We start from the raw sequence: 288,358 nt of genomic DNA, 5'->3' as shown, positions 1-288,358 counted from the left end.
ACTGCTCCTGCCCAGCACAGAGGATTTCTCCAACATTAGCATAAAGAGGCTTTGAGAACACTATTCCTTATTGTCCTTACTCCTTATCCCGGTATAACTAATGTGTAAAAAATGACTCACCACCCAGTTCCTTTCAGCAGTGATGGTGATTGGCAGGTATAATCATATTATCTACGCAGAAGTACAGTGTTATTTATGTCTGGCGAATGAGCTGAAGAAATGAATGCACCTCCTTTTTTGTTATCATCAGGTACAGACTGAAAAATAATTGTTATAAAACAATAATTTATATTTTTAATTGTTTAAAATGGTGACACAACTCAAAATTTGAAGAGTAGACACAGTCTGCATGCAGTTTTATTGAAAAGTACTCGATGTGACATTTAATTTAGAGCCCGATCCACTGCACATGAATCATTAAGCCGGGTGAGTATGACAGCCTAAACAGCGTACTTGTCCTATGACATTTAAAACACTACTTTTCTGTGCTTATCTGATTAAAAACTAGATTTAGGTTTAAAGTTTAGAGGTTACAGTGTTATATAACATCAGATAATAAACTGTCAAAAACTGAAGGTTTCAGTCAGAAGACAATACACAAATCATCCACTTCAAAGCATCAGATCTCTACGTATGAAAATGAACTACAAAAAGAAGAGAAAACTGCAACCTCAATAGCTCGTCTTATGATTCCCATCATTATATAATCTCCACTGGGGACCCAGTTTATCCCTCCACCTGGACTTGTCAGCTGAAGGAATTAGGATCCCTCTGTGGTGGCCAGCAGCCAGCTGATTGTGTTTGAATGTGAAATAAATGTGTATTTTTCAGAAAAAAAATAGTGCAGTTGTTTAATTTTTACAAAATAAAATAAAATAATAAAATAATGCCCTGTCAGTATGTTTATTCATAGGTCACACTTAGACTGGGAGACAAAGGACAGATGTAAGAATTACACGTGCTAGAGCAGATTTTCTTTGTTTCCTCTTGGTGAGCATGTTGGTGAGCATGCTGACACCATCTGATGATAAAATACATAACATCCATCAAGACACCGTGGTGGTGTCTCCCATAATAAATAACTTACCTTTGAGGTAAATCCTACCCCATCACTCCTGTCTGACTCCTGTCATAACAATATGATGCGTGAGATATGTGGATGATTCCAAAGCAAAAACACTTTCTTCACTTTTTGCAATGACTCGATACATTTACCAGCTGAATTACTTCCCACATTAGGGTCGAACCACATTGTTTATGGCGCTGTCCAAAAACAAAAGCCCTGATTGGTTTGAGAGGAATCTCTGCTTCACTCAATTATGTAATTTTTATTTGAGACAGTGAATACACTCGGGTCAAGCAGGATTACAACTTCACATATTCATACAGGGAAATGCTAGCACCTCCACAGTAACACGCAGGTATTGGGATGGCTGATAATAAAGTGAAAGAAAGTCTCCTCCTGCTATTTTTGGTTTGTGTTGACAAATAGACTTTGGTGCATCAGATGTGGCTTGTGAGAGGGGGAATGGGGATAAATGCTGGGAAAATCATGAACTGCTGATAAGGTATTATAATAACGGACCTGTTGGGAGTAATGTTGTGGCTGTGGGATACATGCTGGGGGGTGGGGGGGCGACGACTTTGTAACAAAAAAAATAAAAAATAAAAATGCAAAATCACGTCAGATAGGAAAGACACAAAGTACTTTCTGTGTTAAACCCACCGTCAGTATAACATCAAAATTATGAAGGGACCATTTCTTACCTGTTAGTAGCACTAGGTGTTTCTTCCCGAATGGATTTGAAGGGTTTCTTTGCGCAAGCCGAGCTTCAGTACGTTAGAAACGTGAAGAGCTTCATGTGACGAGCAGATTCCAGATGTTGTTCACTTTGGGCATCTTTGCCAGGCATCGGTTTGGATCTGTCCTTGGTTCTGAAGTGTTCTTCACATTGGTAAGTCTTACAAACTCCTTTCGGTGCCCCCCAACTTGTGCCTGCCAGCCACAGTGACTACGAGCCCGTAGACTACCGCCCAAGTGCTCATATATCCATCCACAAGCGCAGCAGAAGGACCGAAGGCTTCTCTTTGTCTCTCACAGCGAGCAGGACTAAGAGGCAAGTGAGTCTAAATTAAATCATAACCGCGCATTTTTTAACGTTACATTTCATATTGAACGTCGCTTCTCTTCGGAAAGTTCGTCAAATTAACTTCAAAACAAGCGGCGCTGAGAAAATCCTGCCGTAGCCCATCGGCTCAGAGACGCACAGCCACTCGCAGCTCTTCCACAGAGATAATGAGTGCGAGAGTCGACACCGTGCTCGTCTCAGAAACCTGACGATGCTTCATACAGCGTTTGTTTGCAAGTCAGTGAAGGGAGCCACAGCAGCGAAAGATGTGTCATTATTTTGAGTCGCTCTTATTTGTAAAAATAAATAAATAAATAAATGTATAACTATAATAATTTTCACTGTTCTTTCTGCAGGACTAAAGGATAAAAAGGTGCATCAACTTCTCAAACAGGTCAAGTGACTTATTCATGTGGAGCTGAGCTTGTATACTGTCAATGTCATTTTTAATGATAAACCGAAAAGAAGAAGAAAAAAGGTGATTCGCATAGATTATATAAACCGGATGTCTTCTGCTAAATTTAGCAAGATTTTTTTAAAAGGAAAATGAGCATCAACGTTGTTTTATTTTTTTGTTTTTGTTTTTTAACCACTCTATGAAGGCTGGCCAGCTCCTTGTTCACCTCCATCTCATTAAAACTGAATCACACTCCAGTTGAGTGCCACAGCACTTCACAAACTCAAGAGGTTGGATGCACAGTTGGTTTTTCATTGGATAAAGCACCCCCCCCCCCCCCCCCCCCTTCACTATACACATACACAATAGATATCATTTAAAAGTTGGCATATTTCATTTTTCTCCAGATAACTAACCTTGCTGTGCTGTTACATGTGTGAATACACATAAACTTTTTCTTGACTCTCTGCGCTAATTATCACTATTAATTTGGCTACCGGTACTTTAAGGTCTGTGCAGCCAGAAGTGGGGAACTTCAAAGTCTGTTGCTAATTAAGACTAACTTTACATACAGTTCTATGGCAAAACATTTTTTAGAGACACACATCTGTGCTACAAACTATGCACTTTTCCATGTGTACCAAAACAATATTACATCAGCAACATTCCTGTTGTACAATTAGGGAGAAGTGCAAGGGGGAAAAAATCTGCTGCACCAGCTTGGATTGTGTGTTCACAATTCAGCCTGCTGCACAACCGGTTGCAGTTAAATCCGGTGATATTCAGGGAGGAAGATGAAATTAATTCTGAATGAATTCAGCTCCACTGCAATTCGCCACTTACCCACACATATAAAACACATCTCACCGTTTGCATTTTTTTGATTTGTGGATTAATAAGCTACTTTGCAGTTAGGGGTTGGCAAAAGGCGAACTTTTCCTGTGTACAGTGGCAATTAAAATGACGAGCGGGTGCAGCTTGTTGCATAATTCCCTCAGCTAACACAAAGGGACCAATTTTCTTCCCTGAAATAGAATTGTAGTTTACATTACAATAGTTGAGGGCATGTGGGCGGAATACAGAGTTTATATAGGAACATGCCAATTAATGCCAAGCAAAATTACAGAGGACAGAGGGAAAGTGCTCCCAGCCACTGGCCATTGCACAAAAATCAGACCACTTGTTTCTTTGTAATGATGACAAAACTATCGGTCCACATCCACATCGGTTCTTTTAGTGTTTTGTTAATGTCCACACACATGGAAATGCAATCTTACTTGAAGAAAACACTATCTCACAGACAGACGTAGGTGTAGGTGTCACAGATAAGAAATGGACAAATATCTTCTGATCAGATTACTTTTACCTCAGCTGAGTCAGTCACTCTTATGTACCCACAGCTTGGGCCTCTATGCTGCACTTCCTCCACAACATTTTTATCAGCAGAGGAAATCAGGCTTAGTAGCTTTTAAATATTCAGTTCACCCAAAAACAGAAAGCTTGTGCTTCCAGTCATTAAGATGGTATCTGTCTTTCACTTCTGTTTCTAAACCCAATTTAATGAAGGCAAGAAGAAGCTGGTTAAACCATTTTTGCAACAACAGTACTTTGAAAATATGCAGACCTCAACGTCAACACTGTTTAGTTTAACAATATAGACTTTTAGTCTATATTGTTATATTGTCTATATTGTTTAGTCAATATAGACCTCAACGTCAACACTGTTTAGTTTAACAATATAGACTTTTAGTCTATATTGTTATATTGTCTATATTGTTTAGTCAATATAGACCTCAACGTCAACACTGTTTAGTTTAACAATATAGACTTTTATATGATACATGATATCACTGCTTTAGTTTCAATGACCTAAGGCTCCCGTGTAAAATAAAAGTCAAGGTTTAAGTTCCCATTCTCTGTGTTTATTTGCGCCTAAAGGGAACCTACAATGCCCATTTTCAGCTCCTCAATCTTGGACTTCACTACAGCAGCTTTACATGGTTCACAGCCTTTATATCTCTCATACTTGGTGCAGATCCAGTTCATCAAATGTCTAGAGGAAGCAATCTTATCTTTTCTATATTTGAGACCACCCTCCCTTAAACCATAAGGTTTAAGCAGCAGGTGGATGGGGATGCTGTGCTCACAGCAAGAGCTATGTGCCTGAGATGACCTTAATAAGGACATCCCCTCTCACTGGCATCATTTCAAGCCAAGAGTAGAAAAAAACTGTCAGAAACTGAGCTATTTATAGCAGCCTGAAGGTTGAGGTTCTGGCTCACGAGGATTTCTTGTACACATGCTGACTCCATTATTTGAAACTTTGGCCATACTCAATATTAGCATGTGCTTTTGTAGGATTATATATCACTGCTGCAGGTGACATCACATAAATACATACAAACACAACGCAGTTCCTATTTGCCGGTGTTGATGTAACACCAGTATTAATCTGTGGTTGTAAACATTGTACATGAAGAGTATGTTGGTTCTGATTGAACCTAACACTTTTCTGCATGGTGATGGCTGAGAGATAAAAGCTGCTCCTTAGTCTGCTAGTTTTTGTCTTTATGGATCTGAAACGTCTGTCCGAAAGTAGACGTTCACGAAGGATTTTATTAATGTTCCTGAGACGAGAGCTGTGCAGCTCTTTAAGTGAGGTGAGAGGACAGCTGACTATCCACTGGGTGACCTGTATAATCCTGTCGAGCTTTTTCTTCTGTGCGACTGTGTAGCTGGAGAACTACACTCAAAAAAATAACTCTTTGAATGAACATAAAAAAATCATAGAAAGAATTTCCACGTAATTAAATTGCTTTATTTTAGCATTATGCAATTCTGTTATTCCAACTTAATGTACTTGAGTTGGAATAACTTGATTAATTAATGATGAATCAACTATTTTACTACAGTTGTGTCCAACTTATTTTAATTGATTTGATCCAACCCATGCAAATTACGTTAGTGCAACAAAAAATGCTTATTCGTAATAGAAATCAATTTATTAATCCATTTATTTTAAGTTCATTTAAAGAGTTATTTTTTGGAGTGTTCAACAAAGTCTAGAGTCTGGTTAACATAAAATGTTAATGGATTTATAATAACTTGCACTCCATCCTCTTATCTTTACCAGGGTTGCAGTGAGGCTGGGACCTAACAGATGTGATTGCACAACACTGGTCACTATTCTTCATTTCCAGTTAATACTTGTACAGCTGCTGTTATTGTGTGTATATATATATTTATTTATTTATATTTCTTCATACATTCTTATATAGTTCTATACTGTGTATTGTGTATTGTGTGTACTGTGTATTGTGTATTTTGTTGTACAGTTATTTTATTTTCAACTTTAATTTATATATTTTATCTTATTCTTTCCCAGTTAAATTTACCCTTCATTCTAATTTGTGTTGTACAGTTATTTCATTTTTAACCTTAATTTTTTATATTTTATTCCTTCCTAGTTAAATTTACACTTTTTAATTTTTCATATTTATTTCCTATCTTATTCATAGCCTTTTCCTTTTTTTTTTCTCTTTAGGTCACGAGCAGTTGTCTAAGCATTTCACTGCATATCGTACTGTGTATGACTGTGTACGTGACAAATAAAAATTTGAATTTGATAGGGTGGGAGTCAGAATACTGGACAGGTCACCAGTCTATCACAGAGAGACAGACAACCATTTGCCCTCATGTTCACAGATATTTTAGAAACACCAATTAGCTTAACCCTAATTACTGCATGACTTTAACCAGAGTACCCAGAGAGAACCCACTGCACACTTGGCCAGATGGTAGATTTGAACCCAAGACATTCTTGCTGCGAGGCAACAGTGCTAACCACTGTGCCACCGAGCTGTCAATCTAGACTTCAAAAAAATAGGGAAACTATGATTACAAGGCTTTATATAGAATTTTTAAAACCACAATAAATAGCTGAGGGATATACGTAGTGTATGTATGGTTGTCTGTCTCTTCTAACCCCAGTGATTTTCCTGTGGTTTGAACTCTTGTGTGATCTTGTGAATTTTGTGAATCCAGGCAACTAACCACTCTTACTAGATTGTATCATGTCATCTCAACAAGAATAAATTAAGTTGCTGGTTTTCATGCAGATCCTACATGATTTAATTACGTTCACCACAGAAACATGAAATTATTTTGTGCACATTACAAGTTTGAATTTTGTAAATTTAACAACCACCCAATTTCATTTTTTTGATATGCACAGAAACAGGAGGCCAAGAACATGTGAAAAAAACCACATCAGTTTAGTACTGTAATACTGGATTTGAATGAGGCCCAGCTGTAATGAAACTGTAATTCTGACAGTTTAGGTTATAATTTGTAACGGGTTTTTAAAATCTGTAACCTCATTTCACTGTTGATGCTTCTTGTCCCGTGTGAGTATTTTTAGAGATGTCACCATGTTCCCAGATCTTAGTAATACCTCCGGTGAGTCCATTTTTTTCTCTCACCAGAAGAAATAATACTTGGAAATTTGAAAAATGATAAATAAGATGTAAGAAATGCATTTAAATGCAAACTTACAACAACTAGGTGGTATATATATATATATATATATGTGTGTGTGTGTGTGTATATATATATATATGTGTGTGTGTGTATATATATATATATATATATATATATATATATATATATATACATATACACACACACACACACACATATATATATATATATATATATATATATATATATATATATATATATATATATATACATATATAAAATGAGAAGAGAGGTTTTATAGTTAGACAGAGAGGAAAGCTCCCAGGACTTACTTTTTCAGCTCATCCATCTCATTACGCTCTACCCCTGGGGAATGTAACCCCATCTTTGGAGTAATCAGCATTTAGATTAAAAATGTAAACACACTCTATAGATCATCTTATTTGTAGAACACATGTCAGGTGAGAGCTCAGCATTGTGCCAATTAAGCCCGCCCCTGAGTCTATTTTGCATTAGGGCAAACTAATGAATCAGTAATGATCTACGGGACACGGTGGACTGCTTTTTCCTACCTCCTTGTTCCTGAGAAGTCAGGGCATTCTGCAGCTTAAAGAAGGCTTATCAGCAAAATAACTCTAATAAACAACTTAAAATTTCCATTACTATACCACTAATTTTATCCAGATAACTGAAGAAAACCTGGAGTTCAAGATTTGGTCCTGGTAAAGCTTCTACTTGAAATGGCTCCCTCTCTGAACCCAGTAAGACGTGGTGGTGTTGTCACATTAACTGTAAACAGGTGTTCAGTTCAGAATCATTTAAGATAATGAAATCAAGAAATTTCATCAATTATATTTTAACAAGGCACACCTGATATCTACTTTGAGGAATCCGAAGTATTAAATATATTTAGTTAAACCTTTTTTTAAGTAGTGTATTGGGAATAATAGTTTTAATGGAGAACTTGTCATACTCTACTGCGAGTGGATCATTCTATATTGATCCCTACCTATTTCTCACCTGTGGCTCCTAGAAGTTGTTTGCATGTGGCAACGGCATGATAGTCAACAGGTCATCATACTATGTGATGTAGTAGACAGCTCTGGTTAACTGGGCAGAAGAAATTAACATTCACTGGCCAGGAAGGCAGTACAGCAGTACACAGTGCAGTGCACTCACCAGCTGGGAGAACAAAAGACAACCTGGACATCCACAGCAGCCAATCAAGTCCCTAGTTGAAATGTGTCACAGGAAGAAGGTAATTGCACATTTGCACCATTAGCCACCACCATTTGAAAGTGAAGTACAGTTTATAATCAAAATATGTGCCTTACCAACAAAGCTTGAACAAAGGTAAATTCAGTTTTATTTATACAGTGCCAAATCACAACAACAGTGCTGGAAAATAAAGGAACAAAGTAATGACAAAATTACAGATTTTATAGCCCATCAAATACTTTTACCAACCCTAGACTTAGAAATATGTGCACCAAAGAAATATATGAACCAAGCTCATTAACTGACATAAAAGCAGCTGTTTGGGGTAACAACGCTGTCTGAGAAGCAGCCACTCTAAAAAGGTCAGGCTGGTCTTTTAGCTTCAACTGAAAATCTGAATGAGGATAGGAATTCAAAGTGGACACCCTGAATCATTAAAATCTTTCACAAGCTGAAATTTGGCAGCAGACAGGTGTTTTCATGTGCTGTCCAGCTTTTCCGTAGAAGTCCAAAAAGCGGTGGCCAAACAAAAACTAAATGCAACAGAAACTCGCTGATAGTCCAGAGAATCCTGGTCAGAAGTGATTTGGGCATTAGGCCTGAAGCCAACAAGCCATTTCTCCAGTATGGGAACAAAGCCGGGTGTGTTCAAAAACACAAGGCCTGGGTGTAGAAAAGTGACAGCAGGTGCTTTGACCAAAAGCACTTTCTTTTTTTCTTTTCTTTTCTTTTTTAAATTTTTCCTGAGCTGGAAAGTGCTTCAAGTATTTGTAAGCAACAGGAGGATGAAGGTAGAAGTTCTTTACACGTCTGGGATTTATGGAGGTGATGAACTGGTCTGCACTGGTTTTCTCCTGAGAGTTTATGTTTACACCAAACACTGATTTTATTCTTTTTTGTTTGCAACATTTAGTGTTATGGTAATTGATAAACACTGTTGATGGGATTAATTTCTTTTCAGTTCATTTTCACAGCTAAATAAGCAAATCTTGTCCTCAAACTAGATCATTAACAATGATCATTAACAAACGATCAAGCAGTACAGCAATATATGAACCAGACTCATTAACTGAAATAGAAGAAAATGCTTCTTGAAAGCTAAAACTATGATTTTGCTGCACAGATAAAATATTAAAAGTGGAATACACTGAAGTGAAATGCTTTGAGTTAAATACATTAACTTCAGTGACTTTAGACTTTTTTAACATTAGCTTTGCATTTTGCAATGAACAAGTTCTTTAGAGTTAGATTGGATTGTTTTCTGCCACTGAAATTGATTTGATACTGTCTGCTCTGAAATTATTTGCTTTCTATGTTGAACATCGTTTGTTATTCAGAAACTACAAAATTGAAGCGCACAGCTACACCTTCATCATCCTCTTCATGAAAAGAATGGCCTTTCAGAGCACATTCTTAAACAGACTAATGCATTGTTGGTTCTGCTGTTTTCATGACAGTTGTTGACCATCACCAGTCCTATCATTTAAGGAATATTGTTATAGATGTACTCTTATAATTTGCAAACATCATCCTTTATTCTCTCATTCTTGATTAATACATCTAACTGAATTTAAATTCCTCTCCCACTCCTGAGTGGGAACCTCCAGGCTCCTCAGGTTGGAGACTCCACTGTGACGCTCATCTCTGTTTTCCTGTTGTCCACCAGTCTGCTCCAAATGAGGTTCCCCTGGAGCCTCTCCCTCTGTAGTTTATTCCCTTGATCCTGGATATACGGGTAGTGGACCGTGCATGCCGCCAGTGACGTCGCTCTGTTTTCTAACAGGAGAACCCCACTCCCTGAGCAAGCTTCGCTGTCAGAGCCTGTACCTAGAGCAGTTATAAAACAAAGGGAGGGGAAGGACAGATGGTGAGAGGACTTCTATAAACAAACACCACATGAGAAAAGCAGGACTGCCCAAAAATCCTGGGATTCAACCAAAATCTGCTTGATGGCATTTAAGCTATACTGTGATTTCAGTCGAGAATGACAATTTTATTTTTATTCATGTTATTAAATCTATTTCTAAATCGTATGCTCTGAGAAAAATGTCAATGTGAAAGCAAATGCTATTAGAGTTTATGCAATATGATAAAAGAAAACATGTGCTTTAGAAATACCTTTTTTAAATGATATCCATACAAAGTGCCATTGACAGAAACAAGATTAACATCCTGTCTTTGATATTACCACATATTACATAGCCGTGGATTCCATTTTCTCACAGCTGTATTGTCTGCACGCGCTCAGTACATTTTCTTAACGTCAGGACATCTGATGTTGTTGATTTTACTGTTGTGTCTTACGTGTTTAAAAAAATGTAAACACACTTCAGCTTGGTGAGACAAACTTATATTAATATATTATTATTAGTGATTAATCTAGTAATAACATTATCCCCTTTTGCATTTTTACTTGACAGATCAGCTGTAGTATATTTTGCTTGTCACACATTTCCCTGCTTGGGGGGAGAGATAACAGCAACGACACATTTTGCTGTGACTGGAAGTTGAAGCTCAGTTAATTAGAAACTCCAGCAAGCTAAAGGTCTTCTGTTCTTTAATTGGATGGGATCATATGCGCAGCTCAAGCACTCAACTCCTCAGTGTTTTCAATTTGTTCCTTGCAGGTTAATAGGATCAATTTTATACCTATGTGTGCCAGTCTGTTGACCTTTTGTCTTTGTGTGGAAATCAATATGCGCTAACTCGAAGCCAGCCTGTCATTAACAACAGACATGATGATCACGGCACACACACGTTGGACAGAAGCAGGATGGAGGTTGTCACGTCATATGTTCTATATAAAGGAGATGAGATTTGTGCATTAAACAGAACAACAAGCTGTTAGTCTGCACTTCTAGATGCTTTTTGCACATTTAAAATGTGTAAAAAGCATGAAGGCAAGAATATAAAGTTGCAAGTTCTTTTATGATTAAAAGATAGAAAAAAACACCAAATATCTAGAGGGTTTAATGCAGAAACTCTATTGCAGCATCCTGAAATCCCAAAGAAAGATAAAACAAGATTTTTTCATTGCTCATTCAACTTCAAGAGGTAAAAAAAACCAGAAAACAAACTAAATATCACACTTCTGAGCTCAAGTTAAAAAGACTTCCAACATGCAAGTCAAGAGAAAAGCATGAAATGGGGTTAGATTTCAACATTTGAAAGACTCTGAATAATTATCACCTTTGCAATGGTATGATTCTTAAGAAAAGCCTGACTCTACAAGCATATGAAGAAATCTCCACATTGATATGAGCTAAGCTTGTTGTTGAGTGTGCTGTGCTATACTTATTCAAGACATGAAAGACAAAGGACTTGTTCTGCTGTGCAACATGCTAACTAAATAAGTTATTGGAAAAGAACAAGAATAGGAACCAGAAGGATTTAAATTAATTGCAATATAAGCTGCTTAGCTGATTGTATGATAAAGGATTTATTCCTGATGCTGCATACAATCAGCTATGATGAATTTCAAAAGATTTTAGAGTAAGAGGAGTTGTATATACGCGATGTAAATCCGGAAAAACTCAGAATGCAATATAGAATGAACTCCTATTTATCTTTATTTTTTAAAAATGCATTTTAAATTCAAATTAAAAAAATCTAAATGTGGCCAGAAGCATAAGCTGATTAATTTACATCAAACTCATGTGCCTGTGATTGATAGAGGAAAGAGAGAAATTAAATAAAACATTACAAATATGCACCATGAGATCTGACGAAGGAGTAGGATTGGTTTTCAAGTGCTGGTTGGTCCCCTGAAGCAAGTCACAAAGTCTAATCACTCTGTGGGAAAGAGAAATCCTATATGGATTAGCGGATACACATTGAGCATGATGACTTCATTTTTTTAAGTGAAATTTGCATTTTAGTGGGTGGTTAGTGATGACTTCAGGCATCAGTATCCACGTATATGATTATGATCTAACTGACAGCTGACCATTGTGAGAATGAGGTCAAGAAAAATGTGGAAAACTTTAAGTAAAGTTATAAACTTCAAACAGAATCACACCAGTGCAGATCAGCATATTTTGTAAAGAGCGAAAACCAAAGCTGTAGACTTCAGACTTTTCAGCCTGAAGTCGGAGGCCTTACTCCATTCGATTAGTGTTGTACAAACACATCTTTTGAATTCACAGCTCTCAGTCAGATGAAGCAGAATCTTTATCTTTCTGTCTTAAGGGTGATGCTGTACCTACACTGCTGTGAAAAACAATTTACCCCCTTCCTGATTTCTTTTTTCCCCCTTTTTTGCATATTTTTCACATTTCAGAAAATCAAAGAAATTTTATTATTTTAAAAAATTCAAATTTTAATGATGATTAATTCCCCCTTAAATCTAATAATTAGTTGTGCCACCTTTGGCCGCAGGAACTGCAATTAAGGAATTGAAATGCCTGGCAATGAGTCTTCCACATCACTGTGGAGGAATTTTTGGTACCTCTTCTCTGCAGAATTGTTTTACGTCCACAAGGATGGAGGGCTTTTGAGCATGAACTGTCATGGGGCTCATTTGCAAGACACTGAGAAAAGTTAACAAAGTTTTATTTACTGGTTGCCTTAGCACAGAGAAAACCCATCTGCGAAGCAATGGTTTCAGAGAGTGGTCGGAGGAGTTGCAGGTAAGTCCATGGGCGCACACACACACTGCCAAAATGACTCAAGGGGTCCCAAAATACTAGAGAGTTCTGTACAGAATCAGAGGACAGCACTGGGAACAAACTGAAGGAAAGCATGAACAGGACAGGAGTCAGAACAATCTGGCGACAACTGAGAGTTTTCTCTCGCTTTAACTAGTCAGCAGAGATGGGCAGAGATGCAGAGATTGGCAGTAACACGTTACAAGTAACTGACCGCTGCGGCACACCTGCACCAGGGCAAACCTCCACCTGCCCCACTCCTGCTATACAGGTGAAACTAGAGAAACAGGACCGCTGAGTCTTTGATTTTATTTTTTTTCTGCTGTGTTTCACTTGCATTTATTTGAAAGAGTGAGTGTAAAAACAAAAAAATATTTTATTTTATGTGCTGGAATGTGCAGAAAATAGGTTTAAATGTTAAACAAATTTCTTAGAGTAAGAGAATGTTGCACATAATTTAATTTTTGCTTGATGCATAAAGTTAAAAGATTAAAACTAATAAAACAAATTTTAAAAATGGACTTTTTCCATTTGATTACATTTTATATGATGGATTATGCAGAAAAAGTAGAATTGGGCTGAAAGATCTATCACTTTATTACCTATTCAGGTTGTAAATTATGTTTTTAAAAAGTAACTAAGAAACTAAGTAACTAATTACTTTTGAAAATAAGTAATCAGTAAAGTAACGGGATTACTTTTGAGGGGGAAGTAATCAGTAATTAGTTACTGATTACTTTTTTCAAGTAACTTGACCAACACTGCTAGTCAGCTTGACAATCACACGAGAAGCAGGTGAGTTAATCAGCCATCTTCAGCAGGTGAGGGTTTGACAGGAGAGACGGGAAGCCCGGAGGAGGAAACCCTCATCTCTCAAAGGTAAATAATGCACGCCCTGAAGAACACAAGAAATACATAGACACAGAGAAAGAACGAGCCAGACAGAGAGAAAGAAAGAAAGAAAGAGTGTTTGAGAGAAGGCAGGCCAGTGCAGGAGGAAATGGGTACCATGACATGAACAGCCTGTTTAAGGTGTCAGTGAGATTTCAGACTGGACTTTGACTTGCCCACTTCAGAATCATCATTTTGTTTTAGCTTTTGCAGAGACATTCAGAGGTGGACTCACTGGTGTGTTTTATGGAGTTTATGGAGAGAGATTCTCCTTCACGAGAGGTAGAGAGCAGAACTCATGAATTACAGCAAAGAAGCCCCAGACCATCACACTACCAATAAAACTTTTGAATGTATGATGTTCGTTTTATGAATCTGCCATTAGTTTTATGCCAGCTGTAACGGGACAAAGGCCTTTCAAAAGTTCAGCGTTTGTCTCATCAGTCTGCAGAATATTTTCCCAACAGTCTTAGGGATCTTCAAGATGTTTTTCCTGTAAATGTAAGACGAGCCTTGGTGTTTGTGGTGTGAATGAGACACGGAGGGTCCAGGGATCATAGTTTTGAGCTATTTTATTACACGCGGCTGCAGCTCTCAAGCTGATGCCATGCAGGTGCGTCCGCACGGCACCGCAGACCACGCCCGCCACCGCCACCACGCCCGCCTCCTTATGGTTTATGCCACTGCTAACCTTGGTTAGCAGTGGCTGGCTGAGAGCTCTCCATTTTTTCCCAGTCTTTTTCTTATTGTCTCTCATGAACACTGACCTTGAGGATAAGGGAGGCCTACAGTTCTTTAGATGATGTTCTGGGTTCTTTTGTCAGTGTGTTGTTGAAGCGATCTTGAAATAATTTTGGTAGGGAAGGTTCACCTCTGTTCCAAGTTTTCTCTATTTGTGGATGCTGGCTCTCACTGGAGTCCCAGAGCCTTAGAAATTGCTTTGTAATCCATTTTATACTAACAGATGTCAATAACTTTGTTTTAGCCTATTCATCTATCTTTTAGCCTATTTCACTTTGTCAAACAGGCTCTAAACAGGTATGGCAATAATCATGCCTGGGAGTGGTTGATGAAATTGAATGCAGCCAGGTATGTCTGGAAAGTTTTTTTTCCCTTTAATAAATAAAATTACCATGTAAAACCTGTATTTTCTATTTAATTGGGTTATCCTTATCTAATACTAAATTTTGTTCAATGATCTGCATCACGAGTGTGACAAATATCCAACAAACTTGGGAAAGGAGCGCATTTATTTTTTAAAGAACTGTAATCTAATTACACACGCAGGGTGTGGAGATAACACTTGGGGACTTCCTGAACTGCGACTGGTTGCTTGTCTTTTCCCCTACAAGTTTCTCACAGTGGTAGATACAATGTCAAAATTTCAGCAATGTGCGTTGGTCTCAGTGATGAAAGTATTTATGCACTGTATATTAAATAATAATATTGATGGTGATAATACTACCACATAGCATACATAGCAGTCAAAAGAGTGATACAATGATTTTTTGAGACTGCTGTCCCACATAGTGAGGAGCCATGTGTGCTGAAGCTGGGTGCTGATCAGGTCACAGACAGAACTGGTATGAGGGTGTGGGAGATAGTGGGTGGTTGAGTTGGGAATTAATGGACCGAAGAAGCTCCCGCTGTGGCCCGAATGCTCCACTGACCTGGCTGAGTTGGTCTCAGTATGACAGGAGCATGGCTATCTGTCACATTATCATTCTAAGGTCTTGGACCTGAATGTCACTGCCACTCCGCACTGCGTCCATGACACATAAAGACCACAGGATTTGTCAACACCAGTCAGTATTTCTCTGCTTTATAAAGTAAAAATGCAGCAATCCAAAAGGGGGGAAATTCTATTCTGTTGTGTAGCTGAAAAGTCTGAGCTTGTGATTAAAAAAGCAAGCCACAACTGATGCTGTGTTAAAAAGACATAACTATATCACAGACAGAAGTAATAAACTATCATTTATTGTTGTAATATTAGTTTTAAGTATTGTGATACACGTCACTTTGTTTAAATTGCATTACTGACAACCCACTCAATTGCCATTGGTAAGGTAAAAATTCCTGAGTAATTGCAAAAAATTAGTATAGTCTGCAAAATTAATTCATAAAAAATATGGGGAAAAAATATGTATATGTATATGTATGTCCCAATGGTTCTTGTAAACACAAATGAGAAGCTCAAGACTATGAGAGTCAGAACAGCAGAAACGTCAGAATCAAGAATCGAAATAACAGTTGCTTTTGTGAAAGAAATTCGGATATAGAAGCCAAATTATCACACAGTACTGTTTGGTAATTTTCAGAAGATTCTATTTCATAAAATAATTGCTAATTAAATTTCCGTATACTAGCCAAATAGTCACAACATGTTATTTGCAAGTTTTGAAATGTAATGCTATAATTGAGTGTGTATTTGGTTGTGGTTTACATGGTTATTTTTACTTTTATCCAAAGTCATGTTTGGACTCCTCATTAAGTCTGACTGCTGTGCCCTCTGCCACAAGACGTTAGCAAATAGGTGGTATGGAACTGCTTAAAAGACTTCTTTACACATCCCACATTAACTCATGATTAAACCTGCTTCATCGTCATCTTTACAAGGTTTTATGTCTCCTTGGAACAAATCACTGCCAGGTGAAATTGTGTTTAAGAGCATGTGCATCTTTTGTAGATGTCCATAAGGTGTCTGTAATAGCTGCGGACAGCTCCTCGGTGAGTGACAGCACACTTCCAGCAGAAGCTGTTGTGTCTGGACTTTTCATTAACACCTAAGAAGGTGTCAATCACAGTTTGCTTCTGCTTGGGATGCTCATAAACAAACCAGCAGTAGTAACAAGGTCCAATTCCCCTAAGCCCCACCCAAGCACCAACACAGGTGCCTTAGCATCCAGTTTTCTCATAACCACCAGAACCATGCTGACAGAGAAATCTTGTGGTTTTTCCTCCTGAAATCAACATCAGTCACAATGCCTCTGCATGTCTTGATGGGTATAAAAATGAATAATATTGCACTTATGTTAACAGTTAAAGACATCACCTCACATCATTATTTTCCTATTCTGAGAGTTTCTTTTAAAGAATGCAACTTTACTATTTTGCTTATTTTGCACTGAGACTAGATTGAAACTGGTGATCATAGAGGAAAATTTAGCAGCTAAGGAGTCAGATATTTCCTTTAGGAGTTAGAGACAGAAAACCAGACTGAATACTCCACAAATTAGGATATTGCTGTGCCCATAGTAGTGCAGCGCCACCAAATATGATAATAGCAGGTTAAACTGCAGCTCACGTGATAGGAAAGAGCTAAGCTGCACTGAGGGTTGCTGAGGTTATTTGTCTTGAGACACTGTCTAACTGAAACTGAGGCAGTACAGTAAGTAAAGAAGCTTTGATGGGTTTTTATTTGTTTGTTTGTGTTGTTTTTGTTCATGTTTTTTGTTTTTGGTGGTCCTGAGTAACAATTCTTTGTAAGCTGAAAAAATGTAAATCATGTGTTCACCTGTACTGTCTGTGCCCTCTTTTGTGCTACCAAACTTTAGTAACGTAAAAATTGTGCAGGTGAGTAAAAGGGACCATAAGCCGGAATCCAGTAAGCCACTCGATCTTCCCCTGTGGGGCACTTTTGCACAAAAAATAAATAAATATGAACTACATTATCACATATGTCTACAGTATGTGCTACAGTACAAAACAAAAAAGCAAGTGCATGTAATGTTCACCATAGTGGGATACAAGCAAAATTAGTGAAAAGTTTTATATGTAGATATATGTTAGAACATCACTGCTGCACATTTGCACTACAATGAACCTTTTTTCCTCTCACTTCTTTACAACCCTGCAAAACATTTTCGAAAACTAAAGATTAAGAATCCATTTTTCACACTGCTCTGTTAAAACTGATGTCCTTCCTCAGTTACTTGCCTCACTCCTCTACATGTGGGAAGTCTCACATGACAGAGACCACACCAGTTTTCAGGGCTCATTAACCTTTCATACCAAATGTTTTGTCATTCCACTCATGCACAGCTATGCATTCACACATTCACCCTTTTGGCATATGCTAACTGTCGAGTAATAATAGAAGCATTCCAGAGCAACAGTGCACTATCTTAGTGTCACTGATTATTTAAATCTGAAATAATGAAGATAATAAACATAATATTTGTGGATATTTAATTTTCATTATCAGCCAGAGCCGAGTCTGTCCATTATCTTTCGTTTGTAGCACCATGATTTTGTCCATTTGTGGAGGTATTTGCCCTCAGACAGCATACAGAGAGGGTTTTTGAAAAGTACACATAGTTGCTGTAGTGGGCACTTTTCATGGTTTTTAACACTCAATTTCACTTCAGTTCTTTGTATACTATAACTTAACTCTTCTCTGTGGCTGGCTGATGGGCCAACCTAAACATAAACAAGAGTAGCCCACATAATGGTTGTGCCACATATTTTTGACAAAATAGACTATCTGCAGGTCGACCAAGCAGTTCGTAGCTGCTCGTGAACTCCCAGTGGACTGCCAACACACTGCCACCACTAAACCGTCATTTCCAAATAACTCAAATCTTAGATCTACGAGGAGCAAAGCGGCCTCTAGCCTGGTCGTGGAACATTAGACCGGCTTTTTATCCTTTCGAGGTTGTGTGAAGGTGTGTGGACTTGAACAAGGTATTCAAATGCATCTCGTGGACATCCCGTGGGGAGTGTTTCAGAGTACGGGCCAGGGTCATTGCTGGTGGCCATTCAGGCCCTGTACAACTGTTGAGAGAGCTTGGTTCGATATTCTGTAGTAAGTCAGACCTGTTCCTGGTGAGAGTTGGACCAGTGATGCACTTTGTCACTGATTCTGTTTATAACTTTTGTGGAGAAAATTTCGAGGAGCAGCTGGGTGGTGGACATTTTATGTTTTGGTTTCTACAGGATCACGTCTCTGCTCTTTGATGTGGTTGATGTGGTTCTTCTGAGGTTATCAGGTGAAAACCTCCACAGAGAAGAACTACTACTACTCCACATCGAAGGGAGGCAGATGAGGTAATTCAAGCATCTGACCAAGATACCTCCTTGAGGCCTCCTAGAAGAGGTGTTTCAGGCATGTCCTAATGAGTGAAGGGGAAGGACCTGGGGCAGACCAGGGACACACTGGAGAGATAATGTCTCTTGACTCGTTTGGAAACACCTCAGTGTCCCCCCCAGATGACCTGGAGGAAGTGGCCAGGAAGTGGGAAATCTGGGTGTCTGTGCTTATATTGCTAACCCTGCAACCCAAATCCAGATAAGTGGCAGGGATGTACTGATGGATGAAAGGATGGATGGATTCATTACCACTTGATCATTTTAGTGCGTTTTATTTTTCTTTCTTATTTTTTGACCTGAACTATCAGGCCTGAAGCATATCAGGCCCAATAATTTCATGCATTATGACAAATTCATGACAATTCACAGAGAGTTGATGCTACTCGCAAAAATGATTATTTCTTGACAGTTCCTGGGAGCATAGAGTCCCCGAGCATCTTGCTGATGTTCCAGATTTAAACAATGCTATGCAGTGACAGGTAGTTACCATTTAATGGTCGAACATAGCGCATCTGATAATCAAGGCTATAGACACACATAAGTTAGACTGTTTAAAGTGGAAGAATATTTTAGTTCTTTTCAAGCTTCATCCTATCATGTCTCTCACCATCTGTCTCAGCCCAATTATGACAGACGTAGTGTTCCTCTCACTGCTGTGTGAAGGCACAACATTGTCAGTTTGAGTGATTTCAGCAACATAAATTATTGGTGCATGTTTCCTTCAGAAACATCTGTGTGTTCTTATTGGCTTGGCTCGTCAGCCAGAGTTAGACACGGATTGCTATATAATGCATATTAATGTGAATGGATGCATGATGACACACAAGTTGAATTTTGCAATTTGGATCCTATAAATAAATGATCAAATGTAAGTAAAGGAAAAAGTATTGGAATAAAAGCTAAATGGAAGGGTTTGGTATTAACATTGTTCCGGGTAATTCAAATTTGACTGAATGCTGTTTATTTGCAGAAAAAAAAATGCACAAGAAATTAAATTTCACAAGTTTTCAAAGGATTCAGGACAAGCTCATGAATGCAGTAACTCAAGATAACAATTAAACGTAGACTAAGCACTCTAATGGCACACTTAAAATAGAGAAGCACAAAATATAAATTTACCAAGGGAGCAGAGGAATGGGGCATTAAAAAGTATTTATTCAAGACCGTTCATTATTTTGTTAATACACTTCGCTCCTAAAAATCCAGTCTTGTTGGGGTGACTACTTATACTTCCCTACATGCTGCAAATAATCGAAGTCCATCAACTGCAAGTGTTTCAAGTTAATTTTAAGAGGAAAGCTGGGTGGCAGTGTCACAAACTTATGACCAGGAGTCTTGTTTAGGACTAGCTTTATGTTTCATTTTGACATTATTGCTATCTGTTATTCACATCGATGTCACTTAATTTTAAGTATAATTGTAAATTGCAAACAAGTGGCAGCCTCAGGGGCTGAAACATGAAACAAACAGAAATATGGGAGAGAAAAAAGAAACTCCCAGCTGTAGTTGGTCCTTGAGGTTGGCTTCAAAAGCAGGTTGATTACCATATAACCTCTACTCTACTTTTCTAATCTCAAAACATCTACACACTAGTGGGTTATGTTGCATACTGTATGTTCACTTATTTTTATAAATACTACTGTATATAGTGGTGGTCATAAAAAGATATTGTTTTTGATGGATTTGATGGATTTGATAAATCAGAAGGCTCCAGAATGTCATGCTAAAAACTATTATGGATTTTCCTTGTGGTGTTGATATGGTCCAGACCAGGGACTAATGTCACATGTACCTATATTTATATCATGTCTATTCTTGTCATTTATGCCTACATCATATTTTCAGTTTTGTGACTAACACACTTATCCACATTATTCTGGCTTCAAGGTTTCTGGTTACAGCCCAGTAACTGTGCATCTTTGTCATCCATAATGTCTTCTTCCCATTGTTTCTTAATTACCAGTGAAAAGCTACTGAAACAAATCACACTGCAAAAGATTTCCTTGTGTGTGTGCTGGAGGAAACAACAGGTGCATTAGTACCAAGGTAAAAATAAAAGTGCCTTTTGCCTCTTGGCAGATAGTGTGGAGGAATACTTTTAACTTTTTCTGACAATACTTACAGTCAGACAAGTGCATTAAGCACTTGTCTGAGTGCTTAATGCACTCAGCATGTAATAAATTACATGCTAATTTATTTTGAACATGCTAATATAAAGTAAACCAAAAGTGCTCACTCCCCTCATGCATCTCTTGGCATGACTGACAGGTTTGTATGTTTTTAAATAAAATAAATGTCAAAATTAAACTTTTAATTTTTCTCAAAGATGAACCACATACCTAAAAATCATTGCTATTATAAGATTATTAGAATTTTACTTTAAACGCATGTAAATTTAAATGCAAATTTAGTGATATGATCATAATATGATACAAAAGCAGTACCTCTGTTGTAAAGAAAGTCACTTTAAATAATAAGTGCACACAAAAATAATAATCACAGCAGCAGAACAGACTTTAACTCTGGGCGCTCCATCTTTTATGTTCGGTGGAGCGACTAGCTGAACCCGAAGCGCCACAACTGGGGCTTGAAAACAGGTCGCCACCCAATCACCCCATGAACACTTGCACATAATGCGTGTTTCTGTTTTTTTGTTTGTTTGTGGGGGTTTTGTTTTGTTTTGTTTTTTTCATGCAAATTACAAATTATTCGTCAAGTTTATGGCTGCCTTTGTTGCCTTTCTTTGTGTTCTGATTGTATTTTGATTTTATTTGTATAGTAATCATTTAATCATCTTCTGGTGACAAAATTTTGAGTCCATGATTGCAAATAAATAATCATGTAGCTCTAAAGTCTTTTCACTTTGTCTGACTGAGACTTTAAATATCAGCTGGAGGATATTTGTTTTTAGTTTAAATTGTTATTCATGAATATTTTAACTTCATAGTACAGAATATAAGATGGGACAAACTCCAGACTTGCAGCGGGGAAACAATTCTAACATGTCAACCTAATATAAGAAGAAGAAGAAGTAGTTGATAAGTTTCTAGGAGCTTAACGTGACAACCAAGTGCACCTGTAATATTAGTGTGCCCACACATAAAGCCGGTTACTCATACGGCACTCGTTGCTGACTAGGTAAAACAACAACCTGACTGATCCCATCCATGCAGTCATTTTCTGTCTTTTACAAAGAGATGAGAACATAGGGAAGGCTAATAATTAGTCCAGCAGAGAAGTTACTAAGGAAAACTGTAGGCTTTTGAAAGTGGGTATGGGGATTGTGAATAGTGTAGTTATTGATTTTTTGTTTGATTTTCTCCATGCTCCTCCCCTACAGGATCAGGACCTCATAGCCCAGGGGAACCCTTAAAACAGTCCAGAGTAAAGGGTTCAGGATAAGGTTTTCTTTTTTCTTCACTAACCTACGGCAATAAAATGGCTTTATTTTTCTAGATATGGTTTTTGTAATTTTGTTTTATCCAGCATGAAAACATTATTATATTGCAGCATTATTAAGTGAATAGACATGGGAAATTACAAACACCAGCATAACATGACCTCACCTTGCTTTGATTGAATCGTTTTAAAAATTGGGGGAAAGACGTTTATATCCTTCTATGCTTCATGTTGCTTGCTTTCTTGTCCATCTTGTTATCCATGATTGACAGTTCAGGATAAGTTGTGAATAAATGACTAATTATTTGCTGTGATTTTGATTGTCACCATCTATGTCTTCTTTTATGCCTCCCTCACATGCATGTATTGTGTTACTCTGCAAAATTATTTAATACATTAGAATTTAGAGAAAACACAGATGCACAGACAGGTGTAAACAAAGCCCTTTATTCACCTCTCATATACCTTTTCCTGCAAGCTGTAGTCACTCTGCGGCTTGCAGCATGTCCCTAGGGAACGTGGATGAGAGATGGATGAGGCTGAGCTGATTTCCTCTCTATACAGGTTTCTAAAACAGCACATGAGCTTGAATATATAAATTAAGCAGCTGCCAGTACAACAAAGCTGTTCAGTTGTTCTAAAGTTACTTTTACTTTCAAGGTCATTCAGAAGTACCATATCATATGAACCAGAGCTAATATATTGATTTAATCACTTATATAATAATAATAATAATAATAATAATAATAATAATAATAATAATAATATTTCCTCTATACAGTTTTTCATTGCTGTTTTTAGTACGTGCAGTGGTCAAAATAAGGACTAGATTTTTACATATTTATACACACTATCACTTAAATCTGTTTAAAATCTGGCTTAAAGTTTACTTTACAATACTTAATAACATTGCTACAATCAAGTGGATGTTTGGTATCCTTGGAAGTAAACAGGCAAACACAAAAACTATAATATGAATGCACAAATAATAACACAAGTCAGCAGGATTGAGAAAGATTATCTAAATATTAAAACAACTAGAAGAAAATAGACTAAACCCTCATCTGTTAATGTTCATGTTTGCTATGATTTTAACTGCAATTAGATTTTAGGTGCTGGTAATAATAAAAATAAAACAAAAGCTACATAACAATCATGATTTGATGAATATTTCTATAGACCTGTTAGCAACTAAGTACAAGAGTATAATGTTTAAACTTTCGCATCAAGATTTTAAATCATGATACTTTCCATTAATAACTGTGTCCTGCTTATAAACAACAGGAGCAGTTGGACTCCTCAGTTCTCAGACATTTACAAACTGTTGTCAAATAAGAATTGGTTGCTCTACAGTGGTGAACATGACCCTGTCCCAGCTTTTTGCCATCAAATTCAAAATGAATTTTTATTTTGTTTTGTAATCAAATGGGTTTATGAGAAACACAAATTATTGCAGTTTTTATTTGCATTTACAGTTTCTCAACTTTTTTAGAATTGGCTTTGTATATACTTTTCAGTTTTCCTTTAATGAATTAAACTGTGAGTCTTACTAAGATGAATATTGTCCTAATCTGTCTGATGTAGCAAATAAATAATACATCTAAAAAAGATGCATTTTACTGCAGTTTCCCTCATGAGCAGCAATTCAATGACAGACAAAGGAGAAAAAAGGTTTTTCTCCAGTGTGGAACTGGAAGAGTTGAAGGAATAGACAAAAGCAAAGAGCTCTTTCCCTCAAAGAGGCACTTTGGGGCCGTGTAGAAAATACAGTGAATACATCTGGGCATCAGATGTATGCTATTATCGTAGAAGGAGACAAACCAAAGTCAAGCCTGATGCAAATAAAGGCTGTATTGTGCACGAGCTACAAGTGGTGACTTTCTAAAGGAGCCATTAACTTCTAGCACAAAAAGAAATAGGACACGCTTTCCATGGGTGGAATTTAATGAACAAATTTCAGCAAATTTTCATGAATCTCTTTATTTATCTAGCAAAATATAAAATAAGAATCATTGCAGAATCATTATCAGGATAAATCAGAGGATAGCCACCCACATGGCATTATAAGCACAATCAACTGATTAACAAGGTTTACTCTTACTCTCTTTTATACTTCTTACAGTTTCTATTTTACACATCTAAACTAGATTTCTTCATGATGGGTTTGCAATGATCAGGATGCTGTCCATTATGTTGTACACTCTTAATCTAATCCAAGATAAACTCTTGTTTTCCTTCTCGTTGTTCCCAATCTACATGATGCATGATGTTTTCCATCTTTCGCCTATGCCTTTTTCAGCCGTGATGATAAGCAACATTAGTGGGTTAATCAGTCTATTAGAGTGAAGGCCTTCTGTCACTCTGGCATAAGTCCCTTTTATATAAATTTTCCTCACAGCTTTTTTTTAAACATACCAAAGATAGTAACCAACACAGTGAACACAGTCTTTGCCACAGTCAAGCTTCAAATGAATAATAAAATATGTATTGTTAGTATTGACTCTAGTTATTTATAGGAATGCTTATGTCTCTGCAATTTCAGCTGCATAGTCAGAGCTTTAACCGACCCCTACTGCACAGTTTTAGAAAGAGAGATTTTTCCTCTGGATAATTACAAGAAAAAAAAAACTTTTTCCATATTAAAAGTGGAGTTAGTGAGCTAAAATCTCATTATGTAAATGTTATTGCTGTTTATGGGATTCTTTAAGAGAAGAGTAACTCACAAAAATGCATGTGCCTATGCATTAATGTGACTCCATATATTCAGACTCATATATTTCTAGGACCAGTCTGGGAAAATTGGCATGGTAACCCTTACAAACCCTTCCTGTTTAGATATGATAGATAGTCAGCCATGGCACAAAATAGGTTTAGTGTAGCTCTGATTGCAATGAGACTCATTGTTTCTTGACTTGAGGTGAGTGCCCCTCCTCCTGTTATATTTAAGGTCTGGATTTTTGGTCAAAAACAGAGACGGTGTCTTTAACCTGTGAAAAGTTCTATATAACAAGCAGTAATCCACATTGAGAGGTGGGAATCACCATAGCACCCAGTGACTCAGCAACTAATTGGATGTTTACATTCCTTTTTTTCTCAGTCCAATTTCCATAACAGCTGACAGCATGGGGATAAATTATTTTTTCTGCTAATAGTGTCTATCTATTAGCGAGAACAGCAGCAACCACAATGAAATTTCCTCATTAAACTTTTTTCTCCGACAACGATGAAAACTGGTACAATATTCATGCCACATCCATCCAATAACTCGTAAAACCAAATTGCATATGTCCAGGTCAAGAAGACTAACTCTCCCTCAGCAGCACACAGGCAGTCTGTCAAACAAAAAACCGGGTACCACAGAGCGTTGCCCTTTAAGGGTAATGATGATGACACCTCAGCTGCCATGCTCTCACTGTGGGCAGAGAAATGGAGAGTTATGTGTCTGGCTGGAGGAAATGTGGCTCATGTACAATCACAAAGTAATTAGAAATCTAATACTTTCATAATAAATTAACCTTATTTCAAGTCCAACTGAGATAAAAAATAAATAAATAAATAAATAAACTTGAAAGAAGTAAAAGCATGTACTCAACTAAACGACCAAATACCAATATTTCAGTGCATTCACATGTAGGCTTTAGCTCAGAGATGGTGCTTCATTATCTGCTGTAGCATAAAGAATAATATGTTATAGATAGCACTCAGGGAATAAATTAAAGCATTCTCCTGCATCTCAATGTCTTAAAGATGCAAAGTTTAGAATGACTCCAATCCCTTGGGGGACATTGCACCTACTGTATCTAGGAGAGTGAGTGAGCCTAGAAGAGACAAAGGAAGTAAAAAAAATGAGAGCATCCCATAGGGAGAGAGAAAAAGAAAAAAAGAGTGTGTTTTTCAGTGGAAAACAGTCCACAAAAGAGTATTCTGAGTACTGAAACCAATACAAATGCAAGCCCTGCCTCAACAATGCCCCCGCCTCCTGAGGAGAAAGGCAAAAGAAAGTGAGTGCCACAGACAACAGTTTAGAGGCAAGCTGATGGAAGTGGCAGATAAGTGCTCCCCACTGTCTTGAATTAAAATAATCTGCAAAGGGAATTGTCTTATGTCATTTACAATTTCCTAGTGAGAAAGAAAAATAGGAACAATGAAGCCAACAGCCAGTCCATTTCTGTTCATCCATTAGAATAACAAAATGTAATACATTAAACAAAGTACACCAGGGATTCTCAATACCTGGACTCAGCCGCTGGCCACCAACAGCCATTGAACTTTTTGAGCTGTTCTCTCCCATTACAGTGTGAAGGCAGCCTTAAAGCCTTTTTAAAAGGGCTTTAGCAATGGACACATTGACTGTGGACAGCTCTTTCAGTTGTTTTTGGTTACCTTTCATTTTTTTAACTGAACCACTCTAGCACCAGAAATGCTAGGGGTGTGTTGATGTACCAAAGGTGAAGTAAACATCAAAGCTGCTTTGCTAGAAGCAGAAACTGCTGAAGCAGACGTATGGGACCTTCTCCACAAGAAAAAAATCACCCCATTCATAACTGGACAGAGGTCAAAGCTTTTTTGTACTACCAGGCTGTAAATAAAACTTTTATTGCTGTAATGTTGGTTATTTTATTTCAACAGTCTGTGGGGTCTTATTTATTTATTAATTCATTTATTTATTATAATTATTATTTATTATCATATATTTTATTCTTGAATAAAATATATTCCTTATGAAATTCAGAGATAGCACCAAGTATGGGTTCCAAGCACTAATAGAAATGCAAGAATATAGAAGTATATGTGGTTTAGTCCAGTTGTCCTTTCAGGGTCATCCTAGTCATATTTGCTGAGGCATGTTTGAGTTCAGATTGGTGTCATCATGCTTCAGTGAGTATGAAGACACGTGCAGCAGATTTATCTTGAATAATGTTTGCAGCAGTGAAAGAAATGTATCAAACAAAGAGAAGATCCATCATTTGGTATTTACTCAGGCTTTTAAGAACCAATGTATTTTAGTGCAAAATGCTGTAGGGACACAGGTAAAATGCTTTCAAATATAATATTCACCTGATGATTGATAGTATCAGTGTTTTCAGTACAGCCACAGGGAAAGGGGATTGTCTCTGACAGATAACAGAATCTTAAGACCATGTCTTATTACTGCTAAAAGACTTTTCTGAACAGAGAAAAAACTGAAATTGCAAAAATGGAACTGACTCTTGGAACTGACAAACACATGGAAAAAGGACTTCTTAAATTAAAAGCTGCACTCTTGTCTCTGTCAAAATGGACAGAATTCTTTTATCATCCGTTTTATTAAACACGTTTTTCAGTTCTTATCTAAACCCTTGCATGTTTTATTTAACATAAATGCTCTGATCAAAAAGTTCAGGAAAATGGTCGGCGAACATCAAAATGACTGAACTGACTTAAATTTGACCCAGCATCTTTCTCATGCATCTCTGCAACCTGCTGTTTTCAATTGCTCTCTAAAAAAGTATCATTATGACCACTGCCATTATGCACTCTGTAAGAACAAATATCAACTGTCCCTTTTGAAATGACCTAGATTTTGTGTGGAGGATCATTGCTGGTGATGAGAGTTGAGATGAGAACAGTTTTCAGCAATTTTCACTTTAAGGGTCCACAGAAAGTCATTTTTGACTTTCACTGGGTTATATGGTGTAACATGGACTTTGTCTACTTTTCAAAATAAAAATGAATCAAACTCCTTTTTTTTCTCTTTGTTTTGGCATACTGAAAGAGATCCAACATGTGTTCCAAAAGTACAAATGCTAAGGGACAGAATGAGACTTCAAGGGAACGTCATTCTATACACCATAATACACTATATACACTAATATAATCATGCATTGTGCTTTAGGTTTCATTTTAAAAAGTTCCCTTTTTTGCATCAGTGTTCATTCACAATGAATAAGCCAAACCAAATACAATTATGTTTGCAGGATTTTTTTTACTTTTTAGTATTGTGACCCCTATTAAAGACTCAGTAGAAGCTAATTTCTGAGCAGTGGAATTCAATTTTGTTTATACAGCACAAGTGTTTTGACTAGAAGGTAAATACCCTATAAGAGCGGTCCCCAATCCCCGGGCCTCGGACCGGTACCGGTCCGTGAGTCCTTTAGTACCGGGCCACGAGAGTTGAGGCTCAGGTGTGAAATGTATGGTTTTCAGGGTTTTTATCGGTTTTCAGCGTTATTTTGTTATCGTTTTTATCGTTAACTCTGTTTTCCTGGGTCTTTTCACATGTGTTATGAATAAATCTTCTTTTTTTCGGTACCAGTACTAGTTTTATTTTGTTGTATTTATCCGCAACACCTTAAAGGCCGGTCCTTGAAAATATTGTCAGGCATAAACCGGTCCATGGCGCAAAAAAGGTTGGGGACCGCTGCCCTATAATATTAGAGAGAATATTTACAGCTTTGAGTCCTCTAAAAGCCTTTAGGTTTTTACGCCTGGATTTTGGCAGCTTATCCGATTTTTCATTTCATCCAACAATGCCTTGGCAGTATCCTTTTGGGTTATTTTGAAAGTGTAATTATTGCTACAGTCTCGGGTCACATGGACTAACATGTGAGCCAAACCATTTTTCATTTCATTACACACAATTAAATTTATGGACATCTATGGTTTGTTTTCCTTGCGTGTGTGGATTGGATAGGTTGCTACCAACATCTGGTGAGAAATTCGTCTCAATAGCACCTTTAGAAATATATTTACTTACATAATCGGTAATGTCATCAATACTCGTTAGCCAATAATATGACTCTGAAAAGTCCTCATTTTTGAAACTCTGACCTGAGTGACTGAGCCCATAAACTCAGTTGGAGAGCTGTTTTCCTGCAGACTTGAAAAGGACTGCAAGTCTTTTTTTTGGCAATGGCAGGTATCTCCCCACCCAGTGCCCATCAGAAAGTATGTAGGTTTTCCATGTTCTACATTGATGTTTTATACTGTTTATGATCTCTCCAGTGGATATTTCTAAAGTTCTGTTTGAGTGAGTGATCTTGGTTCTCGGTCGCCACCCTGACCACAGTCCCTCTTGTTCAGCTACTCAATTTTTCCAAATGGCCAATGCTAAGAATAGTGCTGGTGGTTGCACATGTCTTCCATTTCACATTTTAATAGGCCACTGCCCCCCTGGTACAACTCAAAGCTTTAAAAATGGTTTTGCCCTTGTCCTAGTCAATGTCTGTCCAAATTTTGCCACAGGTCTACAGAGAGCTTTGCTTTTGTCCTGAAGTACAATGTGAAGTGTGGGAGCCTATAAACACAGTTTTGTGGCTTTCTAAATTAAACTCCATTCAACTCAACTCCAGCTGTAGTGTATTTAAGAATGATTAAAGCAAAAAGCATGACATTGAACAAAATGAAAAGTGCCACAGCAAAACATACTTCTGCAAATGATTAAAAGCAGCTTTTTACTCTGTTATTACTAGTTGCCATTTTGACAGTGACACATTATTAATATCAATGAATAAAATTGCTGCAGCAACAGCAGGATATGTACATATCATACTTAGTTAAAAAGAAGACAATTAAACACACCTACGCAGGCCAGACAGCAAAGTGTACAAAAAATAAGGGCTCTAAATTGGTTTCAGTATTTAGAAAACATGCTTCTCAGATTACAAAGGGATTTGCACAGCTTTTATCACATATATACTAATAGTTTTTCAGAAAGGTAATGTTTTAGGTGTAACATTAGTGAAGGTCCCGTTATGTTGTATTTTTAGAATAAAAAAACAAAAACATTTTTGCTGGACAATGCCACTCTGTCAAACCGCCTAATGTGTGACTCAACAGGCACTGCAATGCAAACAAGAATGCCCAGCAACGACACAGAATGTAATTCAGAGGATGGCAACATTTGACCATTTTCTGTAGCTTGTGTGTTATTAACAGCAATGGTGGAGACCACTCTATCAGAGGCATCCCTTATCTCCCTAGCAATTATTTTTCCTTTTATATATTTTGCTTTTATTTCATTACCCAGATTTAATAGACCTATATCATGCTAAATGTCCTGTCTATTCTGTGTTTGCTTTGTCACATGGGTATGCTGAGTGTTAAAATTTCAGTATTAAGGAAGTCTTTTCACAGTCTTGTTGCTCACATGAAGGAAAGGATGATGGAGCATGGTATCTCAACAACCCTTTTATAGTCTACAATTCATTTCAAAGCTGTAAGGGGGAAAAATGGTTTGAAGGGCCTGGGAGCATAATGAGTGACAGTAGTCGCTGCCACCATGAACAATCTAGGTGTCACTCAAGCAACAACACTCTTTACACAGACTTATTCAGCTCTGACAAATGAACAAGGGCTGTCTCAAAGTCACAGAGCTGAATAAAGCCGTTAAGTCCTAAGCCTCTTTTTTTTATCTTTCCCATTTACTTTTTCATTTGTTGACTGAGGTCCCAAAGCCCCACACCTTGGTTAGGTTCCCCAATCCTGCTCATAGACTGACTTGAATGGTTCAATTGTTTCATGGATTGCTTTTGAGAAAATCCCTCAAGAGGACACTGGAGCAATTTATTTAATTTGCATGCCTATCTCAACAAAAGATACACCCAAACTGTTGAAATATTTTAGCGGACAGAGTGTGTGTGTGTGTGTGTGTGTGTGTGTGTGTGTGTGTGTGTGTGTGTGTGTGTGTGTGTGTGTGTGTGTGTCTTCTCTTTTATATAGCAGAGCCTTGTCACAGATATACAAGCTGGCCAGGTTTCTAAATGCAGAGTTTTATAAACCCAACATGTGGTCCAAATAGTACTACAAAGAAATAATTTGTGCTGGGGGAAAAAAAACACATATGGGGTTCACGTTGGGAAATCATCCACATCCTACTGCAGCCAGCAATAGTTGGGTTCCACTGAGTCATCTATCTGTTATTTGAAGAACCTTTTCATCCATTTTCCTTTGACACTTTCACCCTTTCGATATTTCAAGCAGGACAAACATGGAGCACAATAAACAATATTCAATACACAATTGCTGAATCCAATCACAGAGCAGCGAAGAGCATCTGAAGCCATTAATAACTTGGTACCTGGTACATAAAAAAAGAGAAAAACAACCCTATGTCTAAAAATAACTACCTTTCTTATATTGTATTCACATCCATCTTCCTGATATTCATTCACAGAGAGAGGAAAACAGCAAATAAAGTTTAAATCAGATCAATCATATGTAGATGTGACATTTAACACCAACATTAGATTCCCAGCTGCTTGATGATAAAAGTCATGTTTGAACACTTGATGGGCCAACTCTGCTGAGGCTCCTACGCGAGCAGTTAGTTTCAAGGTAGTTATTCAACAATAACTTACTTATTACATTAATATGATATACTGATTAAGGATTATATCGCATACAAAAGATGCATCTCATAGAAAAACCAGAAGGAAAAAATACTTGATAATATAGTCATTGAGGTCTTAAGGTAAACAATTCCATCAAAAAGGCTTTTTTTAAAGCGATTTTAATTAATAATTTATTATTACACTTTTTTTTTCATCTTAAAGAGTCATCACTTTGTTCACATGGCTTTCAATATAATTATGTACCGCCTGCTAGTATAAATGTTTTGACATTAATCTTTTATTTGCATTTTCGCTGTGCAAAATTGGTTCGTCAAAAAAACTTTTTTTTTCCATCATCTTTCAAGGAAGACACATAGCTTCATCACTTTGAGACTTTGTGCCCAAGTACAGTTTAACACATTCATTGGACCATCATCCAATATAAGGTTTATGCCACAGCTCCCATAAGTAAACAGCAGTGGTAATTGCCAAAATCAACCATCTGTAATCGGTTAATCCATCAGTATACACAAGGTCTTTAATCAAAATGACATTTTTAATGCTAAAATATAATTATTGTTGTTATCCAAGGATTTTAAAATGTACTGTTTTTAGTAGAAAAAAATAGTAATGTGACACATTATTAGTTTTTTTTATTAAGATGCCAAATTACAGTTGTCTAGGTTTTTGTTTTGAAACAATTTTTTGACAGATTTCTACAATCTGTGTTGTGTTTATGATAGGTGGGCTAATAAATAGTTTAGCACTATATATAGTATAGGCAATTGTTTGGAAAGAAGAGATGTAAGGCTTCATAGAAGTTAACAGTTTGATAACAAATCATCCCAACAACCTGTAATAAGCATGAAAAACACCTAAATGAACCCATCATCCCTTTTACATTTTTGAGTATGATACTGTAATATGCACAGCATACAAATCCAACAACCTTTTCTGACCTTTCTGAATAAACATCATGTTAGCTAAAAGTCTGCATTTTTAACAGACCCTGCGGACTAGCATCTGTGCACTCCTTTGCATCACTCTTGCCCATGCAGATGACATGAGTAAGAATTGCAAGAGGCAGTACCTTATGTTCCAAAACTGGGGCTACACTTTCTTCATGATCATCTTTCCATGTGTGCCAGTTGCTAAAAAAAAAAGAGTCTTTTCTAAGGCACAATTGACAACTTGCTTTATATTCAGTCCAAGACCTCTGTGCTGGCAAGAAACTTTGGTGCCCTAAAGCAAACAAATGTTCCATCATCTGCCTTTCACAAACCTTTAGATCTCTGTGAATGTCAGCAGTATTATTCTCCCACTCCAGTTCCCAATCCAGTCTGAAGGCCTGGCCACCATGCTCGAACCAAATCTCAAGATGCCAAGGCGCCTGTGTTGTAGCTCACCACTTAAAAGCCAAGGCAGAGACGAAAAACACTCAAGCCGATCGATGGTCTGACTAGCGCAAATATCAGGCCTGACCATGGGGCAGCGACTCAAAGTGTCTGACAGACAGAAATCATTCTACCATGACAAGCCAGGCATACTAAATGCTGATGAGCTTGTCTGAAAAGGTCTCACCACTTGGGATATTCAAAGTGTCAGCTATCTTCCGAATACTACAAAAAAGAGAGATGTAGAGAGAGACTTACGTTGTTCAGCTGCTTCTGTTAAATGTGAGCTATATTTTAAATTCTATTTCATTCTTCAACATCAGAAATAAGTGTCTTATTTTTTTGGTTTAATTTTTCAGAGCATTTGCCTTTTAAACCAATTTCAAATAAGCTTAAAAAGATTTAAGGTTCTAATGTTCAAGATGCTCTTCAAACCCTTCCTGCAAATATATTTTACCTGACTCTTCAACTGCTCTCAGAGTGACTCAAAAAGTTTTGAAAGGGGAATCAAATTCCAGCAGAATACTTTTCAGTCTTCTGAAGTCAACAACACTTAAACTCATCCAGGCAGGAAATGACTAGCAGTGATGTGTCAACCAGAGAACACAGAAAGTCAATGACATTCTCCAGCTTTAAGTGACGAGGTCGGAGAATGCATAGACAGTGGTGTGCACCACACTAACAGGTAGGCTGAATGAATTTCTTATACTTTGTATACGTACTTGTTCCCTGTCATTCTTTGTTTTGATTGGTGCAAAGGTACGTCCAGTGTGACCACTCCCATAGCAGCACCTCTACACTGCAACTTGTTCAACGCAGTGGCGAGATGGTAAATAATGTGTCTGTGAAGGTTCTCAGTCATCCAGGTCATCGTAGTCAAAGGAGCTTGCAAAGAAAAGCGTCTGGACTTCTTTAAGTTGCTTGAAGACGTTTCACCTCTCATCCGAGAAGCTTCTTCAGTTCTAAGGTCAAATGGTGGAGAGTCCCAGATATAACCTAGTGGGAGTAACCCCCCACAGAGGGACAAAAGGACCCCCTGATGATCCTCTAATCGCCTGAGCCAAGGTGTGAAACTGGGTGTGGGTCCCAATCAGCCAGAGTTTCGGGTGTGTTCATTGTGAAACCTGGCCCCACCTTATCATGCGAATTCCTGAGATCAGATGGCCCAGGATGTGAGTGGGCGTTAAGGCGCCTGGGAAGGGATCTCAAAACTGGATTATAGATGGCAGAGAGTTGGTGTCGTAAACCCCCGCCTCTGTTCAAAGATGGTCGCTCACAATGGACATAGATGGCTTCTTTCACTCCTCTTTCAAAACCATCTGTCCTCTCTGTCCAAAATGTGAACATTGGCATCCTCGAAAGAGTGTCCTTTATCCTTTAGATGCAGATGAACTGCTGAGTCTTGTCCTGTGGAGGTGGCTCTTCTGTGTTGGGCCATGCGCTTGTGAAGTGGCTGTTTGGTCTCTCCAATGTAGAGGTCTGGGCATTCCTCGCTGCACTGTACAGCATACACCACATTGTTAAGTCTGTGTTTTGGCGTTTTGTCTTTCGGGTGAACCAGTTTTTGTCTGAGCGTGTTGCTGGGTCTGAAATGCACCGGGATGTCATGCTTGGAGAAAACTCTTCTGAGTTTCTCTGATACACCGGCTACATAGGGGATGACAATGTTGTTGCGTCTGTCCTTCTTATCCTCCCTCGCTGGTGTCTGGTCTTCTTTTCTGTGCCTCTTTGCTGACTTTAAGAACGCCCATTTAGGATAGCCGCACGTTTTGAGTGCTTCCTTTACATGTGTGTGTTCCTTCTTTTTTCCTTCAGGCTTAGAGGGAACATGTTCTGCCCGGTGGTGTAGGGTCCTAATTACTCCAAGTTTGTGTTCCAAAGGGTGATGGGAGTCAAAGAGGAGGTACTGGTCCGTGTGTGTGGGCTTCCGGTAAACTTCGATGTTGAGGTTGCCATTCTCTTCAATGTGGACAGCGCAGTCCAGGAAAGGCAAACAGTTGTCCTTTGTGTCTTCCCTGGTGAACTTGATGTTTTTATCCACAGCGTTAATGTGCGCAGTGAAGGATTCCACTTCTTGTGTCTTGATTTTGACCCAGGTGTCGTCTACATATCTGTACCAGTGGCTGGGTACTCTTCCTTTGAAAGAGCCAAGTGTCACGGTTTGCGGGGCAAGCCGTGTGGATTTGTAGTAAGGACCCAAAAGGCGGCAGCTCTGGTGCAGGTGAGTGTTTATTTACAGGGGTGTAAGTACAAACAGCGGTGGCGACAAAACATGAAACCGGAAACCTAAACTGGGTAAACTAATAAGACAAACCAGAATGAGGATGCAGGGAGGGCCGGAGAAATACATACGGGGAGACGCAGGGAGACCGAGGGGAAACAACACAGACGAACCAGCGATTACTAAGACAGAAAATACAACTTAAATACACTCAGAACACAGGGAGATTACACACAGGTGGGAGACACAGCTGGGAGTGATTAACATGACGAGACCAGGGAGGCAAACTGAAAACACTCACATAAGACGCAGACCTTCACAATAAAACAGGAACACACGGGGGGAACAGGGTAAACACCAATTAGAGAACAGAACCAAAATCGCGAAGAGAAAACACAAAACGCTGGGTCAAAAGGACCCAGGATCATGACAGTACCCCCCCTTCAAAGGCTGGCTCCAGACAGCCCAACAAGAAACAAAACAGCCAGAAAAAACAGAAAACAACCCGACCAGGGCGGGCGGCGGGGGCCCAGGAAGGAGGGCTCGAAGCAAAACAAAACCGGAGCACCAGAAGGCCAAAAGACTAAAACAAAAAACGAGCCCAAAACCAAAAGAAACGAAGCACACCAGAACACAGGAAAAAACAGAGCCCAAAACAGAAGAGTCCAGGGGGCCGACAGCACAGGAGTCCAAAACAGTTCAGGGGGCCGGCCAGGGGGCCGACAGCACAGGAGTCCAAACAGTTCAGGGGGCCGACCGTGCGGACGGCAACGGCGGCGACGTGGACACGGTTCGGGGGGCCGACCGTGCGGACGGCAACGGCGGCGATGTGGACACGGTTCGGGGGGCCGACCGTGCGGACGGCAACGGCGGCGACGTGGACACGGTTCGGGGGGCCGGCCGTGCGGAAGGCAACGGCGGCCACTCAGGCGATGGCGGTCCGGGGGCCGGCCGTGCGGAAGGCAACGGCGGCCACTCAGGCGATGGCGGTCCGGGGGCCGGCCGTGCAGAAGGCAACGGCGGCCACTCAGGCGATGGTGATCTGGACCAGGCGAGGCTGAAGACTCGGATGAGGCCGGACCAGGCGAGGCTGAAGACTCGGATGAAGCCGGACCAGGCGAGGATGAAGACTCGGATGAAGCCGGACCAGGCGAGGATGAAGACTCGGATGAGGCCGGACCAGACGAGGCTGAAGGCTCTGAGGCCGGACCAGACGAGGCTGAAGGCTCTGAGGCTGGACCAGACGAGGCTGATGATGAGGCTGGACCAGACGAGGCTGATGATGAGGCTGGACCAGACGAGGCTGATGATGATGCTGCAGCCGGCGAGGATGATGATGATGCTGCAGCCGGCGAGGATGATGATGAAGCTGCAGCAGGTGGCTGGACGGGCTCCTCGGGCCCTCCAGCTGAGACAGGTGGCTGAACGGGCTCCTCGGGCCCCCCAGCGGAGACTGGAGACAACGGCCGGAGCGGTCCCTCGGACCCTCCAGCGGAAACAGGAAACAAAGGCCGGAGCGGTCCCTCGGACCCTCCATCGGAAACAGGAAACAAAGGCCGGAGCGGTCCCTCAGACCCTCCAGCGGAGACACGAGACGAAGGCTGGACGGGCCCCTTGGACCCTCCAGCAGAAGCCATCACAAAGCCAGCAGGCATGGAGTCCTCTGGCAGACATGAAGGCAATGGGTGCTGTGCTGAGCACTGGCCCTGCTCAGACAGCACTGACACGGAGTTGTTCTCTGAGGGCTGCTTAATCTTCAGGGGTCCAGAATCAGCTGGGGACTGAGACCTAGCCTCTGGGGAAGCCCTGGAGTGCAGAACGGTGCCTGAAGCAGCTAAAGCGCGAGAAACTCCCTGACTGGACCTTAAATTTTCTCCCTGCATGGAGTGAATGAGTGGAACCGGTACTGCTGGAGCCAGAGCTACGGGTAGCGGGGGCACTGGAGCTGCTGGAGCCAGAGCTACGGGTAGCGGGGGCACTGGAGCTGCTGGGGCCTGCGCTACAGGCGGCACTGGAGCTACTGGGGCCTGCGCTACAGGCGGCACTGGAGACTGAACTGAGGGTGGCACTGGAGACTGAACTGAGGGTGGCACTGGAGACTGAACTGAGGGTGGCACTGGAGACTGAACTGAAGGGGGCACTGGAGACTGAACTGAAGGGGGCACAGGAGACTGAGCTGAAGGGGGCACAGGAGACTGAGCTGAAGGGGGCACAGGAGACTGAGCTGAAGGGGGCACAGGAGACTGAGCTGAAGGAGGCACAGGAGACTGAGCTGAGAGTAGCACTGGCTGCGGGGGAGCTAACTGAGCTGAGAATGGCTGCGGGGGAGCTAACCGAGCTGAGAGTGGCTGCGGGGGAGCTAACCGAGCTGAGAGTGGCTGCGGGGGAGCTAACCGAGCTGCCGGTAGCTGCACAGGCGATAAACAGCTCGCGTTGACATCCGCCACACAAAACGCAGCCCCTGAATGAACAGTCATGCAGTCTGAAAATGAAAAAGAGTCCTCACTCACCACAGCCGGCGATTTAGAAGCCCGAACGTCCGGCTGTGGGTTGGCGCGCTTGCGGCGCGATCGGCGTTTCCTCCCCGCAGACGGCTCCGACGGGCCGGGCAAGATCACATCCGGCGAGTCGGGCAGCGAGGCAGGAGTGGCTGAGAGAAGGTGAGGTGTGTGCCGGAGAAAAGCCTGTATGGTCGGAGGAAGTGAATTCAGTAGCCATGGCAGGCCGGAAAAGAGACGTTGTAGCCGACCTTCCACGGCGCGGCGAAGCTCGTACGGAGGATTCTCCAGCCACAGCCCAAGGAGGATCTCCACATTGTAGCCGATGTCATCCTGGAGCTCCTCGGACGGATTGACTGCCGCTGGGTCCATGGTGGCTGGTTCGTACTGTCACGGTTTGCGGGGCAAGCCGTGTGGATTTGTAGTAAGGACCCAAAAGGCGGCAGCTCTGGTGCAGGTGAGTGTTTATTTACAGGGGTGTAAGTACAAACAGCGGTGGCGACAAAACATGAAACCGGAAACCTAAACTGGGTAAACTAATAAGACAAACCAGAATGAGGATGCAGGGAGGTCCGGAGAAATACATACGGGGAGACGCAGGGAGACCGAGGGGAAACAACACAGACGAACCAGCGATTACTAAGACAGAAAATACAACTTAAATACACTCAGAACACAGGGAGATTACACACAGGTGGGAGACACAGCTGGGAGTGATTAACATGACGAGACCAGGGAGGCAAACTGAAAACACTCACATAAGACGCAGACCTTCACAATAAAACAGGAACACACGGGGGGAACAGGGTAAACACCAATTAGAGAACAGAACCAAAATCGCGAAGAGAAAACACAAAACGCTGGGTCAAAAGGACCCAGGATCATGACACCAAGAGCCTTCCTTTCCACTTCCTCCATGTAAAGGTTGGCTACAATAGGTGACACGGGGAAGCCCATGGCACAGCCATGTTTTTGTCTGTAAAAGCCTTCGTTGTATTTGAAATATGTAGTGGTGAGGCAGAGGTCTAACAGTGTTCAAATCTGATCGGGTGTGAAGTTGGTCCTGTCCTCCAAGGAGCTGTCTTCTTGTAGTCGTTTTCTGACAGTCTCCACGGCCTCCGTGGTGGGTATGCAAGTGAAGAGAGAGACTACATCAAAGGACACCATGGTTTCATCTGGATCCAGGGTAAGTTTCTGGACCTTGTCGGTGAAGTCGGTGGAGTTCTTGATGTGGTGTGGGGTGTTCCCCACAAGAGGAGCACGGATGGTAGCAAGGTGTTTAGCAATGTTATAAGTGGCTGAGTTTATGCTACTGACTATGGGTCTGAGTGGGACAGCTTCCTTGTGGATTTTAGGAAGTCCATAGATGCAGGGTATGGCATCCCCTGGGTAAAGGCGGTGATATGTAAGGCGGTCAATAATTTTGTCCTTTTCAAAGTCTTGAAGGCAAGCTATAACTTTCTTTTTGTAGCTGCTTGTGGGGTCTCGCTTTAGGGCTTCGTAGGTATTGTTGTCACTGAGGAGAGTAGTGATCTTTGTATGGTAATCTGTAGTGTTTAGGACCACGGTGCATCTTCCCTTATCAGCTGGTAAAACAGTGATGTTGTGGTCCTTGTTCAGGGAAGCGACGGCCTTCTTTTCCTGTATTGTGAGGTTGGATGGAGGGACTTTGGCACTGGAGAGCGTGGCTGAGACTTTCATCCTGATTTGCTCTGCTTCTGTCTGTGATAATTTATTAATCCGTATGGCAGATTCTGTGGCTGTGATGAGGTCCACTATGGGCAACTGTTGTGGAGATTGTAAATAATGGGTTTCAGGAAGCAGTGCTATAGTGTTGCATATGAAGGGCCCTTTAAACTTTTCTCAACTTTCAGGCAATCAATTCAAGCTACTTCCAGTGAGACAGCTAGAGATACACCCTTGACTGATATATGACTGCCAAGGTAACCCAAGGGTATGATGGTTACCAAGGCAACAAAATCCTAGAATGTCCTGCCAACAAGTTTTTTCAAAAAGGTCTCAAAGACTTTAGAGTCAGACCTGTTACAGATCGTCAACTTTTCTTTATTATCAGGTGTGTTTCCAGAATCACTAAAAACTGCTGTAATAAAACCTATACTGAAAAAGGACAATCTTGACAAGACACAAATGAACAACTACAGGCCGATCTCAAATCTCCCATTTTTAAGTAAGATCATTGAAAAAGCAGTTTCTCAACAGCTCAGTTACTTCTTAAAACAGAATAACTACTATGATGCCTTCCAGTCAGGTTTTAGACAGAACCACAGCACTGAAACCGCTCTGACCAAAGTGTTTAATGACATATGTCTGAATACAGACAGTGGAAAAATGTCAGTCTTAGTTTTACTGGATCTCAGTGCAGCATTTGATACTGTTGACCACAACATATTACTCAAACGACTGGAGAACTGGACAGGTCTTTCAGGAACTGTACTAAACTGGTTCAAAACATACGTAGAAAACAGGAAATACTTTGTATCAATAGGTAACTTCACATCTGAGCAGACAAGTATCACATGTGGAGTTCCCCAAGGTTCCATCTTGGGACCCCTTCTGTTTAACATTTATATGCTCCCACTGGCACAGATTATAAAGAACAACAAAATAAACTACCACAGCTATGCAGATGACACACAAATATATATCACAATGTCACCAGGAGACCGAGGCCCTGTACAGGCTCTTGGTAAATGCATTGAGGAAATTAATGACTGGTTGCGCCACAATTTTCTCCAGCTAAACAAAAACAAAACTGAGGTAATAGTCTTTGGCGCCAAAGAAAAACGATTACAGGTCACCAGAGAACTTCAATCTATACATCTAAAAACCACAAACCAGGCGAGAAATTTGGGTGTAGTGATGGATGCAGACCTAAACTTAGAAAAACACATTAAGACAATAACAAAGTCAGCTTACTATCACCTCAAGAATATTTCAAGGATAAAAGATCTGATGTCTCAACAGGACCTGGAAAAACTAGTCCATGCATTCATCTTTAGTAGGCTTGATTACTGTAACAGCATCTTTACAGGTCTACCTAAAAAAATCAGTCAGACAACTACAGCTCATTCAGAACTCTGCTGCTCGAGTCCTCACTAAGACCAAAAAAGTGGACCACATCAGTCCAGCTGTGAGGTCTTTACACTGGCTGCCTGTCCGTCAGAGGATAGACTTTAAAGTTCTGATGCTGGTCTATAAAGCTTTGAATGGTGTAGGGCCAAAATACATCAGTGACCTCCTGACCCAGTATGAACCTTCCAGATCCCTCAGGTCATCTGGATCCGGTTTTTTATCAGTTCCTCCTATGCTCCTTATATCTGGAACAAACTCCCAGAAAGCCTCAGATCAGCTGAAACACTCAGTTTATTTAAATCCAGGTTGAAGACTCACCTATTCTCAGCTGCATTTGAATAAAGCACCAAATCCACACTTTTAAGCTTAAATTTCAAAACTTACATTTAACTACTGATTTTATCTATCGTTCTGATTTTATCTGTTTTGATTTTATATACTGTTTTGTTTGTTAATTAGTTTGTTTGTTTGCTTGTTTTAATCAATTTTAAATCATGCTTTTTATTTGTTTTTGTTTCTAATGTCTCTGTAAAGCACTTTGAATCACCTTGTTGTTGAATTGTGCTATACGAATAAACTTGCCTTGCCTTGCCTAGCGATCAACAGGTGGTGATACAGTGACAGGTGAATTGCTTCCTGTGTGGATGCCCCTTTACAGTCCATATTCTATCGACATTTTAGCTCCTAGTTTCAAGTTCATCAGTTATTACCATACATGTTTCAGATGGTATAAAATATCAACTGTGTGATATTGCTCCTTCCTACATTTTAACAGTGTTATGTGAGTCTGTAGGAAACTAACATTCCTGTTACACTAACACTGGAGAAAACACAGCTATATTTAAACAACTTCATACTCTAAAGCAGTTAAAGAGACAGCCAAAATCCGCAAAATCCGCAAGCAAATTTCCAACAAGCAGCCACCGAGTAACACACAATGTTATTTGTGTTAATTAAATTTTAAGTACTAGTTTTCTGAAGCTATAGTCACAAACATGTAGAATTAAATGTCCCACAGATAAAGCTACAATTATTTTAAAAAATTATAGTGAAATAACATTTGTTTTATATAGCTTAAAATTACTGGTGTTTTTCTTAACTGCAGAAAAAGAAATTCAGACTTTACAGTTGACCTTCTAAAGACAGATTTCGCTCTCTCTCGGGGGGGGGGGGAAGGAAGCCAGGGGTTGTGGGGAATGTCTGGGGGGTGTGGGGTGGCAACACACACACACACACACACACACACAGATGCACAGTATATATACTTTACATTCTGCCTTATAAGTCTGCTTTCTACCACTAAAAGATCAATATGGACTTACAGAATATTTTTCAGTCATCAATAATAGCCACAGGGGCTACACAGACAGACACACACGCACACATTTGAGAGAACCAGTAGTGGATAACAGATAAATACATTTCTAAATATACATATATTTTGTTTTGCTTTTTTCATTTAAGCACAACAGCTGAATCTGTGCAGTTTAAGTACAACGTCCTGTGATAAAGCCAGACTTTGTGAAGGTTGCTATATCTAAATGATTTGATTCTGTTGAAAGCCATATTTATCACTTTAACCACCCAAATTATATCTGTGTGGCTGTGGTTGTATTTGATATTAGAAACTAAAACTTCAAGACGACCAGTGAATTAAATAAGCAGCTCTCCAGCACAGTTCGTGCCAAAACATAAAGACGATAATTTGATGTAAACCTATGATTTACATCAGAAGACTCCATTATTTTAGCTAGGTAAGTAAATTGACCATTTGAGTTTATCCTGTATTGTTTTATTTTAAGATAAAAAAAAAACACGTGTCCAAATTATAGGAAACCACAAGCACCTCAAAGACTATCAAAAAACAGCTAATATATGAAGCTATACTATTACAACTAGCTGCAGTCAGACTGTAAGCTGACCTCTGAGATAGGCTAAGTGCCACTGGAGCAGAGCCAAGCAGATGGTAGAGCCGGCCAGACATGACACATAAACACATTCCTCCAGTGGACACAGATTTATTGAGACAACCTGTGGTGTTGCCACCTGTTTTAGTACACTTCACAATTAAACCATATTCACAAAACTCTCTGCTCGTCACAATGATTCACCTTCACAGAATCCCTTGAGCAGCTATCACTGGAGTCATTTATCATTAAGTGTGAAGAACCCCAAATTGTTTCTCTCTCTCTCTCTGTCTGTCTTCAACTTTATCACCAAGTTCATCTTTCATATAAATTGTGGGATGCCAGGAAGGAAATCTGATCATGTTTTTGTTTTTTTACATAATATATTTTACCTTAGATCTGCCTGAAAACTCAGAGCATGACTCAGAAGGGCATGTGTTGAACATGGGGTTAGATACCGATCGTTTACTTGCCTCTGCCTGACGTAAGCCCACCTCAGATTTAGCAGTGATTCATTCTGTTATACACACTTATGCATTTCCTTTAGGGAGTTCATGAAATTAAAATAGGAATACTGGTACAGCCATTTTCTAAAAGAAACTCCACAAATATCACAAATACAGAAAATATTTAAAATTTGGACAAGACATTCACTCCCCAGCAGCTAGTTACACCTTGCTAGTTGGATCCTATTTTGATCCTATTTTCAAAACTGCCTTAATTCCTAACAGTGTAGATTCATCAAGATGGTGGACCTTCCATATTGACATGAAAGCATCACAAAATTGCTGTAGATTTGTCAGCTGCACATCCATGATGTGAATTTTCTCTTCCACAGCATCCCAAACGTGTTCTTTTGGATTAAGAACTGGTTACTTTGGAGACCATTTAAGTAAGAAAACCAGTTTCTTGAAAAGAGCCCAGCCTTGTGACAGGGTGTGTTATTCAGCTGGAAGCAGCCATTAGAAGATGGGTACACGGTGGTGATAAAGGGATGTTCATTGGTCAGCAGTAACACTCAAGTAGGCTGTGGCATTTAAACAATGCTCAGCTGGTACTAAGGGCCTCAAAGACTGCCAAGAAAATATGCTTTCATGTTGTTTACACCAAATTCTGACTCCACCATCCAAATGTTGCAGCAAAGACTTGTCTAAAAAGGCAAAGTTCTTCCAATCGTCTATTGATCAATTTTATTGAACCTGTGTGAATTGGGTTCATTTTCCTGTTATTTGCTGGCAGGAATAGCAGTCTCACCAGTCTCCTTTGACCTCTGGCACGAACAGGGCATTTTCAACCAGAGAAGCTGCTCACTAGATATATTGTTCTTTTTTGCATCAATCTCTATGAACCCTAGACATGGTTGTGCAAGAAAATCCCAGTAGATCAGCAGTGTTTTAATACCCAGACCAGCCCACAAACAACTATGGCAAGTCCAAAGTCACTTAAAGCATCATTAAAATCATAGCTGAGATGCTGTGATTCAAAGCAAATGTACGTGATTGGCTTGATGTTGATGATTCTTGGCATGTGCTTACATATATATGAACACATGGCATGTAGTGTGCCTAAATCAAAGTGTTCTAGATTTCGTATTTTATAATTCAATTCAATTCAATTTTATTTATATAGCACCAAATCACAACAAAAGTCGCCTCAAGGCGCTTCATAGGTACAGAGAAAAACCCAACAATCATATGACCTCCTTTGAGCAGCACTTGGGCGACAGTGGGAAGGAAAAACTCCCTTTTAACAGGAAGAAACCTCCGGCAGAACCAGGCTCAGGGAGGGGCGGGGCCATCTGCTGTGACCGGTTGGGGTGAGAGAAGGAAGACAGGATAAAAGACATGCTGTGGAAGAGAGACAGAGGTTATTAACAGATATGATTCAATGCAGAGAGGTCTGTTAATACATAGTGAGTGAGAAAGGTGACTGGAAAGGAAAAACTCAATGCATCATGGGAATCCCCGGCAGCCTACGTCTATTGCAGCATAACTAAGGGAGGATTCAGGGTCATCTGGTCCAGCCCTAACTATATGCTTTAGCAAAAAAGAAAGTTTTAAGCCTAATCTTAAAAGAAGAGATAGTGTCTGTCTCCTGAATCCAAACTGGAAGCTGGTTCCACAGAAGAGGGGCCTGAAAACTGAAGGCTCTCCCTCCCATTCTACTTTTAAATACTCTAGGAACAACAAGTAGGCCTGCAGTGCGAGAGCGAAGTGCTCTAATAGGGTGATATGGTACTACAAGGTCATTGAGATAAGATGGGGCCTGATTATTTAAGACCTTGTATGTGAGGAGCAGGATTTTGAATTCTGGATTTAACAGGAAGCCAATGAAGGGAAGCCAAAACAGGAGAAATCTGCTCTCTCTTTCTAGTCCCTGTCAGTACTCTTGCTGCAGCATTTTGGATTAGCTGAAGGCTTTTCAGCTAGTTTTTTGGACATCCTGATAATAATGAATTGCAGTAGTCCAGCCTGGAAGTTATAAATGCATGAACTAGTTTTTCAGCATCACTCTGAGACAGAATATTTCTAATTTTAGAGATGTTGCGCAAATGGAAGAAAGCAGTCTTACATATTTGTTTAATATGTGTGTTGAAGGACATATCCTGGTCAAAAATGACTCCAAGGTTCCTCACAGCGTTACTGGAGGCCAAGGAAATGCCATCCAGAGTAAGAATCTGGTTAGATACCATATTTCTGAGATTTTCAGGGCCGAGTACATAATCGGGACATTTTCCTAAACGAGGTATTTGCCTCATTATTACTTGTCTTTTCAAGTGAATTTAATTTCAAAGAGTATTTATTATTTTTTGATCTGTCACTAAAAATACCAAAATTCATTGGATGGTAAGTTTATAACAGTCTACAAAGGGACAATACCTTGATGTAGTCCTCATGAACTGAAATGACTTATTAGTATCAAGAAGCTACAGCCCGACGTGTTGGGAAACAAAGTAGTAGCACATGTTATTTCAGGAAAGGCAAACACTTTATAGCCAGATCCCTTATAGTGCTTTTGAACCTCCTCATCAGGCTCGTTTTCTCTTTTTCTCAATACACGACTGACAGCATATCAGCAATGAGGTCCAACCATCTAAAGTATCAAATAAACTGAATAAATAAGGATGTGTAAATAAATAAATATAACATAGAAACAAGATAAACTCATAAATAAATGAGAGGGAGGAGGTCCTCATTCATTAGTCTTATCAGCAAACTCTTTCTCATTATGATGTTCTCAACTCCCCAAATTATTCACAACCTCCAAATTGACAGCAGCAGCACTGACATAGAGATAAATGCTGTCAAAACAACTGTCATTTGGCTATTTTGGAGTAATCCATAATGTTAATTAGTGTAGCGCTTTTGTGCAAAATCTCACGGCACGAAAGAACATTGCACTATTGTGCATCATCTTGTTTCATGCCACTCAAATTTGCAGAAAACTGAAATCCAAACTCTAAATTGCCCCCTACCACCAACATTTCCAATGTAATAACCTCTACATACTGAGGACTCACAAAAACAAGGATGTGTAAAGCAAGGCAATGGTAATAGTTCTGCATAATGTACTTAAACAAAAAATCTGGAGATGTTAGCCAGGTGCCAAAGTTAAACAGAAAATATGCTCATTAATCTGAGCTCTAATTGGAGCATTTGGCAGCACAGCAATTATCGCTCTTTCTTCCATCTTGAGCACCCCGGTGCCCATTAAAAAAAGAGGAAAAGGGAGACACTCTTTACAAATGAATACTCCTGGGAGAACCAAGACTTTCTTCCTGCTGTGCTGAGCTGTGCACCACTGATGGCTGATGTAATAAATAAGCTGGAATCGTCCAATTTGTTCATAAACCTATCAATGTTTTACTTCAAGCACTGTCAGCATGTATTAGAAGGCTTTTTTCTCCTCTGCTTCTAAATACAGGACAGCAATAGGTATAAGTTTTACGTTCAGGGTATTCACAGTGCATTACAGAGGCTAATTAATAAAAACTTTATTTAAACTTTAAAATAAATACACAAACATAAAAAAAAGAAAAACAGAGCAAAGTGCATATACATTTCTGACGTTTTTTGGTAAAAGCCAGTGAAAAAAGGTTGGACCAGTTTTTAACAAGTAATAAAGGAATTATATAACACTATGACCATGGTATTGAGTCATCTTTTGGGTCTTATGAAACGCCAGATTCATTTTTATTTGTAGTAAGTAGAAATTTTGTCAGCACACTCACATGTATTAAATGTATATTTTGAACAATATTTTGTTTATTCTATTATAACAGCCAAAAAAAAACATAGACACAAAAGAATAACAATAAAGTGCTCCTGTCAACTGCAACAAACAACTTTAAAACAGTTACATCCAAGATCTTAGTTAAAAAGAGGTTTATGTTGTGATTTATAAAGAGTTCATCTAAAGTACTGTACTTTACTACTGTACTTGTCCGTCATTTCTTACATACCCACTTGGTCTGTCTGTTGTATATTGTTGTTCAGTGTCACTCCTTGTTTTGTTGTTATGGCATTCTGTGTAATATGTTGACTAACTTTATTTGTCAAAATAAAAAAAATGCTCCTCTGCATTAGAACCTGATTTATTAGCAGGCCTACATTATCAACTGGTATTAGCTGTTTGTAAATCTATCAGTATCTGTACCGTATATGTACAGGGCAATCTGCAACTTCCATTTTGGCAATACATGTGTTTGAAACAGCACAAACACATGAGCCAGTTGAGCCAAGCAGTAAAGAAAGAAGTAAATAGACAACTACACATCAGATATCTTTTTATTCTTTGTGTATCTAATTTTTTTAAGTATATATATATCAACTGATATTTTGCAATATCAAAATTTTAAATCAACAAATATCAGTATCAGCGTTTGCCTTGAAAGTCCTGCATTAGTTGAAATTTTGTTACACACAGTTAAAGTGTGGTCTTGCTCAACAACCTCTTTCTTTACTGTCAAAATTATGTGATTTAGAGATTAATGAGGTAAAATACTTTGCAAATGGCCAACAGAAGTAGAATATATTGATTTAATTACTATTTAAAAAGGCCAACATTTTTATTAGCATGATTAAAAAACAAACTAGTTGATAGCAAATATATATACCTGAATATAAATTATTGCCATTAAGGAATCTAATGGAAGACCTGGCATGATATGGTCTATGAGTTTTTACCCCAAAACAATAGCACTTATGAACTTATCCAAAATTACACACTGAATAATTAAAATTATACTATTTAATGTGCTTTATTGAATGGTGATTATTCAGCAATTGCTATGTTTTGTTATATAAATGTTCTCTTCTGAAAACAGACCAAAACAGAAATATTGTCACGGGAGTGGAACGGACTCAGGCGCAGACTGAGGTAGCACAGTTCAACGACACTTTATTAATCACACTGGTGCACTATATACACGTGAAGGGGGGGGAAACACCAGGGTCCCGGGGATCACTTGGCTGGGGAGACACACTTCTTCGCACTCGCTCTGCTCCTCGTCCAAACAGTCTCCACACAAGCAGCTCAGCTCACTCTCCTACTCACGGGGTCCAGGGGTCACAAAAGGGCTGATCCAGGTAAACCTGTTTACACAGACGAGGGTAAGTCGAAGGCAAACACGGGAACAGTAGAATCGCAAGGAAGCCAGGCAATACTAACGAGAGTTACTCAATATTCCAGCGACGAACAGCTCAGAGCCCCAGCCTTAAGAGCCAGAGAACTGCAATCCGCTCGAGATCAGCTGCAGGTGCGTGGGCCAAGGGCAGGAGCCCAATCAGAGCTCCGCCCAGGCAGACAGGTAGGAGAGACAGAGTGAGAGAAAAACAACAAACACTTGTGGCCACACTGGGCTGGCCGGGGAGGCACAGGGACCATGACAAATATTGTTGGTTCCGTTTGTGCCTTAGTGTTTTTGGGAAATACACACAAAGTTTTTCTGATTTGGGGCAGCTTGTCAAGCCTGCTACATGCATTATATTCTCTTGCCATTTTGTTTTATTGATGCATAAACAGAAGAGCTCTGTACAAAGAATTCTGGTGAAATAAATATCAAGCTTTTAAGATTTGGGCTCTTGTCTTTTTTAATGGCGTTGATGTACATGTACTATTAGCAAACATCATATTACCATTAATATCCCTTCATTATTTTATGATTGATAAACCTCACCAAGCACTGGATACTCAGTGAAGATTATAAGAGTCAAATTCTCTATCAAATGTCCACAAACCGTGTATTCACCAGTTCAAAATATAATAGTGGCTGCTTTCACTGAAGCTGTCAGAATTAAATGACAACATGGCAAATGCTTAAAAATCAGATGGATTGAAAATGACCAGTTAATTGCTTGATTGATATAATTGTTAACAGCAAAAGCACAACTGGGGGACTCTACGCAGAAGGCTATTTTTGACGCTTTCGCTGCTTTGAAATTTCACAGTGGGGAGCCTTAGCCAAGTGGATTTATTAACCATCACAGGACTCCAACTAGGGAGTCCAGAACAAAGAATCACTGCAAAAAGCACAAGCCTCTGTACACAGCCTTTGTTTTGCCCCTCTGCACTCATCAGTACACAAGTGTGCTGTCTTTTGATGTTTCTTCAATATACTGACAGTTCATCTGAAGCAAAAAGTTCCGAAATCCAGCTCACGCAATCACAACTTGTTGTGTCTCTGCTTCGCATCAGCTTCACTGGTTTTGGCGAGGGAGCAGGGAAAGTAGCGTAAAAAGGGTGGTTTCTCCACCAGCATACAAAATGTTAACGATCCACACTCAAATTCAGGAAGGCTTACATTTTAAATGTTGTACTATGACTTGTCGAAGGGGGAAGAGGTGGAGCGATTTCAGCATTTATCACAAAGACCAATTTTTGAACTGATACACATTTCCTGGCCAGTCACCTCTCAAGCTCCCTTTCTCACTGCTTTCATCATATTGTAACACTAATATGGTCCCTAGAGATGGGCAGACACATGTGCCATTTCACTGCAAGCTCACTTATCATCCATCACTTTCTTTTTTACACAATCTACATCTCCAGAACCACTTTGTCATTTGGAATATCAAATTGGACAGGAAAACTATACAATCTACCCTCAGTTCTCTCTCTCACACATTTTTTGGATGTGAAGGTGGGAGGGCGGTGAAGTGGGCACACTGGGTCAGAAAAATGCCCCTGGCCTTGAAACTGTGAAGAGGTTAGTGCAGAAGGAGGATTTAGCAAGTGCGGCCCAGAATATGTGTTAGCCATTTGGAGGAACAGACAGAGCTGCTCCAGCCCTGTATCCATGGCAACCATTTCAGGACCAACTCAAGTTCTCGTTGAGGTCTTTTGTTTCTCCAGAGGCTGTGATTAAAGGAGGTAAAAGTGAGAAAAACGAGAGAACAGAGGATGAGATTAGCCATGCTGACACTTATCCTCTCTCAGCTGCACTTTTGAAAATCCTTCCCACAGCAAATATCAGTGGACAGTGTCTTACTATTCAGACACAAAGTACCAGTCCTCCTATCTGAGAGCACTCTCTGGAGCTCCTGATGCAGGGACTGAATGACATCCTGAGGCCTGGACGCTAATGAGCTGAGATCATTACGCCAATTATTTTAGCTTAGATCAGGACTTGGCTGTGACTGTGCAGAGGAAGTAGGACCCACTGCTAGCCTAATTGATGGCTTGGGGAAAAGAGGATGAGCAAAACAAAAGGAGTTTGAACCGGAGATGGGAAAAGTTCATTGCTAAACTCTAGTTAAATTCCATCAGGTTGGTGTGCATGAAGCTATGATAGGGTTTATGCACTTAAAGTCAGTAAGGTTCAGTTAGCTCCATAAACAATCAACATAACTAAATTTCAGACACAGAGAATTACACAAATGTTGCAGGTTGCTCTAAATTGGCTGTAGGTGTGAATGTGAGCATGAGTAGTTTTCATTCTTTACGTGATGAACTGTTGACCCGCATTTCAAATATTAGTTCTCTCAGCCCTTTGTTTTGCGCTAATGTTACCAGAACCTCCCAACTCCCAGCACTGTAGCAGTGCAATAACTTCTGACTAACCATTTCAAGGTGCTACTCCTTGTTACACTGTTTTGGTAGAGCCCAGTACAAACACAGCTCAGCTGGACTTGCTTTGAAATGTGGGAAAAAGATTTCGGAGACCCAAGAGAGGGTGCAGTATTAAGTATCATGAAAACAGATCCAGCAGAAATTATTTCCTGCTGTTTATAGGATATTTGAGGAAAGATGAGTTCACAAAGGGATCAACTGGGAACATACACAGACATCTCACTAAGAGCCAAATGACTGATTGTGCTGTTAGAAGCACTTGAGTGACAATAAAGCAGATAGCTACAGCTTCAGTAACAGTTCTATAGGTTTAGTAGTCTGACCTTTGATTGAAGTTGGTCGTGCTGGCTCACAGAACATCTGATGTAGTGTGCACATTTAAAAAGGGGCTCCAGAAGGACATTAATCTGACATCAGTGATGACTTGGCAGGTTTAATGGATAGAGGGCTAGGTGGATGAGTGGATGAACTGATGCATATTTTTTTCTTAAGATCAAAAATAAGAATAAATAATTACAATTAAAGATAGAACCAAATCACATTACTATCAAGCTACTGAAATAATTAAATAAATTAGGATAATATCAATTTCCGCCATCCTAGTATTTCCATTTTCCTTACAGGCAGCAACAGAAGGCTAAGATTCTTTGTTCTCGTCTCAGTGGTAAGGAAGTTTTTTTCTTTTTCTTTTTTTTTTTAAGGCTAAACAGGCCTTCTAAAGCACCTCATTTTATTGAAGACTCCGCGAAGTCTCAACTCCCTTCAGATAGACTAGAGCAACGATTTTGTCACGTTTATTTTTCTAACATTACTTTTAGCTAATTAATTCATTTTAGTGTTTTCATTTGTCCTTTATTCATTGAACTTTTCCCTTGATGAATAGTAGAAATACTACAAACCCTACATTTAGCTCTGTTTTCAGACTGTATCAAGTCAGCTATCCAGTAATGCACTTGGATTACATTCCATGACATCTGAATCCACAAAGCACACCACACCCTGACCAGATGTGCCATGACAATGCTCAAGGGAAAACACAAAAATCAGTCAGTCCCAAGAGTCTTGCAAAGCGTTGGGCAGCTAAAAAACACAGAATATGTCTACAGGATAAGTAGACATGGCTATGTGTTGTTGAAGTAACAATGTAGCTGGATTAATATGATAAATCTCATCATAAGTTGTCTACTTATACCTGGTGAAAAGTAGGGTACTCGTCGTCTAATGCCATTTTAAGAGAATGGCAACATCGCCATCTAGCGGTCAACTGCACAGCCTTGTTTAGATTTTTTTAAAACATATACCTGATTTTTAGGTTAATATCTTTTAAAATATTAACAAAATAATAATAATAATAATTTAGACATTACAGAAAACAGACTTTATATTATTGCTAATAGATATGCTATACTAAAAAATTGTGTCTACCAGATGTTTGACCTTTTATTTAATTATTATTTACCTTAGTACTGTCAATATAAAACACTCCAAAAAGTGGAAGCTGTGATCCAGTCCTTTTCGAATCCCCAAAAAGCTCGACGAGGTCCTCGTATGAACTTGCAGGCGGGTGTAATCTTTCTTTCTTGTTGGCTGATGGCCAGTTATCACAGTAACTTCTGAGCAGATTCCCGAATACAAGATGTAACGGATAGCAGGATATCAGGATACTGACCACACACACATTCATATAGTCTGACATGATTGTTTACCCACAGGGGGAGCCATAAGTGAACACAGCTATGGCTCTTATTTTTAAAAAAGCCACCATGTTTAACAGCATGGTTTGTGTGTTTTCCACTTCTCCAGTCATTAGTTCTCAAGTCATTTCACTAAGCAATAAATAAATTCACTTCCTGTGACTTCCTGGAAAGTACCATTCATGCACACAAAAAGGGGGGATTGTTGTAAACAAACTGTAAATCTCTTAAGACATACCGATGTGAAATACGTTTTGCTAACAGAGTTTCTGCAGTTTCGGTTGTGTAGGTTTGTGTACGTGTCCAATATCAAAATTGGCAGTGGTCATTTAATAAATATTTGCTAAGTAAAAACTATTATGTCATTTTTCTTTACTTATTTTGATTGGAGATTTAGACGTCAGTGACTTCCTCAAGTGGTTAGAAACAATGATAATTACCATACTGGATTACCACATTTGTTAAATTCTTGTGCAACTTTATCTTTATAGATCAGTATCTATAAAGAAATACATTTAAAACAAATAGAGAGAGATTTCGATAGCAGGTGAAAATTAAATGCTTTACGTCTTTCTGCAAAACGATAATAAAATAATACTACTAATAATAATAATACAAATAATAATAATAATAATTTGCATTTGCACTGAGGGGTGTTGTTAGATAAGCTACTTGTCCCGCCCTAAGAATAAAAGCGAGGGCTGGACTTGGAGCACATTTGAAACGTGATAAGGAAAAGGTTTTTAATCCGAGTTCACGGTTTCAGAAATCTAAATCATCTGGATTTTTTAACAATGGCTGGCCATTTGAAAAGGTTTTACGACCTGACAGCTAAGCTGTTGTCTGGAGAAACTCTCCGTTTCTCTGCACTAAAGGACAAAGTTGTACTTATTGAAAATGTGGCGTCTCTCTGAGGAACGACAACCAGGGACTACACTCAAATGAACGAGCTTCATTCTCGCTACTCCGCCGAAGGTCTCGTTATTTTGGGTGTACCCTGCAATCAGTTTGGACATCAGGTACAAAGCGTGTTTGTTTTTTACTTGAGAGAGAGAGAGTAATGTTTATGAGGTGACCGAAACTCCGGACTAGCCAAATCCAGGCCTAGCTTCCTTATTCTTGACATGTGAGAAATATGACCTAAGAGCCGTCCGTATTTTAGTAACACAAGTTTACAGACATGCGTGTGTGTTATCAGTCTGAAATGAAACAGTTTTAACTTTAGGAATCTTTTACTTCAACTAAAGTGGGCCGTAAGTGTTCAAATACATGTGAAGTGTCATATTTTAAAAAAAGTAATATATTACATGAAGTGTCTTATTAAAAGTATTCTGATTGTTACTAAAATATTAGCAAATTATCAGTGTCAAAGCAACATTTTAGCTTGCATATTTATAATATTTATAAGCTCCTGGTATTGATTTTTATATATAATACAGCGCATTATTTTCTAATATCCTAAATTTTCAAAGGTGTTCTATGGTAAATATGAATCTGTCCAAATACCATATCTGTCGGATACATTTATCAGGTTCATAAGCACGATTATTTACTGCTAAAATGTCATGAACCAGAAAAATACAATACAAAGTATAAATTAGCGAATAAATCTCAAATACAAATACACCTGCCTCTATAGTGCACCTAAGTACTCTAGAGGAAATGTAGGTTACACTACAATTCCTCTTATTTAGCTTGTTTAATTGAAACCCCACTTTAATGTCTACATCTATCTAACAGTGCTTGTGTTTTGGTGCAACAGGAGAACTGCAAGAACGATGAAATCCTAAGATCTCTGAAGTATGTCCGTCCAGGGAATGGCTTTGAACCAAAGTTCCAGGTCCTCGAGAAGGTGGATGTGAACGGAAAGGATGCCCACCCCTTGTTTGTCTATCTGAAGGAAAAACTTCCATTCCCCTGCGATGATGCCCTGGGTCTCATGAATGATCCAAAGTACATCATTTGGAGTCCAGTGTGTAGGAATGACGTATCCTGGAACTTTGAGAAGTTCCTGGTTGGTCCTGATGGGGAACCCTACAAGCGCTACAGCAGAAATTTCCTGACAAGTGACATCAAGGCAGATATTAAAGAGCTACTTAAGAGACTCAAATAAAGTGTGCTGGGAAATTTTATGGGTGATTTAAAACATAACAGTTCAGAAAGATCAGTCAGCACATACACATATTAGGATAATTTGTCATGCTTTCAGATCTCAAGTTCCAAAAATGTTGTAGCAGGCCTGGGTTTGTTTGTGATATTTTAAATGACATCCACTACTGGATTGTTCAGCCTTTTAACTCAATGACGACACTCCTTTAAATGTTTTTGTGGAGGGGTTTCTGATAAAAATGTAAAAGTTTGACGACCATTGTGAATGTCTTTAATAAGATCGCAAATATTTTCACTTCCTTGACTTAAAAGAAGAAATAAATGTTATTATAATACTTGTGTTGTGCTCATTTCTTATTTGCAATGGTAATGGACAGGTAGATGGTTTACATCAGGCAGGAGTCTTTGTGGACTGCGATGTTCAGATGAGGCATTGTGCTCTGTAGTGACAGTAGGGAGCAGGGAGAGGTATGCGCTTGAGAGAAGAGGAATAAAAGTAGAAGCAAGACAGAATGAGATGAAAACAGGTGTAAGACTGAAGATGCAATGAGAGGTAGTGAAGGTGGATGAGTTTTAATACCTGGGTTCAACCATCCAAAACTATGGACAGTGCACGAGAGAGGTGAAGAAGAGAGTGCAAGCAGGGTGGAGTGAGTAGAGATGAATGTCAGGGATGAATTGTGACCAAAAAATAGCAACAAAAGTGAAAGGAAAGTTCTCACTACAAGACAGTATTGAGACCTAGTATAGTTTGGACATGGTGGAACTCCAAAAACAAAAGGAGGCTGAGCTGAAGGTGGCAGACTTGAAGATGCTAAGATTTTCATTGGGAGTGATGAGCTGGATTAGAAATAAGTACCATCATAGGAACAGCTCAGTTTCAGCAGTTTAGAGGAAACGTTAGAAAAGCAACTCTGAGGTGCTATTGACATGTTCAGAGGACACATAGTGGATATATCAAACAAATGATGTTGAATATGAAACTGCCAGGCAGGAGGAGAAGATGAAATCCTCAGAGGAGCTTCACGGATGAAGCGAAGGAGGACATACAAAGGGTTGGTGTGACAGAAAAGGATGTTAGGGATAGAGTGAGATGGAAGTAGGTGACCCGCTGTGGCGACCCCTAAAGGTAGCAACCGAAAGAAAAATTGTGTTGTGCTCATTTCTATAAAATACACACAAATATCCTTCAGAAATGTATGCAGGAAACTTAGGAAATTTCGGTAAATAGAATCTTCATGGTGGAAAAAAGTGTTGTATAATATTTTCACATCGACGCAACACTTTCCGGTACTTCCTGGGTGAAAGCAGAGGGATACTGCAACTCGTCCAACATGGCTGGCCAGGAAGATCCAGTGCAAAGAGAGATTCACCAAGACTGGGCGAATCGAGAGTACATAGAAGTAATTACGAGCAGCATCAAGAAGATCGCCGACTTTCTTAACTCGTTTGGTAAGCTTTTAACAAACTAGCTGAAGTTAGCTAGTTCAGCCAGCTGTTAGCATTGATGTTGATGTTTTCAATGGCCACTCCCAGCTAGCAGTTAGCGAGGCTGTTAGCTGTTAGCTTGTTTTTGTTTTGGAGGAGGATTGTGACATTTTGAAGAGGAATCGGCTTACATTTTGCTCCAACTAGCTGTCCTTTAAGAGTCGGTCGTATTAATGAATTTATTAATATACCAGATGCGACAGACGATAGGAAAGCATTAGCAGGCTGCCGTAACCGCTAATGCTAGTGTTGTCGGGCAATATGTATGCGGATGTGCCCTTTAAACCTTTTTAACCCAAAATGACGGTGTGCATCTTTGTTAAGCAGCTATTGAAAAATTGATGACAATGTCATGCTTCGTCGTGGTAACCTCTAAACGTTCTAGTTTGTTTGTTTGTTTTTTAATTCTCCATCAGACATGTCGTGTCGATCTCGTTTGGCCACACTCAACGAGAAGCTGACAGCGCTGGAGAGGAGGATTGAATACATTGAGGCAAGGGTAAGTTAACTGGATGTAAAGTGCCTTTATTTCTTTGTTTGACTTTGTCTTTTTGTCAAGTAACCATACCCGTTACATAAACATGTCTCTTATTGTAGGTGACAAAAGGAGAAACCCTGACCTAGAAGTGGCCATTGAAACTCATAACACCCCCAACCTACCTGCCATCTCTCACCCTGAAGTTTTGGACTAAGTGTGATGGACTCCACCTCCTATTTTTGGACGATGTGGACCTTTTTTTTTTCTTTTTTTAAAAAAATATATTATATGGCTGGATTTTGTGTTATTTTATCTCATGGTGCATTTGTACAGAAGATGTGTGTCTAACTTGGCTACCATTGATTCAAGCATCATTATATTCTATTACAAAACAAAACTAAGCTCCACTAGTATTGGTTTAAAATAAGTCTGGAGCACAATTATGATTTATAAATTTTGTATCACTGCAGTTTGACCATCTGTGTTGTGTACAGTGTCACTTCCAAATGAAAGCTGTATCAAAAGAGGAACATTTGCCTGTGCCAAGATGAACTATTATTGTGTACCTACATTTAATAAGGGCCTCCTTGTACAGCAAAGTGTTTGGTGATGTTTCTGAATTTAACTACTGTAATAAATTACCTTAAATAACATTGTAGCTGAACTTAACTTTTTTTCAACAGTTATGTTGCTATGTTGAAGATGGGTCTAGTTATGACTATTATGTAATCGGACAGACACACAATGTTTATACAAACTTGTAGTGTATATAGACTAGAGCTTGACATGAAACAACATATTAAATGGGTCAGATTGCTATTGTATGCAGGTTTTGGTACAGTTAGAAGAATTCATTGCAATGGCATTAATGTGTAACAAATGTTTTATGAATAATAAATCATACTTGCATAAAGAGTAATGTGCATTCTGGTTGAATTGAATTATTAATAACGTGTGTTAAAAATAAAAAGCGTGGTTATAGCATGACGGTAACTTAATTATGTGTCCAGTAGAACATTAACAATTTTCAATTCCATGAAAAACCTGCAGGGAAATTCTAACAGCAGCGGGATTAAGCGCTTTCAGAACGCATCCATATACTGCTATTACGAAAATGTAACGAAAACAGCCAATGAAATGGCGGAAATCTGCGAGATGTGATAATTTTGTCCTGGGTTTTCCCTCACAGGCAGCACTACGCTATATCCCTTTGTTGTCCGTCCAGGCTTTTCTACCCAACTGAGCACTCACTAAACCACCAAACGTTTTAAGAAAATAAAAGTAGCAACGCACATTTACTGTGAGAGGATACACAATTTATGGAGAAGACAAACTCCACAAAGAAGGACTTTAGAAACCCAGGACTTTCTTATTATGAGACAAGAGTTCTAACAACAGTGCCATCATGCTGCTTCATCCTAGCTTGTATAGGTTAATTTATCTTATCCACCATTTTTCCACTCAAACGTTTAAACCTTAATTAGATACTACTTTAAAGTCTTCTTTGCCAATGATTTGTTAATTTCAAGAAAACGAAAAAAACTAACCATGCTCTATATTTAAATACCAATAAACGTATATATACGCTTTGTTGCGGTTTTATGTTTTGTTTTGTTTGTTATGATAATTATAACAACATGTAACCCCAGTAAGTCTTAACAACTAACTACGGAAGAGTGAGGAAAACAACCAGGCTGAGAGACCACTCCATGCCTGTAAGGCAAACTCGGGGCTGACTTTTCCATTACCCATAATGCACCGGGTAACACCAATGCATCTTGGGATAAAGAAGGTGCCATCGCAGATAAGTCTTTGGACGTGAGATGAATTTTCTTCTCCGCAATTTTTCTATTACCGTTTTGAAAAAATAATAGTGCGGGTGAAAAAAAAACCCATCATAAAAGCTTACACTGGTAAGTTGCTTCACGGTCAGAGTTGAAACTAAAGCTTTCGCGGTCTCTTGTTAGCACCGTTGATTTTGGCTTAAGAGACGTCCGTTTGATGACGTCTAGCTCCATATTATGGAATGAAGAAAAAGGAGGGCTTTGGTTTTTGTTTCTCTCACGCCAAACGAGTTCACTCGACTACACGGGGAATTGTTATGTGTAAACGAGTAAAACCGCTACGTATATTTTTAACGTTTTTATTTCTGTTTTCTAGAGGTCGTGTGAGTGCGGAAGCTGTAAGAAATATGGGGGCTGACAAAAGGTGAGTAGCAACGTTAAATGCCAGTTCAGCTCACCATGGTAGGTGTGGCTTATCATAGTGGGAATCCTGTGTTTTTCCCGTTTCTGATACATGTTCCGAGTTTCGGGGATATGTTTAAACTAAAAGAAAGAACGAAAGCAAGGGAGATGTTTCTTTTGTTTTCACATTGTCTTTGGGGCTTAACCAAATAATATTCAAAAGTTGTGTTTAAACTGAAATGGCAGACAAAAGTAGCGGTGATTTCTACCAGCTTTTCCAGATATGTAAACCCTTACATGGAATTTATTTTTAAACCAAAAAATAAAAAAAAGGCAAAATTTGTTTTCGTTAATACTACAGGTAAACAGTTTTATTGCCATCAAATTCTCTCGTAAAACGTGTTACGTAATTCGAATAAAAAGTTAGGACAATACAAGAATGTAAAAGTGATTATCTGCCAATGAGTGATTGCCAGTGTTGTTGTTTTGGGGGGTTGTTTTTGTTGTTGTGGATTTTTTTTTTTATATGAGTAACATTTCTTGCCTATATTGGTGTATTGTACGTGCTTTTTTTCTACATTGCAATCAATTAAGTCACTTTCAGCCACTTTAAAGTATCTTTAAAGAACTGATATGTTACATTTGTTGCAATTTCTGGTGCCCTCTCCGGCAGACATATTCCTGTCAGAAGGTAGAAGCTACAATCTTTCCTTTAAAACAAAAAAAAAAATACAGCTTAAAAGAAAAAAAACATGTCACAGCGATTGAAAATCTGACATTTTTCATGCACATGAATAAAGGATTTATACATTTCACCTGGCCAAAAACTGTTTCAATCAGGTCACAAGAATCGTTTTTCCAGTGCAAAAAAACGTCATCATTCACGTTAGAGGTGTTTCAGATATGTTTGACAGACTATCGGCCAACAAGTCACTTACAGCAGTTTGAATTCCAGCAGTTTTTTGGTTTTTTGGCATGACAGTGTTAAGATTAACTGAGATTGACAATGGAGTATGACAATGCATTGTTCAAGGCTGGAGTCATGATAAAACTAAAATGGTAACAAAGTGATTGAAATGTTATACATGTTGAACACTAAGGTGTGCTAAGTTGGTTTGTTTATTGCAGTATTAGTTGTGCTCCTGTTTGACTTATTTATTTATTTTTTTTGTAATGTCCTTCTGAATAGGATTAGTCGAACAGAACGTAGCGGTAGATATGGTTCTGACCAGTGCCGTGATGAGTCTGAGTGGCGCGACAGACGTGAGCGAGACCAAGAACGTGGTGAACACAACATGCGCCGCTGGGGTGACGAGAGACGTGGTGATCGTTATGAAGGAGATCGCAGAGGATCACGAGAAAGCCCAGAGGTGCTTGTCCTAATAGCACTTGGGTTTAAATACTGCATTTGAAAAAACAATTGTCCAATGACACTTAGCAGCTGTTGTTGTTTTGTGTTAAAGCAAAGGGAGAGGAAGCGTCGTAACAGTGATAGATCAGAAGATGGTTATCACTCAGATGGTGACTACCAAGAGCAGGACTATCGAAGGGAACCAGGGGACGAGAAGAAGAGCAAGACCATCATGCTGGGGGGTCTGTCTCCTCATGTCACTGAGGATGATGTAAGTATTCAGTTGCACTGGTCGTGTGCACCCTTTTGTTCCTTTTCTTTGTTTTTATTGTGCAAGTACCTTTCTAAATGTATTAATGAATGAATGATTGAATTATGATGTTAAGCAGCCTCTGCATGTTGTTATTTAGATTCGTTTTGCCATTGACCAACTTGAGGGACCCCAGCCAGTGGATGTCAGGCTGATGAAAAAGAGAACAGGTGAGAACCAGTCATGTGACGGACTCCGAGCTTCCCCAAGTCTTTGACCATAGAGCCAATCTGCTTCCATTCAGACCCATTTTCCCATAGAAGTTAGGAGATGACTATATCAAAGTACTTGAAAAGGTTGTAAGAATATTGATTCAAGGCTTATCTTGTACACTGTGGAGCAATTTAAGGTAAGTAAGAGCAGCATTGATTGCTATGAGTAAGTCAGCTGGCAGACTCATGTTGATGTTGAGTGTGGTTCAAACAGTTGTATTCTGCAGGATTACTTGCTATGGTAAAACTCCTAAGGAGTGGGCTATTGTGTACCAATCTGGCCCTGGGTCGGGAAGCAGTTTGTGGAAGAGTTTGAATAATATGCCCTTGGACTCTTAACTAACACGCCTCCCGTCTATATTTGAATGCTGTCTCTAGGTATAAGCCGTGGTTTCGCCTTCGTGGACTTTTATCACTTGCAAGATGCTACACGATGGATGGAGACCAATCAGGTTGCTTCACAATCGCCAAGTCTAGTTTTAATCTTGGGGATCTTGAAAAATAACCCAAAAGGCAACCAGAATGTATTGAATACGTAGTGTGGAAACTGTATAGAGAAAAAAAAACTGGAAAAAACAAACTGAATACAATAGAGCAAATATAGAGATGATTATATTATTATTTACAATGTCATATTTTAATATATTTTTATAGTTAATTGTACTGGGTAATAAGCTTCAAGAAAAATTTCTGGTTTTGTTAAGTGATCTCTTTAAAAATCTGCATTTAGATTTGATGAACACACCATCTTTGCCTTGCAGATCATGGCTATATTAGTTATTTTCAGATTTCAGTGTAACCCCATTCTTTTTTCTTTTTTTTTCTTTGCAAGCTTACCCCAAATACTGGGAATTGTTATTTTTGTATTTTCTTAATCTTTTTAACAGAGTTTTCTTCTGTTTTGTTTTTTGAGAAGCCCATACATTTTTTTTCTTTGGAAAGCAGTCAGGAAAGTCTGTTAGGGTCACATTGTACACTTTGCTCCAGCTCAGCCTGGGCACTCGGGTCCCAAACACCAAAAGAACCCTCTTTACATCATGCTCACATACACGTCATGTGCCTGTCTGTAACTCAAAGGCTATCTGTTGGGGGTCCCTCTCCCCCGTCCCCTCTCCCTTCCAAAACTGCTTGCTCTTTTGATGAGACGAGTTCCCTCCATGAACACTTGGATGATTTTGTTCTCCTCTTTCAGAAACGTCTGACCATCCAAGGAAAAACCGTAGACATGCACTACAGTCACCCCAGAAACAAGTATGAAGACTGGCTCTGCAGCACAGTAAGTTAATGTCTCGGTTTCATGGTCTCATTATCCAACATTTTCTTCTAAAGAACACTGCACACACTTGAGATAGGCCTGTAAGCATCAAATTTTGCAATCCTGTCATCTTATTTTGTTGTACACCTACATTTGGATAAGTGGTAAAGGTTAGGTTGTGTCTTAGGTAAGTATGGTATGCAGTACCAATATAGTTGCCTGTTCTCTGAGGCAGCACTGTTCAGGGCTTTAGTAGGTGTATAATCAAAATGATGTGAACGGTTACTTGCAGTGTGGCCTGTACAATTTCCGGAGGAGGCTGAAGTGCTTCAGGTGTGGAGCAGCCAAAGCTGGTAAGTAGTTAAATCAACAAGAGGCCACTGACTGCAGACATCTGAGCAGCCTGAGTCCACAGGGCTGGGATGCAACACCAAGTTTGTTTCTGTAGCTGTGAGATGATGTGGATTTTTAAGGAATGTCACTCTGTCTAGTAAGGTGTATCAGTGCTAATTGGCCTGAATAATATAAAAGAAAACGTGAAACACAACAGACAGTGTAGTTCATGAAATGGGCACATAGTGTCAACACTATCTTTTAAAGAGATTTTTTTTTTTTTTTTTTTTTTTTTGCAGTCTCTCACTTCTGGAGGTTGTGTTAATGCACTTCTTACTTCTGTCTTTCTCTCAACAGAAAGTGAAGCGACCAATAACACTGGAGTTCCTGAAACTCAACCCAGCGGAGATTTCTATGGCGATAGTAAGAGTTTCTTCATTACTGAAGCAGTTTCATTTGCTTAGTTTCGAAGCAAAATATCTCTATTTATAGTATTCTTTCCCTAAATATCATCTTTTGTCCCATCAGCAATCATCCTTAGAAATATTGCTCCTATGACCACAGTGGAAGCCATCATGACTGCCCTGGCACCATATGCCAATCTATCATCCAACAACATTCGTCTTATTAAGGACAAGCAAACGGGCCAGAACAGAGGCTTTGCCTTTGTGCAGCTGTCTTCACCTCTGGTAATTCTTTAATATGTACAGATGGAAAAAGCTTTCCCTTTGAAAAAAGTTTTGTATATAACTTAACATATTATCAATCATTTTAACAGGAAGCATCTCAGCTGCTAACAATCCTTCAAGGACTGCAGCCTCCCTTAAAACTAGATGGAAAAACAATTGGGGTGGATTATGCCAAGAGTGCTAGAAAGTAAGTAGTCCTCACTTGTTTTGTTTTTTCTTTTTTAAATGCAGGAATGGCCTCAGTATGGCTTTTTCTGGGATGCTTTCTAAATAACTGGTGTCACTAAAGAAACGTTAGCCATAAAGGTCGATGTAGCAAATGCGACAAAGCCCCATCTGCTCGCATAATTGTTGACATGATTTTGGTCTTACATATTCAAGTTTGCATTCCCTCGAGTTGTTTTAGCAACTCAAGACTGTCATAAAAAGATTTCACCACATTGGAAGACTTTACTAGAGAGTTGAAAGTGATGATTAGAGGTCTAGTTTGTGCCACCACAAGTTGCTGTGGTTAAAAGCAGCGAGGCTCTGTGGTTTAACTCCATCTATGCTCTTAACCCTTTAAATGTTAGCCTTAGGCCAACCTTTTCCTGGTTCCTCAAGTTGCCTGTCTTGATTCACAATATAAAGAAAGATTGAGCTTCACTCAGGTGAATATCATTTTTTTCCCTTTTCTTTTTTAGGGACCTTTTACTCCCTGATGGAAATCGTGTCAGTGCCTTCTCTGTGGCCAGCACAGCTATTGCTGCAGCCCAGTGGTCCTCAAGTCAGGTAGGTCCTTTTTCTGTCTATCACCTTCCATTTTTGATATCACAGAGTCGTAATTGGTGTTTTCCTTTTCAGCCACAGCAGAGCTCAGAGGGAATGTCAGAGTACAGCTACCTACAGGAAGGTTATACTCCCATGTCCCAGGTTAGTAAGAAGAAAATTATGGTTACATTACCAAGACCTAGAAGGTAATTTCCGACTTCTCAGTATCAGTGAGATACAGCTCTGTATCATCATTCAGTGGCAGCTGTGTAACTCTACAGCCATTCAGAGAAAACGTGCGGGTGTATCTAATATAATGACATTATAAATGTACAAACACTGTTTCTTCTTCCTTTTTTTTTTTTTTTTTTTTTTTTTTTTTTCCCAGGATTATCAGACATACTACCAGCAAGGAGCAGCAATCAGCACCTCTCAGGGAAATGGAATTCTAGGAGGTAAAGAACTTCTAAACTCTGTTTAAAATATTGGTTCTGTAGCTAATTGTTCACTGTATCATTTTAACATTTGAAAATTAGTGTCTCCAATTTTTTTTCTTTATGTGGTTGTGATTAGACAAGACTACAAGCTGTTCTAACATTTGTTCACACTGAATTTATAGTTTTATGAGCTTCAGTTAAGCTGATATGTTTAATGTGGTTGTTTCCATCATTTTTGTCTGTATTCTAATAGGCATTTTGGCGTTAACAAGTAGTTAAGATTTTGAATGCGTGCACAGCGGCTGCTTTGCAAGCCACTGTGACCCTTTGCTCGGATTTATGTGTGTGCATCCTCAGAGAAGCGCAACAAATGCTAAGTTACTGTTTCTAGAAAAAAATGCTCAGAGATTTTCTGTAAACTTTGAAAAATATAATAATTGGACTTTGTTTGCATCATGATCTTGAGTTTTGTTTCATTTTTTTGTTTTTGAACTTACAGCTGCCCCGGGTGTAAAGATTGTTCCAACTGCAGTTGGAGTTGTGATATCACAGAACGCACAAGTCTACCAACCCCATATAATTGCACAGCCTGCTGTGCAGGTAATGTACACGGTTGATAATTCTGTAATAAGATAAATTTATAATACTGTGTAAGTTACTGATTCAACAATCTCCAAATAATCTTAAATAAACTGTTTATTGATTGTAGGCATTGCCACTTGCCCAACAGTTGGAGGCAAAACCCCAGGCTGGACACATTTCAGGAATTGAAGCTGCTTCTTTGCCAGCTGCTGCTTTAGCAGCTGCCACTGTTACCACTGCGGGGACATTAACAGCCTCTGAACAGGCGGCGGACACCAACATTGGTATGAGCACATAAGATCCCTTTAAACCAACACTGCTGAACTGTGACGTGCATAGAAACATGACAGTTTTCTCAAGGTCACTGTCATGTGTGTTGAAGTGTTTCTATGTATAGAACCTGGATAGAACTTCAGTCTCCAGCCTGTAGTTTAAAAGAACTGTGTTAATCTGTTATTCCTTAGACCTAACCAAATGTGCGGGGCATGATATCTAAGATTGTTTAATGTTGTACATAATTGCTAATGCTTAATTCTTTAAAGCTTTTCATTTTATTAATTGTGTGTTAGTTAACAGTTAAATCTGGAATGCGTCTTTATTTCTATCCCTGTCTTTTCTAATTTGCCAAGAAAGATTTTTACCACCATTGTTAATGCTGTTGTGTTTGCTAATTCACAGCTGTTCCTGATACATCCACCTATCAATATGATGAGTCTTCTGGCTACTATTACGATCCTCAGACTGGCCTCTACTATGACCCAAATACACAGGTAAGTAGTGCACATCCACCTTGTGTGAGTTGCATGTTTTTCTGTCTGATCTGTGCATTTATAATGTGTAATTGAGCTTCCTTTTTTTTTTCTTTTTTTTTTAAGTTTTTTTTTTTTTTTAAATTAACATGCAAATTGCCGTTTCTACTTTCAGTATTACTACAATTCTCAGACTCAGCAGTTTCTTTACTGGGACAGTGAGAAGCAGACATACGTACCTGCCAGCACAGGCACTGGACAAAATGATGGCAAAACAGGTGGTTCTGCAGCAACAGGCACCAAAGAACAGAAAGAGGGCAAGGAGAAAAAAGAGAAGCCCAAAAGCAAGACAGCTCAGCAGGTGTGTTCAAAGTCCTGCATTAACATTTTTATTATGCCTGAAACAACTTTCACACATTTTCAGTTCACTCGTTTCTTTGTGCACTTTACTATATTTTAAAAATCCTACAGATTGCTAAGGACATGGAACGGTGGGCTAAAAGTCTCAACAAGCAAAAGGAAAACTTCAGAAGTAGCTTTCAGCCTATTAGTCAAGAAGAAAGAAAGGAGGCAGCAGCTGCTGATGCTGGATACACATTGTTTGAAAAGAAGGTATCTCATTAGGCTTCGATACGTAACAAAGTTCTGGGACTGCATGTGTAAAGCTTCTATGTCTTTAATGGTTCCACTTCCCTTTTCCAGCAGGTAAGTCTAGACAGACTCATCCCAGAGATGCTAAGGGCCCCTGAAGAAGAGCCATCCACCACCTCAGTCACCTCTTCAAAGGTGAGTATTTTCTGCATCTCTCATTTTAGTTGGCTATACTTCTGTATGAAGATGATAATGTCAGATTTTGCATGAATTCAAAAATCTGTTACCCTTAGTAATAAGCTAATATTTATGTATGGTTATCCTTGGTGTGGTCAGTGTGGCCTTGTGGCTGCCTACAGTGGAGACAGTGACCCTGAGGAGGGAGGAGCAGAACCTGATGGTGGTGATATAAGCCAGGACAAGCTGACAGACTGGAAAAAATTAGCATGCTTACTGTGTAGGAGACAGTTTCCCAATAAAGAGAGTCTAATCCGACATCAGCAACTCTCAGACCTTCACAAGGTAACAGTACATGTGTCATCTTCAGAACTAACAATGAAAATTTTCCAAAAAAAGGGAGAGAGCTCATTATTCCGTTGGTCTCGTCATAGAAAAACCTGGAAGTTCTTCGCAGATCCAAAATGAGTGAAGCAGAGCTGGAAGAGCTGGAGAGAAAAGAGACTGAGGTGCAGCTAAATATAGAATCACCCACTTACTTCTGAGTCATTCTTTTGTTTTTCAATGTGGATGCATTTAAACATTGTTTTTGTACATTATACTGTGTTTATTTGTTTCTTTTTCTATATTTCTATAGATGAAATATAGGGACAGGGCAGCCGAGAGAAGAGAAAAATATGGCATCCCTGAACCGCCTGTGCCTAAAAAGAAGAAATTTAATCAACCAGCGCCAGCAATGTAAGCAGTCATTTTTGTTTATTTTACTGATTTGTGTGAAATGTCGTTCCTCTAGTGATTTCAGTCTATTTTATCATTAAACTTGGCTTTATTTGATATTCTGCTCTTTTATGTACAGTAACTATGAACAGCCCACTAAAGATGGCCTCAACAGTGACAATATTGGGAACAAGATGTTGCAGGCAATGGGCTGGAAGGAGGGGAAAGGTCTTGGCCGCAACCAGCAGGGCATCACAGCACCAATTGAGGTATTTGTAACAGTTGTGGTGTAATAGTTCATCAGACTCAGTAACTATATACAGCTCTAGAAAGTACTCAACTCTGTGGACTTCCTCCTCAGGCTCAGTTAAGAACAAAGGGAGCTGGACTCGGCACTAAAGGAACCAACTACACCCTCTCTCCTTCAGACACCTACAAAGATGCAGTCCGCAAAGCCATGTTTGCTCGCTTCACTGAGCTGGAATGAGTCATTAGTCTGAAGCAAAAGTGACTTCTTGAAATGGCCTGCCAACAATCTTCTTTTTGGTGTGGAGCTCCACTGTGTCTGCGTCACGAGAAGCTAAAGAGACGTTCCTAACGGTATCAGTCCAGTCTGTGATCCATAAAAACTATACCTCTTACTCTAAACCAGTCAATGAAGAAAAAATCTGTTGTAGGAATAATGACATAGTTAATATAATTTATAAATTGTACATATGCACAGTGAATTTACATTGCTGGTTTTCAGATTTCTTTTATAGTCATTCAATGTTATGACAACTTTTTCTTTAGTCTGAGCATGTTTAAATGATTGTACAGTTTATACAAAATCTGGATTATTTGTACAGAAATAAACTTGTGGCGTTATTTTTCTCTGGTCTTCATTATGTTTGATAACATACGGCAGCTTTTCTTAATGTAAATTCTGAGTGTTTTCAGCAGTTAAATTCAGAAATATTGCAGTGAGATCTATATGTGCACCGCTAATTCCAGAATCTCACTGCTAATAAAATCAGCTGAATATGCAGTGGGAGCACTTGGCTGTAGAGAAGGCACATTTTCACGTGTAGAGAAAAACCTTAGATGACAAAAGCTGCTCTTTTGTCTGATTTTGGTGCTAAATTAAGCATTGCAATCTGAGCAGTGGCTTCCTGTGAAACTTAAAGCTGTTCTCTGTAGTTCGGAATTGTGGAAATAGCAGTAACTGGCCTGTGACAGCAAAAATCTGAAATTACATTTTTCCTTCTTTTGTAGAGGTTTTTTTTTTTTTTTTTTTAAACTTATTCCAAATCATTATTTTGTCAGGGGAAAAATATTGATGTGACAATTCAACCACATGAATTAAATGCAATCGTATTTGCGCACAAACCGATACTGATACAATACCACCTTACTCTGGATATACCCATGGTTCCCTAAAAATGCCACAATGCTTTGTGTTATTTCAGTGTTTCATAATCCTTGATATACCTGGGAAGCTTCATTTTTTTTCTCATTTGAAGAATTTTTCCTGGTTGTCAAAACTGAAATTCAGTGTTCCTTTTTGTTTGGACAATATGAAATAAAATTCTCCAAGTCAAATATAGTAAAATAAAAAATCCTTTTTCAGTCTGTGTTGACGCAGATGCAAGTGCTGTCTCTACTGGCTGTTCTTTTGACACACTTATTGTCCCTTTTTAATTGTTTATTATATAGTAAATCCATTGTAGTCTTTCCGTATGTTACATGTAAATAAAACTTTGACAAAACACTTTATTGATTTTTATTATCAAATTGTTTTTTATAAACAGTTGATTGTCAGTTGTAATTCCACCTGATCCCACTGCTGCACTCTGGTGATATTTTGTACGCAGGCAAAAGAAGTCCAAGGTCAAAACCTTGAAAGTTGTGTTTTGTGGTTTATTTATCCAGTTTGGCAAGGAATAAACAAAGATAGAAAATTGCCCTGCAGTTCTTCCTGGCTGATTTACAAAGGCAAACAACAAAAACAAAACACAAAATTATGCAGTCATTAACCTGCAAATAAACCTTGTAAATAACCAAAAAATATAAAGTAAACCAAGAACAAATTTTAAAATAAAAAAAGAATAAATTACTCCAACGCATCTTAAAACAGAAAAAAAAACCTTGAAAGTGATATTAATTCTTCACATAAAGAGTTGGTCATGTGGATGCTAGCAGTTTGTATGAAACACGATATATCTCTCAGATTGTTTCATGACTCTCATCATCTTTCATCCTTTGATGTTTTCACTTCTTAGGAAGAAATGTCCTGAACCTCAAGCTCACTTCTTTTAGACACATATATTGTAAGAAAGAGTACAAATTGATTACATATCTCACCTTTGTTCTGTGCTGTGTAAAGTGTTTCACCACTTCCTAAAGCCACGCCTAGAAAACCAGCTGGGAAATAGTAGAAGAAATCAAGCGCAGGACGTACGTCAGCAAGAATGTAGTGTTGTTTTCTTTAGCTCCTCTTATGTAATACCATTATGTTCCAGTCACAGAACTTGTAGTCTCTTTTTTACATTTTTGATGACACTTTTAAAACAAACAACCAGCACATGATTTTTTTAATGAACTGAAAACTGAACAGACTTGAAAAAATTGTAGAAATTGAGTGGAGATGTGTACTTTGCATGTTTTTGTATTGGCATTTAAAGACTTTTTAAGAGATGCCTATCTCTGTGGGACAATAATTATAGAAATACGTGAGAGACACAAAGTGCTGCTTTTCTCTTTGTCTTTTTAGTCAACTACTGCAAGTTGTTTAGCTAAAAATGTTCCAGCTGATCAGTCTGTTGAAATGTTTTGTACTTTTCATGTAAACATTACTTTAAGCAGATTATCTGAAGCAAGCATCAAATCAAGACATGCCACCTTTCCTCTCCTAAGCACAACCACAATGAATGAGTGATCTGTTAGCCAGCTTGTGCTAAAAAAAAAAAAAAGGTATTGTCTAATGAAGTTGTATGTGAAAAAGCTTGGCAGTGATTCTCTTGGCAAAGAGAATCATCGCTAAATCTGCAGCATTACTTCCGTGCCTTGAACTACTGCTTTGCTCCATATTTAGCACGTCTAGTGTGATGGATGAAGGCAACTGTTTTCAGGAAAAGGCTCTAAAAGCTCACTAAGCACCAAACTGCAATGTTAGCACCTATCTGCTGAACAAATGTGAAGCGTTTTGAACCAGAATAGCTATGAGCACATAGCAAATAAGAAGAAAAAGCCAAGCTAAAATCTCTCTGATTCAACTCTACATATGGTTAAGCAGTAAGACAAATATGACAAATAGATCATGTGATCCCACTTGTTAAAAGATGAAAACTTGGCATCACTCAAAAATATGCATCTTACACCATTTAGTGCAGGCTATTGGTGATCTCAGACTGGGTTATTGTTTCAGTCACTCCAATACATGCTCAGTCCTCTTGAAAAGTCAGGGGAAATGTGTGTATAAATATCACCATCTGTTATTGTTGTGTTCTGAGGCTCCTCTGAGCTGTTCTGCATTTAACATTTACTTACTGTTTGGGCCAAATTTGACCTCTTTTGAGATGCGATTATAGTAAAAAAAAAAAAAAAAGTACCCTGTATAATATCCATATAGATGGTAGTTATGGTGATGTTTTTATGAAAACAGCAGTGAGGAGTAATGATAGTAATGGTTATATGGTTGTCTAGTAAATCCCAGCATTTTTAGAACGTTATCGCCATTTCACTTTCTAAAATATATTTGAACCCTTACAGCTGTTGTGTTTTCATGTCTTGAACAAAGCAGAAATAAGGTTTCCCTGCTCTCTGAAACACCCATTAAGAATTAATCATCTATTTGTTGGCTTTTTATACATTCTAAACAGATCTGTAGTTCAGATTTTGATATTATAAAGAAATTATTGGCTTTTGTCAAAACTCACCAGGACCCTACAGTGAAGGCAAAGACATGTGTAAGGGTTAAGGATGTGTTTATGGAGATGTGAATGAGCATTAATCTGTTAATTGGCGTCTCTAAATCTTCCTTCAATCAGCATGACCTCTAGAGGACGCTAAAGTGACATTTAATTTAAGTTGTCTTTTGCTTAAAATAATTTAATGTCGTGGCAACAGTGTAAAACTACATGATTCATTTCTGCAGTATAACCATACCTTTATGATATACTTGTAAGCTATGTAATAGCCAGTTATTTGATCCAATCTGGGTTGCAACTCTTGCTTCACACTAGGCTTGTTTATTTTATGTTTTAATATTTTATCTACAACTACACTATTTTTGTCTTTCATTGGTTTCCTCTTATGGTCTATTCTACTGAATTCTGATAATTGTCTGTATTTGTGCAGCTGCTGGCTGGTGATATTTCAGGATAAGATATCTTAAACTTTAATAACTCATACCTGCACCAAAGCCACATCTCAAATCAATTTATTGATTTAGATTAAGAAAAATAAATACATACCGGTAAAAGAAAGTGTGATCCATTGGTAAATACTTGTCTGAGTGCCAGAAGCAAACAAGTGACCTCCTCACCTTTGCAATTTTTTTGTGAGCGAGCAGAGGAAACCACTGGATCCAACACAAGACACACAATTTAAGAAAAATAATGTACTAATACAGCTTTTCAGTGCAGGAACCACGGTATGCGGAATATAGGGAGACAAAGATGAACGCGCGTATTTGGCACTGTCGGGTTTTTAAAAGCTTTCAGACAATTACGACACGTATGTGAAACTTAGCAGGACGTCTCCTCTATTATCAGACAGATCTAAAGAGCCGTGCAGTTAAGTTCTTCATTCCGAAGACTTGAGTAATCACTGCCTGCTGAAAGTCAGATTTTTTTTCTCATATTCGCTCACAGGCTCACTCACAGAACCAAGTGGCTGAACACTACATCGAGCAACGCGGCTAAATACCCGGCGGGGGCGGCGGGGGTTGCAAAGGAGGCGGACCTACCACGACCCCCACAGTTGGAGCTTCAAATGGTTTTACAATGCAGACCATCTCTCAAATAACAGTTTGTGGCCACTGGTTTGGAAAGAGACGGTACAAATGTGCGTAAAAATCCACGAATACAGATAGACAGATAGATGGGCAACTCTCACCTTCCCTGAGGAAAAGAAAGACACGCGAAACGCACGAAAGGAGAGCGAGGTCATCAGATTGTTCCCACTTACCAGCGGAATTATCGTGGAAGCTTCGTGATACGAGCTTTTGGTAAGACATCACAATCCTGTCTTTTTTATTTGTTTTATTTATTTATATTTATTTTTTAGGGGAATGGCTTTGTTACTTATTGTGACTGACATATTTCCAGGTTTTTCTGCCTTCACTGAGAGGTGGACACTTGTAAAATAATACTTTAAACCTTTATTGCGATCTTTTGATTTTCATTCAACCACGCAGGAATATAGTAACCTAAGGGGAAAGCAATGAAGAAGACATAAAGGAAATTGTAGCTTCACTCTTTGGATATATAGGCTATAGCTTTGTTTCCTAAAAGGGGGTGATCAATGAAGAAAGAGTAGCTCGGTCCCTCTGGAGTGAGCGCCAAGAGCAGATGTCACGACTATGCGTTTCATCCAGGGCAACAAACTGGTGCTCATCCGTTGTTGTTGTGAATCTTTCTTAAATATAAACCGATGCGCCTGAAAGTTACTGTAGCGCAGTTGCAACAGGTAAATCCAAGCTGGACGAATGCCTACGTGAGCAGTATGTGACACAGAAACGGGTTTGATCGCTTATATGATTCCTATTTTGAGCTAATTTTTTTCACAGGAAGGTGTAAAACTTTGACATGTTGTGACCCCAGTGTCCCAGTATTCTTACAGGTTGTAGAACAGGCTACTTCCCTGCGGTTTAGGCTGTAGCACATGCAGGCACATGGTATGGAGTAGCTAAGCCCTTTCCTTTTCCTCCTCTTAGCGAAACCATATCCGACGGAAACTAAAATTTTTTCCGACTTAGTTCACCACAAGGTGACAAACATCTAACAACGGCAAGAGTGGATCAGTAGCTATAAACACCAGAAGGAACTAAGAGCAGCCCTTTAAAGCACTTTAAAGTCTGCCTTTGTTACTGTGGGCTGAAGATTAAGCATGATTACATTATTACATTTCATATGTTGTGTCACTGAGGTTTTTGTGAACTAAATATTCGCTGCTTTTCTGTTTTCTTAAGCTGAATGTGTCTTGATTTGTATCAGGCTACTTCTGCTGTATTGTTACTTGATTTATTTATTTGTGGTCATTTTAATTTAGATAATGCTGTGAAATGGATTTTTATCCCATTCTAAGTATAAACTAGGCTTATGTGTTGACCAATAAAGAGGCTACAGTTCAGTTAAATAAATAAATAAATTGTAACAGGTAATAAATACATTTAAAACGAGCCATTTTCAGCTGAAGATGCCTAAAATAAACAGGTTTCAGCTACTTGACTGTGAGCATTTGTTTTGTGAGAAACTGAAAACCAAATGATAGTACAACAAGATGATGGGTGGAAGATTAGTGAGAGTGACACTTTTTTTTTTTTTTTTTTTAAATTTTTGCATACAGTGTGCATTCTAGCTCTGAGTATATAATTAAGAATTTACAGTGGCTGTTTATGTTGAAAAGCTGCTTAACTGTAAAGTGTTGTTCAGCAATAATAACAATACTTACAGTAAAACTGTTTGGGCCAGGTGGTTTCATGAAGCTGCAGTTTTGTTTTGCTTTGTTTTGAAATCAGCATAACAGCTTGTGTTAATGTAGGATAAAACTTAACAAGTGGGCTGCAGGCGGCTGGCTTAGATTTTCCTTTTGCTGGAAATGTGTGGAAATGTGGTAGGTGGTGAATGTTTTTCTGCAATGGCTGTCAAGATCTTTCGACCCCAAGCTGCTTAAATGCATGTGTTGACTAGATGTGTTCGACTGTGACATATTGGGGGGGGGGGGGGGGGGGGGAATTGGTTTCCAGGTAGTGTGAGAGAGGGTGTATGTGTTTGACTTTGGTCCCTATCGAAACCCCAGTGTGGGGTTTTGTCCTGGGGTCATTATAGTGCAGAATGAGCAGATAAGCCTTGTGTAATGAACAAAGTGACTAGGAGTTTGAGCAGGAACCTGACAGGTGCACAGTGTGTGGAAGTCAGTGTTTTATCCATGTGGGATGCAGCCAGCTGTACTCATGTGTCACATTAAAGAGACCTGTGAAATGTTGTATTTAAGTCAGTCTAACTGTCATGTGTCAGGTTATTATTATCTTTGTCGTGGGTCTCATAATCTTTGTGGGTTGAACCAGACTTCATCATGCGCCAGTGTCTATTTATATTGAAGTCATTAGAAAGTCATAGTCGTTTGTTGATATTGTTTATATTGTGTGGCAAAAATACATTTTGTTCAGCATTTTATGAGAGAGTTAAGATTGAAAAGAGAGCTCTAATTCTGTTCAGAGTGGATTTTTTAAGCTTTTATCCCCCAAGTTTGTTCCCTGTGGATGAATATGCACTGACATGTTAATATATGATGACTGAAATATTCCACAATGAGCCATAGATTTTGTATTTATATTTGTACTTGTCCTAAAGAATTTCCTTGGCTATTTAGTCTAATGTTTTGTAACCCCAAGAAATCCCCTGAACGACAATTAATAATAATAAAATGTTAGATAGCAGCTGTTCAAATTTCAGCTCATTATTTCGATTTCTAACTCATAGCGTCATGCATCATTTTTGGCTGCAGCAGACATGTTTTCCAAGGAGTGCTGAGTGAAATCTACTCAACACCATACATCAGATAGAGTTAGACATGAAAGAGTAAGATATTTCCCTCAGTAGAGACAATAACTGGACTTCAAATGAACAATAATGATAAATTCTGGATCTGATGGACAAAATTATTGCTCTGTGTGTACTGACCCATATGGGAAAGATTATAGAAAACACTAAGGTTTCCCATTCCCTCGGTAAATGTTTAGGTTTTATCCCAAAAGCCTGACATTACAATTTACTCATTAAAGTGGTCACTTTGATAGGTTTTCCTCATACAACATTATTACTGCATTCATCCTTCTTTCTCAAAACAGTGTTTCATGGAAAAATGTGAAAAGGGACACTTAATTGTTCAAATCATAATATGAGACATAAAAGCCCTCAGAGACAATGTAATAAAAACATACAACATAAAACATTTATTATTATTTTCCCCCATGTCGTAACAAGGAATCAAAATATCCGTAGGCCTTTAAGCCAGGGTACCTGCTATAATGCTTCCACTGCAATCACTTTATTCTCGCATTGATGTCACATTTAATCATTTTGTATTTTTTAACTGTTCAAATAAAACAACACCCTGCCCTGTCAGTAATTCACCCGTTAAAAATGAAAAATGCAACATTCTTGTGATGCAGTGTAAAAGCTGCCTGAAACACATGCACAGAGTATAATTGCTCAGTACTTCCCGCTGCAAACTCCTGGTTACCAAACTGTGCTTCAGAAAAATGTCCTGCAGTTTATCAAGTAATCATAATTAATGAGAGTTAACTATTTGCTTAAATAACTTACCAAACTGTTTTGGCTAAAAATTAAATCAAACAGCCCCTTTAAAAAAAGCTGGTTGTAGTTACTTCTTACTTCCTTTTGATAACTGTAGGACATATGCTTTTAATATTAAAAGAAATATAGTTGGTTTATTATTATTGCACTGCACTGATTTTTCACTTTACTCATGTATGGCACAGATATATATGGTTAATTCTTGTTATTCAGAAGATCTTCTTTGTAACACTGTAGATTACAAAAAAAAATAGTGTTTGTTAATAAACACTTAATTACAGCTGATAAATATATGTAATCTCTTATTCTCACGGTACAAAGTCATGCTATCATCTTGGTCTGTCTTGTTAGATGGTTGAAGTTGAGAGGTCATTTATAGAAAGCATTACAGTGGCTTTATTAACACTAAAGCCTCCTTAACTGCTTTAGTGCTAATAAAGCATAATAATTGCATAATTTGCACAATGTAAAATACATCTGTGTATTTGCTGGGTTTCAACACGATACAAAATTTTGTTTGTTTTTTTAAACTATTTTTTTTACTACAAATGGGCAAAATCAGTTCAAAACCATGGTAGCAACAAATGTAAAACTCTTCTCAAAGGATCAAGACATTACTGATAACTCAAGCTGTCTTTGAACCATCCTGGTTAAACTAATTTGAAGTATCTTTTACTGTCTTCTTTCCATGGTGACTTCGTTCTGTGCTATCAAGCCTGAAACCCGGTGCTGTTCTCTATAACTGCATATGTGCGCTTGTCTGTTGTATTTTATTTCTTTGTGTTTTTGTCATGAACCTATGTACGTTTGAGTGTTTTTATCTTCTGTGTTAAACACAGTGACTATATAATGATTGTATAATAAAATGTGAATCATAAATAAAATGTCCTACTGTTTTTTAAATTTTTGCTTTATTATTGTCTATAACATTTTACATCTAGCATTAATTATAAAGATTGTAGACAGGAGAATCTGGGAAAAACTTGCATAAATAATCATAAATAATAGCTTTTATATCTACTCGGACCTGTACAGGTGCTTGTACTGACTTCCTTTGGAACAATTCGGGATGTATCAATTAGGCTTAAAATAAAATCTGACATTTTATGGTTCCCTAGATCCTAAAGTGTCAGCCTCTGGGATGTGTAACTCACAACTTCACCTACCATCAGGGTGCACCTGAACCCGTACTGATGAAATATGGGGAGGTTTGTTGGGCTGTTTGCTATTGCTCTACAAATCATCCTTTATCGGACAACTGAGCCTAATGTTTTCAACTAAATCTTTGTACAAACACAGACTGTATTGTCTGCTTGCACAACTGCACATTGAATTTCGTCCTTGTGTGCTTTCTAGTGGTGGTGCTTCATTTTATGACCCTTTAAATGATTTAGGCAGCTTGGACTAAATGAAGAAATGGATAGGCTCAACACAACAGGAACTCAGCGTAATTGGCAGTCCACAAATATAATCAAACAGTATATGAACGACTTTGGTCTTTGCGATGCATGGCGCTCTCTTCACCCCACCAGTAAGGAATATACTTTTTTCTCGCATGTTCATCACTCTTACTCTCGTCTGGATTATTTTTTGGTCAGCAGCTCACTGCTGTGTGACATTTCAGACACTGAGATTCATCCTATAGCTGTCAGCGATCATGCTTCTGTATCTTTAACACTAATGCACAAGAATAGTACTACGCCAAGTAAAAACTGGAGATTTAATATATCACTACTTAAAGATGAAGACTTTATTAAATACTTTAAAAAGGAATGGACTTCATATTTAGACTTTAATGACACTCCCGGAATATCTGCTTCTGTTCTATGGGAAGCAGGGAAAGCTGTGATGAGAGGTAAAATAATTTCTTTCTCATCACACAAAAAGAAAGAAGAAAACAAAAATATTCAGGAATTAGAAAAAAACATCAAATCACTAGAAGAAGCCTACGCGTCCCACCAAGATCAGGAAACATTGAACAAAATATGCAAAACAAAACTAGAATTAAATGAAACTATTAATAAAAAAACACAATTCCTTATACAAAGACTTCGCTTGCAGAATTTTGAACACAGTAACAAATCAGGTCGATTTCTAGCTAACCAGCTAAAAATAAATAAAGAAAAAATAACTATATGTGCTGCTAAAGATTTATCGGGGAACACAATATATGATCCTGGAAGAATAAACAACATTTTTAGGGATTTCTATGAAACTTTATACTCACCACAAATAAACCCATCTAAAAATGAAATTGATCTGTTTCTTGACAACGTAACTCTTCCAAAATTACTAGACAGTCAAGCAATGGAACTGGATTCGCCACTGACGCCAAGTGAACTCCAGGAAGCCCTGATAAGTATGCCCAATAATAAGGCTCCAGGTCCAGACGGCTTCCCTGCAGAATTCTACAAAGAATTCTGGACAATTTTGGCACCAGTATTCCACAGCATGTTGCAGGAAATCGAGGAAAAGGGCAGACTACCACCAAATATGAATTCTGCCAACATTAGTCTCCTGCTAAAACCAGGCAAAGACCCTTTATTTCCCTCAAGCTATCGTCCAATTTCTCTTTTAAATGTAGACCTTAAAATAATCTGCAAAGCTCTCTCAAAGAGATTAGAGAAAATGACCCCCCTCTTAATTCATCCTGACCAAACTGGTTTCATAAAAGGTCGGCACTCCTCAACAAACACTCGTAGATTACTTAATTTAATAGACTACTCATACGATAAAAACATTGAAACCATAATATTATCTCTAGATGCAGAAAAAGCATTTGACAGAGTTAATTGGAAATTTTTATTCGCAACTTTACACAAATTTGGTTTTGGAAACTCTTTCATAAACTGGATAAGAATATTATACAATTCCCCAACGGCTCGTATCAGAACAAATGACCAGACATCCTCCAGCTTCTGTCTCCTGAGGGGCACCAGACAGGGATGCCCACTCTCCCCTTCACTTTTTGCAATTTTTATCGAACCTCTAGCAGCAGCATTTAGACAGGCTACAACAATTAAGGGCATAAAATGTAAGAACATAGAACATAAAATCAGTCTCTATGCGGATGATGTGTTGCTTTTTCTGCAAAACACACAAACCAACCTCTCTGAGGTAATTACTTTAATAAACTGGTTTTCAAGAGTTTCAGATTATTCAATTAACTGGCCAAAATCTACAGTTCTCCCCATTAACTGCTCCTTCCATAATTCTTCCTCTGCCCCACTGCAATCCGGAAATATTAAATATTTAGATATTAATGTCTCTCCTAAGCTTTCAGACTTAACTAAACTAAACCACGTCCCACTTCTAAAGAAAGTAGAAGGCGATCTGACTAGATGGAAATCTTTACCCATATCACTCATGGGAAGGGTCGCCACTATAAAAATGATGATCTTGCCAAAAATAAATTACTTATTTTTGATGATCCCTAACAAACCATCACAAGATTGGTTCAGATCTCTGGATTCATATATTTCCAAATTCCTTTGGAAAGATAAACCCCCGCGTATTAGCTTAAAAACGCTACAAAGAACCAAGGATAGAGGAGGATTAGATCTGCCTAATTTTCACCAATACTTCTTAGCCAACAGGCTTCAGTTCATCTCAGAATGGTTAAAACATACCTTCTTAGTTGAGCCCTGGCTAGATGTTGAACAGGCACTATGCAAGGATCTAGAGATTTCAGACCTACCATTTATTAGCTCAAACATCAAAAGACATGAATGCTTTAAAAGTATCAACATCAGCTTTTCTCTAACAGCATGGTGGGAGTTTCTAAAAATAACGGAGTCTTCATTAATCCCATGCAAACGTACACCTATCTGGAATAACCCTGACATATTACAAAACAATAATATGATTAATTTCCCAGAATGGAGTTGTAAAGGAATTAAATACTTAGAACATATATTAGAGGGAACAGAATTTATTCCATTTGACAGACTAGTTGAACAATATGGGATCAACAAGACAAGGTTTTTAGAATATCAACAAATTAAATCCATAGTAAAAAAGAAATTTAACCTCAGTCAAGTTGAATTACAAACACCACTAAGTGCGGCACATTTTCTTACTCTTAAATCCCCCAAATTATTATCTAAAATATACAGAACACTTTCTAAATTAGATGAATCAATATCCCTTCCTACTGCAAAGTGGGAAGCAGATTTATCAGTCAACCTAGACCAAAACTTCTGGTCTCAGATTTGCTTAAAAACTTTTAAATTAATTAAAAATCCCAGTCTGCAATTAATACAATACAAAATACTTCATAGAGTGCACTATACAGGTCATCGGATGTTCAAGATGGGCTTTACATCTTCCAACAACTGCTCACACTGTCAAGGCAATACACCAGACAATTACATCCACGCTCTTTGGTTCTGTCCACCAGTGCAAAAGTTTTGGCGCGAGATATGTGAAGACTTATCAAAGTGTCTGAAATGTAACATTCCAACTTCCCCCTTAGTGTGTCTACTGGGCAGCTTAGATAATGTCACTTCAGAAAAGAATATAGCCCATATGATCTTCACTGCCCTATGCATAGCCAAGAAAACAGTCCTCATGAACTGGAAAAATAAAAATAATCTTAATTCTAACCAATATAGAAATTATCTATTAGATTACACTAGTCTTGACACAGCCTCTGCCACCACATTAGATCAATTGCTCTGGGCCCCTTTTATCAGCTCCATCACCTAGTGGGGGTGGGGGGTCATAGTTTGGTCCCGCCTTCACTGTTGTGATTGGTGTGGGGGTAGGGACAGGCTTAGGGCGTCGGGGGGTTCCCCGGAGGCATCTTCCTTGGGGGGCTCAACCCGGGGTAGCGGTCACGTCCGGTTGGGGGCTCTGTTGGCTCTCAGGTGACTGTTTCCTCGCGGCTGCGTGCAGCGGGGCTAGGGGAGGGTCTGTGCTGACGGACGTGGGTTACTGACCTGGCAACCTGGCTGCCCCTGGGTGGGTCCGGGATGGGCGTGAGGTTCTGGGGGCGCTCCGTCTCTGGGCTGGGGCCCGGGCCGGGCCTCGGGGGCTTGGGTCCTGGTTGGTGTGTTGCCGGGGTTGTGGGCGGGTGGGTGCATGGGGGCCCGGCCCTGGAGCAGGGTGCCGCCGGTGCGTCGAGCCACCTGGGGGGCTCTTCAACTGGTGGGGGGGATGGTCACATCTTGCAGGAGCTTTCTTCTCTTCAGGAACTCTCTGCAGGAGGGGGAGATACAGGAGAGGTGGAGGAAGATCTCAGCCTGGGCGTTTACCGTCTTATGTAGTCTGGAAGATGTGTGGATGGTGGGGTGGGTGCAGTTTTCTCTGTGGTGGGGTTGGGTGGACTGTCCAGGGCTCTGTGGAGCCGGAGGGCGCTACTGCACTGGGCCCCGGTCTGATGGGCCTGGGCCCCCCTTCCCTGGCGGGTCGCGGAGGGTGGGAGTGCCTACTGGGGTCAGCGGGGGAGCTGGCCCCAGGGAGGGGTTACCTGCCCCTCCCTTCCTTCCCTCCCCATCTCCAGCTGCCTCCCTCTTCCCGCTCCTTCACAACCACCCACACATGCAGGGCCTTGGAGTGGGGGTATGTCACCAGGGTGCAGAGGAGGCTACCCCCCCCCCCCCCCCCCCCCCCGTCCCCTTCTGGCTGCCTCTGCCTCAATTTTATCCCACAACTTAGACATTCACATTATTCACACTCTCATTACACATACATATAGGATCTTGGGGGTGGGCACAATCACGGAGTCCAATTTACCATCAGGGTGTATACCTCACCCCTGACGTCGTTGCCCACCTCTCAATTTTAAATACACTTAGTCATTGAGGGCTAGCAGGAGGGACCATGCGCTTACCTGCTGCTCCTTGGCAGGTAGCTCCAAGCCCTCCTGGGTTTTAATTGCACCTTAGAACACATATGCATCAACACTACAATGAGCGGGTGGAGGGAGGTTTGGAGTCTTCTCCCACCCCCATTCTCTGCGGCCTGCTGGAGCGGGAGGGCTAGTAGGAGGAGTTGGCCGTCCGACTGCGGTCTGGGGTGTGGGGCCTCCCTGCTGCTGCGGAGTCGGGGTGGTCTGCCTCTCCCCACCGCAGGGAAAAGGGTAACACCACCTGGGTCTGGGTGCAATTCCCCCCTCCAGGGGCAAGGGTACCTAGACCCGGTTTGTAGAGTACGCTTGGGGAGTGTGATTGTGTGTACAGCGTCTCTTTATGTCTGTCTCCACGTTGGTTGAGTGTGGAGTGAGTGCATATGAGAGCATGAGGGTGGGAATGGATGTTTGTGTCTGTGTGTGCCTGTATGTCTGTGTCTATATGTCAGGTTGGGTATCAGACGCCACCTCTCTGGGGACACCTCAGGCCCTCCAAGGTTTGGAGGCCTATCTCCACCCACCACCACTTCCCCTGCCGGTGGCGGACTCCCTCAGGTGTCGGTGTGTTGGTGGTTCTTTGTGTCTGGGGGTGGGCGTCCGGGTACACACCGGCTCACTCCTTGGCGGCCGCTTGTCGGGGCCTGGGGCCTGGGGCTCGCTCGGGCCCCTTTGGAGGTGGGGTGCCCCCGGCCTCTCGGCCTGGGGCTCGGTCACTCAGGCACAGCTGGGGGCCGGCGGAGCTCACGGGCGCGTCACTGCAACTCCCCCTGACTTCTGCTCCGCGGCTGCTGGGCGAGCCCTCATCTGGGACTCTCCTCAGCTCTTACTGGAACAGTGGCGCGGCTGCCCCTCTGTTGGTCTTCCATGGTCTCTTGTGTTCTGGGGGCCTCTGGATGTCTGGAGTTTTGATCTCCTCCATACCCGCTTCACACCCTGGAGGACGGAGCTGTGGCCCCCCCACACTCCCTAGCAGATCATTACATGGAGAAACCTTTGGAATGCAAGCATGCTGATCCACACAGGTATGCACACATGGGTATTCACAGACGCGGACTAAAGCTTTCTTGGCTGCTGCCTCAAAGCACACTGTGCGCTGTCTATCTTGCGTGCTGCACAATATCGTTTATTATTTAGTAAATATTGATATCTATGACTAGCTAGTTTATTGTGATGGTGCTTTGTTTTCTCTATTATTATGTTGCTCTTTGTTGTTTGCTGTCTCCTCTGTTTGTTTTTTTTGTTTGTTTTTTTTTTTTTTTTCTCCATACAGGTGACCCAGGAGTTCTTTTTTTTTTTCTCTCTCTCTTCCCCCCCCTTCTCACCGTCTCTTCTCCCCTTTGGTTTTCTTTCTTTCTCTCCCCCTCTTTCTCTCATTCATTCCCCCTGTCCTATTTATTAAAAAAAAAAAAAAAAAAAAATGACAAAGGATGAACTGAAGCTCTGCCATCACGTAATGTCGCATACTGCTGTTTCTGATGTCATTTAGAAAAAAAAAAAAAAAAAAAAAAAAGATTTAGGCAGCTTGTATGTGATGACTAAGAAAAATAAGCCAAGATTATTTTATTGAAATTATAGAGGGTTCAACCTTAGAGATGGAAGACAGTTGTACCAAAGCATCAAGTTGCTTAAATAAATGTCTATCATGTTTATTTTTTACTTTATTTCTGCAGTTCAGCAAAAAGGCAATTTCAGAACTACTTGGGGGTAGTTAAAGCTAAAAACAGAAATGTTTTATAGTTAACAGCACTCCTTTTTTTTCCCTGCAACTATTTTCTTTTTATGTAGTCTTTAATGTCCCTGTCTGTTTGATTTAACATACATTTGACGTTATACATTTGTATAATATATAATTTATGCAATTCATTTCTAAATTAAACACCTCAGTTTTCCTTCAAAATGAATGGTTAGAATACTTTTAGTATACTTTCTAGTCATGCCTGTTTAAAGTAAAATAAATCATCTGTTCTTTTGAACTGTTTAAAACGTTCGTGTTAATATGAAGGTTTTAGTTGTTGAGAAACCTATCATGATAAATGGAAAGAATATGTAATTCAAGTTCTGGCTGTAATGCAAGACATGAGCATGTGGTCCCCTGTCCCCTGGAAGCACGTGGATTAGGATGAGCTGGTGCTGCCAGGCGCTCTTGGCTGAACCTCGTGCCACATGCGCCTTTCTCATCTACATGTGCTTGCCTGCTCCCCACTGTCCCGTGTTTGTCGCGTGCATGCCCTGCTTTATGTCCTAGTGTCACAGGAATAGATGCTCTGGTTTTAATGATAAGAAAAAATATATAAATAGCTCCTCTTACTTGAACTTTTAACCTTGAATTGTCAAAAAAGAGAGAAAGAAATCAGCTAATCTTTAACCCTCCCACTTGTTCAAACATTTCAAATGTCAGATAAATATAGTAGCTCAAAATGAGACTTTTCAGTTTTTGTCACTTCGTTGCTGAAAACAAAACTCATTTGGAATCTATATAAAGTCTAAGAGTTATTGAAATTATGTTAAAGCAAGTTTTAAATTGATACCTTTTTAGAACCAGCCCGCATTTCAACAGGTTTTAGAGCTAAATTTCCACGTAGGCGGGGTAATTTCTTTGGAAAGAAAATGACCAAATTCACAGGTCGAATGGTTTTAGGAGTGAACGTCACAAATTTTCACGGGACACAAATATACGCTTAAAAAACTCAGGCTTCTGGATCAGTGACAAGCTCTGCTCTTTAAAATTATCTTATATGTGTTAGTATAAAGAAATAATTTGGCTTTAGTTTACTTTTGTGTTTTATGGGAACATTTAAGTGGAAATCACTGGCAAATATTTTCTGTATTTGTCAAAGTTCTATACTGAGATGTGTCCCAGCTGTAGCAGCTGTGACATTTTCCTAATATCTCCTACAATTTTCAGAAACTTTTTCATGTGTCTATTAACTTTTTGTACTCTGAAAAAAGATTCTGAATGTAGAAAAATATGTGGAGCTGGTTTGACTTGTGATATTTCTTTGAAAACAACTTTTTTAAAATTTAAATTTGATATGTATTTGCTAAGATATGCTGCAAAGTGCCTCATATCTATCATATCTCCTTTTCACAATAATAAAGAATTCTCTGGTTTAGCAAAGCCACACTTCTGATAAAATTTGTATACAAATCTGTTTTTAACATTTGAGCCAAATTTTATAAACTTTGTGGTAATTTGAGTCCTTTTACTTCTGTAACTAGTAATTATGTGGTACTATGTTGTCTTTTCAGTCCATAGTTTGGTAAATCCATTAGGATGTACGGTGCCATCTATAAAAGTCATGCTCCTGTCCCCCCACCTCTGTACTTCAGTGTTGAGACAATATGGTAGTCCTGGCGAGCTTTGTGCCAAACATCCTGATGCCAAATATATTTATGTTGGTCAAGATCACGAGGAGCTCATTGAACAATGATTATCCAGTCATCAATTATATGTTGATGTTCTATAGCTAAATTGAATCTTGCAGTTTTGTGCTGAATAGCAAACAAGCGTCAGACGCCATCCGCTGAGACTGACATTGTGCAATGTCCTTAACATTGTCCACACTGTCACAGAAACACTGACTTCCATTGATAATCCCTGTGCCAAGTCTGAAGCGCTTTCCCTTCTCATATTCACCTCTGCTGTCTGTGGTGTGATCTTAGTAGGACTACCATTGCGGCTCTGATTAGTGTTATGAATCAATTTATATTCCCAATTTCCCAAGACTTTTTATTTCCCAATTTGTCCTGCAACTGTGTTTTCACATAGTTTTAGTTGGCCACCTCTGCTCTTGTAGCCTTTTTAAAGTTTCATCAGACTTTTTATTTCCCCTGGCAGCTCTTTCCATACTTTTGAATAAAGAAATAAATGAGGAAGTTTAAATGTTCATGGGTTATTTTATAAGAGTGTTCTCAGTTGCACTCAGTTTTGTTTCAGTGATCATGCACACACGTGCACACGTGCACACTCACTTTGTTGCATGTGTTTCTACAGTAAGACCTTTATTTTCATTCCCTCTAAATGAGGTTTTTTAGTGGTCATAAGAGGAAATTGTACTTGTAACTTTAGAAATAATGCAATAATTTAGAGAGAATACAGCCTTGAATAATTTGACATTTAATTGAATAACCTTAACCATAATACTTTTTTATGGTTGTGGTTAGATTATGCTTTTCTTGCATTAACAGTTTTATCATTTTTTGATGAACCAAACTGAGATTTTTCTTATTTTTCATGGTACTCTATGCAGTACGGAAGAGGATTAGGGCCACTGGAAAAACAATCTGAGAAAAAAGTCAGAATTCTGACTTTTTTTTTCAGAATTCAGGAAAAGAAGAAAAAAAAAGACGTGCCCACTTTTTTCCCCCAGTGTCCCTAATCCTCTTCCGTAATGCAGCCCTGTGAAACACAGAGTAGTCTATGTTTCAGTAGATCCACCTTTAGCACCGATAACTCAAAGTAATCTTTTTCCGTTTGACTTTATCAGTCTCTTCCATTATTGAGGAGGAATTTTGGCCCACTCTTCCTCTTAATAACACTGCTTCAGTTCATTTACATTTGTAACCATTCATTTATGGGCAGAGTTGTTCAGGTCTCACAGCAGCATTTCAATCAGGTTGAGGTCTGGACTTTGACTGTGTCATTGCAACATCTTGATTCATTCTGCTGTAGATTTGCTGCTGTGCTTGGGATCATTATCCAGTTGTATGACCAAGTTGGGGCCAAGATTTTGCTGTAGGACAGATGGCCTCACATTTAGAGTACTGGCATACGGACAGCAAGGTGCCCACGACCTGTGGCAAACAGCAAGCCCAAATGATCTTGACAACTGTGTTTGGCAGCTGATATGTTGCATTGTTGCATTTTGTTCTCACCATGCATGGTGCTGTGCATTATGGTCAAGACATATATGTTGAGTTTTAGATATATAGAAGACTACAACAGAACAGTCACTGCTGTATTTAGGTATAAACATGATAAAGTCACGAGACAAAACAATAGGCTCTTGTTGTGTTTACTGTAAATTCAGTGATCCCATGCTTTGTGGTTGTTCATGAACAAACATAATGACTGTAGTTTCACTCACCGTGAGAGGCTCAACATTTTGAGCTCTACATGTTTACGTTTCTAAGTTTGATTTATTTTTGCTTGTTTGCGATTGCTTTTCGTGTGATGGCCAACACTAATCATAACTTGTATCACAAAGTGTATTTCAATTTGAAAATAGCATTCACACAACATTTTCTCCTCTGAATTTACCTCACTGGAAATAATTGCTGTCAAAGGCCAGTGTTGCAACAGGAAGTGTTTACATCAGGGGTTTTTAGGCTAGGGGATTGAGGCTACGTTAAGGGACGTGGTATCATTGAGCAAATACTGACTCACCAGATAACATGGTGCAAGGTATCAGTAATGTTAGGTATTTTTTCTTTTTAATTTAAAATCCAGATTTAGATCTTCTTCTTTTTTTAATTGATGAAAGGTATTCATAAATTTGAAGAGCTCAGTACCCGATTGTATTGTGAAGCAGCACGCAGTGTCCTCTCAAGTTTCTTTCCTAGCTTCAGTGGCATTGTATCAATGACACTCTTTAATTGTACACTATGAATAGCCACAGCAGTGATCTTCTGGCAGAGAGGACACTGTGAACACAATTGAGCTGATCTACCCTGGTCACAGCGGAAACTACTAACAACACACCATTGTCTGTCTAAGTTCTCACTGAAGTATAGAAGAGTATTTATTTCTGTTAAAAAGTCCGAGGCAAATTTTAAAGAGCTATTAATTACAGGCTTGCTAATGATAAATGACAAATACTCTGACATTCTCTTCTGACTGTAACTGTGAATACAGCATCCCCCACACTGATGCTACTGTTAAACTGTATAATTATAGTAGCCTCATAATAGCTGCTTTGGAAAGCGCTTTCTCTGTTATTTGAAGCATTTTGTTGTGAGTGATCTGGCATCTCGTTTAATCATACTCATGTTTATATTCATCATCAAGGCCACAGTGTCATTGTGTGGGGATGTCAGCAGTAGCACTAAAAATCGAGGGATCTGGAATATAAAAGACAAGAGCAAATACGGTTATAAAAAAAAGTACTCTGACTGTGGACTTTGCCTTAGTGATCCTGACTTGTTTGCTTTGCTCCATTCTGAAGTTCTGGAAAGCAGAACATGCATCGTCATATTTCATCCTCACATTTCATTATTTGCAGTTCAGTGTATGGACTGCAGAAACTTCTGAAAAAGAACAAATGAGGTCAGATCCTGTTGTCAGGCATGTTGAACGTCACTCTGTTGACTCTGAGTCATTCCTGTGCTGTACAGATGTATTCTGGATAGAAAAATTTGATAACGTCATGAACACAACATTTTGTTCCAATTTCTAAAAAAGAAAATTAGGCAAAAACAAATGACTTGTTTGTGGCTTGTAAAGTTTAGCTTTCAGTGATGTGGCACAGACAAAGGCAGCCCCACAGCATATTTCTAGGCCCTCTCTGAAAAGAAGGATTGTATATAAGGGTTTCTTCAGGTCCACCCTTTTCAAGTTTAACAAACTTGCAGAGATGTATATAAGGATATTTTTCACATGGACTAATCAAAAGTCTATGAACTTTTAGAGAAAGCTTGTGTTTCCACAAGCATTAAAAAGTAGCTGATTGTCTACAACAGGCTGGCTGAAACCACATGTCTTGAGGGCCATTAAGCATGTTAAGTGTACATTGTCTTTATGAAATGGTTTATCCAAAACAAATAAGGCCTCTTGTCTGATATGTTATCTGACTCATGTTCTTTCCACCTCTGCCCTAGATATTCAAGTCACTCATAAGAACTGCTTTAATCGAACGCATACACCAAACAGAGCTTGAATTATGGAGCCTTCTCAATCAGAGATGAACATATTATCAAACGGGAAAAGTCATGACCTCGGCGGTGATGTGGGTGTGCCATTGAAAACAATGCTAGATGAGGATCAGTGAGTATTCTTTCCTTATGAATGGCTGCCTTTGTTTAATACAGCTTGAAGCAAGTATTTTTTACGCTTTCCTTTTCGTCTTTCTCTAGTTATACTTGTGTGAAAGCCACAATCTCATAAATCCAATTAACCAATATTCTTTTAAATTCAAATGTCACTGCTAAAGCTAAAAGCAGATGTTTGATTTGTTTTTGCTTACTGTTGCCACTATGATAATTCTCCATTAACATTGAAAATGATGAACAAGATAACAGATGTGGTGAACCACATAAAGTATAACTTCATAAATAATATTTGCTTTTTTAAATGCATGTTTACCTTGTTTTTGTGCTCGCCTCAACTGGTGGATCCTTATACAGAAATGGCACTCAAACAGTCAGGTATGTTTGCAGAGATTTACGTCAAGGGTTTTCAGCTACATATTTGCTCATTACGTCACCTTCAAAGCACATGATTTGCTAGAGTCTGCAGACGATGTTTGCTCACTTTCTCAGTGGTGGATGGAAATGCCATCAATTAACACCTGCAAATCTGGCCTCTAGATATGAAGAGCCTGATGATGGACTGGAGAACGAGGAATTTTTGCCCAACGAAGGCGGAAAGAAACCCATACGTTTCACAGATGTAAGTGAGAAACCCAACAATTATAGCTATATAACATAGGTAACAACGTTAGGTTTTATCTTAAATTGGCATTTAATGTATACTCTGTTTTTTATTTATTTATTTATATTGCATTTACAGTTTGAAGGAAAGACGTCTTTGGGCATGTCAGTCTTCAACTTGGGCAATGCTATTATGGGTAGTGGAATCCTGGGTTTAGCTTATGCCATGGCCAACACTGGGATACTCCTTTTTTGGTGAGTAAATGAGTTTTAAAACAAATATTGTCTTAAACATTCCTTTTGGAGGAGGATACTTGTTCACCTTTTATCATTAATTAGATTGATACAATCATTATTTCAAGCCTCGTACAATAGCTTTTACTGTATGGGGACAGTCTATTCTTGCACTGTCAAAAGAAAAGACTATATCTATCAGCATATAGAAAGTTCTGTAGCAGGTAGTTTCAGTGCCTCCCTTATGGATGGATCTACATATTTTACACTGGATGTCTTTTCTGGCACAATTCTCCCATTAATACTCCCAAATGGGAGCAGACTGGCTTGTGACCTCTTGAGGCTGGTTTTGTAACCCCTACTGGTCTCAACACAGGGATCTTTTGTATATTAAGGAAATGTGTTAACCAGTACACTATGGAGCTAGCATATGGAAAACTATTTTGAGACTAATTCTTAGAACTACGTTCTCATGGCAGTGCCAAGAAACCAGTGAAGACCTCAGGAAATATCTTCACCTAGGAAAGGAATTCTCACATGGATGTAGGGAATCACAGAGATCTTGGTATAAGGAGTCATCCTAAGCGATGCTGTCTGGCCCCACATTTATATTGAACAAACAAATGTATGACAGCTTCCCACCTGTCAGCAAAAAAAACAATTAGTCTTTTTCCAACAATTTTCTGACCTCAAGATTTGCTATTCTACTGATATGCAGTGATTAAAATGAAAGGAGGTAAACTAAGTTGTACTTCTCAAAGTAATCTGCCTTTTCAGTGCATTTATAAATAGTACTGATTTATTATATGTCTTAATGTCTTGCAACACATTATATGCCAAGATTGGTTCACTTTTATTTATTGCCTCTCTTAGGCCCCAAGCCTCCTTGCCACATAGGCCATAGAAAGGCCACAGCTCAGAATAACTGAACCACCAGACCCCATAGAGGCATCCATACAGACAGCTGCTGTTAGACCATGACCCAGGTTTTCCTAGTCATATAGTTTATGTTTAAGTAGCTGCAAAGAAGTGAGACTGGAGCAGAAAATGGCCTCAGCGTCTGGTGAAAGCAGGAAGTCAGTTTAGTTTATACAGAGTAGCTCTTGTACTGAAGGAACCTATAGCCTTATGGAATCTTCCTATTAGTACTTGCATTAGAACTGTATAGTGTATGATTAGCACAAATATAGTTAGAATGTAATATTACATCAAGCCAAATTTAACACATACAGAAGAAAAAAGGAATAAATAAGTACAGCAAAATAAGTATGTTTATAGATGTCTGTATTATAACCACATTAATGCTAGAACAGGTGTTTCAGCCACTGAAACATCTATCCAGACTGAAAAAATACTACTGAAAATACATGATACTGCAAGGTTTATAGATCTGGCTGGAATAAGTATTTTAAACAGTTGCAATTAAAGTTGATATAAACACTTCACATATAAAGGCTAATTTACATCATGAAAAGCTGACAGATGCAACACTGCCTGTGTAGCTGGATTTAAGAAATAAGTGCTTAATCCTTCGGGATTCTGAAAGTTCAAGTTTTTAAAACATGTTTATTGCCATCTTGTGCCAGTAGAGAACGTGACATCATGTGGTAGGTTTTTTTGCGGTCAATAGACTTACATTAGTTTATGTTAGCTAACAAAACTAATAACTCAGGAGAAAATAAGGACATCCATCCACCCAGTCGCTTCCGCCTATCCTTTTCAGGGTCGCGGGGGGTGCTGGAGCCTAAAATAAGAACAGTAAAATAAAATGAAATATAAAAAACATCAGTTTTTCACTTTTGTCCTGCCCTTGGCTATATCAATGAGTTTTATGTTAAAAGTGAGGTAATGCTGTCCAGCTGTCACTCTCTGTCTCTAAAGCAGTAAGTGGTTCTTCATTGTTTGGTTAGCTGCACTCAAACTGGAAAATCCACCTGTTAGCCATAATGCTCGGATTTGTAAAGCACTTTATGAATGAGATTAGTATGGAGAGCGGGTTTGAGACAGGTGACAGGTGGTTTACCGAAATAAAAAACCTGGAGTCAGAAACGGATTTTTTCTTGTGTGGTCATATGTACTGTGCGGCACAATCAGCTGATGCAGTCAGTGCTAATTTATGACCACAAAATATCATGAATCAAAAAACAAATTTCAGGATAATAGTGGTATAGAAAATAACGAGTGTGTGACTTTTGTTTTTTGTCACAGGTTTCTTCTGACTGCGGTAGCAGCTCTGTCATCCTACTCTATTCATCTGCTGCTCAAATCCTCAGGCATTGTGGGTAAGCATTGTGTCATTTCTCAGTGTTTTGAAAAGAAATGGTACAATTACATGTTGTAAAGTTCTCACATCGAAAATCCCCTGGAGATTGCTATTGTGGTTGCCATTAGAAAAGGACAGCTTATAAAGTTAAAAAGATCAAAAACCGCTTAATGTCAAAGAGTGCTTGACTGAAAAAAAGGTTATGTGAAAAAAACTTTATCAACAAATAAAGTATTCATAATTTAAATGTATTTTTAAAAGTCAATTTTGTATAGAAGGATTTGATTTTCAGTCATCGCGACTTGTGTAATGCCCTGTCTCATTAAATAAAGACATTTTGTTTTGTTTTTTTATTCTGTAATTTGAGGTTTCGCTGAGTTAAAATTGTCTAGGCAAATTTTAAAACTAGAAAAAAAGTCATGTCAGCGTACTCTCTATTTATCTAAGTTGTGCAGTCATTTGTCAACCCCTCTGAAAGCGTCTCGTTGTGTTCCTTGGACAGAGATCATAGCAAATATAACTAAATTTGTGATTGTTTGTAATCTGCTTACAGGAATCCGAGCTTATGAACAGCTGGGGTACAGGGCCTTTGGCAATCTTGGAAAAATAGCTGCTGGCACAGCAATCACCCTGCAAAATATTGGAGGTGAGGAGACAGTGTAGGTTTGGAACATGTTCGCTCATGTGTTCTTCCACTGGCCTGAAGCTATAAACTGATTTCACTTCAATTCAATTCTGTTATATGCTTATTGCACCAAATCACTTCAAGGTGCCTTATACTGTACGGTAAAGACCCTATAACTATAGTCAAATAAGCCATTAGTATTACTTTGGCTTTTGGTCCTATTTATAAGTTTGGGATATGATAGAGTATTAACAATGAAGTAGCTGCTTATAAGTAGCTGTATTCCTTGTGATTTTGACATTAAAAAGATTTGCTCTTCTTACTGACCAGAGAGTTGTTGAGACAAACTAGGTCATACCTTCTTCCTTAAGCATGAACTACTCAACCCAGCTTCTTAAGAAAAAAGCCACAGTTTACCCTGTTGATTTCAGAATTGAAAATGGAGCTGCTTGATTACTAACAGACTCAAAAAGATAATGCTGCTTTCCTTTCTTCACTAACGATTAGCTTTGGTACTGATTGTAAGATTACATTTGATGATTACATTTAAAGCATTTCATGGCCTACAACAAAAAAACATTTCATCAAGTGAAACTGAAGCAGTCAGTCCTGTGAGTGTCATCGGGCAACAGTGGCGTTTCCTAAGACCAGAGTCAAGACATGAAAATTATCTGTGAAAGTCACCTTAGATTATCACAGTCATTGATGTTTTTTTGTTTTGTTTTTTTCACTCTTTCTTTAAACTTGACTTTAAAAATGTTCTCAAATGCATTTTTCAGCTCTATCTTGTACTTAATTATTTATTGTAGGAGAGCTTGATTATATGTTTTAGTGTGATGTGATTTAATGTGATTTTAATGTGCCTCGCAAAACTTCTTAAGCTCTAAATTAGTCCATAATTGAGATAAACCCATACTGATTTCATAACTAGTTTGCTGCTACTACGTGGTAAGATCTGGTACGATCTGTATCCAGATAACTGAAAAGGGGAAAATATGTTAATGCAAGCTGTAAACGCATAAGCATGTCACTGTGATCAGTCATACCACTCACTACCACTAACTTCACCTGCTTCTTCTAACCAAAACAGTTGCAGATATTACTCATAGGTATAACAATTGCACTGTAAAGAAGCTACATAGCATAATTGTCATTGGAAAACTGACCTTATTTTTCAACAAATACACATTTTTGCTTGAAAGGTAACAGAGTCTATCGTCCCAGCTCAGCTAAGTTATAATCTTAAACCTGTTTCAAAGCAATAAAGTTTTGGTGCCAACGATAAATACTGAAAGTAGTAAAAATTTGTAAAACATCCAATTTCCCAAAAGTACAAAGGATGCAACCACAGTGTCCACAGTAGTAGCGACGGCTGTGTCACCTATGTAAACATGATGTGATAAGTGTACTTGTGTCATGGTTTTTCTGATGTCTGTTTGGTTAGCGTGTGTACTTGCACTGTGGTTTACTTCACCACATGTTACATTTCCCCTGTCTTGTCTTGTTACAGCTATGTCCAGCTACCTTTACATTGTTAAATCCGAGTTACCGCTGGTCATCCAAGCTTTCCTGAAGGTTGAGCCCAACAGCGAGTGAGTCTTGTCATTTATGTCCTTTTCAGTACATGAGCACATGAGTCTTGCCTGTTGTTGACCCAGAGCTGAGACACTGTGTGCAGGGTCATGGGGCCTGGCCCAGTTTGCAGCATTTACTGAGTCAGTTGGTTTGGGGGTGTAATGAGAATGGGAGCCTGGAATTGGCTGAACAACAGGAAGGACATGAAGGAAGGGCATCTGATACTAAAGCACACAACATCAATCCTCACTACTGTCAGCTTGTAGAGGCAAGCACTGTCCACGTCAGAGTTATGCCAGAGACACGGTCTGCATAAGGCCACGGAGGACTGAAGTAGATTCCAGCTGTCTGTTTAAATCTAAAAAAACCTTGTGCTCAAAATGGATTGCAGCTATAATACTTATGTGCTGCAGCCTAGACGGTCTGAGGGCAGATATTCAATAGCTCAAGATACTCAACAGAATACTTTATTCAGTTCAATTTAGTTTTATTTATATAATGCCAACTAGCAGGATTACACATGTCAGGGCATAATGTGCAGACCTTCTGAGTTAAATGGGCTTGACACAAGATTTTCATCTAAGCATGGGGCTTGTTCCAATTGTTGCTCGTTTGTGTATTTTAGTGGAATTTTCCTCTTGCTTGGATAGACTCCAGCCGCCCCATGACCTTGTATTCAATAAGCAGAAGGGAATGAATGATGCATGGACTCATAATTACATAATTGTTCAAGTCGTAGGTGCTTCAAATATTTAAAGTCATAAAAAAAGACCTTCGGTTGTAAGGGGTCTTGCAACACATAGTGTGGCAATCCAGAATCCTGACCTCAACATTATTAAGTCTTAAGATTAAGATTAAAACCAACTGAGACAACCTAAACCAGGGGTAGGCAACCTTTCTGATGGTGAGTGCCATCTAAAATTTCCTCAGAAGTCAGTGTGCCATATGATTGCATTAGCAATAAATTTAATAACACTCTATATTAACAGCTACACAATATATAGAACCACTTTATAGAATGATATTAGTTTGCAGATGTTGGCAGGTATCAGCGAATAGTTATCAGCTGTTTTGAAACAAAAACTTTTTATCCATAACAAGAACTCCATAACAGCAAATGAACTGTACAACAGAAAATGCAAATGCTATTTATGGTCTCCTCACAACAATGATAACAAAAATAAACTAAGCCAATATGGCATGTCTGTTAATACAGAGACACACATGTTAGTGTGATCTCTGGCCTCCCACTCAGAGACAGAGGTCTCCGAGTGTCCAGCATTCAGACGGCTACCCGAGGACACTCATGTGAGAGAAAATCTGTTCACACAGATATGTAGAGCCAAATACTGTCAATAAGGCCTCTGCAATGTTCTGAAGACAGTTAAACTTGTCAGGTAGTGATGTCCAGCAGGTGAAAATGCAAGCTCCATGAACACGCACAGCTGTGGATTCCAGCTGCTTCGATGTTGCATTAACTGGCATTAACTCAGCCAGCTAATGCGAGACAAATCTAGCTGCTCATTAAAGATTTCTGGTTTGATCAGAAAATAAAACATTGGTCCATACACCTGAAAGTCCCAAAAACGCATTGTGAATTCTGTCTCGAGTCTACGGATGCATTCGTGTATTTCCCTGGTGCTGATGCTGAGCGGAAAGCTCCTGAAGCTTTTGAAGTGTCGGAATGTGGAAAGGTAACAACGTCCCTCTCACCGATAGGCTAAGTTATTTTTAGCCAATTACAAGTTGAATCTGGTAGTTGGGGTTGTTAGCTAAGATACTATCATTAAGAAGTGGCACAACTAATGTATCTATGTGAGTTGATTTCCGATGTGCATCGTTGACGTGGCCATTTATTTTTTAATGCACCTTCTCAGATTAATTCACTGCGTGTCGTGCCCAGGGCTGGATTGGGACAAAAAAACAGGCATTTTGACTAGAGACCGGCCCACCAGGTATTAAAGCTATAAAGACTTTGAATGAAAGCAAACACTGTGGTGACAGTGATGTACAGTCTTGTTGGTATATGTATGATTTCTATACATTTTACATCAGATAAAAACTTTGGTTGTAAGCTTCAGATAATTATTTAATAGCAGCCTGACATTTTAAAAGAGAATAAGAAAGTATTTCTTTGTGCCCCCCTTTCCCTGTTAATGCCCAACCTGGCCCTCCTGCCAAAACTTTGCCAGATCCACCCCTGCACAGTTACCAGCTGTCAGCTACATAAAAAAAAGAATCCTGGTGTTATTTGTCTCTCAGAAACAGTTCATAACTTCCCTTCAACTCATTCATGTCACCTAAAAGTTAAACCTGTTTCTCCATCACAGCTCTGATGATTCAGTAAGGACATCTCCTGGTTTCATCTTCATGTTTCCCTCTCATCACATAACCAAACGATATCATGACCAGCAGGTTTACAGCTATGGCTCCAGCAAACATCAGCTGATACTAGAAATTAATATTAAATAAATTCTAACAACAGCTGATCAAGCTTAAACGTGCTGCTGTTGTTTAGCGCGACATCCGCTGGTTTCCTCTTTCTGGCGCAAAGTGGGAGATAAACAAACAAGAGAGAAAAGCCGATCAGCTGATCATTGATCAGTTTCATGATTAAAATAGCAACAGGAGAGGGAGGGGGAGAGAATGAGAGAAGAAGAGGCAACTCCAGCTTTGTGTCTTTTTCCATCCTAGCTGAAGTCCAGGACAAACTGCGTCCCTTCTCAGCTCAACACCAAACGCGTAATATTTTCTCTGAATACGGGACGATTCCGTCTTTTTACGGGAAGGTTGGCAACTCTACTAACTAACCTTATGAATAAAATAAAGTTCAACATCAGTAACATCATAGCACCCACCCAGCTGTATAGAAACTCCGTCATGCTAGCTAGTACGGAGTACGGGTTATTGTAACTGACCGTAAAAAGTCAGCACAACGAAAATAAACTAAACTTGGTTTATATCTGACCCAGATAGACTGCAGGTCATAACTTCTTAGCTGAAGTTCAGTTCACCTGACACTCGGACCGGCGGCTGCCTCGGGTCTCTCCTCCTGCCTCCCCTCTCCCTCATCCACCTGCTGGCCTCCACCACTTGTTAATTTTACTGAATCTGTGGAAGCTCCGCCATAGCCACCTCCAAACAACTGAGTTATTTTTACACACCGGCCAGCATCTGGCCAATCCACCACCTTTCATTGTTTATACCGTTACAAAAAAAAAGATAATCGGGCCACCGAGCAAATGCCTAGTACGCCCGATGGCCAGTCCAGCTATGGCCGTGCCATCAGTTAACCCTTAGGGTTGCTGACCCCTGACCTAAACCCACATGACAACAGCAGTTCTCTCGTAGTTCTCAACCTACTTGCCACCTACGTTAAACGCTTATAGCCAAATGAAATAGATGTATTGAGCTCTGTAACTGCTCTACATGTCTTGCACACACACACACACACACACATAAATGACAGCAGCAGGTGGTGTAAAATGGGGTGCCAAATTCTGAGGCTGAGGATAGGTCAGCTCAGGGCCAGCCCTTTAGCAACGGAGGCACACTGTGTTCATGTCCACTCGATGAACCTTGTTGTCCAAATTCATGGCGTCACAGCAACTAAGAGGAATGACTAGTGGCTCTTGAATTAGAAAGCTATCGTGTGGTGGAGAGACAGCCAAGTGCCTTTCACTCTGCCTGAGTTTAAGTAGTTTGTGCCAGTGCTAAAGTAGATCTGAATTGGTTGGTGTTGTTTTATGTAGGGTATGGGAAAGTTTTTTTTGGCAAAATATAAAGGGTCCAGTGATGTCCATCATGTTCAAATGCAGAGAGGCTGAGACATTTGGAAACAGTAGCTACTTTGTTGATTTTTTCTGTCTGCCATTCGGTTCTATAAAAAAATCTGTTAATCCAACCTAGGGTTGTCACTCTATGAGAACAGTGAAAGTTAAATCAAAAACTAATTTTGAGGGAGAGAAAACCAAAACTGTTTGTATTGTCACTATTGTCACTGCTAATGCAACTTTGGAAGCTAAATGTTAAAATACTGCTAGTCAGACTAACACAGTCTACTTCCAAAGACTTCATTTGACTGAACTTGGATTTGAACTCTAGACTTGACTGGACAGAACTTGTCCCAAGTGCAAGTGCACCTGCATGTGAAAGCTGCTCTCATTTGACCTACCGCCTAAAAGGCCAAAGAAGACATGACCTATGATTTGTGCAACTTCCCCTGCTTTTAAGTGACTCGCCCAAATTCGCATGCACACATGCATACACAAATAAACACTGGTAGTGTCATAGATCACACTGTGTTCCAGCATGTAGGACTGTGGCAGACAGCCGATCCTACTCATTGTGTTTCTTGCAGGGTTAAGAATAACAGGCTTAGCAGTGAGAAACAGGCTTTAGGGGACAAAGACTTTCCTATGCACAGGATTTAAGAGACAGTTGACTTTAAACTGCATGTTTGTGTGGTACCATTTGGCTCTACAGCTCCTGATGTTTTAAGTTTAGACAGGTAAAATGACTATAAACATGCTGTTTCACCACATTCATTTATTTATATTCACTTAGCAGATGCCAGGTAGATAAAGCGCTAAAGTTCACAGAATAACTCGCTGTATGGATACGGTAAGTATAAAAAAGGCACTGTAAAGTGCTTAGATAGATTAGTCCCACTGGAAAAAAGTCATATAGATGCCACTGCATTCCATTTAGTATAACTGATGATTTGAGTAGTGATTAAAGACAAATAAATGTTTTTAAAACTTAAATATATTATGTCCATCCTTTATTATACAGCTGGATCACAGTGTCAAATCGATAAAAGCTATATCATAAAAGAAGTCAGACTCTCTGCAGCATCTCTAACTGCACCCTAACACCTGACAACTGAGTGTCAGCATTTATACAGAAGTTATTAGACCACCTGTCATAAAACAATAAAACACAAATATTTCAGTAATCTGTGCAAAACGTATTTAAAACTCAAATTTAGAGCTGTTCTTTGGGCAAATAACAAAAGGAAATAATGTTTTTATACCCAAATTTGAGCAGGCGCAGTTGATTGGTAGGTAAATAACTGTATTTCGGTATCTTGATAAAATATAAGAATGTCTTTTACTATTTTTTCTGCTTTTTCTGAAAAATAGTAAATTTGAAAAATTGATGATAACAACAGTAAAAAAATTTTATAATTAAACTTAAAAAAAAAAACAACCCATAAATAATGATTTTGATAATTACTAGTACTGTTATTTAGTCAATTGGAGAATAAACCTTCGCAGGTTTGCACCCTCTGAACCTGCACAGGATGTGTCAACAACAACAACAGGTTATGACACAGGTTACAGTGTAGGTTATCGCGTGGGTTACAAGATAGTTTACAGTGCAGGGTTTCAGCAGGGTTTGCAGATATGACAGATACCACGGTGTAGATTTAACACAGAAGTACGAAGCCACTGTAACACTAACATTTGTCTACATGTCCTTAGAATAAACATATACATGTAATCTCAGCTATTGAGGTTGCACAACAGAGATATTTCTTTTTGAATGAATTTCACAAGATATTTGTTCAGAGTGAGGACATGTCTGATGATGACAAACTAGCAGAGCTGTAGAAGGAGACTGTAAATGTGAACACTAATACTTGTCTGATGTCTTTTTTTCTGTTTGAAAGAGAGGATAAAGTGTCTGACAGGGACTTTAAGCTTATACTGGTAACATTTGCTGACTTCTTCAGTCCTAAGATGTTTAGGCACCATAGTGTTTTGCTTTACTGCAACTGTGACCTGTCATATAAATAATCTGAGTTATGCAACACACTATTCTAGTACTTCTGTCGAGAGTAACATAAGCAGACACATTTTTTCCACAATCTTGCGGCCAAGGGTGTTCCCAACAGGTTACTGTTGGCCTGACAAAATGGGGTACATCAGCCATTTGGACCAACAGATTTTTAACAGCCTTGTGTCACAGATTTAGCCGCACTGACATTTTTAAAAGTACAAAAACAGCACTAACTCTATGCTACATGTACAGAATGAAGAAATATGTTACCACCACACACTCTTACCAAAATAAACTAGATTTTTCTCCAAACAGTCTGTGGTACTTGAACGGAAACTACCTGGTCATCATGGTCTCTGCCAGTATCATCCTGCCCCTTGCTTTAATGAAACAGCTTGGTGAGTATAATGTAAATATATCTTTGTTATGGGAGTACTGTTTTCCACTTCCATTTACCAAAGAAAGCTTTTAGTGTGTTGGAACATGCTATAATAATACCTTTTTACAGATATTAGAAAACTGTCACAGCTACAAATTGCTCCACAGTTTGAATAAAAGCCATATATTAAAGATAAATATGCACGTTCGAATGTACAGACACATAAACAGGCACACAATCGAACATATGGTCAGAAGCTCATTCAGACATATAAGCAAATAGTTGTAAACTATGGCCAAAAATAAAGGGATGAGGATTAAGGGAAAGCTAACCTATAAAAATGAGTTTTCAGCAGTCATTCAAAACCGTTATCAGAATCAGCTAACATGTGATCTAATGCATACATCAGACAGTGATGATGTTTTTTCTCCCTACAGTTGCCCTGCTGTTAAAAAAGAAAACAAAAACAAAAACATCCTCTTTTGAATCAGACCACTAAGGCAACTTTAACCTTATTGCTGACACAATATTAAAGCGAGTGGGCAATTGCATATAGATGAATGTATAGGTGTTTTCTGTACACACAGTGACCAGAGATAAAAGATAAGCTTGAAGCAGATAAAAAAGCCAAATTCACTGATCTGTGAGTCTAGCCAGACTTCCAGGACCATGTACACATCACCAGCGGGCTTAACTTTCCAATATAAATAATAGATTATTTGAATTCCCTAAGAGTAAAAAAAAAGAAGTAATAATATAATATGTAATATACTAATAATCAATAGCTAGTGAAATAATATAAAATATTTATGTTGTCTTCACTTAAATTTACAGTTTGACTTACATTTTTTTTTTTTTAACTTAATTAAATGTTTTTTCTGTTTAAAATGGATCTCCATGGCAGCTGGGCAAGGTTCCTGCATAACAAGTATTATGTGTTTACAGTCTGTATTAACCGTTAATGTCCTTTTATTCAGCTACTCGTTGTAACATAGCTTCTTTAAAGTAGTTTTGCTCCTTTTCATTATACTCCAGAGTAGTGGGTTTGAGTTTTGGGTTGTTTTCATGCAGTGCATTTATCTAACTCGTGCATTTGCCAGTTTGTGTTCAAGAAATATTTTCTATACTTAGAAGTTATCAGTTAAGATTATTTGAAATTAATCCAACTTATCTAATAATTTTTGAAGGCAAAGGTATGTACATTGCAGTCAAGCAATTAGTGCGTTCTTGTCCTACCCCTCACAGCGAAAACAGCGGGCTGTTCAGTTAAAAATAATTTCTCCTGACATAATCGCACTCTCAATTCCGGCATATTCTGCTCGTTAATACACAGTATAAACATGCCGTCTTTGCCCTCACAGTGCTGTGAGGTCACTCTGTACATTTTCAGGATGTTATTGCAGTAGCTTCATTTATGACAAGGAGCATCTAAAGCTAATGCAGTTAATAGTGGTTCCAAACAACACATGAATTCAGTCTGAGGAGCAGTTATGAATTTTCTCGTTCTCTTTATTTTCAGGTTACCTTGGCTACGCCAGCGGGTTTTCTCTCAGCTGCATGGTGTTCTTTCTCACTGCAGTAAGTTGGTCCAACACACACAGTGGCACATCATCACAGTCACTGCGCACACAGAGCCTCTTTTGCTCTGGCATGCCTTCCTGGCGTACACTTTATGTTGCTAACTTTCCCATCCTTGTCTCTATTTTTGGTGGAATGTGTCAGTGTTTGATAAGGCTAATATAAGAGCTACTATACAGACATCAGAGGTTCAAAGTTAAATCTGTCTACTTAGAGGCTGAGTGGCCCTAATCTAGATTGAAATGGTTTTTCTAAGTAGTTGTTGATAACTGGAGGATGTTTTTTTAATGACTGACATATCACCTTATCCTTATTTTTCATGATATTCCTGTTTGTTCTTCCACATGTTGCCACATTTGCAGGTCATCTTCAAGAAGTTTCAGATTCCCTGCCCCTTTGAGGAGTTCTCAGTGAATGGTACCGCTTCCCACCTCAGCTTGAACGATTCAGTCCATATCCATGAGTACAACAACGGTGTGGTTCACGAGGATGATAACTCCCACTGCACCCCACGCATGTTCACCATCAACCCACAGGTAGGCGGCTGAGATGAAGAACCGTTTGTATCTGTGGATCTGTATCGCTTTTGAATATTGAAAGCCAGAGATGCTGAGATGCTGTAAATGTATTTGCTAGTTTCCACACATGTATGCGGGGAAGCTCAACTGCACTGCTAATAATAGACAGTCATGTGTTTATGTGTCTCTTAACAGACAGCATACACCATCCCGATTTTGGCTTTCGCTTTTGTTTGCCACCCTGAGGTCCTGCCCATCTACACTGAGCTACGCAAGTGAGTCGCCCATCTGTAACCTGCAATGTTTGATAACATCTCAGTGCAAAATGTGGCATTAATGTCCACTCTTTGATTTTAGCCCATCAAAGAAGAAGATGCAGAAGGTGTCCAACATTTCCATCTTAATCATGTACACCATGTACTTTCTGGCAGCTCTCTTTGGCTACCTGACTTTTTATGGTGAGGGCAATTTTCCCTGACATTTCTTTTACGATTGGTGTTTCAGTACCAGCGGACGAATACAAATGGCTGTGTTCATATCAAGTGGACAGAACAGTGATAGATATTTGTTATTATTAAGTAAGACAAAAGGAATCTAGTTTGGGCTGGAAAATATTTGACTAGGGAGATTAGTTTTTTTTAGAGGGGCAACTCAGATACAGTGTTAAAATGTTCATTATACTTTACAAATCTTGCAAAAAATAAAAATAAAAATCATTTTCCTCGCAAAGGAATAGCTTTTCCTTGTTGTTAATTGTTAGTTATTGTGTATTAGCTATTAAGTGCCATCATCCAGACGATCTAATGTGGTTTCTATAAAAGCGTAGTAACCTTTTTCATGGAAAAATTGAGTCTCTGTAGACAGATTTTCTAATCAGGGGTTTTGTTTTGTTTTGTTTTGTTTAATGATTCCATCCTTTACAGAATTTGCCTCTACTGTGTTACATGGAACCCAAGCGCCCTCTTGTGGAGATTGTTTGTCATGGTATGCTGTCCACAGTTGCTGAGTAATGAGCTCATGCGCAGCTAAACTAGTTTATGTTGATATTTCTGTAGGCAATGTGGAGACTGAACTACTGCACACATACAGCCGGATTGATCCTTACGACACTTTGATCCTGTGTGTGCGAGTGGCTGTCCTTACTGCTGTAACACTGACAGTCCCCATTGTGCTATTCCCAGTAAGTGATGCATTTTATTTCAGTCTTCATTCAATAATTAAATTAATATTGTAACATTATAGTGTTTCTAATGTGATTTTTTTTGCCCACAGGTGCGTAGCGCCATCCAGCAGATGATATTTCCCACCAAATCTTTCAGCTGGTTACGTCATATTGCCATCGCTCTCATTCTTCTCACCTTTATTAACATGTTGGTGATATTTGCTCCTAACATTCTGGGAATCTTCGGCATTATTGGTGTGTATAATACTGAATGTAAAGTTGGAATAATATCAAAACAGTAATGCTTTTCTTATGCTCTGGAGTCTGAGACTCAAGAAGAGGGGGTATAATGCTTAAATCTCCAAGAGCCAGTAAGGGAACTGATAGGTTGGATTTATGGGTAACTTCAGTTGCCATTTGTATACACACACAAACAAATATTAAATGTTAAAAACGTGACCAGTGTCATGGACACACTGACAGCTTAAGTCAATATTTTTGTTCCACTTTGTTTTCAGACTGAGGTCATGTTTCATAGGTTACAGGTAAAAGTATAAAACATTAACCTTAGGGACTACCGGGTACTTCCTCAAAGCAAGGGTTCACGTACAGAGTTTACCTGTTTTTGAATCTATGCACGGAAGCAGAAAAAATAGAGGATATAATAAATAGAGCTGTTTTCAGATTTTGCTTTTTTGTGTGCTAGCGTGTAAAACAGAGGGGATTAGGAGAATGGGATTAGGATTAGGCACATGTATATGTTGTATAAATAATCAAAAAGTCTGAATAAAAGTATAAATTACAAATCAAGTTTACAGAAGGGCAGCAGTGACACGGTGGTTAGCACTGTGGCCTCACAGGAAGAAGGCCCTGAGTTTGACTCCACTGTCTGCCCGGGACCTTTCTGTGTGGAGTTTACATGTTCTGCCTGTGTTTGTGTGGGTTATCTCCGGGTACTCCGGCTTCCACTCACAGTCCAAAGATATGCACTTAGTGCGGTTAGATTAATTGGTGATTCTAAATTGGGTGTCTATCTCTCTGTGTTAGCCCTGTGTCAGATTAGTGACTTGTACCCCCTGGAGGAGAACGAATGGATCGAGAATTTAGAAAACAGAAAACAAACATCAACAAATAATAATGAGTCCCGTGTATTTTTTTCTTATCAAAGTTTTATTACAGCATTGCATGCTTTTTTATTTTTCAGGCGCCACATCAGCTCCTTGCCTTATTTTCATCTTCCCTGCTGTCTTCTACATCCGCATTGTTCCCAAGGAAGATGAACCCATGAACTCTCTTCCTAAGATAATGGTGAGGCAATGAAAATATTTGCCATGCATGTTACATCATTTTACAACTTCTTGATAGTTAAGTCCAAAATGTTTTCCCATCATTCTTAGGCTGCCTGCTTTGCCGCTTTGGGTTTCTCCTTCATGGTAATGAGTCTGAGCTTCATTATTATCGACTGGACAACAGGGGAAGGCCTCGCTGTTGGAGGACACTAAGTGCTGCTTCATTGTGTGTAGTCTTAGGGAAGGAGTACATACTGTAAAACGGTCAATGGTTAGAAAATACTGTCAAGTAAGCAGGAACACACTACAGGGCTGCTAAGAACAGCTTCCGGATTTCTAAATGTGTAAAACACCCAGTATAGTATGTGGGTAGAAAGGAATCACTCTTGGAAATCAATGTCACTTTCTGACTGTAATTTAACATGTATCTGTACAAAATCCATTCATTTCAATATTTTATTATTTAAGTTAACAGAGTGTAAAATTTTATTTGAATAATTACGAATGAACAGGGTTGTTGTTCTGTTTTGTTTTTTTGTTACCCTGTGTTAGTGCGATAACATCCAAGGATGCAGGGATGATAGTGAAATTGTCTTTCCCTGTTGTTTTCCCTTTACTCACACACACAAACAGCTGCAGCTGGTACTGTACAGAGAAAGACAGTATGATTGACAGTATGAAAGGAAACAAATTAAGATAAAGTATAAACAAGAGACAGTAAAATAACATATTTTTTTATGTAATATTAGTTATTTTCCATTAAATGCACAGAAGAAAACAGATTATTTCAACCTGCACCAGCAGCGATCTGAACTGTTCATTCTCATCATTATTATGTAATATTATATAGTGAGGTGTTTTAAAGCCTTAGAGCATGGCTGACATTTAATTATGTGTATGTATTGTTTGCTTCATATGCATAAATCAACAAATTTTATTCAAAAACCTGGGTGCCTTTTAGCATTTAACAAAAAGCACACAAAGATACGATGAAAGCAAGAGTTTATATTTATTTAGCTAACTACCAGAAACATGTTTTTAATTTCAAATGAAATATATTTAATTCTACTTTATACAATGAAACCAATAATCATGATACAGAGATAATTCACACAAATAATATTTCACTTGTTTGTTAAAATGTAAAGTGTTTGATAAAGAAATGCCTTTTTAATGCTTTTGTAGTGCATATAAGCCAACTGTGACCCTTAATATAAAGAGTTCAAGTTTACTTTAACACTTTGTAGAAGTTTATTTACCTTATTTTATTCCTTCTTCGAGGGTTTCAGAAATAATTTCTTTACTCTACCACATCACTACAATTTACAAGTTGGATGATGACTGGGTTTAAAAAAAATAAATCTAAACAAGTGCCACGCTCTTCATGGATAAAAAAGAACACCTACATGAATGTTTAAAGCCCAGTAATGAGCATGTTATGTCCAGTTTCCAGTCTTTTTGCTCAGCTAAGATAACAGCTAAGTAGCTCTACTTTTATATTTATCGTAAGACGTAAAACTGGTGATGATCTCGTTTAATTTTAAGCAGCATCAAAGAGAATGTTCATCTTCCCAAACTGTCCCAACTATTCGCTCACTTTTAATCACCCGTGGTTAAAATTTAAAGGATGTATTTGCCCAGATTCCAAATGCATAAATAAAGGCCATGTAAATAGTTTGGTTGTACCCAGGGTTTAATAGGAATTTTATAAACAAATGTATAGACACGATGTATATATCTAAAAAAAAATAAGCAAATAAAACCAAAACGTCATCCATTGCTAGATGCCACTAGGTAAAAATGAAGAAAATGTAGTTTCTAGTTGTAATTCAGTTTGGACCTCTGACCTCTGACCTCTGAGTTGTTGGGTTTTTTTGTTGTTGTTGTTGTTGTTGTTTGGCTCTGCCTGCTGGAAATCTGTAAAATTAAAATGAGTTAATTTGATAGATCGATGTGATGATGATGCTTTTGTTATTCTGTCGCATTATCATTGCTTCACTAGTTGATAGTAATTTGCTTGGTCTTGTTGGCCATAAACATGAAGTTAATCTTTTTGCATGATGTCAAGTCTGTTCTGTATTTGGTGTAGTGAGCAGAGATTTGCCCTCCAGCACTGTCACATAGAGATGTTAAGTAATAACTGTGCATTTGGCATCTTATAGTGAAGCGTACTGAAGTCCCAATCGGTTTTGTGTTACGTGTTAAAAAGTCGTTCTTAAAAAAAAAACCCTCAGACTATTACGATTACTGTCATTACGCTCAGAGAGAGAAGACTTTTTTTTTAGTTTAATTCATGTGTGTTGAGGAATACCTCCCAAGTTTTGGCTTAAAGTGATCTCAACACCCATAACGGGTATGACTAACTACATAGGAGTATGCTTTCACAGACTACAGGGGCTTTACATTATGTAATATATATGAATATAAACCATAAATTCCCAGCTTTTAAACCAATGGAAGATTTTCTCATGGTCAAAAGTGAGAAAAGCTTATGACAAATACTTCTACCCAAAGATGGTTTTATATTGTGTAACAACTCCCAGACTTTAGAAAAGTCAAGGACAAATTCTCAGTTTATTTATATATAACTCTATTTTCTGTTTTTTGTAGCAGTTTTGACTCCAGGTTAAGTTGGGTTTTTTTTTTTCAGACTAATCATGAGCAGAAGAAATATCCAGTATCCTTTTCAGTATTGCTTTGTCACATTTACTTGCTGTGCTCCTTGTAGTGTTATTGGAGGTTTAGTCTCATCAAGTTCAGTAACCAAAGTTACTAAAGGGATCTTGGGGTTACTTTAAGGGATCTTGCCAAAATAACAACTGACTACCTACTGCTTTAAAATGCTATAGCTTTTAAACATGTGCCACCACATGATATCAAATGTTAATCCATCATGTATGTAAGAAAATCTATGTGATATGTTACTAGAGCTGTAGTTCAAGAAGTTAATTATAACGTCGCTACAAGTAGATAACAATGCCTCTGGACTTTGGTGACTTTATATAAATAATGTATATAAATGTATGCCTTTTATATTTGTGTTGCATATTTACAGTAGCTTGTAAAGTGTAAATAGCTGAACAATTTTAGTTTGCCAATAAAATAATTGTAGATGTTTTTAGATTGTCTTTCTTGGCCTCATTTACCCCTTGACTCAAACAAATTGTTATTTGGACAGTGTGTGTTTCTGTTTTTTTTTTCTTTTACTATGTACTGCTCTTAATTTGTAGGCAATTTTAGTATTTGATAGATATTAATACAATAATATGTGCAAGCCTTGAGTCATTCTTCATTTCTTTTTTATATTGCTAGGAAAATGCATTCTCTGTCAAGATGATCCCGCACTACTTAAGTAATGTTAAAATCTGGGCTTTTGGTGATTGGTGGCATCTATGACTGTTAGTGCCTCATCGTGTGTTTTGCTATCTTGGTCTGTTTGTATTGCACTGGCAATATGCTTCAGATCGCTGTCATGCTGAAAAATAAATGAGATTTTGTGGTGGATCGAAATCTGTTGGACTTTTTTGAATGCATAATTCCATCCCCAACATTACTAGCTGACATGCAGCTCCGACCATGACAGAATCTCCACTGTGTTTCCCGGATGACTGTGAACACTCACTGTTGGACCTCTCGCTTGAACTCATCTGCACATACTGACAACAATTTGAACCAACATTTTCAAATTTTCAATTTTCACTCTGTAAGACCTGTTGCCGCTGATTTTTAGTCCAGTTGTTCAGTAATTTGTCATGCATCAGCCTTTTCTCCTTGTTGTCTTTGTTTAAGAATGGATTCTTGACGGCCAACCTTCTACTGAGACCATTGCTGACCAGTCCCAAAAGGTTGATTCTGTTCATCTGGATGTAGTGTTTTTAAGTGGGAGAAACATTTTGTCACTCATCCAAGTGACGTGTCTGCAGAAGTAAGTACTGGAAATGCTGCGTCCAGATGAACAGAATCAGCCTTTTGGGTTTTCCTTACCTGGATGATTGAGCATGCATCAAAATATTTCTGATGAGGTTTCAGTGAACACTAACTAGATCAACTACAGGGCCAGATGCATCTCTCAGGTCCTGGGTCAGGTCTTTGCTAGATTTTTTCCCCCTATTTCTTAAGGACATTACATTTAAATACTGTTCATTTGCTGTACATAGTTGGAAGCAAAACATAAATACATAAAAAAAACTTTTGTATTTGACTGTAGATCTTACCAATATTGGAATCCCGGAACCTCTGTTTTTTAAAGGTGTTCAGGCTGTTTTAAAGACAAGCTTATCATTTTAACTGCTCAGTTTTCCTATGAAACTGTTTGTCATCATGAGCCGCCGCTGCTGACCTCATTATGTCAACATACTGCTGGTTTTTACTGTAACACATTAAGAATTTTATTTAGACCGGCACAGGTCTGTGTATTTCTGAATGCTCAAGCTAACGTTACATTTAAGTACTATAGAAATGAACTCAACAGAATATCATCTATATTGACTCAGACTAAAGACATTACAGCAGTAGCAAGGGCCCTGCAGTTAAATGGTACATTAGAACCCAGCAATAAAATGTTTGATTTATTTTTTTTACAAGAGAACAAAAGCCAAGACTGGTAAAATGGCTGTAATAAGCCTACTGTGAGCTGGTATAGTTCAAGATTATTTATTATTTTTAAATGCCCCATTCCTTTATTGTGCTGTGAAAATATTGTTAAAATAAAGAACGTGTCTCTCATGTCAAATAAATATAAGTAGCCATGTTTTTTCACTCTTAGAAGATTAGAATAATTCAAATTATAGCAGTGGAAGTGATTATTTTATCTTAAATTGTATTTGACTTTATATTGGAACTGTCTGTTTTAACATTGTGTGTCTGACAAGGTAATCAGCAACACAGAGGCACCACAAGGGACTGTCCTCTCCCCCTTCCTCTTCACCGTCTACACCACAGACCTAGGCCACTGCACAGAGACCTGCCATCTTCAGAAGTTTTCTGAAGATTGCGGTGGTTGGATGCATCAGCAGGGATGATGAGACAGAGTACAGGGCTGTGGTCGACTCCTTTGTCACATGACGTGAGCAGAATAATCTGCAGCTCACCGTGGCAAAGACCAAGGAATTGATTGTGGACTTCAGGAAGACCAGGAAATACTTGGCCCCTGTTTAATCCAGGGGGTCAATGTTGACATTGTGGAGGACTATAAATACCTCGGAGTATACATAGACAATAAACTGGACTGGGCTAAAAACACCACAGCACTTTACAGGAAGGGCCAGAGTCGTCTCTATTTTTTGAGGCGGATGAGGTCCTTCAACATCAGTCGGACAATGCTCAGGATTTTCTACGAGTCTGTGGTGGCCAGTGCAATCCTCTACGCTGTTGCATGCTGGGGGAGCAGATTGAGGGTTTCTGATGCCTACAGACTCAATAAACTGATCTGCAAGGCCAGCAATGTTGTGGGGATGGAGCTGGACTCTCTTAAGGTGGTGTCGGAGAGGCGAATGTTGTACAAGATAAAGACAATGTTGGATAATTCCTCCCACCCACTCCATGGCATGCTGGCTAGCCACAGGAGCACGTTCAGACTATGGCCATCTTTCTGTACAACTCCTCCACCTAACACACTGTATACACTGTGATAGCTACACCCTTTTTGCACATGCTCTTCTTTCTTATTCAGATATTTATTAGTAAGTGACTTATATGTATGTATATATATATATATTGTATATATTGTACTGGAGCACTGTAACCCACACAATCTCCCCTGGGGATCAATAATGTTTTCTGATTATGATTCAGATTTTTAATGTAATTGGTTATTTCAGTGGTAATATAATTTGATTCTATATTTTGATATAATTTGATTCTTTATGTTTTGTTTTGGAAAACAGCTTGTGTCCAACCTCAGGCAGTGCACCATACACATAATCTGTAATTTCTATATAAAGTTTATTCGCTGCAATGCCTTTAAGTCTTTAACGAGTAGTATTTTTACTCAGTTGTATATAGTATTTGTATTTGTATTCTATTTTTATCTTATTGTATATTTATTTTATTTTATTCTACTGTATATAGTATTTTATTTTATTCTATTCTGTACAGTTGTGTACTGTATTTATTCTTATTGTATTCTAATTTTTGCCTCATAACTTTTGCACTGTCCACTTCCTGCTGTGACAAAACAAATTTCCCACGTGTGGGACTAATAAAGGTTATCTTATCTTATCTTATCTTAAACTCTATAACTGTGTACGTCCATTGGATGGCGCTGCACGTCAGCTATTCTAGCGGTCTCATTTGGTGCCAAGGTATTTCATAAACATGTGACGACAAGACTCATTAGCCATTTTAACAGCACTCTGTGCATCCTTGACCAGAGAGGTGCCCCTGCGTATCGCAGTTGGTCAGTGAGAAGAGGGCGGACTGCTGGCCTTCATTTCATTTGTCATGCTAGAGTCTGCATCCGCGGGAAATGCAGAGGAATGAGGCTGGCACAGCGCCCACTGCGGTCTGCACATCACACTCCTAAAATCACGCCTCGCTGGTTTGCACATTAATTGGTTTCGCTCACACGAGCTACAGCGGAGAGCTCACCTGATTTAACAGGGCTATCGCGACAAGTTGCTCGAGTGACGTCGCTGCGACTGGTTGACAACTTACAGTTGTCACACGATGATCAGGTTTTTCGCGCGAGCCTAAATACGCACAGAAAGAGACTGCAGCACTGTCGCCACCACCGAGGGACGCGCTGCTTACCAGGCCAGGACTAAGTGAGCCAGTCTACCGTGGAGCAGAGAGCACGGGCATTTCAGTCTGTGGATGGATGCAAGACATCGGGATTTGATAGATTCGACATGGACCACATACAAATCTGAGGTTTAGTGTAACAAACACAAACCCAATAACAACAAAACAAAACAGCAAATGTTCTGAATTCATTTGCCTCCCTTTTGAGCTTCTTGTAGACCAGAAGAGCGGGACCACAGACTTCTTGCAGGTGGATAAGCTGACTTTGTTTGCAAGTGAAAGAGGCTGTTTTTTTTATAGAAGGCAGTACTGGAAGCAAAAGCTGTTCCATTGTTATTCCTGGCATCGGCCGACGCACTAAAACCATCAGCTCTCTGAGATTCTTATTGTTTTTTTCTTTTTTTGCGCAAGCGGTCGGTGCGCCCCTGCGTTTGGATCCAATGGGTTGTACGGTGAGCGCCGAGGATAAAGCTGCTGCGGAGAGGTCAAAGATGATTGACAAAAACCTCCGAGAGGACGGGGAGAAGGCAGCCAGAGAAGTGAAATTGCTTTTATTAGGTAGGTAGGTTACATCTGGAGTTGACTCCTCAGGAAACTGAAAGGAGTGTTTCTTACTCCAGAAATGATCGTGTCACGTTGCCTGTACATAATACTCCGAAAACTCATAAAACCATAAATATTACAAACTACCACAAAGGCAAGTTAAACCTCACTATATCTAAGGCAGGACACTATACACATAATCTTAGCTACAGCATAGAAAAGGGGCCATTTCAGTGCTCATCTGTCTACAGTCATGTTGTGTATTATTAATTAGCCTACACAAGTGCCCACACTATATACTTGGAGATAAGTCAGATATCCTCATGTCAACATGCTGCACAGCTTCTTAGAGGATTGAGCTGGCATTTTTCCCAGAAAGCTTAATTCAATATATTAAACCTGTGGGCATTCACAGGATTACACTTCAGCTCTACTCTTATACTCACATTAATCTCTCTCAAAGGGATACAGGGAAGAAAATGCCAATTTAATAGGTGGCAACAGCAAAGCAACAGTTTATATCGAACAAATTCTGCATCTTGAAGGCACCATCTCCTTTCCTCCTTCTGCATTTCCATCCTGTGTGCACACAAAGTCGCATACATATGCAAACAGGAAATACATCCTCCCACTCATTACCGCATTCTCACTTCCCTTCTTAACAGTTTCAGCTGTTTAAGTTTGACTCGATCGTGCTTCTGATTGGTCTGTCAGCTCCTTCGAAAGGGATTGCGTTTAATGTCAAGACAAGAGTTTGTGTGAATGCCAGTAGAAGTGGGCATTTTCTGAAAGCTGTTTTGCCTGGCATGATCGCAAGCTTACCAGCAATCTCCCTCCTTACTCCAGCTCTGTTTTCAGAAGATGTGGAAAGATTTGCAAATCATATGGGCGATGTAAAAACATGATAACCAAAAAGACTCCATGATAAGCAAAAATATACTTGCAGGCCACTCTCTCAGTTAATTCGGTTAATTGGCAATTAGTAATTTAACTTGGTTGTTAATATTGTTATTGCTAATATTTATTACCTCTATGGATAGTTTGGATGTTTAAATGGCCTGTATTTGTATAGCGCTTTACTTAGTCCCTAAGGACCCCAAAGTGCTTTACACTACATTCAGTCATCCACCCATTCACACACTGGTGATGGCAAACTACATTGTACATAGCTGCCCTGGGGCGCACTGACAGAAGTGAGGCTGCCAGACACTGGCACCACCGGGCCCTCTAACCACCATCAGTAGGCCCAAGGACACAACGACCGAGGCTGTCCGAGCCCGGCAACCTTCCGATTACAAGACGAACTGCCAACTCTAGAGCCACGATCGCCTTCAACTCTGGTCATGCACACATATTTCAACTAAAATAAAACTGGTTTTTCCTTCTCACATAAATTCACCCCATCTCTTAGAGGAAAAAATAAAATATAAATAAAAAATTGTATCAAAGCTTAATGCAAATTATTGCCTTCTCTTTTTAACTTTTTTAGTTAAAACATCTTTGCCATCAAATAAGGTGTTTAACTACCTGACCTAAGTGAACCTCCTAAAGGCAAACTATAACATTTTTTACTTCTTTCGTTGCATCTACGTGACAGATGCTCATAGGAAAAATACTGAAAGGCTGTGAGATCTCTTTCTGTTTCTGCTGCACAGATTTTGGTAAAGACTTGTGTTTTGTCCATTAAGTGACCATTTTTCAGAAAGATTTTTTACTCCCCATGTTTGGTGGACACTTATCTTTGACCTAATGGAATGGGAATGTGTTGTAATCTCAGTGCATCTTTGTGAGCTGGATGGATATGCTTACGTGCTGTACAGCTTTGCCTTTATGGATATTTAAGCTGATGTTGGGCAATTTACTTTAGCAATCACCATGAAATATTGTATTGTTTTTCTTGGCCTTCATGCATTATACTGCAGGTTGTGGTGTGTTTCCAGGCAAACACAACTCTACAGCACTCTTTGTATGTGATTTTTTTCTTGGTTAGCATCTCTTGCGCTAAATCCAAAGTATTTTCAAACAGCGGATGATGATGTCCTTCAAGGGATGAGCTTCTCACATTCTACCGTGTCAGACGTTTGATTTTTGTTTGATATTTGTCTGTTATCTGTTGAATATCTGACTTTTAATGTAGTGTTACTCCTCCAGACTATACTCAGGAAACTTCAAATGCGCAGTGCAGGGAATAGCTGTGATCGGCACATGAAGGCTCGTCTTCAGGCTGACTTTTAGGAGTACATAGTACTCAGTACTTATTTTGATTTGTGTTGTGCTGGTGGATCATGTATTTTTGTTACTGGTTTAATCACATTCATTTAGTAGTGGGAAGCCAAAATTGTGATCAAGATTAATATTTGATCAAATGTGCAGGCCTGCTTTGTTTGCAGGGATGATTAAAAAACAACAACAACAACAACCCAATAGTTCGGAAGTTGGGGGAGCGGTCACTTGGATAGACAGATGTCTGGATGCAGGCAGGTGGTGTCTTCAAGGCCTTACTCGGGTAATAGGACTCACTGAACTGGACCTCTCTGCCACTTGCGTAGATGTTTGTGCTTCAGTTTTGGTGATTGAAATACTAGTGTTATATTAGTCTGTTGCTAAGCACTAATTAGCAGGTATAGGTAGCTGGTGCCCCCCTATGGTTTATGGATGCAGCTTGCTAACCAAGGTTCCTGACATTAGCTGATAAATTAGTAATGCAACCTGTCCTCCAAATATGGTAACTTCTGTCAAAAGACAGCAGTGTTTTCTGTGTCAAGAGCAGCTCAGCTCTCATTAAATACAAACATCTGCTCTTAATCTAGACACGTTCTACTTTTTAAACACTTCTTTTGCTTAAACTTATCATATCTTGATGATTTTTTATTTAGTCTGTTGTAATTTGATGACTGGCTTCACCTTGTCTGACATCTCAAGCAAGCCATTTGCAGACTTCTGTTTGCTCACAGCACCGGTCAGTGGTATTTATATATATCTTTGAATCTTTGTGTCTAATACCAACGTGAGGTTGTAAGAGGACAGTTGACTGGCAGAGTAAAATTGACAGCAACTAGTTCAGAGTCATTTAAAAGTACAAGTACAGTGCTTGGAGCTTACAGCATTTTGAATTTCATTTGCCTTCTTTGGTTTCAGTCCCGTGCTGTGGTTTTCCTAATAAGAAAAGTCAAACTGTCTGCTGTAAAAAGGGCATATATTTATTATACACAGTTTATCAAACATTATGTAACATAGTTTGTTTTTCATGATTCAAAATAATTTGTGGAAACAGATGCAAACAAGCAGCCTGAAGTTCTAAATAGTTAAGTTTACTTACAAACTGCTTAGCAACCAATTAATTTGTCACAGCATCTGAATAAGTATAATAATAATATCAATTAACCAACAATAGTAAAATAGCAGTAATAATAGTAAATGTAGTGATAATAGTAGTCATGCTAGTAATCTTAGCATCATTGTAATGCAGTATATAAAAATATTATGATTAAAATGTATATGTACCAGTCCCATCTAACTACTGGCTAATCACCTGTGCACCGCCTGGATTGATTATAAGAAAGCCTTTGACTCAATGCCCCACACGTGGATCCTGGAATGCCTGGAACTGTACAAGATCAGCAGGACGCTAACAACACTAGAGGCCAACTTCAAGTCAATAGCATAAGTCACCATCAAGTGCATGTTTTACTAAGGAGATCCTCTGTCCCCACTGCTCTTCCGCATAGGCCAAACTCCCTCAGTAAAATCAAAAGACTGTGGTATGGAGCAATAGACACACAGAGTATTGTATTATAGAAAGTGATTAGAGGAGGTATGAAAGATTTTCTATTCCTGTGCTTGTGGCAGTCTATTAGAGACGGAAGGACTGCTTCTGCCTGCCTATTAAGTGGTGCAGAGGGTGTTCAGGATTATCCATGATGGATAACAGTTTGTTCAGCAACCTCCTCTCTACCATAGCTTCATAAAGAAAATGAAAAAAGAAACATCACAAAGCAGGCCGTCCTAGTCAGTTTATTCAGTCTTATGGTGTCACCAGCTCCATCGCTGCTTACCAGCAAGCCATAGCAATACACTCCATTCGCCACAACTGTAGTGCTAGAAAGTCTCCATCATTTTGCTGCAGACATTGAAGGGTATCAAATTCCTTAGGAAATAGAGCCTGCCCATCCTACACAGCAAATTCAAAAGTGTTAAATTTTTTGGTGTTAATAGTCTCCTTGCAAAAGTAGAGTTAATTTTACTCTAAGCAGAGTCACATTCTTTTAATGTAACTCTGAGGTGTAAAATGATAGTAGTTAAAATCGAGTGTTAAAAATGAGTGTTTCTCTGTCAAATCTGGAGGTGTTACAATGGAAACATTAACTCTTGACCTCTTAACTCTGAACTCCTAGAGGGGCTATGACACCAACAGAGTAAATTCACAGACTCCGCCCCCAGCACGGCTCCAATCGAAGCTGAAGTGAAGCCGTTTCAGAACATTTTGCTCTACATATTTGAGTTGTTTGCCATGCTTGGTAAGTCATTTTTTCAAAGATTGTTTCAATTGTTATTAGCCTTTACTTCTGTGGCTCTTTGGAGTTGAGACAAAGCTGTGTGAAAGGCATTAGCCATGTTGCTCGCTGATAGCATAATATTCTGTTTTAGCTAGCTGAAAGGTATTGTTTGTGGGCAAATACCACAGCCTTGAAAAAAAGCTTGCATGTGAATTTTCAGTCAAACGTTTGGTCAAATACACCTAAAACAATGTCTAGAATGTGAAATGTTGGTATAATGGTGCTACTTGAAGCCTGAAAACGATCGCCCATAAAAATAAAAATAAAAAAACGGGCAAACAGCAGTAGCAGACGTCCTGACTGGATTCTACGTTAGAATTTAGATCCCTCCAGAGTTTTGTGCACACGGTTTAGGTAAAAATGAAAAAGGTTGAGGTTTTACATTTAGTTCAGTATTACCTGTTGCCTGTGTCCTTGTCTTTTGGGAAAATACTTTACACAAGTAATGGCTCAAAGAGGATTCCTTTTTTTTTACTGTGCTGCAATTGTTTACTGGATTATTTGTGCCGTTAATTAGTGTCAACTAATTTTTATTCAATCTCCACACAGGATATGCTTGTGAAGATGGAATATGGGGGAGAGCAGAAGTGCGTTGAAGTTCCACAAAGGGATGAATGAAGGACATGCATATTGTATTGAAGAAATAAGTGATGAGAATGCTGTTATTTGCATTTACCAGCTCACCTATGTCAGACCTTTTGATAAACAAAATTCTAATGAAAGTGAGAACATGTATACTGTTACATCTTTCAGAAAATGTTTTGAAATTGTGGTGCACAGTTCAGAATAAATGTTTTTTCAAAAACCATTGCATCTTTTTAGTAAATGTTTATTTCCAAAAGAAATTTCTAGAAGTTCAGAACAGTAAAATTCCCGCTTTTTAGAATGAATTAGAAGATAACTCTTACGTAGTTAAACTAAAATACTCTTTGAGAGTTAATATATAAACTCTTAACACCAAGTGTTAAATTATCAACTCCAGACAGATTTGGTGTTTAACACTAAATCAGAGTTAACGTACCAACTCTCCAAAAAGAGTTAAATTAACACTCTCTGGTGTGGACCCATATAGACACTTTAATAGTGTTGAAATCAAATCCGACAGTGTTAATTTGGACATGCTGGATTTGCTGTGTATTCTCATATACGGCCTGTGTGTTTTTCTTCCACTCCAGTTTGTTGCCAGTGTGGATGCTCAGGTATTTTTACTCTTCCAACACATTAAAAGTATTTCTGTAAGTGCTGTGACACTGACTTGTACTGAAGGCCTGAGGTGTACAAGCGAACAGGAATAGAGACAGAAAAGTCCCCTGTGGAGCTCCTGTACTGCACATCACCAAATCAGACAGACCAGTACCCAGCCTCATATACTGAGGCATATCTGTCAGCCAGGCAGTAATCCATGAGATGGTGGACGTGTTTTTGGACATTTGCCCGTTCTCTTAATACCAGTGGCTGGATTGTGCTTTCTCACAATATGAAGTATCTTCTTCTTCAAGTATCTTCTTGGTCCAATTTGTCCATAGACTTGTTTTCCTGTCTCAAGCATAACAGATAGAAGAATCAGATTGATGTGTAAGTAAACAACACATTTGGCCTTTCAACAGCATAAATATTTTACAAGGTGTCCAGAGGAATTATGTCACAAAGATTTTGATAAAAGCACAGGGGGCTGTGTTTGGGACTATTTCTTTGTTAGCCGAGTGGCTTCCCGCTGTCAAGGGGCTTGAGGGAATTTCTTCAAATGGCACAAATGTGGCTGCAACTATATTTTGTGAGATACCTTAACTCAAAATTTCACATGCTACTTATTACACAGTTGTATGCAAATGTCTGATTAGATATATTTTTTTACACCTAAAATTTCATAGAAAAAATTTGGATTGAACTTGAGAAGATCGTTCTAGTTTTCAAGATTAAGGCAACGAAATGAAACACACACTTTGTTGGCTTCAGAGATCTTAGCATGTGAATTTTGTAACGTTAGGCAAGACAGCATCAACATCCGTGATATTTAGAAGGGTGAGGCAGACAATTAGAAAAGAAGAAGAACTGACCAACGAAGGAAGTGAAACTGAGTGGAGTGCAGAGATTAGTAATTAGTAAAAATTTAAAAATTACCGTATTTCCCGGACTACAAAGCGCACCTGAATAATAGCCGCACAAGCTAAAATCAGGGGAAAATCCTGTTTTGTACATACATTAGCCGCACCTGACTAAAAGCCGCAGGTGTTTCAATGTTGACTTATCATATGTAAGAGAATATGCACAAAGGGAATTGTCAGGAAAGAGATGGCTGTTTGGAGACACACCCCTTTTATTAATATTTTGAAAAACAAGTTATGGGTACATATTTACATAACTTTTTAGGTATATGTACAAGTAGCGGTAATTACAAGTACGAAACATGTACTGTGCTTCATAAATGAGTAACAAATGTAGTACATAACAATAACCTACAGCACAGCAGAAAAATAGATTCGGACTACCTTTTAGGCTCAGGTGCAGTGACACGGCTTTAACAAGAAAAGTCAGTCATTCACCACCATATTCCTGCGCACTAAAACCACCAAAGTCCTCTTCTCCAGTGTCGGATACGAACAGGCTCAGGATGGCTACTTCATCCACTCTTCGTTGTCACTTTCAAAACCAAAGAAATCCTCGCTGTCAGTGTCAGAGTCGAACACCCTCTGAAGGGCCGTGGCGGTGTCCTCCTCTCCATCATGCAGCAGTCCAGCCCTTCAAAATCCGTTGGTGATCGTGGATGTTTTCACACTTTTCCACGCTGTCAGATTCCACCGGTGGAGTTGAGCATAACTTGCTTTTCGCAAGTTTATCGCCACTCGTCATCCACGCCTCCCGCTGAACGCATAGCGCTACTTTGAAGTTTGTTTTTCGCGCTACTTGTACGGCACTATGTTGCCTGGCGGATGGACATGTGACCAACATACCACTCTTGAACCCCGATACTGTGTGTCTGATCACATGCCCTTCCGCCAGGCAACGTAGTGCCGTACAACAGCGGAACAAACAAAACAAATCGTCTTATGATATGACAAAAATCATGGACAATCCATAGAAAAGTCGCACCTGACTAAAAGCCGCAGGGTCCAAAGCTTGTGCAAAAAGAAGCGGCTTATAGCCCGACAATTACAGTAATTAACTAAATCACAAAATACAAACTATGACACTTTTCAGTTTAAAAAAGGGTATCTTTCCAGTTTAATTTTTTTTTAAAAAACACTGTTAAACCCTTTTAATCGATGTCACTTTTGTGGATGCTGAGTGAATTTTTTTTTTCATGATGAGATCAAGTATTTTGAACAGCATTCCTTCTTTGTTACCTCATGATTTGACAAGGAATCCTCAGTTGACCATATAATCACTGTTTTGTAATTCTACACAGCCGCACTGTATCGTCTTTTATCGTCTGTCTTGATATCAGTTCCTCAGGATGTCAGCAACATCACTAAGTTAAAATAATAAAAATATTCTTGAGTGGCAATTTACTGAAAGCACTGAGAACACGCAGGAGCTTACTGCTTTTTGATTTCTTGACTGAGCGCATATTGCAGTAAACCTAATGGTTGTATTTGTCCAATTTGTGTTTAGAAAAAAAATCATCTTCTTTTGGCAAAGAGAAGATGAGTCACTTGATAGAAATCACTGAAGCATGAAGGAGTGAGTACCAAACTGTCAGGGGAACGGGGCAGCTGTTCTTTGCAAACTGAGTATCTTAATTCCAAAAATACTGTTCATGAAATAAAATTCCCAACCAACTAAACAATTATGTACACTCACCTGACACTTTTCTAGATACACCTTGCTAGTACCAGGTTGGACTCAGTTTAGCTTTAGTGCTTTGTGGCATAAATTTAACAGTGTTGGAAACGTTCCTCAGAGATTTTGATCCATAGTGACATGATAGCATCACTCACTGCTGCAGATTTGTTGGCAGCCCATTTTAGTACAGTACTCACTCTCATGTTCAAGAAACCAGTTTGAGACAATTTAAGCTTTTGTGACATGGTATGTTGTCCTGGTGGAAGTAGTTATCAGAAGATAGGTGCACTGTACTGACATTGTCAGCAAAAATTCTCATGTAGGCTGTCCTGACATTTGACACCACCGCGACTTTTTCTATTTTGCTTTGGTTTTCTATTGTTGGGTTTTAGTGACCTGCGCAAACTGCAACCTCAGTTTCCTGAGAGAGTGGCACCTGGTGCAGTGTGTACTGCTGTTGCTCATCTGCTTCAAGATGTGACATATTGTGCAGTCAGAGATGCTGTTCTGCATGCAATGGTTGTAGCGAGTGTGAAAATCCTAGTAGATCAGCAGTTTCTGTTCTCAGATCAGCTTGTCTGGCACAAACAGCCATGTTGCATTCAAACTCTCATGTTTCAAAACACAACTAACAAATGTCCTTTTACTTGATGGCCTGAGAATGAGCCGTAAAGTAAGAAGCTTAAAAGACTATAAAGTCCATAGAAAACTCTTCTCATATCAGTTTTCATGGGTTTTAAGGGTGAGAAAACACTTATTTCACCATGTTGCACCATGCCCTCTCTGTATTGAGTAAGTAGATGGAATGTCTTTATATGAGCAGGAACTGGGAATAAAAACCAATGTTACATAAATGTATAAGACGGCTTCTCGTGAAGCAAGGTCATCACTTCGTCACATGTATACACTTTCAAATTGTCATTTCAGTACTGATAAACACTGAAACATTTCTCTTATATCTCTTATCAGAAATGTTATGGAGAGTTGGCCTCATGTTTTTTTTAACCATTTAAAGCTATTTAAAAGAATGTGTAATACTTGAGAATAGTAAACAATTTATTTCCATGACTTTTCCATGACAGTTACTCTCAAGTAATTTTGAGAGTAACTGATTGGCTCTGTAGATTGAGAGTGAAAATCCAAGGTTAAATGAAGGCAGACAAGCACCCATTGCTGCTGGTAAAATATAGTAACACATCTGAAATGCTATTAAAAGGATTAGGGAGCAAGTTAAACTGAAACTGTAAACGGACAAGAGAAGATTTTGAAAAATGAGAAGGAAACATCATCACCGTCAGAAACTACACCGTTATAAGTCATTAGTGATTTATGAGTGCTGACTTTAATATGCAAGATACTCCCTACTCTAATAGGCAGATTCTGTTTCCCTATTTTCACCCAAAAATGTGAGACTATTTTTAACCGTCTTTGTTCCCTTGAACCTCGTTGAAATCAGAACCCACTGCAGCTTATCTCTAATTCCCTCCCTCAGGAGACAGTAATAATAGTTCTTCACAGACATTACTCAATTGTCATGATGGAGAGAATAGCTCTGGGTGAGGCTGCCCATCCGGAGATGACAACTTTACAATTACACACATGTTCAAAGAATATACTTAGTACTGTTAGTCATGTCTCTGACGAACACCACTAAGTCCTCATTAAATCCCCGCGAGTTTACTGTATGTGCTGATCTAGCAAGAAATGAATCCTTCCTACAGTCACGCTTAGGATGCAGTTTTTACTTTAATGTAGATTTTGCACCAGGCAGTGACTATTGGTGAGTTTTTCTGCTTAAAGAAAACCAAAAAATCCACATTTTTAAAAATGTAATATACTGCAGTTGGTTTTTAGTTTTATTTTTTAAATGCTATTTATTTTTGTATGTATTTAGTAGTGAGCTGACAGTTTTTTGTGCTCAGAAGTAAAAATGTATTTTGAACAAACAAATAGTTTTTCTTAATGAGGCTTTTTCACTCCGAGTCACGATGAGCAGTCGAACAGCAGATCTTCCAGATTTCATGTATGTGCGTGCTTGATTTTGGGCCTATGAATGAGATAATGTCTGAGACAGTTCATCCATGTGTCTGCTTTGCTTGATAAAGTGAGATGTGTGTTGTGGCTGTTTCCTGAGGCAGGATGGTGGTTTATGACACCCTGTGAGAGTGTTAAATTCGGTATCTGTGGGAGTGAGCATACCACTCATATTCAGACCAGTGTGTTTATGACAGTTGTCGCCTGCCCAAATCTGACATCCGTCTCCTAAAGACTTTCATTCTTATATTTTTTTATTTTGCAAGTCTGAGATTTGTGGGCTTTATAGTATAAGTTAATAAAAAAAAAAGTTAGCTAATTGAGGCATTAGTGTGGAATAAAGCTATTCCCGGTGGCATGTTTGTTTGTTTTTAAGCAGTTATTGCCTCCTTATTTAGGGCCCCTTCTGCCTGCTCCAGCATTTACTAAGTAAAAGGTCAGTGAACCTCCTGCCTATCACACGAATATCTTTCTCTCCTTGTTTACTTAAAAGCTGACTAAGTTTACTTAAATCCATCTTAGTGACTATAAGGTAGCTGAACTTGAATCCAAGCAAATAAATGCACAGCTTTCACATATGATAACCTTATAAATGTATAAAGCTGGGATCAAGGAGTTACAACATAGACTACACATACGAGCAACAACAAAAACCCACAGCAGGGGACAAGCAGAGATACAGCTGGAAGGCCAGAGAATAAAGGTAGGTTTTGTGCCTACACTTAAAAGCAGGGATGAAGAGAGAACTTTTTATTTCAAGTGGTAACTATTTCCACAAATGAGGTGCAGCAACGGCAAAGGCTCTGTCATTTTATTTTCTGTGGACTTGGGATATGTAAGAAAGCTTTGCCAGCAGATCAGACCTAAAGGTGGGAATGTAAGCAAATTAGGTTGATGATCAAATTTGGAGCCTGCCCATTAAAAGCCTTAAAAACAGTTGACAAAATCGTAACTGAATTCTAAAATGGATAAGGAACAAAATGCAGAGAGGCCAAGACTGGAGCAGTGTGTTCATATTATGACAATATCTAAGCCTTACAAGATGTTTGGCTTTATTCAGTAGCTAACTGCTAACTTGCCTACCATGGTGGTGGGAATAGGATTTGGTGCTGGATTCACCAAACAGAACACCCACAGGAAAAAGGATTTTAATAGCCGTGCAGTGTTTAGAGCACAGGGCTGTTTCTCAGCCTGAGAAAATGCTTGAAATGTTAAATAGCTGTTTAAATCTTTATATGGTGGTGCTCATCCACACTGCACGGTACATAAAATTAAAAACCACCACAATTGTTTTGATGATTCTTTGAAATAGCAGACATGCTTATTAAGTGAGAGAGGTGGATAAACGGAAGGGTGATTATTTACTAGACCACTATAGTGCAATTTTGTGGCAGAGTAATAAAGCAAATTTTCCTGTCCAACATTATTTGTCAATTATCCCACAGAACAAGTTCTGTACAACCCTAGAAATGATGTTTTCTCTGAAATGCATTTAGAGTTCCCCAACATTTTAGCGAGCTGAGTTGCAGTCTGCTTGCTATGTGAATTCTACAATAAATTCCTCCATAATACCACAGTTCCTGGTATTGTTGATGTTGTTCCAAAAGTGACAACTCCACTTCATTTTATTATAGAGGTAATTCCCTGCATTATAATGAAAGCTGTTAGTAATCTGTTTTAACCACGGGTGTACGTTTATAGCTTAGTGTGGAAAACGGATATTGTTTGGAAAAGCAGAATTTAGAGCAAAGCTGTCGTTTTCAGTTAAAGAAAATCCCTCTTTTGTGGCTCATTTTAAAACGAGCTCACAATTTGTGTAGTATCTGCAGAGGTCAATACATTTTAAATTCCCCACAGTTTCCGCTAATAAGGCTGGATTTAAGGAGGAGAATGAATTAAGGTAGAACCCTTGACCCTTTGTGTTTTTTACCAAATGTTGTGGTTGATACCCAGCAAACACTGTAAAGTTGTAATGAATGAACGTTTTAGAGAAGAGCTACATTAATTTAACCTACTTTTTTATCACAGCACACAAATACAAAATTTGAAGCTTTATCAGTCTTCATCTTCTATTTGGTGCAGATGACACAGCAGGTCCTTGCCCATAATTCATTTTTCAATCACGTTTTCTATTTTCAGCCCCATCCATAATTTAGGTAACTTCTTTTATCGCTTTCACTCCTCATCTTTTCATATTACACTCATCCCCTCTCATACAGTGGTGTAAGAGTGCAAACATGCCTCAGCAAGCAGCAAAGTCTTGCGGAATGACCAGAAATCATCACCATCTGTCTATATCAGTGTAAGATGATATAGACAGATGATATATTCTGTCTATATCATCTTACACTCGACTCCAGAGACAGTTTATTTAGGTGCTGCATGCAACGTGGAAGGACCTTGACCTTTTGCAAGAACACTTAAAAAGCTTAAGTTAGAGACAGCGAAGGAGATAAAGGATGGGAGATAGAAATAATGTAGACAGTTGAGGTCCAGAATACTTGGAAAAACAAGGGTTTGCAATCACGACATGAAGGAACTGCTGTCACATGGGGAAAAAGGGGAAACCTGAATTCAAATATTAAAAGTTCTCTTTTATAATTCAGACTGAGAAGATCCAAACCTTAAATATAAAAAATCGATTTTACATAGAAAATACTAGACATTGTACAAATTGTGCACCACAACATCTTTATTTTATTTTATTTTGGCCACTGATCTGTAGTCTACACTGAAAGAAAATATTGAATCTTACACAGCTGCTTATCACAGAGACCCAAAATGTAAGACGTCTTCAGATTGTTGTGAGTGGATCCCGTGATTGTTTTGCATCTTTCCTTAATAACCACTGAAAGGTTAAACAGCTGCTTTCAACTAAGTAATGTCATTTCAGTAGGTCTGACGTAACTGAAGGTAATTATATTAAACTTTACTATAAAAATCATATTTTGGGTAATATAGTTGTATACTAACTTTATTGATATGACTCTAAGTATCCCTTATATGGAAGCTGCAGTGCTTGGGAAACAGGGCCTCTGCAGATCTTTTAAATTGGTTTTCCCCCTGGAGATGATTTTCTGCTCCACCTCTAAATAGGCGAGAAAGTAATCACTGTTGGAAAAGGTGTAAGAGCACTTTAAAGCGCACTGGGCCACATGAAATATAACTGTGATCAGATTTAACTTATGAAATGCAGTCATCAGCAAAGGAAAGTAACAGATCAGTCGAACATTCCTGAATGTGCAAGATTCGATCATGAAGTCAGATTCCTTTATTTTGCAGATGTAGTAGACACAGATGAAACACACTGATTATAAACTGTTAGACAGATGCAGTGTACATGAGCCAACTTTGTTACCAAGTCCTCAGTTCCAAGCGTCCCCATTAGAAGATAAGCCAACATTGGCAGTGATGACAGTGACAGTGCAACAATATAAAAGGCATACGAGTGGAGTGTGAGAGACAAGTCTGTGTTTCAGAGCTACAGCTGAGATACGTTAACCATCACTGTGTCCGTAACTCGCAAATGTCCAACCTACATAGACAGTGACAGACACGACAGGCAGCTAGAACATATGTGGAGTAAAACGGTTAATAAATAATACCTGTGCTATTCACATGTGGCAGTGACTCACATTGGGTAGCACTGTAACAATATCTTGCATAAAAAGTAGCAAAAAAAGTGTAAAAATGTAAGATCAATATAGAGATTTTCAACAAAAGGCTGCCATTGCACATATGATTTTATTTATTTTTTATCTTTGTGACATCTCAAAGCAACCATATGTATAAGTGACAATATGAGTTTCAGTATCTTGCCCAAGGTCACCAGGAGAGCTGGGGGTCAGACCACTGACGTTCTGAGCAGTGGATAACACTCTAACTACACAGCCTCAACACTTGAGACAAAAATTATGGCAAGATATGGAACATGAGTAAAAAAAAGGAGGCTTTAAAGAATTTAATTAAAATTCTAATTAAAATTTTGAATATTGAACAACAGCAAAATATGCCTGCATGCATTCATATTAAAGAATATAGTCAGAGCGTGTAAGCTCTTCACAGATAACCATTTTATTAGCTGCTGTAGGGCTTAGGACTCTACCAATTGGAGGGCATCAACTCTGTAGCTTTTGTGTGCAAAATGTCTGCTCAGCAGCGGTCTAAATTGAATACCTTCAGTAATATTTACAATCAGTGGGCCTGATGTAGAGTCCATCAAGTTAAAGCTCTATATCAAAGTTCACCCATCGATCTGTCTGCCAGCTGATTCCTGGAATAGCCATCAGAAACCATCCCCATATTCATTCATATAAATGTTGATGCCAGAGCACTGACACGGAGAGACTTAAAGAATCCGGAATAGAAATCCACAGGAGACTGAATGCCAGAGATTGTTGTTGTTTGACACATGTTCTACTTGTACCCCAGTCAGCTGTCTGGGTAACTGCCAGACAGGGAAGCATATTTAGCCACTCGTATTGCTACCCCCCCTGACACAAGTCATGCAGTTAAATTACCCCAAATTATTGCCTCGGGATGTTACTTAACGACCATCAAGTGGAAGTCTTTTTTGTAATGAGCAGCTTTATAGGTTAAACTTTTCACATACTCTTAAGTTAGAAAGGTAAATTTAAAGGTTAACATTTGGAACAAACCTCCATGGATCACAGAGAACCCACTTGGGGGGCTGATACAATTTATGTGTAGTAATGAAAATGTTCATTAATAATACAGTTAGGGTGTAGATCATACAGAAGCTGAAAAGGGAACGTCTCAGTAGAGTTTATGATGATGCACTGGTCTTCAGGAAGGTAATATACAGCTTGTTCCTACTCCGAGGTAATAATAGCATTTTAGGAGTAGCACTGAGGTATGATCTGTAGAAATACAGGCACAGTAACCACAATGAAGCATTATAGCCTAGTGCTTTTCCAAGGTAAAGACAAATAAACTGTCTACAAACAGCTGAGACCCTGATATCTATATTGTATTATATTATAGGTTTTTTACTCACTACCGACTTTGTGGCTTTAAATATATTATCTCTCCCTGCTGGTAATGCAGTTTCTGCATGCAGTAATTTAATGTGTATGTCACATTTTGGAGAGGCAAAGCATGAATTGGACACGGTGGACCACCGGGTCTATTACACGTTTTGCTGTGATGCTGGGTTAAGACACCAGATACACTCACAAACAATCGAATAAAAAAAAAAACATTACTTTGTACAGTTCATCTGTGATCGCATTACTTCATGCCATTAACATTCCTCAGTCAAGTCTTACAAATTGTTGCATACACTGGGCAAGAATGTATAACAGTGTGAAGTTAACGAGATGATTTGAAATGCTCTATTAATTAAGGTCGCCTCATAGCTGTTTCTGTTTAGCTGATGATGGCGAGTGACATAAATGTTTATGCTTGTTTATAAAGTGAAATTTCTGTCCACAGTATGCTACTACGAATAATAAACAGAAAGTTTACATTATGCTGGACAATAGTAACTCCAGCATTGTCGCTCACTGATTAAGATGTCCACAGCTGGTCTGAAACAAGATACTTTGTCTTACACTGAATAATATTACTGTGTAAGATGTACTCTGACATCAACTAGATGATGTGGGGAGAGAGAAGAAGGCAGAGACCTAATTTTTCTTGGCTCAACTCTAAATTAATGGGCCATTAATTTGGCAGTTATTCATTACTATGCAGTGAAGGAGGCAGACTGCAAAAGATCCGAATGCTATTAACAAGCTATTTAAATGAACTATACTCGAAACTTGAACTACAACCACTCTGTGAAAGACAGAGGTAGCTATAGATGTTATTTTAACAGCAAACAGGTCTGTTAAGATGTGTGATGTTTTGTTGAGTTGTCGTTAATTCTTGATGTTTTGATTGAAGTAAAGTGGGATCAATCATTGGTATACATCCACACATGCATCACACCTCCATTCTCAACAGGCCAGTTCACTGTTCATCAATGATTATCAATACTGAGGTCCTGAAAACATGTGCCATTATACCACACTTTATTTTTCTCTTTTGTTTGTTTTTTACATATGTCGACATAATTGTTGTATGTATGTTGTATGCATAGGCAGTTGAACTGATAGCCATTTTAAAAGTTCACTTAAATGAGAAAAGTCCCTGCTGTTGCCTTGTTTGTGCTATGAATCTGTGACCCAGTCAGCCTTCGCTTAAACAAATATTTTTCTACTGTTGGAAAAAGATCTTTTCTACTTTCAGAACATGAAAACGCGTGAATTTGTTGTTAAGGATTTTGTTTTGGGGAGGAGACTGTAGTGTCGTAACCATGGCAACTAATCGAATGCCAGCACAAGCAAGGCAACCCATCATTCCACGGGCAGCTCTGCCAGGGCCGACATTTAGATGTGTTTTCCAGGCGGAGGCTGTACTCTGTCTCATTTCTCTCAGGCATTGGGTCAACAGTAACGAAACAGCTGCTGCAACATAAGCATCTTACAGGCACATCGCAATGTGAAAAAATATTCTGATTTAAGTCGGAAATGAGCTGTCAGGTGTGTACAGTCTGTTTTTATACATAATGATAATAATATGCAGCATGACTGGACATGAAGTGGTAAAGCTGTGTGGCTCACACATTCTCACCATTTCTATTGCACTCCAGCTACCTTTCATCATCTTTTCATCTAGATATCATAGCATCTTTATATGCAACAGAGGGTTTTTGTGTGTGTGTGGGGGGGTTGCATTGTCAGAGTTTGCTTGCCTTTTAAAAGGTTTCATGAGAGTGTCAGGGCACTAAAACTGTACTGTGTGTCCTTACGTATCCCAGCAATCTGGTGTAACAAGAGAATACTGCATGATTTTATGGTCCCTCAAATAGTAGAACAGTTTACCTCCAGATGCCTCATTTGATTGCTGATGTGTGTGTCTAACTAAAGAGTATAACCTAACATAATGGTCTGCAGAAACATAGGGAGATGGTAGAGTAAGCAGACTGCCTAATACCAGTTGTGGTGGTTTGTTATATGAGCAATCACTTTCCGGGTGCAGCAGATTGATTTGAGAGCAAAAGAAACGGCCTTCTCTTTGCTACAAACTTTGTGTTTTATACGTATTGTTCTTGGTCAGATATATGGTTGAGTGTCAGTTTAAACTACATTAGAGAAAACCTTTTCTCTCTGCCAAGGATTTACATAATGACCAGATCAGTGTCAGGAAGCTACCCAAGTCTAAAGCCCTCCAACTGTTTCCATATCAAACTGTCTTAGTAGCTCATTCTTATTCACTCCAGCCTGCAGAGTTATATATGAGGTATTAAAGGGCTGATGTTTGTGGCTCATCATCAGAAATGACCAAGAATAGAGAAATGTAAATGTAAATGAATTTAGCCTTGAGATATGACTGTTAACAATAAATGACAATGTGTAGATGTTTTTTTTTTGGAGGGGGCGTTTTGTTGTCTCAAAACTTACTGTTAAATTATCACTCATACCACTCTTTGTGCTAAAGCCTAAAGAACAATACTTAATGATACACAGAAGTACTTTGCAAGTACTCTGATGAAATGTCATATTAGAAAGGTTTCCCAAGCGAAGGTAAGAAATAGGACGGGACCCCGGAGTCTAGATTCTGGTACTAGAGCAGAGTTAGCAGATGGCTGATTGAGGCCTTGAAAGAGATTCTCTGGACGGGGGAGGAGATGGGATGAGGAGGAGTAGTGTGGCATGAATGCTGGTCTGAAAGGCAGAACAATGTGTTGAAAAACAGGGATCAAGAATTGAGAAATGCTGACTGGCTCTCATGAAGATGATCGGAGTAGTGATAATAAAATTAAATTAAATGAACTGAAAACCGTTGTAATGTGGAAGTGAAATAAATGAATAGATGCAGAAACAAGGCAATGGATCAGATCGAAATCATTCATTCCATTTTTGGAAAATTTTACACTGTATTTTGTAGAGCCTGCCCAAAAAGATTTTTTAAGACTAATACTTATATTTGGTGACTTAAAATGATCGACAGATATTTCTTTCTTCCACACACACAAAACATAAAGACAGTTACGTATGTGTTGTTATTAATCAGTCCTTACTGAAATAATATTCCAATTTATGTATCCATAGATAAGAAACAAATATCTTTTCCTAGAAATTGGCCTCAAGATGGGATTTAAAGTCTGTCACAGAATCTATTATCTCTATGTAATTCAAAACATAAGCTACGGTAGGATAAGCTGATTTTTCCATTTAAACAGATGACCCAAAACAAGGTCTTAATGGACTGACAAATAGCTGAAACGAGAACTCTACAGGGAGTTATTTAATAGCAAATGTTAGCGTGCTACCCCATAAAAAGTTAAAAGGACTAGGTGCAGTGCTCTGACTTGGTTTCTTTAGTGCATTTTCTTTTCTGCATGCAGAACATGCAGTGATATGTGTATATATATATATATATATATATATATATATATATATATATACTGTATTGCAGGTGTAAAAAAACAGGACAGAGCTACATTCATAACCTCATCCTGAAAAGTCATATTACTGTGAAAAACACCCACAAATGGTCTAATGTTGGCAGATAGACCTCTGTGCTGGAAATGGAGAACTATTACTTGAGACTTTAAATTGCCGGGATGTAATAGGCTTTGAAAAATCCAGTACTTGATACAATAAAGTCACCTTCTTAAATTGTCAAGAATTGCTGGGTCATTTGCTTTTAAGAGTGCATTATTATGCATGTTCCTTGTGGTTTACATTGTTATGGGAGGAACATGTAAAAAGAAGTAGATTAGAAAAAGAAGGGCATGTATTGTCTTTCCTAATTAGGCCCTAGTTTGATGTTTTGTCAGTGGTGACTGAGAAAGTTGTCACCACAGAAATGTGTGAAACAATCAAGAACAGTACTGGAGACACCTCCCAGCTGCTTACAGGCATTAATTTAAAACAGGATGTTAAAGGTGCTGAAGCATGCATTGTGTTCTAAAAGGATTAAAAGTGAAGAAGTGCTTCTGTTATAAGGAGACAGTAATGAAGTGGGTGTCTGCTATACACTTATAAGCTCAGCACACTTCCTCAGGCACCATTGATTGATTGCACTGCATACATTTGCATGTCATGTTACAGCAGCCATTGGTTGTTTGTTTTTTTGTCTCATGTTCTCCATGTGCTGTGAATTTGTTTGTATCAGAAGAAGCTTCCAACCTGATCCTCTTTAAATGATATACATCTGTTCTCTTCTTATATTCACTCTGCTTTCATTGGTGCGATTTAACACTGGGTATACATTCAGAGTGCAGCCAGCATCCTACTCTGCAGAGCAAAGCAGCGAAGCTCCATTGCTCCGTGCAAGGCTGATGACCTACTTTCTCACTTCAAGCGATAACATACTGTACTGCATTCAGCCATGTAAAATTCCTCCATTGCTCTCTACTCTGCATGTGAATGGGGTTTGGGTGGTGGTGGTGGGGAGTTAGCTGCTTGGTTGGCTGGAACACCTGCGCTACCAACTCTGCTTGTCCAGCAGTCACCACTAGAACCTGCTTATTGTGACACAGTAAGCTTATATAGGTCTTTATTTCTTTGGGGTGTCTGCAAGAAATTACTCATAGGCTGCAGCATATTGACTTAAGACCTGCAGAAAAATTCGGGGTTTCTTAATAATAGCCTGCTAACAGAGGGCAGTGTAGCTGAAGCAAGTCTGTGGTAAAAAGGAAACAGATTAATTGTCTTGAATTGAGTTTCTCTCTTGCACAAATAAATTCCCATAAATAACCATACTCATGCTGAGCAACCAGAGATTCCACTATAAACTCCTGTTTTCACTCTCTCTTTTAGGCCTCAATACTTAGCTCCAACAGCCTGCTTCTACTACAGATGATGCCTATGAAGGTGGTAAAAGTAAACCAAACAAGCAAATCTGCAGCAAATCTTAAGACTGAATTAAGCCAATTTGCATAATTTGGGAACAGATATTGAGTTTGGACAATGTGTCAGCAGTTATTTTCAGTCCACTGAAGGGTCGAGCTATTCCATGCTAAAAGCAGTATTTTGTTGACAGGAATTAGACTCAATAAGAAATACAAATGATAGTGCTACAAATTCAGAAAGAAATGATACTTAACAAGTTAACATTAACAAGTTTTGTTCATATGTTACTGTTCAAATTCTATTCAAGAAAATCCTCCGGGAATCAATCCTATGTATGTATGTATGTACTATGGCACAGAACATCACACCAGTACCCAGTACATTGAGACAGAGCTGTATATAAAAAATAGTCTCTTGTTGAGGATCCTTCTTGATGCTATTAACACATAAAAAAGAACTTTTAATTGGCTGTAAAAGCTATGAAGCAGTCGTGACACCAACGGTTGGGGGCAGTGGGCCGGATGAAAAAGCAGGAGGAATCGTGTCACAGCTGAGCCAGTGACTCATTCTCCCATGGCAGACGCTTAAACAATAGATGGCCTATAGCGCTGGCATATGCTGAGATGTGTTACATGTCTCCACAAAAGAAATGCAAAGGCAGTGGGCTGAGTGGCACAGAGATGTGAAACAGTGTTTGTGGTTATAGGCCTCGTTAGGATGCTGAGACACTGTGCTGAAAGGGCAGAATGGATTTTTTATTCTCCCTGTTTCTAGGAAGTGTATTTGTTTGTAGTGTATGTCAATTTCACTAAATCCAGACTCAAATAATTGTTTGATGCATTCCCATGAAATTTAGTACCAGCATTTATATTCCAGGGAAAATGAATCCAGTAATCTAGTAATTTCTTGACCTTTCCTCTAGGAAAATTACTGAAGTGTCATTTCTGAATGTGAAATAATTCAGCAGTTATTTGATGAAACGCCACAAAAGGCCAGTTCCCCATGTAAAAATTAAGAGGATTCTCACATTTCATCAGCATGATCCATTGAAGGTACACTTCTTTTTAACAGAGTGATTAATTAACCAAGTCCTTTAGTAGTTTATATCCTTGTTAGCTTGATTTTGCATTTTTCTAGATCAATTTTATGCTTGCAAGTATTGTTAATTACAGTCAATAATGTCAAAAACCAAAATAATAATACAATAATAAATTGTTATTTGTATAGGACTTTTTTAAAACATAGGGACAAAGAACTTTACTGAATACAATAAAATAGAAAATATACAGAAAGAAGAAAACATACACTACAACCACAGTGTACATTTTTTAATGACCTATCAAATGTTAGCTAGTAATACAGGTACTCAATTAAATAGTTTGCCCCTACCATGCAAAATACTGGCCACTGCAATAATTTGCTAGCAAACTAAGGAACTGCAAAGGTTTTCAGTGCAGTGCTTTATATCTGTAACAACCAGCAACCTCCAGCAACTACTCGCCAACCGGTTGCAGAATACATACTTTTCCCTAGGAAATGGCAGTTGCATGGGGCGTCACTGACCAGTCTTTAGGCTTGAGTGAATGATGCTATAGCAATTTGATGTTTCAATGCCAGCAATCACTTGGCAACTGGTCAGAGCGTGCACATTTTCGTTCATGACCATTTTATTCCAGATGGTTGCTGATTGTCCTTTAAGCCTGTGTGACTGGGGCCTTAGCTAAACACTAATTTGCTGAAACAACGCTGGCAGTAGGAAGAAAACAAGTGATTTTTGCTGCTGAGTGCTTTACAGCTCACTCTTACGTGTTTCTCATTCCAACATCACCTTATACCTGAGCTCTGCATTTATCTATGAGTTGGCAGATAACCTGTTATGAATATTCATTACTTTTTTTTAAATCAAGCACTCATGCTAGTTCTCTCATCCCACTATCTTTTCTCCTAACCATTTCCTAGTGTGTTCAGTCCTCTCACACACTTTACTCTGCATTGTCATCCACCTCCTCCACTTCTTGCTCATTTGTCACTCTTGTTCACACTGTCCAACTCTACTCCCAGTACCACCTATCTATCCTGTCTTTGTTAACAGCCTTTTAATTACAGTACTTTTTCTTCCTCCCCATTGTCCTCACTCATTCTGTTTTAAATTCTGTTTTACGTTCTTAATAATGTTGGATAGAAACGGGTTCACCTCTGCTCAGAATCCCCACACCATACACTTATAAGGTCCTGTGCCAGCCCTTCCAAAGGGACTCTGCGAGTTCTTATCTCCTCCCTGTTGTACGCAGCTATTCTGAGCCAATTTATAATGCAGCTTACCTCAGCCTCAGAATTTTAATTAAAAGATGTGACTCAAATAAAGACCATAAGACGTCAGTTGTGTATTATGATTTTTTTGGTCAGTTTTTTCATATGTTTTAACACCTACGTATGTCAAAAACAACTCCCCTCTCGTTTCTGCATTAGTCTAAGTGCTTCACCAGGCACAATGTAGCCATCCTCTGATAGACATTGAGTCACACCAGTGATTTCTTTTTGCCCGAAGACAAGCAGCATCACTCTGAGCTTCCCACTTTCCCTGACAGATCCAACACTCATTTTCACAAGTCTAAGCAGCAGATAGAAGTCAACAGTAACTGCATGTCAGAGATGGTGCTTTTTATATTTTGAACATTTTTAGTAATTATAAAGTAAAAAAAAAAAACCAACTATATAAAACTGTAACTTTATTGAGTAAAAGTTACAGTGTAATAGTAAATAAAAAACAGTGCTGGTTTTTAGTTTTATTTCCCCAACAACTAAAAGCTACTTTCATCTGAAATGTGGGCCTCAGCTTTATAGACAGTGCCTTCAAAAATGTCAGAAACAAACATTTTAAAAAATGTGACATTTAGAGAATAACTGCTCTTCCTCATGGCAAAAATCTTTAGTTGGCCTGTTTGACTAAGAGTCCAAAAGCAAATGGTTTACAGTCATACTAAACAGCAGTAAATTTTTGGCATTCATGCTGTATAAATAATGATAAAAATTGTAGCAATTAATTTGCCGTCAGCTGCCTTATCTTTTAATCAAGCAGTGCTGTAAACACCCTCGAGAAAATGCCAGATGTAGATTGGTATCGTAAAAGCTTTTTGACTGATGACTGACCTTTTCTGCTGTGACATTATGTGTGGATGTTTGTGTGTTTGCCCGGTTCAGAATATCTCATCACACCATGAATGGACACTTTGTGTCATCAGCAGTGGGTGACTGAGGCAACTGCCAAGTTTTTTATAAATGTAAGTGGGTCTGTGAGGGTACTGGATGTGTTGAGAAAAATGGCTGTATTTTTTGTAGCCTGGCTACTTATGATCCTCATGCTACAAATCACGTTGTTACCATTGCTGCATGTTCTGGTACTCACTGAAAAACAACTCTGGAACAGCTATGAATAGTTGAGGTTAAAGAAGCAGAAAGTACGGGGGGCGGGCGATTTTCTTCTAATTGGCAGAAAGTGATTCTGAGCCTATTTGACTGAATGGGCTTTCGCACCTGCTGGCACAAAGCATAGATGGATCTTTGTAATGCTGGTTCACCCTCATTGCTGCACTAGCCCTGAAGCAGTGGATACAAGTCTTTATTTAGAACAGGGATGCCAAATACTCAGTATACATTGTGGACCACATACAGCCAGCTTTCATCTTTAGTGGGTTTAGGTTTATATAGTGCCAAATCACAACTGAGATGTAACCATATGAAAACGTTATAAAGAAAAGCTAATAATGTAATAATAAAAAGATCTGTCAGCATGACACTTTGGGTTCTAGTCATAAGTAATAAATGTGCAAAATTGGAGAAAAGGTTCAGGTAGCTCCCTGACCAGACTCTTGTAACTATAAAACTAAAGATTTTGGTTAATTCACAACAATGTTTTTTTCTTTTTTTTCCCAATTTTATGCCCTCCTTCACATTTTCCAAAGTCATGCTGTGGGCTGGATTGAAGTTGGATAGAGATTTAGAATATTCTTTAGATTTGTCAGTAGCAACAGAATTGACTGCTTTTAGTACCACTATTTGATGTACTCTGCAGGGGCTTGTGTAACTGTTTTAGCTCCATGTGGGAAAGTTGCTGAAATCAATTGTGCAATCAGACATTTTATTGACATATAAAACTGTGTTAATATCCTTCTCAATGGCAATTGATTCATGTAAAGTTGTGCAGTGGCCGGTGGACATGGGATGGACTCAAGTGCAGATTCAAAACCGGAGGCCAGGGGTGAGGTGTAACGAAAAGAGATTTTATTTTACAATGGTCAGAGGCTAACAGAAAGTGCAGACTAGAATCAATGAACTTAAACTAGATGTCTGAGGCGAGAGAAAAATACTGTGATGATAACTAGATGGCAGGGATAACTGGGTGCAGGTACTGGGCAGGGGAAACTGTGGCGGGCCAGGGCACTGAAACAGAGGACAGAGCAGTCAGGGGAATACCACAGAGGGTTGCGAGTGAATCTAAGGATAGTACACTGAGCTGTCTTACAAGCTTGCAGGTGGGGGTTGCGTGGAGGGGGGAGGCAGGAGAGGTCCAGGCGGGTGCTGCATGCAATGCAGGGAGGCAGGCAGGAGAGAATGGCAGCTCCAAAACGGAGAGGGATTACCAGAGGTGGGACCAAGTCATTGTTTTGCAAGTCTCAAGTAAGTCTCAAGTCTTTATCCTCAAGTCTCAAGTCAAGTCTCAAGTAATGTCAGGCAAGTCAGAGTCGAGTCTCAAGTCACTGGTGTAAAAGTCCGAGTCAAGTCACAAGTCTGAAACTTTGAATTTCAAGTCCTTTCGAGTCTTTAAAAAAAAAAATGAAAAAAGCATGTTGCAGTTATGCTAAATGTAAATATTAGACCATGTAATTTTAAAATCTGTGTTTTTCTCAACACATGACAAAATAGTGAACGTAGAAAATATACACAAATTGTGAAATTGCACCTCTTTAAAATGCAGCTCAATTAAACCTAGCTCCAAGAATAATTTTCACAGTTCTGAGATAAGCTGCATGTTATTCTTGGATGCGGTTGTAGGACCGGCTTTAAAATCGCATGACAAAAATATCATACACATTAAAAAAAACTGCATCACCAACGTAGCCTGGACAACATTTGCTAGTTAGATGAAGTCAGCTATCTCATCATAGCATATTTATATGCATATTTATAATCATACGGTTCTTGGAGTGAGTGCATACACTCATGAAGTTTAGTAACTTCAGGTCACTGCAACAAGCCCAGGTACAGTTTACCGCCGGATGGGTGCAGGACCTTGAAATGCACCGTGTAGAACGAAAGACCATCGTACGTATCATAAGTTTACCAGTCTCACAAATTGTCGTCATAAATACACATTCGTTAACCGTTTATTAATAGGACCTTTGAGCTCAACGGTAATTAATTAGCAGTGGAAATAATTTCTGGTACGAGTTACAGAAATGTAGCAGTGACAATAATACTGTATGCTGTAATCGTACTGGGCAATTAGTGATACAAAAAACCTGTTTTAAACTGTGAATAAAAGTATATGTTTTTGTCAATGTACCATAATAACAGAGGCGAAACGCAATATTGTGTCAGGACAATTCACTATTTATGCACAATAAATAAAGGAGCATAGCGCGACAATTTCTGTTCAGCGCCAGACTTGCTTGTAACCTATATCACCAATTATGTTATGAAAATGACGTATTAACTACAACAGCAGACTGACCTTTGTGGAAATGCTTGGAGCAGACTAACCTGTGAGCTGGAGTGTTCTGGGACGTTATATTTGATCTTTGAATGGCTGCAATCCAGGCCATCCATCGCGTCTTTGTTACTTCGGAAACATGGCTCGAACAATTTCTCTTCAACGACGTAATCCGATAACAACCGATCTCTTTACCCGTCGGCTTCCCGTGGCTGTCATGCGACCGGCTATTGCAGTTAATAATACAACAGCTTCTCGACATTTTTGTGTTTCTTTTTATCGCTGTGTGACTGATTTCAATTGAAAGCCTGCGTGCGCTAGTACCTCTTGCCACGAGTTCCCAGAATTCTTTGCGGTTTACCCCTGAATGACGTCACATTTTCAATCTCTATATGCATGTTACATTTTATATTTGGGGTGAAATATCAAGTCTTTTCAAGTAAACCGGTTCAAGTCCAATTCAAGTCCCAAGTCATTGGTGTAAAAGTCCAAGTCAAGTCACAAGTCTTAGAACATTTTTTCAAGTCAAGTCTAAAGTCATAAAATTAATGACTCGAGTCTGACTCGAGTCCAAGTCATGTGACTCGAGTCCACACCTCTGGGGATTACCGGCGGCAGCAAACTGGTATCCAGGAGAGCTTGGTAGGTGGGTTTCAGAGGCTGACGAGAAAAACAGAGATACGGTCAATACACACGATTAGTCACCAAGGAACGGACGTGAGGCCGAGAACTGACTAAAGTTGGCAGATAATCTGGCGAAGACCAGTTGAGTGCGCCTGTCATAAATACTGCTGGTACGATTGCCATCAGGTGAGGAACAACAAAGACTCCACCCAGTGGGGAGGAGCTGATGCTGTGGAAAACCACCCAGACCACGACAAAAGTAGCTCTTTTTACCCTTGCAAACACTGTTTTGAGTGCCAGTGATGTAAGTTTGGACACACCTTCTCATTTCAATGTTTTTTTTTCTGTATTTTCATGACTATTTACATTGTAGACTCACTGAAGGGATTAAAACTATGAATGAACACATATAGAGTTAGTCTGAAGTATCTCAGAGTCTGAAATATCTCAAAACATGTTTTACATTTTAGATTCTTCAAACTATCCACCCTTTGATCACTGCTTGCACACTCTTGGCATTCCCTCGATGAGCTTCATGACCCATATGGAAAAGAAATAGTAAAAACTTATATGTGATTACTCATGAAAGTGGCCACTTTCTCATTACTTTCATATATTGTTTTAGTAAGTATCCAAAACATACAAGTTTCATTATATAAGTTTTCAAGGGATCTTATATCTGTTTTCACTCTTATATGCATTTCATACAAGTTTCACACCAGACAGATACAAACTTTATAAGATTTATATATATCTTTTCCATATGGGGAGGTTTGTCACCTGAAATGGTTTTTCAACAGTCTTGAAGGAGTTCCCAGAGAATATGAATTCTAACAGTTGTCAAATAGGGCAGTCAGCTGTGTACCAACCTGACTTCTGCACAACACATCTGATGGTCCCAACCCCATTAAGAAGACAAGAAATTCCACAAATGAACCCTTGCTTGTTTGCAGTGCTGTCAGCAAAGCAAAGAGTGGCTACTTTGAGGAATCTAAAATATTAACATATTTAGAGTTACACATTTTTTCTATAATTCCACATATCTTGCTTCATATATTTGATGTCTTCAGTATGTATCTGCAATGTAGAGAGTGGTATATATAAAGAAAAACCATTAAATGAAAAGGTGTGTCCAAAGTTTTCACTGGTAGTGTACATTTACTTAAAAAACAGTTATCAATAAAAAAGTGTCTGTTCCCACCTTAAATGGTTAGTCTACTTTTGCTGTTTTGTGTAGACGCAACGCATGCTAATTAAAAATAATAATTTGAGCTTTTGAAATAAGCATTGTGTAACACTTTTTTTTCACTCCTTAATAAGATTTATGCTACTACCTTATATCTGCGGAGGAAATACAACACTCCATGATCTTAGCAAGGTGCTATCCCTGCAAGAGAGATAAATGAACATATTTAATAATAAAATACTCTACTCAGGAAATATTTAATTAGAACACTTTTGAACCTTTACCAAGATTCAAATATCACACCTTTAATGTGTGCTTTTGAAATCTGTACTTGAAATCTGTATTTGGTATCTGCCTGAAAAATCTTCTGCTGGCTACAGTGCATTTTTATATTTTTCATTATAAAACAAGGAAACACAAATCATTCAGACTGCTTTTCTTTCTAATGGTTCACAATCAATTCCACACTGAAGATGGATTAAAAATATTTGTGTTTGTCTTGCACTGTCTATTCCCTTAGGTTGCAGGAATAGTGATATTTTCCTGTAAATACAACATCAGTTCAAAAGTTTTCCCCTGAAGCAGAATAAGAGCAGTCCCCGGTTTTCCTGTAATACCGTGTGCCTGAAGAATTGGGAGGCTCTTTTCTTTTTCTCTGCTGCTCACAAGCGTCCACCTCCCTTTAGGTCTGAAATATTAATGGATGAGTTTTATTCTGGAATCAGAAAGGTGCCCTTCATACACATGTGTGTCCACAGAGAGGTGGATATCACACTTTCTACCACCTACCTTATATTTTTAACCAGGACATTTTTTTATATAAGCACTTGTAAATCAGAGGCTGTATTTATGTTATTTGTTCATGCTTGTGCATCTGAAAGGAAGCTTTAATGTTCCAGATATAAGTAGATGGCAGTTCAAAAGAGGAGATTTGACAAGGCCCTTGCAATAAAACAATGTGTTCTTAAGAGATATGGTGTTGAAAAAAAGAAGCAGCTCCTTACACAGTTTTGTCTTGATTAGAGGTTTCTACAACAAGAAGCGGGCATTAGTAATTCAAAAGAGAAAACTGAGAAGATCATTTTTCATGTTTTAAAAAAAACACACATTCTTTTGTCTGCTGGGTTGTTGCATAAAATATATATATATATATATTTTATAAATACACAAATCACCTAGAGATCCATCCAGCTCTCTGACAGCTTGCAGCACAGCAAATGTAACCTAAGACTTGGCTTTTTACACTTCTCCCTTTGCGTTCCCTTCTTTTTCTCAGAAAAGTACTTGATGTGTGCGAAAACGATGTGTGTTGACAGCGTGAACGGGCAACACTGCTTGTCCCAGTTGGTCCGTCAGCCCAAGGCTAAGCTAATGTCTGTTGGCAGGGCTGGGTCAGGTGGCGTGAAGGGACAGTTTATGGTGGCGCAGAAGTGGCAAGAGCTCGTGTCTCCTCATTTCAACGTGATAACAATTGTCCGGAAACATTGTATTCATTCATTGTGTTACTCACTGTATTCAGAACTTATGGAAGTAGGTTTACAGGCTATGAAACAAAAGGCAGTAAAGCGCTGACTTGTGAACTGTGTGCGTGATGATTTTGCTTGTGTAAGGAACATACAGTTTTTGCTTGGCTGACTCAGAATTAAGTTTTAAATTCTTAATGGATCTTTAGTTCTTTACTTTTGATCCAGAGGAATAGGAATTTTACTGTCCCGATGGTGTAGCGTTTCTTGCTTTTACAGCAGCGTAACCAAGATGGTGGTTTCAGCACTAAATCCAATGTGTGCCCTGTACTGTGCTCTGCAATGCATTGAATTCTCTTCACTATTTCAAAATCTATTGTTTACTTTTATGCTTGACTAGCTTGTTGTTTTCCTCTTGCTTTTATTAACTTTTCCTGAGGAATTTTGAAATTGCTGTCAGTTGACATTAACTGAAATACTGGAATAGGATCAAACTACAAACAAGCGAACGGAGTGAACATTGCTCCATATCGTCACTCATAATAATAATAAAGTAACATGAGAGTTTCCAGTCCAAACCAAAGGGTTTCTAATATAATTTGGCATAAAAGACCATGAAATTCTAATGTTTCATTTGTGCACACAGTTTTCTCTACTCAAGCATGTTGGTGTCACGTAGGCCCTTCCACATCTGTGTGGGCAAATAGAAACTCTAATATAAATGTGACACATTTTATAAATCTCGTGCATCAAAGAACTGGGCTTCTTTAGAACTGGGCTTCTTTATTTCTAAAAACAAAAGGTATGGAGTCCCAGATATTTAACCTCTAGTGGAGGTTGTTCCCTTTGAAGTGGACATTGATCTACTATTGACTTGGTCATCCCTAGGAAAAAACTTTCTAAACACAAGCTAAACAACATATACACTATGTGCACTTCAGTGAGGAGAGGTCAGACCTGTACATAGGAGAAACTGAACAATCATTCCACAAATGCATGACAGAACATAGAGTTACACCTCAACAGGACAACACTCACCTGTACACTCATTCACCTGAAGGACAAAGGTCACTCTTTGGACAGTGAAGACAGATGGTCGCTGTGAACAAACATCATTGAACAGAGGTGGTGGCTTACCACACCATTTGTCAGCCACCTACAATGCAGTCTTTAGGTCCTTAGATCCCGGACACACACACCTTGCCTCAGGTTAGATTGGGGTAGGTCACATGATGGGGCAAAGTCTCACAGTGGTTTCACCCTTTACCCCTGCTGATGGTAATGACCATTGACTTTTTTCACATCTTGGCTTATGTGATGATGCACATTATCAATAGTGGGTCAACGACCACCTCCAAAGGATACTTGGGAGTGTCCACTTTGTTTCTATAACTCAAGAAGCTTCTTGGATGAGCGGTGAAATGTTTTCATAAACTTAAGGAAGTCCAGTTGCCTTCTTTTTCAAGCTCCTAAGACTACCATGAACTGGATGACTAAGAGCCAACACAAACTTCTGCTGTGTAGTTTGTCTAATTAGCCAACTAGCTAAATATGACATCCCTGATAAAATGTTGTGTGCCGCAAAGCCACCTTTAAATGATCTTTTTCTCATCATAATAAGTGGCTTATTGTTGTGAACTTATTAATAGTCAAAAGCCACTTCTTCTGGAGTGAAAAATAAACACTGAAATGAATATGGGAAGTATTCATGCATATCTGTACATCGTGTTCTCACAAACGGAAACATAAATAAACCAGGCAACCCAGAGGATGAATGTGATGTTAGCAGTAGGTCATCACTGTGTTGCTCTTATTTTCAAAGCAGGAACAGCCACAACTAAAGTTTAAGTTTATTCTTGTTATGTGCGCAGAGATCCTTTGTAACTCTTTCATGTTAATGTTCCAACAGGTGCTGGGGAGTCTGGAAAGAGCACCATTGTAAAGCAGATGAAGTAAGTTGCAAAAGGAATGTTTATTCCACCTTTTTTAAATTCTGTGTAACACAAAAGCTTTTTCACGTCACTGGAATTTGGTTGGTAATCACAAAACCATTAAAAGCTACAAACTAATATTAGCTCTAATGCTATATGCCCATTACTCATTTTTTCTATGATCTGTTGGTCAAATAGTTGTTTCCTTGTTTAACAAAAGCAACCAAAGTAGTTCTTATGTCTGTGTGTGGAAGTAAATGTTGCCCTTTAAGATAGTCCATTTAGATTTTTACCCCTCAGCTGTGAAAGGATGTACATATGTATAATGTGGTATATTGCCATCACCATGCCAACAGGTGGGGGACAAGTTTGTGAACGTGATGACTCGAGAACGGAGTGACATTTAAATTGATACCATAGGTGTATCTACTCAAGGTCTCAGAAGAGTTCGAATCTCATAGACCTCGACCTCAAGCATAGAAGTCCGAGGTCAATTGATCTGAAAAGCTTGTGAATACGATAGTTTGAGAATAAGGTGACGTGGGATTTTTAAATTCATACGATAGGTGCCTCTACTAGGAGGCTGAGGGGTACCATTGGCCACTGCCAGTATTTGTAAATGTCTTTTAAAAACCTCACAAATTAAGAAATTTTTTTATAATCACAATAAACTTTAATTATATTGTGTCACTGAGCCTAATAACCACAGTCATATTATAAGTGGTCACACGATGCCGGTTAACACCCCAGGAAGTCAACCCAGATTTTCTGACTTTAGCAATGAGTGTGTTTACATAAGAGGGGGCAGTGCTGACACCAGATGACCCATTTCCAAAAATGGACAGGTCTAGAGCTGCATATTTAAAGAAGAACAAGAGATAATCCTAAATAAATATAATAAATTTAAAATATAATACAGCTAGAGACTGCCATTTAGCTAGAGACTGCAAGAAAATCTGGCAGTTTGAATGTGTAAACTGATATTGCTATCACTGCTTAATTCTTCAGTTACAAAAGTGTGCAGAAGAATACATATAATCGATTTCTGACAGTCTGTTTAATTCTAAGACGCTCATAAAATCCAAGACATTTAGAGAGGTAAGTTATTGGCTTTATTAAAATGTCAGTGCATGAGGATGCCATGTTCTAAGGTTAATAGGCACAACTTTATCCATCATGTTGATATAATATTTCCAACTTACAGTGGGGTGTGCTGCATAGGTTGTTGTAATGGTATGCCTCAATAAGTATTGACTGACTGCCGTAAGGGGAAACCCTGTTAACTTCCGGTCACAGTTCACTGTTCTTATTTTATGTGTTTCGGTCAGAGAACTTGAGCAGTTTACAGTTAAATCGTTTCAGTTTTAGATACAATACAGTGGAGTTATTTCAAGTTGGTTCCCAGGTGATGTTGTGGTCACAGGTGTTTAGAATTTTTTTGTACATGTGAGAACGTATAGGGTTATTGGAAAGTACTTAACACATAGACTTGGCTTCTGAGACCAATAGGAGTCTATGGGAAAATGTCCCTCCATCTTGACCTCTGCAAACACTTTCCTGATAGGTTTCTGGGCTCAGTCTCTCAGTCTTGGGTCATACTGAATAAAAAAGCCTTTTGTAAATCTTGGGAGTCCTGTGTTTCAGAATGGAGGTCCAGTGCGCAAGTAATTTTAAAGCTAGACCCCTCCATGTCATATAGCTATTTTGAAATCAAAATGACGATGGTAAAAACACTCATTTTGAGGCTTCAAAACGAGACTTCATAAACCAGGGGATGATGTCAGGGTAGCTAGGTCCATCTTTTATGCTGTCTATAAAACAAAGGCTTTTCATTTCTTTCTTTTCTTTCTTTCTTTTTGTAAAGCTTGTGCACCAATCAGGATACACAATGACACAGATACTCACACACTAATGGATAAACACAGAGGACACTAAATGCCTTAATTATTCACATTCCTCTGGGCTAACCAGGCATTGAATCCATTTTTTATGAGTTTGGACCAAGAACAGTCTGTTGCTTTTGAAGCTAATTTATAAACTTGTACAGAGGTATCGATTTATCAGCATGAAGACAGAAGCAATCATGACTCTGACCTTTTATTTAATGTCATACATGACATTAAATAATGTCATGTATGATGACATTGTGCGGTGTAAACATGTCTTACAGTAAGAAAAGTTAGCTAATTCAACGTTCTTAGAACAGCTCAAAAAGAAGGCAGCTGTTTTCTAAATTATTACTGTTCATTAACATTAACATCGGTAGGCTGTTAAAAGCAGGGGGCAGACCCACTTTAGAATTACTGTGGGGCTGTCTCACTTCGCTCTCTCTGCACTTTGTTCTGCAGCCTGATGAAATCTGGGTGATTGCACCTCATGATGGGCTGCACACTTGTGCATGCACAAACACTTAGTTCCGTCGCAGTCAGGGTAATAATACTGCAAGAGGTAAAGTTAGGATACTGCATCAGCTGAATGCTGCAGTGTTGAGGCAGTCCCACTGTGTGTTAACCCCGTTTGCTACACATCATCCTACACAGCATGCTGACATGATAAATGTTACACTGAGTATTCAGTATGATTTTTTATAGACTAGATAGCAACACAGACAAAACAAAATCAGCTTTTAGCTTCAAAAATATTTTGAGTTTAAACACAGCCAAAACTCTTAATGTAATCATTAATGTGTAACAATGATTGTAAAGAAAATGATTTAAACTATACAGTACAAAGACATTAATGATGTTAATCATTAACTAGCCAGTAACAGAATTTGAGCTAGTCTGATTTTCTGTGTGAAAGAAGCTGTTTAGTTTAGCAGTTTGACTTAAATCTGAGCCTGGCAGCTTAACTATGTAACTGCATTTGGGAATATGTCTTCTTAAAAATAATTCAGTAATAATCAACATGTATGTTTCTTTAAGAGAATTTCAGACAACTTTACATTGATTTATTAAAAGAAATAAGGTCAAACAGGTGACAAATAGGTAATAAAGGCAGTAGGTAATAAATAGGTTATAAATAGGTCAGATTCTGTGCTATTCCTTACTCTGTGTTGCCACCCACATCCATCCATGTCATCTGTACCACTGAGCTCCAGCATGACTTTTTGGGATACCTGCTGACAGTAAGAATTCACAAGTTGCTTCATTTTATATACTTTAAGCTGTTTTTTTCTTTATTTTTATAGCAAGGATGCTGGAGAACACTCCAAATGAGCTTGTAGTGCACATAGTGAAGCATAAGAAGTAGTTTTTGAAGACTTCATTAAAACAATAATTGATTCCCCCTCATGTACATCGAACCAAGTGTTGCTAATCTGTCATCCTGTTCTTATCGGCCATGAACTAATTCCATCCTGATGTGTGTCTGCTGTTAAATGAATTTCACATTCTGTGCAAAAAGCAAAAATGTGTCATTATTTACACTTGAAGTGCACCAGAAGAGTTTTTTAATTGACAGGGTAAACAGTAGAAATGATTTCAGCAAGCATAATTGCATCACACATTTGAGAATACTGTGGGCAATGTTTTAATGTGCACTTAAATAAAACTTGAATGTCTCTTGATATTCTCAGGATCATCCATGAAGATGGCTACTCAGAAGATGAGTGTAAGCAGTACAGAGCAGTGGTTTATAGTAATACCATCCAATCTATAATGGCCATTGTTAAAGCCATGGCCAGTCTGAAGATAGACTACAGCAATCCCACCAGAGTGGTAAGATGCACAAACACTCCCAAACACAATGTATTTTCTAAAGCATGGCGTTTGTGTACAAAATAATCACTCTAAATGCTTTTTTACTTGATCTTTACAAAATGCTTTATCTGTTGGTAAGCATGGGATGTGTAAGAGCAATAAAGACTCAGGAGCAAGATCCAGACCAAAGGCTAAAAACCATTGTTATGTGAGAATGCTGAATTTAATTTGGCCTTACTAACCATTGACTTACCAGGATGTCGCTTGGGGCTAAACAAAACAAAGCCTGCTTTATCAACAGCATCTTGCAACTGTGTATCTGGCACAGTACTTAAGAGTTACATTGTGCTTTCCCAGTATTGAAATCACAAGTTTTCCATTGTTTCCAGTCACTGTGCCCTATTTACTTGGTCCTTTTTCTCAATATAAAGAGGCTAAATAACCCAGTTGCTTACATACATACATATACACGTATGTGTCATTACTAAGACATGTATAACACGGTAAAATAGGATTATTTAAAGGCTACTATGACTCTTTCTTACATGTTTCCTCTTCTTGGCAGTTCTTTTTCAGTCAATACCACTGTCGGGCTGTGCCAGTGTTTTAAACAAACATGGTATCATGTGATTTCCAACATGCATCTGTTCACAGCAGCCTTTTTTTTTATCAGCAGTAAGATTTATGTAGTAGGTGTTACACAGAACTGGAGCACAGTATAATCCTTTCCTGATATGTCTTTGCAACCTGCAGGTAGGGTTGCCAACCGTCCCTTAAAATACGGAATCGTCCCGTATTTCGAAACAAAAGCACACGTCCCGTATTGAGCTAATAAGGGACGCACTTTGTCCCGTAATACAGTGAGAATCAAAAGTGGCCTATAACTTTTAATGGAATTAACGCTTTGTTTGAAAACATAATTCCCAGCCCCTCTCCTGCTTTGTGACCAATGAGCTGACAGCACACTTATGACAATTCGAGTATGACAATTCAGATTACCGCTCATCTCATTGGTCGAGGAAAGGTCGCTTGCGGAGAAAATACCGGAAGACAACAGATGACCACAACAAGAAGCATGGCCAACAGGGAAACAAACGCCGACACTGCGGTGCAAGTCTCGGACGACAGTACACCTAAAGCTGGGCAGACACTGTGCGATTTTTTCAGTCACGTTATTCAGCTCCTGCTCAAACTGCACGATTGACTCGCAGGGTTAGAAGTTGGTAGGTCACGATGCAGAGTCTCACACTATACCGCCCGATGCTCTGATGCGACCTGAGAGCTCACACTGTGCCTCCATAACATGAAGGTTATAACAGACAATCTGTCGCTCGCTCTCTCTGTCTTTCACTCACACAGACACACCACCATCAACTTTGCTAAATTGCTAATGAAAAACATGATCAGGCAGCTGTGATTGAGCAGCAGTGTAAATCCAACTATTTTCACGGTTGTTGTGATCGTGATAATTTTGTGATGCCACATCGAAAAGGCTCGGATGAGCTTTCCAAAGTTCTACAAGTTGTGCCTCCATCGCTTGTGTCCAGATCACACGCTGCACAGCAGTGCTGCGCCGTCTTTTTCACCGACGTTTACGTGTTTGCGCATGAGCAGTGTGAGCGGCTGTGGTGACACCCTCACGAGCGATTGATGATCGGGAGCTGGTCGTGAGGTGTTAATCACTTCTCGTTACCCCACGTATACTACACGACGCACGATGAAGGCCAAAATCGGGCCGATCGCCAAAACCGTCGCACGACTCAAAAATCGTCTCAAAATGGGCCAAAAATCGCACATGTCATGCTTAACTCAAAAGTTAAGCATGACAGGCTTCTGTTTAAGAAAGAGACCTGTTTTACTGTGTTAATGTTGTCATTTTGAGCTAAAAATAAATGGCTAAATGATCATTTGTTTCCCATGTGTTCATATCACAAAGAATAGAATATGCATCTACTTAAATCAACTTCAAGTCAAATGGTTAAAAAAAATAATTTCACACACAAAAAAAGAGCTAGAAAATTCACCACACTGGGAAGGGTGAAGACAACTGGGTTGCCCGGCCCTGGCCACGAGGTGTCCCTTATTTATTTTTCAGGGAGTTGGCAACCTGTAACGTTGGGTTGTGTTGTGTGGTTGAGAAGAGGCGGCAAAACACCTAGCAGGCTAGGCGGAAGGATACACACCCACACTGGTATCAGTAATCCACGGTGGTTCTTTAATACGCATTCTTCAGCAACCGTATAAAAGCCCGGCTGAACGGCTGTGGCTCAACAACAAAATGCCCAGCGTTCATACAACCCAAACGCTGCAAACAAAGGTGTCTGGAGGGGTAAAACATAAAATCCGTCCCTCCTCATGTACTAGCGTGCAAGCACATGTCCACACCATCACAGAGAGAGAAAGCGAGAGACCAGTGGCACACACTGATGACACCATCAACCCTCGACTTGGGTGTCTTAAACCCTACCTGCAGGGAAATAGCACTTGTCTTACTGACTCCATCTGGTCCATCTTTGATCTGCTGTCTCCTTAAAGTTGTACTAGACAGAGAGGAGTCTGAAAGTATACCTGCTGCAGGAGCAACAGCAGCCACTGAGAGCTCTGGTGCAGATTGGATTAATTCAGTGCTGCTAGCAGGGCACGTTTGAACAGCACTGCAGAGGCTGGTTTCTGCAGCCTCAGCAGCAACACAAACTAATTTCTTATTTTGAAGAATACCCAACTGTAAAAGGAAGATCTTGTTGCTAACCCATTTGTCTGGAGGTGTTTTGTAACAATTGTTACCCATCATTTATGTTTGCTTTGCATGTTAGTGTTTGCTAAACCTAATCACTCCCAAACTAATGGTTTTATAACTGGCTAGCTAATGAAAACAGGCTTGTCAGTCTTTAAATTACTCCACATATTAAAGATGATTGATTATGCATTTATTTATTTTCTGTCATATATAAAGAGTTACAGTAGCGCATGCTTGTGACAGCTCTAGGTCTTGTGTTTATGTTCTTTGGCAGGCCTGCCTTTTACGTGCTCTATTTCAGATCCTAATCAGGAAACGGCTTGGGAATGCTTGGGAACTCTATAGAAACCAGTTTCCTCCCTGGCTGTCTCTTCTTCTGGAAGGCTCTTGCCTTTCAGGTCGCTAACTTGGTTTTCATTTGATTTCGCTTGGGTGTGCTGCAGTAACACCTAGTTTAAGCCATATTTGGTTTTAGGTAAGCACCTGCTTATCAGTTCTCCTTGAACCGCCTTTGTGTTGACTTGTTGTTAAAAAAAATATTGACCCAGGAAAAATTGTTTCTCTGAGGATCTCCATTTCTTGGTATGTTCTAAATGATCTGGACATAACACGTTCATATTAAATGTGTTCAAAATTTCAAACAGTGAGGCAAACGCTTACATCGTTAAAGCTGTTTATTATGTATAAGTGTTAAAAAAAAAGTGATGAAGTGAAAACAGTTGTTTTTAGTGCTAAAATCCACAGAATTATCAAGTAAATCTGTCTCTATAATCAGCTTTATTGAGCTTTACAAGCTCTAGGTCTTTGTTAAGTCATCCAATCCACTACTTCACAGTTCATCATCATTCTCATTTTAGAACGAGGCAGAGTGAAATATTTGAGAGGCAGCCAGAGACGATTTTCGACGTGCAAGTCATGGATCTAAAAATAATTTAATTAGCCATAGCTACAGCTGATAAAATCTGCCAGCAACAGTTGTCATCTGAGTAGAAAAAATTAACACTTGCTTTCGGGGGGAAAAAAATGTACCTCTGTTTAAAAGTAAGGATTTGCAAAGAATGCCACATTTAAGCTAAGTACTGTGTCACCATACAAGAATTTCAAAGGCTGACACGTAAAAGATATTTAATGATTTCTCTGATGTGCGGATGTGGAAGTTGTCTGTGTAGTTCATCCAACAGCAAATTTAATATCTATGGGATTTTGGACAGAGATGTGATGTGATTGTGAGGGCGAGATGTGCATTTGGATTCAGTTAATTCAGATCTTTAATTAGGTGATTAACGAACTTCATTATTATGACTGCACAATTCGAGCATATCAGAAGTACTTAATGAACACACTAAATAATTAGGTGCAGCTCATACAAACACACACTAAGTTAAACACAACAGGGCATCCGTGAAACTTTTATACTTAAACCTGCAGACAGAAGACAAGAGATGCTGAGTTGCAGTCTCCTGCACCCTGTGAACACTTATCAACTTTCAAACAAGCTGCCGGTGAGGTCTGACAGTGGCCGTGTGTGTATCCTGTAAGTGAAGCTGTAATAGAAGGATTAAGGACTCTGCTGTGGTGACGTTTTTTTTCTCACCCATAGATCTGTCAAATGGCTGGGTGTACGTGATGCTACTCTCGCACTCCCACACATAGCAATTAGTGTGCTAGCCTGCCCATACTTGCGCAGCAGCCCTGTAGAAATTGACACACGCTTATGGCTTTCATACTATTCTTTAATTATGCCCCATATTGGATTTCAGTTGAGCTGATTGTAGCAGCTGATCTGCATGTGATAAGGATCATTAACAGACACATTATGCTGCTGTATAGAAGTAAACATGAAACTCAAGTCAGTGTTTGCAGTTTCATGGTGATTCATTGCAGCTGCAAGTGCAGTCGGAGCCTGCAAATTTGTAAGTGAATGACAAAGAGGAGAAGGATAAGGCGAGTGTGTGTGAGTCTAATATTCTGCAGTCTGCAACTTGTAGCTGTGTTAAAAAGAGCAGAAAGAGTTTTAGTAAATGTGTCACATTCCCAGAGAGCCATCATAAACATCAATTTCATTGGCAGCATGTGAGCGCATCACTCATAGTGACGCACCACTAAATAAACACATTTCAAAAGAACAGTAATGCTATTGGTCCAGTCAAGACATTGACTGGACCAATAATAAAGGACATACACAAATTCAGTAAGCTGGCCATTTAACCAACGTAAACATCACCATCTAATAGGCACAGACGTACATTCACCGGCTGCTTTGTTAGTACTGGACTCCCTTCTGCCTTCAAATTCGCCTTAATTCTTCACTGCATAGATTTAACAAGGTGGTGAAAACATAACTCTGAGATTTTGGTTATTATTGATGCAATAGCATCCTAGAATTCCTGCAGATTTTAGGCTGCAGATCCATGATGTAAATCTCCCATTCCATAACATCCCAGAGGTGCTCTATTGAACTAATATCTGGTGACTGGAGGTCATTTGAACACAGTGAACTCATTGTCAGTTTCAAGAAACTAGGTGTGTTGGAAGCATCCATCAGAAGATGGGCACACTATGTTCATAAATTTGTGGACAGGGTCAGGAACAGTATTCAGAAATGATGCTCAGTCACTACTAAATAGCCCAAACAATTAAAAAAAATATAAAAATAACCTTCACGCAATTACACCGCCCTGCAGGATGAATCCAGGCTTTTGTGGTGTTTTCTGTTGTCCAACTTTTGTGAACCGTTGTGAATTTTAGCCTCAGCTTCCTGTTCTTAGCTGACAGGAGGTAGTACCTGGTGTGGTCTTCTGCTGCTCTATCCCATATACTTACAGGTTCAATGCGTTGTGCATTCAGAGATGGTCTTCTGCGTAACGTGGTTGTAGCAAGAGATTTGTTGAAATACTGCTGTCTTCTTCTCAGCTTGAAGCAGTCTGGTTATTCTCCTCTGACTTCAACAAGGCATTTGAAATGCTGCTCACTGGATATTTTCTCTTTTTCAGAACATTATCTGTAAACACTAGAGATGGTTGTGTGGGAAAATCCCAGTAGATGCGCATTTTCTGAAATACTGAGACCAGCCCTTGCAGCATCTTACTTAAATCATCTTTCGTCCTCATTCTGATTGTCGGTTTGAATCCCAGAGAGTTGTCTTGATTATGTTGGCATGTCTAGATCTAAACTGGGTTTTTGGCATGTGGCTGATTTGACATTTTTGTTAAGGAGCAGTTGAATACGTGTACCTAATAAAGTGACCATGATTGTATACTGACTGGATGACAATGGCAGGTAGAGATAGTAATAGATTTCTACTCAGTCCAGTTTGTTTCCATTCACAATTACGAAATGTTTCATTATGAACCATTTGTGTATTTTGATGCCATACATATTCAGAACTCTAGAAAATCCTGACTGCAGTTGCATTAAGTTAGTTACACATACAAATGTGCAGAGAAAACCAAGGTTTATTTATTACTCTTAGAATTTCTATCCTTGAGAATAAAGGTCAGAGAGAAATAATTAACATTGTGCCAACAGGAAGATGGTGAACTGAGAGAAACAAGCAAGGTGGCAAACAGCAGGAAATCAAACCACAGTCTGTTGAAGCAGCCCTGCATGCTGTTACTTTGAGTCATACAGACCTATCTCATATATCTTACATGTGGTCAGCCCAAATTGGCTGCCACATTGCTTTATCACATGTTGTAATGATATTATAATCACTTTACTTTAAAATATTTCCTCTTTGTGCCAGTTCTATAGAGATATCGCTCACATTGGTCCATGTTGTATTAGATTATCAATAAGTATTTAATAGGGGTGCAACGATATTCGTATCGATATTGAACCGTTCGATACAGTGCTTTCGGTTCGGTAGGCATATGTATCGAACAATACAACATTTGTAATTTATTTTATCAACTTTCCTTCTGACGATGCTGTCAGTGTTGAGCGCTCAGTGAATCTGTGTTCGACTACTCCGCCTAGGCTGCACTGTCGAGCGCAGATCCACTGAGCGCTCAACACAGACAGCATAGTCAGAAGGAAGAGAGCAGGGCAAGCTAGCGAGACAGAAGTTAAGGTCTCCTTGCAACATGGACCTCCCCCACCCTCATTCAGATCTGGCGTTTGGAATTATTTTGGTTTTCATGTGACATATGACCCTGAAGGTAAGCGCGTCATGGACTAAAGTAAAACAGTATGTTGGATGTGCCATGCAATGCTCAATTACATGGGTGGGAGCTGGCGTGTTAGCGCAGTTAGCTCGTTAACGTGTTGGCTGTCTAGCCCCATGCACGGGTGATCGGCGGTAGCTCGTTAACAGAGATTTGCCGTGTTGTGGTGTTAAGGTCATTTCAACGAGATTAACCTGAAAGCACTAGTGGGAACACAACGAATATGACTGCACATTTACGCCGACATCATCCTAGTGCAAAGACAAAAACAACAAGCATGCTACTACCTTTAGCCGAGTCATTTAGACAGCTGTTAGCACGTGATTCTCCTTATGGGGACCTGATATGTTTAATATGCTGCTGATGTGACCAAGTGGTCGGCGGGGTTATGAACAAAATAAATAAACTTGACGCCACCTAGGGGAATTACACCCCCAGGAAATATATTTAAGAAAAATAAATAAAAGGAATAAAAGACCGCACAGATTCAAGGATGCACACTGAGGCAGGTTGGCTTCCAATATTAAAACAGTTTTATTTATAGAAATAAATAAAATATTATAAATAATATTTTATAAATAAAATATTAAAAGTCAAGATGTAGCATCATTATTGACAGTGTCCTACAGTAAAAATAAACAATCGTGGAACTTGGACTTACCAGCAGCCGTGGAACCAAAAGAAAATCACACCAAAAGAATCACTGCAGACCACCCAGTGCTGTACAAAAGAAAGTGTGAAAACGACCCACCACCTGAGGTCCCAGGGCCACTGGCTCGTCCTCCTTCACTGAAATAAAACACAGAAAAGTATGTTAAAAGAATAAAAGGACACTGAGCGTCAGGCTCGCTACAAATCATAAAAAGACAAACACACTTTAATAACTTTAATAAAAGAAATCACACACACACACACGGGAAAGGCTTATTCCCCACGGGTCAAACTACCACTCGTGCTGGTAATAATTATTCTCAGGCGTAGGCCGGTCTGGCTCCCCACCGGCTGAGACCGGCCACCCAGGCGATTTAGAGTCCCAGCACGACACTCGGGCAGAGAATCACTTCAGCCCGATCACAGAAGTGTGGGTACGAGCAACAGTCCAGGGTAAAATAGAACACCAGGCGAACCCAAAAAAAAGGTAAGCCTACTTAATAAAAACAAGATAAGACAAAACAAGACAAGACAGCAGACTCCACCAAGGAGGAGTTCACAACAGCAACTGAGAAGGCAGTCCACTCTTCCAATTTAGGTTGGACAATTTACCATGGAGAGGTGAGTACAGCAGTGAACCCTGAAACAGATAAGTGTAACCTTAAACTCTTATAGCTATGAATGCTAATAAAAGTAGTTCTAACAGCTTACCCCAGGACCGGAGGCACTATACTCTCATTGGTGGAGATACCACGAACACCTCTCTCCGCAATGGCAGAATTAAACAGACTGCTGCGCTACAACAGGCCGGAAAAGGATATTAACACCAATTCCAGTATTCGGAGGGAATCCAAGGTTAAGCGAGAGCATACCTGTAGCTGTCGTATAATCGGCTCTTGCTGATTAGTCCGTCGCAGTACGCCAGCATTTACTGCTGTATCGTACCAGAAGCTCGGGAGGAATTAATCCAACAAGACATCGGCTTAGCTTTATACAGGCTAGCGCCACCCTGCAATCAATGTGCAGGTGGGTTCCCAATTAACCCGATCACCTGATACAAGGAGCGAGTGCAGTGGAAAGAGAGCGAGGGTGGTAGAGCGAGCGAGAGAGAGAGAGAATGAGAGAAGAAAAACAACGGAAGGCGAGTAGCCCATCTGGCTACACTGAGAATATAGCCCAGAAGAAGCGGATAGTATAGCTTTTATTTTGGAAAGAGACATTTCTCTGTAATAAACTCTCTTTTCCAAAGATGAGTGATTCCTCAATCAGATACAGGGCTTGCAATATCGCTAGCCCGACGTCCTGGGGCTAGCGATTTTTTCAGTCGGGCTACCAAAATCTATCTCTTCCCTGCCCGTCGGGCTATTGTAGGAAGGAAAAATATATGTCAATGCTTTTGCATTCTTTCAGAAATGTAGCTGGGTAATTATGTCATTGGCATCGGTGAGCCACTGTCAATATGTGACATATTGAAATCGCGTTTGAATTTGCGCTTGTTTTTTTGCTTTCACTTTGCAATCGTGCGAACTGTGTATAGAGAGCGACAGCACTGATCTGTGAGTGATGATAATTTGTGCACCAATTCCTCTGACATCGTCTTATTAATTGTTAGCTTACTACGCAAACATGACAAGTGAAATCTCCCGCAGCAAGCTTAAACATGTGAGAGGTTGATCGCGCAGAGAATCGCTGAGCTTATGTGTGTGTGTGTGTAAAAGCAGCAGGATTTATATTTTAGTTCTGCTGAGCCAAATAAGACAGGTCAGGGTGAAGAAGTGACAGCCAAAGAAAAGCTTACCACAAAACGGAGAAGTTATGACAAATCAGACTATAAGGCAAAAAGAAAGTGCAGCTTTATGGTTTCATGGACAAAATAATTTCTGTGGCTGCAATATGACGAGCTAAACAACCAGGGCTGCACATAAGTGGTCCGCAGGTGCGCATTCGCTGTCAAAATAAAAAACACGCACAAGGGTTAGGGTTAAATTTAAAAACTGTACTTTTGAGTTAAAATATATATTTATAATTTTAATAAATGACAAATTAAAAAGGCATGAACATTTTTTTTGTATCGAAAAAATATCGAACCGTGACACCAAAGTATCGAACCGAACCGTGAATTTTGTGTATCGTTGCACCCCTAGTATTTAAATCAAAATCCGATTGTAACTGCCTGTTGAAATTTCTCTAACATGTTACACAGGTTAGCTTGTTTCTAAATATTTCCATAGCTGAAGAATATGTTTTGGTTTCCAGTGGTGCCATTTTGCAGGAATTCAAGAACTATCAGAACATGTTTGCCAGCTAATTGCCATTGTAATTTTTCCTCTTGATTGTACTGGCAGAAGAAATATCCTTTCTATTTCTAAATGCCATTGTTAGATATTTCTTAACCTTATTCCTTAGCTTTAGCTGAAATTTTTTAAAAAAAGTTACCAGAGAAATACAACTAGGGTTTTTGTCATTTGATCAGTTATATGAAATTTGCTTCAGGAACGACTTCCCTCCCAGCCATTATAGAAGGGGAAGTAACAGCGGTTACTCTTTAATGTCCTGTACATAAGAGCATGTAACTCTTTGTCTTTAAGAACCAACTGGATCTTTGATCATGTTTGATTGTGTCAAGGATAGCAGCTGTCGCCTTGGTTTTAGTTGCAGTGTTCTTAACAACCCACTCCTGTGTCCTTATTGCCCCCTGCAGGACGATGCCCAGCAGCTCTTTGCCCTGGCTGCAGCTGCTGAGGAACAGGGCATTCTCCCTGATGACTTGGCTAACGTGATCAGGCGACTGTGGAGTGACAGCGGCATACAGAGCTGCTTTGCAAGATCGCGAGAATACCAGCTGAATGACTCGGCGGCATAGTGAGTGTGAATTTGTGGGCGGATATTTTTCTGCTGTGATCTGTTAATTAAATGCAAATTTACTGATTTTTACTGTGCATAGTCTCAGGTTTCCACCATGAGCATCTTCTCCTGCTCGTACGTCAGTCAGTATGCATTCTGTTTACACCAGACGCTATATTAATCCTCTACAAATGGAAATGTGACTAATTGGGAAATTTATCAGTTGTTTTCATATACAGATGAAGATTTGTTTAAGAACTAAATCACTACATTTGCTATTTCAAAAGGCATAAAGGTCGAGAGAGTTATAGTTTGAGATTTTTTTAAATTTATTTTTTGGAAGGGATGTGCAGTCCCTTCAGCCTCGGTCATATGTGGGAGCTTTGAACCTGTTTGTGACTTCTCCTGGGAGTCATAGAGACAGGAAGGATTGTTCACTAACTTTCATTTAGTGATTATTTCTCCCTCTCTGGGTTTGATTTTTTAATACTATAACCCGATAAGCAGAGCACCGAATAATTTGTCTTGGGGGAGTGAAAAAATTAGATTAAAAAAAAAATGTGTTTACTTCAAGGAAAATTAGCTTAGAAGTAAACTTTGAGAATTGATAGTTCTTATAACACCCTCAAGTGGTCATTTTTTATTGGAACATGCTGATTAATTTTGTGGCAGCGCTATGTAAAAGTATGAAATGTTGCTTTATGTGATATTTCCGCAACAACTCTGTCATGCCATTTAAAAAATCTATTGTAATGGCTGCTGTGCTGTGAGACAAAACAAAAATTGTAGTCATTTGTTATAGTTATAGGTTTTGTTAACTCATTAATTATTCTGTAACATTTTAAGTATGCATGAATGGTTTGATCAGCCCGATTGAAATGGTGGATATATATCTCAGTTTCTCTGTGAAGTGTGGGCTGGCTGGGCAAGTAAAGCTCCCAGTTGGCCTCGGATGATGATGCAATGCTTGTGTAAGCCAGGCAGTGTCAAACATGGTGCTTTCACACTCCCCTACTGACCAGCAGTCTGTCAGATAGCAGAGAAAATGCAAAAAGGACTGAGGGGAAGTGAGAAATATGAGTTGTAAATTTTGACATAAAAAACAAAAACAAAAGAAATTACCTTCTTTCTTGGATAGTCTTTATAATGTTTCCTTTCCCCCACATGCTTTTCATATTGAATACTGCTCTTAAAGGCAACATGTCTTTAAAAAACAGAATAATATGATGGAGAGTATGACTGTATTTCTTATCATGTGATAATGGGTATAGAGATGGGGTTTGTTCTGCATGCTATGATGTCATTTTACTCCAAAGGCCTATACCAGCTTAACATTGTAGAGATTGTGTTACGTTGGTATCAGATTTTATTTTTTAACCCAGTTGATGGCATCGTGGGAGACTGAAGGCAAGCAGTAAAATAAAGAGATCTTTAGTATGAACTTTGCAAGGCACTGAGGTAGCAGGAGAAAAAAAAATACAATAAAATCCATAAAGCAGTGCAAGCAAACCAACTGTGAGGAGCTTGCACAAGAAACTGAGGAAAACACTGGAACTAGTCAGAGATGAGGGTAATGACCTGACAAAGACTGGGGGAAAACAAGCAGACTATATCCACATCAGGAGCGATGGATAATAAGACACAGATAAAAAACAAAATGAGGGAGGCAAAAGGAACAAAACAGGGAAACAAATGCAACAAAAGCATCATGAGGAGTTGAAAAGGACAAAGGACTCACACAGGCAAGCAGAGGACACAGACAGGAAATACAGAAGGGATGTGGAAAAGGAAAAATCACCCAGGAACATAAGAGCAAAAATTAAAGGTAATAATAATGGATACTTTATTGATCCCCATGGGGAAATTACTTGTTTTTCTCTGCATTTGACCCATTCACTCAGTGAAGCAGTGGGCAGCCCACTAAGCAGGCGCCCGGGGAGCAGTGTGTAGGGACGGTACCTTGCTCAGGGGTACCTCAGGGTAGCCGTTAAGTGGATTCGAACCGCCGACCTTCCGATCATGGGGCGACCACTTTACCTACTGAGCTATCCCTGCCCCAGGTGTAATATAAATCAAGCATCACACCACAAGTACCATGGCAAATTGGAGTGATGATGAAAAATGTGTCATCGTCCCCCCCCAAAAAAATGCATTTAATACAGAGCCTTACAGCTTGTGCAGTATTACACACTTCTATTGCAGGAGATGCACAGCTGGTAAACTGAAATGGACAAAGAGAAAAAGACATCTGAGATGCAGCAGCGTACTGCAGCAAATTATAAATGATTAAGGTCAGCAAAGTAAATGTGCAGACGTGTTTTCTCAAGCAGACAAATAACTTCTAAAGAGATCTTAGGCAGAATTAAGCCAACAGATAACTAGTATTCAGTGTAGCTGTTGGTCTCTGACAAGCTCAATTTTAGTAATGAGTGCGGCCGAGGCAGAGTCACAACCAATATTCAGTGTTACCATCTGCAGGAAACTCGTTGGCCGGAGGCGCTATAGCACAAAAATCTTACAACAACAGAATCAATCAAGAGGAAAATATGCTGCAAAACCAATTTCACATATACAAACTCAGCCATGAGTTCTGCACTGAGTGAATACTGAGTAGATGTAGCTGCAGGTTTTAATCTGTTGATGAAACACAGTGATATACTTCTAGCATTGTATCTACTGAGAGGGAATATTAAATATCAGCATGATGTTACACACCTAGAAAAGCCGTTTTTAGGCCACATGAAAAGATGGCAAATATGAAATGTTTGTGGATATAATAACTCGCATTACAGAGAATAATAATCAATTTTGTTTGTAGCTGGTCAGCAGTTTTATAGTGGTGATTTATGAGGAAATGGGCCACAAGATGTTTTTGTTGAGTGGCAAGTGAAACAAACTGATAGCAAAGCTGAGCAATAAAAAAAAGCCAGAAATAATGAAACTTTATTTTTCTGTTGTAGTTCTGCAACTCTAAACTGGCTAGAGTGAAAGATGCACATTGCATTTGACTATAACTTTACTGTAGGACCTGATTTACACACTTCCTTTAAAAGCACTTCAGAAATCAAAAGTTTAAAGCTATTCAAGTGACTCAAAAATTGCAGTTTTGGGTAGTGCCTCAGCAGCCACACGCCTTCCTGTTGTTGTTTTTGTCTCTCATTTGTTGCAGATTGTAAAGTCATTTTGAAACCTTGCTCTCTCTCTTTCTGTCTTAAGTTACCTGAATGACCTGGAGAGGATAGCTAAAACAGATTACATTCCGACCCAGCAAGATGTGCTACGAACTCGGGTTAAGACAACCGGCATTGTTGAGACTCACTTCACTTTCAAGGAACTCCACTTCAAGTAAGGTTCAATATCAATAACCTGTCAATTAAAAGTGACATATTTTTTAAACAAAATAAATATATAGATGAAAAAAATATATTATAATTTCACTTTGTCACAATTGGGTTGTTTTTTTTTTTCACGTTTAAACTTCTTTAGCCATTTGCATTGTTTTGTGAGAGTTCTGGGACCCTCACTTGAAAGTTGAGCCCCCTCCCCATAGGCAAGAGGCAGGGTACCATAGGTCATAGGTCACCAATCTGACACACATATTTGACTTTTAGTGGGATGCCGAACATAATTTGGGAAAAGCAGTAAGGCAAAAATGTCACTTGAATATTAGATATGGGCATGTTGTCATTTAATTAGTGTAGACAGCGGCATATCAAGATACCTGTTCTAGAGTCGTATGACCTTCCTTGTGTGAAGACAGGCGAAAGATGTGAGCTGCAGCCCTGAACCTTTCTCGACCACACCTTGCAAAGCTGTGGAAACTGTACTGCTCAGTCTGATCAAACATGAAAACTGTCTTTAACCTGCCAGCTCCACAGTAGTTCATGTCTGATATCTGCACATCTAAGAATAGAGCAGTATCAATCTGTAGAGTTCACTGTTAGTGCCTTCTGCACAGGATTATTTTCAACCATGAAAACGTGCCTAAAGGAAACTATTTCTTGCTCTGTTTTACGTGTTTGGTGTCTCATCAGCAGTTCATGGGGATTTATGAGGGAAATGAACCATGTTGACTGTGAAAAGGGCAAGAGAGGACCTGATTTTCTCTACATTTTCCAGAGTTCATGGGTTAACGTGGTTCTAGTTTACCACAAAAAATCTACACTTGATTTTGATCTCAATCTTTATAGCGTTAAGAGGCAAGTGACCCTCCTGGCTTGAAATATGTTAAAACATCAGAAGACAAATTATACCAGCAATTAAAAGCTTAATTACTGTGATTGCGCTAAGAGCTGACTAATAAATTAGATCCTTCCCACAGTGCTCCTCCTTAATAAAACCAGAGCATTATTTAGTAATAAAACATGTTTGTCTGACATGGCACAGAACTAGTACTGTTGGTCTTACATAAAATGTGCTCTAACCCAGCCCAAGCACTTATGTGTGGGATAGTAATGCATGCATAGATATGTAAAGTGAATATGTAAAGTATGTTATATAAATGTGCAAAGGGTATAAATGGAGAAAGAGAGTGGCAGGTAGATAAAAAAGATGAGCTATATTTTTGGGGTTTTTTGCAGATTTCTTTGTCTTTTTGGGTCTCAACACATTTTAATGCACTTTTTAATACATATTAAGAGGTTATGGGTACGGTAATAAAAAGGCAACTGTATCCACTTGGCTTTGGTGTGACCTGCTTCCTGATAATCTCTGATATTTGCTTTGTGTTACAGCCTCAGTATTTGAGCTAAATAATGCATGAAAGCGATCAATACAAAAAAAGCCACGTTTGTGCTGTTTCTGCTCTATTCACCTTAATGAAGCCGATGCTGTCACCATTGACAGTGGCTGGCTTTAGATCACGTTGTGTCTGGTCGAAACTTCATTTTGGGTTCCAGTATTATATATGTATACAGTAGTTGTCCTGGTGAACTGTTTTCATCTTTCCGTAGGCTTTTCTCACACCTCTCTTCTGCGAGTTTTAATCAAGTCTCAGCATCTCCATTAACTGAAGCTTTACTCTGAATATGGACCCTGTCTGCCTCTTCTATCCTGCACTGACCCTGCAGTCTTTTATCAGATAAATTATGTGACAGACGTCTCTCCACCTCCTCACCATTTTTGGTCCCCAAACAACTACATGAAAGCCAATTTATTTCCTGGCATTGAATGTCACTCTAAGTTTGCCCTTCCTTCATTCACAGCACTTTTCCTGAAATAGCAGTTTTTTCCCCTGTTAGGTTCACATTACTCCTTTTTTTTTATTGTGACCTCCTTCCCCAAATATAGACACACAAACACACAATTTACCTCCTTTGTTTGATCTCTCTGGCAGAATGTTTGATGTGGGAGGCCAGCGCTCAGAGAGAAAGAAGTGGATTCATTGTTTTGAAGGAGTAACAGCCATTATCTTTTGTGTTGCACTGAGTGCTTATGACCTGGTGCTGGCAGAGGACGAGGAGATGGTAAGGAAAAGTCCACCCTCTTATGCTTGTGTGTATGTGTACTTGTATGTGAGCCTCTTTCTGTATGGATGATATCACTTTACTAGCTTCATAAATCTGCTTTCAGGCTCATTTTCAGTATGTGATACATTACATTATATTGCACTGCAAGGAATGTACCATTTCCCATCCCTCCTTATAATGGCTGAATGATAGTCAGCTCCATGTTGTAAAATTAGCTCATTGAGCTTCACTGTGAAGTGTAATTATGCAATAAAAGACGTAATAGCTATTTGTTCAAGTTATAGCACATGAACTATTTAACCCCAATTTCTTGAATTGCTTAAAGAAAGTGCTCAGGAGACATTTGGCCAAGAGATGCTGTGAAGTACCTGAAATATTTGTCCTCACTTTTATAATATAGAAGAACATTGTCCCCTGGTGGCAGCGCTGATGAACTGTTACACTGTAGTGAAAGTCATGAGCCATGACCAGTTTTGATTCTCTTTAGAACCGAATGCATGAGAGCATGAAGCTTTTTGACTCCATCTGCAACAACAAATGGTTCACCGAAACCTCCATCATCCTCTTCCTCAACAAGAAGGATCTTTTTGAGGAGAAGATTACCCGCAGCCCTCTTACCATCTGCTTCCCCGAGTACGGAGGTACACAGCGGAGCATCAGGAATGATACTGCATCTGTGATCATTCTCTGCAGAAAGTTCAACTTGATAATAAACTGCTTCCTTGTCTCTTAAATCATATTTTACAGGCGCCAACAAGTTTGATGAGGCTGCCAGCTATATCCAGACCAAGTTTGAGGACCTGAACAAGAAAAAGGACACCAAGGAGATCTACACCCACTTCACCTGTGCCACTGACACCAAGAACGTGCAGTTTGTCTTCGATGCTGTCACTGACGTTATTATTAAGAACAACCTAAAAGACTGTGGTCTTTTCTAAAGGTATGCTTCAGAGTGGGTAGAAATGTTACCGTAAAGTCTAATGGGCTGTTATTCATTGTATTTTCATTTGGGTTGTCATTTAGGTGGCCTATTAATGATCTCATCAGCTATGTATTGTCTGTACTGGCACAACTTAATATTCAGTCTAGAGCTGTAATAATTTATCACTGTGAAGAAATAAATTGGCAACATTTTAATTTAATGCTTCATCGCTTAAGTAATGTGTAAGAAAAGCTGGCAAAAATCATTTAGCTTGAGCGCATCAAGTGGGTTGCCTTGTTGTTCGGCAATAGTAAACAGTGGATTATCCAGAGTAAGACAAATGTCATTGCTGTGATACAAAATTAAGTTCATGTCTGCTGAAAAGAAAATTAAAGGGAAGACAGAACTTGGGAACTTTGAGTTTTTCAGCATGAATTTGTATAGTGACTTATTTGAATGTGATTTAAATTGAGTGAAATTACTTTTTACATTGCATTTTTTTAACTTCTCAAGATCTGTGCAATTTTTTCACTAAAAATTTAATTTGCAATCAACACTAGAAATCAGAAAGTCAAACGTGAAACAGGAGCTTCTTTTTCTTCATTTTATTTTATGTACATTAACTTGTCTAAAGAATGTATACTTGTTTGTCTTTTCATGCAGGACAAAACCCGACGCACACAGACTGCATGAGTGACTGCAATAGCCATGAATGATTACTGCTTTTCATAATGAAAACCATAAGAGAACTGATTCCTAGAGGGGGAACCTGAAAGAACTTTAACAATCACTGTTTTGCAACCATCACGTTATCTGTCTGATCTGTTGTTATTGTTTTTATATACTGTATAGCTTACTGCTCCTTATCAGGGGTTACTTGTACACATATATGACCGAGAACTTTCTAATTTGACAAAAGCAATCAAATAACAATTAAGGCACTTACATGAAAAGATCTGCTTTTTTAATTGCATTTGGAAACTGTGTAACTGTATGTTGGCCAACTGGCCTTCAATAAATGATTGTTGTAAGAGTAAAGTTTGACACAATTAAGACCTGCAATCTCATTATACCAAACGACTAAATCAAAACACTGGGGGAAAAAAACAAACAAAAAACATGTTTTCCATTTTCGTGGACCAGTTGGGGAACCTCTTGGTATTTATTTGACTTATTGAGCGTTCTTTTATATTTGGATCTCTTACTGTGTTTTCCTTTTAGGTTTACATTTTACTTTGCCTTTTACTTTTGCATTTTAATAAAAGGATAAAGTCAAATGAACCTTTTTTTATAAAAATTCTATTAACTTATGTTAACTGGCATTTTATGAACCTTTTGACTGTAAACAGAACTTATTTTTTAGAAGAAAACCAACAAGCATGGAGAATGAAAATGGATGAAGGGAAAATGTTTTTTGTACAATGTTTACACAGAATCAATATTCACTCTTGTACTATAGTGCATTGTTCTGCATGACTTGTCCATAGATTAGCTTGTATTCCCCACAAACTGATTAACATTCCTTAAGTAACTTCTTAAAAGAAACAAAACATAAATGGTTATGTGTCACTTTTAAGATATCTGCAAAATTTTTAAGTGGTTATGTCTGTTCCTAACATGGATCGTTCTGTACTTTTTATTTCAATCCAAGTCTTTTTACATATGTTTGTGCCTTGATATCTGTTTACACTTGTTCTTTAGAGACATGCTATCTTCATAGTGTGAACTAGGGCTATTTCTACTCCACTTCAGTTCACAAAATCTGTCATTTAGGATGCACCACAATACCAAGACAAATGGATGATAGTTGTTTGTTAACATTAAAAGTCATTCACTTGTTAAACGTAAATAAAGGTTTGGTCACATGATCTTTTATTCTGCTGTGTGATGTGTTAAGGGAAAATTCAGAATACTTTATTTTGTTTCTTCATTTTTTTAACCAGTTCACTAGCAGAAGGACACTAAAGACAATGAATTGAGCAACTTTAAAATATAGAATAAGCACTTTGCTGATTAAAAAGACATCAACAAAAAACTGAGAAGAAAAGGACAATCATACAACTAAACTAAAAAGTATTTTGGTAAAACAAGACTATATAAATACCATTCGGACAAACTGCAGCTATAAGCCAAACTTGTTTTCTTTTATTTTAATACATCCTTTACACCAGGGGTGCCCAATCCCGGTCCTCGAGAGCTACCGTCCTGCAGCTTTTAGATGCATCCTTGTTCCCACACACCTGAATCAAATGAATGGCTTGTTATCAGGCCTTTGCCAAACATGATGGCATGCTGAAGAGGTAATCAAACCATTTGATTCAGCTGTGTTGGAGTAGGGATGCATCTAAAAGCTGCAGGATAGTAGCTCTCGAGGACTGGGATTGGGCAGCCCTGCTTTACACGTTAGTTCTTGCAACTGAGCATGTAATAGGTACTTAAAGCAAAGAAATGAGTGCGACTGCAACCTAAACTTTGCTGAATTACAATACAGAGTGTTGTCAGCATATAAAGAGGTGAGATAATGACGCGCGGTAGTCATGCCAGAAGGTATTTTGCGTTTCAAAAGGACCATTAGAATAGAATAGTGAATACGCATTGCTGAAGAAGCTTTGTGGAAAAGATCCACAAGGTGGCGACATGTAGATTTATTTCTATCAATACATACCTGGGACTTTAGGCCTTTAGTAGCCTGCACGATTCTGGAGAGAATTAAAAAATGTATTTTAAATGCTTGTTTATCAACTGAAATCACAATTTTTCATTATTTTTTCATTATATATATTATAACTAAATTAATAACTAAAACTGCACGTGGAAGAAAAAACATTTTATTTAACTAAAATAAAAAAATAGACTTTTAGTAAAGGTTTAAACTAACTGAAATTATTTGTAAAGTTGGGGGGGGGGGGGATATAGAGGTAATGTCCTTAGTTTTAGTATTTGTTAATCTAATAAACTGTATCATAACTTAGCTCATGAGTATTTAACGGGCATGTTTATTCTAACTTGTCTGAAAACTCAGAGTTATTTTTTGTTGCTAATACTAATCTTCCTAAATCTTGTCTCTGGCATATTTCCTCCATACAATAAAAGACTAATATTAACACTGAAAATAGCAAAAACATTTCCAAACACTAACAACTAAACCGAAACGAGCAGCACTACTCTGGAAACTAAACGGATAAAAAAACAAACAGTCAAAATGAGATTATAAAAACTATAATAACTCTGCTGGAAATGTATAGTGCTCAAAAAATTCAAAATAGCAATTGGACGACTTGAGTATTCTCAGGTGTCTAATTTAAAGAGCTCCAGATGTGGAGTCCCAACAGTGTGGTGTGAAACGCACAGCGGGAACTACTGAAATGACTCCAGGGGGCATCTTATTTCAGGCGACTCACTATTGGCTGGTTTTTTAATGGGCTGTGCTGATTCGCTGCGACAAAAAGCTCAGCATCGACAAAGTCCGCTGACGGAGCTTCATTTGGTTCAGAGGAGAGAGGACCCACAAAGAGCGAACAAACCTCCGATCAGCTGTTCGTCTGAGGAGTTGTTGTTGATTGTGCTGCGATTCATTTGGAGCCACATACAGAGGTGAGTATTGGCAAACCGCTGTGTTTTTAGGAAGGGTGGTAGTTGCCACACGCTCAAAACTTAATCCACTACTCTCTTTTCTTTTGCAGAAAAAAAACACAGGCTTTGAACTTCACTTTCTCAGAAGCAATGGTAAGTTTATTTTTTCTTTAGTTTACTTGTGTTTTAGGTGCTGCATTAGTTTCATTAAGAGTACAAATGCCCCAAACCCCTTGGTAAACCCACTATGTGAAGCTTTCTTAAGACACTGGCTTATCCTAGTTTTTTGGCATTTATTTTCTGTTTTGTTTTTATTTTATTTCTTGACCAACTTCTCTTTATAGTGCTTTAATCCACCAAGTCACTGTTAATTCAAACCAGAATTGCCTTTGCCAAAAGCACACAGCTGGGTGAATCACTTCTAGCCCATTGTGTGAAAGCAGCCAAGAAGAACAGGGCATTTTAAAAGTGGCAGACTGACCACAGAATCTCACAGTGGATGTCTCTGCATGTCAGATGAAGTCTCCCCCAGAGGCCAAATGGTTCAGCACCCACAGCTGTGATAACATCATGGCATTGTGGCACCTTTAGTACTCCAAGACAAACAGTGACAGGAGTTAGAAGCTCAGCAAGCCAAATATTGTAAGAACCTGAAAACTAAACAATAGCATTACGGATTAGACTGGAGGCATTTTTGCAACTCCCTGACCCAGAAACTCTTAGTAAATTGTAGTTTTTTCTTCATTTTTGTAATGATCAAAGTGCAGATTAAAATTTAAAGGATTTTTTCATCAATATAATTATACTGCCTACTCGAAGATGGTTTAATTAACACTGAGCACATGATCTTTGTGCAATTCCAAAATGTTGCTGTCACTTCCTGTTTTATAATACATGCCAGTCCACATCCTGTGAACTAGGGGAATCCAGAGAGGATATGTGAGCCTTCACACTCCACTCCAGACTAAGCTCTACTTTGTTCAACTTCCGCTCTAAATTTAGGAGGCAGGGAGAGTTTTCCCCAGTATGAAATGTGCATCCTGTGCTTTTAATTCATTTTCTGGACTTATATTGCATGGGATGGTTTTTCAGGAATGCTTGAGTTCTTATAAGGCCAGAGAGCACAGTGATCTCAGCTGGTAAAAATCTTACTGGCCGAGTCCTGGAAATAACACACTGAACTGTTCAAGATATAGCTAGAATGGCCAGGGGATGATGGGATATGTTGGAAAGCGGCCTAGGAGCTCTCTTGGCTGTTGCAACGAATGAACATAGCTTGTCTTTACTTAAGTAGTTTTGGTGGACATGTCAATTTTGAATAGACTTTATTTAAAATCTCCTTGCACCACTAACTGTTTGTCTGCCTCTCCTGTTGTGCAGCTGTGTTTAGGAGATTCTTCTGACTGCCTCCGGGACCACATGCAGTACATGAGGAGATCCCTGCAGGATTTGAAGCAGATAAGCAGGCCGAGGCCACTTAGCGAACCATGTGTTCAGTCTTTCGCTGTCACTCGGTTATACAAACAGAGGGCACAGCAAGAGCGACTCACTCGACTGCGTGCTTCTGATGCCAGTGAAGCCAGCACCTATGACTCTGCCTGCTGCCTGGCCAGCCCACTGGAAGAGGAGGAAGAGCAACAGGAGCATGAAAGGCTGAAACAGGGCTCTCCCAGCAGTGAGAAGAGTGTGGACTTTGACTCAGGTTACTCTGAAGCTTCTTGGCCTGATGAAGGCGTGGTGCTGAGGAGGACCAGAAACATACGAGTTTCTTCTTCTGCCTGTCTCCGCACAAACAGAGGACCTTCTGGTCGTATCCGACCCAAATCAACATCAGACGCCTGTCTGGAGCGCTGGACATCATTCGAGGCCAGTGAGCAACAGGACTGGACGACAATGCTGCTGAGCCGCAGCAGGAACAGACAGCCCTTGGTTCTGGGTGACAACAGTTTTGCTGACCTAATAAAGAATTGGATGGACCTACCGGAGCTTCCTGAGCCAGCAGAACAAAAACCAAATGCAGGCCGACGTCTTGCCAAAGACATTCTGGTTAACATGCGCCGAAAACTTGCAGGGGTGTCCAAAGGTGTGGAGATGAGGCAGAGGCCAGGAGACTCCACCAAGGGCTGCAGGAGTGCAGAGGCTTCTAAACGAATGTCCTGTCCCGTGGGACTCCAAGGACTCAAACCTTTCTTTCACCAGTCCCACACAGGTCTACATACACTGGACACTGATTTTTACCAGTTCACCGCTCTCATGAAGACAGGGAGCCGGCAGCCCATCATATGCAATGACATCATTGGCTACATCTGAAGACTGTACCTACAGACACCCGTTTCAAAAGAACTATTGTTTTTTCAGTGTTTATATTTTTGGAATAAAAACTGATTATTATTATTTTTATTATTAGTATTATTATTTAATGCAAATTTGTCTGTCCCTGTTTGTCTGAGCAGTGCTAAATGCTACAAGAATATTAAAAATGTACAAAAAACAATCAATGTTTTGCATTCAAATAATTTTAATCATCCTAAAGCTTCATCATCACAGCAGTATTTTGTGTCAACTTTTAGCAGACATAAAACGACTGAAATGCGTTGATATAATTATTGTATCACATCAATTAGTTAAAAACAAACAGAAAACAAATACAAAACAAGGTTTAGGAGCTGTGTAAAGGGCACAGAGTTTGTACCAGATTAAGAAAAGGGAGTGGTGTGCATCAAAACTTGCACAGTGTAGTTCAAAAGTCTTGATCCTCTTCTCATTTCTTTATGTTTTCCTAGGAAAGCCTAAACTAGATCCAGTTTATTGAAACACGTGCATATGGAAATACATTATATAAGGCAACTGTGGAGAGGCAGGTTCGTGACTGCTGGATTATGTGTGTTTCTATCCAGGTATGCTTTTACAACACTGGCAGTGTGTTTGGCATCACTCTCATGGTAAAAAATAAATAAAAAGAATCTATAGCTAATCGGATGCTTTTCAGATGGTATTGCATGGTGGATCAACTTCTGACGATACATTTCTGGGTTCATAATTCCATCACTTTTGACCACTCTCTGAAATCCAGTCCCAAACCATGACAGTTCATTAAACCTGTTTCCAATAACTATAAGTCCAGTTCTTGTGTAATTTAGCATACCTTAGCATTTTCTGCCTGTTTCCCTTTCTTAAGAAGGCTTCTTCACAGCAAACAGAAGGTAGATCAACTGAAGAGCCAGACATGTCTCAGGTATTGTGTCAAGTTATTGCTGGACTTTCAGATGTTGTTCATCTGCTGTAGATAGTTTTCGTACGTCTGTCACTTTTTCTTTTGTCCTCCACTTGTCCAATTTCCTTTGAAGCCCACACTGCACATCTTGCAGAGATATGCCACATTTCAGCTAATTTCTCTTCAGGAATCTCCAAAAGGTGATTCTGTTCATCTGGACGTAGCGTTTTCAGTGGGAGAAACATTTCGTCACTCATCCAAGTGACTTAGATGAGTGACGAAATGTTTCTCCCACTGAAATCGCTACGTCCAGATGAACAGAATCAACTTTTGAGTTACTTACCTGGATGACTGAGAATGCATCAAGACGCTCTTCAGGAATCTGCTTGCTGGGGCAAAATTTCATTAATGTCAAATGAATGATTGTTGGCATTGTTTCATAGATTCAAAAAACACCAAAATGTTTTTTGTGTTTGCAACAATCTGCTAGTATTTAAAGTGCCTAAAGATACAATTGAAATTGTTTCTTTGCTAAGTTGTCAGTTATATGTAGGCACTACACTAGTTTATCCATTGAGTTAGGTGCCTTTTTACGCTGAAATAGGTCATATATTAGTGTAATGTGGATTAAAACAGTCAAGGACAAAATTAAAAATGAGTTAAAGGCATCCAATGTCCAATTAAAAACTCTTCAGAAAGCCTGAAGAACTATTACTCAAGGCAACTTTGAAAATTTGGAGAACATCTGGCTCCTCGGAAACAATATATATAAAGAAATGCGAGGTGGCTCAAGAGACTTGCACAGTACTGCATGCACAATACCAGCAGAGAAAGAACATTTTAAATGATGGGGAACTGAAGTCTGTTCATGAAATACACAGAAATAACTTGTTCCTCAAAGAGGCATTTTATTGTTCCAACTGAATGTAATCGCAAATTGCATCATCATGCAAATTACAAGGTAAAGTTGAAGACATATATTAAGTAGTTGCAGAGAAAATTACAGAGCTGATTCACTTTATATAAATCAAATTCAGACAAGAGCATCAAGAGCGTGCTAATAATGTCAGCCTGTTAATGCGAGGGTGTGGAGTGAAACATTGAGGCTGCAGAAAGGGGCGGGGAATGTACAGAAGCATGCTGAGGACAGATGAAATCCTGCTAAATGACTTTGGCTTCTCCACTCTGAACATATGGCAGTATATCTTCCGTATCCATAAACACTGTGCACAGCATGACCTTAACTTAAGCCAAATTACCAACACTGGCCCAGTAGTGCGAGATCTATCATGTATGTCTTTGCAACTTCACAACTTCTCAAAACTTTAGGTAAAAGAGTGCAGTTTGCCAAGATTCCTCATTTTCCGTAAAATGATTTATAAATCGATATATCAGTGTTTTTTAAACATAGATCATTAACACAACAAAGAATGCAGTCTAACAAAAATCATGCCATTTCAATAATTTAAAAACACGAGGAATAAAAACGTAGAAGAAAATCATTCAAATATCAAGCTCGGGTAATAAAATCTGTTCATTTTTAAATGTTAGATCCTGAGAAGTCCCCTTGTTACACAGCAGCAGATCCATGAAACTCATATTTACTGAAACTGTGCCGATGGTATCACAAGTAAAGGTATCTGATCGTTGGGACTGACTCGCAGTCCTCGTCTTCAGAAAATGACGGGATTAATTCCAGCATCTTCTTATGTGGAGGGATGTCTTCCTTTGTTACCTCCTTCACTACATCAGACACCCTGCAAAAAAAATAAATAAATAAATCATAAGCTATTCTAAATAATAATGTGGAAATCAAAGTTTGTGTTGAACAACTACATATTCTCACTATTAATCAGGTGCTCCTACTAATACCTCTTTTGTAGTATATATCTCCACATGGCTTTACATTGCATGAAAAATCTTAAACATAACTAATAACTAGCAGATAGAAGAAAATTAACCCCAATAACAAATGCATTGTCCAAGTTTTTATGTTCCCTTTTCACTGGTCCAAGCTCTGGACAGGGTGACTGCACAGGAAGTGAATACTCCAGAGGACATTTATCTTGTATGGTCTGCTGTCCACATGGCCCGCAGTCTGCACCTCTCTCTCCCTGTGGGTTAACCTAATCATAACAACAACACCAGCTCCCCAGAGACTTGAGCTTCCAGTACTCACAATATTATTTTGGCAGACGGGACTAATAATCGAATGTTTCAGTTTACCCAGTGAGCCATTGCCTATAAAGTTTGGAGGTGAAAAGTGATTTATTACATTTCCCTCCTACTCTCTTCAAGGAATCGAAAAATCCTGCAGGGTCTTTATTTAACTGATAAGGAGAGTTTGCAGCACGAGTCATCTGATTTATTTCAAACACCCTGGAGCTAATGAAACATGCCTTTAATTTGCTGCAGCATTGAATGGGTCAAATACCATAGCTTCTTCTAAAACGCAGAAAAAGAATGTCACGCTCATTTTATTCTTTAACGTCTTTCCTCAACAAACAGAAGGAAACCCGAGGAGGAGTTTCAGTCATCTGTGTTTAGTGATGCGTGTTAGTGTGTCAACATGCTCTCTCCTCACCGGCTAGGAGGAAACACCTCATTAGCCTCTAAACAAACAGGAGACTGTTGCTTATTGTGACTGTTTATATGTGCAGCAAAGGTCACGTAAAGGTAGTGATGGGCAGTTTGTACTGTATCTGTGTTTTAAGACATACCTCTTCTTCAGCCTCTCTTTGTGTCCATTGAATAAGACAGAATTCCCATAGAAAAGACTGCAGACATTCAAGTTGCACTTTTCCTGCACAAAGACAAATAGTCAAGATTAAATCTGTAGTACAGTATAATAAGCACAATAAGCCATGACAGTAAACACAGATAGAGTGCACGCAGTAACAAAGACTGATGTCCTTCTGCAAGGACACCAGTCTGCAGAGCTGTAAGTCTGCAGCAGTTCAGAAAACTCCACAAGCAAACTAAGGAAACACAGTGGTTAAAAGGTTAAAAGAAACAACTGGAGCACTGAGAAGACGTGCCAATTTATTTTCTCTTTGCTTCCTCAGAAAAAATAAATTCAACACCATCAATAAACCAAATGTCTGTTCAGAGCAAGATTGCAAGCACCTAACAAATAGGCTGGTTGTGCTGTGCTCAGATGTTCTGGTTGAAACAAACATATCTCATACGTATGATGAAGACAGTGACTCAGAGATCAAATGTACAGTGTAGAAAAGTAATAAAGATCGCACTAAAAACAGGAAGAGTTACAATGGGATGTTAAGGATGGGTTTTCCATCACTGAATTCTAGGATACGACATTCAGGTCAACAGTCAGCTGTACCACTCTATCTGGGATGGAAGTGACATCCTGAAATTAAACGGCTTGCCATTCCTCACAGTAGAGGACTGAATTCAGTATCATGTGCTGCTCTTGTCTTTTGTTACTGGTGATAAGATGGACAACCCAGACCGTGGTTAAAGTACAACAGTGTCAAAGTTGCCTTCAACCAAAGCACAGCTCTAATCTGAACTGCTGAGAGGACTTAAAAGGTACAAAAACTGTGACAAAAACAGTGCAGAAACAGGAAAATGCAACAGTTATGACAAGCTTTTCAGTTAAACTGTTCACTGCATGAATTTGTAGATCTTATTTTCAAAAGTATTGTTTTAGTAATAAAAGGAGCAATTACCTGTTTACTTATCAAAGCCAGTCTTTAACCCACTACAAATTTCAACAGTAAGAAGATTTTTATTCTCTAATGCTTATTCACTGTAATTTTTATTTCTCTGAGAGGGTAAGTGTAAAATAGCAAGTCAGGTTATACTGGATATATAATGGATGTTGTGTAGAGGGGTGGAAAGGTTAATAAAAAAAAATCATGCGTGTACTCAGCAGCACCCGCTGTGAAGAAAGTGTGTTTCCTTGCTGAAAGAAATAAGAAGGCCATACCCTGATACACTGGAACAGATCCTCCAAGGTCATTTCCTGCTGACCACTTCTTCTGCCCTCAACGAGGAAGTCATCCCACAGGCTGAATTTCTTTCCTGCAACCTGATGATAGACATATTACATACAGCAACACTCACACGGACAAAGATGACAGACAAAGTACTGCTTGCTGTGAGGGATGTGCAGAAAATGGTTAAGTCCATAACAAGAGTCCCGCATGCTCAAAGACAGAGAGACTGCATTTTTCATTGGTAGAGCAGCTGAGAACAATCAGCACTCTAGAACCGGCCACACTAAGGTCAAGAAGCTTCTTCCTCATATACGATGAAGGGCACTTTTCTCAAGTTACATCTTTGAAACTTCACAGTTTATGATCTGCACCAGTAGAATCTACATTCATCCATGTGATGTTGTGTGTTTGCATCTTTATAAAAGTAAAAAAATAAATCTAAAAAATCTGTGTGAATATAAATGTGTTGCAAGAGAAACAACATGGGAATTTCTCCACAGACTGCCAGATTGTACTTCACTTTGTTGACATTTTAAATCTGAGGGACTATTTTCTTTCTCAATTTCCTGAAGTTTTTGAGTCTAAGTATAAAGACATCCATTGTTTGAACTCTTCTTATTTCCACTGTAACGACCGTACCTTAAGGATATTCAAGGTATATTTGCACAATTTGATCGGCAACCTTTCCAAATGTCCTTAAATGGCCACATTAAGGTTGAGTTAATTGGCACTTAAGACAATAAACTAAAACAAATTGGAATTTTAATAGTTTTGCTGGTATTATATCATTATATTGAGCAGTGGCCAAAGTGAAATGATTGATCTGATTTTAATTTTACAGCCTACAATACAACAGAGGCCAAAAACAAAAGGCACTGCCTTCAAACCCCTCGCTTTCTCATGGGATCAGATTGTAAATTAAGTTATTTATAAGGTCAATAGGATTAATCTTTGACTTTGCACATTGAGACAGATTAATTAAACCCTTGTAAGCATAAACAATGCATTTGCCACTGGACCTATTGTTCATCACTTGGCGCTATATGCGTACCCTAAACATGATAATCCACATATGCAAGATCTAAGGGAAAAAAAACATCACTTGGTGGAAATGGATCAGAAATCCTCACGTGCAGAAATTAAGTCTAAACATGTCACGTAGTCAGTCGACTCTGCTCACATACAGACGCTGTCTGCTAGGAGAAGTTGTGAAGATCAAAAGTTGGCTCGAGCTGAGAATACCAAAACTCTGGCTGAACCTGGGTCCAATTATCTCTGCTTCAGCAGCCAAGGGGAACTTTTTGACTAGCCCTTACAACTCCCACCACTTATGAGGTTTGAGGCTATGGAGACACACTCGAGACATACTTTTACCCAAGTCTCACTGGACGTGATGTCGATGTCCTTTGTCCCAGTTTTCAGACAAAGCACACTTTTGTAAATGGACTAATAGTTAAATACTTTTCTACTCTATTTGAGCAGTTAAAATGCTTTCTTGCATTTCGTTTGCAAGATGTGCATCATAAGGGTGGACATGTCAGCTTATGTTAACGTGTGACTAGCATCAATTGTTAGTACAATCCTAAACTATCCACGGAAAGAACAAGAACTAGAACCTGAACACATCTAAAAAAAGAGGATTCTTTTATGACCTTGCACATGCAACATCACTGTTGGACTGTAAAGTAGATCGTGTGTTTTCAGTGTACCTATGCTTTTGTGTGCAGTTGCTCTTTATACACAATGCAAAGCAGGCATGCAGTCTATTTTCATTCCCACTCCTCCTTTCCTCTCTCGCAAGTCTGTCACCCAACTCTGGGGGGGAACTAAAAGCCAATCAGCTACCATGGTGACGTCAACTATTCACAGTACAACAGGAGTGAAAAAATAAACGAGAATGCTGGAAACTAACAGGCCGCTGGAAACAATTACAAACGGTTTCCCACAAGCACAAATGCAGTATCTTTCTGTCATGGAACTTCCGCAATAAAAACAAAAATGCCCCCACAAAACAGTTCTTTCTGGGGAACCAAACGAAATGTGGATCAGAAAGTAATTGTTTTTGTCTTAAACTGAACTGCCAGACTGGGGACACTGTTAAGAGACTTTTAGCTGCACTTCTGAAGTGGTTATAATTAAACTGCATGCACTTATAGTGGATAGTGTATATACTATAAAAGCTGGGAAAGGTCGTCTTGAGGTTAGAGTTTAGAATTACTGTCTGACAGCCCTCCTGTTATGTTGAGAATAGTGCAAATGACAAATTCCTCCCAAGTGTTGCTTGGTGGTTTATCACAGCTGCACATATTCAGTTGAGACTTGTAGTTGAGTATCAGGTTGTCGAACCTCAAAAACCACTTTATTAAGGATTCAATACTGGCTATAAGTGTGCTTTTAGGTTTACTGCTGTGTGTCTATTGTTGTATGTGGTACAAATTAAGCTGTTGTGTACAGTCTAACTTCAGAAGATGAGAATGAAGCAAATAGCTATTTTATCAGCCTGAGGGACATAAATTCAAATTGATGAAAATATGGTGAAAATACAGTATATATATTTTTTTCATCTGCTCTATAGTCTTTTTATTATAAAGAGCTTCAAACCTCCCCATAAAACTTGAAAGAAGCATTTTTTCCAGAACAAAACCAGACTTGCTTCATGTGTAATATTTCTGGCTCTGATCTGTCCTCCCCCTGCTTTTCATTCTCACTCTACAGAGCCCTTCAAACAGTCTGTGAGGTTGTTTTTGGTTTAATGAAATGAAGCTTTTCTCAAATACTCCGTGTTTGTGACTTCTCCATAATTAACTACAATGCATGATGTAAATTCTCTCTCCGTGCGCATTCAGATATGAAGTTCCCCAACATCTGACATTAACAGCCAAACGTGCAGGCTGCTTCCTCTTGTTGACAGGAAGCCCAGTGATCCCCCCTTCTTTTCCTGACAGACAGTATTTTATCTATGTGAAAACAGGCCACATACAGTGCCAAAATCATACACACACTGAACGTGGGATTAAAAAACACACACACAATATATAAATCCTCACCCCCTTTAATAATATTAAATGTAATCAGCTGATTCCATAAGATATAAATGTGTATTATCACATAAACATAGGTGAGTACTGACATCAATATGGCCTACAGACAAAAATGACCTTTTAGCAATACATGTAAGCAAGTGGGAAATTAAAAGCCATCTCAAAGTGAATGGGAGCTACTTTTCTGTGCGTACACTTTACAGACTGACATGAAAAGGTCAGAAGGACCTGGCTCACGAAGTGTTATTTCAAGTGAGTCAGCACAGTATTAGACTCTTTAAAAAGGACAAAAAAATACAAAAGTAGACCAAGATTGCCAAAATCTGACCCAACAATCAAAGGCTTAATATCACTAAACAAAAATGAGAGTTTTCTTTTTCTATTTTGTTTGCTTGTTTTCTAGATTACATGTTTTGGTTTTAGTCACTGTTAACAGGGCTGTTAACAACATATGACATGATACACAATACAGTCTTTTGTGATAACATATGCAATTGATTGATGGAGCCCAAAAATAGATGCCTCCATCTACAGATATGAGAGCAGGAGTGCAGTCTGAGGAAGTTTAGCTCATGAACCTGATAAGGAGGTAAAATGAATCCCAATCTAACTGAAGCACATTTTTGCTGGTTATTGTGAACAGAACCAAGCATTTGAAGAAATATCATAATGTGTTGTTCATAATGTCTATTTCAATCTTGCCCTTTGAGACAATGAGCACTTTCGGAGACAGGAAGCGACCAGAGACCAGTATGAAAACTTTGATAAGCCCTCCTACTTTCAGCCTGCCACAAGAACCACTTCTGCACAGGCACGCTCCTGTCTCAGCTTCATTTGCTGGCAAGAATCCCAACAGTGGAAATATTTTTACAACCCATTGAGGCTTGAGGCCTGTTTCTTCAAAGGCATCTATTTTCCTTTAGAAGCCCTCAAAGAGAGCTTTAGAGGAGGCAGATGGAGGATCTGTGTGGTCTCTTTAGATCACATTTTCATCTTGATCTCTTTAAGCTTCTTGTAGCTTTCCTTTTACAGACATTCTGGTAGCATTTCAATAAGATCCAATGTTCTAGATACATTCTTAAATGAACCTGAAGGTCAAATTGCTCTCCACTGCTGATGATTACTGAATGTGATATTGACTGCAGTTTAAGCATATATTTGTTTTTTTGTTTTTGTCAAGGGTGATTTGTGACAAAAGGATAGCAAGAAGTAAGGATGCCAAGCTCTCACTCACTGCCGGTCGCTGCGTGCGCATGCGCCCTGTGGAACCAGATTCAGCTACAACAGCTATACTGTTGTGAAGAAGGGTGAAGGGTAAGGTTTACAAGATGGTATTGAGGTCTTCTATGATGTATGGTCTGGAGAGGTGGAGGTGAAGATGCTAAGACTTTTATTGGAATTGAATTAGAAATCATAGGATATAGGGATAGCTCAGGCTAAGCAGTTTGGAAAAAGCCTAAAGGGGCAAAACTGAGATGGTTTGGGCATGTGCAGAGGAGGGATAGTGGATATGTTGGACAAAAGATGTTGAAGATGGAGTTGCCAGGCAGGAAGGAAAGAGGAAGATTTCAGAGAAGGTTTATAGATGCAGTGAAGGAAGCAATATAGAGGTTTAGTGTAACATAGGAGGATGCTAGGGATAAAATCTGCTGTGTCCTTAGCTAAAGGGACCAGCTGAAATAAGAAGATTTCAGCTATATGAAATTCATAATAACCATTATTTAGATCATAGGTCATATAGGTCACCTAGGGATGGGTACCGGTATCCGGTGCCATAATGGCACCGGTTCTGACACAAACGGTAGTAACCAGACTGAAAAGCAGCACACATTTCGGTGCTTTATTTCGGTGATTTTTTCCCTGAGATGTCATACACTTTGGATTCTAGCCAATCATTTTACCTTTGCAAGCGTAGTAGGCAGGCCCAGGTACTTACGTTCTTTTAGAGCAGAGCTACAGATTAAAAATGCCCAAGGCGAAGTGGTCAAAAGTCTGGCTGTACTTCACAGCAAAAGATGCAAACTCAGCAGCCTGCAACAAGTGCTTTAAGCTGATACTGTCCAAAAGAGGTAACACCTCGAATCTGATGAAACACCTGGTGACGTATAGCATTTTGTTAAAAGCCGAGAAATGCGCCGTATTTGATAGCTTGCTGCGAGACCTCACACCGAGCACATCTACTGTGGGTGTGGTGCCTGTTATCGGACGTGGAATTAGCAACATCCCCCAAAAACCCGAAAAGGAGAGTCCTGGTCCCTAGCCCTGCCAGTGTAGCAGAAATGATGACGGATGATGATGGCAGCAGCAGCCGTTCTTCTCTGCATGAGTAGCTTCATGTTGTTCGTGTGTAATTTACGTTGAGTAGGCTATCCACGTTATTACATTAATGCACGTAAGGTGAACTAGCAAACGCCGTCGTAGTTACATGCGGCTGTCTTCTTGTTTGATGGCAGATACTCCCTTCATCCTGGCCAAAAAGGCTAAAATGACCAAAGAAAAAGTGGAAAACAGTTAAACATGAGAGGTTTTTGGACAAAGTTTGAGTTTTTTCCATTGTTTAAGCACTGCTTCTAGCCAAGAGTGATGCCATAAATCCCCTATAGCTGCAGAAAAGGCTAACATTGTTACCTTTTTTACAAAAAAACAGCTAAACATGAGAGGTTTTTGGACAAAGTGTGTGTTCTCCATTCTTTAAGCACCGGTTCGAGCACCGGTTTGAGCACCATTTAAGCACCAGCACCGTTTCAAAAGTACCGGTTTGGTACTGGTATCGGATAAAACCTAAACGATACCCATCCCTAGTCATATCATAGGTCTTTTCTGGTAGACTGGAAGTTAAATTTTAAGATTAGGTAAAATGCATTTTCTTGAAAATGTAAAAATCATTCAGTGATGCTAGCTAACACCCAGCGCTACATGTGGGGCTTTGGTGTTAGCTCAGATATATATACTGGTAAATTTACCAGAACAATCCTGACTGTAATAATATAGCAATTTTCTTAAATGTCATATATTGAACAATATAAATATTGATATCATATCAATATATAGTATTTTATTAAAGATCAACTAATATCCTTCATAAACTGTCTCTTGACATGATGATGATCATTCAGACTTCCTTTTCTTATCTCTACATTGTTGTTGTTTGCTCTGCAGCACTTTTTTCTAGACTTTACGTTTTTATAGTGGCCTACTTTGATGATGCTTGAAAAGTTTCGCTGACCGTTAAAATACATATCGTATCAAACTAAGAATGTGCACAAACTAAACAAACGGCACTAAATTACTAAATACAAATGCTCAATTGAACTGTCAAATGTACAAATACATGGGACTGTAGTATTTTTTATAAAATATCTGTATACGCCATATAGATGTTGATGCTCACTATAGAAAGTTTCAACGAGATTGGTCCATTCATCCAGGATGAGACACAAACATAAATACAAACATACAGTCATTATTGTATGACCAGTGAGCACGTGTGAGACTTAAAATAGTGAAAATAGGCAGCATCTTTCAGTAGATTATTCTTATAGCACAAAACCAAATGACAAAATGACTGAAATGACACATGACCAATCATATAATAACATTAAAAACTAAAAACTCAGTTGTAAAGTGGAAATTCTTCCACTAAGGCTTGTTTATACAATGTTTCTATGAAACCAGAAAACCAATCTCCCAGTTAACATCGTTTTGGTGACACTGAGTCCTTCAGTCCATTTTAGCATTTAAGACTGAAAGATAAGCCTTTGGTGTGCTATCTAATCAAGGCCAAACAGTCCATGATCACTGTAATGCCACATGGTTCCAGATTTAGTGTAAACTGAAAGAGTAACTTTAAAAAAATGTTACATCAGAAACAGTTTTGTTTGTTTTCCTGTTTTCCTTAGTGGGACAACAGTACTGTTATGTAAAATATGCCCTTTGTTCGATTGGAAGTGTCATCTGCTACTTGACCACTATTGATCACCACTCTTCTTTAGGCTGCAGTGAAGAAGCAGATGGCTGGGACCTCCAACTGTTCTATCCAACCCTCTGCAATTATCATACCCCAGAGAGAAGACAAGGATGCCAGCCTGATGCAATTCCCATGCAATTTTTTTAAAGCTCCATTAGTATTAAAGATCCTTTTTATTTTAAATTTAGGTCCCTTTTTGACAGCTAACTTGTGAGGTACAAATGGTGAAGGCGGTGAAGGCAGAGCGGGGGTAGGAGCAGCGATCAGACTCTTCTCAGGAGAGTGCAGAGTTTGACACACAGACTAAAAGCAGTGAGAAGCTTTGAAAAGGCTTCCATTGACGTGTAAAACAGCAAACAGAATCTCAATGTGACTGTCTTTCAATGAGAAGATAACAGCACTCCACCTGACTGAAAATGACCTGGGGCAGAAGCACTAAGTCAATAAAACCCTTACAAATGGGCCACTGACGTGCTGGAGCCTGTACACACACTCAAACACCAGATGTTTGATGGATTCCCACTTATAAAGCAATGGATTATAATTAAAATGCCTTACAGGGATGCATCTGATTGTGAGACATGCATTTGCATTATAATTTTCTTCCATTTGGAATAAGTGCAAATTTCTTTCTGCACATTTCAGTTTTGCCATTTCTTGATGGCTTGCACTTAATACTGCATTACCTACTATGAACATACAGGCACAGACACATGTATGAACGTACTCTGTGAATAATATGGTAACTAACACGATGTTTACTATTGGTATGAGGCATGTAATGGGACACAGCTCTCTGCAAATCACAGGGATCAGTTCAATAACAGCATACAGCCCTGGGCTCTGTGATCAACATGCCCTTTGTTGCTACATATTTATTTGTAACATTGATCTGAGCTTTAGAAATCAAAGGTCATGCTCTTTGGTTACATGATGTGATGCTGTATGTAATGATGCAACGTTTTCATGTATTGGCTACTGGAACAAGGTATTGATATTTATAGATCAATATGACATTCAGCTCTTGATGACATTAAATCAGCGTCTCCCTCTTATCCGATGTTGGAATTGAACCCACGGCACCAGTAATTTCCTTTTAGAATATTGGTAATTTGCTCAATCCTGTAAGCCCCACTGGCTCCAATATCACATGCAATGTCCTTTGAGTCTTAATCCTAATTCTTCTCAAACTGTCAGGTGTTTGTCATGTATGTTTTTAAATCAAATGCTGGATGGATTTCCTAATTTTTGGTATAGACATTTACTCCTTTGTAGTATGAATTATAACCATTTTGGTAATCCCCGACCAACTGGAAGACTAGGCCATTACACAGCCTCTTTCATCTATTTTAGTTAGCTTTCAACTGAGTAATCATGATCTGAATCAATCAGACACTTCTTATTTTCATTAGTAGGTAGTACGTGATATCATTAGTAGGTGAAAATTTGGAAAACCACTTATGTGCCACCTGTGACCTTACTATAACATTTTGTTTATGACGTAATAAGAGGGAATGGCTTAGTAATAAGTACTCAAGACATGCTGTCTGACCATGTTAGAATTCAGATGTGTTTATAGTCGTTCTGAATGGCTACACTGGAAGATGCATGAAAAAGTGGGTTTAAATGTCAAATCACTGGTTTCAAAATGTTACAGATAATGGGCCATGCAGACACCCACTACTTACGTGGGAAACGTGGGATATGGTCTCATTCAGTGTTATCTAAGTTAAACTTAGCTTTTTCTTGAGGTTTCTTGTGTTTAATTAAGGTAAAGAAAGAAAAAGAAGGATGTGAATTGATGGGTAAATTTTAAAAACTCACAACCTCATGAAAAGTGTAGAAACCTGCACTCATCTTGAGTCATTTCCAACCAGTATTGGTGCTTTAAAGAGTTTCCAACAGAAGTTGGAACATGGGAAAAATGAATTACCAAGAAGTATGGGAGAAAGGGATTAAGACAAATACTGTAATATTTTTCTGTTTTCATGATGGATCTTTGTATAAAATAATTTGTGAGAATATATATTAATATTGCTCAAACGTATAAATGAAAACAGTGGGGCGCCTCAGGGATCGATTTTCAGGCTGCTACTTTTTAACATTTACACTCACGTGAAGTTTTCCAGTTTTCAGAGGACTCAATAGGTGTAGAATCACTTTTAGCAGCACAAGCAACTGTTTTCTATATGACTTTATCGGTCTCACACATTTTGTTGAAGGAATATTAACCCACTCATCTTTACAACATTACTTCAGTTCTTTGAGGTTTGCAGGCATTCATTTATAGATGGCTTTCATGACCCAGTTTCAGCCAAGCTTTAGCTGTCAGACAGATGGTCTCAGATTTGACTCTAGAGCACTTTGTTATATAGAGGAGTTCATGGTTGACTCAATGACAGCAAGGTGCCCACATCCTGTGGCTGCAACACAACCCCAAATCATCACACCTCCACCACCGTGCTTGACATTTGGTTTGAGGTGTTTGTGCTGATATGCTTGACAGTTGGTATGAGGTGTTTGTGCTGATATGCTGTGTTTGGTTCTTGCCAAACATGGGACTGTGCATTATGACCAAGCATATCCACTTTGGTCGTGTCTATCAAAAGTACATTGTTCCAGATGTCTTGGAGCTTGTTCAGATGCAACTTTGCAAACCTTAGTCGTAATGCCATGTTCTTTTAAGAGAGAAGATGCTTTCTTCTGGCAACCCTTCCAAACAAACCATACTGTTTTCATCTTCTTCTAGTTGCACTGTTGTGAAATATAAAAATGACCAAGTGAGGCCTGTAAAGTCTGATATTTAGGTCTTGGTTTTTTTCTTGATGTTTTTTTTGCAGTTTTTCTGAGCATTGCTGCTAAATTACGTCCTTTTCTCTCTCTGAGTGATGCAGAGAAACTGATACACGTTCATACGCTTTCAAATCTGGTATGCTTTTATATCTAGTATGCCTGATTACTCTAATGGTATTTGATCTCTCTATATCAAACAATGTATTGTATACAATACAATGTATTCTAGTATCTGCTATTCAGAACTTGGCAGCCAAACTGCTTACTAGGACCCGAAAGAGAAAGCACATTACACCGTAGTAGTCTTTAAACTGGCTGCCTGTCAGTTTCCATATTTAAAATAATCTTACTTGTTTTAAAAGAACTTCGTGATCTTACCCCAGTATTTAAGTCTCACTGTGCATTACCCAATGTAGCCCCTCAGGTCCTCCAGCATGAATCTGCTGATAGTTCTGACATGCAGGACACAAAATGCTTGTAGAGGCAGCTTGACAGATCATCAAATTGTTGAAGGGCTAACACAGAGAGACAGACAAGCACCCATTCTCAAAATCACGCCCAATTTAGAATCTCTAGTTAACCTAACTCATGCATGTTTTGGAACAAGAGCACCTGGACAGAACCCACTAAAGCACAGGGAGAACACGTAAAATCCACACAGAGAGCCCCAAGCCTGGATTTGAACCCAGAAACTTGTTTTATTAAACTGTGTTATGTCTAATTAACAGCTTATCACTCATATGTGAAGCACTTTAAACTGCAGCAACATCCTTGAAAGGTGCTTCATAAATAAAGCTATGACTAATTTAATTGATTGTACAATTGTGTTGAAAAGTAAATCTTTCCTGTTTATTAATAAAATAATTTCATCTATAAATTCGAGTCTGAAATAGTTCAAAAGTAGAAATGAATGTAGGTATAAACAGCTAAAGTTCTTTCATCCTAAAATGATTGTATCATCTTCAAATATCTGCAAAAATCGCAAGAAGACAATTCTATGCCCCATTTCACGTAGAAAGTCATGCATTCTGTCCTCTACATTTGCAATTTAAAATCCAAAACAATTTAATATTTGCACAGAAGAGTTTGAGTGGACAATGAGCAATTCACAACCTTTTCAAAGATTCTGAGTTTTTGAAATCCTACAGGAAAGGTGGAGATCAAGGCCAGTGACGCAGCAGTTTCGACACACACTTGAACACAATTAGTTGAATTGCAGCTGCCATATTGCCCCTGTATTAAAAATGTATGGAAGAGAAAAATACTACTGAGGATAATTTAGCTAGATCGAGCACTGGTGGCTTATCAGTTTGAATAAATGGAGTTTTGTGAGTTTTGAGATGTATCGCACACTGTGCTAAATAAAAGATCTGGGTAGCGACTTTTATTGCCTCCTACGGTCTGTGTTTAACAATGTTCTGGATCTGCTATATCCAGTCTGATCTGATCTGCGTCTGTTGCTACATAAATAAACAACCAGTGCAAAGACACAATATCGTTGTTGATGACACAAAAAGGGAAAGAGAAGATAGATGGGGAACTAACGCACAACAATAACAGTACAATGCAGTAGAGAAAACATCTGACTTAACAGCATTCTACCAAAACAATACTGCCTCCAAATAAACCGTGGAAAACAACAGAAGGCACAAGCCGCATATGTTGATCACAGATTACTCATTATCCCACAAGCACTATTCATGTCTGGGTCTTGAGTTACAAACTGCACAATGGCCTCTGCACTCCTCTGGGAATCCAGAAGGCCTTGGATCATATTCACCCCATTTCTTTACTGGCACAGTCCAAGGAGACCAACACATATTTAACCACATGTGAGGCAAATCTCCTCCTTTGTTGTTCTTGTTCTGTCTTTAAGCCATTCCCTGTTATTTGTGTGACAGATGTGTGACCTTCAATTACGCTCAAATCACAAATCAGTTGGCCGTGGGTTTTCTTTTCTACATTAAAAAAAAATAAAAAAAATAAACAGACACAATGTCTACTCAGCAAATTTAAACAGTCTTCCTTTTTTCAGATTTTTAAATCCAAACAAAGAAGTAAGTTGTGACTAAAAGGTTTATTAGAAACAGAGACTGGAGCAGATGGACATAAAATCCTTGCCTCCTCCTGATTCTCTGCCGACAGCAAGATTACATAGAGTTCTTTGGGAAATCTGGTTTCAATGCACTGCTTCCTGTGAAGGCAGGAAATAACCATCATTTCTGCAGATAATTAACAAAGAAGCGGTGTGACCATTGACCGACGAGCGCCTCCAGAGTCTTGCCTCCAACTCTGCTAATTCAATTAGAGACTGAAAGGGCAAAGTGGGGAAGTGGGGCACCGAGGAAGCGTGAAAGGGCACAAAGTTAGGAGTATAGTGTGGAGGATGTGTGCACAGGCATGTAAGACGGAGTATTTCCATGGAACACAACTACCAGGCATCCTAGCAGACAAGTAAAGACAGCGTACTCTGATAGAGCGTTGGCAAGGTGCTACAGGGGTTGAAGATTGAGATATTTAACACACAGCTAAAACATGTCCTCCTCTGCCTGCCTCAGGTGATGTTTCTCTGCATTTTAGTGAGGCTGCAGCTCAGTTACAGCGGCACTCATCAATCTTTGCTGCTCTTGAAATGTCCTTTAATGACTTAGTACCAGAAAATCTCAGAAAATGAGTCCAACTAGAAACAAAGAGTACATAGTTTTAATTAGATTTTTTTTTTGTCCCTAGGAAGCAGAATTATTATCACTACTGATTATTCAAATATACTTACTATGTTTGATATGTTTACAAACAATGCATTGGACAACATGATTTTTTTTAAAGTTTTGTTCAAGTAAATCTGTTTTGGCCTCACCAACTATTAAGGGAAGTACTGATCTCTTAATGCTCCACTTGCGAGGCACTGAGTTGGTAGAGTACAGCCAGTTAATCACTGTTGGTTTTTTTGGCCCCTAAAACTCTCCCCACTGTAACCTTGAAGGTGAAACGTAAAGGTGGCTTTGGTTTGTAAAATAAAATAAAAAAACAGGCCCTGCATGTTTGAAAATAGTCTGCAGCTGCAGCTGACTGTTCTGTGTGAAGGGCACAGAGAGGACATTGTTGCTGCGGCCTTAAACTTGCAGCTGAGGTAGTCACAGAGCTGATTCAACATTTGACTGAATGAGAGAGCTGGCATGGATTATACTATATGGGACAACTGTCGCTCAGTTGGTGGAAAGGGTTGTGTGAGTATTTGCCCTTCAATCCCTGGCTCCTCTGTGTGCCAAGTGTCCTTGGGTGGAGGACTGAACCTAAAGTGGGACCTTTTTAGTGAGCAACTCTGCCATTTTTGTGGAACTGCAAACATTTTGTGTTTACCAGGCATGTTCACTGCCAGCTTTAGGACCAGAACACAGATGGAAAAACTCATATTTTTTACAGTATAAAAAACATGTTTCTGCTTCTCTAAAAAGAGACTACTTTGGTTGCAAAAATGTCTCCTTGTATGGAAGTCTTTGTGAAAACTACCTTGCTGCTGCTCATCATGTCTGGTTTAAAAAAAATGTCAATACATTTTGTCGATGCACAAAATGCTTGGCTCGAGGTTTCACAGTGGGACTTATGGGACTAATGGTTGGCTATGTGCACCTTTTAATTACAGTCAGCAGTCTATGGCTGTATTATATTATGATCCTTTAGTAAAAGAGGTTTTAGGAACTTGTTACTCTAGGTCTGCCTTTGATGTCTGGGCCTTGTCTCCCCAACTGAAAAACATAACATAGGGAGGAATGCTACGCAAAAGAGTGTTGAGCAGACAAGGACAAACCTCTTGTTTACATATCTCTACCTCTATACAGAGCACAGCAGCAGGGAAATACCAGGACATTTTCATATTTCGCCAAACAGCTGCAAGAAATCCTGGAAAATTATTAAGACAATGGGGGCATTGGGAGTCATTTATTTTAGTTTAAGAGCTAAGTTAAAGGGTTATTTAGTGACAGCTGTGTATGACCACATTAAAAACACATTTTCCATAAGCACTTAGGCGATCAGAACTGTGGCACTACAGGTAAAGTTATGATGACTGCCCAGAATCTAGCAATGGAGTAATGTCATTAAACTCACTTTGGAACAACACTGGGTGGCCCACCTGCACAACCAGCAAGATGTGACTGTTGTTACTTGATATTAATGAACTGAGACTGATCTCATAAGGGGAGAGGTCTTAGCCATTGCAAAAGTAAACTGAGACCTTAATACTGCATGTCTGATCAGTGATTTTTAACAGCTGCATGCCTGCAGTTGCTTCAAAGGCTGTCTCCCAAAAACTCTAATCTTAGATTAGAGAGATAAGAGAATATAAAAGAAATGGCTTTGCCTTCTGTGTCGTTGTCTAATTTATAATATCTAAAATCATTTATATGTACACCATTTATGTATATTTCCACACTAATTTATTTCAGCACATGAATGCGTTAATCAAGGATTGCAGGACTCAGAAATCTTATGTTATGTGATCTCTTTAACTAGTCACATAATATCTACACCACATTCATGCATAGGGGATGTTTACAGGGAATCAATTTGTTAAAAAATATCTATATATCAACAAAGGAATAGACACCCTGGACCTTTGACCCCGGGTGATTAAGTTAGTCTCATACTGGATATCTGAGGCCAAAATCTGTGTCAATATTTAGGTTAAATTATTATTGGCTTTTCATGAATCCATAACATAAACAGTTGTGATAAGGATCCCTTAAAAAGGTTAATAAAAACTTTGCCAATTACAATCTCATAAATAAAATTATCTAATTTATTTCCACTAGTCAAAATATATGTTGTTGCTGATATACTCATGATAATGACATGTGCACATTCAAACTATTTTTACAATAAATAGACGGATGAGAAACTAGAATTGATGCCATATTGAAAGAGTAAATACAAACAAATAAAGAGAGACTATCAATTACAAAGCTTGGTATAAATTATGAATTTAAAGTAATCACAAAAACCAAAATGTTTTCTTTGGCACTATGTCCCACATTATATGGCTGAAGGTTTGGCAGCTAACCCTCATTCTCTGTTTCTCGTATAATTGCATGTGTGTTCCTGATATATGAATGTCTTCCGGTATTACTTTAGGATTTATCTTTAACTCTAAAAATGCTGTTCTGGCTGTGGGTGTCCTGTCTCCTTTGGGTCCTCTGTTGAATAAACAAAAGCTTAAAACCCAGAGCCTCAACCCATGAAGAAAGAGCCTGCGTCTGAAAAATTTAATGTCTGCCCATCTGTCCAATTCAGTACTTGAATACTTGAATAAACCTTCTGGCTGGGATAATGTCAGCTACTCTGTCACTGTGACTGATTATTTTAATGACTGACTCTATCCAGTGTCCCGTGCTGCTTTGGAAATGTTAATACATCTAAGAAAATTTCAGAAGGCATGAAAAAATAGAAAAGTATATGCAAACATCAACAAATTTACAGGCAACAACTGTAAGAACGGAGAGAGGAAGAAGGCACGTCTGGAACCTCCAAACCTCCAAAAGTCACAACTGCTTCTGTCATCATGACAGCGTTTTATGCAGAGGCTGAATTTTCCCCTGTAACCAAAGCTGAAACCAGACCCACAATGTCTCAGAGTACCCTCAAGCCCCACAGGACACAGTTACCCCAACTACTGACCCTGTCAGAGGTTTAGTGCCCTGAGTGGGAAAGCTGGAGCATTCCAGTCTAGTATTTGATTACCTCCAGAGATGACCTACAGTGAGATGTAAGAGTGCTGTAAAATTAATTGGCATGATATTCTCTCAAACCTGACCTTAAATGTGTCTAGCATGTGGTACTGAGCCCAGAAGGACACTGGCTTCAGGGAATAGGGTTGCTTTGAATTCACTTAATTTGTCCAAACATGCATGGATCTGTTTTATGTCTTGCCTGCACTGAAATATGCTAAGGATTATACTGAGCTAGTTAAAGAATGGGCTTACAGTATATTCAAGATACTGAGGGCCAAAAGTGGGTTTTTACTCTGAGAGCACTCATTCATGGCTTAATGCTTTCCACTAAAAAAGGAAGGACATGAATCTACAAAGAACCCACCAGATTTATCCTCAAAATAGACAGGTTTAAATTATGAAAGTACGTTACACAGTAAGGGTCTGTCAGACTTTATGAAGTGCCTTACTCAGGTCCTATATGTGACTGAAAGCTTTATTGATCTCTTCCCTAAAACCACTATAACTAAAATAAAGCTGTGGTCATATGGAGCTGTTACTCACTTCAAACTGCTGAGGCCGGCTCGGCTGGGACATGACAAAGTACTGGACGGCCAGGTTGATGTAAGCCGTGCGGTAAGAGCTGATCTTTTGGTGACCCTGAACCAGCTTATACAGCTCCAGGCACATGAGGCCTGCCACCGCGGCTGTCGTGGTGGCTATGGCAGGGATGATCCTTCCGGCAATGCGCTTACTCTGCAAAGGTGACAGTGGAACGTTCAGTTTCACATCGCAGTGTCATGTAGTGGCAAGAAAATATTTCAGTTATCTTCAGTCACTTTCAGTACAATCCTAACGTGATCCAACAAATATAAACTCGTGTTTTACAACATTTCACTGGTAGAAAGAAACTTAATTTGTTTACTCTGTTAGTTCTGAAGTACTAGAAGTTGTCTTTTATTTTAGTTACAGGTATGTTTACAAGTAATTTCATGGCTTATCAGTCAATTAAGACCTGTCCCCTTGTTACGTATGGACATATAAATCAGATATAACATCTGAAGTTGATTCAAAGTGCTGAATTTGTATTTTATAGCTTTTCACTTCAACTTTAATATGAGGCACTTTATTGCATTATTGTTGGGTCTTTACCTTACAATATAAAGCGCCTTGAGGCTACTGTTGTTGTGATTTGGCGCTGTATAAATAAAATTGAATTGAATAGAAAGAAAAATATACCAATCACAAATTTTAAAGGAAAACGTTATAATGTACAAGGTTGTACAAGAAACCAGATTAAACTTTGCCAGAAAATATCTAAAAGAACCTGCACAGTTCTGAAAAAAAAAAACATGGACATAAAGATGAACTTGTTCCAGAGTGATGGGAGGGCAAAAGTATAGAGAAGGAGAGAAACAGCTCATGATTCAGAGCATGCCACCTTATCTGTCACACATGATGGAGGCTAGGTTATTTCATGGGTAGGGATGGATGCCAGTGGATCCGGGCCACTATTGATGATTAATGATGTGACTGCTGACAGAAGCAGCAGGATGATTTCTGAAATGTACTGGTCTTTACTCTCTGCTCAGTTTTAGTCACATTTTTCCAGAACTGAGTGGACAAAGCAACAAAAATTGTGTCTTGGTCCAACAAAACATGGACCTAGCTGTATATACATACATATATACAATATACTGATGATGTTGCATGATGAGTATTTTTACCTTTGACAGTTACAAATATATTAGAGTCTAGCCCTCATGTGGTCTTGCATTACTGATATACTGTATGTTTATTATGTACTGGTTAAATTGTGACTAAAGGAGAAGTTATTTCCAAAGAAGACGCAAAATGTGGAAATGTCTGATTACACAAGGCAAACTCTGTTTTGTCCCCCATCTCCTAGGGGTAACTCCCCCCCCATCCATGTTCATGTCTTGGCTGTGTATGTCACTGTGGCAGCTGGTACAAGGCCTGGCTCAGGTGTCACCTCCCAGGCGACAGGTAAAGTGCCGTGATTAGTTCTGCTCTGTGAACAATAGGTGAGGGGTCTGTTTTTGTGGCTTTAGGGCAGGTGTGTGCAGCACCTAGGAAAAACATGACCTACAGGGAGGGGGAGCAGTCGGCAGGTCTGTTTTGTCTCATTCGCCCCTCGGCTCAGCTTCATCTCTTAGATCTTTGTCCATATTTTTCTTTTATTTTTACTATGTATACATACAATTACTGACCTTGTGACGATCAGCTGCAGGGATGTCATAGTTTTCTGCTCTCAGGTTAGATGCAGCAACAATGTAGTCCATGTGGAAATTGCTGTCATCATCCTGTATGAGTAGGAACATTAAATATTTTTTAATTAAGATATAACACTATGAAGCTTAATACCCATGAACAGCAATTATATATAATGACAAAAAACAGAAGGGCAGCTTAACAGTATTAACAACATTATAAATTGCTAGTGGGACAGTTCAAAGCCACGTCCACGTCCAGTGACATACTCAGTGATGTCATTCTCTGTGCCCTCTTTGAGCTTTGCCTGCTTTGTTGTTATGTCGCTTCAGTCACTCTGATATATGACTTAGTACCCTGTCAGAAAGCAGTGGAAATCAGATTCCTGTTGTGATCGACGTGGCCAGTGAGGTCATGCCTCTGCTAGTGCGGCTCTACAAAAGCTAGGAGGTGACTGTCACTCCAGGTTTGCTTTAGGGGTTGTGAGGAAGCTCCAAGCTGGCAACCTGATGCCTTTGAAACCCTCCTACACACATTCCATCTATCCACAGCCTGACCAGGGCACAGAGGGATAAAGATGAAGAGAAGTGGGTTTGGGAGTCTTGTTCTTATTCAAGACAACATTTGATATTTAGCTGACTTACCTCATGCACCTTCATTAGAGCCTCTCTTGGTTGATTGCATGTGTTATCAGAATCTCATTTAAAGTCATTTACCTTCTCTAAATTCTTTTAATAACAATCTCTATCACTCAGCAGCGGCATCTTGACCTGCTTTTACCTTTTGTTGAGCAACAGTATCTTATTCATGGGGTAATATGGTACAGCTACTTTGTGGGCAGAGTTTATTGTAAACTCGTTTAGAAAAGACTTTGTTATGCCCAGTGTCCAGATGTTGGCTATTACATTTATTACAGGATCCAGTCCTGTCCAACAGGACATGTCAGATGCTGAGGAAAAAAGTTCCAGTAGGGAGGAATAATTGAACAAATATAATGGCGCTATAAGGAAATGGTTCATTTACTGCAAAAAATTTTTATGCTTACAACTGTTAATTTTTATTTAAACAGATTTTGAGTTAATAGTTACACTAAGTCTTGGAGGATATAGATTTATAGTTGATTTAGAGCCTGTTCTTTTTTTTCCATTTATTTTATCATTTATTAATTAAGCTACTAACTGGAGTCAAAACTTGAAACTGGACCCAAGATGTTCTACTTTGTTTTTCAAGTTGGCCAATGCGCAGCAACACCAATGTTTGCTTAATTTTTTAACTTATCATGCATTTGTAGTTAAAGCTAAACTATTGAAATTATTTTTACCTGGCATTCAAAAGTTTACAAGTACAGAAAGACGAGAGGAAATGGAGAAAACAAATGGAACAAAGTGTATGGCTGGCATCTTAAACCATGAGGTTGCCTCATTTGAATGTGTTTTGTGGCCATGTTTCCCAGAGGATATCAAGGAAGAATATAGAGTGTTAGGGATACTGTCACTGGGAAAGTGCTGTCCTATTAAGAAAATCGCTTTACTCCAAGGTGTGACTGACTTTTAGGAAATACATTGGAAGGAAACGATTGCTTAGGGAACTGGGGATTATATCTAGTCTACACTCCTAAATAACTTTCTAGATTAGATGAACTTTTATGAATATTTACAATGCCAGCCAAGTGCAAAACGTAACTTAATGTCTAGAGTGACAATGTTTTATTAAGGGAAGTCTGCCTTCAGGAGTCTGTGTATGCTGTTTGACAGTCCGCAAACCAGTTCTCACATAAAAGTACACATTTTATATCTGAGTTGTCTGACTCAATAATCATTATATTGCTACAATTTTTGAAAGCAGGAGGGACAGTTTAAAAATATATAACTCTACCCTGCTAAAACCACTGTTGAATCAGCTCAGATCAAGATGTCACTATCTGCAGCTTCTCTGAAGTCTGAGGCAGAGGTGTCATTGTCCTATTGCCCTACCTTCTCAAAGTCGATAGGGTACATCTGAGCTGAGCTCTTCAGAGAGGGCGAGGCCAACTTTCCATTCAACTCCTCAAGTCTGACCTTTTCTGTGGCAGAGAAAGAGAAAAATATGTAAAGATAAGACGTGCTGGAAGAAAGCGAGTTGGTAACAATAAAAAAAATTGAACTAACTGACCCGCATCATCGCATTCACGTGTTTTCTCCTCCTCCATCTCCTTGTCAGTAACATGAATCTTCACGGAGGACTTGGGAGTGAAAGCTGGCACACGGACATTTTCTAAGATTCCTCTGATGGAGGTCAAGTCCCTTGTCCCTTTGATCCCATAGATTTGCCCATACAGATTAGCTCCAGCCATCACGTACTCAATATGAGTAGTCTACAACACAACAATCACATAGTCTTGATGAAGAAGAAAATATAATGTTTTGGAAAATACATTTAACATTCTAGTTAAACACGGTCTATTACAGAAGCACTGCCATCATGGTGAAACTGTGGAAAGCAACGTATTATAAAAGGAGAATAGAGTCAGAACAATGTTAAAGTAATACCAATTACTTCCCTTAATGGAATATATAGCTGCAATAATTTCTCCAGTGTTCCCAAAAATGCGCATCTATATTGTGCATAGAGTGGCAGTAACTTCTACTTAGCAAACAAGCACAGTACAGTTCCATTATTTCACTTCTCTGCAATGCTGCTTTCAATTCACTGATAAGGAGAATAACATGAATTGAATGTGTCTAGAAAGCAGATTATTATCTCTCTTTTATTGCCCGTGTGTACCTGAGATAAGACTCAATTATATGGTCAGAGTGAGGAAGAGCCATTATCAGACAAGATAAAGAAGGAATGTGAGTGGTTATCAGTATACTGTGGTATGTTTTCTCATTACCATCTACTATGTATATGATTGCTACTGGATGAAGAACTGGACCAGACACTACTCACAATGCTAGGATCAAACGTCAGGGGGTGAGGGCATCTCTTGGATCCAGACCAGAACGGCAAGCCATGAGTGGTCTTCTAAACAGAGGCAGAAGAAAATCCCTTTATTGCAGCGAGTAACAGATGTAAAATCATTTCACTTTTATTCTTTAAAAACATTTATATAAATATAAGTGTAACTTGGTGAGTAAACCTATGACTGTCATGGTGAGATCTTTGCCTTACATATAATGAAGGTGACGCTATATTCCAAACAAAAACGCACAAGAAAACAGATTAGGTTTTACATTTTCAGCTTATATGATATTTAATGCACGACGACTCCAGTGCATTAGTGATTTACTGGATAAAGCCTGACAACTACTTTACTATTCTAACAAAGCAAGTCAACTACCTTCCTTTGGTGCAGTCACACTAATATTGTTATCAGCTGTGTGTTGACTACACAATTTGTATGTCTGATAAAGGAACAAAGGGACTTGAGAGCTTTGATGTTTCCAAATGGTCCATATGCCGAGAAAGAGAGAGTCTCCTACTGGTGGTGCCAGTTTTCACTGCAGGGGGGGCATTGTATAGCAGCCAAAAGGCACCAACAACATTGTCCTTTTCAGAAACAGGCATGTTGTTGGCCTTCTCTTCAGGGTCAGAGGGGGCCAAAACAGTGATTTGTCCTTAAAAAGAAGGATGACACTTTCATTTAAGACTTTTTGGGGCCTCCTAAGGTTCTTTGACCAATTGTTCTTTTTTCTTGTAGAGACTTAAGAATAAAGGTGACTTTAATAATGGAAATTTCTACTTGAAATCAACTTTGTTCTGGTTGTTAAGAAAAAGAGAGTTGAACCAAATAACTACATGGCCAAATTTATCAACAATTCAATTAATTGCTGTTAATTAAGCAGTTTAAGAGCTGAATATCATTTATCTCACTAATACAGCAAATTCTATGACAGGATACCTTTAAATCTCTTGTCATTTCATCTACACTCATTCAATAGTCATACATGTATACTGTCAGGTTATGTACCGATGAAGAGTGAGTTGTAAATTATTAAATAGTATTAAGCAGGGTTAGATCAGATGAGTGTAGAAACCCTTTTAAACATATAAATTGTGTGGTATAGAGAGATATGGTAGAAACTCAGTTTATTTTTCGCTATTTTGTTGTTATTTAGATAGTAAATGGTAAATGGCCTGCATTTATATAGCGCTTTTCTAGTCCCTAAGGACCCCAAAGCGCTTTACACTACATTCAGTCATCCACCCATTCACACACTGGTGATGGCAAACTACATTGTACATAGCTGCCCTGGGGCGCACTGACAGAGGCGAGGCTGCCAGATACTGGCACCACCGGGCCCTCTAACCACCATCAGGAGGCCCAAGGACACAACGACCAAGGCTGTCCGAGCCGGGGCTCGGACCGGCAACCTTCCGATTACAAGACGAACTGCCAACTCTAGAGCCACGATCGCCTTCAACTCTGGTCATGCACACTTATTTCAACTAAAATAAAACTGGTTTTTCCTTCTCACATAAATTCACCCCATCTCTTAGAGGAAAAATAAAATATAAATAAAAAATTGTATCAAAGCTTAAAGCACACACACACACATTGGCAAGCTACATTGTAGCCACAGCTGCCCTGGGGCGCACTGACAGAGGCGAGGCTGCCGGACACTGGCGCCAGCGGGCCCTCTGACCACCACCAGTAGGCAAACACGGGGTTAGTATTTTGCCCAAGGATATTTGGCATGCAGCCAGGAGGCAGCCTGGGATTGAACCACCGACCTTCTGATTAGTGGCTGACCTGCTCTGCCACCTCAGCTACAGTCAGTGGATTGACTGACTGCTTTGTTTAAAATAAAGCAGTCAGTCAATCCACTTCTCTCACCCGTCACTTCTTGTATTTTCTGCTTTTCCAACTTGAGATGCTGTGGCAACATAGAGCACAGTAGCCGTGCAGTCATCAGTGTTGCCCGTGTACCAGCTTTGGTCAGTTTAGCTTTTGACTTTTAACTGACATTAGCTTCCTTATCATAGTTCCCCCAGAAGGTCTGTGGTAAAAATTGACTTTCAACGAGAACAATAAAACTATAACTCTTTTTACGTAACTAGGACAAAGAGAAGTATGGAGGGGAAAAAAGAGAGAGAACCAAAGCCAAAACCACAAATGACGCAGAGTTTCTGTATCATGTGCTGTGATGATTAGACAAGAGAATATTTATATTTAATAATAAAAAAATGCCATACCAAAAGCTGCATTAATAAATATTAAAACATTGCAAAACACTGCTGGAGCTCTGTTAGAAAACAGCTTGTTAGTGTTCTAAGTCTTGGGTTAGTGAGGGTTTGTTTAGGTTGATACTGATCTGTGCACCCTCCTACACCAAAGGTATGACAGCAACATGTGACACCGCTCTGTCTGCACGTTTCAACAGACTAAAAACCCCTCAGAGACCCTCAAGAGACCCTGTTTATCAGTAGTGCTTTTCAGGTTTTCAGCAGGGCTAATGTTGCCATCTACTCTTGGGGAAATATGCTGCAGTACTCCATGAAGTGAAATGTGAAAAATGCAATTCCTATTGTTCAAATATCTCACTTTAGTGTTTCACTGTTTGGAATGCAAATATCTTACCTGCACAACAGTGCCCCTGTGTGTTCATGGAGACAAATTACACATGTTACATTTTTGGCACCAGGATAGTTGCTTTTTTACCTCATCGGGAGGGAAACAGTGCAGAAGCTGACGGATTTCGTTGTTAAACAGGGTCTCCCACTTGCAACGTGCCCAGCGCACACAGTCTTCCCAGGACTTTGGACGCTGTCCTCCAGCTTCCGTGTCATGCAGGCTGCTCCACACTCCTCCGAGAATCTCCAAGGCCTCAGTGTCACCAAGATCTAGAGTTCGCTTAATAAATGCCGTATCCCTGTGGAAAATAGAGCAGCAATAGTTGTATTCAGTGACAGAGCAAATAATAATAATAATAATCATTGGCTGAGCAGAAAGACAAAGCGCAGGCTATCGAAAGGTAATAATAATATGTTAGATGCATTCTGTGGGTTGAACCTTCACAATAAAAGATTCGATTTTTATTTGCAACATGACTTGGCTGAAAGTAAACTTTAAAAACAACACACGTGGCATACATGACCTGCAACGTCAACCTGACTAAAGCCTTACTGGAAACCCCCCAAAACTGTTTATACCTGTGTCACAGAAGAGAATGACTAAAAATCTTTTGAGTGTTGTCTCGAAAGTGACTCAAAGGGGGGATTTCTCTGAGTGTTTCGACTCATAGGCAGGAGAAGACAGTGTTGAGTAACTTTATCAGGTGCTGGTCAGTACAACTCTAAACCCACACATGGGTAGTTCTTGCGCCATTAATATGCGCTCGCTCAGGAAACAAAAAACATGCCTGAACAGGAACATGCATACTCATAGCTGTACACAGAACTGTATGGGTGTGGCATTAAAACAGCAGCAACAAAAAAAACCTCCTTTCCATAACCTCATGAACCATGACTTAATATTTGCTGGACTATGACATGTAGCTGATCTGTCTCATAAAAATGCCCAGAAAACTTTTCCAGGATTGCGCTAGAAGGAGGGCCGGGAAAAACTGGTTATCTTAGTAGACAAGCGCCCTTATCTCTAAAAAACTGTGCAATATGAAAAATTTGAATGGTTGTTTCAACTCACAAGCACCATTTTTGCTCTAGGCCCAGTTTTTGCTTCCATATAGAAACAAGAAAGAGAGTAAATGCTTTTACTGTCGTGGCAGATTAAGTTAATCTCACTAAAACAAACAGAGACAAATCTCAAAACATGGCTGGATTAGGATGGCTCCGAGCCTCAGTACTCAGACATAGTTTCGACCTGGAAGCTTAAATCTGCCTTTGATGACACTTCTGTGTGTTATAATTAGGTCAACGCATTATGTAAAGCTTGATACAGTGGTTATTAATTTTTAAAGATTAGCCATGTACTTAAATCTCACAATTAAAATCCAGCAGATTCACTGATTCATCCATTTCACATCATATAGCACTCTTTCCTGTCATCTAATCTCTTTTTTAAAATTTGATGGATGGTTCCTAAACCACAAAGCCTCTAATTATCAAAGAATGCATCTATTATTAGTAGAAAACTGCTGTGGATTATACATTACAGAGAGGAGACTTGGCAAGACAGACTGTTTATGTAATTTCTTACAAGGGCTTTACGGCTGAAAGCCAACCAAATGTTTTCCTGTTAATAAAACTAAATAACGAGCTTGAACCACTTCATTAGCTGTTTTGTAGGTGCGCTGGAATGCTTTGTAAGAAAGTGGAAAAGCATCGTAAAATGACCACGCTAAGTAACACCAGACTGGTGAAGACACCGTCTCGCTTTTGGCGCCAACACAGGAAAATCGCACGAGGATGGTATCATCGTATCTTACCTCAAGAAGAAATTTACATTTTCAGGTGTCTGTTTGAACAGTCCTTCAAACTGGTCCCTCGCCCACTGAAACAATTACAAGACCAGATTAGTGAAAAAAGAATTAATAACACAATAAAAAATACTTTCTTTTGCAGAGCACTGTGCAAAAGAAAGTCTGCAGTCATTTCAAATGTTTTGGTCATTGTTATGTTTAAGAGCTAATATGAATTTTAACAGCATTACCTCAGCAGGTCTTGGGTGGAGTCTGCATTGCACTAATTTTGGTGATACCCTGATTTTATCTAGCACTAGTGACACTTTTTAATATCACACAGAACAATCCCAGTTCTTTGTGCTAATTACTAAACTATATACCAATAATACATACCGTAGTGACTATTGTATTCACTGGTCATCTGGTATTAGATGCAATAAATTCCCGTTACAACAAAAGTGAACACAAAGTTGAACAACTTGATTTTATACCTGCAATGTGTGCTCAATGCGGTGGGGGAAGTTCTTGAGAGTACACAGCGGGATAGCATTGCTAGAACTTGATTTAGCCGGTCCATAAGACTCCGTCAGGTGAGGAACCACCACCAGGGTGTGACCTTTGGTCCCTAGAGTGCCCCCCTCCAGCATTGGCTTCTGGTGTTGCACACAGCGTCCATCGAGATAGACCCCTGACCATCAGAAACAGTGGGTTAAAGCTTAGAAATGTACATGTACAGTCCTTATACTTACTGTAAATATAAACTGTGAATGTTTTTATATCATTTCTATAGACTGCAAAATAATTTTTATACTTGACATCTTATATGTAGACTGAAATACTGTATATAGGCTATAATAACATTTGTATAATTCGTTATTTTTACACCAATACCTCATTTTTTAAATACCCATGCCCCATATTTTTACATCTCTTTTCTTATTCATAATTAGTCTTCTTTTGCACACCATGGGTATGTGGGTATGTCCCGAACCTATGGCGATATTAACAATAAAGATGACTTAAGTGTCCTCACTGGCTTCCACGTTGTCAAGGGCTGCAGCCACTCCATCGAGGCCCATGAAGAAGCAGTAGTCGTATACTCCTTCACTGTCAGCATCAAGGCGATTCTGGTGCGCTGTGATTCTCATCTGTGGGTTTATGTCACACGCAGCTCTGGCTGCAACTTTTGATTTAGGTTTCTGCCAATTGACAAATGCACAAAAATGGAAAAGTTAGTCTGTGACATAACGTATGTGAACAAGAAAATGTATTAAAAACAAAATGATAATAAAGAGCTAATCAATTCAAGATGAATATCTAGCTTTGTTTTGATAGAGCCGCTTAGGAAACTAACTAAAACAAGCCATCTCAGGCTGTAATAATACCTTCATCACAAGCCTCTCCTGTAAGTAAAGCCCTGTTAACTTGCAGAGATGTGCTATGATACTTTTTTACATTTTTCACTACAGAATTGTGATACAATATACTGTGTGGCTTCTCACCCCGACATCATGAGTCCTGAACAGGAATTGGCGGTTCAAGTTGGATCTTTCTATTGAGTCCATGTCTGTTATGGTGATGTGTCCATCATCTCCTGCACCAAGCCCCATAAGGGCAAAGTTTTTAAGAAGCTCACAGCCGATAGCACCAGCTCCAACCTTGAAAGTAACAGGAAAAAAATGAAATTGTCAGATGTGTTTTACAATGTTGCAGAAAGTCATTCATCTGTTGTTGCTCATCACTACATAGAGATTAGGCATTCAGTAGCTCCTGTACTTCCTGATGTCTTGCAGACTTTGCGACAAAGATAAAAGAAATGCACACACTGTCTCCCTTAAAAATGTTAACCCAGCACAAAATCACACTTTTAAAGGAAACAGGGAAAGTGCCAAGTACTGTTAAAGAGCCCCTTTACAAAGATGCCAGGAAATGCCACCTGAATCACAGCTTTTTCCTGAATGTGCCATCATTTACACCAGACAAGATCAAAGAAAAACACACATGGAGTTTCTGCATTACAGTGCAGAGTGTGCCCTCTGTTGGACAAATGTCAAATCAGTCCTCACCAGGAAATACTTCTGCCGTTGAAGCTTCTCCTGGAACGCGGAGCCAAACACAGCAATCTGTCCATCATACCTTGTGCCGTTCTATGAAAAGGAAAAGAGACAGATTAAATGCGCCTTAATGCTGTTCATATCAGTCAAATGGAGAGCTTGTTTGATAGCCCGGGAATCTATATTTTAAAGGTATACCATCACAAATGAGCATTCTGTCGGCTGATCCTCAGGCAGGCACTCCAGTGCATCAAAATATAGCCACTGCTGAAGAGGTGTGAATTTCCTACTGCATGCCTGCAGGAATATTACAAAAGACACACAATACTTGGTCAACTCAGCTAAATACAAATGTTATTTATTATACAGTGTAAACAGTGATAGTTTATGATGAGTGAACCCCCCCTCCCCCCTCCCAAAAGATGAACATTTTCAGGCATTTTCTTCAGACCTCACCTTAATGACTTCCTGAGCAGCCAAGCCTCCTATGAAAGCATTGATGGGAGCCAAATCCCCCTGGGCTGTGTACGACAGGCTTTGTACTGTGACCTCATCTAGCTCTTCCAGTTGTGCGACTTCATTTAGCTCTCTCACTATGGTTAGCAGGTAATCCGCATCGGACTGTAGAAGCACCAACAAGTGAGTGGAAACAGTCCTGTAAATTGCTTTAATGGTTAAACTACAACACCGTAGCTGGATTTACAGACCTGGGACCAGAGACCAGGGAGTCGCTTTTCTTTCTTCACAAAGCTATGGAGTGCTTGGAAAGCCAAGTGCAGGGTCTGATGCCGAGATATTTTTCCATAGTCGTTCATTACCAGCAGATCATGGTCCTGTAAAGCCTCACTCAGTGGTTTCTGCAATTAAAATGAGATTGTTTCATTAACAATGGATTTATTGTTTAAAAGCTAAAGTAGAAACAAAACGCTTGCACCTACAAAATTTAGCAGGACTGGCTGTTTAGCCTCATTCACCACTCCACCCCGTTCATACTCAGAAAAGGCTGAAGTGTCACCAATGCTGAAGGAATACGGGCCTAATGATTGAGATGACAAATGACGAAGGTTTTTATGGTAAATTGAAATTAAAAAAGTTAAAAGTAAATTTAATGAAAAATAATACAAACCCAATGCTGAAAATATAAAAATATAATGACTGCAGATGATAAAGAAGAAAAAGAAAAAATCTCTAGTGTAGAGTAGTGATCGTCATAGAGGTTAAAAATGTCATGAAAAGAAAACTTGAGGAAAGAAATTGCCAACACTGACCCCGGACTTTAATTCCCACGGGGGCCATATTGTTTAGTTCTGTCATGCCTTGCACTTCAGAAAAAATAACGTTATCACCATCTGAGAGTCCGTGCTTCTGGTCATCTGTGCAGATCACCACTCCAGGATTATCCTAAAATAAAGACATGCTAACTGTCAATTCTTAAGCCTGTTAAGTAAACCTATTTGCAACACTTTGTTAGTCATTAAAATGGTCAGAGTTTGAAAGCATATCTTGGATTCACTTAGGGTTCCTCTCATACGATCTGTTATATACATTACACAGAAATAAATGAAGTACCAGGATTTCAAAATGTATGGCTGGATCTGCAATTTAGCTTTAGCACAAAATAAAATGGAAAGTTTTACCTTAGAAATAGATTGTATCATCACTGATGCAGGCATCTCTCCATCCCGGTCCAAGACCTCAAATTTCTCCCCAAAGTCACAGAACAGCTGACTGCAATTGAGAGTTTTCTCTTGATTGTTCCATAATGTTGATTTAGTACATGTTCCAGAGTTTATCTTACCCACAGAGCCCCTTGGTGTCTGCTACAATGAACTTAATTCCATGTGAATGACACAGCTCCCCAAAACGCTTCTGATCCTCCAATGAGGAGTCAGTGAGGACCACTACCTGTAAAAACATAGCACCCCTACTCAGAAAGGTGTTTTTTGCTTGATGTGCACTGTGATTTGGCCTTGATGAATTGAATATTAATTTAATGAAGGGCAGAAAGTTTCTTGGTTCCAGAAATTTAAAAAAAATATTATTTTAACCTTAGTGGACATCAGCACAGTATTGTTGGGAAAAAGATTAAAATACCTGATATTGCAGAAGAAGGTTTTCATCTAGTGGTCCAGTATATTGTTCCACAACCACATGCGGGTTTAAAACTGCCAACTGTTGTACCGAGCATGCAGCCCGGTTCTGACCAAGATGAGACTCCTTCAGGAAAAACTGTTGGGAACAATTAAAATTGAAGACAAAACAATCTCAACCCAAGGTCCACCTGCTGTATTACGTTTGACCATCCATCCATCCATCTATCCATCCATTCTCTTCCACTCATCCCCCCATGACTCTGAATTGTATCAATGAAAGAAAATAAATGAATTTGTTTGAATTTGTTGTTTTGCCTGTGTCAAGGCTCAAGAGTGAAAGAGAAATCTCAAAATGTATCAGGTGTTTCCCAGCGCATGATAAAGAAGGCGGGTGTCCTCAGTCGTGAAAGGAAAAGCAAAACTAAATGTGCACAATCATTTGATCACTTAACATTGAAATATTGAGGATTTATTTAATCATGGAATAATATCAGTGCCACAGTTTCATCCTAAAGTCTGATAACATTTGAAAAGAAAAACAGGTTTGAAAAAACAAAACTCCCATTACCAGGATCACAATCAGCTCGGTTTAGTAACCCTTCATCACACAGGCTTCCTAAAGTTTGTTGTATATTTATGTGTTTATGCAATCAGCTCAAACGCATCCCTCTTGGATACCTGAGATGACAGGTCGCTCCATGTTGTCATTCCTTCGTCCTGGACAGTGACATGTTTAACTCCGGACAGGACCACATTCTTGGCTATTTCTACTCCCAGACCTTTCATTCCTGCTATGAGGACCTTGGCTGAGCCCATTCGGTGCATCGCCTCGTGGCCCAGAACATAACTGTGCAGATTAAAGAACACACAGTGTCATAAGTCATTTAAAACAATTTAAATACCAGCAATCATTCATTTTTTAGACGATACCGCCGGTCACTTTTTGGCAGGTGTGCACTTTTTGGCACAACATCGCTGGTACTTACAGTTGTCGGGAGTAGAATCCTTCATCGATTTCAGAGATTTCTGACATTTTGTAAAAGCAGTTGAAGGCAAATCTGAGAGAGCTTAGAGAAAGAACTGTCCAGTCAAAACCCGGAACTTAATGTAAACCGGTTGTGACAAAAAGAAAAAAACAAACGTAGCCGTTTTCAGGAAAGTATTTCAGTTTCGATTCAGTCTCTGCAAGGTCCCACTAACAAACGCTTTCTGTAACCACTAGAGGGCGACTCGAAACTTTGTAACCTTTGTCTCCTCTGTAACAGCTTAGTGTTGGGTAACAATAAACGTTTCTCACTTTTTCATGTTTTCTCCTGCGAGTAGGAAAGTGCAGGTGAATTATTTATGATTCTCTGGCTGAATTTCTCTTTAGCTCTAGTTTCTCTGTGCTCACCTTAAATCTGAATATCAAATGTTTGTCTAAAAGCAGGATTTAATACATAAACGTTCAAGTCCTTAATGAAACTCACAGAATCCCCTCATGCATCAATAAAATAATCTATAATCTCAGTCTAGCAGTCAAAGAAAAAAAACCAACTACTGAATGTAGTACTGTATGTGTAGGATGGACCAAAAGTGACTCATTATTATCATCAGACAGAGAAATAAACAGGCTACCAGGGTAACTATGGTGTGACTGGGGAACACACAAGATTAGCAAATAATAATTTTTTTAAAAAGTTGTTAGGATGTCCAAATTTTTGAAGTTATAGATGAAATTCATAGACAACACAACATTTCAGATGGTACAGTTTCACTTCCACTTCCAAAATGGTATAATAATAATAATAATAATAATAATAATAATAATAATAATAATAATAATAATAATAATAATAAAAAGTTTGAATACCCTTACTTTAAACAGTAAACAGTCTTCTGGGGATTTAATATCGGGCCAAATCAAAATCTAAACTGCAGTGAGCTCTAAGTCTGTTTGCTTGGCCCATGTCTTATGAGTCAGGTTGTCAGATACACAGATGTAAGCTGAGGAGCAAACATGATGGCCTTACAGCTATTGTTTTTGGCAGATTGTTTGATTAGTTTCTCACTCTGACTCAGTCCAGCAAGTCCTTGTGGAGTTAAAAAAGAAAGAAAGAAAGAAAGAAAGAAAGGAAAAAACTTCTTTTCTTTTTTTTGCTCCTGCACTACCTCAGACTTTTTCTATGACATTAGGAGTAATGGTTGCTTGTGGATTTTTATGGTTTTAGGTCTGGAAGTGAAAGCCTGCTGAGTGACACTGCAGCATATGTTTACTTTGAACTTTGGATTCAGTAGTAGATGTTTAACTTCGGAGTATAAATCCACATTATAGCATTTCTGTTGGCACACTGATGACAGTGATGGTCATTTTGGCCTCAACTTTTACAGCCTCCATGTACCATCATCCAACAGAGCAAAGTTGAGGTTTTTCCATGTGTGTTTTATATCACTAATACATTTTTAGGTGATCTGTCAGGAGAATGGAATACATTCTTCCCATAACTTTCTGGCTGCTGAGGAGAAACTGTTCCTCATCCAAAAGCAATGTATTTTTGGCAAATGTCCCTCAGGCGCTGATATAAGCTACAGACTGCTTTCATAAGCCAAGATTTTTTCCACAAAAATTTAAGTCTGACTGGAAATATGTTTCAGGATGAAATATGACAAAGCTCTCTTGGAGAGGAAATTATGCGGATGGTCAAATTTAGCAACTACTACATACTTCCTCGTTGCAGGCGCGGCTTGGTAGGGCAGAACCCGCTTAGGGAATATCACAGTCCACAGTCAAGCGAGTCAGAATGATGATGGCATTTCCGGTCTTTAACAGTTTAAAAAATTAAACATTGAATCATATTAGAAAACTTGTTTGAACGGGCAGTGTCATTCTCATTTTTACAGCACAAAAACGCCACGAATTATCGTTTGTTTTGTAATAATAACCAAATGAATATTGTTCCAGACATTTAGATGTACCTTGGCACGATAATGGCAGGATTTAAGGATATTAATTTCCACAGTATTTATTTTTTCAATGAAATTTGACTTATAATTTATCCAGATCTCCCGTCGATACAGTGCCATACAACTGTAAAAATGCAAATCTCTCTGTAGGTCTGATGACCTGATTTTTTTTTTTTTAATCACCCTTTAGACACAAGACCGCTGGCCTGGAATGCTTTTATTGTGAAGGGTTAGTAACTTCCTGTTTTTGGTTTTTTTTTTTGGTTTTTTTTTTTGACGTGAGATCTTAAAGGAATGGGGGAATTCAGTGCCAGTGTAAACTCATTGATAGAGGTATTCAGTCGCTGTCAGGTGAGTGGAACTTCACTAGCATACGTATCTCTGAGGGATTCAAATTTGTTAAAGAAGTTGTTAAAGATTTCTTAAATTTTATTGGTTCCGGAGAACTTTCAGCTATTGGTCCATGTTAATGATTCCTATCCAAACAGTTCGAGTTAATACAAATGATTCTAACTGTAGTAGTATCATGGTTTTCATTAGAAGTTATGTCATATAGTAATATGAAATTTACAGTAACGTAGTCCTTTATAAGCCTCCATGACCGTTTTGCACTGATAATAACTATTACTTTTGTGTATTTGACACATGTAATGTAGTTGTTACTCTGTATGTATTTTGTGTAGTTTTGGTGGGCTGAACGCTCCCATGGTTTCTCCACATGTTACAACGCGTTGTTTCTTGTCCGCTTTAGATTGTATCGTTATCCTCGCAAATTCTTGTTGGGTTTTACATGCCGTGACTGCGTATATTAGGTAATACTACCTTTTAAAATGAGGCATTTGCAGCTGAAGATAAGGAAATGCTTAATCAAGAGCCTCAAAAAGAAAAAGAAAAAAAGCAGCTGATACTTTCCTCACTCAGTTCTCCAGCTGTGTCTCAGATTAAGTAAACTAAAATGTTTACAGTATGAAGTGGAGAATCTCGGCTGAATGTGAGAATCCAGTGGTACAGCTCCCTGTCTGGTAAATCTCAACATTCCTTCTCTGCTTTTTCTTGCAGAGCTCCCGCTGGTTCTCCAGAATGTTTTCTTTGAGAAAACTGTCTTATAGGTAGCATTTATTCACAGCAGACCATAAAGTGGAAATGGTCAGTTTGACTGCCTTGTTGACAGTATGGATATGGATGCTATCACAAACTGCCTTGGGGCAGCACACATGTCCTTCTACACCTCAGAGTTCCATAGATTTCACTGTAACATATTCCCTCCCCCACTTCCAAACCCAGAAACCAATACAGAACATTGCAGTGAACCCGGATAATGAACAAGTTTACATTGGATATCAGAATGCGGTAGTGGGAGTCAACAGTTCTATGAATAAAATATGGGAGGTGAAAACTGGACCTATAGGCAGTCCTGATTGTGAAACCTGTCTGGCATGCGATGTAGAAGTTCAACCCGAGGACCCAGTGGATACAGACAACGAGATTCTGCTTTTGGATCCTGCTCTAAATCTAGTTCCATACCTGTACATTTGTGGAAGTACTCGGTATGGGATCTGTTACTTTACTGACATTACCCTTGAAGCTCCTGCACCTCAATGTTTATACACAAAAAAAAGGAACTCTCCAACCTACTGTCGTGACTGTGTGGCCAGCCCATTTGGTACCAAGGCCATGATCGCTGAAGATGGGCAGACATCATACTTCTTTGTTGCAGCCTCTGTCAATGACAGAATAACACAGACATACCCAAGGAGGTCATTATCAGTGCTGAGGCCACTTTCAACTGAAGATGGCTTTGACATGGTCACAAACGTGACAGTGCTTCCTGGACTACGTGACTCTTACAGCATTAACTACATCTACAGTTTCTCTGCCAAGGATTATGTCTACTTTCTTTCCTTGCAGAGGGAAAATCCCTACAAAAACGATTCAGCTTTTCAGACTCGTCTGGGACGACTGTCTATTTCTAATCCAGAGATGTGGATGTACAGAGAGCTTATTTTGGAGTGTCGGTACGAGCCAAAGCGCAGGAGAAGAAGGAGAGGGACTTTCAAGGGTACTGTTTATAATGGATTACAGGCAGCACATTTCGGGCAAGTTGGGAAGGACTTGGCTGATGAGCTGAGGGTAGCTGAGGGAGAAAATGTTTTGTATGGGGTGTTCGCGGAGGTAAACAAGCATGGCCAGCCTCAGAAGAACTCAGCCCTCTGTGCGTTTCCTTTAACTAAAATAAACCAAGAAATCGAGGCTGGTGAGGAGGCCTGCTGTAAGTCAAGTACAGAGCAGCTATCCAGAGGTCTCTGCCACTTCCAGCCATGTGAGAACTGCCCACATGAAGTGAGTAACTCTTTTTTTTATGCTCGAGTGTCATCAGAATATCACTATATGCCCATACAGGAAATGGTTTGTCCAGACAAGCATTGTATTATTAAGTCATTTGTGATGAGAGCAAAGTGGTTTACAGTACAGTATTATTATTTTCTTGAGCAATAAAGGATTGTATATTCAAAGTAAAACTAAAGTTAGTCCATAAATCTTGAAAATGAAAATGACGTTTGCCTGCGGTAAATCTGATGAAGGTGAGTGTGTGTGAGAGAGAGAGAACAGGGAGGGATGGATGAGTCACTGGTGTGACCTGCATGTTGCGACACCATTACTCTGTTCTGTTTCAGTCACTGCTCAGTAAGTTTCAGTCTTTCTCAATGAAAAGGTGTGAACTGTTTGTAGTACAAGGCTTTGGTAAAAAAAACAGTTGCAGTTTCTTTTCATTTTAAAACAAATAACTGAGAGGACACAAACTGCCTCAGGGCAGCACACGTGTCCTTCCAGTCCTAGCAGGTCAGTGGATTTCACTGTGGAATATTTCCTCCCCAACTTCCAAATACACAAACCAATACAGAAGAGAAAGGTACTGGACGGTAAAGGCAGGTTCAGCCTTATAAGAACATGCACACCTCTCTCTTGAAACACCTTGAATGTAGCTATGGTTCCTCACGTCAAAATAAAATAAAGGTGTGGTCTTTCCTTTTATGGCGCTCAGTCTGTGTCCTTTGAGCTCCCACAGGCATGTACACCTACGGGAATGTGTGCCAGGAAACACAAGCTATAAATCCTGCTGATAAAAATGTGGAACTTCAAGGGGAGGGTCAGTGTTGGACTGTACTCATCTCTATTTGAGTAGGAAATAGGATGAATATGAAAGAAGTGAGGGGCAAGATTTTTACTTATTGAATCTGGTGTGTTCAATACAGTGAACTGCATTTCTATTTAAGCATTAAAGTCTGAGAAGCTCAAATGGTGTAAAAATTGGACATTGAAGTGAGAACTCAAATATGGGCATGCTGGGGCAGGTCAGCTTAATTACCTCACCAGTCTTGCAAATCCTGCTTTTTTTCTGGTTGCTGACCTTTTTTTTAAACCAGTCTAACTCATGTTTTGCACGCCCACCATGCAAATGTTTAGTTTCAGCAGAAGACAGAAACTACTCTGAGAAACAGTCACCAAGTCAACAACGCTGAGGTCACTGCTGTTTTATGACTTTCCACTCACGGCTTGTTACCATGACTGGAGGAAACTACAGCACTTCCTCTATAAATGAATACAATTAAGAATTTTTTTCCATCCCTTTTTCTTGTCACACAAACACGTCTTCATGTACTTATTCTAGAATGAGCCCAGTGCTGATAGAGGCAGATATGCTGAAGATGAAACTCCTTGAGCTGTCCATGTGTAAACATGTTTTTTCTGCTTGTACAGAACTCTGATAGCAGATGCACTGATAAGCCCACTCTGGTGTCAAAGCCATACTACAGAGTCGATCTCTTCAACAGTGAGATGAGAAATGTACTGTTTACTTCAGTTCTGGTGAACACGATTGAGACTCATACGGTGGGCCATTTTGGCACATCAGATGGGAGGATACTCCAGGTAATAACATGGTGTTGGGCTGGAGAGTACGCTGAAGTTTGAATGCATTATAAAGTACTGAATGTAGATGTTTTTGCTATGATTTCCATGAATCCTCGCGACATTACCTCTCTGTTTCACATGTTTAGGTGATTCTAAGTTCCTATAACCATATTATTTTTGCCAACTATTCACTGGGAGAGACTGCAGTTTCGAGGAACGCAGCTGTGTACTCTGAGGATTCACTTCTCTTTGTGGTTGGAAATAAGGTAACACTCGTAATACCTGCCACAGGTACTGCTTATCTCTTGATGAATTTTCCCTTGTATGTCTTTTATAACACCCTCATCTTACTCTCTCCACGATCAAGATGTTCAGGGTGCCTTCTACAGGACCAGGGTGTGCACATTTTAAGACGTGCCCCATGTGTTTGAATGCTCCGTTTTTCATGAACTGTGGCTGGTGTTCGGGAATCTGCTCAAGGCAGGAGGAGTGTAGCTCACAGTGGAACAAAAAGTCTTGCGGACCCATCATAACAGAGGTAGATCTGTCACTCTGTGTGACTCTGTGATAAGCCATTGCATGGTTAAACAAAATGAGTCATAAAGTTCCTCCAGTCACACTGATTATACATACACATAATTAGCTACTGATTTATGTTGGTAATTTTATTTTTCCAGTTTTTTCCTAAAATGGTCCCTGCTGGTGGTGTGACTGAAGTGACGCTGTGCGGATCAGAATTTCAGTCTGTTCTGCGGCCGCCCATCATCAGTGGCAAAACCCACATCGTTACTGTGGGCTCGGGGACCGTGTGTGATGTCCTGCCTGAAAAGAGCAATAGTAACAGGTGAGTAGTTCAATCCCACGTGTAGTCCATTTCCTCGTGTTGGAAGTGCTGCTCAATGTGCTGCTCAGACTTAATTAAAAAATGATGGTATTGAGCTCTTTATTGGTTATATAACTGATGTATTATTTCAGACATATAAACTTCTGTTCTTAACATCTCAGTGACATCTTTGGTCAAATTTTTGTGCAAAACAATAATTTGGGGCTGATTGGCTCAGAGGAGGCAGGGAAAAAGATTATTGGACAAGAATGACAATAACAGCGTTGAGACTGACAGCGTAGTGATGTCAAGAACAGAAAAGCAACACTAAGGAAAACAGGCAGATGAGTAATGGATTGGATTTGTATAGCGCTTTTCAAGGCACCCAAAGCGCTTTACAATACCACTATTCATTCACTCTCACATTCATACACTGGTGGAGGCAGCTACAGTTGTAGCCACAGCTGCCCTGGGGCAGACTGACAGAAGCGAGGCTGCCATATCACGCCATCGGCCCCTCTGGCCAACACCAGTAGGCAAGTAGGGTAAAGTGTCTTGCCCAGGGACACAACGACCTGGACAGAGAGCCCAGGGATCGAACCGGCGACCTTCCGGTTACAGATGCGATTCCCAACCCCCTGAGCCACGGTCGAGTGATTACAGTTCGTCCTTATTGAATTTAGTTGTCCTCTTGGGTCTCAGAGTACAGGCTTATTTTTTTTCCTAGAGTTTCCAAAAGTAGAGTAGAAGGTAGAGCCTTGAGCTATTAGGCCTGCTCCTGTGGACTCAGTTCTAGTTTGGTTTCAGGAGGCAGATTAGATATATAAGTTTTCCTGAATGAAACTTTTCATAGCTTTAATAAGGGCTGATCATCGACCATAGTCTTGTATGCTGCTATACGCAAAACAGCTCGGGGAGTTCTCATAATGCTCTGAGCACTTAACCTTGACGACCCTCTTTTCAGTCGCCACTCGTAAATATGACGCTCTTGCATGTCATTAACTTTTATCTTCTCTCTCACATGATTTGTCTTTTATTCTGTTAGTCGTTTGTTATCCCTTTATGGGAAACATCAGATGGCTCATATTCTCTCATAGAACTAACAGACATGCCATTCCCTGTGTCTCTAATACAGACTGGTGTGCAAAATCAGGGAAGAGACACCAAACCAGGGACTCAACATCACTCTGGAAGTGAATGAGGGAGAGGTGGAGGGCATTTTCTCAGTTGAAGGCACAGCTCAGATTTCTGGCTTGTCATTTGTGGTGAGATCAATTTTTAAATGGCACCACCCTGTTATAAACTCTCTGTTTTCTAATTATCAGAAATAATTTCTGTAATGCATTTTGGAATCACGATGTGATTTACTTTGTGTGTTTCTTATTAGACACCCAGCATAACAGAAATCAAGCCTGATTACGGGCCCTTGTTTGGAGGAACAGTGGTTACATTAACAGGCAGATATCTTAACACAGGAGTAACAAGAAATGTCAAAATTGGAGATAAAAACTGCACCATTCAAAAGTGAGTAACATAGACGCTACAACACATTGGTTTTGCTGTGCATTTAAGCAGGTAGCCTTAGTTATGTATAGTTGGTTATTTGAATTTCTATTGCTTTCAGTGTTTCTGAAGGAAAGGGGACTTTGTCTTCAATCGTCTGCCACACAGAAGCTGCTGAGGCTGTTGGGGAACTACCTGTGAAAGTCATTATTGACAGCCTTCAAGTGAATGACACTAAGATGTTTTCCTACAAGAATAATCCTGTTATAAACTCTGTGTTTCCGAATTGCAGTTTCCAAAGGTATGACACTAAACTGGTCTAACTAATAGGCTTACCACCAAGTTCCTCATCAAAACTAGCAGGCATGCTAATTTATATTGCCTTACAGAGGCTCCAAGCTGGTGATAGAAGGTCAGAATCTTGATGTTGCTAACAAAATTGTGGTTGAGTACACTCTGAAATCTCACTTCAGTGAGCGTCTTCAACGGGTAAGTAAGGTTTTGTAAAACTTTACTGGGATTTTTTTCTAATGCAGTTACATTTTTCAGTTAATTAATTTTAACTTGATTGCAAACAGCATATTATTTTTTTGTTTTACCTCAGGTTTGCAGTGGCACAAGAAATGCCACACACATGGAGTGCTGGGTTCCTGCTTTTCCAGAACAAATTCCAGATACCATTTTTAAAACTGGAGTGCTTTCTATTCACATAGATGGGGAAAATGACGCCTGGAAAAGTAACTTTTCCTACTACCCTAATGCCCAAGTCATTCCCTTTGAAAACGATGACAGTATATTACTTCTAAAACCAGGAGAGGACGAGGTTTCACTGCATGTATGTTCACACACTCATGTGCAGTTTTTCCTGCTCTGTCATTTGTTTGGCTGTTTGTACAAAAACCTCAGGAACAGTAGTTGCATTCTTCACAAGACAACAATTACTGCTTGTGTTTTAATATTTAAACCCTTTTTCAATTTGTAACAGCATAAAAAATTGGATGCAGTACAAACATGTATGAAGATCACAATGACCATTGGTGATGCGGTCTGCAAAGCGCAGGTTTTGCAAAATGAGCTGACCTGCAGGATTCCTAAAGGCCTGGTTGTTCCCAGCAACGGGCTGCCTGTTAGGGTAAGAATCATCTGTTTAAGCCATCCTAAATCACTTATGGAGACTCATATTTAAATAAATGTATTTAACAAGAGGGATCATATTTTCCACTGCTGCAGGTGTTTGTGAACCATGACGTTTATGATATGGGTACAGTGCTCTTTGATGACAGCTTCAACAACAATGCGATTGCAGGCATTGTCCTGGGCATCATTGCCGCACTGGTAGTAGGAGCTGCCCTTGCATTAATTGTTATGATTAATTTAAGGAAAAAAAAGAGAGGTGAGAAAGACTTTGCTATTTTGTGATGCATTTCAATAAACTGACATACTTTACTAAGCAATCTTGCAACAAATTTTAATTACATGCATCTGTCAGTCGTTCTTAGCCGACCTTCGGCTCACCGGTGCTTCACACATTATCCTCAGTGGATTCTTCCCTTGTGTCATTCACAATTTAGTAAAAAAAGTTATATATAAAAAGCTCTACATGGCCAAGCTCATGACATAAGGTTTCAGCTAATCCACTGAGATCATATTCTAGCAGGTGGCATGAAGCACCTTGTAACTGTGTATTCTAAAAACTGTTATAAAAATGACCATGCTATTATTTTAAATTTATATGCACACCTTCAGAATGTATTTTGTCCTGTCTCTCTCTATGATTTTTCTTTGTTAACTGATTTTGATTGATTGAATTCTCCCCTCCAGCCACCATAGAGAATCGCTTATCAGCGATGATGTCACATAATCTACGCCTGAGCAACAATAATTCTTCTTCTCCAACAGATGACTACAGACAGGGTGAGAGATTCAAGCCATGAACTGATTCAGTTTAATGTGTCAAAGAACAACCTGACTAATAAAGTTATTTAGGAACATTTATTATTATTGAGGAACATTATATAAACTTGAGCATAGATAATCTTTTTTTTTTTATCCCAGTCCATTAAATACTTTCATGCTTTTCATTCTTCGCATGTACTCAGATTTTATCAGTTATTTATTTGCCTGTTTATGTTTTTTCTCTAATGCATTACAATAGATCTTTACTATCAAACTTCAGGTTCAGCAGGACTGGCTTTCCAGGGTTTATTGTACAGTGCCAGCTCTGATCATCAATCTGTTCCTTTGATGCCACGAGACAATATCTCAATGGTTAGCCTGAATTCCAATATTCTTGAAGAGGTCAAAGATGTGCTAATCCCACCTGAGATGCTCTCAATTGAGGATAGTCAGATTATTGGCAAAGGTGAACCTCAGTATTGTACAATTGTTATTACTAATTTGCCAATTTAGCACAGAATTCCTATAAGGCAATTTTCTTCTAATATAGGTCACTTTGGGACAGTTTATCATGGATACCTGTTAGACAGCAACAAGAAAGAAATCCACTGTGCTATTAAATCACTGAACAGTAAGTGAATATCAGTTTATTTCATAAAAGAAATTGGTGTTTTGTGAGCTGCTGGCTGGTAGATTAAAGTATTTTATTATATGTGTTTTATTAACAGGGATAACAGATTTCCAGGAAGTAGACCAGTTCCTCAGAGAGGGGATCATTATGAAAGGCTTTAACCACCCTAACATACTGTCACTGTTGGGTATCATGCTGCCCAAAGAAGGGCTCCCCCTGGTGGTTCTGCCATATATGAAGCATGGAGATCTGCGCCATTTCATCCGTTCTAAGAACAGGGTAAATTAAACTGTGGGGACTGTGAAGATGCTCTATTCACGCCATTACAAGTTTTGTCCTTAGATCTCTCTTTTTTTGTTTTTACAAACTCTTTGTCCTTTACAGAATCCAACAGTGAAAGACCTGATTGGGTTTGGTCTTCAGGTTGCCAGGGGAATGGAGTACTTAGCCCAAAAGAAATTTGTTCACAGAGACCTGGCTGCGCGTAACTGCATGTGAGTGTGACTCATGCACTGATTACTGGCCTTGATATGAAAGACTTTGACTCACTACAAGCAAACGTATTTGTTGTTGGCCATAAGGGGAAATAATTCTGCAGTTTTAGCCGTTTTAAATTTGTGAACACATTGTTGTAGTCAGTTGTATATAGCAAAATGAAATTATTTCATGAAAATAATTTGATGTTCATTGCAAAGCTTGTTAATAAATTCATCAGCTTTCAGGCATCTTTTAAAATTATTAGTTATTTTCTGCAATGTTAAAAAAAAGTATTAGATAAAAGTTAACATGATTTTGAAAAAAAAAATCATTTTTATTTTAGATTCTTTTTTCTACATGAAAGATAGTTTAGATCAGAGGTCCCCAGCCGTTTTTGCATCACAGACCAGTTTATGTCCGACAATTTTTTCATGTACTGGCCTTTAAGGTGTTGCAGATGAATACAACAAAATAAAACAAGTACCGATACCAAAAAAAGGAAAATTTATTCATAACACACGGGAAAAATAAAATAAATAATAAAAAACGCTAAAAAGCCCGAAAACCATAAATTTCACACCCGAACCTTAACTCTCACGGCCCGGTACCAAACGACTCACGGACTGGCCTGGAGGTTGGGACCGCTGGTTTAGATGTTAAACACATAGCTTACTCAACATGTATAAGCTTACACCATTAGATCTCATCATAGAGAACATGGTTGATATTCACTGACACTCGTTGTACACGTGCTAGTCTACATGTTAGAAATGTAAAGTAGAAATATGTTATTTGAACTAGATAGTCCATTCTTAAGATGTTTTGTCTTGACAGGCTGGATGAAAACTTCACAGTAAAGGTTGCTGACTTTGGTATGGCAAGAGACGTCTATGCCAAGGAGTACTACAGCATTCAAGATCACAAAAGGGTGAAGCTCCCTGTAAAGTGGATGGCCATCGAAAGCCTGCAAACACAGAAGTTCACAACCAAGTCTGATGTTGTAAGTGTGCCTAATTAATCAAGCCAATGAAGATCATTTTAAATCAGGGGTGCCCAATCCCGGTCCTCGAGAGCTACCATCCTGCAGCTTTTAGATGCATCCTTGTTCCCACACACCCGAATCAAATGAATGGCTTGTTATCAGGCCTTTGCCAAACATGATGGCATGCTGAAGAGGTAATCAAGCCATTTGATTCAGCTGTGTTGGAGTAGGGATGCATCTAAAAGCTGCAGGATAGTAGCTCTCGAGGACTGGGATTGGGCAGCCCTGTTTTAAATCAATCACTCAACCAATCAATCAATCAATCAATCAATATACATACAATATATTATTCTTTATCTGTTTCACAGTGGTCATATGGCATCTTACTGTGGGAGCTGTTAACCAGAGGTGCTAGCCCGTATCCAGAGGTGGACCCCTATGACATCACGCAGTACTTGTTGAAGGGACGTCGGCTTCTGCAGCCACAGTATTGCCCAGACACCCTGTAAGAATTAGCACCCTTTCACTATCCCGTAGCATATGGGCATTATTAGATAAGATAACTCTTTATTGTCATTGCACAGTCATACATAGTACAATAGTGCAATGAAATTGGAAAACTGTCCTACGTCGGCATTATGTAACGTTGATGTCTTTAGTGGCCTCAATTCCACCCTGCATACCTCTAAATCACAGGGATTTAATCCTATGCTACTTTGTATTTGAGAAAAAACAATGCCCGTTATTCAGTAGTGTCTTCACCTGCTTACTCTTTTACTTACTCAGCTTTTCATTCAATAATTTACGCAATTATTCATTCCACAGCTATGTAATCATGCTGGCGTGTTGGGACCCGGAGCCTGAGTGTAGACCTACCTTCCATAGCTTGGCTACCGAAGTGCAGCGCATCCTGTCCAATCTGAAAGGAGAGCACTACATCAGTTTGAAGGTTACCTACGTCAACTTAGACCAGCCAAGGCCTTACCCCTCCCTAGTTGGAAGTGAAGCCACAACCTCAGACTTGGACACAGACTCTAATGGTAGCAGCTGAAGGTGCAATGACACAAAGCTCTTTGGCAGGATCACGGCATCCAGAGTTGGAAAACATACAAGAGAAAAGGACAGCTTATAAAAATTTTTATGTGTATAAACCCGAGCACGCTGAACATTTTGCTACTGATTTATTTGACACTGTAGGCATTATAAACTCTAACTGGAGGGAAAAACTCCACTGGAAGATTCATACTGGTTACTAAATTTTTTTTGTGACAAAATAGAAGCAGCATGCTGACTTATTTTCTATAACACGAGCGTGAATGAGACAAAATGAATGTAAAATAGAGCCTTGTTCTTAGACTTGCAGAACAGGGTTGAGTGGTACGTACATGGTGTTATTCACACATATAGTACGTGTCTCTAAATGTCTCTAAATCAGTACCTTAAACTTTGGGGGCATATGAACAGTGACTTGTGCTCAGGGGTTAACAGTTTTCATATTTGCACCACAATTGTTTTGCCATATGGGCTAACTTAAATTGTTTTATTTAGGTCTGTAGCATGTAGATTTAAAAAGAATACACGTGTGCATCTTACATCACACATGTAAAATAACTCAGTCGACACAAATTTGGAGCCGCTCATACAAAAAAAGCTCTGGGCCCAGAGTTATGAAAGTGAGCTTTTTGTCCTGTGTGGAAACACATCCATGCTTGTAATTATCACTAGAGGGCAACAAATGCCTTATTCTGAAGAAAACTCGAGTTGCTGGTGCAGTGATGTTCTGCACTACAGCAGTCGTCTCCACACAAAGGTGCCGCACAATCGGTACAACTATATTTAACTAAACCTCAGAGAACCAGATTCACAGTTTCACTGAGTGAATGTAACACATTACGGTCTTTTCATTTCAATCAGCAAAATGTAACCTGCAAAGCATTTTGATGAATTTCTGTGTCTTTTGCTTTTAATTAAAATAATCTCCATAGTACATAGGACATTTGAAGGTCATTTATTATATGGGCACTGATTTTAATCTTCTATACTGACGCTGTAATGTGGTTTCAAACTGATAGTTTATTTTCACGGACTAGCTTTCCACCAAGAGCAATGAATTCAGTTCAAAGATAGTTGAGTTTTGTTATTGCTCCATTTATTTTTGTTGAACCAAAGACCGATCGGATCTTTTCAGTAGCTTCCACAGTCAAGCGGGGTTTTATACAAAATGCTTGATTCCATATAATCTTCTCCAAAAAGACTTATTGTGAATAAACAGTATGAAAAAACCTACAGCAGATGGGCAAACAGGAACATTCCAGCTTTTTAAAAAATCAATTTAAAATTTTATTCAGAGCACCGCAGCAAGTACAAAAGTTCTTCATGAAAGTGGATCGTCAAAGCCAAAGATGAAAATGATGCTGAGTGCATTGACACAGGTCTGAGGCAGTGCAGCGCTTGTTCTCTGCCAGGTAGATGAGAGGAAAAACACAAACTGTTTGAGTCTGAATAATGTTAGCTCAACCAGAGTGAAAACTGCATGCCTCTACCTAATCTGTATATCTAGCATTTGTAATACTCTATGAATAATTTATGGATCTAAATAAAGATTTTCTTTTTCCATCCCTTGCCTTTAGGTACTGTAAAGGTGGTAGCAATAATGACAAGCTCTGGTTACACTCAGGTCCAGATATTGGGGGGAAAAAATCTAATGAGCTGGCCTAAAGACTAAAGAGAATCTGTTTTTTCCCCCCTATGAACATTGTGTAAGATGCCTTTATTTAAGTCATGCTGAAGCATGCATAGGATCTATTTTGATTGTATGCTACTAATGACCTACAGGAATTTAAAAAATGGTTTTGTTATCAACCTTTTCTATTCAGATCATTTTAAAAATGTATTTTTAGACAGTATGTGATGAGCACGAGCTCATGCAGTAAGCACTCAAAGCTTCAACTCAATGAACCTAAAGCAGTAGAAAGACACAGCACGTAGCTTAACTGTTCCTCAGACTCAGGGTTAAGCTTTTTTAGACAAGCGCTATAAACCATCAGTCTTTACAAAAAATATAGATTTGTGACATAGCATGGATTTTAAATAAAAAGTGAAATCAATTTTGGGAACGAAAAAGGTTTTTTTTACATTGTTTTTCTTATGATATGGAAATCAGAGTGATTTTTTCTTCTCCTGTGACAAAATTTCTCTTTGCGTGTTGATTTCGGCAGATGTGCTGAGCAACTGTCAGGTGTGGCACTACAAAAAGACACTACAAATGTGAAGTATGTTGGAAAAAGTGAAAGTAAATGTGCTCGGCCGACTATGTGTGAATAAACAGATCTCTTAATGGACTTCAGTTGAAGCCACAGTTGACTCATTTGTTGCTTACTGAAACTAAAGAAACTGATGACCGGCACTACCACTAGGACATCTACATAGCTTAAAATGGGTTGCCCTGTGATCTGTTACTGAATTTTGTGTAATTGGTGGCCTTGCAGAAGGATTTTAAATAAAATGCTCCTAATATTTCCGAGATTGATGTTGATGTTCCTCAAACACATAATCCCATAATCCAAATTATGCAACGTGAATGTATTTTCTTTAGAACGTACCCATGTTTGTTTGTTTTTCACACACATACACGCACACACACGAACAAAGCAATCTAATAAATTTCTGACTTACTTTTCAAATCAGATATACCAAACATCAGGGAAACCTCTGTTTCCTGATGTCATAATGACTTTAAAGTTGAAATGAATGCTGTTTGCAACCAGCAACTCCAAATGTAAATGTAAACGTGGCATTAGTCCATACCAGTTTAAGCCTGAGGACAGAACAATAGCAGACATTGGTATTTTTTCCAACAGGAGCTTCTTGATGCATGCTCAGCCATCCAGGTAAGTAAATGTCAAAAAGTTGTGGATATTATGTTTTGAGTTTCCCCAACCTTATAAACAGTAAATATAGTACATGTAGTTCGTATAATACACATTAATAATTAGGAGGAAAAGAAGTTAAATGATGGAGGGGCAATCATTAACGAATATTATTGTATAACTAACAATACAATTTCAAAGCAACCCTCAGCATAAGCACATCATTTCAGCTGGTCTGTTTATTCAGAACCACTAAATACTGAATGTTTCTCCTTCTCTTTGCACACACAGCCACACAAACACCTTCCTATCCAAACCCACAGTGATGGGGAATAGCTCAACTGAACAGAGAGCAGACCCCTAAAGTGTCTGGTCTAAAATTCCTTTTGTTGTCTACAACAGTATATATTTATAAATAATTTAAACTTTTATTTCACACTGCCCTGGTTTTGGAGCAGAGTTGGTTGAAATCTGCAAGTATCATACAGCAGCTGTTGTGTGATCTGTGGCAAACTGGACCAGAGAAGTAACAAACTTTAAGATTTCAGTGGATCTAAACACATAACAAACATAATTTGCACGCTTACTTTGTGTATTCAGTTTCATAGCTAAAATAAAATAATGATAATTTAGTATAAATTAAATAGTTTCATAGATATGCAATGCAAGTTCACTGTAGAATCTTCCAGAATAACTGCACATGAATAGAGACATTTTTGTTTAAAATTAGAAGCTGAAGGAACGGATAAGGTGCCAAATTCTAAATGTTCCACTGTTTGTAATGTCACGGATGCAGTTGCCAGTTTATTTTGGCTGATGATGATGAGCTGAGTGACATGTTCAGCATTTGCTTTTTATGTTGGAGGTATCTGATCAGACACACTCCTCTGAGTTTTTTAATATACAGATAAACAAGAGTGAATTAAAAAGAACTGCATTTGGAGACTCATCTTCAAACTCCAGAGAGGCAACAAACTTCTGCAGAACAAGCTTCCTGCGGTTTGTCTGTGACTGATATAATGGTAATGATACTGTATGGTGATTTAGTGAAGTTGCAAGTGATCTGCATTACATCACTTGGTATAAAAAAGGCCGGGGAAGTGAGAGAAAATAAAAGAAACTTACCTGATTCACAGTTGTTGAGCTACTCCCTGCAGCTGTTTGGGCTGTGCATGCAATTCGCAGTCTGAGGTTTTCATCATTGATCAAGGTCTCCCTATTTTTCAAGATGTTGCTCAGAAAATAGAAAAAAACTGGGCTGAGAGAGACAGAGAAAGGAAATATGACTCTATAACAAGACTGTGCAAGCTTAATTACTTACTAATAAGTTTGCATAAGGGTCATCAGCTTTCTTCTTGTTTACCTTTGTATACATTCATGTAACATTTAATAAATCAAATTTAAAGTCTTCTGTATGACATAATATTTACTCAATATTTCAAATTACAGCATATTATGCAGTCAAAAGGAATGAATTTCACAGTGCTCTAAAGTGCTTCATTTTTATTTAATTGCAAAATCATACATCATAGGTGATCTGGTATTTTCATGATACTATTGAAATTGTTCCTAAGTAATGGACTAATGTAACTGAGTCCTTTGCATGTTAAAAATCCCTCTTTTATTTTCAGAATATCTTGCATACATGTTGCACGCTTTCGCACGTCTGTTCTCTGAACTCAGTCCTCTATCCTTGAGCTTGTGTACCATCAGTAGCTACCTGAATAGCGAGGCAGTCTTCCTCCCTCTCCCTTGCGCTTCTCCATTGTTGCAATGCATTCAGAGGGAGGATGAGGAGTTGGGAGGTCACAGATGGAGAGAAGTGTTCTGTTTGTTCCTGTCTCTGCTCTCTGAGTGAATGTCTCCACAGATGGGATTATATTGAAAAGCAAACACAAATTTGCAGAGCAATGAAAGTGCTTTAGAACCACAAGGCCATGTACACAGTTAACTGTTCTTGTTTTTTTCCCCCATTTGGAGTTTTTCATTAGCCGTCATCAGTGCGCTAATGCATTTTCTGGCTTACAAAACGCACATGTGGATTACAGTATTCATCCACATGCTGAATGTGTTATTATGATAACAAAACAAATCTAATTAAATGTGATTAAATATTGAATGCATTCTAATACCATATCCAGTCTTTGCCATCAAAACTCATGCACTCTGATGACTCAGTGGCACGGGTAACCATGAAAATGCATATGCACATAGAAACTCTGAACATCATGCGTACGTTCCTACAGTTTTAACTTCAGTCACACAGATTCATTGTCCCTAACTCCTTTTATCCTCCTTCTATTTCAGTGGATAGGCTCACAAAGTTGTGCCTACTGTGAATTCCTGGTTAGAATTAGCTTCCATAGTGACAGCTAGAAGGTATTTTTTATGTATATGCCAAATATGTTATTATATAACTAAAATAATGGAGAATTCCTTTTAGCTGATAAATACTTTCTTTAATGTGAATGTGTGATAAAATACTGTCAATAAAATAAATTATGTTTGTTTTTATTTTACCATCAAGTTTACCATCATTTAATGGGTTTAAAACGCGATTAATGTGATTCACCTTGCAAACCTGTGTGTGATTTATAGGTATTCATGGGCATGCACTTCTTTCATGCTGGATATGTGCTTTGTGCATGCATTATATCTTATTACTGACTTTATTATTATTGAACAGGCTAACCGTTGATGCACCAACAAAGGGAAAAACACAATGTTGTCCTTTAATGTCCTATTAAAAATATAATAACATAGAGTGAAGGAAACGCGTCATTACCTTAGTACAATGATTTAATAATGTACATTAGTTGCTCATAATTACAATAAAAACAAGTTCTTATTCAGCATTCTTATTCTGAATGATGTGACCTACTTGGCACTGTGCTGTTCTGTGCTATGCTATGCTTCTCCACACTGAGTTTGGTTATTTATGGATACATCTTTGGCCCATGGTGTTTTCAGGTGACAGAATAAAATCCTGAACTCATGGCATGCTAATGGCTTTCCTTTCTATTTAAACTTAAATATGGAACAATCAGACAGTAATACAACCCATAAGACAAACCTTAAACATCCAGATTGAGCTGAAATAAACTCTTAACACTTCAATCATTGTGACATTACATGACAGTTAGACAAAGTTGTTCCTAATTACATTAATGCAATGTGTCTTTTGTTCTCTTTACGGTGTCATAATTAGTTTAATTAGTAACACCTGTGGTGTTATTAACTACTTTTTCAGTCCAGATTGGCTGTTATTAAAAGGGTCTATTGCAAGAAGAACACTGAGTCATTACTGTTGTTCATCAAGGTTGTACAACAGAGAGTATAAACTCCATCAAACCAACCTCCCCAGTTATTAGGGCAAACCTAATACATGATGGACCTTAACCAAATTTCTTACAAACATAGATCAATCTGAGGCTTTCTTTGTGTTTATAAATAAGAAGAAATAAGAAGCTAAGTTAGCCCCTATAGTGTATCCAACACTAAAGGGAACTTCTTACATGTAGTCTCAGTACTTACTCTTGTATACATCTTTGTTCATCTGCAGGGCAGAGCAATTGATTTTTCCCAGCGGGCCACAATTAGGGCTTAATTGCAACATCCACTCTTACCAGTAACAGTTCATAAAGAGATCAAATTAATATTGAGCAGAACTGTGTTTAGCTTATTGGTGCAATCCTCCACAACAGTCCCAGTTTCTCACATGGCCCCCAGGAATCTTAATTGCTCACACCTGGTCTACTGTATGCTTTGTATATGTATACAGAATTGTTACACAGCTTCTTTTTCACTCTGTTATGGAGCAGCCTGAATTGTTTACATAAACCTGAAAATATTTGGACCATGGTTGGACAGGAAAGATGGGGTAGCAAAATTTAGATTTTAATTTAATTTAATTTAATTATTAATGGGTTAATACGCGTATTTACATAAATAATGCATATATACAATGCAGAAATATCAATATACATATATTAATAGGCATTTGATTTGATCAGTTTTTCATTTTAATTAAAGTATATGTGAGTGTCTTATCTCAATAGCAAATATTCTAAATGGTCATATTTATCTATTCGGCTATAATATTTGCTGTCTTAGTTGCATAAACAAAATATAAAGTATGTATAAACTAGCAAAAATGTTTCATTGAAAAAGTCTGGGATTGGCTGATAACCTGGCTGACCAGTCCCCTACCTTCAAGGCTGTTAACAAGTGTTGGAAGAATTTCCTGCTTTGCTAGTTTCCTGCCCAGGAACAATGTAGCAATAGTTTTGGCTCCGTCAGCCTGTAAAAGTCACACTTAACATTTGCTGAGAATGTGTCAACTTTTAAATTTCACACCATGTCCCAGTTTTGGAAGCAATTTTACAGTATGTGATATATTTAAATGCCTTGAAAGAATTTGGAATGAATGGACAAAACCATTGTTATATGTGCTGTATACCTTGTCCAATATAGTAGATGTTTTAAACAGACTTTCTTGTGCTAAGCTTATGGTCAAGTCGACAACAATAACAATTAAGAACTATGTCATAACTGCTATCAAGCATAAAAATCTTAAAGGCTCATTTAAATTCTACTTATATTTCAATATTAAAATTATATTATTTGAGTTATATTTGTTTTTCAAGTATGAAATACTCAAATTTCTCCTTATACCCAAAGGAAACACCAGAGCAGTCCAAGGAGTTCACACTGATCATAAACTTCAAACAGAAAGGCGCCAGCTTTCCTCATTACATTCATTACATACGCCTGTCCTGCTGTACCGAACACCAATAAGACACTTTCCATGCGTTCTTTAAATGTCACGTATTTTCAGTGGCCAAAACCCACCAATTTGCCCACGTTTACAGAGTTTACATGGAAATTTGTTCATGACAGGGGAAAAATGAACCACGTGAACCATGTTAGCATTCGTTACCAGAGTTCAGACAGGTTTGTAGACAGAAAATGTGGATAAGAGAGATTTTCTGTTATGCTGATATGTATTTGTCTTCCAAAAGCCCTGTTGTTGCTTGTGAGCCTGTTGCCATGACAACCATCATTTGATACCAGAGGTGTGTAGGAAGGCAGAGAGATATGGTTGAAAATTAGCAAACGGCTTTATGCATGTTTTATAATCTATTCATAATTTTCACGTATGACTGTTTTGTCGAGGGAATAAATAAAATCAGACTGGAACACAAATATACATATGTGAGAGAATAACACCCATTCAAGTATTGAGTAACTAACGGTTATTTTCCATCCCATGATTAATTAGAAGGATTATTATACTGCATTTCCCAAAGTGAATACATCATATATATATATATATATATATATATATATATATATATATATATATATATATATATATATATATATATATATATATATATATATATATATATATATATATTATACTGCATTTCCCAAAGTGAATACATCGTATATATATATATATATATATATATATATATATATATCATCTTCATTATGCGGATGTTGTAGTGACCTATATCTCTCTCTTGGTACCACCCAGTACCTGCAAGGAACATATTTATTTGATTAAAGGTCAGCTCATTCAACTGAAATGTAGACAGATTATATGTTTCTCTTTATAGGTGTAACATTCTTTTGTGGGTTGCAGAAGTAGAATCTGTAATATTAATCATCGACACTGAAGTTTCATAAAAGACACATCCAATATCTTTTTTTTGTAGACTTAATCTGCTCACCCCCCCCCCTTTTTTTTTTAAACTATAACAGTGTATCAAGTGTAATATTTCTGCATCCACCATAGCCTGCAGCAATTAGGAAAGAGTCCCACTGTTTATGAAAGTGGTTAACTGCTGGTGAAGACCCAAAGGCAAGCCTCATAAACTGTGAATTAGCGCAAGAGAACTCAGAGATAAATTGCCTTTCAACACAAGCACAGAGACTTCAGTACTTATTAGGATATGAAACCTTTAAAATTCGCTAATTTGTTCATTGTTGTTGCTTTGTTCCACGAACAGTGCCAAACAATGTAGTGCACCAAACTAAAGTTTGCTCCCCCAAATTTCCCTCTCTTTACTAAAATTTAGGAGCATGTTACATGACCTGATATTTTTCCCGCTTAGCTCACTTCGACACATGATGCGGTAGATTATTATGGGCTGTTTGCTTTGACACAGAATACATGCATGCATCACTAGTTACGAGCTGACCAACATCATGGACATCCAGTCTCACTGTGTTGGGTAGCTATGGTAACCTCAAAGAGCACCAAATGTTCTGCTTGAAGTGTGAGGGTATCATCTGTGACACTGAGTCTGCTTTCCTGTAAGGAGGCAAAAACCAATCAAATTTCAAATGACTTCTCCAACTGTTTATGGCTGATTACTCTTGAGGGTCAATTTACCTAAATGTCAAAACAACAAACACAAACAACAAACTCACAAATGATCGCAATTACTAAAACATCATGGAGAGGTCCAGTTGAACTTGCTCACTGAGATTCAGTTTTATCAGAACGCTAAGGACACAACACAGGGAGGGATACATTGCTGCTGATTCTTACTTGAACAGGTCAAAGCTCCAGTATAATAAATGGAGAATAAATGCATGATACTAGAGTATTAATTGAAACATTATTGTAACTTGGATTTGTTGACTAGCTTGAATATTATTTTACGTCCATCCATTTTCTTCAGCTTATACAAATCATAGTTGGGACTGGAGCCTACCCCAGCTGTTGTAGGGCAATAGGCGATGCACACCCTGGATTAACATAGAGGTAGATAACCATTCACACCTGTGGTTAACATTCATGTCTTTGGACTGTCGGAGGAAGCCAGAGTACCTGGAAAGAACCCACACAAGCACAGGAAGAACATGCAAACATTACAGAGAAAGACCCTGACTTGGATACGAACTCAGGGCCTTCTTTCTGTGAGGTGGCAGTGTTAAGCACCTAAAACAACATTAAAAACTAACATTTACTTGTGGTTTTACTTTTAAATGTAAAACACTGCATTTTGTATGAATGGATAAATGACAGTGAATACATACACTATCATGTTGTATGCTCTAATCATTACAAGAGTAATTCTGTGTAATGCACCAAGACTAAACATATTATTGTAATGTAATCGAGTTAAAGATGTCCTTTTTAAATTATTTAAAGGTCTTCTCATTTAGAACCCTTTCTGCCTTACTCCACATTATTATTTTAATTTTAACATTGGTCTTCTGCATTAACCTTCCCGCTGGACTACTATTTGCATTTTGCCGCAGTGTTTATATGTTACATTGAATAAATGGGAATGTGTTCACATGAAGTCTTTCTTTATGTCTTAAGAGACTGCTGTAATAGCTGTCAAGGTCTCCACTGATGCTTGAGAAGCATGCCTTCAGTCCTTCAAAGGTTTTCATCACAGACCCCATGACTATTGGTTTTGGTTTCTATGGCAACTAAGTTAAAATATAAGTTGACTCATCTTTTTACAAACATGAGTACAGCATTGTGAAGAAAAAAAATATTTTGGTCAGAAAAGGATTTAAGAGCAAAGCCTTTTCTGCAAAGAAGTGAAAAAATAAATAAATACATTTTTTTTCTTTTCAATAAAACAGTGAAGAAATTGTGCTGATTTAACAACATTGTTTGATCTGCTGGAATAACTTTTTTCTGTCTTTTCTCAAGATCTAGAAGGTGTAACATAATGTACTGGGATAAATTCTTGTCATGTCTGGTGTGGTATTAACAAAACCCACTCTGTATTTGAAATCCTTCACTGAAGGAACTGATTTCAGACACAGACAAAAAGACAAACATCTTGGACCTGTTAAGCAGGGAGCCATTTGAGTCCATTCACAGACTTACAAATGCTGGATTAACTACATGCAGCCATGGTAACATAAGGATGAGCAGAGCATTGAGTAGTTTCTGAGAAGCACAGTGAGGTAGTGCCTGCGAGCTTAATGACGCAGATTCCACTTTTGCGTATGCTTTTACTGTATGACCGACTAAAAAGCCTGTGGTTAATTACGAATGATATAAATCACATTAGGGGGATATAGTGCATGTTTTGTTCAGGAAAGAACTAAGTAGAGAGTGTTTCTCTTTATTAGATAAAACATATTTAACATTCTTTCAAATGCACAAGGCAAAATAGCTTTAACAATGGGTAGTTATTAATTCTGAATTCCGCATTCATAAAAATGATACAGTCTGTTGCCGTTAACCAAATTTGCAATGACTGCTGAAGGTCGAAATCCACATTAATGTGATTCACTTTGAAATGGCTGTCTGTGCAAGTTTCTCATCGTGACGCAATGAATTAGACATGTAACTAATAAATATCCAACATTAAATAAGAGTAAAATAAGAGTGAAGTGTGCACAGTGAACCAAAGCTCAGAGATACGAGGGTCTTCAGGCCGACGAGACTCAATAAATGTGAAAAATGCTTGTCTAAACTTTCGAGGCGCTAAAATCATTGGATTTTAATTTAAATTCAGCAGCAAGAATTAAATTACAACCAACCCCAGAGTCTCTTAGATCTGGAAATGATGCTCATGGTTGTTTTAAAGATACCTGTTGTGAGATTTGTTAGTGCAAAATGACTTGCACTACAGTTTCTTCTATCAAATGGCACCACACTGCAAAATCCTTGTCCCTAAGAGGCTGTTACTATGGTGACAGCACACGGACAACATTGATGTCAGAGCCAATCTTGCAGTTGTATCGAGCATGTGGACATACAAATATTCAAATGTAAACACGGGTGTGGAGTAAATACATATTCTACACATGTTGCAATCCTTCATTATACATATCTAAAATGACCTGCTGTCCTTCAGCTCCTTTGACAATGAATTAGATTTATATAACACTTTTTTGGACTTGCTGACCACTCAAAGCACAGGGAAGTATCACGTCTCAAGGCTGTCACACTAGATTCTTTATGACTGTTCTAGACAGTGTCTCAAGCACCCTGGACACTCTCCAAATATCTTTTATCTAATAATATTGGTTTTCAGGAAATACAGAGGCCTCACTTTTGATGAAAACTCCATGCAGTCTTGTTAATTTTCATTAGAAAAGGTGCTTCTTTTGCAGCACTTTTAGTGGGAGTTGTATTTCTGAGCTCTTTTGGCTTTAAATGCTTGATTTTCCACTTTAAAATTTAATGGATGGCTGGAGAGAGGATTTTAAACCTATAGTAGTTTATAAATTTTGACAACAGTATATAAAATTTCAGGATTCAGATTTGTGATACAGCACAACTTGTACTCCTAAGACAACCAGAATTCTGGAGAGCCATATATTACAGGGAGTCAGAAAAGAGAGAGTAGGTGGTTTTGTGGGTAGGTGGGGAGCAGGTTAAAGATGCTCCACCACACTCTTTCCAGTTATCCCAATGGCCTTTTAGCGGCATTACTCATTTTCGGAAAGGAGAGACACTCCTGTTATATAAGGCAGTGCTACAGAGTCTGCCTACAATCTAAAATCCCTGCAGATCCTCTGCATACCTGTACATAATTGCAAAGTTACTTATGGTGATATCTGTTTTCACTGCACTCAGCGAGCTCTAAAAATGACAGATTTCTGTTGTCTAAACTAACTAAACTTTATATGCATTAAAAATATGAGCGGAAAGAACCACGTAATAGATGTTTATTTTCAAACCTGCGCATTTTCAGCAATTTCACCATGACACACAGCACCCACACGGTCTGTGAAGAGGTTGAGGATAGCACCTGCTCCAGAAGTGTGTTGTTAATGTTATTTCTACCTCATGTAATCACCTCTTCAGAGGCTTGAGTGAGCCCTGTACCAGTATCAGCTCAAGAGATGAAAAACAAAACTGTGCTTGGTGATCCTTTTTTTTTCTTGCACAGGTTAATTTTTATGTTGTGTAGCAGCTCTGGATAAGGGATACAGTTAATGTACTAAACTAATCTTGTGTTACTCACTTTACTGCCAGTTGTTTCCCAAAGATACTTTGGACTGGCATTCTTGTACTCCCTGGCTTTCGGTTTGATCTGACAATCGAGCTGCATGGACATAAACCTTCAATCCAGTTCATCACAGCAAATTAAAAGGCATCAGAAATCAATACACTTTAATAAGTTGGTAAAAATGGATATGAATGCGCTCTGTGGAGAAATAAAGGAGAAAGCATGTTGCCTCCTAGTCAGTTGCTTAACATAGCAGGTGGTTTTTAACATGAGTATAGGCTATACTCTGGAAAATATATTGGAAAATATATCATAGACAGCTTGCAGTTTTTGTGAAGTTGAAGGTACTGCCCTAGTCTCGTTGATACATGATGGAATTGTGCTGCTTGTGTTTGAGATGTTTTCCAGTCAAACATCTTGCAGGATTACTTGATCTTTGATGATGGTACTTTATCTATGTATCTTCCTGCAACTCTAATTTCATGACTAAATATGCTGTTATTTGGTTAACCACAAGGTGTACTGAAAGTTCACCCTAAAGGTAGGCTGCACCCTTCTTTCTTCAGGGATGAAAGAAATCTAATGAAAGGAAATGGCCATTTAAAATGGAATTACTTCCAGTCTTCCTCGTGGAAGTAGCAACGAGATTTTCGTTCTATTAAAAAAGAAGCTTTTTTTCCCCTGTTCCTCCAAGCCCCATTTTGAGACATCTCCCTAAATATACTTTGCTTTCAAAACATAATTGATGCAGTGGTGCACGTATATAGTGCTCCAAACACTGCTACACAGTGGGTCGCACTCGCGCGCACACACGCTTCCCCTCCTTTCTGCATCATAGTCCGCGGTTACCATCAAACGTTCACGTAATACTCCCGTGAATACGCTGACTTGTTGGAAACGCTCGAGTATCTTATATCTCTGTGATAGCACGCTGGGACATCAGTGGATGCATCCAAAGAAAAGTGAAGCCGCAGTCAAATACTCGAATATTACGCAAAGACTTGGATTACCGAGTACCAGTTGACTTCGTTGAAGGTAAGTGAGTACAGTTTGCGTAATTTGGATTAGTGTCATAAGACTGCAAAACACTGAAAACAAAAACGATAAGTGAAATTGTTGAGGGATGTTCTCCGAGGTTTATTTATTCAGTAACGCGAATGACCGTCTTTGATACCAAAACACAACACAGCCGAGATGTTTTGAAAACTTTTGGAGGAATTAAACATTTTGGTAGGAATAGCAGACATTCTCACGTGATTTCAGAAAACAGCAGGATCGGTGACATCGGACGAACCTGTGCTAAGCGCATTTTTTGAGCTATGCATAAACTGTTAAACCTGCATGAGCTACTGGGCTGTCAGTGTATTCCTATAGGAAGACTAATAACGGTGAAATCGGTTTTGCTGCCGATGGCAAGTTTGCATATACTCTTCATTATCATAACTTAATTCAAAATCTAAAATTTTGAAGCGGTAGTTCATAGACTTGCTCAAACTGCGCTCCAGATTTACATAAGGCGTCTTCTCCCTGCACTCAGACTGCAGTACTTCTTCAGTTCACATTTTAACAGTCTCGCGGTGTCCATGCCTCCTTGTCATTATTTGTCATCTTTTCACAGCCAGCGAGCTTACAATCCCCACTTACTTTGGCCACCACTTCTTACACCCCAGAAGGAGGGAGAGTGCTTTGACGTTTTGAACACTTTCCCAGAAGAAGCACAACAGTCCAAGTGACTGTCTCCTAGAATAAACCATTTTTAAAAAAGAAAGCCATAAGGGTGCCCTTGTATACCTGTAGTGGCTCTTGAAAGGATTGCAGTGACGTGTCATTTTAGTCATTACGGATTTGGATCAATTACACAGCATTAAAGGAGTGGGAATTTGTAATTAGCGCACAGAAGTTTGGAAAACCTGGTGCAGAAAACAAGAGACTTGATACAATGATACAGTGATAAGAGATGCTGTGTTTAAATGCAGAATTTGGAAATGCATATTAGAATGTGCATGTATGAATATCCAGTATTTACATATATTTACAAACAGAGATGTAGACACACCACACTCTGCTTTGGTGGTTCTTCTTTCCAAGAAACAGTAAAAGATTCATCACTGAGAAGAGTGTGGAAAGGGCTTACCTGAAGAGAGCTGTGGTTTTCAGTTCATGTAGCAAGCTATACACTGAATTTAATATTTCTATGCAGTGGTGCATTCCAGTAGGTTAAAGTAGCTGTCTGATAACTGGGTCATACACCGCTCTGGTATAGTGTCAGAGTATTGTGGTGAACAAGCTTCAGTATCTTTCTCGATTAATTACCTCGGTTAATATTTTTGAAGTTTCGTTCTGTAAACTCTTTTAATAGAGTTTCGGTCACATGAAGTGGCAGTGGTTTTGGGGAGTAATGCCAGTGAGAGCACAGAGAGCTGTTCTGTACAGACGGTGCCACAATGCATACTGTAGCTCTTGGAAACCATGGCAACAAAACAACATCAGAAGAAAGTGGTAAGATGAGCCAGTGATGCTTCAGAAAAGAGTTGAATGGTACGAGTCAGTGCATTGCACAAGCAAGCACAAAAAAGGACTGATTCATACTCAACAATTTTCTCCACCTCATTGGACCTGCCGTTCGAGGAGGGGTGGGGTTGGGTGGGTTGGGACAAAACAAACACTTTTCTTTCGCCTGTGTTCATTTCTGCCTTAATGTGTCGGAAAATGAAAAATGTAAATGTGTGCTTTGCATTCACAGCTAGCAAGAGGGACATTTTTATCATAAATGAAGCATTACAAGCTATAAAATTTGGCTCAGATATTATCACTGCCATCTGCCCCCTGTCACCAAGCAGTTTCCTTTGAAGAGCCTCAGCTGTGGCCAAATCCACAGCTCTGGCCTGCTGCCACTGTCTCACATGGCTTTGACAAACAATCCAATTCCAAAATAGCAGCAAGAAACATTTATTTAAAAATGAATATATAAATAAATAAGGAATAAATAAGGACGCTTGTAGTCATGTCTGTAAAATGTCACGGGCAAACCTAACAACAAAAGCACAGTAAAAGAAAAAAAATGTTCTCCAGACCCCCCCAAAAAAAGGTTTATGTTCTTCCAAACTGCCTTCAGAGGTTGTCAGTTGTTACCTCCTACACAAACACACCCATTACATTGTGAAGTATGCGTACTAGTGGTCTACTAGAACATAAAACAAGTAAACAAGGCAACGACAGTAAATAGTATCCGTAAAATGAACGTCTGCTTTGGGGAAAATCGGTACGCATCATCCAGTTTCCATCACAGTTGTTCAACATGACTCAGCATATCAATTATGCTGCTTAGAAGACCAAAAGAGACAAAGCTTTATTACAGTGAAACAACATGCAGTTATAAGATGGATTATAAATACAATGTCACTGCAGGAACATTGAACATATAATGTCTTAGTATTTTAGGGTTTATTAGATAATAGTTTATTTAATAAAGCAAAATGAGTGAAGCATAACGCATAAAAACACATGAAATTACTTCATGTACATATTCATGATGCCAATTCATTAAATTACAAAAAAAAAAAAAGACAATTGCAAGCTGAAATCAGTAAATTCATGAAATCTAATTTTTATTTAGGATGTTTTTAAAATTAAAATTTATAAACTTCTGGCATTGTGTTGAACTCAGTATTTTAACACATAAAATAAAATATCCAAATCTTTTCCACCCAGCTCCACAGTCATACTTTTTTTTACTTACTGAATGCAGATGATGGTTATTATTTTTAGCAATATTTAAACTTAACACGTTCATGCCATTCAGGCACTGCAGCCTAGGTGAGACTGCTTAAAAACACTGATTATTTTAAAATTCTGATACATTGCTGTCATTTTTAACTGCTAGAATATAATGCATAATGCAAATTTCCAGGCTTTTTTTTCTTCTCAAACTCACATCAGCATGAGCAGAACAAAAACGCAGACATGCCTCATCCCTCAAAGATTTTATTTTGAATCATAATAGTCCCCTAAGGTTAGGCAGTGTTGTGCAACTGCTGGAACGCAATGTGAAAAAGTGCCATCCATCCTCATTAATCTTATTCTTCAAAATTAGACCGGTGGTAGGCAGCTGAGATGTGCCCTAGGATGATATTTACAGACAAAGGCTTATATTTTAGTACCCTTTGTGGCAGGACCATGTCCAGTTGGTAATGTGTTCCAGATGTATGTAATTTATTTTCCTTAATAAAGGGTCAGTGGGAGCATTATGCGACTGCAGCTCTATGGCTCAGTGTACTCACAGTTTCATTTTTGTAACATACATACATTTCATCCCACTGTCACTATCAATAAAACAAATGCAACTCCAGCTAGTGAATAACAACAACAAAGTCAATGAAAAGGACAGAGACCTAAACACAAATTGCTTCTTGGTTTCTTGTCAGATATTATACATCACATTCAAGTTCAGGGGGATCATTTTTTCTTTTTCTTTATACATTTTTGACCTTTTTGTTCACTTTTGTTTAAATCCCATTTCAGCATAGAAATGGGAGTTTTTTGTGTTTGGTTTTTAATGTTGCAAAACCTCTGTAAAAAAAAAGATGTCTATTCAAACCCCACGCATCACGACTGTCAGCTTTGTAGGCTGTATATTAAAGTTGTTATTACTGAAAACAAAATAACCTGAGCTACTACTTTATGCTACCAATCAGCAGCTGGACAGTGACATCTTTTTTTTAAATTTTTTATTAATTTGTTTTCTAATCACACCGTTCTGCCTTTGTCATTATTCACCAAGGGTGTCGCTAGTTATATTTTTCTTTTTTTAAGTTGAGCTCAGCGACTTAATTTGAGACATAATTTACATCCCCATTACTGAAGAGCACTTCATTCAGCTCTTTCAAAAAGCATAGATAAAAGACCCCTGACTCAGCAATAGTCAAGTGTCTTCTATCTTTTTTTTTCTGTCTTCTGCTGAAGAACTGCTTCTTATCTCAAAGATTGCTTTGAAAGGGGAAAAACATGTGCACACAAAATTCTGCCCAACTTGCCATATTTCTGTTTATTGTTTGCTGAGCCGTCCTGTGACTCAAGCTTATGAGAACAGGTGTAGGGATCTGTGATTCATTGTGAGGTCTGATAATTGTATTAACTGGTCTGACATCCGCCTTACCTTCTAATTCTGCTTGGCATTCATGATATTGTCTGTCTTTCTGCGGTAGCTATTGTCTGTGTGGTGAGAAACAGAGGCCATGAGATAAAATGCGTGTTTCTTAAAACTCTGGTCAGACCTTACTAAATATGCTTGCGGCCTAGTTTTTGTTCAAGCCCTTTTATAAGTGAGGGTAAATAAGATCATGAATTCTGGTTGAATAAACACAAACAATGAAAGTAAGATGTGTGCGTTTGTGTCCTCACGTACGTAGTATGTTTTCTTCCGTTGGTCTAAATGAGCCTTACAGGACTGGTGTATGTATAATGAAAAGAAATTATTCTGATACCCAGACAACAGAGTTGTATCAATCTGAGTGAGAGAAAATGCTAATGGTGAGTCTGGGTATTATTCTTGTCAGATTGATGCAGAGGATGTGATTTAGCTTGGGCATATCTTTCAAACGCTCCCATACTCTAGAAGTGAAAGCTCGCCCCTTTAGGACAGAGGAGAGCCACGCTGTTGTGTTCTGCATTTTCACCAGGCAAATGGTAAACTGAAGTATGGAATTGTTTAGGCTAGAGCTCTGCAGGAGGAGATGGATCGCGTGCTTTTAGTTTGCAGCACTCTCGGTCTTTCACTCACCCCCCAGGAAACATCTCCTGCTTCCGCACACTGAAGAAAAAACACAACCTTGAGTAAAGTCTGGGATGGACTTAAATAACAAAAAAGTAATGGCTGAAAAGAAGAGACTTGATCCCTTTGGCTACTCCAAGTTGACCCCCACCTTCACTTTAGCGTGCTCAAAATAAAAGTGGCCTGTTTGTAGTCAAAGAGTGGGTGGATTACTTTTTACCACATAAGTAACAGTGACTTAGAAATGCTGGTAACTTGCATAATGTGTCCGCATTCCTATTCACACACAATTACATGGTTCTTAAATTAATAATAGTTGTACTGTAACTACCTACTGCATTGCTTACCCTAGTACTAAGGATATGAACCTCATGCGTCAAAGATTTTACAGTACATACAGGTAGAGATAGAAGATGTGTAAAAAATGCAATAAAGGTCATCTGCTGAAGTCTAATAAAGGATGCTGCATTTTAGAATTGTTATCAATTTGTTTACTGAAAGAGCACTTTGCAAACACAAAATCCAAGCGATAAAGAAGTTGGAAACTGTGTCTTTCCACTAAACCACTAAATAGCCTTATGGTGACATATTAACCTGACTTGTGTCATTTCTTAGATTGCTTAAAAAGAAGCTAAAATTTGGAATATCGCTAGAAAAGATAAGGCGTTCAGATACTGCAGCGTCACTATCTCCCATAGATGTCTTTGGAGAGTCTCCTTGAGAACATTTGGTCACCTATACCATCCCAGTGTCTTCGACTCGAGGGTGCTATCTTGATTCACAATTACTCTTAAGCAATACATTGTTAAAAAGTGCACTGAAAGAACATCTTCTTAAAATATGTTACACCTTGCTGTACTACAGATATTACTGGATGCAGCAGCCGGGAGAAATCTTTATCTCTGGTCTTGACTGAGGCTATCACTCAACACCTCAGTCAGAATTTTTGTACTCCCACTCTTCTGCACTGGCTGCTACTTCCATTGTAAGGCCTGCCAAAAAAATAGTCTGTTATCCACACACAGATCCTATGTCATCAGTAATTTTAGCTGGCAGTTGTGGACTTGTTCAGCCGCATCAGCTCAGGTTATCAGAATTTAAAGTTATGTGTAATTTCAAAGCAAAGTTTGAGTTCTAACCTAGAATTGAAACCAGAAGCCCAGCTGGTAAACACTTTGACCACCAGCTGCTTGCACTGATCTCACAAGACAGAAAGTCTCTAAGCAAAGTAGATAACTAATTCAAAGCAAAGGCGAGACACAAAATGCCGTTGCTCTGAGAACACGTTATAGCAAATGATCCAGTGTTAGATCACTCTGTGTCCATAAAAGTGCTCCAATTTTCATGATGAAAAAAAAGCAGCGGGGTTATGTAGCCAGGCTGTGAAATTGGCATAGAAACCTGTTAGAGGAATTCATGTGGGTGAATTTAATTTATTGGGCTTTTTGTGGCATACAGTTGGAAATGCCATCCTGCATGCAGTCATTTATCCTACAGTTAAGGATTTATGTTGTTATGTATTTGTAAGCTCTGTTATTTTGGTCATTAGAGAGACCAGTGCACTCAAAGTGTTTTGTATTTATGAAAGCTGTAGGTTATTTATGATGTATGATTGACATATTTAGTAAAAGTTTTTTCCCATATACTGAAAATTCTCATATTTATGTTGTTTATCTTACAACATATCGAGATTTGTGTTATAGAAAATTAATTGGTGGTTCAGAACCTGGGATTTCTGCAGAACTGAGTTAAATAAAACCTGCATGAAAATACACTGGCAACCTGTCCAGGCTGTACCCAGGATTTCAGCTTTTCACTCTTTCGTCCTGTAACATCTCTGATGGGCTCCAATCAGTCAATCGCCACCCATGCATGGATGGATGGATCACATACATGATGTGTGTGGAAGCTGTTGTTCACGGAACATGGAGAACTAATACACATTGTTGGAACCTGTCAGTGTTTTGACTCAAACCATAAAATCGCTGTATAAATCACAGACTATATTATTAGAGTCTAAATTGTTTTACATTACTCTGTTGGTGTCCTTGGGAAGATTGACCAAAAAAGATAAGCATTTAATAAATTATCCTATGTGATTTCACATTTTCCAGCATTATAATATTTGTCTGACACACAGTTACGTATTCGAACGAAGGCACTGAACTTCTTTTTGGGAAGCCATGTGGCTTACACTGCATGTTATTCATTAGTTTTGTGATCATAAACTACCACTTATTTTGTTGTAGTACAGTACTTGGACAATAATATTATTCTCTAATAGATTTTCTCGTATATTTTCTTAATTCTTATAATTGAATTCTTCCTACTGGTTGACAGTGAACATGTACGGGTTTATATGTTAATATTGTGGTGTTTTCTCTTGTTATTTCAAAGCCAACAGGGCAACAGCTTTTCCAAATTTTAAGCAGTTTAGCATATACAAAAGCAGAAAAAATGTCAGCTGTTGCACAAGGTCAGATCCACCTGAATATTCTTTACTGCAGAAAACAGACAAATGAAAGCTGCTGCTCCTGCAGTACAGGGCTGACTCACTGCAGGATGGAAAGAAGCACGCTTGCCGGTCTCACTGAGTTCCCCGAAGAAGATTACTGAAATTTTTAATTTTTATGTTGTGTTTCTCTTGTGGTAATTTGAAATAATTTGCTCCCACAAGCTCAATTATGCCTGCCTAGTCTCAGATGTACAACCAAAAAGATTCCAGAGAAAGAGAGTTTTGCTTCCTGCAAATGTGTGCACTGATTTACTGCATTTACTCATTTAATGCTAAACGCATCGCTGAGAAACCATTCCCCCTATTTCTTTTAGGGTCATTAATGAAACAGTTTATTTCGTTCTCAAGTAATTTTTAGCACAGCTTTTAAAACTCGTGTGCAATAATGTTGTTTACAGTATTTAGCAAATACTATGTACTATGCCGTTATCTTTCAAAACAAAGCTATACTCATGTTATCTCTTCACTTATTACCCATCGTTGGCAGGTTGTGTTGGCAAGATATTCCCCGGCTAGGGCACGAGCTGCCATGCCATTTGGCTGTTTGACACTCGGGGAGAAGAAGGATTACAACAGTCCCTCAGAGGTGACCGACAAGTATGACCTCGGACAAATTGTTAAATCGTGAGTAAATTTTTCCCTATCTGAATGCTGACAAGTGTGTACATAGTAGGGATGGACCGATCCGATATCGCGTATCGGTATCGCTCCGATACTGACGTAAATTACTGGATCGGATATCGGAGAGAAATAAAAAATGTAATCTGATCCATTAAATATCACAAAAGCACCTCACAAAATTTGCGACATGGCATAACTCAGCTCAGAACCTTAGCACGTCGGAGCAGTATGCCTCACGTGATAGAGCGGCTGTGGCGTGCGAGACCTGTCGGCGGTCTGATTGAGCATTTGTGTCAGAGGTTGTGTGCGGAGGCGTGGAAGAGATGACCCAAACGCTGGACTCACAGTGCAGAAATGAAGAGGATTTATTGGAGGGTGAATGAACAAAGCAGGAACGATGGAGTGACTGGCTGGCTGAAAGACTGGAAGGATGGCTGGCTGACTAGCTGAACATACAGACGGAGACGACGACATAACATCAATGACACGACAGAACTGGTGAAACCGAGGAACTTAAATACACAGGTTGAATGATGACAATGATTGGAAACAGGTGAGTACAGAGCTGAACATAATCTGACTAATGACATGGAAGACAAGCTGACACGGGGAAAAAACAGGAAGTGAGAATATTAATGTGGCGAACTAAACTGAACATGAACAAACTGAAATCACTGGGTCAACGACCCAGGAACCCTGACAGTACCCCCCCCCGCAAAGGCCGGCACCCGACGGCCAAAAGAACGAAAAACCAGGACAGGGCGGGCGGAGGGGGCCCAGGACGGAGGGACGGAGTCCACACAGAGACAGTTCAGGGGGCCGACCGTGCGGACGGCGACGGCGACGATGACAGCGCTGGTCCGGGGGCCGACCGTGCGGAAGGCGACGGCGACGATGACAGCGCTGGTCCGGGGGCCGACCGTGCGGAAGGCGACGGCGACGACGTGGACGCAGTTCGGGGGGCCGGCCGTGCGGAAGGCGACGGCGGCCACTCAGGCGATGACGGTGCAGCTCAGGGGGCCGGCCGCGCGGAAGGCAGCGGCTCTCCAGTGTCAGGCGTACTGGCCGAGGCCCGGTGGGCACAGGACCAGTCGAGACGGGACCAGTCAAGGCGGGACCAGGCGAAGCACAGGCTGAGGCTGCAGCAGACGAAGGCTCTGAGGCAGAGGCCGGGCGCAGCTGAGGCAGAGGCCGGGCGCAGCTGAGGCAGAGGCCGGGCGCAGCTGAGGCAGAGGCCGGGCGCAGCTGAGGCAGAGGCCGGGCGCAGCTGAGGCAGAGGCCGGGCGCAGCTGAGGCAGAGGCCGGGCGCAGCTGAGGCAGAGGCCGGGCGCAGCTGAGGCAGAGGCCGGGCGCAGCTGAGGCAGAGGCCGGGCGCAGCTGAGGCCTCTGGCCGAGGAGCGGCCGGGCCAGCGGGCGCGGAGGCCTCTGGCTGAGAAGCAGGAAGGCTCACAGCTGGCTCTGGGTGCTGTGGCTGCAGGTCCGGGAACTGAACGGGATGGTGGACAGGCGACTGGGAAACAGGAGGCGACTGGACAGGCTGGAGGACGGGCGACTGGGGGACTGAGCTACAGGAGACTGGAGGACGGGCGACTGGGGGACTGAGCTACAGGAGACTGGAGGACGGGCGACTGGGGGACTGAGCTACAGGAGACTGGAGGACGGGCGACTGGGGGACTGAGCTACAGGAGACTGGAGGACGGGCGACTGGGGGACTGAGCTACAGGAGACTGGAGGACGGGCGACTGGGGGACTGAGCTACAGGAGACTGGAGGACGGGCGACTGGGGGACTGAGCTACAGGAGACTGGAGGACGGGCGACTGGGGGACTGAGCTACAGGAGACTGGAGGACGGGCGACTGGGGGACTGAGCTACAGGAGACTGGAGGACAGGAGCAGACTGAGCTACAGGAGACTGGAGGACAGGAGCAGACTGAGCTACAGGAGACTGGAGGACAGGAGCAGACTGAGCTACAGGAGACTGGAGGACAGGAGCAGACTGAGCTACAGGAGACTGGAGGACAGGAGCAGACTGAGCTACAGGAGACTGGAGGACAGGAGCAGACTGAGCTACAGGAGACTGGAGGACAGGAGCAGACTGAGCTACAGGAGACTGGAGGACAGGAGCAGACTGAGCTACAGGAGACTGGAGGACAGGAGCAGACTGAGCTACAGGAGACTGGAGGACAGGAGCAGACTGAGCTACAGGAGACTGGAGGACAGGAGCAGACTGAGCTACAGGAGACTGGAGGACAGGAGCAGACTGAGCTACAGGAGACTGGAGGACAGGAGCAGACTGAGCTACAGGAGACTGGAGGACAGGAGCAGACTGAGCTACAGGAGACTGGAGGACAGGAGCAGACTGAGCTACAGGAGACTGGAGGACAGGAGCAGACTGAGCTACAGGAGACTGGAGGACAGGAGCAGACTGAGCTACAGGAGACTGGAGGACAGGAGCAGACTGAGCTACAGGAGACTGGAGGACAGGAGCAGACTGAGCTACAGGAGACTGGAGGACAGGAGCAGACTGAGCTACAGGAGACTGGAGGACAGGAGCAGACTGAGCTGCAGCAGGTGAGGGAACTGACTGGAGTGAAAGCTGAACAGCAGGTGAGGGAACTGGCGGGAGTGAAAGCTGAACAGCAGGTGAGGGAACTGGCGGGAGTGAAAGCTGAACAGCAGGTGAGGGAACTGGCGGGAGTGGAGATGCTAAAGGAGGAACAGAGGTAGGCGAGGCTGACGACGGAGCTGAGGTTGGTGGCTGAGCTGATGACTGGGTTACCGAAGGGGACAAAACTGCAGCCTGGGCTAATAAAGCTGGGGCCTGAGCAGGGGACAGTTCAGCTAATCTAACTAGGGATAGTGCGAGGGCGTGAAAGGCTGGGTCAGGAGGTGGATGAAGTGGTGAGGTAGCCGGTGGACCGGTTAGCTCTTCCAGGCCTCCAGGGAGGTCAAGCTGGGTTCGGGTTGCCCTCAACCTGGGCGCTGGGACGGGCACGGAAGGTGGCTGGACACCAGTCACCCCCACCTGAGAAACAGAAGCAGGTGTGGAGGTAGACCGGGTCGCAGCTGCCCTCCTCCTGGGAGCTGGCACTGGTGTGGGCGTAGACTGGGCCCCCGTGCTGGTGGGAAATGGCTGAACACTGGGTGTGGAAATAGTGACGGTGTGTGTTACTGGCAGGTTTATTGGCGATTGTTCTGGTTTTCCTGCCACCACTATTTACAGTCTTTGGAGAAGAGCAGAAAAACTCTTCCCAGTCCACGTCCTCGTCTAGGAGGGAGACTCCCCATGAATCAGAAGTGAGTCTATGGTGCGTTTCAAGTGAGTAGTCAGATGGTGAGTGCGAAAAACAGTCACTGGAGCTCACCATCGGGAGTGGCTGAAAGTAGTCCGTTTTATGGCGACGTGTGCGCCGCTTTCTCCGGGAAGAGGCAGCAGGCGGGGTACACAGCCGAGCCTCTGGCACGGGAGCCTCCATTGAGCCGAGGTGGTAGGCGGAGCCGCTGTGCCATGGCGAAGTTGAAGGTCCGGTGAGTAAAACGGCTGGCGGGCGAGCGAGGAGCGGAGCAGCGGGAGAGCGAGCGGCCGAAGCTTGGCCTGCGACGCCCACTCTCCGCGGCGAATGCTCCGATGCAGGTGAGGCAGCAGGTGGAGGACCGCGGCGTCTCCGAGGTCCGCCCAGAGCCAGACGAGTCCCCTCAAAGACGTGCTCCCTCTCTGAGAAGAGCCGCTGTTTCCACCTGAGCTTCTCCGCCCAAATGGAGAGCGCTGCGTCCTGCCGCTCGTAAAGGTCCGAGTCCGCTGGGTCAAAAGCGTGTCTTCTTGGCACGGGTCGTGTCATTCTGTCAGAGGTTGTGTGCGGAGGCGTGGAAGAGATGACCCAAACGCTGGACTCACGGTGCAGAAATGAAGAGGATTTATTGGAGGGTGAATGAACAAAGCAGGAACGATGGAGTGACTGGCTGGCTGAAAGACTGGAAGGATGGCTGGCTGACTAGCTGAACATACAGACGGAGACGACGACATAACATCAATGACACGACAGAGAACTGGTGAAACCGAGGAACTTAAATACACAGGTTGAATGATGACAATGATTGGAAACAGGTGAGTACAGAGCTGAACATAATCTGACTAATGACATGGAAGACAAGCTGACACGGGGAAAAACAGGAAGTGAGAACATTAATGTGGCGAACTAAACTGAACATGAACAAACTGAAATCACTGGGTCAACGACCCAGGAACCCTGACAATTTGGAGCCTCGCTACGTGCTGCCAAACCGGCATTTCATCTCCAAGAAAGTTATCCCAGAGAAAAGTAAAGCAAGTGTGTAAGTTCATCTCTGAATGTTTGTAAAGCATTCCCACGTTAAGCTTAACAACCGATATTTGGAGCGACTGCCTCTTCTCTCCCCTCCCTCTCCTGTTGCTACTTCAATCATGAAACTGATCAATGATCAGCTGATCAGCTTTTCTGTCGCGAGTCCGTCTCTCTTGTTTGTTTTTGGCCCACAAACAGTTTTATTCATTAAAAAAATACACTGTATCGGATTCATATCAGTATCGGCAGATATCCAAATTTATGATATCGGTATCTGTATCGGACATAAAAAAGTGGTATCATGCCATCTCTAGTACAGACTTCTGAGGAATTTGACTCATAATATGATATATGTTTGCTTTTTTTCCATATTGACACAGAGAGGAGTTTTGTGAGATATTCCGGGCGAAGGACCGGAACACCTTAAAGATGTACACATGCAAAAAGTTCCACAAAAAGGATGGACGGAAAGTCAGGAAAGCTGCCAAGAATGAGATTAAGATCTTGAAGATGTAAGTAAAGTATGGCGCTGCTCATTTCAGAGCTTTAGGGGTGTGGAAGCCACCTGGCAGTGAAGCAAAGCTGATGTGAAATGACCATTTATCTCTGAGTTCAGCCAAAAATACCAAAAAGGGGGCATTGTGGTGAAAAAGCCAAAATATTCAAGTTTGGTATATTGCAAAAGTGACAAACAGAGTAAAGTCAAGTAAAGTCAGATTGCAAGTTTCATACATATTTGTTTTTGCTTAAAGGATAAGTCCGGTGATGTTCAAAATTTACTTACCATCTACCAAGCTGAGAAGTAAACTCCTTAATTTATCCTTTTAATATATATTTATTTTGCAGCCAAATTATGACTTATGCCTTTTTAACATATTGAAAATCTGCTAAAAAAAAAAAAGAAAAGAAAAAGAAGAAGAAGAAGAAGAAGAAAAAGAGAGATCAGTGAGCATAACTATTGCAGTAGATGGCATGGCATTACCATAAACATGGGTTTATCCCACATGGACTGCTTTCGTAAATGTTTATTAGAGCACAAGAGGTGCAGCTTAAATCTAGTGTTTACTGATGAGTAAAAAAACAAAACTACTGCTCATCACTTTAAAAAAATAAAATAAAAGTAGTGTGTTAGCTGTGCTTTAAGATGAGGTCTTCATTAGTGACAAATGGGTATTGGACCTGACAAAATTAGAACTAAAAACATTTTTGGTCAGGATTTTTTCATTGGGTCTCCCACCATTCTTATCCTGTAAAATGTTATTTTTAAAAGCCTGAGATTCTATGACACGTAACATTCGGTGGGCCTATTGTGATGTCTAAGGACTCAATTGTCACATTTGCATGAAAAATAATACATAATAAAGGTCAACATACCAGCAACTGACAAGAAATTATAATAACAATCAGCATACTTGGTCCCAAATCAGTTTAATAAGGAATTCATTAGATGTTGATTATTTATGAACCCAGAACTGACATATTATTGTGGTGATTTGTCATTGCTTGACTAAGGCCTGCACTGTTTTAGTTGGTGTTCTAAAAATTCACCCTCTGATGAGCTAGACCGTGGTGATGCCATGCTGGCAGTTTTTGACGTAATGGAAAAAACTGCCTGTTGCAGTTACACAGCTTTACCTTGTTTTATGCTCTTGTTTTACAGAGTACCACTGAGATTTTGTTATCCTTTCTGACTCAGTTATTTCTCATGTAACCTCACCTACGTCACTGCATCTTTCTCCTGTTCCCTTCAAAGGGTAAAACATCACAACATCCTTCAGCTGGTTGACGCCTTCGAAACAAAGAAAGAGTACTTTATTTTCCTGGAGCTGTGAGTAGTTTTGGGGCATTTGTTGCTCACTGTACCTCTTCAACTCTCACAAAAGAAACGATTTATTGAATCTGTGAAATGTTTTAGAGTATTATCAAAAAGTGACGTACTAAATCTAGGTGTCCTTTTTTGCCAGTGCTACAGGCAGAGAGGTCTTTGACTGGATCTTAGATCAAGGCTACTACTCAGAGAGGGACACCAGCAATGTTATGAGGCAGGTGTTGGAAGCTGTAGCTTACCTGCACTCTCTGAAAATCGTCCACAGAAACCTTAAGGTACTGCACTGCTGACACCTAGTGAAAAACAACAGCATGTCATCACTGGCCAAATAAATTACTGTATGCAGGGACCACCTTGTAATAAGGTTGCATTCATTAAGATCATATGCTTTCTATGATACAAACAAACTTTCATTTCCTTAACCAGCTGGAGAACTTGGTCTACTTTAATCGCTTGAAGCACTCCAAAATTGTTATCAGCGACTTCCAGTTGGCAAAACTGGAAAATGGACTCATTAAAGATCCATGTGGGACTCCTGAATATCTTGGTGAGTAAAATCAGTTCAGATCAATAAAATTCATCTTGTACTGCTTTAGTTTTTAACTATAAAGTGCAAACCTGCCAAAATACTTAAAACCTGTTTTTGCTGCTAGCCCCTGAAGTGGTGGCGAGACAGAGATATGGAAGACCTGTGGACTGCTGGGCCATAGGTGTGATCATGTATATACTGTAAGTGGCTCATAATGTGCTTAGAGTATCTTGTATTACAAGTTTTGTTTTGTTTTCTTAAGTTAGAGTTTTGTGGAAGAAAGTCTTATTCTTTTATCCTCATTTTTCTACCTCATTAGTTTGTCTGGGAACCCTCCTTTTTATGATGATGCTGAAGAAGATGACTCTGATAATCGTGATAAGAATCTTTTCCTAAAGATTTTGTCAGGGGATTATGAATTTGATTCCCCATACTGGGATGATATTTCAGACTCTGGTAAGAGACACTCAATGTATTTGACTGTACAACCTTGTTTATAAAATTTTTAAAAAAAAGTTGAGATGCTGTGTAAAATGTAGGAAAAAAAACAGAATGCAAACAAAAAACCAAACAAAAAATCCTGTATGTTCTCACTTAGGGATCAGGACCATTATTTACCTCAGCCTCAGACAGCAGGCATATACAGTGGGGCAAAAAAGTATTTAGTCAGCCACCGATTGTGCAAGTTCCCCCACTTAAAATGATGACAGAGGTCAGTAATTTGCACCAGAGGTACACTTCAACTGTGAGAGACAGAATGTGAAAAAAAGAATCCATGAATTCACATGGTAGGATTTGTAAAGAATTTATTCGTAAATCAGGGTGGAAAATAAGTATTTGGTCACCTCAAACAAGGAAAATCTCTGGCTCTCACAGACCTGTAACGTCTTCTGTAAGAAGCTTTTCTGTCCCCCACTCATTACCTGTATGAATGGCACCTGTTTGAACTCATCATCTGTATAAAAGACACCTGTCCACAGCCTCAAACAGTCAGACTCCAAACGCCGCCATGGCCAAGACCAAAGAGCTTTCGAAGGACACCAGGAAAAGTATTGTAGACCTGCACCAGACTGGGAAGAGTGAATCTACAATAGGCAAGCAGCTTGGTGTGAAAAAATCAACTGTGGGAGCAATCATCAGAAAATGGAAGACATACAAGACCACTGATAATCTCCCTCGATCTGGGGCTCCACGCAAGATCTCATCCCGTGGGGTCAAAATGATCATGAGAACGGTGAGCAAAGATCCCAGAACCACACGGGGGGACCTGGTGAATGACCTGCAGAGAGCTGGGACCAAAGTAACAAAGGTCACCATCAGTAACACACTACAACGGCAGGGAATCAAATCCCGCAGTGCCAGACGTGTTCCGCTGCTGAAGCCAGTGCATGTCCAGGCCCGTCTGAAGTTTGCCAGAGAGCACATGGATGATACAGCAGAGGATTGGGAGAATGTCATGTGGTCAGATGAAACCAAAGTAGAACTTTTTGGTATAAACTCAACTCGTCGTGTTTGGAGGAAGAAGAATACAGAGTTGCATCCCAAGAACACCATACCTACTGTGAAGCATGGGGGTGGAAACATCATGCTATGGGGCTGTTTTTGTGCCAAGGGGACAGGACGACTGATCCGTGTTAAGGACAGAATGAATGGGGCCATGTATCGTGAGATTTTGAGCCAAAACCTCCTTCCATCAGTGAGAACTTTGAAGATGAAACGAGGCTGGGTCTTCCAACATGACAATGATCCAAAACACACCGCCCGGGCAACAAAGGAGTGGCTCCGTAAGAAGCATTTGAAAGTCCTGGAGTGGCCTAGCCAGTCTCCAGACCTCAACCCCATAGAAAATCTGTGGCGGGAGTTGAAAGTCCGTGTTGCTCGGCGACAGCCCCAAAACATCACTGCTCTCGAGAAGATCTGCATGGAGGAATGGGCCAAAATACCAGCTACTGTGTGTGCAAACCTGGTAAAGACCTATAGTAAACGTTTGACCTCTGTTATTGCCAACAAAGGTTATGTTACAAAGTATTGAGTTGTATTTTTGTTATTGACCAAACACTTATTTTCCACCCTGATTTACGAATAAATTCTTTACAAATCCTACCATGTGGATTCATGGATTTTTTTTTTTCACATTCTGACTCTCACAGTTGAAGTGTACCTCTGGTGCAAATTACTGACCTCTGTCATCATTTTAGGTGGGGGAACTTGCACAATCGGTGGCTGACTAAATACTTTTTTGCCCCACTGTATATGCAAACCTCAAAACTCAGCACTGTCTAAATATTTTTGAACATACTGCCATAAAGATGTTAGACAATGGACAGAATCCAGCAGTGTGACTCTGTACTAAAAGAGTCAGTAGCAATCACATGACTCGAATCAGACTAGTTTACTACAGCTGTCTCAAACTGCTACATCCGGCTGGTCTCTCTAAAACACATCCTGAGTTGAGATGTTCAGGTCATCTGCACTCAAGTGATATGTAAACCATATGAATTCACACAACTCCTTATCTTTTTTGGAAACAAGGTTGCATGTATGTGTGTCTGCAATAGGCAGATTGCAAATGATGTGTCCAAGGTATAAATATTTTTTTATATTATTTCTTGTTTGTTTGTTTATTTTATTTGTATTTTTTACAGCCAAAAGCTTAGTGGCATCTTTAATGGAAGTGGACCAAGATCAGCGATTGACGGCACAAGAAGCCATAGCCCATGAATGGTAAAGAACCAAAATCAAATGTAAACAGTACCATGAATACAAGTTAAATTATGAAGTTGATGAATAGATTGGCACTGGAGGAAAATCTCTCTTTTGTTACTTATTTTCAGGATTTCTGGCAATGCTGCCTCAGATAAGAACATCAAGGATGGCGTTTGTGCACAAATTGAAAAGAACTTTGCCAAAGCCAAGTGGAAGGTAGTCCTTCATATGAAGTATACATCATTAAATTAATGCTGTAATGTAATTACATAATTAATGTAATGTTTAGTGTATTACATACATACGTTATATTCAGTTGTGGCCCAGGATCCAACTAGCAGGCTATATCTAGTTGTATAAATTGTCTAAAACATATTTCTTTATCCATAAAATGACTCTTATTTGACTCTGTTTCTTAGAATAGACACACTTTGATGGTACCTGCTTGCTTTCAAACTGTTGGTTGTAGCATTTAAATAATGCTCAGTTGGTACCAAGGGGCCCAAAGTGCCAAGAAAATTACCGCAGACTGTTAAACCACCAACGGCAACCTGAATTGTTTACACAAGGAAGAATGCTTTAATGTTGTTTACACAAAATTATGAACCTACAATCAAACAGGCCACTTTTTCCTAATCTTCTATTGTCCAATGTTGATAAGCCTTGTGAAAAATGTATCCTCGGTTTCCTGTTTTTAGCTGAGCGGCGTGGCACATGGTGTGGTCTTCAGCTGCTCTGTAGCCCATGTCGTTCAAGTTTTGATGTGCATTCAAGACTTGAGTTACTGGTTCCCAGTATTGCTCAGTGGATCAGAATCAGAATGGCATTTATTCCAAAGTTTGTACACAAATTAGGGATATTTTTTGGTGTCATGGTCCAAAAAAAGGGTTCGACAAATAGAATACAATATAGATTATATGTTTTATATGATTTATATTACATGATTATATATTATATCTTATATTGTATTATAAATACACACAATATAAATATATATAAAGTACCTACAGATATTAGAATACATCTTGTATGTAGGTAGAGCACAATGCACAAAAGGATATTGCCTACATGTCTAAATACATGAAGATACTGTCATGTGATTGATTTTTGCATTAATGAGTAGTTGAACAGTTGTGCCTAATGAAGTGGCTAGTGAAGTTGCCAATGATGAGCACAAGTGAAAAGATGGACTAATGTATTTCCTTGTATGTAATCATCTTATATGAACTACATTTTCGTTACTCACAGAAAGCTGTTAGAGTGACTACTCTCATGAAGAGACTTCGAGCATCTGAGCAGGGCGATTCTGGGGCCACGGGGGCTCCAGCTGACCCCAACGCACCAAGCGGTGCTCCTGCTCCTCCAGCAGGTGGCAGCGACGGCGTTGCCGCCAACATGAAAGGTGGTTGCAGCGAAAAGGCTCCGGAAACACAGACTGCACTCTCCCTGCTCAGTGCAGCCAGACAGGAAGAGCAGGCAAGGTGCAATGGTGATGTTCCTCAAATGTTGCCACAGAGAAAAGGAGACTAGGCCTCAGTCAAACACGTAAGGAGGAGCAACAATCCCATGTGCAGTACAGCCAATAAATCTGGCATCATGATATTGTGTCTTTGCCGTCTAAGTTTGCATTATGTAATGACTAGTCTTTTCAATAGTGTTCGCCACTCTCCCTTGTTTTGTTGCAAAGTAGGTCTTCTGTTGTGTTTGTTTTCCTTGAGAACTATAAAAAACTCACAGCGTAGTTTAGTGAAATTAACTCAACTTTATTCAACCTGCCACTGTATATAGATATATTTGTCTTTGTTTTGGCAAATTGCTACTTTAGCTTCAGAACTTAAAATCCTGAGTTTATATCTTGTGGCCTAAAATTATGAGTTGGTAATTTAACGATACTAAGGTTTATTTCAAAATAAATATATAGAGTTGTATTTAAAAGTCTCTCCAAAATAGACAGCAACACACCATCTCACAAGTAATTGAATATAAAACTAAAAGTCCAAATAATTATTTTTCAGCCGTCTTAAAGATTTCAAACTTGTACAATATGAGTGGTATTCAAATATTTTATAAAATACAGTGGATTCAATTTGACACCATGACTACTACCGGGCAACTTTTGACAACTTAGAATTTTAAGGCATAAGAAAGCATATGTTTTAAGTTAAAGTGCCTTAATATTTGTTGCAGTCATGTACGAATATGTTTCAAGAGGAACAACTTGATTACATATGCTTACTAAGTTCATTGAAATGTTTTAGCTGTTTTATTTGCGCCTCCGTTTAGAGTCTTTAGCCGCTGTATTGATAATTGTGTTCCGTCCTCTTTGACACTTCATTTAAAACACTGAAAACTAGATGTAGAGCATTCTGTGTGGAGTGATGTTTTAGTTGTTATTGTGTTGTAACTCGTAGCTAGTAAAACTCAGAGTTTATGGCAGAGTCCATATTCTGTACGACTATGTATATTTGAATTGTATGTGTATACATGTGTATTTTTTTTAATTGTGTGTATTTGGCAACCTTTAGCTGAGCTAACAAGTTGCTACAATGCTTGTGAATGAATAAAATGAGCAATACTCCTGTTGCTGAAACAAGCTGACATTCTTCTGAAGTTGCCCTTCACTTACATGATACAGTATTTGATATTTGATTGTGTGGTTATGTTTTGCTTTGTTTCTCAATTAGTATAAGAATCCATGCCTTTTGCCCAATGTCAGACCAGATCAGCAATTCCAGTAATATTATACCAAGAAAGTGTATTTAATTAAAAACTGTGATAATTGCTGACACAGAAAACAAACAATAGATGCAACATATGCAAACACATGCATGTTCATAAAATGTCCCAGCCAATATTTATATTGTTTATTGTGCCTTTAAGCTTTAGACTTTAGCATGGGGCTTCTATAATTGTCTGTGGTAAATTGGATTTTCAGTGATTTTTGAAAACTAAACTCAATTGGACACCCAATATGAAACATATTATTATTATTATTATTATTATTATTATTATTATTATTATTATTATTATTAGGCACTAACAAAAAGGAGAGGAGGAACTGTAGGTGGCAGAGTGGAAGATGCTTAAATTTTCATTTGAGGGACCAGAAAGGACAGGATTAGAAATTAGAAAGCACGTCATAGAGGTAAAATTAGAGAGGGATGGCTGAAATGGTTTGGACATGTGCAGAGGAAGGATAATGGATCTACTGGACAAAGGCAGTGGAACATGGAACTTCCAGACAGGAGGTAAAAGAGAAAGACCACAGAGAAAGTTTTGGGGTGCAGTGGGAGGAGATCATCATCATCTTCTTCTTCTTGTTATTATTGTATTTAATAACCGCTGGGTGGCAGCAATTCTCCCTGCATAGGTATAGTATAACAAAAACGAAGAAGACGAGTCTGCGCTGCAGCAGCTGTAGAAGAAGAGCACACGCCTCCATTTTTCGGCAGTTCGTTCAAGCCATCGACGGTCTGAGCGACAAATTCTCGCAGTATCAACTCTCAGCTCGAGGAGCAACCGAGGTGGGTTCCATACACTGAATATACACGTAATAATACTGTAAAAAAATAAGCCTTGGTGAAGGTGCTGCGCAGTTGGAAGCTTGGAAAACGAAAACGTCCTTTAATCGTTAGCCAAGTTACGTTAGCTTCGATAGCGTCACTCATCACTTACGGTAGACTGACTTTTGTTACAACGGTCTTACAAGTTAAAACACTGTCGCTGATGAAATGATTCGATGGTGTCGTTGAATTCCTTCGCAGTTCAATTAGTAGGACATCATTGTTTGTCTATGTTGTGGCGTAGTTTTGTGAGGCCTACCTATGGCTATAATTAGCGAGCCGTTCTTTTGTGGGCAACCATTAGCACTCACGCCACACTGCATGTTTATCCCGTGCAGCCATCTTTTGAAAATCATCTTTGTTTCGGCCTAATAGCGCTCTTCCTGACATATAAATGGACACTTTCACGTGACTGTGCATTCAAAGATTTCTGATCAGTCCTATTGGTTTTTTTTTCTGTCAAAGCCCAGTAGTTATCATCTTTATTATTAAATGACCGATGTACCATAGGTAGCTTAGATGGTGTGGATAATAACGCAAATTGGGTTTTTTTTACTCTGCAGATAGGATACTGACTTATAAGAATGTGGGATGGACCAGGGCAAGGACCACGGGGAGGACCACCCTTTCGGTAAACGAGCATCATTTAGTCATAAGCGCATACTGACTTTAAGATGTGCTATTGTGTATTTATTTCTGCCCAATTTCACATGTTTTTATCTGTAATGCTATTTGCAAGCAGTAGGAAATGTATTTGCATATTTGAAAGATTATTATATAATTATTGTAGGGTCTTTGCCTTACAACTTATAGCGCATTTAAGCGACTGCTGATGTGATTTGGCACTATCATTAATTTGAAAAAGTTATGCAATACATTTTGCTACCTACCTTGAACCATCGAATGTTTGTATTGATCTGGATAAACATATCCGCTCACTGTCAAATCTGGCTTAAGATTATCCATATTGCTATAGAGTAGTGAAGAATGAGGTCCACTCAGCACTACACAATGGGGGACATGTCAGAACCTTTATTAGCAAAAGTCTGTAAAGGCATTTCTCATGTAGACAAAGAACCACAAACAAATACATGTAGATAAGCACACAGACCTCTACTAAATATTCTCACTCAAATGTTTTTCCAAACCTATAAAAACCTGCATGCTAAATCTCCCCACACACAACAGCTGCTGTGTCATTTGGTGCTGGGACTAACTGGTCCTTCTCAGAAACGATACAGTTCCCACTCCTAGCCCAACACCAGTTGGTGTAAAACTATACAGCTGGTGGTATAAAAATGTAATCAGTCCTATTTTGAAAATGGAAAAGAATAAACATCTTAAGATGATATGAAGGTTATATGTGGTCAGTGATAACTGTTAAGCAAGTGAGGTTAAGACAGACATTCATTTTCTGAAATGTAAAAGTTGCTTTAACAAAGTAAATCCTCAGATTTTGTATATTTAAGTTTACAAAATCTACATAATACATATTCTTTCAAAGAATACCTATTCTTAATTAACATGCCACAACTTAAGGACTTTAAATTACCTATGCACACAGACATGCATGTGATACATTGTATTTTCATGTTGTCAACATAAAGCATAAAACTGTATTAATGTACAGATTATTGTCATGATGTACTATCCAAATAGCTTGATAAATTCTGATGCTTTTGCACTATTGTTTCATGAAACCCATGCTAATAAAGCCTCAGTGAATTCAATTAAACTGAATCATTGGATGTCACTTAGTTCTACCATGCTTGCACCTGTTTTTTGTTTTAAATAATATTTTAATAAATATTAATATATTCCAGTGGTGATCACCGTGGAGAAATGTTTGGGGGCAGAGATCGTCCCATGCCTGACTATAGAGGTAGAGATGGGATGAATATAGGTCATATGGGCCCAAGACCCCTTGATCTGCCGCCTATGGAAATGAGGAGGATGGATGGGCCACCCATGAGGGGGCGTGATATGGACCAACATGATATGCGAGGAAGGGAGCCAAACAGAGAGTTCTTCAGACCTGGAGAAAAGCCTGATTTCAGTCTTCGGCGGCACTATGAAAATTCCATTAGAGACAAACTTATGAATTCTTCAGGTCTCCCTGGGCCCGGCAGGAACTCCGTAGATATGGGAGGCAGGGGTATGCCGCCTCAAGAAACAAACAGGTTTATGGATATGAGGGAGAGGGAACCATTCCATTACGATATGCCACGGTTTAGCAATCCCAATGTTGATGGAAGAAGAGGGTTCCCCATGGATCAAATGGAGCGAAAGGATGGATTTATAGACATGCATGACAGACCACCAATGGGAGAGGCAGGTCGCTATGATATGGACATGGCTGCACGTGACAGGAGAATGATGGACACTGACAGGAGAGGAGGGCCGCCTTTCAATGCAAGGGGTGGCTTTGATTCTGATATGGATTTCAGAAATCGTCCCGGACCTTCAGCTGAATTTAGAGGTAGAGATCGATCTCCTTTAAGATTCGGAAATAATGATGTCCCTCCACAAAACAGAGGAAGACCAGACATACCTCCAGATGTCGGTCCTCCTAGGTCAGACTTTATGGGTGCAGTAGACACTATCAGAAAGAGAGAATATTCTGAGCAGAGTAACAGTCCCCTTATGGATTATCGGAGTGGTGAAGAGATGACACTTGCAGAAGAATGGAAGAACCGTCGAAAGGATAGCAACTCTTTCTTCAACAAAGGTATGGGTGGTGTACCTGAACCCAGCTTACCTGTAGGTTTTGGCCGAGATGTGAATATTAGGGATCCACCAGGCTTTAATGAGCGGGATAGACCATCTGTTGACTTTCCACGGAAGGATCTTGGCTTTCCTCGTGGTGATCGCTTTCCTCCCATGGGTCTACCACCAATTGGAAGCAAAGGCCCACAAGATCTTCCGCTTCCACAAATAAGTCCCCTTACTGGCCCTCAAGGAAGAGAAAATGAGGGTAAACATTGGCTTGGAGAAAGAGACCCAAAGCATATTCACAATAAATCAAATTGTGATGAAAGACCGCCTTTGGAGAAGAATCATCCTTTACACGAAATTCAGGAGCCAACTGATCGCTTTAAAGAGATGAAGGATATCCCACCAAATCAAGGACCTGGAAGGGGTAAGCTAGGGCCCGAACAGGACTTCCCAAGCAGCAGCACTATACAGGCAAGAGATCAGGACTATAGGGACATTGATTACAGAACAGGCTCTGGAGGGGTTTTTGACTACAAACATGAAGAACTTCAAGCTCCAGAGAAACTCCTTAAAGAGTCTAAACCAATCTCACCTTCAAAGTTTAGCGATTCTGGTTCCAAGGTATGTGTAATTTGTTTTTCCTCACTAGTATTTGTTTAACAATATATTGTATTAATAATATTTGAATATTTTAATGGCTGCTGCCTGAAAGGATCAAGATTACAGGAGTGCATCAATGGAAGACAACGTTTCCAATACTATATCTGTAACTGGTATTCCTAAGACTGCCACAATGGAGCAGGTAATTGAAATAGAAATGCAACCTTGTCTTTTACATTATCTATTTTTAAACCATACTGTGTTTTTAATTGGCATAGACAGACATGACATAGCTTACTCATTTTGAAATGTTTTGCAGATTCTTGGTGCTTTTGCAGCTCGTGATGGTGTGCCAATGCAGGGGATGAAAATCAAGAAGGTTGTGCCAGGTAAGAATGAAATTTCTTTGTGGAACTGTTTGGGACAGTTTCTCGCTAGTCTGTCCTGACGATTCGCTTTTACGACATTCGAACCTCCGCATTCTTTATTTCTTTACATTCTTGGTTGCTTTTCTTGTTGGTTGTCTCTGGTAACTTGCTCAGTGAAAAGAAGCAGGGGGGTGGGGTGTTTCTGCAATCCTTTTTCATGTTTGAGGACCTGGGGTCTTTGCCAGCGCTTAAAAAGACTTAGCAAGATTAAATATTAGCAGCTTTTGGAGAGTGATATTTGGTGACCCGTCAGAAAAAAGACGTGTGGCATGTGACTTGCTGAATGTGTCCTTCGGGGACGCTATCCAAGTACTCTGATCAGGGGGGAAAAGATGTCTGCCAATCTGAAATGGAAAGCCCGCTGCTGGCGCTTTGTTCATCTTCCTGATTTAAACATCTGCTTTAGTGTGAAAGTTTTCCTCAGTGGGTCGCTGTACACGCAGTGCCTTCATGATGCTGAGCTTTTTTGTGAAGATCATGTCAAATGTATCAAAACACCTCACAGAAATGGGTGCCTTTTTTTCGTTTTTGATTAGATATGAACACAAATTGTAAATTTTTCTGTCTCCATGGTGCTCTCTACTCAAACACTCACTTGCCAGTGGTTTGTCAAGGCTTGGCTTATCAAAGCCTTTCATGACGAGTCTGAAATGTCGTCAGTCATCTGAAGACTGATTAAGAAAAAAAAAAGGCATAAACTAAAAGTTTTCCTGAAAAGGTATGGGTGTCGGTAAAGGTGTGAAAATTCGCTCGCTTTGTCTCGATGTATTCACAAATGCATTCTTGTAATGTTTCACTGGGTGACTATCATTACTGGCATTGACTAACAAAAACCCATCTGTATTTCAAATGCTGTCCCCAGGTTACAGCTACGATACGGCCTATGTGGAGTTTTTAAACCTCGAGGATGCAGTCCACTTCATGGAGTCCAACAAGGTGGCCCATCCTCGTCACTCTACGAAGGCCATCTCTTCCATCAGGATTACTAGGGGTTGAGGGGGCATTTATTAAATGGGGAGGAAGAGAACCATGGAAGGGATTGCTTTAATTCTTAGTGAAGTCATCTTGGCTGAGGAGATGATGTCAGATGTCGACAGTTTAAGAGATCTTTTTTTTCTTATTATATATATATATATACATATATATTTTAATAGGTGGTCCTAATCTCTTTTATTAACATATCAGTGCTTATCCACACAGCCATAATAATGCCACAGATAACCTATTAAGTCGATCTAGAAAAAATACGACTTTAAAACAGTATGTACAGACAGTAACTGGTTTTCCTTTTATTGATTACTAGTCCTAACTTTTCAGATTTCAGCCATGATGTGCCAAACGAGTAACACTACAACGTATTTAACCAGAAACTATAAATATAGTTCTTGCATGGTTTAACGTTTGATGAAAAGCTAGTCTCATTATCTACAATGAATCAATGATTTTTAACATTTATTCTTTTTAAACTCGAACGTTTACTCTATTTGGTTATGAAGACCAAAGGAAATTTTTTGCTGCTTGCGACAAATGGGTGCCTTTATGTCTTGTGGTGGCATTTTGTTTTCAAGTAAGCAGCTGCAAGTTTTAACATTTTACACAGCAATTTTCACGGGATTTCCCATAAAATGGGGGGGAAAAGGAGGCTGATTGGTGCTCGTTTTCTGTACCGGCACCCTTTGAAAGATTCCAAGTTTGAGGAATAGAGTTTGAAGGCATATCAGAAGGTGATAGTCGGTTCATCTTGAGGCTTGGGGTTGAAAAACAGTATTGTAGCTGAAATGTAACTGATTGATTGAAGTAGCTGAAAGATGTCACTTTTCACCAGTTGACCGTATTTGTTTTGTAGGAGTTGTGTGTGGTGGCTGTAAGCTGTGTTGCTGACTGTCTTCATTCAAATTATTATTTTGGGGTCTTGATTGAAACCTTTTCCAGTTGTAATTTTAGGACAGGTAAAGCATTATAGTGAATACCCACTTATCTATAATGTCTGTAACTACTTTGCATTCGAGAGCTTTTAGCTGTGCTTGCAGCTTGGCGCTGTAGTTTGTTGCTTCACGACTTTGGTGCAAACTGAAATAAGTGGACGATATCTTGACTATATTATTTCAGCTGTTGTTGAATCGCCAAGAAAGTTATTTTGGCGTTTCCTCGTAATGAAGCTGTTTGATTTGTGATCGAGCCGCTGACTGTTCCTTTAGGGTCATTCATTATGTTGACATCTCTGTTTTTGCTGCTATGCCACAACATTTATTGGATGGATTCTCTGACTGCACAAATTTTCATGGAATGCCTGAAAGTGGGGAATACAGATTCACAAAGCTTCAAGACACAGTTGCAAACAGTCTTGTCTTCAGGTTTCTGCAGTATGTCTTATATTTTTGGTTCAATTTCATTTATCTTCAACTTTTTCTCAGAATGCAAGTCTTGCAAATTCTTGCTGGCCTCTTGAACTCATCAGTTATTTATTTGTTTTTGTGGTTTTCGATATCGGCCTTTGGATTGCTTGGAGCAACTTTGATCTTGACTTATCTTGGCCAGTTGGATTTTTGCTGAAATGTGTAGCTGTTTTGGCTCAAGTTGACTGTTTTGCTTTTCACCTTTATTACACCAATAACTTATTTATTTTTGTACATGTTCAGCAGCTTGTGATCGGCTCGTTCAAAAAAACATACGCCAATGGAATCAGTTGTCAGGTTTTAATGACAAATATTTGAATATCCACCTTGAAACTCCTGGGAGAGGAAAAGGATGGCTCTAGTTTTTGGGGGGTAAAATAATGGCTCTGGAATGAAGACACACTGGCCACATTCAGATGCATTTTTGACTTCCACAGTGTTATGGATGATAAATGGTTCAAAATTTGTAAAAACATTTATACGTACTGTAGGTTTTGCTTGGATACATCTCATGCAGATACAGCCTGGTGTTGGAAATGGGTTATTTACAGTGGCAATGTTTGGTTTGTACAACTCATCTGCTCAGAATTTGGTTCTCATCTAGAACTTTAGAGTGACCTTTATTCTTCCGTGGATGGCTGTCTTGTAGACCAAGAGTGAAATTTCTAATGTCTGGACCAGCTCTCTATATCTAAGTCTGCGTTATATCTGATTCTGCAAATGTGAGACTAGTGCAGTTTTGGTGACTTCGCAAGGAGCAGTGGGCGCCATGTGTCCAGCCTCCTACCCGCTCTGACTATGCAACTCTCTGGAGTGTTTTTAGTATTGACAATGCATCAAATGTGGACATATCTACTGCGTGCTCCATGTGAGAAAGGGACAACTGTAGATAATCTGATTCTAATGACACTTCTCAGACTTCATGTGCTGACTGTTTAATAAGGCTGGTGGATTGAGAGGGGAAAAAAATTGGCATGATCTCAGTTATTTTTGACAAAAAAGAAAAGAAAGAAAAACATTGCCTATTTTAGCTCTTCAGTTCGGGGTTCCCTGTCCTTTTCTTGTTTAATAGTGAGTTGCATAGCTTTGGGTTTTGGTTGGGCAAAAAATACATTTCAGCATGTTACTTTGGCTCAAGAAATGTGAGATTATAATGGCCCACATGATAATTTTATCTATTGATAGAGTAGTAATGAATATAATCCATAGACAGCGCTTATTTGTGGTCCCCTTTCAACTAGCTGTTTTTTCGGGGACTAATGACCCATGTGTAGCATGGGTCATGGACATGGGCTTTGCACTTTTTCATTAGTGATGGCCCATTTTGTCCTCATAGAAGAGAGGAGGGCTAAACCTGCCACAGTGCATGTTGGGTGTCACTGGTATTTTAGATATGAGTAACTGGGAAGTTTAGTGTTGACTGGTATTTTCTGTTCTTCTTTCAGGGGTCTATAAAGGTTGGCACTAGAACTACTTCAATTAAGTATATCCAGCCAGAAGAGTGTGAAAGACGTGTTCATGTGAGTGAATAAAGAATCTTTAGTTCTTCAGTTCAAAAAACAGTTTCTTCTGAATTATCAGAACACATTGATTATTGGGCTTACATTAATAGAAAACAGCAACAATAGTAACTTGTACTAGCTTATAGGAGCAAGATGACTTTGTAAATAAAATAAAGCTAATATCTAAGTAAAAGATGACGTGAAAAAATGCTTTTTAAAATTTATGGCTCGCATTTTCTCTTGCTACAGGAATCAGATCACAAAGTACCTCAAATCCAGGAGCCCCAATTGCCCATATCAGATGAACCTTTGGAAGAGCTGAAGATGAACCTGAATGGGTCCAGACCAAAGGATCCGATTGAGACCTTTTCTCATAGTCAGTGGCAGCGTAGCTCTGACCTCACTCCAGAGGCCTGGCAGCAGCAGGTGGACCAGCGGCTTCAACAGCATGATACGGAGCAACAGGCAGAGTCTTGGAACAACCGCAACCTTCCTCATCACCCCTCACAACAGTCTGACTCCGTATTTAAAGACAGCAAGAGTATGCGAACTTCAGTTTGTTGTCCTTTGTATCTTGATATGGATGAATATGTTTATTCAGTTATGTGCTAATACAGTTAAAGTAAAAAATTGTTGTCACTGTTACAGCCATGATAATAAAAAATGTGAAGTCCACAACAACAGTTGAGACTATCCTGAAAGCCTTGGATCCCTTTGCTTATTTGGATGAGAGAAATGTTCGTCTAGTGAAAGGCAAACCACCTGGATCAAAGTGCTTCTGCTTTGTTGACATGGACTCCCATGAGGTACTGCCAGATATCGCTACTTTTCCATTCTTGTTGAGTTTGTAATGGGGTTATTTGTTCAGTATCCGAAACATACCATTGTTTCTTCTTTTGTAGCAAGTGACACGTCTGGTTGAACTCCTCACTAAACCCAGGCCCCTTTATATCGATGGAGTCAGAGTATATGCTGAGGTTGCAAAACCCCTGAAGAACCAAAAGTAAGTAACTGTGTTGCAAAGATTTTCAAATCAGACATGTTCACTAGAAAAATCTTTACCTTTTTTTTTTTTCTTTTTTTTTTCTTTTTGGTTTTCCTTCAGTGTCAAAAAAGATGTTGAGAAATCAAACACTTCTATCCTTGGGTTTCCACCTGACAGCAGCATAATCGGGGTAAGTTGTGGTAATTATAAAAAAAATTATAGAAACTTGCATCTTTGAATGTTAAACTCATGAAGGGTTTTCTTTTTGGTTTTTTGTTTTTATTGGGAGCTCCAAGCAGTGACCCCTTCCTCAGTTCAGTAGGCAAAGTGAATTTAAGTGCATAATTTCATTAAGATCATAACAGCTTAAAAGGGTTTATAATATTAGTTCTGTACAAATACTACTAAACTCCAGAGCTTTGATTTCTAATGATGTTAATGACTAAGGAGAACACAGAACTCCAAACAAACACCTGGTCGCCCAGGTTGAGGTGATGTAGTTTGTCTGTTAGACTGCATTACTCGTCACTGAGCTACCATGCTGTGCTGTAAAGGGCAGCTACTGTTAAAAAGCGAAGAAGCAAGGTGGGAAAAATAGAGGGCTAACAGGAGGGTGAAAGTTATATGAAGGTAAAGTAGTTGGATAATGACAGTGGGGGAGGATGTGAGGATGAGAAGGGAGGTGAAGAAAAGTGGAATGAGAGAAGGGAATGATTGAAAGTGAATAATAATAATAATAATAATGGATTGCATTTATATAGCGTCTTTTGGGTTCCCTCAAAGCGCTTTACAATTCCACTATTCATTCACTCTCACATTCATACACTGGTGGAGGCAAGGTACAGTTGTAGCCACAGCTGCCCTGGGGCAGACTTACTGAATAAGATGGATAAAGAGGCTAGAAGGAAGGAGGAGCTACGGATACAAACCAGGACTAAAGACTGTTGTTTGTTTGGGCATGTCTGTAGTGAGAACATCCAAAAGCAGCGTGGGGGGCGTGCATTATGAATGAACTTGTTTGAACATCTCTGCATGATGTCTGGGTGAAGACACATGACCAAAGGCTGTGTGCTCATCAGCTTTACAGTAAATTATAAAGTCATATATTTAAAAAAGCTCCCTATTATATTTGTATATCTTGTGGTATTTAAAAAAATAAATAAAGTAAAATGAAAAGCATCACTAATTGACAAGTGCTGCCATGCATCATGATTTGTCAGCAATGAGTTACATTGACTATTGATGTTTAGGTGTTATGCAAAAGTATGTGAACAGGTATTGACTGCTGTTCTGCATCTTTATCGAGGTGGTAGTAGTTCTGGGGTTTCAAAAACAAATATCTAAGTAATAAGAGTCAGCATTATTAAATGTGCAGTGCTCTCTAATTACTGAAGCTGAAGTGAATGATGCAAACTCAGATGATCTATTTTCTTTCTGTGTTTTAGCAGCAGCAGTTTCCACAACCTCCACAGTTCTTGCAGCCACCTACTGGTGCTCTTACTGGAATGCAAGGTGACTCTTTCTCAGATACAGTCTAGTGTGTCTCTCCTGTTGGTTATAATTCTTTTTTTTTTTTTTTGTAATTTAAAAACTATTGTTTCTCCTCAGGTGTTGCGATGTCTAATGCTGCGCCGCCATTAGACCCCAGCGGTACCCTGGTAGGTTGCATACCAAAAGAGCAAAGTTGCAAATATGCTGTCTGAAATGTGACCATATAACTGTCTTTATTTTTCAACCCCTCAAAGGGAATCGGCTATCTTGCACCTCCAACTGTGGATCCATCATACCAGTTGGCTGGAACTCATGTGACCACAGAGTCTTCTGGGATGGCAGCTACCACAGACGGATCACAGGCCTACATTTATGGTTAGACGGTTTAAATGGGTCTTTTTTTAGGATCATCTACCATCCAATTAGGGCTGGGCGATATGGCCTAAAATCCATATCAAGGTATAATTTGAAGCATGTGTGGTAAATGTATATATCGCGATATATTCTTTTCTTCTGTATAACGTATTTTACACACTATAAGGCACACTTAAAATCCTTTAATTTTCTCAAAAATCAACAGTGTACCTTATGTATGAATTCTGGTTGTGCTTACTGACTTCGAACCGATTTTATGTAGTACACGGCCCAGGTCCCAAAGTCAAACAAACACTGCGGCAACACTGAGAGTTAAAACTGTCTAAATTCTTTCATATTTAATAAAATGATCAGCGTTGCTGCTTTACCAGGTGTAACAATTAAGTTTAAGATCCATGCATCCATGAAAACAGAATTTATTAAATTCATCGGAGTTCGAAGTTAGCAGGAAGTTAGCTCGCTAGTTTCCACTTAAACATGATATGCCATGTTCTGACTGAGAGATTTTTGAAAAAATTAAAACGTACAGCTCTGTTATCACTTCCAACATAAATGAAGACAGAAAACTAAACAGCAGTGACGTTTGTAGGGTTACTGAAGTTGGACTAGCGGGTATATAATGATGTACTACATGATTGCTAGCAAAACAGCTACGTTAGCATAACATTAGCATAGTGAAGCTGAAGGATGAACGCTAACCTTTTTCCACTGGATAAAAGTTAACGTGAGGGTTTCTGGTGGTTAGGGACACATGCAATCGCATGGAAGGATGCTATAAACGGACCAAACTTCAGTCAGGAGAACAACTGAGATAATCCATCCACAATACGAGGTTGGTGATTAATATACTGCAATAACATGGGAATAGAGCAGCTGCGAGAGAATTCAGCATTAATGAATCAATGGTTTGGAAGTGGGGGAAGCGCCATTTTTGGCTTTTCCCATATTCCAAAAGTGCTTCGTCTCGTAGTTATTACTGTTGCCCGGCATAATTTGCAGATGATACTGCTGTGCCCTAGAGCGGGAGAGTGGTATAGTCAAAAGCTCTACCGTTGGCCAAATTTATATCGTTTCTACCGTATACAGTTTATACCGCCCACCCCTACATCCAATGTATTTATGTTTATTCATTTGCTATGCTTACTCCAGGAGCTGAAATTCCAGACACGTCTAGCTACTTGTATGATGCCACGTCAGGCTTCTATTACGATCCGGAGACAACGCTATACTACGATCCGAACTCCAGGGTGAGCCTCCACACTGCCTAAAAAAGTGCAAAGTGAGATTAATCAGTGAGATTAGTCAGTGAGATTAATGATTGCTGTGAAGAATGTGAATACGAGTTTGTATGTTGTAGATTTCACTGCATAATTAAAACATCTACCCAGTACCTCCAACTTCTTTTTGAGAAGATGGATTGTTTAGGTGATTAAAAATTATGACCCAATCATTAAGTAATAAGAAGATGCTTTGATTTAATTTAGCAGATTTTTAAGCAACCCCAAAGGGAACTTGAATAGAGGTTTTAATTTTTTTTTTGTGTGTGTGTGTGTGTGTGTGTGTGTGTGTGTGTGTGTGTGTGTGTGTGTAGTATTTCTATAATGCTCAAGCCCAGGAGTACTTGTACTGGGATGCTGTGTCAAAGACCTATGTCCCAGTCCCAGGAAGTAACTCTGCAGATAACCAACCTGTTACCATGACGGCTGAAGACCAGGCCATTCTTTCAAACCCAGCAGCAGATGCTCCTCTAGAAATGAAGAAGCCGTCAGTGTCACTTCAGGCTTCAACGGTTCCAGCTCCAGTTTCAGCTGCCAGCTCAGCTCAGGAGCCCGGCTCAGTTTCTGGTGCTGCTCCGGACAAAGAAGGTGACGACTCTGCTAAAAAGGACAAAGAGAAGGATAAGGAGGAGAAGCCAAGAAGCCTAGCTGCTGTCAAGGTATCAGTTATGTAGCAAATCTGCTGTGCATAATGTTAAATAAATGTGTGCAGGGGGCAAATAGATGAGAAATGTTTTTTTTCCTATTTGCAGATAATGAAAGATATGGAGCGCTGGGCGAAGATCCAGAATCGTCAAAAGGAAACTGTGCGTGCTCCATCTCCTCTGCTGAAGACCGGAACAGACGACGATAAGAGGCAGTCTAAATCGGCCGATGCTGGTTTCGCTGTATTTGAAAGGAAGGTTAGGGACCCCCAAACATCATAATTGAGTCGACTCGATTTCACATGCAGGAGTAACAGCTATTGCTTTCTTTTGTTTTGTAATCATTTTTCCTTCTATTCTGTCATCTGCAGATTGCAGGTGGAGATGATCTTTTTAAGAAGCCCCTTGCTCCTGCTAAGAAAGACGAGAAGTCAAAAGTAAGATTTCCTCCTGGGTCATATTTTTGGTGTTTTGGTTATTCTCAGTTTAATCTTCATCTGCTTCCGTTTTCAGCGTCCAATGGGATCCCTGGGTATGCTGGCATCAGACTATGGAGCCGGAAGCGATGAAGAGGTGGAGGAAGAAAAGGAGGATGAGACGGTTAAAACCGCTCAGAGCGGCCAGTCAAAAGAAAAGGACGACAAACTGACTGACTGGAAGAAGATGGCGTGTCTGTTGTGTAGAAGGCAGTTCCCCAACAAGGATGCTCTTATCCGTCACCAACAGCTTTCTGATCTGCACAAAGTACTACCCTCTGACTTGTCTATCATCAGTTATTGGCACTGATACTACAAATTTAGCTTCTAAAACTTGCATTGTTATTTCCACAGCAAAATATGGAGATCCACCTTAAAATTAAGAGGTCAAAGAAGGAATTGGAGGCACTGGAGAACCAGGAAAGACAAGTAAGTGGACATGCGTGGAGTGGGAACGTTTGCAGAGGAGGGTATTGCGTGGATAATTCAGTAGTCTAAGTAAAAGTGATTGCATCCTCTACAGCTGAGTGCCAAAGAAGCACCCAAATCACCAGAACAGAAAAGAAGAAAACACCATCACTCACAACCACAGCATCAAAACACCTGGGCTGGGAGCTCCAGGTAAGAGGCATTAACAAAATGTGTTTATTGTGACTAAAATGGGAAACAAAGTAAATATTACGAGAATTGTAAAAATAAATAAATTTAAAGCATGCTTCTGGTCATATTTGCCTAACAGTGTTTCCTGTGTTTAGGGAAATGAATAAAGTCAGCGAGAGGCCTGGTTTAGGGGCGGAACCTGTCGCGGTAAGTGCGGGGTTTCATTTGATTGATTTTAGCATTATGAAAGGTTTTTGTTATCTGGACATCTTATTGAGTTTTTTTTTCTTTTCTAGCCAAGGAAGAAGAAGGAGCCTGTCGTTTGGGACCATGCCACCTACAAACAAGCAGTACGCAAGGCCATGTTTGCACGGTTCAAGGAACTTGAGTGATCTCATCTGAACACATCTTCTGTTTGATATGTGAAATGTTAAAAACATGCCATGGCATGAGAGACCTGTACAAATGCCTTTGGACATTATTACTGTGTAGTAAATGTGTATTATTACACATTTTTGTACACTGAACACTGACAGATAATGAGATCTTAAAAATACATTGCAAGGCTGCAATTGAGCTTAAAACCCCACACAAAAAACTTTATGAATTTTGTATATGAAGTGTTAATACAGTTTATTTGAATACTTTTTGCCCTTTTCCCCCCACTTTTTTTTTTTTTTTTTTTTTTTTTTTTTGTGGTCTGTATGTATATTTGTGAATGTGTCTAGATTGTCTTTTTCTCTCCCTGCCCTTTTAAAGAAATGTCACTATGGCGACGGTTTTGTCTTTAAAATGAACGATTTTTTTTACACTCTAATTTGAATGGTTAAAATTATTATATATGTGCATATTTTAAGTAAAAAACAAAAGAAAGAAATTGACCTCGTGTTTCTGTGTCTGTTGAGGTTCATGTCCGCTGCACACACATCTCCTGACCACTAGGTGGCAGTGTGATGCCGTGTTATATGTTGGTGTGAGATAATTGAATCAAGTAAGAATGCGTTTGATGTCTTCACCAACTTGAAGACAGCCGAAGGTCTCAAGTGGATGTGTATATTTCTAATTATGGATGCTGGTGAAGACCAGCTTTGACAAATTGTTTTATTCATTACAGTAAGTCTTGATTGTAGTTTTAATGTTTGCAATTTGCAGAACCCAGAACATCACCATCTCTCCTTTTATTGAGTTTAACTAAGACCTACAGTGGTGGTTCAGTGCCTGTAGAGGATTGCATGATGTGCTGGCATACCAGCTACTCTGAGAACAGGGAGCGTGAGGAGCTGTAATCAGTGTGACAAACAACAGATACAGCAGGAGGGAGCCAACATCCTATCACGTGTGCAAGAGCAGTCATGCCTTTTACTTTATGCTTAGTTTAGGGCCATAACTTGCCTAACTGGAAGAATTAATCGTTTGTTTTTGCACCCGTATCTTAACAACCAGCAGGTAAAGTAGATACAATTAAACTTACAAATCCACATAGTTAAGTGTAAACCTGATTTTGTTACTTGGAAACAAAAACATCAGGTGTTTTTGGGGTTTTTTTTTTTTTGGTTTATTTTACGCTCATTTTTGCCCGGCAATTAAAATAATAATAATAATACTACAGAAACACTTTTTTAAAAATACAGTTTTCATCGCCACTCTGCAGAAACATCTGTACAAATGTGGAGTCAAATTAAAGCCTCCGTTGCCCTTTTGTGTTCCGAAAACAAAGCAGTAGGTCTTTATTTGTACTCCTAATTTGCTTTCTTTAATGTGTGCAGCTTGACAACTTTTCTGTTTTGCTTAATCTACCAAATGTAGACTAACAGTAATATAATGTGACAGCTATCAGGATTTCCCACATACCAAGTTATTACGAAGGGGGAAATTGTATGAAATGTTTACTGCATATTATGTAATACGTTTGCTCAAATGTCACATTTTATGCAGCAAAACAATCTTTATGCTCCACGATATACAAAATAACCTAAAATGAAATTATATTTTAGCAAAATACAATGTAAAGATGAAGAACGTACACTACCATAACAAAAGCATGTACTGTGCAGCCCTTTGCTTTTAAAGCATTTTTGTGGTCACTGTAAGTCTCTGTCCTTGGGGAAAGGGACAGCTTATGTGTCAGATAAAATCAAGCATTTGATCATATATTCATACACTGAGAGGTCCTAAAATTACTTCCATATTTTCAGGGATTTTTCTACCCTGCTAGCCTGCTGGTATGTTTAAATTAACTTGTATTCTGATTTAATCGTAGGTCACTGTATCTTCAGGCATCAATCAAATGAATACATTTTGAGGGCAACAGATTTAGCAGAGTAGGAGCCATGATCGTTGTATTTCCATGTAAATAGCAGTTTTATTTCCAAGATTCCTATTGATTTGGGTTTCATGTTCTTCGGTGACATCATTTTTAGACCTGTAAACTACAAGTTAAATAAAATGTGCGATTGTACAGTCAGAGTAGAAATTTAGGAAATTTGAAAATGCTGCTTTTACCATTCAGTCCAGATCCTGTATAATATTATTGTATAACAGTGTCAACAATGTCAGTAGGTGTTTATACTGTGATTCATGCACTGAAATAAATACACTGGGTGAGGGATTATCTTGCATTTTATCTCCCCTCACTGTCCCAAAGGGCTAAAGGGAGGCGTTTTGAGAAGGTATCTGTGGCCATTTTCATTTTTTTGTGGACTGATTTCCATTTCTCTTTTCTCAATTCTGTCATAAGACCCCAAAGACACCCCCAGCTTCCAGTGACAGATGCCATCATTATCCAGTCCTAATGGTCTACGGAATGAAAATTAATGTGCAGTTAGTCTGTGAGGATGAGAGGCCAAATAGAGAGGTAGCGCAGGGGGAACTGTCACGTTAGTATCCCCCGTGTGCGTGTGAAGGAGAGCTTTCAGACATTGTGGATGGCAGTAAAAAGTGGACAGGGAGGCCAATTATCCCAGCTTGACGCCTTTTAGCAGCAGGCAGGTGGAGCCGCAGTCTGGGGACACGGCACAAGAAGATACAGTCAGCAGGATTCTCAGATGTTGAAATGTGCTGTCAGACTACAGGGGTGAGAAGAGGAGGGAGAAACATCATTTGGTTGCTTTTATTGGTGGTCTGACACTAAACTGTTGCAGATGTGGAAATATTCTAAATGCAAAAAGATGCTAAAAAATTGGATATATTTACATTTTGCTAATTTTTCTGCCCCGGTATTTACACCCTTGCATCGAAAGGTAATTCACAGCACATCACTTTGTTTTTCCATTTTGCTTTTCCCTCTTCAAAGAGCCCCAGAAACATAACTCACATAGCATTATTAAAGATGGAATGGATTTACAATATGGTAACATGTAGGATGACTGTGTGGTCATCTCAGATCTCGTCTCTGTCCGTTATGACAAATGATCAAAAGCATATCCCACACAGAAAGAGTCCCTTAAGGAGTAGCATGTGTCTGTAGTCACCCCGTGCAAACAAAGAAACTAAACCACTGCAAGTTCATAGGAAACTCATTCTTGTCTGAGCAGTTTCCCCATCTGGTTTGGTCTTTCAAGTGTAAGTTGGAAAATTGTCTGTTATTGATTGTTAATCCACAACATTATCTTGAAAATGTCCTCATAATTGCGAGTTGTGGGACATCCTTCAGAGCGCGGCTCATGCTGAGAAATGTTGGACCCTTGCTCAGAGCAGAACGAGACCCACTGGCAGCCCTGTCAGTGAGAACATTACAGACATTTGGAAATGATGTCATGATCCTGCACTCCAACTCCAACTGACAGAGAAATGACAGAAGTGATAGCACTAAATTAATACAGAAAACAACCAGTTGGAACATTTCCCTCTATTTTCACAGCCTGTTTTGACTTCTCTTCCAAGTTTTGTGTAATTTACAGTTGTCTCATTTAATTATCACTCAGGAGGTTTTGGCATAAGCGGTTCTCATCTTTCTTGCCACGTTGCTTTTCTAGGCGCACTCTGCATTGACACTGCTTGGGAGGACTGTACGAGATTTACGAAGCTCATCTGAGCGATTCAGATTCAGATGTGATTCAAAAAGTCAAAAGTAGCCCTGCGTCATTTTTATATTAATCATCATCAAGAGTGGCAGTTGATTTGAATGCTCTGTGACTCACTATTGTCTCCTGACAGTTAAACTTAATTTCATTGCCTGAGGTAGTGTGGATGAATTTGATTAAAAGAAACGGGGGGGGGGGGGATAAATAAGCAAAAAGCCTTAAATCCTCTGTTTTTTTGTTTTGTGTTGCTGTTTTGTTTTGTTTTGTTTTACATGGTTTCAAATTAAAACTCTGTTATAAAATTGTGTGCCGAATGGATTGGCAAACCTAATGGTAAAGGACAACATGATGATCTTTCCTAACTATTGTTTTTTATCTTGACCAACAATGTGCTCGTGAACACACTAACCATATGAGAATTTATGTTAATTGCATTGGGGGTGGGGATCAGGAGGGTTCTTATATGAAAGCTGAATGTGCATAATAAGGAAGTGTCTATATTAGCTGCAGGCAGCAGAATAATCCCCTCACCACAAAAGCAATAAAAAAGTAATTATCTAATTGTATGTTCAGTCCTCACAAGATTAGATTTACATGCTGAGGGTTTCTTCGTCTGTCCTCAGGTGCTACCATATGTCGAAACATCTTTAACTCATGTCTTGTCTCATAAGGTGCATTAGTGTGGCTATTACATGTTAAGAGGTGACTTCTTTAACCTATTTCACCAGTCACCTGAGTACTTAAGAGGAAAAATACTCAAAGCAGGACAAAATTAAGAAAAATTCAACTCATCTACTGGAAGAATTGTCTTGTTTCAGCACAAAGCCTTCTTCCATTCCTCATGGGAAGTCAAGCCTTAAATAAAACCAAAACTTGTTGGCTGCACATCCATGATGCAATTCTTTCATTCTGTCACATCCTAAAGGTGTTGGACTGAGATCTGGTGACTGTGGAGGCTATTTGAGTACAATGAATTTGTTGTAATGTTCAAGAAACCAGTTTAGGATGTTCTGAGCTTTGTGGTGTGGTCATGGTGTGTTATCCTGCTGGAAGCAGCTGTCAGAAGACGAGTACGCTGGTCATAAAGGGAATTTTGTGGTCAATACTCAGGTAGACTCAAACAAAGATCAGCTGGTATTTTTGGGTTGAGGCAGGATAAATGCTTTCATGCTGATTACAACAAATTCTGACCCTCCATCCAAATTTTACAGAAGAAATTAAGACTCATCGATTCACTGTTTTTCTAATCTTCTGCTGTCCAATTTTGCCTGTGCCAATTGTAGCCCCAGTTTCCTGTTAGCTGACACGAGTTCTCTAAACCCTAGAGATCAGAGATAACATCTGATATCTAGAAGATCAAACCCAAGACATCAGCAGCTTCTAAAATACTCAGACCAGTCCAGAAACAATGCCACATTCAAAGTCATGTAAAAGTTCTTCCCCATTCTGATGCTCAGTTTGAAAATCAGCAAGTCGTCTCGGCCATGTCTACATGACTCACTGTATTCAGCTGCTGCCATGCGACTGGCTGGTTAAGTATTAACAAGAAGTTAAAAAGGTGTACCTGACAGTGTGCCTGTACACAGCATTTTAATGAGATTCATAATTACAGTGTGGAGTAGTATGTACCCATATATCACTGAAAAGAGCTTTTTCCCAGACAAGTGCTTTTTTTAATGAATAAATTCTTTCACATGATTTCCATAAAATACTTCCCCCAATGGTTTTTATCAAAACTTAAAGCTACCATTATTTCAGTTACTTGCTAACCTAAAAAAATCTACAAGTTTACTAAAATGCAAGTAAAGAATAAAACTCCAAAGCTAGGTAAGACAAGCGGTAAGAAGTCTTTAAGGATTCAAGTGAGCTGGCCCTTCCTTGGTTTCAAATTCTGTGTGACTAATAAGGTTCCTCATGGTCATCAAGTCCAGGCACTCAGATATTTATATTTTCATCTTTGTATATTATTAATGTCCTGTTTAATTTTTAATATAATATCAGCTTGAGTGAGCAAAGGGCTGAGGGCAACTTGAGGCCTGGGGTGGAAAAAATAATATAATTTATTAGCTGACTGGAAAGTTGGCCCTACACCCTATTATAACTAATGTCAATATGATGATTTTTTCATTTGTTATGGCCATACCTGGCAATAATGTTGTCAGGATGTTGCTATAATAATGATTGCACTTGGGAATATGTTTAATGAGCTTAGCATATGGATTGTTTCAGGTCAGTTCCCTGCCTCAGTTTATTATTGCTATTCACAGTAAGTGGAAATAGCTGTCAGTGCAATCAGCCATTACTACTATACTGTGCACGACAGTTTTACTACTAGTAGTCCATTCTGACACCATATTAGTAGCGTTCTCTATATTATCTCCTTCTCGCACACACACAACTCCATTAAGTTCCCTCTTCATCTGAATTAATGTGCTATACAGTTGCAGTGATGCACACTTGCAGCAAAATTACAGTTAATGTATAAACTTATGCTGCCACAAGGGGAAAAACACACATCATAACGCAGCTTCCTTTTCTTTCTTTCTTTCTTTCTTTCTTTCTTTCTTTCTTTCTTTCCTTCATTTCTTTCTTTCTTTCTTTCTTGCAGTTTGAGAATTAACCTGCTAGTCACTTTGTCTAACAGGTATGATTTACCATGTTTGTATTTCACACTGTTGCTGCACGTTCCAGACAGGTCAGACTCTCCCACGTTATAAATGTTGCGTGAGCTCTTTTAGTAAATTGCACTCTGAGAAAAAAGTAGTCCATGTTCAAGACAGGCTAAATATACTTGCAGCATGTTCAATCAAGACCACTACATTCATTTTGTATGCCTGAAGTCCACTGCCAAACATTACAGTGGGCGCTCACAGACTCACCCCTCCTCTGGATGCCCTGTCTGCTATTTTACCACATACCAAATAAAGCTTCTTCAACATATCTCTGAAACCTTGTAGGTGAGAATGACAATCCCCTGCTGCTACTATACGTGTAATTTTTTTTAGGCTTTTACATAGTACGTATGCACTGGAACTGCTGAAGCAAAGATCCAGGTTGCAGACCCCCGATGACAGAAACATGGCTTTGCTCCTCAGCCTACCTGTGTTTTGGGGCCCTGTAAATGTGCACTGAATCAGAAGGTGCTGAAAGGTGCTCGCAACACCAGCTCTTTACCCCAAACTACAGTTCTACTTAGTCTTCCCTCTATGGAGGAAACCAGAGGACACATGGTTAGTTTCATCAGCAGTAGGTTTACATTAGCTTTCTCCAACTGATAACATGATCAGCAAAGTGTTGTACAACAGATGGAGACGCAGTGCTGCTGCTTTTTCTCATTCCCCCCAACTTGATCTATGCTAAGCTGGCTGCAGGATATTTCCATTACTGTTCTTGGCTTTACAACATTCGTGGCATTTCTATACAACAGCTTTGTTGAAACACAATCACCTGTGCTTGTGCAAATTTCTGGAAGGAAAACGACTGTACAAATCATTCACTGTCCTGGAGGCACAAACCAGTACAGTAACATTACCTGCCACATCATGACTGTCAGCTTTGAGGGATTATAGCAGTCTGTAATGTTGCCTATGCTCTTACATAAATGAGAATGGATGGAGCTGGTGGGAAACATGCAAATGTTATTATCTACAATCTGAGCTCAGGCATTCTCATTCACTCTTCTTGATTTCCACTCTAATACGTAGGTCTCAATTTGTGGTAATCTACTAGACGCGATGAGGTTCGAAAACCAGAGCGGGCTCAGTGTTCATGTTGACTATCAGGAGTACAATTTGCTGCTCTGTTAGAAATGAGGAGCCATCATATGCAATTTTATATTGAACTATAGAAGACAGTGGATTGAAAGAAACACCATTTCTATGACAAATCTGAGCACAGGAGGGCTTCTGTGTCTTGTTAATGTAATTTGTCTTTACTTAGAGTCCTGAAGGGCCATTGGATGACAAATGGAGGCAATAAATCATTTTGTCTCTTTCTGTAGCGCAGGCCTCAAACAACACAATACAGCAAGGCTGTAAAGTGCCTAATCATGTCAGTTAAATGCCTCCTTATGTAAATCTCCAAACTGCATCTACAACCCTTTATGTTTAAGATGACTTCATCTACCTACCAGCCTTTCATTCCCTTGCTTTTATGCATGTAAGTGCCTCGCACACTCACTGACAGCTGAGAAAGCCTCAACCTGAACCACTTCCACCTCCCCGGAGACAATACTGACAACAACACAGCCACTTGGGTCGGCCGCTCCCTGAATACTGTGTAGGTGTGCAAGCAAAGACAGGAGTGCTGTAATGTGTGTGTCTTAATGGCTGCCTGTTAAAGCTCAGGTGTAGCATGTATCTGCAGCGTTTGTTAGGTGATTTTGCTCTACCTTTTTGTTAGTCTTTCTCTGAAAGCCTGATAATGAACCTCGTTTTTTTTTTTTTTAAAGTCTTTACTTTATTCTTTTACTGAAGAATAAAAAAGACTGAGTTTCTGATGACAACATAGGTATTTTGTTTCTTTAGTTACTCAGATGATCTGTAGTGTGATTAAAATGTATAATTTTATTTACTTATTCTATCAAAATCCTCACATATTATATTACCCTTCCAAAACACAGCCAAAGATAAGTAAAATGCCTTTTTCTATTTAGTCCTAACTTTTTTTACTCCTCTATATATCTTTGCTCAGTATATCTGCATGCAAATCAATAAGTGCACTGAAAGCTTCTTTCAAGTTGCTTCAGTCGCCCCTGCATTTGATCTCAGATTCTTACCTTTGAAATCTCAGACTTTTTCGGTCTTCCTGCAGTTCTTTTGCTCCCTAATTAGCGTCAGTACAGGGACTCTTGCCTTCTGTGCTTCCATATATTTTTTAAGCTTAACTTTTTGACACAAGCAAAAAGTTTAACAGCACAAAAGAGCCTCCTTTGCAGCATAACCAGAATACAGTGCAGTGATGCAGACATAGATGCACCATCATGCATGTCCTTTGTCATCAAGACAACCTTAATTTAAAATTTTCAGCTGAATACCTATATTACAGTACATCTTAGTCACATCTCATGTAGCATGCACAATAATAACTACTCTATACAGACTGTAATATCAGAATCAGAATACTTTATTAATCCCTAAGGAAATTGTGTAATATCTTTTCCTGAACCTGTGTGTGCAAGTCCTGAGCCACCCCTAATGTCTTTGTGTTTTGCTTCCAGGTTGTTAGAGCAATAGTTCTCCAGTGTTTCTCTGCTTTTTAACTCATTTCCAGTCCAGGTCTTGTACCTGACCATTTTCCGGAAATTATTTGTTGCTCTTATTGATGAGCGACTTAACACGAACCAATGAATCATTCAAGCACAAAAGTCCATAAAAGTTTCAGATATTTTTAATCCCCCCACTGCGCTTTCTTTTTGTACTTGGGTTAACGCATAGTTTTCTTTTTATTAAACTCTGCATTTATCTGTTCTCACACTGTTAGTCACAGGGCAAAGATATTTCTGTGCGTGCCCTGTGCATATGGCAGGAATCACAGTAAAGCTGACTTTGGCTCAACTTCTACTGCAAATTTCATGTAAGCAAAATACACAAATGCTACACTGTTGCTATTCAAGATATCAAAGGAATCTGTTATCAACCATGAATGCACTATGATTAGATTAAGATGTAGGATAATTCATGACCCATTAAGCCATTAGGATATTGGAAGCTTTATAAGTTTTCACTTTGTAGCATGATGAATAGAAACCAGCCACACAGGCTGGGAGAATTTTGGGCAAATAGGGGCGTCGCTGATCGGTCTCTAGGCCTGCGTGATGGGAGCTTAGGAGAATTGGCTTAGATGGTATTAAGTAGAATAAACACATTCATTTTGCCCAGAGGATTAATTTCCAATTTTTTAGTAATACTTTTTCTCTGGTACAGCAGCGAGGATCATGTTTATGGTTTTAAATTAAACTTCTTAATGGTCATTTCAAAGAATTGTCTTAATTTTTAGCAGAATTTCTCATTTATTAGTCACTTAGTTTTCATCTAGCTCTGCTATTACCATTTCCGTTTTTTCACATGATAATTACTTAGTATTAATATTGCTAGTGCTTAAGTCATGACCAAGGGTGAGAAGGTGTTGCCCTTACCTGTGTTTATCAGTGATGTGAACATAATCACACAATTAATCCAATTCAAGTCTATTAGAATTGTAGCTTACACTGACAGTGCTACCATACCAAACCAACAAAGACAACCAAGCTTTTTCTACTTAAAAGAAATACAGGGCATAGTATACAGCAGATTTCTTTTACTTTTTTGTGTTTTTTTCCTTTGCAAATAATGTTTCCTGCCTGTATTATGTGTAAAAATGACATGTTACAGCATAATTCAAATTAAAGTAAAATCAGATGTGGTCATTCTCACAGCCATTGTACAATTCTGCATGTTAGGCCAACTGGTGTCTCTGAACCCTGACAAAAACCTTATGACATACTCGCAGTGTGCTCGTTGCCAGAAAATCGGGGGCTCACGATTCAGGAACACAGAGAACATTAGTTGTCTGTGCCTGGGTGACTTCCAACAAGCTACAGTTCCTAGTTACTCCCAGAGTGTTTTCTTTGACGTGAGCCTAATCACCTTCATAGATCATCAGAACGTATCTGGAGTGGCTGAAGGAGAGCTCCACCTTTGTGCCAGGCCCGGTTGGCGTGACTTCCACTCCTGCAGCTGTTCATGCATAAATCAAATAAGAAAACTCGATGAAGCCTTATTGTGGATAGTGTGTGAGCTTATTGGACCGATCAGCACCAACGAACGCCTGTTTCTCTTCACTTGAAAATCAACCATCACCATAAAATTCCTCCGTAGTTTCTAATATCGTATCCTACAATGCAAACACGCCCACCAGAGCACAATGACGCATGTCTTGAGCTTGTTTTGTGTTACACTGTGTTCTCCTGAAATCTAAGAAGGTGTTTGATCTTCTGTTCTGCATCTTGCCAGGACCATTATATAGCCACGGCATATCAAATGGTTCAACAACGGCATGCTATTCCTCTGGCCTCGCCTTCTATTTGAATATCATCTGTCAGACAGTACAAGAGGAGTCCTGCTCCAAATGAAAATGCCTATAGCATATGAAATTACACAGCAATTTATGCCATCTGTAATCGTTATTCATCATCTCTGTGTCCTGTGACAGCCAATAATTAGCAGTACTTTTTTGTCTTCCCTGCTCCTCTGGTGTCTCTGGTGTACCTGTATTCTGTGGGGGTTCAGTCACAATACAAACTTTGTTATTAGAGACAGCGCTGAGAAAGCCTACTACAGTGCATTTTGCTAAAAAGTGATTAAAGACGTAATCTGATGCACTTTGAGGGTTTTATAATAAGTTATGTGATGAATGTAAGTATATCCAATGTTGTCAGTGGTGTGCTGTTAAATAAATGATGCAGATAATACTATAAAGCTGTACTACAGCTCTTTTGTTTTTCATTTTTTGTCACAAAGGAAATAGGTCATGTATTTTTTCTCTTATATTGTGTGTAAGAGCAACACATGTGCCTCTGCTTTCCGTATGAGGGGCCATTTGCTGTAAGGCCAAAGAAGCATCAGGCATACAGCTGGGAAACCAGGAGACTAGCACAGCCCAATCATAAAGTCATAATATAATCATATATACTTACCAATTAATCACTGTCAAACCACTGTTGTGTGTGACTTGTTACAACGTAAAGTATTGCAGTAACATCACATTTGATATGGATAAAATCTCACGGCTTGAGCTACAAATAGCATGATAAGCCTAATTCTATCCATTCATAGTGCTATTTTGTAGCTTAGGGAGTGTTAGATAACAGAGATAATTTCTTTCCATTATTTGTACTAACAGTGTTTATATTCAGAATGCATAAACATACTTTTCCCATTTGCATACCTGCATTACTTACGTGCTCTTACCACATCTATGACAAACTTTATTGCAAAAACTAAAGCCACACTTTTTCATTACCTCTAATATTCAGCATAGCTAGCGCTTGGTATACTTAGTTTGCCATATTTGCTTTCTTTTGCAGTAGATGCACATTGTTTTTATGATTTATTATTTTGTGCATAATAAGGCTAAGCTCTAGGCAATCACATAAAAATGTCAGTTTTTCTGACTGATAACAGAGCAAATTAAACATTGGCAAAAACATGCAAAGCAATTGCATCACAGATAAATAAAAGTTATGTCCCTGTCTCAAAGTCAGAGAAGAGGTTTAACCTAAAACGCTGCACTGCTGTACGCCCGCTTAACATTTCTGATTTCTCTGTGGATGACAAGCTTAAGCTCCAGCATACTTCAGATCACTACACCTGCCCAATCTCTGCTCGACAGCTGACATCATGCAGCTGTTGCCAAAAGGGAGGCTTTCCCCCTGAGAATGAGCTTTGCCTGCACCGTACCACTGTCACAGTTTATGCACGGTAACGTCGTAACCTGTTCTCACACAGATTTATGCACACGTGAGCACACACCAACATGCTTGTCCTATCAAGGCATCTGTGAACATGGAAGCCTAGAAACTGTCAAATAACATCTGTAACAATACCTTTTGATCTATTACTTTAATTAAATAGTAAAACAATCATTAACAGGTTCATAGGACTGTGCTGAGGGGATTTTTTTCTTCTTTTTCGAGAATGCGAAATGTAGCCTTACATGTTAGCAGCAGCTCTTATAAAAAGCTGTCCTGCAATAAGCGCCATATGATAAATATGAGTGAATAACTTGTTCTGTTTAAATGCTTCATGATGTACTTATTGACAGATAAACTTCTAAACAAACGAATCACATCCATCATACACTAGTTTATTTTGCTACTGAGGCAACAAAGTGCAAAGTCAATCATCTGATACAGCACATTATTTGGCATGTGCACACAGAGTACATATATCCTGACCACAATTAAAAATCAGAGGCTTTTTGATTAAATCTCGTCATAAATGTAAAATAATGGATTTGAAATTTCTATCAAATCTATTTTAATAAAATTAAAACACTGAAGCTGTGGCGGGACATGCACCTTTATGTCAGCACAGCAATCTGAGCAGAACTTATAGAAGTTTGATGGAGCACCTGGAGTCAACAGCTCTTCTCAGGTCACTACGTCAAATGTGGACCTCATCTGCACCACATCTGGACCTCATCAGGCCTTTGGCCAGTAGAAGGGAGGTGTGAAACAGCCTCACACAGAGCAAAAGGGTGTTGTGGAGAGGAAATGAAGAAGAAGAAGGTTTGGGAGCAGGCTGAGCTGGTCTTACCTAAGATCATGCTGCATTTTTTAATTAAGTTTTTTCCTGGAACAATGAAGACTTATCATAAAGCGAAAAATAATATCGCAAAATAATAATAATGTTTAAAACATTTAAAGCACATTGTACAGCAATAATAGACAGCCCACTCTATGCAAGTGACTGGTAAGACTTAAATTCAGTGCTGGTCTTCTTTCTGTTTAATAAACTGTGACTCCAAAAGGCTGATTCAGTCCAGCCCCTGTGTTCTGGCTTCACTGCATATACATGTTGACAAATTCCACAGCTCCTTTGAGTTTCTTTCAGGTCATATAATACTACCCATATATCTGAAAGTGTGGTCTTCAGGGAAGGTAAACCAGTGCAAGATGTACAGGGAGCATCATGGTTACTGAGTGTACGCTCCTTTATACTTAGCTATGTTTTTCCTTCATATGATATCATCCATGCTATGTTGCACATTGTCTGAATATACACACCTAATCCTAAACATGAAGTGTGAAACTGTGATTAGAGACTGCTGGTCTGTCACCATACAAAGATATCCTATATACTGGATGTTGTGTATTAGACTTCTGCTGCTGCTCATATGGGTCCCGACTTAGTTGACCCTCATCAAATAAAAGTCTGTCTCTCACTTTGTCACTTTCATACAGATGGAAGGGACATTTATTTGAAAGAAAGATTTTCAACTTCCTGTACAATTTACCAAACTTTTTGCAGCAGGACTCTGGACTGCCACTCTGTCCAACCTGTTCCCGGTTAACGTGTTGACAGTATATTTGACACATGTCTCACTCCTACTTCCTCACAGCCATAACAGACCTGAGGGCAGAGCAGGCGGCAGCAGCACATTTTGAAGGTTAACTCTGCTAATGAAGCCAGGCTGGGCAGCAGGACCCCAAGGGTTTTTGTGGCAAAGTCATCTATGTGCCACTCTGCTGGAGAGCTGGGCTAACAGAGTCCTCATGCTCGTTACCAAAATCTCTGCAGGCAGCGCTCTGAATAAGCCCAGAGCAAAACCATTGTTAATGAGAAATGACCCCTTTAGTTATTACTTCCCTGAGATGGAGCTGATCAAAATGCATCTAAGATCGTTTCCACAAACTGACCTTTATCTGATGAAGAGTAATCAAATTAATTTAAAGTGTGTTTTTGCTTTTGTTTTGAATTCTAAGAGCAGAAATATGATCATATTTCACAGACGTTTACAGTGCTAATAGTTTAATCAATGTCTTAGATATTTGTACTCCAAAAAAAAAAAAAAAAAAATAGAATCTTTAAGGAATCATACACCTTCCCCGAAAATCAACTTGAAGTATTTTGAACTCATGAAAAATGTTGGAACTTCTTTGAAATGTACTTTTCTTTTAAAAAAAAACAACAACAACATTTTAAACTAATTTTCAGGGATGCATTTAATGTCACAAGAACCTCATAAGATGAAAAACACATACCAGTGGTATTTGACACAGAACTGAGTGTTTGGGGTCTGTTAGCATGCACTACAAAAAAAAAAGTGACAGAATGTGAGCAATTTGTGAACTGGAGTCAAAGGGTCACAGGAGGAGGGGGTTTTACTCCTAAAACTGGCCTCATTGAGGCAGAGCTAATGTAGTGCGACTGGAAACTCAGTGTGATGAGGTGTTACAGGACAAGAGTTAATACTAATTCAGCGACACAATAAAGCGCTAATTAATAGCAGAATCTTGTTTCATAAACTTTATGTAAGATTTGCAATAATAGCATCAATCTGCCATGATTCTACCTAACACCGTTATGCATTTAAACATACTTTATTGCCATTTTTAATACATTTTTAGTATTACACAAATATCAGTAATGAGTCTGTGTCATTTACCAATCTTTTGTAGAATGATGATGATGAGGTGTTCACAGTCTGTGATGTGCTGTAACTTTCAGCTTGGATAACATTCCCCTTTGGACCTTTCCTGTTATGATTTTCTGTGATAGAAACAGCCATGCTGCTCTAAGTGGGACCTATCTGTGCTCACATCTGGAAGCACACAGGCAGATGAGGACCTTGTGGCATACAAATACAGCTGTCCACTAAAACACAGAAATGATTTATACACTCTGCCTACAGTGTGGTTCTGTGTATATTCTCTTATATATGCAATTCCTGTGCATGGGCATTGGCATCCATGTTTACCTTAAATGTGTGGGTACAACGAAAGTACACTGATGAGAGAAAATGGGGTACTTTTGGTGGTCTTATGAGTATTATTAACAATTTACATGCGGGAATGTTAGCCGGGGCTAAACACGAGATTGCAACTCCTGCCAGTTTATTCAACATTTCAAGAACAATGTTTTTTGTGATTTACAAGCCCATTCTCAGATCTATTTCAAACAATTGGATTAGAGTCCGTTTGCGGCCTAACCCAACATAGTTTATGCCCCAAAAGCAAACTTCTGTCACATTGCTTTTAGACCCATAACAAGAGATGAAAAAGACTTTTTGAGGATTTAACCTTAGTTCATGGCTAATATAGAAGATGGGGGGCTGGGCTGTGGCTTGAAATGGAAACTAATCCAGTGTGAAATGGGCCTTGAGGCAATCCATTGGACCTATCTAAAACAAAAAACATATCACTGATGTCATCAGGATCTCAGGGATAGAAAAATGACATGGCGTTCACCCGTGGCACTTAAATTTATTGTCCCCTTATTATTTTGTTCCATGATGAGGTATCATTAAGTCTCAATAAGCAAATCAGTATAGCAGGCGCAGCACTCATAAATAATGCAACTGTTTGAATGGAGACTCCACAGGCTCCGAACCCAAAGTGAGCCCCCAAAGAGACCTCACAGAATGAGCTTAGGGAGGTTAAAAGGCCTGTCGACAACATAAACAAAATTCTAAATGGAGAAAAAGGGTCTCTCTGCGGTTTTAATCCCATCTTCTCCCTTTTGCTCACCTTCTTTGCAGCTTTCACAGAAATATGTGGTCTCTTTCCATTTCCCTGCTCGCTGAAACAAAAAGAACAGTCTCACGTTGCCAAGTTCTTTTTCTACTTCTAATCCTCATCTGAAGAGACTCTCCAAAGAGCTTAAGGCAGCTGAAAGGTCACAGGCCGCTTTGTTAAAGTTAACACTGACCCAGGAACCAGAGATGCATGCAACCTATTTTGATGTGGTTTGAGTTAAAGTTGCATATTTATGTGTCATGTATGACGAGTTTATTTGCAAGTGTTCTAAAAGCTTTGATTTGCCCTGCTTCCACAAGTTCCCAAATGCAGTTCAACAACCTCCTAAAGCATAGATAATGTGAGCTTTGTACACTGTCTTCTGTCAATACTGAACTGCCCGTTTGTCATGTCAAAACAATCTTGATGTACAACTCCACGATAAAGCCATTTACTGCCTTTCATTCTTCATTCTTTATACTTGCTCTCCAGTAACCAGGTCATTTCTCACTATCTAACAACTCTCAGTCAACCACGTGCATTAGCTTAATCTTTGCTAAAGAATGTGATATTGATTGGTAGATTTCTATACTATGATAAATTTATGACAGGTTATGGACTTCCCTCAGAGGCTGCCAGCTCATCAGCTCTTTGACGTTAGAAGAATAGAAAACTCACATCCTATTCAATAAAAATGAATAATTGATGCTAGAAGCACTTATTACTCCATTCAGGGCCCGCAGACTTGTCAACCTTGAGTTTGTTGTTGGTATAAAGGCATTTTTTAAATTGCTTTGGTTAATTCAGTTGCTGGTTTGCACTACTTGCGTATTATAGCGAATGCATTCCACTAGTGATGTGCGGATCGATACTGAAATATCGATTCCTCCGATACCAGTCATTTATGTTCTAGAATCAATTCTCACATTAAAACATCGATATTTTAGTAATTTAGGGTAAATTTGTAGTTTATCATTAACAGAAACACAGTGGAAAGAAACTATATCATTTGGATTGTCTACATTGGAAGGAACTACTTTCTCTTCCGCCCCTTGGCGTGCGCACTCACAACAATGGCTGAGTGTAATTGGAGTTGTTGGACGTGCTTTACATCCACAAACAGCCGAGATGTGGTTTGCGATACATGTGGCAAGAAAGTGAGGTGTTGTGGCAACACCACTAACCTTGTCAAACACAGAGAGAGAGTAAAGCATATCACAGAATATGACAAGCATATGTTGAGGTGAACTAAAGAGGAGGAGTGGGATAGGTGATGCTAGGGTGAGACAGACGTCTCTCACGGAGTCCTTTAGTGCTGCAGGCAGGCAACGTGTTCAAATAGCACACAACTTCAGGTTTTTTATTTCTATATGATGAATTCTGCATTATTAAGTGATAAGAACAAGTAATCTGATGTCCTGTAATCATTATGACACTATAATTTGAGATACAATAAAAGATACAATAAATAAAATAAGCTTTTGTACAAAGTATCGGTATCGGATCAGTATCGTCGATACCACCCTGAATTTTACTTGGTATCGAATCGGAAAGGAAATCAGTGGTATCGCACATCACTACATTCCACGATTCACTGTTTTAAAAGCTGATCAGATATTCTTGTAATGTCCCTACATCACTAGAATTAAGTTATAAGGTTATTAAACTGTGTTAGTGCTAAGTTTACAGTGAGTCCAAATCAAACCCAAGATGTGAGTGGTATATAAAATGATCATCTGATAGGGAAACTCCTAATATGTAGTCAGGCTGTGAAAGGAATATCTTAAGGATGCTGTCAATTCCATATTTTGACAGTAAGAAGTCAGAGTACTTCCTGTTGAGTGTGGTTTGTCTTTTTTCACGACTTCACATCTCTTATGGACAGAATTTCTAGGTGCAGCCAAGGGTGGGCCTTAGGGTCATGTCTTTATGTGTTTGTGGACTATGGTGCTGTGCTTGTAACCTCCAGCTCAAACTACGTTGGAGTGCAGTGAAGAGTAAAGTAGCTGGGATAATAATTACCACCTCCAAATCAGAGGTGGATTAGAGTCACGGCTTTTCTCCTGTTAGGGCATCTCAGCAGTCTTTTAATCAGCTTCTGGCAGAGGTGGAGGTGATGGCTATGGAAAAGACAGTTTGGGAATCTCTGCTGAGACTTGGTGGATGGATGATCCCAAACAACTGTTGGACATTAAAATATTCCCTTTAAAGCCACTCTAGACCCTATGTTTATGTGGAGTATAGGGAAATAAATAATTATCATCTTTGTGACTTTGTGTAAGCTTGTCGAATCTGATATCATTCAGATGACAGTCTGATTATTTTACCTGGCATCTAAACAGCTTTAACACATGAGGATACAATAAACTAAAGAGAGCTCCCTGGTCCCAAAGTGTCCCTTTATTTGTGGCAGACTGTCCCTTGAGACCCTCATTAACAGTGCAGTGATGACTGAGTGAGTTCTCCATGGTGGAGATCCGCTGGGGGTCTCATAGAGGGTGATCGTGCCAGTAAGTTGGTGTGGGCAAGAGCTACTGACTTGAAAGAGCAGGGGACACTGTGGGTACATAGAATCTCTCCAGCGGCTCTTTTAGTCCCTATCAGGTATCATCACCACATGCCAGAGTTTATATAGCACCAAGCAACAAGTTGTGAGGAAATCTGATCCCGTTAGAAGCGACGGGTTGGCTTTCCTCAAGCAGGCAGCCCTGTGGCTAGCCACCAAGCCATGGTTTCCCCGGTACTTAGGGTGTGTGTTACCTCTTCGATAGTGCTAAACCATCCCTCCCCTCACCTCCTGCCCCCAGTGTGAAGTCTGTCCAGCAGCTCTCAGGTTTCACAGACACCGCTGGTAAAACCCTCTGACGACAGCCCTGTCGGCAGTGTATGAAGTAGAAAGAGGATCATCTGATGTGGGCCGCTCCCTGGATCTGGTGTGCATGGAATGCCTTGCAGAAAGAGAGGAGGACATTTCCACTTCTAAGAGGAGGACACTGCTACTTCTGATACTCCACTCATCTCTGCATGTAACACAATATCTACTCATACACCATGGCAGTGTAGTAGCCTTTTTTTACTCAGACTAAACTTGCGTCTCCTCCCTCTACCACATATCTGACTCCCTCCTATCAACGTATTCAGGTTAGAACAAGTTTAGCTCATCCCTCTAGATAAAAGGGGATGATAAAAATTATCAGAATATGTGGTTGGGAGAAAATGGAAGGCAGCTATAATATAAAACAGCCTCCTGTAATGTCAATTACTCATCTTTTCCTTAAATGATATGCTCTTACTCATTGTCAACCCGCACCAAGGAAGAGAAAAGAGGCGCCATCTGACGCTTGCACGAGAGGTCTCCTGACGAGTCATATCTCCATGGGCAAGTTACAGTAAGCAGACAGAAGCAGTAAAGAAGTAAAATGAGATAAATTCTGTTCGTGTGAAGTCCACTAGAAAATAAAGAGGTAGGATTTAACTCTCAAATGTGATTATGGGAATCATCCTAATGGGAACAAATCTGTTTTATGTGTTGGTGGATTGAGTGTGACAACTTCCTGAAGTTCTTTTGATATCTGAAAAGGGGAACACTCAGATTCTGGCAAGACATTTTGCCCGATCCACACAATGAGCCTTGATTCATTAAGAACTGATTATTCCCATACTTCCCAGTACATGAGCTCATTCTTGATTGCTGTGGACTGTTTTGTTTTTGCACCTCAGCAAGGCATGTCCTGACAGTACGAGATAGAAGAGCTCTGTCTTAAGTCTGAGGATTAGTCTTCGTCAACCATAGAAACTTTAAGTCCCATGCTGTTTCTTGGAAATGTTTCATTTTATGCCCCCAGGCATTTGTAATCTATTTTAGCAAGAGGCTCTCAATATAATGACAAATGCATTCACAGATGCTTTACAGAAGAGCCTTGTCTGCTCTTGTAAACTATCTTTATATGTGTGACAGAATTTCTGACAGGAAGTTTGGTAGTTAAGATGTAAATATTGTTTTAAAAGGGTTTACACATAGAGGTGAGAGCTACGAGTTTATGCATTGTGAAGTAAGTAATGTGTGGCATCGAGTACAGCGGCTACTGCAGTCTCACAGTCACAGCTGTGTCTACGTGTTTACTTTTTTGACTCACTTGAGTTCTTTTTAGAGCTCATTTGAGTAACCAGTGTCATTCAGAGTCACTGTACACTACAATTAAAAGTGATTTACAAACATGTTTTATTTATCTGTCCACTGGGCCTACAGCAACCATGACTGTATGCAAAGGAAAACTGCAGCTCTTCTAAAACTTCTCCACATCCCTTTAAAATTAAAGACTAGTGGACATTCCAGGCTCTAAACCCTTTATATGTCTCACTGTTATATGCCAAATAACACTTTCTTCAGCTTTTGCTGGTAGTAGCTTTAATGCATTGCCCTGCATTAAAATCAGTTTAACTCTGTACCAGCCTATAACACAGTTATTTCACCTGTCATTGCTGAATCACATGGTCTTTGTTCACTACATTACTGCCGGTCTTTTCCTCTGTGCAGGCCTTTTAAGGAATTGGTTGTTCAGCTTTTCCAGTAAGTTCCCTATTTTAATATTATGTTTATCAAATAGGCCTGAAGAATGACACAGATATCCTCATCTAATTGTTGCCAAGAAGAAAAAAAGAGCACATTATTCAATATGTCAAAGTGTTCCTTTAAATAGCTGGCTAAGCACTATGTGCTGATAAGGAATCATGAGAACATTTAAATGCAGTTACGCCTACAAACTGTACAATAACCCGAGCATTAAGGCGGATAAACAAGCCAAAATTCCATGCAAACAGTTTGGAGTGGCAACCAGTCGCTGCCAAGGTGGGTCATGCGTAACTGAGAATCTATGATAACCTGCAACAGCATTGCGTGTCACCTCCTTCCTTGACATTACGTCTACAGCTGGATTCCACCCAACTCACTCATAGATAAGACGTCTGATGAAAACAAAACAAAAACGGAGATCAGATCCCCCCCTTTAGTCTGTCAGCTTTGTGAGAACAGCCATCGATAAGGCCCGTCCATCAAGCCATAAAAAGCAACAACATCTCTGTCTTGTCTGTCTGCAGGAGCCTTATTTCTTCTTCCCGAATGTTTCATCCAGTACAGAGCATTCACACGCAAATAGTAACACATGGGAGCATAGAAAGAGAAAACATACATTTTTGCTTATATATTTTTATTTACTATCTACTACATACGCTTCAGGATGCTCAAGTTGGTATACAGGTTTTCGTGTCAAAACCTCTCAAAAATCATAACACAAACATCACAGTTTGAGCAACTCTGTCAGCATGAAAGAGGATCGCGTGAAATTAAATCTGGGTGCTTCGAATGTTATCCAGGAGATCTAACTCAAATACCCCCATCCCCTTCATGCAGCAACAAAGGGATGCTCTGATGATAATCTGTATTCTGTGTACCGCCAGCGAAAGGGAGGGGGAAGCTACAAGTGAGTTGAAAGCAGCAGGGGCATCTTTAGCAGCTGTTAGACAATGTTTGGGTGGGAGAGTGACTTTTGTTTGAAGTGGCAGATAAGGAACTGCAGACCAGAAAGAAAGAGGATGAGAGTCCATCACTACCCGTGAAGTAAATAGCGTGCAAAGCAGAGGGAAAACAGGAATAACATGTTCATCATAATACACGGAGGTTGAAATCAGACATTGATTGCAACAGGGCTAAAATCATAATCTGATTGCAGTGAGAAATGCTGGGACAGATCATTAAGGGATGAAGATAACTACACTTTGTTTACTACTGTGATTGCTCTTACTGGTGAAGTTAGTGCAGTTATATGTAATATCTGTTTTAAATGTCATTTATTGGCCTCTGGCTGGTGGTTGTATGCGAGCACTGGGAGGTTGTAAGCCCTAATTCTAAATGTCAGTCTAAATAATGTTATGTTACGATATGCTGGGTAGCGAAAGAATCACATTTAGTCTTCTATTTCAGACTATACATAGCACCCTGTTATAAAAAGTGGAGCATATTACTTTTTTTAATACCCTTGCAACAAATACCTAATGTATTAGCTTTGCAAGCTAAGTTTCTTTGTCGATCAGCTACTTACATTGGATCATCTGCCTCACCCTATCCTTAACATCCTCCTAACCTTCTCGGTGGTCTTCCTCTTTACCTTCTGTCTGGCAACTCTACATTCAATATCCTTTTTCCAGTATATCAACTATCCCACCTCTGCCCACGTCTGAACCCTCTCACCACTGCTAACTTTGTCTCCATATCACTCAACCTGAGCTGTCTCTCTGATGTACTAATTTCTAACCCTGTCCCTCCTGGTCAGTTCCAGTGAAAGTATTACCATCTTCAAGTCTGCCGCCTCCAGCTCCATGAGCTGCCTTTTCCAAATATAACACAAAATAATCTCTTTACCAGATTTTGTTCCTCTTTTGTTGCCTCTTGCCTGGTTGACAGTGAAAAGGAAAATAATCCAGTCCAGTGGTTCTGTCAGTGACTATGTTAAGGTCAGACTGCAAAAAGGACAGCCTTTAAAACATGAAAATATTTGCAGCATATTGTTGATGATAATGGTTCTTTCTCCAGTGAAGAGTTGTACTTCAGATTTGAAGAAGCACCTGCACCTGATCCAGGTGAAGCCCACTGAGAGGAGAATGATGAGGGAAACTAGCAA

General features: G+C 39.2%; 9 protein-coding genes and 1 pseudogene across 12 annotated transcripts; 9 read left to right on the top strand and 1 right to left on the bottom strand.

The window, feature by feature from the left end:
- Nucleotides 1–53,140: 53,140 nt before the first annotated feature.
- On the top strand, nt 53,141–54,853 carry LOC146632439 (glutathione peroxidase 2-like; annotated as a pseudogene). The gene is made up of 2 exons (XR_014906213.1): nt 53,141–53,454; nt 54,198–54,853. The product of XR_014906213.1 is annotated as a glutathione peroxidase 2-like (transcript).
- Nucleotides 54,854–55,843: 990 nt separating this feature from the next.
- On the top strand, nt 55,844–57,369 carry brk1 (BRICK1 subunit of SCAR/WAVE actin nucleating complex). The gene is made up of 3 exons (XM_085354379.1): nt 55,844–55,996; nt 56,449–56,531; nt 56,630–57,369. Exons 1-3 carry the CDS (start codon nt 55,879–55,881, stop codon nt 56,654–56,656), a joined length of 228 nt encoding a protein of 75 aa, XP_085210505.1. The 5' UTR covers nt 55,844–55,878; the 3' UTR covers nt 56,657–57,369.
- Nucleotides 57,370–58,293: 924 nt separating this feature from the next.
- Nucleotides 58,294–68,623, top strand: rbm5 (RNA binding motif protein 5). Of its 2 annotated transcripts, none has more exons than XM_085353343.1 (25): nt 58,294–58,423; nt 58,671–58,718; nt 59,886–60,066; nt 60,160–60,318; nt 60,458–60,527; nt 60,948–61,021; nt 61,762–61,845; nt 62,117–62,177; nt 62,515–62,580; nt 62,686–62,846; nt 62,936–63,033; nt 63,530–63,617; nt 63,690–63,758; nt 63,985–64,051; nt 64,533–64,633; nt 64,764–64,899; nt 65,294–65,385; nt 65,540–65,725; nt 65,836–65,976; nt 66,067–66,150; nt 66,292–66,477; nt 66,567–66,641; nt 66,770–66,870; nt 66,989–67,118; nt 67,211–68,623. In XM_085353343.1, the coding sequence occupies exons 2-25, from the start codon at nt 58,702–58,704 to the stop codon at nt 67,334–67,336; spliced, it is 2,553 nt and encodes an 850-aa protein (XP_085209469.1). In that variant the 5' UTR covers nt 58,294–58,423; nt 58,671–58,701; the 3' UTR covers nt 67,337–68,623. The 2 variants fall into 2 exon arrangements, with proteins under 2 accessions (XP_085209469.1, XP_085209468.1); XM_085353342.1 differs by having other exon boundaries at nt 64,743–64,899; nt 67,211–68,622.
- A 3,084-nt stretch (nt 68,624–71,707) lies between these two features.
- On the top strand, nt 71,708–107,744 carry LOC146632436 (sodium-coupled neutral amino acid transporter 3-like). Of its 2 annotated transcripts, XM_085353340.1 has the most exons (17): nt 71,708–72,058; nt 88,039–88,204; nt 88,564–88,584; nt 88,747–88,828; nt 88,949–89,064; nt 91,252–91,325; nt 91,860–91,952; nt 93,442–93,523; nt 99,606–99,688; nt 101,189–101,247; nt 101,610–101,783; nt 101,961–102,040; nt 102,123–102,223; nt 102,821–102,945; nt 103,038–103,182; nt 104,132–104,235; nt 104,325–107,744. In XM_085353340.1, exons 2-17 carry the CDS (start codon nt 88,101–88,103, stop codon nt 104,427–104,429), a joined length of 1,548 nt encoding a protein of 515 aa, XP_085209466.1. In that variant the 5' UTR covers nt 71,708–72,058; nt 88,039–88,100; the 3' UTR covers nt 104,430–107,744. The 2 variants fall into 2 exon arrangements, with proteins under 2 accessions (XP_085209466.1, XP_085209467.1); XM_085353341.1 differs by lacking the exon at nt 88,564–88,584 and having other exon boundaries at nt 71,711–72,058.
- Nucleotides 107,745–111,370: 3,626 nt separating this feature from the next.
- LOC146632435 (guanine nucleotide-binding protein G(i) subunit alpha-2) lies at nt 111,371–163,900 on the top strand. The gene is made up of 9 exons (XM_085353339.1): nt 111,371–111,515; nt 142,632–142,674; nt 146,231–146,372; nt 156,610–156,770; nt 159,969–160,097; nt 162,088–162,217; nt 162,708–162,861; nt 162,968–163,160; nt 163,806–163,900. The coding sequence occupies exons 1-8, from the start codon at nt 111,398–111,400 to the stop codon at nt 163,156–163,158; spliced, it is 1,068 nt and encodes a 355-aa protein (XP_085209465.1). The 5' UTR covers nt 111,371–111,397; the 3' UTR covers nt 163,159–163,160; nt 163,806–163,900.
- A 2,896-nt stretch (nt 163,901–166,796) lies between these two features.
- inka1b (inka box actin regulator 1b) lies at nt 166,797–169,039 on the top strand. Its single transcript, XM_085354378.1, has 2 exons — nt 166,797–166,868; nt 168,096–169,039. Exons 1-2 carry the CDS (start codon nt 166,866–166,868, stop codon nt 169,023–169,025), a joined length of 933 nt encoding a protein of 310 aa, XP_085210504.1. The 5' UTR covers nt 166,797–166,865; the 3' UTR covers nt 169,026–169,039.
- A 2,514-nt stretch (nt 169,040–171,553) lies between these two features.
- uba7 (ubiquitin-like modifier activating enzyme 7) lies at nt 171,554–204,152 on the bottom strand. Its single transcript, XM_085354376.1, has 24 exons — nt 204,106–204,152; nt 203,798–203,966; nt 203,121–203,255; nt 202,825–202,931; nt 202,664–202,754; nt 202,295–202,427; nt 201,965–202,062; nt 201,734–201,883; nt 201,483–201,647; nt 201,225–201,323; nt 201,039–201,119; nt 200,475–200,630; nt 200,006–200,171; nt 199,464–199,660; nt 198,997–199,061; nt 197,271–197,481; nt 194,558–194,632; nt 193,781–193,982; nt 193,603–193,691; nt 191,629–191,721; nt 189,962–190,153; nt 173,882–173,983; nt 172,650–172,732; nt 171,554–171,686 (listed from the first exon to the last, which is right to left on the bottom strand). Exons 1-24 carry the CDS (start codon nt 204,150–204,152, stop codon nt 171,554–171,556), a joined length of 3,039 nt encoding a protein of 1,012 aa, XP_085210502.1.
- Nucleotides 204,153–206,382: 2,230 nt separating this feature from the next.
- Nucleotides 206,383–217,368, top strand: mst1ra (macrophage stimulating 1 receptor a). The gene is made up of 21 exons (XM_085354375.1): nt 206,383–206,413; nt 207,122–208,402; nt 209,822–209,992; nt 210,121–210,240; nt 210,342–210,512; nt 210,652–210,818; nt 211,933–212,062; nt 212,185–212,321; nt 212,422–212,601; nt 212,690–212,789; nt 212,905–213,135; nt 213,286–213,432; nt 213,531–213,693; nt 214,122–214,214; nt 214,456–214,662; nt 214,747–214,827; nt 214,925–215,106; nt 215,212–215,321; nt 216,139–216,304; nt 216,655–216,791; nt 217,112–217,368. Exons 2-21 carry the CDS (start codon nt 207,206–207,208, stop codon nt 217,335–217,337), a joined length of 4,116 nt encoding a protein of 1,371 aa, XP_085210501.1. The 5' UTR covers nt 206,383–206,413; nt 207,122–207,205; the 3' UTR covers nt 217,338–217,368.
- Nucleotides 217,369–238,913: 21,545 nt separating this feature from the next.
- camkva (CaM kinase-like vesicle-associated a) lies at nt 238,914–249,920 on the top strand. Its single transcript, XM_085354374.1, has 10 exons — nt 238,914–239,008; nt 243,708–243,839; nt 245,081–245,155; nt 245,292–245,430; nt 245,582–245,702; nt 245,809–245,884; nt 246,004–246,140; nt 248,330–248,408; nt 248,519–248,606; nt 249,639–249,920. The coding sequence occupies exons 1-10, from the start codon at nt 238,914–238,916 to the stop codon at nt 249,918–249,920; spliced, it is 1,224 nt and encodes a 407-aa protein (XP_085210500.1).
- A 1,907-nt stretch (nt 249,921–251,827) lies between these two features.
- Nucleotides 251,828–266,040, top strand: rbm6 (RNA binding motif protein 6). Its single transcript, XM_085353337.1, has 23 exons — nt 251,828–251,914; nt 252,517–252,584; nt 253,777–255,289; nt 255,381–255,470; nt 255,588–255,657; nt 256,559–256,632; nt 259,538–259,612; nt 259,844–260,135; nt 260,243–260,400; nt 260,497–260,597; nt 260,700–260,769; nt 262,025–262,091; nt 262,188–262,237; nt 262,325–262,445; nt 263,595–263,692; nt 264,037–264,381; nt 264,475–264,624; nt 264,738–264,803; nt 264,880–265,110; nt 265,197–265,271; nt 265,366–265,463; nt 265,598–265,649; nt 265,739–266,040. The coding sequence occupies exons 2-23, from the start codon at nt 252,538–252,540 to the stop codon at nt 265,832–265,834; spliced, it is 3,939 nt and encodes a 1,312-aa protein (XP_085209463.1). The 5' UTR covers nt 251,828–251,914; nt 252,517–252,537; the 3' UTR covers nt 265,835–266,040.
- The last annotated feature ends 22,318 nt before the right edge of the window (nt 266,041–288,358 follow it).

This window comes from Diplotaxodon limnothrissa, linkage group LG5 (assembly GCF_057381915.1).
Source record: "Diplotaxodon limnothrissa isolate DT_005_m linkage group LG5, D_limnothrissa_male_GT1.1, whole genome shotgun sequence".
Classification (NCBI taxonomy): Eukaryota; Metazoa; Chordata; class Actinopteri; order Cichliformes; family Cichlidae; genus Diplotaxodon; species Diplotaxodon limnothrissa.
Note: the sequence above shows the minus strand (reverse complement) of the source record. Positions and strands in the feature narration are given on the sequence as shown.

What these genes read in the sequence shown, in the direction of transcription:
- rbm6 (XM_085353337.1), top strand. Translation starts at nt 252,538, where the DNA reads ATGTGGGATGGACCAGGGCAAGGACCACGGGGAGGACCACCCTTTCG. An exon ending in ACCTGGGCTGGGAGCTCCAG is followed by an intron (nt 265,464 to 265,597) that starts GTAAGAGGCATT and finishes TCCTGTGTTTAG; the next exon opens with GGAAATGAATAAAGTCAGCG. An exon ending in TAGGGGCGGAACCTGTCGCG is followed by an intron (nt 265,650 to 265,738) that starts GTAAGTGCGGGG and finishes TTTCTTTTCTAG; the next exon opens with CCAAGGAAGAAGAAGGAGCC.
- mst1ra (XM_085354375.1), top strand. Translation starts at nt 207,206, where the DNA reads ATGGTCAGTTTGACTGCCTTGTTGACAGTATGGATATGGATGCTATCA. An exon ending in CAGATGGGAGGATACTCCAG is followed by an intron (nt 209,993 to 210,120) that starts GTAATAACATGG and finishes TCACATGTTTAG; the next exon opens with GTGATTCTAAGTTCCTATAA. An exon ending in TCATCCGTTCTAAGAACAGG is followed by an intron (nt 215,107 to 215,211) that starts GTAAATTAAACT and finishes TGTCCTTTACAG; the next exon opens with AATCCAACAGTGAAAGACCT.
- LOC146632436 (XM_085353340.1), top strand. Translation starts at nt 88,101, where the DNA reads ATGGAGCCTTCTCAATCAGAGATGAACATATTATCAAACGGGAAAAGT. An exon ending in CAAATCCTCAGGCATTGTGG is followed by an intron (nt 91,326 to 91,859) that starts GTAAGCATTGTG and finishes ATCTGCTTACAG; the next exon opens with GAATCCGAGCTTATGAACAG. An exon ending in GGGAATCTTCGGCATTATTG is followed by an intron (nt 103,183 to 104,131) that starts GTGTGTATAATA and finishes TTTATTTTTCAG; the next exon opens with GCGCCACATCAGCTCCTTGC.
- rbm5 (XM_085353342.1), top strand. An exon ending in GATCACGAGAAAGCCCAGAG is followed by an intron (nt 60,067 to 60,159) that starts GTGCTTGTCCTA and finishes TTTGTGTTAAAG; the next exon opens with CAAAGGGAGAGGAAGCGTCG. An exon ending in AACTCTCAGACCTTCACAAG is followed by an intron (nt 66,478 to 66,566) that starts GTAACAGTACAT and finishes GTCTCGTCATAG; the next exon opens with AAAAACCTGGAAGTTCTTCG.
- LOC146632435 (XM_085353339.1), top strand. Translation starts at nt 111,398, where the DNA reads ATGGGTTGTACGGTGAGCGCCGAGGATAAAGCTGCTGCGGAGAGGTCA. An exon ending in ACCATTGTAAAGCAGATGAA is followed by an intron (nt 142,675 to 146,230) that starts GTAAGTTGCAAA and finishes TGATATTCTCAG; the next exon opens with GATCATCCATGAAGATGGCT. An exon ending in TTCAAGGAACTCCACTTCAA is followed by an intron (nt 160,098 to 162,087) that starts GTAAGGTTCAAT and finishes TCTCTCTGGCAG; the next exon opens with AATGTTTGATGTGGGAGGCC.
- camkva (XM_085354374.1), top strand. Translation starts at nt 238,914, where the DNA reads ATGCCATTTGGCTGTTTGACACTCGGGGAGAAGAAGGATTACAACAGT. An exon ending in TGGGACTCCTGAATATCTTG is followed by an intron (nt 245,703 to 245,808) that starts GTGAGTAAAATC and finishes TTTTGCTGCTAG; the next exon opens with CCCCTGAAGTGGTGGCGAGA. An exon ending in GAAGCCATAGCCCATGAATG is followed by an intron (nt 248,409 to 248,518) that starts GTAAAGAACCAA and finishes ACTTATTTTCAG; the next exon opens with GATTTCTGGCAATGCTGCCT.
- uba7 (XM_085354376.1), bottom strand. Translation starts at nt 204,152, where the DNA reads ATGTCAGAAATCTCTGAAATCGATGAAGGATTCTACTCCCGACAACT. An exon ending in AATGTAAATTTCTTCTTGAG is followed by an intron (nt 197,482 to 198,996) that starts GTAAGATACGAT and finishes TATTTTCCACAG; the next exon opens with GGATACGGCATTTATTAAGC. An exon ending in ACGTGAATGCGATGATGCGG is followed by an intron (nt 193,692 to 193,780) that starts GTCAGTTAGTTC and finishes TCTCTGCCACAG; the next exon opens with AAAAGGTCAGACTTGAGGAG.
- brk1 (XM_085354379.1), top strand. Translation starts at nt 55,879, where the DNA reads ATGGCTGGCCAGGAAGATCCAGTGCAAAGAGAGATTCACCAAGACTGG. An exon ending in CGACTTTCTTAACTCGTTTG is followed by an intron (nt 55,997 to 56,448) that starts GTAAGCTTTTAA and finishes ATTCTCCATCAG; the next exon opens with ACATGTCGTGTCGATCTCGT. An exon ending in TTGAATACATTGAGGCAAGG is followed by an intron (nt 56,532 to 56,629) that starts GTAAGTTAACTG and finishes CTCTTATTGTAG; the next exon opens with GTGACAAAAGGAGAAACCCT.